Here is a 245,278-nt window from a genome sequence, read left to right on the forward strand (position 1 = left end):
GAGCAGTGTCATCAACAAAGGTGTGTATGATTAACTCATCAAGGGTGTGTTTTTAATGGCATGTACTTACCCGGGAGTATCGTGAGTTGACATCTATTGATTTGAGACCACAGAAAGCCAAATTTACAGCTGTTCTGTAGATTTGCAGACTCACATGGGCACCATTTTCAATGCCTTAAGGTATGTGTTTCACAACAAGAGTCCCTGAAGCCCAGCGTTCAAAACCATTTGCACCTGTGTAAGTCCATCCAGTGTCTCTCTGAGTAACACAACCTGCAGCAACCCATCACCAAAATTACGCAATTTAGGTGTGTCCTGTCCATCTTTTATTAACATGACACACACCTTGATCACGCAGTAATACATGTGGTTCTCCAAAGTGCACTTTAAATAGGTTCTCGGGTAGATCTCAATTATTCTAAGTCTATAGAAGTATGCTGACCTCTGATTTGGCCACTGGAGGCAGGTGATTGATCAGCTCTTGATCATGTTTACATTTCTCCCATTGGTGATCAGCTGAATAGCGACAATGTTGTGTGATTATCATGTGAGCTGTAATTGCACTGAGGAGCTCTGGTGTGATAATGTGGATAATTAATGAGCAGAGAGTTGCATGTCAATGATCCCATCAGTCTAATTACAATAAATAGACCACACTGTATCACCCCTGACTGTCACTGTCTGTTCAGGCTAATGTGGTCTCTGTACAAACTGTATGACGACTGTGGATCAGACCTAAGCTCCTTCAGCATGTTCAAACACTGTAGCACCTCTGAATAACCAACTTAATAGCCCACAAGGCATTGTATGAATTTATATAAGAACCTGCAACACGTATAAGTCAGGGTGTTCTATCAGAAAATACAGAAAGTACTATAATAGTACATAATAGCTGCCCAAGGAAAATAGCTGTGAGAACAGAACATTTGGTTATTTTCCTGGATGAAGCAAGGTTACCTACTATGTAATGACAGAAGAGAGAAAGGTAAATGTAAAAGATTTGTCATTTTCATCGGAGATCTGTCATCATGTGGTACTTATTCTGTATTAAGCAATACAGAGCTAAATTGACAATGTATTTACCATGATAATGAAGCATTTAAACGTACTATAAGGAGTCTTTAACTGGTTATGAAACAGTCTCAATATAATACAGAGATCTCTATATGACCTACATAAGCAAACAAGATCATCAGCGAGAAGACTGGCTATTTCTTTCTAGGTTAGTTATTCTTAATGCCTGTCACCTTGTTGGATTCACTGTGAAACCACAACATTACAAGCAAATGTTGATAACTTTAGCTCTCAGCGCTCTGTTAGTTGTAGGCTCAAATGTAACATAGGTGTATGAACAGCACAAGAACAAAGCTGACTCTGTTTTACAATCATCACATTACAGTTTTTAATCTTAAGTAGCAGCAAAAAGAGGCATCAACTCATCGCCATTCATCCTGCAAACAGCTGTGTTTAAAAAAGAAAAACCAAGTGAAAATACGTTGAGTCTTTCTTTCACTCGCTTCCAAAACAAATGCAGACGCTAGCAAGATCAAGATCTTTACCACAGGAGGCAGTGGTGCTCAAACTGCTCGTGACCACAGGGGCCACCAGAGTCAACACCAGAGAAAAGTTCCTTTTAGCTGCTTTAAATCTCTGTTATTCAACTCTTGGTCCTCCTCCTTTTCGATCAATGGATTGCAGTAGTCAGTTGCAGTTCATTACAATAATGGCAGTTATGTACGACAATTCGAAGGAAGACTAAAATCCTGATTAAATTTTAAAAAGCTTGGTTTATTTCATTAGCTTGGAGCTACTTTTTTACATTCTCAAGTATGAAAACCAATCTTTAACAATCATTAATAGAACAGTGACACAAGAAACTTGGCTTAATTCATGATGTTTGTGCTATCAAGTCTAGTTAATGTGGTATGAATATACATAAGCCCTGGGTTGTAAGTTTTGGCGGCAGTGTAGAGTTTGAATATTTGAATTTGAATGCAAATTTATTTGTGTATATGTGAAAACAAAACAAAACAAAACAAAAAGTTAAATTAGTTCGACAAATAAGCATAACAAAATGAAAAGCGTGTTACAAAGTATATTCCAATAACAAGTACTGACATGCCCGAAAAGGAGTAGGAAGAAGTATACACCTATTTAATCCTACCCCTTCTCTACAACTCAGTAATTAATCATAATCAATTTACTTCCATTCCTGAACCCGTCAAGCTTCAAGTGCATTTTATTCTGACTGTGCTTCAAAACATTACCTCATGATTTGGCAGTTACCAATATGTTATCTAGTTGACCCTCATGCATTAGAAATAAAGCCATTTGAGATGAGGCCTTGAGATTTAAGACTCTGAAAAGTCATCATTACCATCATCTTTCACACAGTCTTGCATGTATTTGCACACTGCATCTAAATGCTGAGCTTTTATAGCACTGCAAGTGATAAAAGTTCAGGCCTCACTTAGAGTCTAATCCATTTAGAGGTAATAGGTAGGCTTATGTCGTCCCTACTTCCTTGCACCTTTAAAAATGCTTGTTTGCTTTTACAACTGGCTCTGTGGGCAGCTGGGGAGGGGCAGCGCAGATGGATTCGGGCTTCGTTATTTTTTCTGCCTTTGTAACAGCTCATTTAAAATCACAAGGGCCTGAAGCCCAAGACAGATGGAATATACTTAAGAAAGAGTCAGTGTCTAATTTAACTCAAATACTTCCTAATGTGGAGTAACTCTACACCTTTGTGAAAATACTCCAGGTGCTCTCATGAAAGATTCATTAAAAATGTATTGTTTTATATAAAATACAATTCATTAAAGGTCTTATTTTAACCATTATGTACAATGAGAGGCAAGTCATTTTCTATAAACTTGGCCATGTTTGTCACGATGTTCTCAGAGTGGTGTTTCCAGAGAGAATATGACTGAATTTTTCCAGTCTCATCATTGCGTGTATAGCGTATCAGGCCAGTCCCATGAACTAAGCTTGCTGTGAAATTGCTTAAGCTTGGTTTGAAAGGACCTGCACAAGTAATATATCACCCTCTCGCAGCTCACCTTATCTTGACTGCTCTAATACTGCCACAAGAAGCCTTGCTCGCTCACATCAAAGAAATGTTTTGAAAGCTTCTTAAGCTCCCTTTAAAGGGCTACAAAGATCCCTTGAAAATAAAGAGCTGGGTTATAGGACCCACTGGCAGGCTGGGCTAATGATTTAGGCAGTCCATTTTGAGATAATGATGTCAAAATTATGAAAAAGGTAATTTGTGCACTGAAATATAAAACTGAACGTTTTGAACTTAACAGTGCTTTCTTCAACACGAATAATCTGCAAGATGCAAGAACATCAGAGGTAAATGAACTTTATTTTAAAAAAGAAAGGTTTATCACACAAGGCAAAAAAGAGAAGAAATGCAAACTTCTATGAACAGACCACAGGACCTCCATCCCCCCCACCCCCCTACCCCCACCCCCCCGCTGGCAGCAAAGGGGTTCTCGTTACAACCAAATCAAAGGAGCAAGACAACAAGACTCACATTGTTCTGATTGTGTTTACTTGCACTAAAAACATTAGACAATCTGAATGTACAGTATAAGACAGACAGTTTTGATTTTCACATGAATCCAAACACAGAACCTCATACTAGTTTTTTTGTTTTGTTTTTTTTCTTTACACTTAGTCGACGGTACAAATGAAACAGGAAGGTTTACGGCTATGCAATACATTTGATTGATCACTTTAAGACAGACTATACATGTCGCAATGGGCACTTTCAGGGGAAAACAGGCTCGAGAAAAAAAAAAAAAAGAAGAAGCAAGGTCCTATCCAGGTTTTTTCTATTGAAGTAACATCAAACCTGTGTGTTGAGGTAAGCATGCCACTAGGGAATACGAAGGAAGCGATTCCCTTTAAAAGGGACTCCCTTAACCATATCCCCACTCACTTTGTAATTCGCCTTGACAGTAAATCAATTCTCAAGCTTGGCCCCTTGGACTCCTCCAACCCTAGGTTCTCCTCGCTCAACATTCCTGCACACATGAATCACTCAGAGTCCTGGCTTCTAGAAGGCATTTCCTGCCCGGCCCTCTCTCTCTTTCTCTCTGTCTGACTCCTCTGCTGAAAGCTGGGCAGGAACCCGCCGAGCTTTGATTTGGACCCAGAGGGAGAGAGGGAGGAGAGCTCGGCTTAACACAGGGCCCTGGCTCTGGGACTGCTCCGAGAGTGAGAGAGAGGGAGACATGGAGACTCAGGGTGTGTTGGGAGATGCCTGCACACCCAAGCAGGGATTTAGTGCTTTATCCTTCAAATTGCAATATGAGCAGCGAACCATATTCCAATGGCAATATCACTCCTAGTCTGCCCTCAGGGAGCGTCCTCTGTTAGGATTTAAGTATACATTCTCTCTAAGACAGATGTTCATTATTATTTCAGTTCGGAGACCACTTAACATCATCACAGATTTGTGAGAACAGTGGAGCATGTAGTGTTTTAAATTCTTGAACTCACTGTGAGGACTTTTTGACACTTCTCATAGTTAAAGTGGACAGAAGAGCATTCAAATATTTTGTGGCGAAAAATGTACACTATGGGAACATAAGTTGGCTCTCCAAGGCTGTACACCTGTTCGACCTTCCCTCTAGAAATCATCTTTGATGCTAAATCCACAGTATATGTACAAACAGCTTTTTGTCAGTTGAGCAGACTCGAGACGACCAAAGCAGCTCTTGAAAAGAACGGTCTAAATTGTCCTCGTATTATATACACAAAAGTGAAACGTACATATTTTACAGAGATCACTACACAAAGACCACAAACAGAGAGTCTTAGAGTGTGGGACGAGCGCAGGCTGCAGCTGAGGGAAAAGGGGGTTGTATGTCGCGACAGGGAGAGCTGGCCTACTGTGCAATGGCTGCCATGTGTGTGTCTGTGTGTGTGTGTGTGTGTGTAAACTGCGGGGGTGTAAATGTTGTAGAGACTTGTTTATCTGCGAATGTTGCAAGTGTGTGATCTCATCGTCCACCTCTCTCATATCATGGCTCTTATCACCAGTCTTCCTTTGACCTGGTGAAGATAGGTGCTCTGCTCTGACTCTAAGCTCTGATTGGTCAAGGCCTCATCCTCGCTATCAATCGGCTCCTCTTTGACCTTGATGACCCCGAAGTGAGCGTCTGGGAGCTCGGTGCTCGAGCCACTGCTGCTGCTACTGCTCAACGTGTGCTTCCTGATGACTCCTCCAGGGGGCAGCCTGTCCTCCTGCATGCTCTCCATCTGCTCTCTGTGGTGCTGCTGCTCCTCCTGCTCTTCCTCCGACTCCTGCAGGTGTGCGTTGGGCTGACGTAACTGCTCAATGGACTTGGACAACAGCTGCAAAACACATTGGCTCCACATTAATGATCACATCCTCTTTAACAGTTAAACTTTTGTCAGAGCAAAGCAAAAAGAACATCCATTTGAGGTTTGTGCCACATAAACAACAATGAGCATGCACATGTATCCAAAGAGCAGCAGGGGGATTTGTATTACTTTAATAATGGTACGGTCTTATTCTGCCTCTTCATAGTCATTTAATAATACTTTACTATTTTCAGACTATCTTGAAGTAAAAAAAAAAAACAAATCGGTTCTGAAATCAATCAAATCAAACTCTTAACAGTCTTTGTGCAACATAAACTATATAAATAATCCACACGTTTCATATCCATTTTAACTTAGCTCTTATTGGTCATTTTTCAGGCTGTCTCATTAGTACATCGTAAAGTTAGAACTCCAAAACTGCAGTAATCACAAAATTTGAGGAAAACAGGCACGCTAGATTGCGCGATGGACAATTGAGGCCACACAAACACACTTCCTGTGAGTGTTTTCACGTTAATAAATCCAGTCCGACACTTTAATTTGCAAGATAAAGTGAGAATAAAAAACTATAAGACTTGGTGTACAAACTTGCATTAAAATTGCAATATCTGTATCTACACATAACAAAACTACTGTAACATTAATAATGTGACAAAGACTCAAACTGGCAAGTGGCTTTGGTAAGCTTCATTTTAGGAGGTTTAGGAGTGGAAGCAGATTAGCCATTGTTAATGCCTTTTTACTTAATAAAATTCAATAGCGGTTGGTGCTCCAGGTAAGTAGATTAGTCTCACTCACTCACTTTATTTTTAGAAGAGACAGTTCAGAATGTACAAAGTCTTGCCTCTGGTAAATCATATGTTTTCTCTTTTAAATTGTGTCTACATTCTGCAAGCAGTGGCACCAAGGTTACAACATGTAGGGAGCACGTTACTGAATAGGCTTCATAAATGGGATATCAAGAGAGCATATGACACAAAGACCAGTCTAAAGGCATCAATTTATGAGCATGTCATATTGCACTCTAACCCTAGACAATGTATACATGGATTTTCACCAAATCTATGTATTAAAAAAAAGATTATTAATTAATTTTGATTAACAGGTGCACCAGAAACTAGGCATGAAAATGTTATATATTTGCATCAATGGAAACAGGTAAAAAAGCTGCAACAAAGATTTTAAGAGGGTAAGAGCTGGAAAAAACACGTTGAATACAGAAACAGAGGCATGTGAGATCCAGCCTGACAGATGAACTTTGTGCAGAGGGATGTCTGAATCAGACCAACTGTACTCTAATGGTGCCATGATTTGATTACTCTGCCACAAGAGGGCTCCAAGAGCAGGATTGAGATGCGCCTCTCCCAGCTGGTAGCCAACATCATTACTGTATGCAGAATGCAGGCCTTATATAAATATCCCTTCAGCTATAAGAATTAGCCTCCTTAGCTTGGCATTAGTCAACACTGTTCATACCTCTTCCGAAAATCCCTAAGCTCTTGTAAATTTCCATTAGCTCCCCCTACTGTTGCAGGCACTGAAGGGCGTTTAAAAACAACCGTAGACAAGCCTCTGCTAGGAAATTAATTAGGGCAATGTTTCGGAGATCCCTCTCAATAAACACTGAGGGCTCATCCCTGATTAATGGCCATTTATAACCTCCACTTAAAGAGGCTTTACTTGCGATCTCATTGGCCTGAGTGATCAGAGCAGCGCCTGTTCACATGTTAAAAGACAAGATGTCGCAGTTATTCCAAAGCTCTTTTTAAATCAAATGGACTTCATAGAGCACTTCAAATGAAATTCTTAATAATTACAGCTGATATTAAAACTAATTTCAGCTGCTGTCTGTGTTGGTTTAAAAGGTATTCAAACAGAAACTGCTAAAACTGGACATCCATTCTGTACAACTCAAGAAGTGCCTGTGGTGCTTTGTGCCTTTTATTACTTCTAGGTAAGAGTTGCTCTATGGTTCCCATGGCTCTTTCAAGGCCCAGCGTTGGGACACATCAGTATGTGAGCTCACACAATGCTGCCTTTCACAGTGTCTGCCACCTCACACACGTCCCTCACCAGAATAATTACACTCTGTGTATAGCGGGGTCACCTCGGCCAGCTAACAGAAACACAAATATTGCCACAGAGGAACAAAATGTATTCTGGGCACTTTTTCCTTCATTTCAACTTAGCTGAATTGAATTTCACAGAGTTAGCATGTGAACAGCACTGATGCCTTAAGCTATGATAACAGAATTAGTGCAGGGGAAGCATTTCTTCCCCATTTGAAGTCAGGCAGAAGTTCTTTGCTTCGCAGGAATAACACCAGGATTCCAGGGAGGAACAGACAACAGCCCGGGTCTGTAAACCTGAGCTACCACAGATGCTTTTACAAAAGGCTAAAAATAGATCAGCATTTGTGTGCTTAAAACGATTAAATCAGACTCCCCGCAGCCAAATAAGACCTCACGAGACCTAGGAAGGAATATAGAACGCTGCGAAAAGCAATCTGAAAGTCAAAATCCTCTCCTGTGATTTGAATATTGATGAATAGTACAATACCTTATTTATATGGACCTGCTGCTGGTACTGTTTCTGTTTCTCCAGGAAGTGCTGGTGTTGCTGCTGGATGACAAGTTGGGCCAGTGTGTTCTGAGGCAGCGGTGCAGACTGGGTCCTGTTTAAGGGCCGGTGTTTTGGTAGTTTAGGCCGAGTGCTGGAGGGCCGATCCTTCATGGCCAGAGGGGACTGAGGGTGTGATGACATGCAGCCTTGGCCTTGACGAAAAGAAAAAGAAAAAAAAGGTTAGGTTTTCTCTGAAGTCATATTATAAATTACTTTAATTTAAAAGGTACCATGTATTGTAGTGCAATGTGACCTAATGTAACAGTCTTACCAGAGGAGAGCATCTTCTGCTGTCTCATCTGCTCCTTCTGGAGGAGGTGCTGGAGGAGGGCCTGGTGACTGGGGCTCACTTTAGACTCAAGCCCCGTCTGAAGGGGCACAGGGCCCAGCAGGTGCCCAGGCAGCCCGTACTTGATTTCTGTCGATCTGTCCTTCAACCCCATTGCGGCCTGAGATAAGAGACAAAGATGATTAAGTAATGTTTATTCTTTAATTTGGACTACACATGCTGTGCACTTAGATAGGTAGTCATTCATAATAATTTGTAGGGGTACGTTTTAACAAGCCAAATTCAATAATATCAACTGTTTTTTTTTAATGAAAATGGTTCTTGTACTGTAGTCACGAATCAGAGATTAGGCGTTGTTGAAATCAGAGACCATCAATAGTTAGAAGTCACTGCAGCTGATAAACAGGCCTCTGTGGAATGTGCCAGAGAGCTAAAAGCTAAAAGATGATATATCACGTGTTGTGTTATCAGGAGTTGTACTTGAGTGGACTTGGCCTTTTTTTAAAAGCTGTGATAAATGAGGTAATAGGGGAAGATAAGAGCATGCCTGACACAAGACACTGCAGAACAATATTTATCTAAGGGCGATAAAATCATTTGGTGCCACAGGTCAGTGACCTGTGGCCGTACAGAGAACCCAGACAGCCACTGATGGCAGGTTTTCAAACTCATAGACTTAGCAGACAACTTAAAGGAAGATTTAATTTCATGTAAAACACTCAGGTTATCTAAGAATTGAAAAAAAATGTACTCACACTAATGGGTGAGGATGCAGTCGAAAGCCCGAAGGAGATGTTGGGTAAGGAAGGAGATGTGTATAAGCTCAGCATCGACACAGAGCCCTCAGGTCGGAATAATCTCGGCTGTGAAGGCCATCTCTACATCAAACACAAAGGGCAGAGCAAAGACAGAGAGATTTAGGAGCAGGTGACAGATTTAAAAATCCGACTATGGACAGTTTCAAAAGGCAACATGTGCAGTGGAATAAATGTTAACGCACTATGACGAACAACAGCCCTCCTTGCTGAACGGAAAGGTGTGAGATTTTATGATAGATGATATAAAGGACTGGCGGGCAGCAGAACTTTCCTGGAGCTTCACAGAATGGCACCAGTGAGGAGGATTCGTTATTATAAAATACTGCAAACCTCTAAATCTACAGCTCCACCCTCAGTTTTTCAGCCCTTAATCGGCCTGCTGCCTGTTCTTATTCCCCGGTCCCCACCCTCAGGCTACTCTCTCAGAGAACATCAGCACTGGGGCATACTTCCTGTACCCAGCAGAGCAGTGGACCAGCATGTGGTTTTGGAACAGCCATGTTTATCCTTCCAACCCCTACCAGTACTCAGTGACCTGTATGTGGATATCCGGCCCATATTTGACCCGAGGGACCTGTTCCCTCTGAAAAAGGATACCTAATGTAACGGTGCACAAACACGCCTTGCTTTTGCAACAGGCATGAGGTCCACAGGCACCCCCAGAGTCCACCAGCGACTTTCATGAGAGCCTCAGCTTGGGCCGATACAATAGCAATCCTGTGTGTTTATGTTGTTAGCATGTGGATGTCTTTGGCTACCAGTGCCTGGGATATCAATTAAACTCCACAGTTCGCCTGTCTCCCTGAGTCGCAACCTTTAGGTCGCTGTCAGGGCGTCTCTCCCCTCTCTGTGTCGCTGGAGGTCCCTGGGAGAGTAAACAGCGACGGTTAAGGAAAACACAGCTGTTCTGTTAAGATTGTTCAGAGATGTGTCATATCTGCCACCCTCTATAATGGTCAGCTTTGTGAGCTCGGTCCAAGGGGAGCTTGGGTCATGAATCTATTGGGAAACGCCTCAGAACAACTTAGAACGGGCATGCCGCCAGGCCAGTGACAGAAATACAATGACAAGCCAACAGCAACCTTACAGCCAAACTAAAGAAGTTTTGTTTTTTTTTTTTGTTTTTTTTTTGCGAGACATAAAACTGATTGTACAGCACATCTGGAAGAAAAATGTTGGACAGAAATATTTTTACTGGTTTTGCAATGTTTCTGTTCAGAATTTTAACACTGATAAAGCCCATGTATTTTCCTGACTGTGTAGTCTTTACGCAAGCAAACTTGGGGTAATCAGACATGTGGGTCAAGCTGTGCCGCTTTAATGTCAGTGTGGGGAGCCATTTTCACTGGAGTGTAACAGACGGAGGACAACTGGCTGTTTTTATAGCTGCAAGCAGAAGGGCAGGCAGGTATTTAGCACCCTGACATAAAATCATAGTTTAGTATAGTAATATTTGAATGATTTTGATGCACAACAGCAACAGCAGTGAGACTTCTGCTTTTTTTTTGGCAAATCAATAGAAGTGCTGATGATTTATAAACATACCTCAGTTTTTGTGGTGGTAGGCAGAGAGGAGGGTCCATTTTCAGCCCCCAAGGCACTGGAGGCCCCTATGGGAGAGCTGGGGCCGGAGCCAGGGGCACTGTTAGTGGGCGTAGAGTCTACGGAACATCAAGGAGTTAGAAACCGTATGCATGCTCACACTCTACACACACACAGGCTTGGCATAACAGCTGCAGCCTCACAACAGTTTAATGTGTACAGTCATGGCTGCCTGATTACAATGGTCTTTTTTGCATGAAAGTGTAATGACCATAATATATGCTCTGCAAAATGGCTGATTGTTATGCAGCTCTGCAATAATAACACTAATTCATAGGCTCGTATTATTTTCAGAGAACATTTTGAACACCAGATAATAAGATGTAGACGATTTTCTGTAGTTGTTGTACCAGGGAAAAAAAGACAATTCAACATATGGCCAGCAATATTACATACCCATTAGCTCCAGAGCTCTCTTCTTATAAGGAGTCATGATGTTTCCATCTCTTCTCTTGAGCATTGGGCTACTCCTCCTCTCTGCTACCTTCTGCTTCAGTCTGGATCGTACCTTCAGGTTGGGCTCAGAGGCTAAAAAAGAAAAATAAGGAACAGATATTTTTTCTCAGATACTTTTTCTTCTTAAGTTTTGATTTACACTATTTGGACGATAAAAAGAGGCCCCATCACATGGAGATGAATGATGCGATCATGTGAGTGTAGTGTGATTATTTTTATAGAGTCAAACAGCATGCTTTAATGCCGCCTGACTTGAATGAACATTATCAAAGAAAACAGTAACGCCATAAAATAAGAGGAAACTAAAAGAGAAATAAAGAGACGATAAATCAGATAAAAAGTAAGCAATGTTGTCACGCTTCGACATGTAACAATTTCAGTTTGAGTGAAATTCAGAGCAGGTTTCAGATAAATTAAATGAGTCAGGATTGGGCCCATTTCCACCTCATCTGGACTAAATTAGGTTGAGCAACACACAGGCTCTAAGTGAAATAGTCCGCTACCTGCCGCCCTGGTGACCACAGTCTGATACAGTAGCAACAGTTAAACTAACACAAAAACATGGCAGATGTTTCAGGCTCTCCCCACACCCCCTCCTCCTAATGCAAAACAGAGATACCCAAATACACAGTCCGAACACACACTCACACACAGCCTGGCCTGATCTGATCCAGACTTACAAATCTAGTCCATCAGTGTTGACAGAAATGCTGACATAATATTCTTCACAATAGACATATTGCTTTCAAACTTTTCAGCTAGTATTAATGATGGATTTTAGGACAAAACTTCTGTATTTAGTCAGGGTAGATTTACTGAGCATGAAGCTCTTTTCCAGGAATGCCCTCCTCCACACTCACACTGTTACACACAGTTGATGATTGCCATCCTTGAGTACCAAAACAAAGCCAAGTTTGAATTGATTTTAAACGCACAGTATGCAATTTCTGTTTCTAGGGGTCCCTCTGTCAAAACCATGAAAACAAAGGTAGTCCGATTGCATCGTGACGTAGCATGGGATTGTGGGAGTTTGTTGTCACCATTGTATTCAGGTTACATTAAGTCACATTAAGTCACAGTTGCCAACTTCTTTCCTCATTTACTGGTAACAGGTGACCAAATTAAAAGCACTGTTATCTTGAATAGAATTACAGATATCTCTGGGTTTGAACATTGTTGGATACATTTGGGATAAAGTGAGTACACAACTCAATAAAATGTATATAACAAGGGTCTAGTTTAGCTGTTTTAATGCAGAAATGTTATTGTATCTTTAAAAGCTGAACAATGTGAGGAGTATTATTATTGCACAATAACATCTTATTTGGCCCATGTTTATGTACCTTTGCCCTGTTGCAAAAGGACCAAAGCAAAACTCTAAATACTAAACATGGGAATAACCAGGATCTTATTAAATACTGAGGTTAAGAGACTCAGGAGGATTAAGGTGATGTGCAGGGCAAAGATTATTATGTTCTTTATTTTCCATCTCATTTATGATAATTTATTGTAACTAAGATTGTATTATAGGGTGTGAATCCTGCACAATACCTATAGATTAGGCTTTAATTTAAAATATAATAAAGGTTAATGAGTCTCTTGCTAAATGAATTGTTACTTTAGATTGAAAAAAAAAAAAAAAACTAAAGGACATTGAGAAAATCAATGAGGACATAAAGTCTGAGTAATTAATGGTAGTTAGATGTACAGCCCTGCCAACCCTTGATAAAATAAGACAATGTCACTAATTAATTACCTAACTAGTCTGAAAATGTGTGTAGCACAGTTTAGACTATAGAAAGATTACATAATGTAACACAAGGGAAATAAAGCAGAGGTTGAATCCAGGCAAGGACGTGATTGTAAATAATGTAGGAATCAGTTATGTGAACGCAAGTAAATGCTTTTGTCTCTGACTGTTGAGTCGTGGCCCTGTCTAGCTACAGTGACAATGATTCACTAGGTCAACATGTATAATGTAGACTTCCCATCAACCCGTTGGATATGGAGTCCCATAGCCAGCCAGCCTTACACACTCAAATAAACAAGCAGAATAGATAAGCTGGTCCTTTGACTGAAAGCCATAGCACAAAGCTGTATTGAAGTTATGTAAACCGTCTGTTACACAATAGCCAACCTGTTTCAATTATTTAGCTCGGATCAATAATTAAATAGGTCTTTTGCAATGTGTACAACATACAGCTATACATATTGAAGCGGAGCTGTGACGTGGGAGCACTGCAGGGAGGAGGAGACGGAGCGACGATGGGGGGCACAGCTAGGAGAGCGGGCCAGATGCTGCTATTTCTGGCTTTTGTCAAAAGCAGCAAAACCCTCTTCCCTAATACGTGGCGCAGACCTCTAATCCTGTGGGTGTGAGGTAGAATGAAAGAGAGCGAGGGAGGACGAAAAGGAGGCAGGAGAGATAAATGGAGAGAAAACGCTGTTGGGAGTCGTATGAATCTGCTTCACGCCCTGCTGCCTTGATTGCTTTCTATTTTTACACGCTGCTGCCACCAAGCTACGCATCCCAATTGGTCGCCACGGGAACGCCAGACAGCAGCAAGGGAACAAACACTTTCTCACTGGTCTCCATGGAAAAAAAAAAGGCCCGGTGCACCGTGCAACAGGAGGCAATGATGGCAGCGGCAAAGCATATACACTGAACACCTGGGACACCTCTGCTCCGGCTTCTCAGTTAATGAAAACATACAGTAATGGCTGCAATATACAAGAGTCATAAATCAATCACATTATTACATACGAAAGTGATGCTGCAGGGCGAGTGGCTTTGCAAGTGAATGTGTTACGTTATCTCCACTTCATCAGAATTTTAACTGTGCTGTCACCATGAGTGCCTGTGTGGACCTGGACAGATGGCTGAGGTGTGTGTTTTGTAACATAAGGCGGCCTGCTTCACATTTTGCCTGACATTCTAGTTTAAACTGATGCTGATGTTGATCAATCACTGCAATGCTTATTGGTTGTAGGGCTGCAAGTAATGATTATTTTCATTGACAAGTAGCCTGTCTATTATTTTCTCGAATAATCAATTAGTTGTTTGGTCTATGGCCAAAGCCCAAGATGACGTCCAGAAACTACTCACATTTACGAACCTGGAATCAGAAATTTTTTACTTTTCTTTTTTTAAGAAATCACTTTAATTAATTATCAAAATAGTTGGCGATTACTTTCATAGTTGACAACTAAGCTGTCAATCATTGCAGCTCTAATTGGCTACTGTTCCATCAACAACATAAACTTTTAAACCAAAGCTAAGTTACAGCTCCCTAGAGTTTAGAAATTCCATGCCATAAGACAATATTCTTTTGAGTTTCTATACACACGTCACCTGCTTGGGCTTCACAGTTTTACCTTTGCGGGATTATTTTTGAAAATCTTCCTGCACCTGCTGAAGGCACACATTTGGTAACTGGGTCAAGACCAGAGAGGGTGTTGCACTTCTTACTGCTAAGCTGCAACTATTCTTGCCACAGACTATCGCGTGGCCTCGGTCCAGTCTATTCTAGTCCCTGGAAGTGAAACAAAGAGGATGTATACCAAGTAAACAAGTTAATCACGTGAAATTCTTTCAACTACTGAAGTAAAGTCAAGGGCATTGCGGCTATTCTGTATTTATATTAGGACGCCTAACAGTGGAAATCAATGTGCAGACTGTTCTTTTGTGGGATATTTAGAGGACTGCAGGACTGTCTCTCTCTCAGATTATGTATTTGTATTGTTGGTACACTGTCCAATTTTATCTCAGGGGTTTTCCAAAACACATGATCAAGAGTTCACTTTGAGTGTGTACTGGTAAGTTCTTCTTTTCAAAAAATCTAAAATTAATAAAGCTTATTTGAAACCAATCCTAATTTCATATTTTCCAGTTTTTAAAGGGACTATTCGACCTATCATATATATCTATATATACATAACATGCACATCATAAACCTCATTGTGAACCTCAGCCCTCTGGCCAAGTGAAGCTGTGGGGAGTCTCAACGTGGAGCATTCGAGTCATCTCCACTTTGTTTTTGAGAGAGCTATCTTTGCTTAAACAAACAGTCCTGTCGAGGTTCATCCAGCCCGTACCCGCCTTAACTCGGCAACACCTGCCAATCAGCTATCAGTGACAGCAGTGGCTCGGGAAACAACACTACCTTTGTGTGTCCCCCTCGGGTGCTAAGCTCTCAGAGGACTTTAATGAAGACAGACAGGAAGTGGGGGAGGAAGGCCTAAGCAGGAAATGACCACATATAGATTCAGGAATCCAAAGGGCAAGAAATAGTTTCATCAGTGCAGGAGAGCCATCAGAGACTCAGGCACAGGAATGAAGAGATGATTTAACCATGAATTAAAGGATGAAAATGCTTGAGCAGCTGAGACTGAAATTGTATCCCTCTAGTTATTTGTTTAAACCTGCCTCTTTGTATTCATAGTAAAAGACAAACAATGCTACCATAAACGGTTGCTCTGTTATTTTTCAAAAACTGTCTTAAACTGTTGTAAGGCAAGTCTTTACCTTATGTGTCTAAAGGCATGAGCCAAAGATGTAAATATATATTTACAAGAGGTACTTCTCTGTTGGTATGGTATGATTTAAAGAGATTTTCAGAGCTTTCATTTACCTATGTTTATTCTTGCCATGCAGTGACTTTATTTACCAGATTTAATTCCTTTGCCTGATCTCTAAATTGTGTATGCACGCAACATGACAGGCCTACAGTTAAATAACTCAACAAGTATAATTGTTTTCCAATGTAATTAAAAGAGACACAGAGGGGAAAAGAACATAATGTAATTTGGTGACCTCACTGGCGAATTATGAAGTTTTAAGCTTGGCGAGCACTTGTGCTCGTGCAAACCAAGAGGCAGGAATTACTCTTATTTACACAGCCATCCCCAAAGGGTTCCTCAAACTTTAAACCAACAAACCCGAGCTGCCTTTTTGGTGGGAACCTGTGTCTTTTCAAAATAGTTTTTAAAGCCAATAACTCAGGAGAAATTAATGTTCTTTAATTCTCCCATTTACCACTAAATAGCTCAAAGAGGCTTTGGAACTTGGTTTGTTATTCTAACATAGGGGCGAATGCTGTTCCTTTTAAATAATGGCAAGTTAATTTCAGTACAAATAACAGTAATTAAAATTTAAACTTGTGAAGTGAAAACTTACAGTTAAACTGTGTTGCTGGCTGTGTTCAGCTGTTGCGTTTTAGTATAATCCAAATAGGAATAAGGAAGGTTTAAGTTACTTTTCTGGCATGCGTCACTTCTTATGAAAGTTTTGTGTTGAGCCCTTGGGGGACGAGGAGGAGGTGCTCGGGTCATAATGAGCCTAACTGATGTTATTAGCAGCTCATCAGCAATGTCAGGAAATACTCAATGGGTATACCGACCTCTTGACTGACAAAGGTCAAAAAGACACTCAATGTATTAACAACCCAATGTAGTGAAAGGGAAATTACTAATACAAGGCACACTGAGGTTTTTTATCTAGCTGTGTGTCAGATTTATGTATGCATGTATATATATTTGCATTTTTATGTCTGCGCTGTGTGTGTATGCAAATTAACAAACCTGTCTTCCTCAAGGGGAAGTCGTCCTTGCTCTCTACGGGTGATGGCAGAGTATACTGGCAGGTGGGGGATGTGCCGCCCAGAGGTGGAGAGCTTTGGTCCAATGATGTGTGGTGAGAGGACCTGATTAAGAGACGGCGATATGATGATGTACATTCTGTTTCTATCAATTCAATTATATCTATAAATATATCACATTATGTCCAACTCAAACAACAGAAAATACTTACGTGTACCAGAGTTTTGGGTGCTGGATGAAAGAATGATTGACTCCATTACTGGCAGGGTCCTTTGCTGATTTGCTTAACAGAAACTCTTGGAGTTTCTGCTTCACTTCGGTACTTGCCACAGCACCTGTGAGACCAAAAGACGGAACCAAAGGGATTGGGGTCACCCTAGGGTGTTGACTTGTGATATATTACTGCTTACTACTTGCAACTTGTAGATTTCCTTTCCTTTCTGTTAAAATATTTCTTCAGATTGAGTTCACTCTATCTCCCAGAGCAGCCACTACTTATGTAGGAAGATCTCCCCCTAGTGGTCAAAGAGCACTGTATTAGTTTCAAGCTGCTGAAGTGATACTGCAGAGAGATGTTCTTTCTCATTGGAGGGTTATAGTTGCAGGACACAGTTTCAAATTACGTGACCTGACAAAGTCATAAATCTACTCTATTATTAGCTATAAGGTATAAACAGAAACGAAACAGTATATCTGAAGCTATTTTCATCGTGTTATTCAAAGACATTTTCTCCTAAATCCTAAGCTTAAATGTCACTGGCCAACCTTATGTCATCAGGTGGATATACTGGTTAAGTGCCATGTCATCATCATCATCATTATCATCACCATCACCATCATCATTATACCATTATATTTTACTTTATCTGATGATGAAATTAAAGTATATTTTACAGAATTTGCTTGTATTCTTATCCCATTTTATACTAACACTGAGGATATTTTACAATACATTTTGTCATGCTGTTGACTATTTGAATGTATTTCTAAACCTTTTGCTATTTTATTTCTATATTTCTAAGTCATTGCCATTATCATTATTATTTTTATTTTATTCTAATTTTATTTTAATCTGTATTTATGTACAACTAAAAAATCTTGACCTCATTGTGACTTCCTGATTAAATAAAGTACGTAGAATTTCAACTTGGAAATTTGTCTTGTTCCAAAGCATCTTCCCATACAATTAGATCTTATATTCAGAAATTGTGTCTCCAATAGCCAGAGACATGAAATCATAACAGTTGTTTATGAATAGCAATTAAGCCTCACGTAGTGAGAACAATATACTACGCATGCATTTTTAACCTTAGAGTGCCATTAATCCTGGTAAGTAAGAGGAGGTGGTCTTAAAGGGTTGCTTCACTGAACCAACAAAAACATATTTTCTCACTTACTTTCAGCACTTGCCAGATAGTTCTGGCTTTAAAGATATCTGCATTTGCTGTCAACTCATGCCAATGAAAAAATATTTAACCACTACTGCCTCACTGCTGGAAATCTCGAAACCATAGCAAATAAAATCCATGTTTGTATTTAGTAATTAAGGTGGACTTATCCTTAAGCATTATAATTGTATTGTTTCAATCTCAGCACTTTGTAGATAGTTTTTGTAAGATATTATTTTGTGGATGTTAGATGTTTCATTAAAGTATATGTAAATACATACATACAACAGCAGATGGAGATCTAAATAAACAATTTAACATCAGGCTAAGGATTCCTTGCAGCCAGACGCCATATGAATACAGCAATTAAAAACAGCAATTAAAAAAATCTCTTTTAAAACAATAAAATATAATTGTATGGCTAAAGTTATGGTTACATGCCTACAAAGGAGCTCTACTGCAATCCTGTCACATGACTTGAGGGCCATCATCCTAGTAATAACGATGATTACAGAACATGTAGTGTGAGTATTTTCCCAGTAACTGGAGCATTTAGCTGCAGTAAAGCATTCCTATCCAGCTGTTATATGTGTATTTTGCTTTGGCCCCACTCTAAGGTAATGCATAAAAAAAAATGATTGAAAAGGGTGAGGGTTAGGATTACGGGGCCTCCTGCTTGCTTTCGCCTGGGGCCCTCAAAATGACTAATTCCGCCCCTGATGGTAAAGAGATGGTGATGATGACGGTGTCAAGCTCTTACTCTCTCGAGAGCGCTCCTTGCCCCTGAGGATCAGGCTGGAAACATGCTGTTCTCGCCGATGTCTCTCCTGCTCCTTCTCCTGCTGGTTCTGCTGCTGTTGCTGCTGCTGCTGCTGCTCCAGACGACGCTCCTTCTCTGCAAGTTCCTGCTGCTGTTTCATGGCCTGGAGCTCCTGCTGGAGCTGAGATACATGCAGGCTTCAAGTCAGCAGAGCACACTGATAAATATGTTTTTAAAACGACAGTGGCTTATGATAACTTCTGCAGTTTCTGTTTTGCTGTGATAGAATATTCTGTATTCGTCTGTAAAAACAAAACTCACACTGTTCTATAATGTATTGCTTAACACTCCTAGTCTTGCTGTGCTGAGCTGTCTCTTCTTTTCTGAACTCCTGTATTCCTGGGCTACAACATTTTCTAATGATCTGCAATATGCCATGCTGTGTTGTGCTCTTCTCTCTTGTACACTGTGGTGCCATTGTGCACACTGCTGTGCCGTCCTCCGTACAACTGTTCAGTGCAATGCTGACCTTGAGGTGCTCCTGGAGCTGAGCCTGGTGCTGACGGGTCAACTTCTCATGCTGCTTCTGGAACTCGCTGATTAGTAGCTGTTTCTGGATCTGCTGCTGCTTCTGAATGAGGAGCAGCTCTTGCTGCAGCTGCCTCTCCCACAGTCCCGGGTCCGAGCCTGGCCCCAGCATCCTCAGGTCAGTGCGCAGGTCCAATGGAGATAAAGGCTCAGCCAATGGCACGTCTGACTTAATGTCCACTGTGGCCCACAAAGGGGAGAGCAGAGAAAATGACAGAAAACAAGAGATTTGTGAGTTCCTTGATTACACTTTATCTATATCAATTCAAATCATACAACCAGAGGTAGCTGTGTATAGTACATCGGCAAATCATTTTGGTTAGAGTTAAGAAAGACAGAAAAAATTAGGATTCCAAAAATGAGTCATGGAGTTTTAAAAATGAAAAAATAAAGCATGAGAGAATAAGAAGGGTTAGAAATGAGGAGCAGAGCTTTCTCTCCCCTGATCCTCAGAAACCTGCAATTATAATAGTTTCTATAAACAAACATGAGATCACATCCGTCAGCACAGAGTCTACTGGGAGCAGCTGTATAACAGACTCAATGGACATTTGGCACGAAATGTTGAAGTGGTAATTTAAAGTATTTACATAAATCCTATCTTCCCACTGTTTGATAAATAAATAAAGAGAGTCCTTCTCTACTATAACATCATGCAGATATCTCTTCTTAACATAAATGATTGAAAGCGAAGTAGTTTGTGAGCCTGGAAGCTGCGTGTGTTTGTGAATTCATGTTCCTGTGATCTTTTCATCTCTGTTCTTGAGTACGGACGCTGCGATGTGTGTAAGATCTGCCTTTGTCTTTGACAACTACCACCATTATAAGTAATTGCCAGATACAAAGTGAGAGGGCATCCCTTTGGTCTCCGAGCTCTATATATAGGTTGTTCCACAGAGAAAATCGATTCCCAGTTAAGAACATAGGAGACAGGGCTACTTCATCTCTCTAGTCCATAGAGGATGATTAGTAATTGTACCATATTTTTCTTTTTTATTCTTCTGTCTTCATCTACACTCCTGTATCTAATTGAATCCTGGCAACAGTAAGAAATATTTTTTCTAAAGAATTACTTTAAGATATTTAAGAATGTATTTAGGTCTATGGTTGATCACTAACTGATGAAATAAAAATGTCAAAACGTTGGAAAAAATTACATTTCAGTTATGCTGATCATGATGTGACATTCAAGGAAGGGTACACATTGTCCAGACTGTATAATGTCCTTTCCATTTTGAGACCAGAGTAATATTCAAACCTACTTAAAATTCCAGTGGCTGGAGGGAGATTTATTGAGTGCATTCATTGCCATAATCTTCTCAAGGGTCACATTTGAGGGGAACAAATACAGGCAATGTTACTGCACCACCTGTTCTTTGGAAGTATGAGTGAAAACTAACAACACATTACAATTTATAGGTTCACATAAATAATCTTGTGTTGGTCCTGTTGTGCTTTATCCTCATTAACTAAAACAAAATGCCAATAAAAAAAGGAGTTTAAAGCTGCCAAGAGAAGCAGTCTACAGTAGCCATCAATTAAGAAGCAGTGCCCTCCTGTTCACTGATGCTGTGAAGCTCACTGGCGCCCATTTGTTTTGTCATGTAGCCTGTTTTTCATTGCCACCATTCCATGTGTATGCGGCGGTGATGATTATAAATAGAAACATAAAAGCAAGTGGCGCAATCCTGGTCTGTGACAACCCCCACACCCTAGTATCCACCACCCTAACTTGCCGCTGCCATGGCAACGCTGGCGACGTAATTATGTCTCCCCATCCTGCAGATATCGAGTCTCACTGCATGTCATCTCCTGCCTACAGTGGCAATGTGACATGTTGACTATTATATCAGCCTTTCAGCTCTTATATAAGTAAGGAGTCCCCACCAGACAGAGACAGAGAGGAAAGCATTACAAAACCCTCCAACACACACACACAAACACACACTGTAGAGATTCAATGTCTAAATGATAGCTTGTCTTAAAACATGTTCAAAGAGTAAAGACAGCTAGAGGGGACCCCCGTGCTGTAATTTTTCTCTCTGTGTTCTAAAAACAGCTCCAATCAGATGACAGCAAGGAGGGCAGCGGCTCGGCAGGCACCTGTAGAACAGACCCATCTCTCCTGACAGGGAATATTAATCTTAGCTTCTAAGTACTTGACAAAGGACTCTTGTAGCGGGCGCTGTTCCAGGGGCAGCCGAGAACCTGTGAACCATTGAAGGGGCTCAGAGAGTCAGACAGCCTTAGTGCTACTTTTGCCTAATGGACCTAAATATAGCAACAACAAAAAAAAACACCTGCTGCCTGGGAGAATTCACCACTGAGATATCTAATTAATCTCATATTTCATTCTGTACCCTTACTGTGACTGACATTAAGGATCTCACTTTGATCAGCACATCAAGCAGAGCCTCCATCAGAAAATCTCAGACAGTGGTTTAACAGGATGGGAAGGGGAGAGGAGGAGGAGGAGGAGTGTGAAAGCTTAAGCCACCTTTGATAACCAAGGCTGTATGAAATGGCCCTTGAGGAAACCGCAAACAGCTTCATGTGCCTGTTCTGCTCTTGTCCACTGTGTCTGCAAGAATAGCGCCGGATGGAATGACAATGTAGAGGGAATATAATAAGGTCCTGAAGGTAGGTAGGCATTGTTCCAGCTCTGTTGAAGCCTCTGCCTAATTTGAAACTATTATTTTTTATTCTGTGTGCTTATTGAAACAGAGAAAATGTCACAACGTGCCTCTGTCAATGTACAATGTAACCACAGAATACATAAGACCTACTGCCATGAATTTGCATCTGATATATTTACACCAAATGCACCCTGAAACTATGTGAAACTGAAATCTGCTGTTTCTGTACAACAAAAATACTCCTTAGGCTGAGGAGAATACGGAACCACCAGTAACTAGGGCTAAATATAAATGCTTTTCTGAGCAGGGTCTTAATATAGACAATGTGCGAAAGACTGTCACAGTTGTGAGGCTGCCTGCTCAATTTAACACGGGCAAAAATAAAAGCGCAGTGTTGCATTTATGTACGTTTCGGGTCACTTTTGAAATAATCACCCGCAAAGAAGAGCCTGCCACTTCTGGTTTGGTTGTCCTATAGAGCCATATGCGCTTATGACCCTTTGACACTTTTTCTTTCGGGTGAAACTGAGGTGCCTTCTGATTGGTGGAAAGTGCACAGAAGAGTCTCTAGGCACTGGTAAACAAGAGATTTATGAATGACAGGTCCCAAATTTGTTTTTAGCACAAGGGAGCGACAAGCACCCTGCCCCATGCCCAAATTCCTCCCTGTGGAGGGCCTGCCAAGGGGGGATAGGGTGACTCATTGCCTGTGGCCACACTCCCACTGCAGCGTCGCACCGCCAGTGTCCCCAAAGTGTTTATTTCTATAACCGATCTGCCTCTCATTAGCCTTGGTGGTGGTCAGAGTGACAATCACAGCCTTAATTTGAGATGTTAGATGGCTGTCTTTTTTTTTTGCATCAGGCCACATTAGCAGGCTTCCCACCCCGAAGAGAGAATAGACACACATCACCAGTGACATTACTATTACATGTGAGAAGTCTGAAATACATAGATAGATACAGTAAAGATAAAGTCATTATGCAGCCTTAAGTTGGAGTTAAAACTACAAGTTTTCAAAAGCCCCTTGAAATTTCAATGTAATCTTTTTTTATCCCGCGAGCACATCAGCTGACAACTAACGTGAGAGTTATTAACATTGTAAACATCACAGCTGAATATAAAAAGTACAGCTATTTTTAAACCTTAACAAGTTAGTTTGCACCTACAGGTGCCTTTGGTGTCACTGAATAATCATATTCAGATTTGAATTAGGTAAGTGTGGATAAACAAATCAACAGCTTCACTTCTTGTTAAAGGTGCCCTGTAGAGTTTTCTTGTATAACAACAAAGGTGAAGTTTAAATTCAGTGTTACTAACCCACACTAATTGTGTGTATCCTTAAGGTCTAATACATGTGTCAAATGCATTTCCTTCCTCTTTAAAAAGCTGCAAAGACAATAAAGTATTTCAAATCCTGTATTGTTTGCATCAGTGTTTACTGTTTAGCAGTCTTCTTCCTTGTTTTGTCACCTATTGATCAGGTGACACCATTGGTAGGACTGTGTACTGTGCCACCAGCGAGATAAACAAAACAGGGAACATCACATGGAAAAACAGGGAACTTTTGACAATTATTAACATAAAAGTTTATTCAAGCAATAGGCTTCATCAGAGTTTTTTAAAATTATTATTAATAATGAAACTGCACATATTGCATACCCTCTGTGAAAGCAAAAGTTTATCCGACAAAAATCTAAATTAAATGTACTAATGCTAATATTGTTGTTACAGCTTTGAAAGAACATAAAGTTAAAGCAACACTTGAATTAAAAATGTTTAGATATACTAATGAGCGGATTCATTTTATTTCTCAGTCTCAATCTTTTGCAAATAATCTGCATAAAAATGTATGTCAAAACTATGATACACATGGTTACATGTTGTTACAGAGAAGTGACCTGCTTTTTACAGATTTTCCTCATGACTGTCCAAAAAATCACCACTTTTTATAGCGTAGCACCATCACCCACTGAAGGACCTGTGCTCAATTTGTTTTCCAGTGAAACCAACTAGTGTGTGTAAAGGATAGGTGCTGAAACCATCTTAACCCAATGTGATACTGACCGTGGATCATCATCTTTATATAGTGTATATTTTATTAATATACCTTATATGAATCTTTTTTTTTTTATCTAAAGCAGTTTTGGCAATTAAGATAATGGCACACTTTGTGTTTACACTTGAAACATGTTGTATGTTGCATGCATTTAGTGTGCACTGGAGATGGTTGTTGATCTAAATTCCCTGTCTGACAGTATAAATAGAAGCAGAGATACAGAAGATGTTTGAGGGCAAAAATAAGCTGATGCTTGGGACTGCAATGTGGTGCTGGATCTCTCATTAAGTGCCTTGTTATTTTGAGCAGCTGGCATGTCTAAAGCAAGAAACAGGTCTTTATTTTTAAGACTCAGGCTCGTCCTTGCAGCTGAGCCAGAGCTGCGGCTTGCTGGCTATCTGCTAACAAACTGAGCTGAGCTGAACCACCACGAGCCTTTCACTGAGGGTAGCCAGGAGTCCAGTCGTCTCCTGTCCTGCCATCATGCCAAACTGTCTCGCAAAACAACAACACGCAATATGACATGAACTGAATGGCTATCTAAGAAAATAAAAGGAGACTGAAGATGATTATCAGCATATGCCTCTGTCAAGACATTTGTATCATTATCCTATCCTCTGTGGACAACATGGGCAATAACTCAATAAAATTTGTTATAAATCAATGACAAATATTCACAGCAAACCCTCCAAGCAGAAGAAAGCATCCCATAGCACCACTGATAAAACACAAGCCATATCTTGTGTTTTTCTACAGAATACATAAAGGAAAAACTGAAAGAAATATGCAAAAATCTTTCATTTGGGCTTGATGCTCAATACGCTCTACACCTTAATATTAACAATGGTTTAATATAATAAGTTAGTTCATTCTTATAATCAGCAACTGACAATACCAAAAAAAAATCTCATATTCATTTGTGTTATTTTGCACAGTCTCTTCAGCACTTCGAATCCACACAGTGAGGCAACCTGAATGGATGCTGGATACAGGAGGACTTGAAAGGTGCAGCATTGTTATTGCCTGAAAGGTCCCTATTGAGCTTGTGCCTGTGTGATATTTTACATAATATTTTGCAGTCATGTGGAACTCATTAATTTTCCCTTGTTGAAGAGACCATCTGAGGACCGTTCTGGTCGGAACTTTGATGTTGCTGACACTAATCAAAATAAAAATGGGATCATGCGCTTTACTTTCATGTTCCACTTGAAATGTAACAGCAGAGAAGTAGAGTATCATATAAAGTGTCAAGGAGTTTGCTTCAGAAAACAATTCACAAATAACCTTTTTGGCAGACAGGAAGACCACTTCAAACAATATTTGTGACAATACATTACTGTCCCAATATCCTAACATCATCACACAGCTCGTGATAAACCCAAATGAAAGCAACCAGTCTGCTCTCCCAACAACAACACATCGAGTTAACTCATACAAAGTCATCCTGGAGTAGCATTTTTAGACAGATAATGTTAGTCACTGTCAAGTGATTTACTATAAAGTGGAAAGAACAAATTAAACAGGCAAATGACAGAATTCTCTATAAATATCTGTTCCAAGCCGCTGTTATATCAGGAGCATGCCGAGATGGAATGATAACGCACAGACGCCTAATCTTAGCAGGCTAATGCCATAAGCTGAAAATAACTCACCTAAGAATAGCTGACCCACAGAATAAGCAAGGAGCCCGAATTCAGGCGCTCGGTATATCTGTTGTTTGGCTCACAGGCCACTGAGACAGAAGAAGAAAGCCCTGCTCCTGTAGCCTGATAGTCAAATAACCTGCTCTATTGACAGAGATGGAATGTGTCATCCCCCTGTCATCCCCCTGTCTTATTTATAAATCTCCTCACGTTTAGCACACTGCCTCTGGATGTTTTCAGTCGCCTGTTTTTGCTTGCCTGAAGTCAGACTATAGACAGTGTTTTTTGTCTTTTGATGCAAGAGTTTTTGAGTTATCTTTGACACCAAAACTACAGACTTGATAGTCAATGTAAACAATCTAAATGTACATTTAAAATTTTGTTTGAAAGACCCAACATCATGTTCTCCCCTCTAACTGTTGGCTAAGTGTCGTTAATGTGGTGACAACTCAAAGGTCATAATATATTTTTCAGTAATGAAACACTCACATGACTCAGTCCGTACTTTCTCATACACATGCTTCTCGGCAACCCACATGACAATGTTTTAACGGAACACAATGCCTCAGCTCTGAGCTAATATCCAGAGACAATTTTCACATTTTATCAATAGCCACATGCTGAAAAAAGAAATCAAAGCAAATAAGGTGTGACTCATCTTGAGTCAATACAGTGAATAGACGTTACTCATACTGATGTCAGCCGTGTACTCTTGAATTCAATTCTCGGGTCAAAAATAGAACAGTCAATGCCTGTGGTAAATATCCTGAGAGAAACCTTTCAGTTGTCCTCGCAGTCACAAAACTGTCACAGTTTTTCCTGTTCCCTGAAAAGTGCACGCTGACATGGAAGCTCGCAAAACACAACATCCCTTTCATGTTCACACTGACTCATTTCAGGCAACTACAGCATGGGAATAGTGTTAACACATTTCCTTATTTTAGTAGCAGAACAACACTCTATGCTTGTTAAATATATTAGGACAAACAGCACTTTTTAACTTATTACAAGACATCTTTTAACACAGATTAACGTAACCATCCAACAGAGAAAGGCAAATCATAGAGCGGCATTTCCCATCACAAAAGCAAATACCTTGATTCAGGAAGAACTGCCTGATCCTACCACGTTGCTGTGCTGAGAAGCTTTGAGTTCTCTTTTCACACAGAATGAGAGACCGGCTGAGCGCAAAGAGTTGAGAGTACGTGAGAGAGGGAGAGAGTGACGGAGTGAATGTGTGCGAGAGAGGCACAGAAGATAGCGGAGAAGTAGCAACAGATTCAGAGATAGAGGAGGGACAGAGACTGGAATGCAAAGAGGGAGGGAAAAAAAGGGATAAAAACTGAGATTCCTCAAAAGGAGTAGAAACACCGGGCTGTATGATCACCTGAGTTGTTCATGTTGTGCATCTTGCTCTGGCTGGAAAACTGCTGGTGTCCAACGCGCCCTTCTGTTGTGGAGAAACTTGACTCGCCCTCGTAAATCGTCTGCAGCATACTCCACTCAGCGCTCAAGTCTCATTGCAAGCCTTGCGTTTCCTGTCACCAAGAGCCACCCCTCAGCCACTCAGGGGAGAGACCACGACAACAGGCAACTCTCTCCCTTCCTCTGCCTCCTCCTCTGATACACCACTCTCACTGTGGAGCAATAACACAAACGGCACACTCTCTCCGCAGGGCTGCTATGCTCCCGGTGCCGCGCTTCAGTCTGGTCCTAACACAGTTTTAGAACAAGACGACAAGACCAGCTATCTTTTCTTATCTGCCTCTCTCCCTATTTCTATCCAGTCTGTGGCTTTTTTCCCTCCTCGGCTAAGTGTCTAAGCAGAGACAGAGAAAAATGTTAAGCTGAGTTGCTAGGAAAGCCGTGTACTGTGCACCGAGCACTTCGCTGAGGCAGTAATGCAAGCCAGGGAGGGAGCAGGCTTCATTTGCATGTGAATCAACAACTGCGTGGCCCACAGGTGACAGAAATAGAACAATGGCCAGCCCTGGCTAAAAATAGGTCAGGCGAGGCGCGGGGATTGGAGCAGCATTGATGCGTTGAAAAATACCACACCAAACACAGCTGTCTTCTTCAGCTCCTGCCAGAAGGCATGTCTCCTGACTCGCTCTCTGCAGATGGAGGCTTGATCCCCCCTCCTCTATCTCTCTCTCTTCTCTGATTTGTTGAACCAGTCTCTCTCACTCACTCTATTTATGTCTTCATTTTGTTCTCTCAGGTACATGGGTTGGAATGATCCATTTCTGCCTTGATGTACTACAAGAGGCACATGTAAAGTTAACCTCTGCACAGTATATATTGTGTCAAAGGTTTGTAAAACGGCTGCTGGTCCTTTATGTGATTTAAAAAAATATAAAGTGCAGTGTTTTTACAATTTTTTTTGACAAAAATTCTGATGATTTATTTCAACAAACACAAATGCAACAGCATTTAGGTAAAAAACCTCACGTGTGAAAAACCCAACAAGATGTGTTAAGTCAAGCGAGACACCAACTGAACACTGTGTTCATTTAAGACTCAGAGTGTAAGCTCACACTGCATTAGCTTAGTGTACGTGTGGGGTTCAGTGTGTATCCAGGGCAGTACTGCTACTCAGGAAGCATGCTTTCAGCTAGCCAAGGAAGCCAACTGTAAGATGCCATAACAGCATGATCGCAATTACATAAACCTCTCAAACTGTGTCACGAACACCTCTTCAGGATTACACATCCCATTTCCTTGAAACACCCTTGATACTGTATAATGGTGGATTTGAAAACGACAAACAAACCACTATAGAACACATATACATGTCAAGAACTTAAATACTGAATTTTAAGCACCAAGTAGCTGTGTAGTAGGATTTTTTCAATTAATATTACATCCCAAACTGGATAAGATCCATAGTTAATATAATGTGACTCCAGCCCATAAAAGTCAAGTCAAATGTTCTATCTGACCACTGATGCAGGGTTGGGTTTGTGGCCAAGCAGCCTGTGCCTTTAAATTTTTCATCTTCCTTCATAATTTGACCTGTCCCCCAGCCAGGGGCGTGGAGCCAGCATGGCTATTTTTAGGTCCTGAGCTCTGACGACTCGGCTACAGAGACACAGAGAAGGAGTTTTACTGTGTTGTTTCAGCTGGACAAACATTTAACCCCTCGATCCTTTTATCACAGCACAACCAAGAAGCCAAGAGGGAAATACGCAGCTTGTGGGCTCACCCCAGACATAAAACAACTACCCATGTTTGATATTGTGCTACTTGATTATTCATAAACAGAGACAACAAACGGACTGTGTATACATTTGTTCTCAGTCCTTACTAATTCTCTATAATCACAAAACTCTAATTAATTATCAAAATGAAATATCTTTTCTCCCTGTTTACTCTGGCTGAGAGAATGATTTTCAACAAGATAGTCACAGAACACTGTGGAAAATCTATCCAATCTCCCCTTAGTGACACATTATAGTGCAACAGATTTAGCAAACGCCTGATCTTCGTAAATTAGTTTTGGCATTCAAGTTGGATAAGATGGTGTGAGAGATAACAAGCCTTCAAGTCCAAGGTAATGATGGCTAAAGACCCAGAGCTCCATCTGTCACAGTATCTGTCAGAGCAGGCAAGCTCTGACCCTGTGGGCCGACCTCAGCACAGGCTGAGGCATAATTGATCAAAAGAGGAACTAAGGCTGTCACATGAATGACAATTAGCATGACAATGGAATCCCTATTTATATGACACACATGACAGTGTGAGTCTAAATCTTGACCAAGTCCTGAAAATAAAAGGTCAAAAAATATATTTTGCAATGTTCCTGTAACTGTGTGTTTCCACTATTACACAATAAAAAAATACTATATGTTGCAAACTCAGAGACTGTTTTAGCCAAGTAGTTCCAATCATTCATATCTGGATTACTTTTGTCTTAAAAGCTGCAACGATTAATCGATTCGTTGTCAACTATTAAATTAAGCTTTTTTGATAATCGATTAATTAGTACTGAGTACTTAATGAGTACTGTTGGAGCTTCATAAATGTGAATATTTTCTAGGTTTTTACTCCTCTGTGAAAGTAAACTGAATAGCTTTGTTGTGGTCAAAACAGGTCATTTAAGGGATGTCATCCTGGGCTTTGGGACACAGTGATTTACATTTTTGACCATTTTATAGACCAAACAACCAATCGATGAATCGAGAAAATAATCGAAAGACTAACTGACAATGAAAATAATCATTAGTTGTATCCCTATTTATCAAATGTATCTATTTTTTAATTGCTTGTTTCAGAATATTCTGCACAAGATACACAGATTTGTGCTTTATTTTGCCCTACAAATCAAACTCATTAATCTGTCTAAGTGAATAATTAGTTCATCCATAAGAACCTCGGTCAACCTGCCCTACTGCTCCTAAAAAAAAAAGAAGACAGACATTTTAGTGGGGCATTTTAGCAGCGATTAACCTACACTTTTTATTTATAACTAGCTTCCTGAGGCTGATGAGGGATTGTGGGATTGGAAATAGCTCCGTCCAATAGGCAGGGTCCAGTAAACCTGCAATGTGGCAAGCCCATTATAGCTCCTACTGCGTCACTGGCGGCCTTTGTCTACTTTAGTCCTATTAAAGCATTTAAGTGTGAACGTCAGCGTCCCTGCTGGAGAGCCACTCCGCTCTGCTCTCCGGGGCCAGGGCTCGACTGTCTGTCACCTCCCTCATATCAAACACAGTCGCTGTGTGTGTCTGTGTACGCGCATGTGTGTATGTTTTGACATCAGAGCACCGACATGGAGTGGGGGAACATTAGAGATGAGGGAACAAGTGGGCCAGACCAGTGAAGTGCCACTAGCACTTTCCAATTTTAAATGAAATGCCGTTATAGCCCATTTTAAAGAGCAAGAGATGTCAGTATACACATGCATCCACACACATTATCATTGTGTTATTTAATCCAACATAGTCCATTTAAATGATCTATTGGGAGTAGAAATATATAACAAAGAGATACTTCCTGCCATGGTATTTCAGCTCTTTCCACTATATTTTGAGAAACTGTGGTCAGAACTTGTTTGGCCTTGTTTTTTTTCTACCCAATAGGCTTACTCACATAACCACAATTACTGTACCAGTTCCAAATCAACTCCCGAGTTCTGTGGCTTAATCACCATAGCACTGCTGCCTTGTGACACACTGTGCATGATGAAACCCAGCAGGGAGTCAGACTGGAGAAGGAGGGGAGCTGAACTTAAGTGTTGCAACAGATACAAGGGTTGGACAAACACCGCTCCTTACAACTAATTTGATCCGGCAACAAAATGTTTTGTTCCCCTTAATAGCGGATGATCCGTGTGTGGGAGGGAATGAGTCAGCCGTGTTTTGTTGTTTCCGTATTCCTCTGAACTTCAAAGCCCTCATGTATCTCAGACGGGGGTTGTCTATTGTAAACTAATCTGATCACAGGGGGACTTGTATAGTCCTCTTACATGATCTTAATCATGACACATTTCTCAGAATCTGTTTTACAAAAATTTAATTCATTTTATCCTCTCTGACTTAATGCCTATTGCTTGTCTTCCTGCCTGTGTGGATGCAGAGTTTCATCATGCCAGTCCTGGGAGGACTGTGGCGGATGTGATCATTGTCAGGTGCTGATTTCTCCAGTCAGAGACGATGTTCCTCTCAGGAGAGGGGCTGCATACTAACAGCAACTTGTGACGTAACCAACCCCCCTCCTGTCCCCTGACTTTCTTCTCTCTTGTGGCTGCCCCACAGCTCTGGGGGCAGCCCTGTTACAGGAGGGAAATTACCTCTCCACACCAATTACCTCAATGCCCGCCATCTTTCTTACATCAGCCCCTGATGAGTCACCATTGCCAACTGTGGAAAAGGTCCTCGATCAATTTAGGGAGTGAAGCCGTGGCACATCACTGCTCCAGTGTGCATGTGGAGTACAGCATGATCTGTTGGCAACCAAGCTCAGACATTTTCCCTGCTAAAAGTCACGGGTAAAGTTTTGTCACTTCAAACAGCCCATTTTCCCTCCTTTACCTTGCGGTCAGTCTCATAAAAGCACAAAGGCACTACAACTGTTGATTTGATGGTAAAATCCAATTAGCCTGTACATCTGGATGTGTTATGTGAGCGTGTTTCCTCACTAATGATTTGGGCGCTCTCGCTTTTATTGGGTTACTCTGTCTGGCGTCCTGTGGTATTTCCTGTTGGACTTTGAGGGTGATATAGAATGCACTTAACAGGTTGGATCAAATAACATGAAAAAGCATTTAAAGGCAGTCATGTTTGGTACTTAATCTTGACACATTGCCAACAAAGTTTATCAATGCAGCTAATAATAACAGATGGAGCCCACACAGCTTTATGTGTATCTCTTGTGAGAGAAACGAAATATAAAAAGACAGGGATGCTGCCATTGAAAGAGAGAGATGAATCAACATACATCCTTAAGAGTAAAAAACCTTTCAGAAAAATTTGTTCATTAATCTGCTGTGAACCTTCTATCTGAGATGTGAGAGACAGGCTGAACTGTAAGAGAGTTCCAAAAAGGCAAAAACACAATTTCAAAGCAATTTCAAAGCATTCACTTATTGTGCACTGACCTTGAGGTCAGTTTACTTTCTAACTTTGAATAGGTCCCTGATGCCGTGCCTTCATCTGCTGCCATAGGCTTTCTAAAAATAGACGTGGAGCACAAAGGCACACTGGAAACAGAGGGCAGCGCTCAGTATTTTTACTGATCAATGTGCTCATCTCTGCTGGAAACCATTGATCCACTGTTTGTATCAAATTGACCGTGTTGTTGTTGTACAACTTTCACCCTACATTCTGTCATGACAAGCCCACTTTATGTCCCACTTTGTCCCCCTTGTCCAGCACCTTCTGTCAAAGCAACACAAACTATTGATCCTCAAAAGATTTTCAAACACCAAAAGGCTTAGCATTGATTAGAGCCTTTGAAAGAACATTCTTAATGTCAGCTGGCATTTTAGCAAGCTTTTAACCATTGAACATGAAGCAGGATTCAGAGGGAACTTTTCTGCTTGAAACCACCACGTGCAGAATCATTGCATCAGTGGCTCTCAGACCTACATCACTAAAATGCCTGCAGAAGTTGAATGTCTCATCTGTATCAAAAAACACAGTGGCCCAAACAGTCACATGTGACTTTGATGGAGTCTAGCCAAGTTTAGCTGACCTTAAAAAATCCCTAAGGGATTAATAAAAACAAAGGTTCTCTGTTCAGAGGCATCCTTCCAGGACACATCCTGCTAGTCGAGACCATTTATGAGTGGATAATCATAGCATCATGCCTCCCAAGTGCCTTGGGGCTATTATCTTAATATGATAACAAAATATGTATTTTTGGTATTATCACAGCTTTTGAGAAAACACATTTTATCAGGCTTGTTTGTCCTTTGGCAAGATACCAGCATTGTTATTTCAGTCACAGGAAAAGTACAGGCAGTGTTCACCCAAGTAGCAGATTTTCTTTTAAAGGGACAAATCTCACTTCAGTGACCTGAATATGTTAAGCACACTTATCAAGGAAGAACCCAGCAACGTAACATAATGAAAACTGAAGCTGTTTAACAACGGATCACACTTACTGCTTGACTGCTATTCTGGATTTGTCAATGACCTTTAAAGATTCAAGAAAAGCTCCATTCATGGATTTTAAAGGTCCGTCTAAAAGAGTGCAACAGGAAATCAAGTTTACTATGGGAAGGGTGGGCTGACGCTTATTGTCCAAGCCACTTCCACCTACGCCACCACTTCTTTACTTGACTGCAGCACAGTCACAGCACTCTCCTCCTGTGGTGTCTCAAAGGTCTCAGACGCAACAATGCCTCTGAAAAATAGCTCTTCCTCTGATTATTAAGGCAGTGCTGTGCATACCAGGAAATGCCCCCACAGTGCACCCACCACCTCTGTTACAATGGTAATGTCTGGTCTGCTCCATATGCATAAACCTGGAGGGGCTCCAGATGTATTTTTAAACGCTTGGCTAGGGTGACCTTGAGTTTCTGGATCTTATTACAGAATCATATTCATATACATTTTTCCACCACAGTTACAAATAAATTCCCTCTGACAAGCAACGATATTCATATGCAATTGAAGTTACTGGCTTATGTTACACAAACTCCAATGTTCTACTTTTGCAATTCCTATGAGAGTGCCTAAAGAAGTCAAACAGCTCCCTATTTCCTTTTTCCCTTGAGAGGGAAAAGTATGGGTGAGGGTTCATCTCGCTAGTTTGGTGGGGAAACAATTGTAGTGTTAGAGTTGCTTCAATCACTGATAACTTTCTGTGTGGTCTAAGTACAGCTGCATCAATTCCTTGTCTAATTGACCAGTTGTCGACTATTAAATTATTGCCAACTATTTTCATCATCAATTAATCAATTTGAGTAATATCTTAAGAAAAAAAAGTCAAAATTCTCTGATTGGAGCTGCTTAACTGTGAATATTTTCTGTTTTGTTTATTCCTCTATGGCAGTAAACTGAATGTCTTTGGTTTGTGGACAAAACAAATCCTTTGAGGATGTGATCTTGGGCTTTAGGAAACACTGATCAATATTTTTACTATTTCTGACACTGTATAGACCAAACAACTAATCGATTAATCAGGAATATGATCATGTATTTACATTAATCTACAATGAAAATAATTGTTAGTTGCAGCCCTAGGTCTAATTATTCTCATGTATTTTTCTCCACTAAACCTGAATGGATGTCTCTCTACATTTTAGATCTGTCAAATCACTTGTATATCAGAATGACACAATTATGTTGCTTTGTGGTTTGTGTCATTGCATGTGTGGCAATAATGAACATAATACAAAATCCAAATCCTTCTTTTTGTTTCTAGTCCTTCTATTTGTGAGCTTCAGCAGCTTAAATGAGACTGGAGAGCAGAGAAGTAACTAAGGCAGCAGGACTTGTAATTGTGGGACAGTGTCCAAGCGGGGTAAAAACCCCTGGTGGATCCTTCAGCAACAGTGCACCCTGCAGGTTGATTAAAACAGGAACAAGAACTGAAGTAACCAGTAGAGATGCTACAGATAATACTGTCAGCTTTCCAAAGCAAACTCCAAGGAGCAGGAAGACAAATACTCTGACACACAGCAAACACACTGCTAAAGCGACTGAACACGAGAAGAGAAAATGTTGCAAAGGCACAGAGGTCCAAGAAACACAGATACAGTAGAACTACAAACCAAGACACTCACTCTGCAAACAAATACACATGCAGAGACAAACACGCATATGCACACACATACAGTCATACACATGCACACAATTCCACATAGCAATGCCACCATGCTGTGCTTGGGAGTGGCTGCAGCGTTCCTGACCTCTGCCTTTCATCTCGGATCCAGTAACCAAACTGACTGTTCAACCCAGCCCCCTCAATAACACAGGGCCTAACAAGCTGTGGCTGTCTCTTCTATAAAGGATATTACCAGCAAAAAAAACAAAGGCTGTTGTAGCTATGTGATCTCCTCAAAGCTGTGTGTGAAAAACAAAAGATGACATGAAGTTCAGCACATCGGTGTTTCCTTTATAACTAGTAAGCATGGGGAGTCCTACCTTTAAAGATGCAAAACAGGCCTAAAATTGTGAGCATTCATCTTCATTCTTCTTTTTTTTTCTCCTGTCACTGATGCAAGATGCCACACACTGATGTTATTCTGTGCTTTTAAATACATCTCAAAGGCCTTGAATAAAAAGTATCCACATCGATTTACTGTTCTAAAGAGATCATGATGTAGCTTTCGAGGCTTTGTCCACAAGTCTGCTGAGATAATATAATCCAAAGCTAAAAGGAAGAATGTAGAGACTGCTCTAATGTTGTCACCTCAAAGGCGGTAAAAAATTCTGTTTTTGAAAACAGATGGGCTGGTAACCCTTTCACACCTATCTGGCCACAGAGACCTTTACGAGGACTCGTCTCTTAGATATCCAGCCAGTGTGTCCAACCTCTGTGTAATTCCTGGATCCGTTTGTTCTGCACATTTCACACCAAGTGGGGAGGGGGTTGAGGCCATGACCTCCTGCAGTCCAATAACTCACAGGATGGGCTGAGAGAGGTGGCAGGTACCCACAGATGAAAGATAACAACAAAGAGATGTTTAGCATGACGCATGACGGCGCAGTCTGGGCCCGAGAGGATGATGGGATGGCATGGAGTGACAACTGGTGGGCCTGTGAAGTTTGTCTGTTTCTGCCATCAGGGATAACAGCCCCACCCTGTGACAGTTAAGTGACAATCTGCCCATTAGGCTGGGCATACCAAGAAGTCTGAAGCACAACTCATTTATCACCTTCACTGATTTTACAATGCAGATTTGACAGAGCAGGATGGAGTGAGGGCAGGGGCACTCTCCATGGCGCCTGTCAGTGGCCATACTGACAGACAGATAAGCAGATGGGTAAGTAGATAGGCAGGAGAATGATGCACACACATTTCAGGTAAAAATAAACTGTGAAAAATAGCATGCCTTTAAAAAATCTCTGCTGACTGACTTGAACTAAAGAATAAAAAAATGCAAATGGAAGTTGCGTTAGCAAAAAGCATAGCATGTTAATCCATCTTGAATACTCAAGGCTGGAGCCTTAAAGCTCCCCATTTTTCATCCACACAAGAGGCCTCTCAAAGACATGAATGATTCATCTCTTCAACTCCATTTGGACAGGAAGTTAAAACAAATGGAAGTAGGTCCCCCCTGAGAGCCCAGGGGTCTACAGTGGGGCTGGATGAACAACACCGAGAACACCAGACTAAACCCACCAAGCTCTGTGTCTCAGCTGCAACAGGAGCCAGATTCCCCCCTCTGGGCCACTGTTCTCCTCCTACTATCTATACAGAGAGAGAAATATTCCTCACACATACCACACTGCCTACTCCTTTATTCACAAACAGTCCCAGCCACAACTCTGCACTGTGAAGAACAAACACCTCTGACTTTTTCACCATGCAGGAAAGATACATCATCAGGCTGCTTTAAAGATTGATTAAAATGTTTTCTGTGCACCTGCCTGAACAGAGTTAATAACATGTAACTACAAAAAAAGAACTGAAACAACAAACACTAAGAGTGTGAGTGAGGAAAAACTTATTTAAGTACGGACAGTTTTGTGGCACCTGGGATACATTCAGATTGTCTGCACAATGTCTCATACTTCCACTGGAGCGGCAGCAGCCAAGAACAGCAAAATAAATAAAGGTGTGAACATGATTCTCCATTTATTTTTCATGAGAACTCACTGAGATAAAGCCCAGAACTGCACTGCCAGGACTGCTTCTGTTCAATCTCAAAACACATACAACACACTCAACGGAGACTAATCAAAAACAGAACTTTGGAGCATTGTAAAATATTGAATTATATTAATTTCAGAGGATAAAATAGTCTGCCACTCGGTTTGCTAATAATGCAAACAATCAGTGACTGACTCTAGAGGCTTCAAGTGGACTTCATCAGTAAGAACCGTAGATGCATAGCTGATGACTGATTTCTAACATCAGTAAATATATTGTGCCACTATACAATAACAATATATTGTTACTTCAAAATACTTACAAAAAACTTTAATTGTGCCATCCTGTCATATCATTATTTGTCCTAACCTGGTATCTCCAGCTAGCCTGACACTGCATGACTGGTCCTTCTCAGTTAATTTTCCATTTCCACGGGGGTATGTCAACAGGCACAGACTAAAATGCCTCTGAAGGCGATTGGATAGACATACAGCTATGAGTGACATAGCGCTGAGCGACACATTCAATTTGAGGCAGTTCTTCCATTTTCAAGCTTAAAAAAATGGTAGCCTGGTCACAAACATTCTCAAATTACAGCTAAACAGTAGACTAAAATGTGTTTCTTAAAACATTTAAGGGGGGGAAATAGGCATGCAGGAGTAAAATCTAGATTCGTATTTGATCAGCACTGCCTACTTTGACAGTTTGATCTGAGTTTTGTGAGCCTGGACAGACCTGTAGACTGGATGTAACTGGATACAGTTGCAACCAATTAGAGCAGCAAAATGTATGACATGTGACCTTTTAAATCTGGACTGGTGACACTCTTCTGTCAGTCATTGTATCAGACCTGCCCCAAGTTCTGATTGGCCTGACACGGGCCAGGTTGGGTGGAAAAATGTGTCTGAACATGGAGGGGGACTAGACACATCTGCCAGAGCAAATAAAACATGAGCTCAGAAGAACTGTCTGGTTCCCGGGGTAATATCCAACATGTCACCTTCTCAAAAAACGAGAAAAACTTGTCCTGTTTTGAGTTGTTGACACTGTATTTTACAGGTTTTACAAGGGTTATATGAGCCTAAGCTGTTAGAGAATTTTCCCAAAGTGAAGAAAAAACATGATATGTTGACATATTAGAAAACATAAAACTTAGCTAACATACAGAAAGACATACAAGTACAATTTATCCTGCTCTTATGGGTCCCTTATGTGCATTACAGTAACGATAATCTGTTGGCAAAAAGTCCTGACAGGCTTTAATAATGACAGTACTTTATTCCAACACAAATAAATGCTAGTTTTATGCTGTCATTTAAGCATCCTGTATTGTACCGATAAAGAGAACATAACAATGAGCCACTGCAGACAGAGACCAGCACCTTCCTCTGGGCATCAACAACACCCCTCCTCCTGCAAAAACTCACTGACCCAAACCCATTTTTTCCAGTCTAAGAGAAATGTCAAGTCCAGTCCTAGAACTCGTCTCTTTGAAGGGAACATAGCAGCCAAATATAGCCTGCAAGCCTCTACGCCTCCTGACATACATCAGGCTCTACGGGTTCTGCTAACAGTGGTTAAATTTGGCCGACTGCCATGTAGTCACTTACTATTAAACATCATAACTATACAAAGAAAATTATAACCAAGCAGTGAAGTGTACACTGTTGCCTGGTAACCTAATGCCATGTTGGGGATTCATCTTGTTATGGAACAGAAAACACTTAGAGCCAAAGCCAATAATAGATCCTGGACTGCACAAAAAATAGTTCAAGGGTGTCAACAACAACCAACTCCAAGCTGAGAAACATATCACGAGAGATGTATGTTCAAGAGACGAATCTTACTTATTGGTGTTTCGTTTTAAGAATTTTCTAAGTGTTCCTGCAATTTGAACCACTGGGGAAATTATACAATTATATAATTATTAATCATCTGTCATTTTTTCAAGCGAAATGATGGATAGAATGAGAGCTTATTTCCAAGTGTGAAATCCAGCTAAAGAACATTTATGCTGTCTGACGCTGGGTGCCGGGTACTCATTACAAAAGCTGTTTCTAAGTCTTTTGGATCATGCTGAATTATGTAAATTGCCCCCCTCCCCCAAGAAATATGTGCATCATGACAGAACATTAAGACTGAACATTAAGATTTTTACCTATCATGGCATCACACTACTTTATGCCACTTGGCAATAATCTATGCTTTGGTTGGTTTTAATATAGTTTTTATGCATGCAACATGAGAACATTGCAATTGAGCAACATCATAACTGTATCTGAGAAGCTATGATACATTATGAGTTTGGGGTAATGAGTCTTTTGAGCATCAACCTGGAATTGCTTCACAGTATGCCATCATATGTACTCTATTATGAGTTTAGTCCCATAATGCCTTAACAGCACTGAATTCCATGAATTATAAAGCAACACCAGTTGTGAAAGAGTCATGATGTCAAAAAAGAGGCATTTACTGTGAGCTATAAAGGACTGGTTGATCCTCTTCATTATTTATTATTGTATTATTTAATAAATTAAACTCCTCTGCTTAATATATTACTTATAACAGCTATAACCTGGTCATCTCAAACTCATAATACGTTATATTCTGAGGCTAATACAATGAAACCCTGCCATGCTGATAAGTGCTTTTAAAGTGTTATAAACAAATAAATATAGAAGGCACGGTGATAAAACAACCTGTCAGTGTGAGATTCATTTCACACTATAAATGTGTTATGACATTATCTGTCATAAATGTCAAATAAAATTGAACTCAGTTTTATTTTGGGAAGATGTCTTTTAAAAAATGGAGGTTGTTAGTTTCTCTACTGGAACATACCACCCTCGCTATTTATGCCAATAAATAAAAAGCAAAAACGATATTATTCAAATGCAACTATGTATTGACAACATCATATGTCAGTAATATGGGAGCTCCTTCACAAAGTAAGTAATCCTGTTGCTATTCTACCTATGACTATCTTTAATCTGTGTATTTGAATATATTGTTACACGGGCACACCTCTACACAGACACCCATGTACTGAACACCGGCACACACCTGCTGTATACACAAAGGCTTAGAGTTGTGATTTTCCAACAATTCATTTGTGCCCATTTGAGGCAGAAGATTGGCTCAATCATTTTTTCATGTCATATTTTACGTCACCCAGCACAAAACCCCACAGCATTCATTCTGTGCCATATCTGCTGCGTGACTGACATGACGGCTGCCTTCACACTGTCACGGTCAGTCAAGGATGGCACACAAACACAGGAAATAAATCCGCAGTGACAAAGCGCAATTCATCACTTCCATCACTTAAGTTGCGAAAAAAAAAAGAAAGAAAAGGCATTGTATTCTCTCCACTTCGATTCACAAGCTCACACTCACCTCTTATGTCATCTCTGCTAGTAGCCGGGTGACTATTCTGTGGAGGCTATAGAGTATTTTTACTGGTACAACTCAGCAAGACGTACACTTCAGAGCAAAAATAATAATCCACTATGGCTGACATGCATTACACAGCAGGGATCTCATGCAACATGTTGTTTCTGTGAATACTGCTCGCCAATTGTATGGCCGAACATGCCAACTTATCAGGTCCAGTGAATAATTCACAGATGCCTGCCAAGATTTGCTCTATCGAAAACATTTTGTCTCATTAACACATTCATTGGTACTATGAAATTATGTGTGAGGCTAAGTGTAAGGTGTTGTTAAAATGACTTTCTCTCCCTGACACAGCTCAGATGGTACCTGCCCCCTCAAGCCATCTGAGCAGTGCAGACATCTGTGAGCATTAACCTGCCAAGAACAAGTCTAATGTAAAAATATTATAAATATTCTGAAATGGAAAGACAGCTGAAGGGTCATTTGAAGTGGCTGTGAGAGGCTTTCATGTCAAGTATGAGCAGTGTTTTTCTTGTGTCACCGTCTAAGTGAAAATGTCGTGTGTACTCTGGAGGATTTGTGGTTCTTGTGTTTTTCTATTACCTTGCTCTGAGAAGACTGAAATGTCGTCACCATATGACACCTGTGGAAAGAGCACTGGTCAGCAAAGCAATCATACAAGAGTCATTTCACATGTAATGCATCTGCTCAGAGTTTTTGTTGGAGTGACATGGTGTCCAGCAAAACAACTGAGAACCAAACTAAAGTATTTAACCCTCATTACAGCTGCACTGTCAATAAACCTTCATTTACAATAGTTACTAGCATCTCAAAAGATATTACAGAAAAAAATAAGCTCCACCCGCCCGTGTTCATGTCTTTATCTTTTTGTATTTAAAGTTTGGGTTCTTTTGTATCTGTAAACACAAAATATGCAGGAAATAGCATCACATACATAATCGCACAGAGTACAGTGAACAGTTAAATGCTTATCTCTCTTGACCTTGCATGTTTCAATTACAGTGTATTAAAATACAGAAAAAGAAACAAACAGGCTTTTATCATTTTAAATAGAAACATTTTATATTGCAAGTTTAGGCTAAATACTTTTTAAAAATTCTTTTCATATGGTGGACACTGGAACCAAATCGTATCAAAGAGGGGTCCAGGGTCTAATTTGTGTCAGTTTAGAGTTTGAGAACCACTGTTGTATAATAAAATACAGAGGCAAGCACACAATGTAGTAAGTGGTGGAAAGTAATCAAGTACATTTACTACTTCAACTTTGTGGCACTTGTATTGTCTACACTTCTGCTCTACTAAATTTCTGAGGGAAATATTGTGCTTTTTACTGTGGTTGATTCCAGATTGAGATACATGTAAAGGTTTGTTAAAGAGGTCATATTATGCTTTTTGGGTTTTTGCCTTTCATTTATTGTGTTATGTTGCATTTTTGTGCATGCAAAAAGTCTGCAAAGTGAAAAAGGCCAAAGTCCACGCCAAAGGGAGTTACTCTCTCCCACAGAAAACACTGCTCCTGCACTGCCTGAAACACCTAGTTTGGAGTCGAGCCTTTACTTCCATAACTTACATGCGTCACTACGTAACAGGTGTTATATAAATTTTTTTTTTAAATATATTTATTATAAAATATATACACTCAAGCCAGTCAGCAGACATACAGTTGCTACTGATGTAGCAGCGGGTTTTTTTAGATCACACTACCTTGCTCGGCATGACCCACCCTACTCTGCCTCTGATTGGCTACTCCCTGCCCGTTAAGTAATGCTCATGTGTAACTTTCACCAAAGATTGAACAGAGGGGAGATGTCTCACTCTATAGCTAAAACAGAGTGTTCAAGACACAGTGTGAAAAGGGATGCTGCAGCAATGCACTGTATGAGAAAAATAATGTGTTTTTTGAAAAAAAAAAAGTATGTAAACTTATTCTACTAGGACCCCCAAATAAAAGTATGAACCTGAAAATTTGCATAATATGAACTCTTTAAGTATATAGCATATGATTAAAATACTCAACAATGTGTAATGCAGGTAGAATTAGCTTCACCTTGACCAACTACAACATCAAAATACTGCTTATATGTTAATGCGTCAATAATAATGATATAACTGTATACTTATATAACACTGAAAGAAACCATTCTGCATTATGAGTTCATTTACTTTTGATACTTTAGATGCTTGATACTTCTTTTACTTGATTAAAATTTTGAATGTAGGTCTTTTACTAGGAGTATTTGAGTATATTAAGTGGTATATGTCAAGTAAATGGCCAGATATGTCTTCCATCAAATGAGAATCTCACTGCTCACTGCAACAAGAGATTGTTAGATCCTATTCAGTTTCTCATCTAATCGCTCTATTAAAGTATTCAAATCAGTCAGATCAAGTCATGTGTGGTCTGTGACAGAGGGTGATGCAGCCTTGATTGAGACTTTCACACTCTAACCAGGTCTGGTGAGATCATACATCCGTAAGCAGGTCTATTTATAGATGGCAGTCTGCACTTCAATTTCCTATATTGTAACACATAACAGTCTGCGAAAGCTATGATGGTGATGGCGAGGTCCGTCAGTCATTCAGCTAAAAGAAAAACACATTTCCACTCTGGTGGTTGTGTGCAGATAATGTAGCTGCTTACAGTTCCGGTCCACTTTTAATGGCGGACTCACACAATAGAAACTGACCAAAATCCGACCACCTGTGGCCGCATAACCAACCATTATTTCAAATATTAATGCGCTAACCTTAGCAAACTTGTGCTTTCTAGCTAGTTTCTGTTCAAAAACATACTGCTAGCATGATGAAAAACATAATTATTCTTATATAAACACTAAACATTCATTAAACTGTTTGGACAGTTCAGGCTTTAATATCTTTTTATATATAAAAGCAACTTGCCCTAGCAGTCACATATTGCATAAAATAGCTAATACATGAACTTAGATGAGGTTAACACTTGCTAATATTCGTTACATGTGTAGAAACACAGTAGTTTGCATACATACAAGTCGAAGTTGTACTAGCTTGCTCACATGTTTAAACACAGGCAGGCAGAAGAGGAAACGTTAATTGTGTACCTTGAGGACAAGGTTGAGTGTTTGCTGCCCTGCTCAGATTGGAGGACAGGCGTGATGCGGTCTGGACTCGGCGGTATGACGACTGAGCTATAAATAGTCTCACTTGGTGGAGAGAGGGAACGATATAAAATCAAGGTGGAGGCAGACTGAACACTCCGCCCACTCCACCGTCCTCTGATAATCTCTGTGATGGACAGACGAGGGCAGCTCCGGCCACTGTTTGTCCTCAGCAGGTGCACTAGTCTCATCAGTCATCTCCCATTGTGAAGAAGACCTGCAGCACACTGATCTGATGACAACTTTTACTGGTGCTGAACACCATTGTGCAAAGCTGAGATAATAAATTATCTTACATTAAGCCAGTTTTAATACATTAAACTGCTCTAATTTTGAGTTCTTTAGAAAACAGTATTTGAATGCACTGCGGATTATGATAATAGAGGTATGAGATACTCTATGAAGTAGCTCACTGCTTGTAAAGAGGCTATTATTTGCTTGTCATTGCATAACATGCAATCGCAAAATATGAATGCTATGACAGCTGCATCGAAAGACCACAGTTTGCGATGATGCACCTCCTAAAAATAGCACCTGTAGCGTCCACAAGTGCACAAACAGGATTATTTAAAATGTTAGCAGTGCCATCTACTGGGCACACCAGTCACTGTCATCGGCTGGGACTTCACTAAGTTGGTGTTTGGTTTTGTCACACCAGTTGCTGTGCTGTGCAACAACCATAATCTATGGATTACAAAGTTATTAAAGAATTTATTCTTATGTATCCAGTGGTTTAGAAAGGGCTCAGACAGGATTTGTAATGCCAGTGATAAAAAAAAAAAAATGGGGGGGAAATGGCAACTGCACAACGGGTCCCTAAGAAGGAACAATAAGTTGCAAACTAAAGAAATTTAAACTCGGGTATCGGAGGTAATAAGACACTCATTTCTATAACTGAATAAACAAGCTGTTTTCAGAGGAAAATAAGGTCCCCTGAACACTGTTTGAAGCTAGAAAGGTGGCAGGGTCCGCCACATATAAACAAAGTAAAACAGTATGAAATTGTGTTGTCCTTTAAGGTCAGTTTGTTTATTCAGTTTATTTCATCAAGAAAATGTTTATTTAGTTTGTTTAGGCTTTTAAAAAACAGTCAATGAAGAGCTTTCTTTCCCAAACTACATAATGCACCTTTAACAACTGAACATTTTCCCACTCTTCTGGTAACATGTCCTGCATAGTGGCAGGAATTTTGGTTTTAAAAAAAAGAAAAGAAAGAAAGAAAGAAAAGAAAGAAAGAAAAGAAAAGAAAAAGAGGAGAAGCTTTTATCTCAACCAGGAACAAGGCCGGTGTGATTAGCACAGATTATATGCAGATTTGTCATCGTCATAAATCTACAGCTGTCCACAGTCTCACATTTTTATTTGTCACTTCAAAGCATTTTTCAGAACCTCTCCTTAGTTTACTGTTTGGCCCAGAGGACAAATGTCTCCCCTATAGAAGAAGCACAAAGTACTTCCCTCCTCTCTGTTCACCTGTTTCCCACATCACTTCTCGTCAAATACCACAATGTATTTGGGTGTTTGTCTCCATGAAGTTTGCACCATAGAGGTGAATGCTTCTTAAAATATTTGGACTTCTTTTTGTTTATGTCTAATTATCCCTACCCTCCCTTTGATTTTTAGGACATAGTATAAGACAAATAGTTGGATTTATCTGCTGATTAATAGTCTCTTGCTCTACATCAACACTTGCAGGATCAGTGGTGGGAAACAATGAATTCTCCTCCCATTTTGCCACTGTCCTCTAGCAGCTGGGAATGACCCAGTGGGTGACACCACTTTCATCCAAGGACCCCGACTGTCCAGCTGTTTGCTATCCCTCATCCCGACGGCTGAACAGACAGGGGTGCAGCCCAGCATTGGAGAATCTGAGAAATGATCCTGCATGCATGTCAGTGTGGCTGTCTCACCGCTGTGCAGGATGCCACAGCTGGCACCTGGGCACTAAGGACCATGTAATTTCTCAGATGGTGGGTCAGCGATGAATGTCATGAGCTTTGCAGTTCCCATTAATATGCAGATATTTAATTGGCAGCATGTTTAATTGTCATTTTGCGTTGGCTGTGGTGAGCAACTTCATTGCAGTAAAACAGCTGTCCCAAAAAGTGTGGGTTACCTATGTGTGTATGTACATGGGTATTTATGTATATATGTATGTATGTTTGCATGTATGTATGTATACTTCAAACCTTAGGTTAGACTAGTTTGAATGTCTTTTTCTATTTTTTAATTCCTTTTTTTAGATGTGAATGCACCATCAGGATTGCTGCTCATATTTCGGCATACTCAAGCAATTACAATAAAGTAATTCTGTTCTATTAGTGGAGGGAACTGGAGCAATGAATTAAAAAAATATATATATATTTTATAAAATATTGAAACAAAGAAACCTGACAAAAGCTTCAAAAAGCTCCAAAAGAAAGTACAGAAGGTTGCGGACAGTACATACTAATCTTCATTTTTCTCCCAACTCTCTTTCACACACACGCACAAGGGGTCCTGTAAACAAGAAGGGTGTAAACACAGGGTCAAGGTGCAGTTTTAAAGAGGGGTGGAGGTATGTGAGGGTGCATCTGTTTTCTCCATCTATGCATTTACTCCTTTCTCCACTGGTTCTCTTCTTAATGTAATTTGTGGGAACCCTTCTCCACCCCTGCCTCCCCAGTGAGAAAGTATTTCTGTGGAGGTAACTGTGGCCTTCGGAGGGCTTAGGGACAGATCCAGGAGGATTACCCCCAGCAAAGGCGACCAACCTACACCCAAAATCATCAACGTAGCAGCCACAACCTACTCCCTCCCTCTTCTCTTTGTATCCAACGCCTTGAAATGTGAGACTACCCTGGAAAGTTGCCTGGTGAGCATAACCAACATTCTTTCACAAGACCCCCATTACCAGCCTTCACTCACGAAAATTGTCCTTCTTTGCCATACTGCTTTTTTAAATTTCTTAATGGCACAAATGCCACTTGGTGGAGAGTAATCACAAGGAGTAATATCTGTGCAGCCACAACGCATCCAAGTCATTGAAGCTGCTTGCTTAGGTTATTGCCAACATGTTTCTGTAGGAAGGAATTAAGATATATATTCTACACCAAATTAGATAATTTATTCGGCATTGTGCTTTTACCACTGTTCTTGTTTAATTTCTGCAAAAATCAAATAGCTTGTCGCAATATGGTCTGATGTACAATAGCTTATACAATTCTCTTCTCGTAGTAATATATAGCAGCAGCAGATCTTCTATTCCTGAATTGCCACTCTGTTGACTTCTGAAACTCAATGTACTGTCTGTAACAGCCTGTGACTCACTGAGTACATCATAAACAGGCAGTTTTGTGTCCAAGCCTTTTGGCACTCTTCCATAACGTCATCCCTGCTAGTCCTGCCAGTGGTATTTTCACCATACAGAGGAAATTACTGTGCCCCATCGTCAGCTGTTGTGGCTGTAAAATTCCATGAGCGATTCAAACTTTTAAGAACAGACACCCTTATTTTCAGGATCATTAATGCATGACATCTTTAATTTCAGCAGATGTAGGGCTTAGCAAAATAAGAGTTTGTAAACTTGTATGGATCAGAAATCACTAACACTTAAAGAATATATTTTGCACGGGTTGTTTTTAAGTTAATGCAACTTGATTATCAATTTCATCACAGGGATTACAAACGGTTTAAATAATGCTGTTTTATGCCTAAATAACATACAGATATTGACACTCCTGCGAGTTCCCTGTTTTTGTATTTGTCATTAAAGCTCCTTTTTTTTCAATTTGATGCACATCAACTACTTTTAAAACCTGCTTGTAGTTGAAGAGTAGGTCACTAGAGGGCCATATTCCACCACTTTTAGGTGTTAGGTCACAGGACCTGCAACACACTCAGGATTTAAAACCCAGCAACCTGAGGGTTTTACAGAACTCACTTTTCTCTAAAATAATAGCCTAAAACAGTCCCACATTAGATGGCACTTTAAATATTTTATATACAAACTATACATAGTAGGAGCAAAAATAAAAACATATTATTTACTTTAACCCCCATAACTTAGGGGGGAAAAATAATTAAAGTGGTGTTTATAACAGTTTGGACATTTAGAGCTGCTGCTATAATAAAGATATGAGATCTCAAGACCAGGAGGCAAAGGCAGAAAGGAGGGCCTGGTGATGTGTACTGTGCATAGTATAGCATACTGTATGGGCTACTAACAGACTGTGTATGGCCTACTATAACGTTTAAGTATCAAGTATCACTGAAGTGTTCTTTATACAGTTTTTGCTGTTGTTGTAAGAGATTCCTCTTTTTTCATTAACTTAAATTAGTGTCCGAGGGTTAACAGGTGTCAAAGTTTGTAGCCTATCTTTAAGAATATTACTTCTTCAGGTGCAATATCTGTGCAGAAAAACTGACAATTAACTATTTTGCATGGGTTATTTTTTATGTTAGCGTAGTATAGCTACGTTTATGGGAAGAGTGAGTTCGTGACCGTCTGTCCGGAAAGACATCCTCCTCCTAAGAGAATACTGAAATAGAAATAATGATTTACCCCTAGTGGCTCTACAGAGTTGCTCTCAGCCGCTGGTAGCATGGTTCTCGCTTTTTGTGCAACTTCAGGATGAGTCACGGTATGTAAATAGAAAAATAACCAGCTGTTACCGGAGAGCCGACTAAACAGAGCCAAGCTGCTTAATACATGTATTAAAGGGACAGCAGTACGGCTGTTGTACATTGTTAATTAAATGTATGCCAGGTAAAAGGTTAAAATCTTTGGTTATAAAATATCTCACCATCGATGCAATATTCAACACAGTGCGTCTGTCACAGAGCGCTGTTAGCAACAACCAATCACAAACCCCCTTACAAGGGCGTCCAGAGCGTCCGACCAATTGAGTCGCATCTTCCTGGGAGGCGAATTATGGTGGCGGCAATGTTATGGAGTTTCCGCTACTCCTCTGCTTCCATGCCATCAGGTTAGGAAGCTAGCAAGAGAGCTAAGCTAGCGTCACGCAAGGCCTCCAGCAGACCAGCGGGAGAGCTACCAAGATCAAACACTGCTATTCGGAAGGAGACAAATACCCCTTTATGAATCTGCATGAGAACAATTAAAATCCCAGAAATATGGTGGTTCTCAAAATTCGAGACCAGGTAAGCGGTCATTGTGCCAAAAGCGGACCTAATTTTGAGCTACTGTTGTCTGGCTAATGTGAGCTAGCTACCCCGATTTCAACATTCGCCAGCGGAATGTAATTCGAGTTTCTCCAGCTATTCTCCGAAACGGAAGCATCTCCTTAATCTTTTAACACAGCGTTTCAAAGCTAGGTGTTGAATTGTTTGTTAACATGTAAAGGTTGGGTACAGTACTGTTTGGTAAATCTCATTTAGAGTCATGTTTCTGGCTATAATAAGAGCTTCACATTTACATTGAGACACATGCTCAAGCGGTTGTTGGGTTGTAGCCAGCTAATGAGACTGTGTTTATCTCCAGCAGTTAGCCAGACCCTGCGAGAAATGCTGCTAGCTGCTCACTTGGGAAACGACTAGTTAGCATGTTGTGACTTCACAATAAACATTTGGGCTTTAGCTGTCGCTTCCAAGTGATTCAATGATAGCCATTAAATCCCTTTAATGCAGTGTGGGGTGATTATCATAACAATCAAAACGATCTGTTGATTGTGACGTTACTGTGACAACTGGATGTTTGTGACATCTTTATGTTGTGCTTCCTCAGCTGGTGAGGTTTTATGATAGCTATGTAGTTGAATAACATGTCAACAAATACATAATGATATAGTTCACCAAACTAATTGTTTAATCATGTCTGAACTCCACTGCTTTGTGGTTGAAGTTAGGGTCTGTCAGAGGCTTTGTGCCCTCCTCTGTTTCTCGATTTTCTTCTTGTTTATTATATAAAGTGTGTTTATAACACTGTTAGTTATTTCCTTGATCACAATCCTCAAATTTTCCCCCCTTGTGGATCTTGCTTATAATTAAACCGTTTCTATTACCGTAAGAAAGTAGATGTTAACCAGAATGCATTTATTTGTACCCTTTTACAGTATAAATCCAGTATTAAACTGCTGTGTAATGGTTATGATAAATGCATGAAGTGATTTGACACTATCAGACGTTTGTCCTCTAACTATATTAAACACTTGCCACCTACTTGTGCAAACCAGAATAGCTTTCCGTTATCATTCAAGCAGTGTGTGTTTTGGACAACATGCGTGCTATTCTTGTAACATATGAACGTGCAAGTGTGTTTCATTGTGCGTGTGCTTGAATGATCGTGTACCTGGGCTCATGTGAGCCGGCGGAGTTGCCAAAGAGCTGTCTCCATGGTGATGGTATTAACTAGGCTGGCTCGTATGAGGAGGGGAGGTGCACACAGTCGAGCAGCCAGAGAAGCATAGAAAATCTCCTGCACCAGTCGTGCAGGACTGGAGAACTGAAAACAACAAAATGCAGATTTGCCCTTCCTTTTCACAGAAATGGTCAAAATGAAACGGTATAGCACAAGTGTCTGTTTGTTAGCCTGAATTTATCCCCAGTAACTCTTAAGCACGGTTGTGCCCTGCAGATTTTCATGGACATTATAGTAACTGAATGAGAGGATTGTGTAATGTTTTATAAAAGCAACTGTACGCGTCTTTGTCCCTTGATGGCAATGGTAGAGTTTGTCTTGCTTATTCTAAATTCTTATTGAGCATCAATACGACTGCTGAAATGTGTCATGTGGCTCAAATGTGTACAAAGGCATAGCTTATCTTATCTGTTGGTTTCCATATACGTCAAAGGGGATGTCACCATGTATACCTTGAATTATCCATAGTAAATTGTTCAAACAGATTTTTATTTTATCAGCCACAATAGTGCTTACAGTGTTTGACTTGCATACAGGACATGAAGTACAAATTATTTGTGGCAGCTAAAGGCGAAAGCTCTTCTTCTTCTTCTTCCTCCTTTTCTTCTTACATGAAGACTTACACAAATGCACATTAGCTAATTAGCTAGCTAGGCAGTCTGGTGGGTTAAATGAGGGATGAAGTCTTAATGAACAAATGCACTCTGCATGCTTCATCATTCTTACCATATGCATGTTCATATTCAAGGCAGATAAATGCAATAAAAGGTCATCCAAGCAGGTGATTTTAAAGCATGCCGACTCTTTTGTAACAGGACCTTCTTGCCTCTTCATCTTAATGTTTTGTTTTGGATACATGGGTGCACATTGCCCATTTAAAGGTCGTCATTGATCACATGTAATGGAGGTGATTGATGATTGGTGGCCTGACACATAACATTTAAATATTGCCCAAATTTCTTATTATTACTTGTGAAAGTATCATCTTTTGCCCCTGCTTCTTCATCTTACATTTTGTTTTGGATACATGGGTGCACATTGTCGATTATTCCTTTTATTTTCTGGTAATCTGACACAAAAAAACCCACTGATACCAGTCATTCGGAGCTATAAAAAAACTATATAAAAGCTATATATTGATAATCGTCCAGGCCGATAATCGGTCAACCCATAGAGCTTGATAGAAGCCACTCTGACAAACAAGATTTAAGTATCACCTTCATCTCACAGTTATAACTTAAGCGTTTTTTAACTGTGGTCTTTGTAGCTTTAAGCCCACATTAATTTGTTTGTTTGTTTTAAACAAGCCTGAAGTCAGGGAAGAGTTAAGTTTTTGTGGAAGCCAGGAATGTTCCATCTGGGTCTTTCATGGGTAACCAGTTGCAGCCTCTGGAAGGGATCCCCTGCCCTCACTGTTCTCCCCATCCATGCCAACCTCCTCCCACAGGCAGTGGAAAACTGCCTGATCAAAGACTCACTGCTGGTGTTATGGTGGATCAGATAGGGGAGTGCAGCAATGTTATAGCTGGCAGACCTGACATGTGAAGCACAATTAATTATACAGTTTCTGCTCGGTGGATTTATTTCAGCATTGTTTCCACATCAATTTGATAAGTCATAGAGATGTAACACTGGTGGTTAATGACCAAAAAAAATTACAAACATTTGTAGAAGTAGAAAAAAACACTAGCACAATCAGCTGCCTGCTTGTTTTTTTTCTGTCAGGCCAGGCTGTCCAACATGAACAAGAAAGGGTCTACGCTACATTGACCCCTTTGTAATTCAAACCTGCCATTTATCGTGTGGCAAAATCATGTTTAACTGACAAGTGAGTGATTTATACTAACTAGTGGTCAATAGCAGAAATGTTTGCATTAATTTCAGCTGCAGCCGGATACTAAAGTTATCACTTGAGGTTTTCATGGTGCTGAAGATGTGGGCAGCTACAGGGACTAAATGTTGGAGATGGTCTGTCAAGTTTTTAGTCCACTGTGGTGGAATATGTGGTTCTCAGTTCCAGCACACTGTTCAGAGACATTGCAAGTGTTGCGAGCCTGTCTTACAGGAAGTGTTGGCAAAATTCTACTACAGTGTTGAAACCAATAACTTCAGCTACCCGCAAAAGAGTAAATATTGTATTGAATATTTAATATGGTTTCAGTTACATATTTTAAAAACACTGTTGCTCTTGGCAGTCTTTGATTATTTTTCATGCAAAATGGAAATATGAAAAAATATCATGTCATGTACAATATTTTGCTTTATGGCAGCACAGCCAAAGTTCACACTTCACAGAAATACTTTCCCTGTGTACACACCCCTAAGGAAGGCGTGGCAAACTTAACTGCTTTTTAAGAAGCCAGGACAGGAATGTCAGGATCCATAAGAGTCAGACGTCAACAAGAACTTCAACAGTTTTTTACCTTTAATTCAGTTTTACTTTGGAAACTTTGTTTGACTCTTATCATTCTTGCAACCTGTTTTCATGTTGGATATGGGAATCTATATCAGCTGTGGATGTATTCCTTTTATTCTGCCTCTGTTGAAGACAGTCACAAGAAGCTGGTCATGCTAAATTTTGAAATATCTTTGGAGAAGAAAGTTATGATGGACAGCACATCAGTCATTTGGAATTGGAGCACAACACAGGACATGTATTCATTCAGAGATTGTGATATATCTCTCTGTGCCATGGGATAGTCATGGCTTTTCTTGCCAGCAGACTGCAAACACAAAGCTGAGCTTAGCACGTGGCAATATCAAACCTGACAGTCTGCCTCCATCATTCATCTGGTTTTGGAGTCATCATTTTGTTAAATATACATTTTAGTGTCTGTACTGACAACTATACTTCAGTCTGTCCCTTTAAACGACTAAACAAGAATATTTAGGGACTTTTTAGCAGCGTAAACATGATTGTGTAATCTCTGTGCAAATGAGTCGCGTCTGTATTGTGGTGCTTGAGGACGAGGATCATGAAGTCTCTGTAAAGTCTAAGGTCTCAAAGGTCTGCATGGTTATTGTTTTCTCAAATTTGGCCTGTATTGTTGGCTCTTTCAAATCTGACAAGCAAAGTTTTCAGTTATACGCCATGAAAGTCTGAGATAGTGTTACATGTTATCCGAAAAGCCTTGAATTTCAGTTGTTTTTGACACAGCCTCTCTCTTTTACAGCCTGCTTTGCTGAAAGCTATCTTCAATGTGGACCCAGATGAAGTACGCTCGCTCATATTCAAAAAAGAGGATGTAAATGCGCAGGTAATCCCAACAGACTCTCACTAACCTCTGCATCTGTTTCCTCATATTATTGCTATATTTTTAAAAACACCTCTGCAACTCTGCATTTAAAACCCCTGATGTAAGATTGTCCTTGAAAGGCCTCATATAACTCTGTTAATAGTTGCTGAGTACAAAAAGCACATTTTTTGTTTTTAACAGTTCCCACGACATGATCTGGCTCTGCTTATTTTATTGCATTCCTCAACATTACTGTTGTGGTGGGGGTGTTTGTTGCAAAATACAGCTAGTTTGAACTTGCTCGTCTTTCACTGGAAGGCTCTTCAAGTTACTGGATTTGCATAAAACACACTTTGATATGAATAGTGATTTCTGTGGCTGTGGATATTTCTCCTTTCTAGCAATGTAATGTTATATATAGATAATAATAAGTGAAACCACAGTTAATTGTGGTTTTAATGTCACAGCAGACAGGGACCATATTAACCTGAATCAAGAAAAGAAGAAAATCATGAGTAATCTGTAAATACAAACTGTTGTGTTTCTGCAAAGTCTTACTAATGTCTTTCTGTTGACTTATTGCAGGACAATGAGAAGCGAACTCCACTGCATGCTGCTGCCTATCTTGGAGATGCAGAAATTATAGAGCTGCTGATTCTTTCAGGTATGGTTTTCAAAAGGGGACTGAAAGTAAAATAGTTCAGGAAACAGATACTGGTTTAATTCTATATATAAATAATGAGTGTTTCTCAAGCATCCGGAGAGATTATCTAGGAAATGTGTCAGCTGTTAATCTGTTGATCACATGAAAGAGCAGAAATTGTGTAATTGGTGTCGCAGTTTTAGCATGTTTAAATTTTGATATTGTTAATATATGACATATGGCCAAATTCATTATACCATGTTTGGGAAGGTGGTACTTCAAGTTCTTCTGGGCTCTTTGTGGCGTCTGCATCACTTTAAACCTTTGAAAATCACCATAAAAGACATCATCACGTTTCCTCACAATGGAGGTCCTGACATACTGGTTTCTCTGGTTTCTTGGTATTGAAGGGAGTGGTAAATAATCACCAACATTATCCTGTCTAAGAGCATAATGACATATTTCTAGGGCTGTCTGGAGTACCTTTTTTTGGGGCTTCAACAACTGTCCCTGCCCAGAGAGTCTCAAAAAGTCAGCGAGCATGGATGGTTCAGCTCACACTCGTCACAGCTTCGTGCTCATGGGACTGCATTTGAGTATGCAGAGCAGTAATGCTTTTTTATTTGCATGGGTTTTGAGACTATTTAAATGCTGTAGACAAGCTCTATTTCTCACACTCTTTATCAGTTTTTTGCCTTGTTTTTCGGTGCAGCCGTATTACCATGGCAATGGTAGAAGTTTCAAAGCATTTGAGTCAGCCCTACATATTTCAAATGTGACACTCAGATATTATTATGCCTGTATGGCCAGATGGTGCATCTGCATTCAATAATGTAAAATACCTCTACATGCACCACAAGCACCCTAAGCAGTCTGCTCTGTTCTTGTGCTTATGTAGATGGAGATCTCATAAAACTGGACTTCATAACTAACAAAAAGACTATTTTTGTAAAAACGTTGCACTTGATGTCACATAACTGTATGACCATACACAGCCTGACAGCCAGTGTCCTCTGACTTGTAGGTGCCAGAGTAAATGCCAAAGATAACAAGTGGCTCACTCCTCTGCACCGGGCTGTGGCCTCCTGCAGTGAGGTATGTGAATATTGCTCTGATTCTGGATAACACACTGTTGAGCACTGTTTTAACAAATCTAAACGCCATGCAACTTGAACCTACATGTGATGACTTCTTGCAGGAGGCTGTCCAGGTGTTGCTCAAACACTCTGCAGATGTAAACGCCCGAGACAAGAACTGGCAGACGCCGCTTCATATAGCTGCAGCAAACAAGGCAGTACGCTGCGCCGAAGCCCTTGTACCACTGCTCAGCAATGTGAATGTGTCAGACAGAGCGGGCCGGACTGCGCTGCACCATGCAGCCTTCAGCGGGCATCTGGAGGTAATATCAAGCCTAAAGTGTTGTTTGGTTCAGCTTTGAGCTACTGACAGAAGTGCTTTTAATGTCATTAGTATTGATTTAGTTGTGCCTTAATGGATAGAAATGGCAGTACTTTTGAATATCAATTACTATTAGAAACAAAACATGTTCTAACTTTAAAGGTCAGTGTTGACCATGTTGCTGTACAGTCTGTCCTGTCCTTTTTAAAGGGGTGTAGCCACTTCAGCACCGCTTATATTGATGGGTTAAGTGTTATTCTCCTCTCTAGAGAGCCATGTATGCAAAGTTCTTTTTAGCAAACCATCACACCAGGCTTGATGTTGCATGTATTCACCTGGCTGTTAGTATATGCTCCTGATCTTCTCCTTACTGAGAGGAAGTGTTCTGAGAGTCTGCTTGACTCTTAGATGTGTAAACACAATGGACATTGTAATACAGAACTACTGAACAATGGCTGTGTTTTTGCCCATTTTAAGAAGTGAAACAATCAGCATCCCCTTATAGCTCTGCTGGCTACATACTGCTAGCAGCAGGTAGGCCAGCCATAACCACAACCACATCATGTTTTATTATATATGTGGCTTCATAGACACATTGCATGAATTAGAGAAACATGTAGTGATGTGTTCCTCTTTCTTTTAGTATTGGTTGTTTCTCCCTCAGATTTTCTTTTTTTTTTTCTCTTTTTTTTTTTTTTTTTTACTTTTTTGTTTTGAAAACTATACATTATATTATTTTATTCCATTTTAAACAAATATCTAAGCTTCTGTTGTATTGGTGTTTTGTAGAGTTTTGATAAGGTGATAATAATCAGACTTCTGATCTGGAAGTCAGTTGCACAAATCTATACACTGGGACAAACTCTTAAGTTGGAGAAGCTGCAGCTCATAAATCAATAAAACTGCTTTCCAATAAACAGTCAGCCATGAACAGCTTCAGAAATTGTTTTCCCACATGGATAAGGACTGACACATTTTTGTCAAGCAGTCATAAACTGTGGACACGTTAAAAGATGCTAGGAGCACACTCACGCTTGTCTAGTCACGTGCTTGCATGCAAATGATTCATTGCCAGTCATATACTCTCATACAAATGAGTTATCTTAAAGGTGGAAATGTCTAGATGTCTAATGAAGTGTTGATGCAAATCAAGTGCATAAAAGCTGTTCAGACATCCGAGGTGAGAATACTCACTTGGAGCCTGTACATAGTCTTTAATGCATAGTAGGTACACTGTGTCCTGTTGATGTACCTGTATTTAGTGTATGCAAAAGATCAAAACATATTTCAGCCCACATTTGCTCAGCAATTTACAAAAGACTTTGTAACCTTTTGGAGGCTCATCTAATTCATGAGATTAGATTAAATTGAAGTAAACAGGGAATCATTGTATTGATCATAGCATTAAGGCATTAAACACATATATAGACCATAGTTATATGATATACGATTTGCCACACTGACTGAAAGGCAGCTTCTTTTGATATGTTTCCTGATTGCTCTTTTTTTCTCTCATTCTGCTGTTAGATGGTGAGGCTCCTGCTCTCCAGAGGAGCAAACATCAATGCCTTTGACAAGAGGGACCGGCGTGCAATCCACTGGGCAGCTTATATGGGTAATAAAACAACCGCAGGGATTTTTACATCATATCATTACTTTTCTAAGTAGCTTTAGGAGTTCCTCTCATTTTGTGATCAGTGAAAGTCTTCAGGATGTTGTTGAAAATACATTTTTTTAAAGGCATCAAAATGTTAAAAAGGTTTTAAATGTTAAAATGTAAATTCATGTCCTGATTCAAATAAAATAGTTGATATCTTGTAAGCATATCCGTCTAATTAAATCATTCTGTGTTTGTCTTCAGGGCACATAGAAGTGGTGAAGCTGCTGGCATCTCATGGAGCCGAGGTGGCCTGCAAAGATAAGAAATCTTACACCCCCCTACATGCAGCAGCCTCCAGTGGAATGATCAGCGTTGTCAAATACCTCCTGGACTTGGGGGTGGATGTAAGTTCCACCCACAAGCTTATTGTCCTCAGACTGCAGACACTGCTAGATCTTATGGAGAGAACAGAAATATAATAACACATATTGTGTCCCGATGCACTTCACATGTTTTAGATAATGACTCGACAGCTTTTTATGTGTAAAAAGACTGACCAGTTTATCTTGATGGTGTCCTGACTACTTCCTGTTTTTTCTCGGCATCTAGATCAATGAGCCCAATGCGTATGGCAACACACCCCTCCATGTGGCCTGCTACAACGGGCAGGACGTCGTGGTGAACGAGCTCATTGAGTGCGGAGCTAACGTCAACCAGGTGAACGAGAAGGGCTTTGCACCTCTCCATTTTACCGCCGCTTCACGCCACGGGGCGCTCTGTCTGGAGCTCCTGGTTTGCAACGGGGCTGACGTCAACATCAAGGTGAGTAGAAAAACAGAATATTTCTTTTCACAGATTTATACTGATTACTTGGAAAAAAGATGACTCATTTTGATCTGGGATCTGAAGATGTTACTTAATAACTGGCACTCCCTTCCCAGATACAGTTATACAGAAAATAATCACACCATTACTGTTAACTGTCTAAACAAAAACTGAATGTTTGTGTTTAAACAGTCATACCTTGTTGCTTGTGTGTAAATCCAAGCCTTTATGTGTATTATTAATGTAATTGTCCCTTATTTTCTATAGATAATAGATGTCAGAAGTGCAGTTTTATAACTTCTCTTACTCTGTTGTATAGTAATGACCTATGTTGTGACACCACCATGTTTTTCTTTCACTCCAGAGTAAAGATGGTAAGACTCCCCTCCACATGACAGCCATCCACGGGAGGTTTTCTAGATCTCAAGCAATCATTGAGAATGGTAGGCTCCTTGAAAAAATCAGCCTCGCTGACTTCATTTCTCATGCTGGACTGTAAAAGTGCTTCTCAGTGTAACAACAACTAAGTGCTTAGTTTGTTTGTTTTTTCCAAAGGTGCTGAGATTGACTGTGAAGACAAGAACGGAAATACACCACTGCACATCGCAGCTCGATACGGACACGAGCTCCTCATCAACACCCTCATCACCAACAGAGCTGACACAGCCAAGTAAGTGAGCCTGTCTGTCCTTTTTCAGCACATCGTGAGGAGCTGCATGTTTTTAAAGCTTTCCAAAGCGTACATGCAATTGGGTTTTCTTCTGGTCCAATAAACTGTTCACATCAGGAGCATCACTTAAAAAATAAATTAAGTCACTTCGTATTTTTTGCTTGCATGGACACAAAATAGGTCCTAAATTTCATTCATAATGATCTTAAAAACGTGTTAAATTAAAAAGATTATGTACAGATATGTGCCTCATACCTATTATTTTGTATGAAAATTGTGATATCCTGCCTTAGTTTAGCACCAGTGATACTGAATTACTCAACATGATTGTGTCTTTTTCAGACGGGGGGTTCATGGAATGTTCCCGCTGCATTTGGCTGCCCTCAGTGGATTCTCTGACTGCTGCCGAAAGCTCCTGTCTTCAGGTGAGCGAACACTAACTCAACCACCTCAACCATGATACACGTCTTGTATTTTAATGGTTCAGATATAGGTAATATACAGTATATACAACATCTGTGGTGTAGACCTCATGTACAGTTTGCAGGATTTTGTTCATATTATTTTACTCTGCTGCAGGATTTGATATTGATACTCCTGATGATTTTGGAAGGACCTGTTTACATGCTGCAGCTGCCGGAGGGTGAGTAGAAGACAACTGAATAATATGTTTAATATTAACTGTAAGTGTTGAGATGCAGACCTGTAACACAAAGAATATCATTAGATTGATCAGTTCATCATCTTCTTAATCTCCCAAACCCCACAGAAACCTGGAATGTCTCAATCTTCTCCTCAACACGGGGGCAGACTTTAATAGGAAGGACAGCTTTGGCAGGTTTGTAGCATTTAATTATGGATTTGGATCAAGACTTTGTTCTCTCCTTGTTTCTTGGTCTAACGTGGACAGGGAACTGAGCTCTGTTTACTTTTCCAGGACCCCTCTGCACTATGCTGCTGCCAACTGTAACTACCAGTGCCTCTTTGCTCTGGTGGGCTCTGGGGCCAGCGTCAACGACCTAGACGAGCGAGGCTGCACTCCTCTCCACTACGCCGCTGCCTCTGACACAGATGGAAAGTCAGTAATACTTTATTCAGTTGCTTTAAGGATGTTCTTGAGGCTGTGTGGGAGGTGGCTTGTCTTTGAATGGTTTCATGGATAAAAGCTCAGTTATTAGTTATGCTGAGTAATTCAAGACTGAAGAGATGATGTTGTTTCCTTGACTACAGTCTCTTTGTTGTGTCTGCAGGTGCCTGGAATATTTACTGCGAAATGATGCAAATCCAGGGATCCGGGACAATCAGGGCTACAATGCTGTGCATTACGCCTCGGCGTACGGACATCGCCTCTGTCTGGAGCTGGTGAGAACCAACGCCACATTACAATTAGCATCTTCTTATTTTTGTATTACTGTATTGTAATGATGTTTAATGCATTGCTGGTTCTCCCACTCTCTTTTACAGATTGCAAGTGAAACACCTCTAGATGTGGTGAGTTGAATTTACCTTTTTTACTTGTTTCTGTTTGTTGTTTTGTAATGTAGGTAGAGTTGGCCACAAACAAACAGTGTAGGGCTCACACATCCAAAAAAAACTTGTACAGGTGCTGGAGCAAAAAGCAAAGTGAAACGGATTTTCAATTAAAGCTTGTTGCTGTGACTGTGGGTTGTGTGGCGGTGTAGAACGACACAACTGGGAGAGTGACATTTTTTGGTTTGTGAACTCTATCTGGAAAGTGCCCAGTTTCTGGCTGCCAGTTTGCATTTTTTTTTCTGTGCTGCTGCTGGTGCAGTCTCCAGGCAGCATGTTGTTTAAGGCACCAAACAACATCATAGAAACTCAGAGCAATGCTGAAAACCTCTGAATGTTTTTTTTACATGTATGGCAATATCTTTTTCACTGTGACACTAGCTCTTATAATAAAACATGAAAACCTTCCAATTTAAGTGTTATAGTAGTAAGCACACATTAATCACTCAGGTGGTTGTGATCTGCATGACTGAGAGGCAATCTGTTCTCAAACTGTGCAGATCTTGTCTGACTTTTGCCTTCCGAGTATGCCACAATGCCATCTACATCTAGGTAGGTTCTAACCTGTGTACCCATTTTGTTCAGTTAATGGAAACCTCAGGGACAGACATCCTGAATGACTCCGATGTCCGAGCCCCTGTGAGCCCCCTGCACCTTGCTGTGAGTAACGTGTATCATGCTTGATCTATTATCCTTGTTATGTCTCCAATTCTCAGCATATTTATGTTAATTATTATGTAATTTTTTTCAGGCATACCATGGTCACCACCATGCCATGGAGGTTCTGGTACAGTCTCTACTGGATCTGGATGTAAGAAACAGCCAAGGGCGCACACCCCTGGACCTGGCTGCCTTTAAGGGCCACGTAGAGTGTGTGGACGTCCTAATCAACCAGGGAGCCTCCATCCTGGTCAAAGACTTCACCTTGAAGCGAACCCCCATCCATGCTGCAGGTATGGACCTTTGCTGGATTTTATTCAATAGTCGTGTGGAGTGTTTTTTTAATTGTTATTATGAGTATGCTAATGCCATGTGTCGTCTTTCCCTGCAGCTACTAACGGTCATTCAGAATGTTTGCGTTTGCTGATTGGAAATGCTGATCTTCAAAGTGCAGTCGACATTCAAGATGGGAATGGACAGTAAGTAGAATTTGTTTGTGGTTGTGTCTTTTTTTCCCATTCATGTTCCTAAGTATTTGCTGACATTATATCTGTTATCTCTTAGAACCCCCCTGATGCTGTCGGTCTTGAGTGGACACACAGATTGTGTGTATTCTCTGCTAAATAAGGGAGCCAGTGTAGAAGCCAAAGATAAGTGGGGTAGGACGGCCCTACATAGAGGAGTAAGGAGGTTTTTTGTTTATATTTGTACCCTAATTTTGACAGTCTGCTTCTATATTTTGTGTCATTTCCTGCCAAAATAAATTTTTAATGTTTCCACTCCACCATTCACATTTTTCACTGTGATTGTTTGTATGTTGGAGGTCTTGCCAAGCATGTCATAAATACACAATTACGCCTTTTTCTGCCCAGTGGCTACTAGTCCCCTCATTTGTAATTCTGTATTGCAGCCCTGCCGAAACACTGGTCAGCTGCCATTAAATCATTTGAAATGCATAACCATTCGAAACACAATCAGTCAACAGTAATAACACTAACCTCTACTGTTTTCTGGCCACAGGCGGTGACGGGCCACGAGGAATGTGTGGAGGCCTTGCTTCAGCACAGCGCCAACTTCCTGGTGCGAGACTGTAAAGGGCGCACACCGGTCCACCTGGCGGCAGCGTGTGGACACATTGGGGTACTGGGAGGCCTGCTGCATGCTGCCCAATCAGTGGAAACACTCCCTGTCTTAACAGACAACCAAGGCTACACCCCACTGCACTGGGCCTGCTACAATGGTACAGAGATGAGGGCTAAGGACCTCTTAAAAAAGCGATTAACATAATAATGGTGATGTACATCTGATTGCAGTAATGTATGCACTTAGATACAGGCAAGCTGCCAGGAAAGGAAAAAGGAGCACTTGTCTAAGATAGGCATGGACAACTTCATTTTGAATGCTGGTTCTTTATGCACTTCGTTCATGCTATTTCCTTTCGCACCCAGAGCAAAATTTTGACACATGTTGATAAGGACCGATGGTTGAAGAGAGCCATGATTGTGAGCACCTTGAGATGAAGGCTTATGTGGTTAATGCTTTCTCTCCGCAGGTCACGATACGTGTGTGGAGGTTTTGCTGGAACAAGAGGTTTTTCACAAGGCCGAAGGCAATTCTTTCAGCCCCCTCCACTGTGCTGTGTAAGATCTCAAGCTGTCTTTGGTTTCGATCAATGTGAGTGAGGACAGAACTGCTAACAGAGAAAATAATTGTGCTCTTTCCCCTTTAATTAGGATCCATGACAACGAAGGTGCTGCTGAGATGCTGATAGACACTCTGGGCCCTACCATTGTCAATGCCAAAGACAGTAAAAACCGGTATACACAAGTCCAACAAAATTTGCAGCCTCATTCGGCCAACACATTGTCCAAAGAGTTAAAAGTTCACATAATCACTGTTTGAATAAAAAAAAGTGAGCCTTGTTCTGGTGTTATTTTTGCAGGACCCCACTACATGCAGCAGCCTTCACCGACCATGTGGAGTGTCTCCAGCTGTTGCTGAGCCACAACGCTCAGGTCAACAGTGTAGATGCAGCAGGGAAAACCCCACTCATGATGGCTGCTGAAAATGGCCAGACCAACGCCGTTGGTACGAACACTTCTTTAAATATATGACTGTGGGGATGTAATAATGAGCACTGTTTTGATTTAAGTCTGTTCTTTCTGCATTTCACCTTCTCATTCTCACGGTTTAGAACTGCTGGTGAGCAGTGCGAAAGCAGATCTCACTCTGCAGGATGCTGTGAAGAATACTGCTCTTCATCTCGCCTGCAGTAAGGTTGGTATTACCATATGGTGGCACTGTTCTTGCATGCTACAGCAGCAAATGTACACTATGTTCTCGCAAGTATTAGTTGAAATACTATACTATATACTATCTTTATTCACTGGTTGTTTTTAATATTCACTGTGCTGTACCTGTTCTCCACAGGGACATGAAACCAGTGCCTTGTTGATATTGGAGAAGATTACAGACAGAAACCTCATAAATGCCACTAACGCCGCCTTACAGACGTATGTATCACTTGTATTACATTAGCGTCTCTTGCTGCATCTGAGCAATTGAATGGAGTGGTAGCGTCGGTGGATTACTGTGGAGATTTCAATTATTAATGTAGAGCTACAATTTGTAAAATATTGACTCGCCTCTTGGCTCATCTTTGTTTTCATCTTTCTTTTAAGGCCTCTACACGTGGCTGCAAGAAACGGTTTAACTGTGGTGGTGCAAGAGCTGCTTGCAAAGGGAGCCAGTGTACTTGCAGTCGATGAAAACGGTAAATTCATTACATTTTTCTTTTTAACTATGAACCAACTGCTGTCATGTATTTTGGGCTACATTATGAAGTGCCACCTAAACATGCATCCTAATGGACAAAGCAGAATCAGATATGTTTGGCTACCTTAAGAAAAATATTCCCATATAAATTGTCTTTTAGACTGCTTTTATTTTCCAGTTTCAAATAATTGCCCCCTTGAGAATTTTTAGCTGTTTGCAGTGTTGCCAGATCTTGTGAGAGACGCAAGCAACCAGACTTTTAATAAAAAGCCCAAAACAGATGACTCGATCAATTGATACTGTATATACAGCGTATGTATGAATTTATTTTGCATTTTGAAACCATTTTTAAAAAATACAGGACCTTGGAATTTGACTTTTTTCTTTTTAACTCTATGGAATTTGAACAAAAATGACCGATGAAAAAAATGAGGAAATGAATACACGAATGAATGACAATGAAAGTACAGAAGTTGCATATAATAACCTGATCAAGTATATCAAGTCAATGTTGTTGGGGTAGCAGCAATATATTACCTTTAACAGCTACAAAGTTATATATCCCTTGTATTGGGTTATGTAACTTTGTAGCTGTTGAAGGTGATATATTGCTGTGAATCATTTAAACTGTGTATGACTTTTGTAAAAAATGTAATACTGTTGTTGTTTCAGGTTACACACCCGCCTTAGCTTGCGCCCCCAACAAAGATGTGGCAGACTGCCTAGCCCTAATCCTGGCCACCATGATGCCTGTGTCCCCCTGCACCCCGGCACCCACCCTCCCATTCAGTGCCATTAACCACTACACCACCAGCCCCTCCAAGAGCGTCACGTTCGACAGCCTGCCGGTGCTGCGCGACGAGCACAGCTCCTACTGCAGCTTCAACAACGTCAGCCATCACGACGGCTTCTACAAGGACGAGGAGCTCAATGACTCAGATTCCGAGACGTACTGAGGGACAGGAGGAGGCGATAAATGCATAAAAACACACACACACACACACTGTGTCTTAAAAATCACCCACCGCCAGCTTGGGAGGGCAGAAGAAGACGAAAGCCCCCACAGGAGCCTTAAGAGTCCCCCGCCCCCACCAGAGAGCAAGAGAAGGGAGGAGGTGCAGCAGGCTGGCACACACTCATCCCGACCTCATCCAGCACCAGGTGTCCTTCAGCTGATACTGGACCTCAGTAACCGCTGCTTTACCAACACTGACTTCTCGAGTGCTACAAACTGTACTTGTTGGGCAGACAGCGACTTTTTGTGCAGCAATAACATGCTGAAGAGGGATGGTAGCACTTCACAGAGAGCTAAACCGACAGGGACCAAAAGACATGGATGCATTTTAACCCAATTTTAGCTGTGTAAATGAGAGTGATCATTTTTGGGTTTATTGGTTAGCGAGTGGGGCAAAAGAGCCAGTTTTCATTTATGACTACCTTGACGAGTTTGAAAAGGTTGATAATCGCACACTACATTTGTCAGAATGCACTTGTCCTTCAAGTCTGTAGTCATACGGGGGGGAAAGTCATTTATTTTTTGAGATCAAAATTTTAATATACCCATGTTCATGTCTTAAACTCTTTATCCTCTAGAAGAAAAAAAAAATCGGATTTACTGACCTGAGTAATTTAAAAACATTTGATATGTTCACCAGGTTATTTTTAAGTTGATCTACCTTACCTTTGTATATTGACCTGTCCATTGCGGTTTAGTCTTTCAAGAATAAATTATTTGTGTACTTTCGGTTCCTATTTATGTGTTCATTTTGTGCCTTCATTTAGTTACTGAGAAAAGATGGGTTTGTAGAGGCAGCTGTGAAAGTACAGTGATGCGCACTAGGTAAGTAATTTCTAAAAAGCACTGATCCAGTATCGAGGTATCTGAGGCTGAGCTTTGTGACAAGAAACACTGTAAACCAATGACAAGACAGCGTTTGATTTTCTTCTGTTTTAATGATATTTTTGCTCTTATATTAGCCAATGTTTGTTGACAGGTTTTGCTTGCTTTAACTTCAAAAAAAAGAAACCACTCGTTTCCGCCATGATTCAAAACTCCCTTTTTTCTGTCTGTTTAAAAAATCCTTTCAACTGGAAATATGTACAATACATTTGCTAGATTCATTAGAACGGAAAAGATTCTTTTTTTCTTTTCGTTTTTTTCTTGAAGAGGGATGAAACTAGCGTGTATATAGAAATTATGACTGTGAATTCAACGCTCCAATGAGTTCTTTCAGTACTGAGATTGCTGTATATTTTATGAGTAATAAAGAAATGAGTTATTTAATAATGAACGTGAGTCTTTTTATGGAGTATCGCCTTTTGATTCTGTTAAATACATGACACATTTGAAGCAGTTTTGATAGTCATTGGTGTTTTGACATGTCATGTTTTTCACTACCTATGATAAGTGACACACTGATCAGCACCTTTTTTCAAAACGGGAATTATTTTAGATAAGAGGACAAGATAATTGTTGAACTCACATTATTGCACATAGCAGTTATGATATTGCACAGTTAAGCATATGTTGTTTATTCTTTAGTAAACAATATAAGGATATTTGAAATATAATGTGGCCTTAAACTAGGTGTAGTGTTCCCTACATAATAGTTTAGCTATAATCACTTAATAAAATAGATCAAATATTTGAAGAAATTCAAAATGTATATATTAAATGAACAAAAACAGATTGAAATCTTAAGTGTGGTTGCAGAATTAAAGAATGTCATTATCAACTCACCCTCATGCCAATGTGACATTGTGTGCAACAAAACATTTCTGGAGCTTCACAACAAAACAGTGTTACATCATTCTCCTAAACAACTAAAGTAGATGGGGACTTGAAACATAAAAAAAGAAAAACGGAAAAAATAACAAAACAGACAAAATAGATAAAATGAGGGTGAGTAGCTAATGACTGAATTCTCAGTTTTGGGTGAACTTTTCCTTTAAGGTATGAATTGCACATAAAAATGAAAATTAATTTAAAATGTAAAATGAATATTTAATTTATTACATTTAAACTAGGGTGTAATCGGTATGTGTTGTCTTTGCATTTTATTTTATTTAACACTGCAAGGAGTGCAACGCTCTTTGTGTGAGGTCACACGTAGGGGCGCCCGTGATTGGCTTGCAACCCGGAAGCATCGGGAACGGGGCGGATTCAGGGACAGTAGTAAACATGAGTTGTTCGTGTAGCTGATAGTTACAACAGTTTATGACGGTTTGTCCACAGCAGGTCCACAACATTATAACAACTCGTAGCTAACAGCCTCTGGATAAACATGGACGAACTGACAGGAGCTCAGCTGATTGCTGAGTCTTTAAAGTCTCAGGTAAGGCCGCTTCTTAAAACAACGCTAACATTGCGAGGTGAAGATTAATGAAGTATGCTAACCTTTAAGTTAAGTTAGCAGCAACGTGTAACCTTAAAACTGTGTCAAAGTTCAAGTCCTGTCAAGTTTACTTTACTATGCAGCTAATTACTTCTATGTATAATTCTTCCTTAAACTCTCATATTTCAGTGTTGGTTTGTTAAACAGTCATTTCTCTCCTTGCAGAAAGTGGAGTACATGTTCGGGATAGTTGGTGTTCCTATCATTGAGGTGGCCATGGCTGCTCAGGCTGCAGGGATCAAATATGTGGGAATGCGCAACGAACAAGCGGTAAAAAAAAAAAAAAAAAATGAAAGGCCGACCGATATTGATTTTTGGTGTCAATATCGATGAAGATTTAGGAAATAAAAAATTCTGATATCAATATATCAGCCCATATAAACATATTATTGGCAATTATCTCTCAAATGTGGTTATCAAACACTTGTGACTTACGCAATATGTAACGTAGGCAGGGTATTTTTCAGTTTAATAATACACTTTTTGTCTAAAATGACGTCAGTGCACTGAAACAGTAAACAGTACACCGACTGCGTTACAATCTATGAAAAAGATTTTCCCACTGAGCAAAAATATATCCAAAAGACTTATTTTCAACGTCCTTGCCGGCATTGACGTCCAGTGGAGAGACAGAATGAAATTTTTTGTGATGTCTTTTTTTAAATGTCTTTTCACCGTTCACTATTCATGTCCAAGGACGTCACCTGCCAGGGTTCAGAATAAGTTTTTACAATTTAATTTCAGAGATCTTGTCAACTTCAGCTAAAGAACTTCTTGTAACTCAAAAATTAAAGTTTTTATGACGGCCAAATTTTACTTCATGCTGCAAAAGCTACAGGGTGGATTCAAACTCCAAGCCTCAACCTCAGTAGCCTGAGACATGCACTTTACCAGGTGATCTATTCATCAGCTTTATTAAAGACCATGGTTTGGTGATCCAGGCTTCATAAGGTATGTTCCAAGGTTGGATGACAAAACATGGTCTTTTGGGTATGTTTTTGTTCGGTGGGTTATATCAGCTCAACATATATGCCAATACCAATATATAGGTAATAGGCCAACATCGCTGATAATATCAGCCAACCGATGTATTGGTCAGGCTCTATAAACATTAATTATTATTCTGCTACATTGCTGTTTACCTGCACTTATAATTCTTAACAACATTACAATAAAATTTTGATATATAATAAATTCTATCACACAACAGGCATGTTATGCAGCATCTGCTGTTGGATACCTGACTGGGAGGTAAGACATAAAGTAACTAAACAGAATAATGTGAGCAGCTGGTGTGACGGTTGGTTTCTCACATGTCTCCTGTGGTTCCTTGTATCCAGACCAGGTGCCTGCCTGGTGGTGTCTGGACCTGGACTCATTCATGCTCTGGGTGGAATGGCTAACGCTAACATGAACTGCTGGTACAGTATGATTCAACAAACTGATGCTGCTTTCATGCTCCTGTGTACAATTCTAACATGGCTCCTGTGGGAGTTGTCTTATTAAAGGTATGTTGCCTTTGCAGGCCGGTGGTTGTTATTGGAGGCTCCTCAGATCAAAATCAGGAAACAGCAGGAGCCTTTCAGGAGTTTCCTCAGGTAATGCACTCGATCATCTGGATTTGTTTCTGTTAATGCTTCATTAAATCGACACAGTTGTAAATTTGTTGCTAGGTGGAGGCATGTCGCCTTTATAGCAAGTTCTCTGCTAGACCCAGCAGTCTGGAGGCCATCCCTTCAGTGGTGGAGAAGGTAATGTACCCGCTTATTGTTAGTTTCCTTTATCACAGCATGCTAAATAAGATATTTTGTATAGTTGGATGACATTAACACATAAATGATTTTATTTTGTTTGCTCACAGGCAGTTCGCACAAGCATGTATGGGCGTCCAGGTGCTTGCTATGTGGACATTGCAGGGGACATGGTCAATGCAAAAGTGGACAGGAGCAAAGTCAGGTTTGCTGTAATTTTTAGCAGTTTTTTTAATGTTTTATTTTTTTATGCATAGTATCACTTTTGTGATTCGAGATGTGTTTCTCCTGCAGAGTTGTGTCCTGCTGTCCTACTCCACCAGTGAGTGTGGCTGACCACGGTGCAATCACTGAAGCCATCTCTGTCTTGAAAGCAGCTAAAAGACCCTTAGTCATCATTGGCAAAGGTAACATTAAATACATATGCAATATATCTTGGAATTATTACATTTAATAAGCCATTTAGAGTAGCTCATTAGACGTCATCATGATATGGGTATCGTTGATCGCAACAGGAGCAGCCTATGGCAGAGCAGAAACCACTCTGAGGGAGTTTGTTGAAATGAGCGGTCTACCATTTCTGCCCACCCCCATGGGGAAAGGGGTCCTTCCTGATGATCACCCCAACTGTGTGGCTGCTGCCCGCTCAAGGTCTGCCTCTCTTTTACAATAAAAAATGCATGAATCAAAAAGTGTAAAGCACATTTATTTTAGCCAAATTAAACATGTCTTTATTTCATCATTTTATCACATCATTTATATAAATACAGGTTTTCAGGAGTAAATGTAAACATTTTGGTTAGCATTTTAAAAAACTGAACAAAATTTAGAAAACAATGTGGCTGATTGTTTCGTAAAAGAGGTTTATGTGTCCTTTGTAATGACGTAAGTCAAGCATCATTGTATCTAAATTCTCAATCTACAACCTGTACTCTGTGTCAACTTTTAAAATGGCTGCTAGTACACTGTGTCTTAGTGGCACAGAATAACAGGCTGTTGAAGAAATATCTTAATTGAATAGTATAAATCTGTGTTTTTTCTGTGTACATCTTATATTGTTTATTCTACACACACTAAATGTATGTATGTATGTACACCACTGTTCATTGTATTCATTTTGTTTTTCCCCTTTTGTCTTAACTCAACATTGCTACACCTGTTCCCCTTTGACTGTTTCTGGTACCAAGAGCTCTCCTCCAGGCTGACGTTGTGCTTCTGCTCGGAGCCAGACTGAACTGGATGCTGCATTTTGGTCTGCCACCTAGATTTCATCCTGATGTCAAGATCATCCAGGTATGTGAATGGAGAAGCAAAGAGTGTGTTTGATTTGTTGAAAAGCAGTTTCAAACTATATATATAATAACTATAATAATCTATAATAATCTAACATAATAATGCAATTATGTTGTGTGTAGGTTGACCTTTGTGCTGAGGAGATGGGGAACAATGTGAGGCCTGCTGTTGCTCTCCTTGGAGACATCAATGCTATTGTCACTCAGGTAACCACAAAAATAACTCTCTTTTTGACTGTCATGATAAACTAATGTGCATTGAAGATATACTATAGAAGAACAGCTCATCTGTGTAAGTGTGTGTGTGTGTGTGTTTGTCGACAGTGATTATGTCTTTGATTCTTTTCTTCAAGCTACTGGAGTGCATCCATAAAGATGGCTGGAAATCCTCCTCTGATACAGAGTGGTGGAGCACACTGAAAGACAAAATTGCTGCTAATGCAAAAATATCAAAGGTGGGTTTAGGGTGACTGGGTGATGTTGAGACTCAATCTTTTTATCAGTGTGCCACAGGCTGATGATGACAAATATTTAATATAATTATGTGTTTGATCCCGTAGATGTTGTTTCTTGTAATATGATTCATGCTTTTTCACCAGATTTCTGCCCTTCTTCTATCGACAGGCACTTGCTCTTCAGTCAACAGTACCCATGAACTACTACACAGTGTTTCATCATGTTTCCCAGTTGCTGCCACATGACTGTATAATTGTCAGTGAGGGTGCAAACACTATGGACATAGGACGCACAATGTTGAACAACTACCTACCTCGACACAGGCAAGGAATTCTCATTGAAGCAGTTCTTAAAGAGCACTTCTCAAATGTGTTAATTGCTATGTTTTTTTAACGCATCTGAACGCAAAAATGACTTCTAAATGGGGATTATTAGAGAGCAAATATGCGCTCGCATGTCCATTCACTGTTGACAAATTGTATAACTGTATTTGGCTAAAGTAAGCTTTCATTTCTGGGTAAATTTTAGAAGTTTGTTTAGCTAACGCTCATCCTGATGTTGTTTAGGTTGGATGCAGGTACATTTGGAACAATGGGAGTTGGCCTTGGTTTTGCTATTGCAGCAGCCGCTGTGGAGAAGGGCGAGAATAGTAAAGGCCAAAGGATAGTCTGTGTGGAGGGGGACAGTGCCTTTGGATTTTCTGGAATGGAGGTCGAAACCATGTGCAGGTGGGTTGATTGCTTCCTCTTCTAAACAATACAAACACTTCAACCCCCTTTCACTTCTTAATTACACAGTGTCTTTTTTTTTCTAACAGATATAATCTACCCGTGGTCATCATTGTGGTCAATAACAATGGCATTTACAGTGGAGTGGATCCTGAGACCTGGAAAGAAATGGCAAAAATGGGAGATCTGACCTCTATGTGAGTCACGCTACAGGGAAAATCATCATCACTATAATGGTTTCCTACATGTTATCAGCTGTGATGTAATGACAGATATCTAAAGACATCATGTTGCTTGCCAGAGCCCCACCTGTGACCCTCCTACCTGAAGCACGCTACGATGAGGTCATGACAGCATTTGGAGGTCGAGGGTTCCTGGTGAGGACGGTGGAGGAGCTGCGCAGTGCTTTACAGATTAGCTTAAATGAGTGGGAGAGACCAAGTCTCCTTAATGTGCTCATCGACCCCTCCTCTGACAGAAAACAGCAGGTATATATATATATATATATATATATGTGTGTGTGTGTGTGTGAAGTAATCTCATCCATCTAGTGGTAACTTTCATTTTGTTGTACTTGATTCTTTATTGTTGGTGATGTTGTTGTGGAGCACTTTGTTGTTAAATGTCTGTCTTTGATATATATAATAATGTCTTTTGTTGTGGTTATATTTGTATGACAGTTGCCACAGACACAGATAATTTCGGAAGTACAGGTCAAACTGAAAGAATCCACTGGTGTTTTATTGTGAAGTTAATAAAACACTAAGGAACCTAAAAAAGAAGGAAGGGTCATAACGTAGCATGTCAGCTGTATTGAAGTTTATAGCAGATGCATGGAGAATCACACTAAAACCCAACATATCTACGTTGTATAACTTCTGATGAAGAAATGCCCCCGGAAGTAGGTCAACAATTGATTTTTTTTTTTTTTTTTTTTTTCCAACATGTTGTTCGTCCTTCAATTTTATTTGTGAAAGGTTTCTGTTCACAATGTAAATGCAGTCTCATCAGCGACATTTGGTTGGTCTTGCCCTGTTTGGTCACAATTTTATCAGCCCTGTCAATCATTTGGGGGGGGGACTTACTACTGTTAACCTACTCTCTGTAGTGTGTTCTTTCTTTTTCTGGCAGCATTTCTCAATCAGAAGTGGGTTTTAGTACGTTTCTCCACGCATCTCTCATAGACTTCAATACAGCTGACACCACAGTCTGGCACCAAAGCAAGATTCATGATGTAATGAACCTCCCTTCTTTATTAGGTTCCTTGATTACAGCCAGAGAATCCTCAACATCAATCCTGTGGATATGCCACGCCCTCTGCTGGCCGAGGATGTAATTGATGTTGTGACACCACTTTTCTAATGCTTAAAATACTGTTGTTATGTTGGTTTTTCTCCCAACATAGTAAAAGCTCCACTAAAGGGGACTTGAACTTCATCTGGCAGTTAATTAGGTCCTCACTCAGATCGCAGCATGGCATCTCCACAGGATAAATGTTGAGGGTTTCCCTGGCTTTAATTTTGATTAATGGCAAGTTCACAATAATGGTCCACAGCTGAATCCCCATGTCCAGACTTCTGTGCACTTGCAGATTTGACAGTATTATGGACACAAACAGGTAAAATGTGGAAGGTCTATGGCTCCCCAAATCCACAACTTATTCACACTTTGCCTCTCCCAGAAGTCAGGACTAAAGGATAGAGAACCTCATCTTAAGTCTCACACCACATTTCATCCTCTTGCAACCCGTGCCCTTGCAGACATGGGGTGATGACAGTGAAAACTACAGGCACGTGATGGTATGAAGTGCTCATGCCAAAGGCTGCAAGTCAGATTCAGCCCCTGCATCATTTTTACATTGGACCCTTCAGGAAGTAGAAGAGAAACAAGATGGACTATGACTTAAATGACATTGACAGTCGCAGCAGTAAAGCCAGGCCTGATTAAAAGCAGCATTGTTCAGCTCATCATCAGAGCAGAGCAACTAGCAGCTTGGTGTTTACTTGACTCTCGTCTCATCCTTATGGGGCTACATGACTGACATGCCTCACTGATCAGTAATCCATACACTCCAGGTGCACCGCAGAACTGTTGTATTCCACTCACAATCCCTCCACCTCACACCAACCTGACCTTTCTATTTCAGAGTGCCCATAATTAGAAAGCATGGCTCTCTGTGTTTATGTTGAATGTATCCATGCAACCCTTCGCTGACAAGTTTGAAGGTTGTATTGAGGTCTGTAGCCATGGTGCTGAGCTCCATGGTGGCCAGCAGAAAGACTTGACCCCCAACTGACTGTTATCCATATTCAGGTTTAGAGTTGAGTCTTAGACAGTTGATGGAGATCAAATATCCTATTATGTTTGGCACAATTTGTGAAGGCTAAAATGACTCAACATTCACATGGACCACAAAAGGCCCATTACATAAAAGAGCCGTCATCATCTGAAACAGAATATGATGCTGTGTTTTCTGTATTTGCAGGACTTCCCTTGGCTCACACGCTCCAACTTATAGACCGAAAGAAGGATCTTCCTGCTCCGTCCTCATCATGATCAGAGCAAAAGTGACTGTTTTCCTCAGGGAAACTCAAACTGGGAAAATATAAAGCTGCTTTTATGACTTTTTTGTGATTGTTTCCATGAAATAACTGAATATTTTTTTAATTGTTACTGAACAGTATAGCATTAATTAACAAATTAACATTTTTTTTAACAAAATTATAAAAGGAACAATTTGTAGGATGTGGCGAGAATTTTGGGTTAAAACATCCCCGTGATCCGAGGTGCCGGTCCAGACAAACTTGAGGGCCACTAGCTCCACTGCTAACTGAGCCATAAGCTAATTAGCTAACAGTAGCTAGCCCCAGCCAAGGACAGCTAGCACAGAGCAGCAGTTGTCAGTTACTTTGATGATATGCTGCCCACTGTTGTTTTCGGAGCTACCTTCAAATTCTGGTCATGTTCTACAAATTACACCTTTTGATTAAACAACAAAACATTTTTTAATACAATGAATGTTATTTGCCTTTATTCGTTTATGTCAGATCAGTGTTGTTTTTTTAATTTAATAATAAATCTAATAGGTAATTGTGATGAACATAACACTATATGGCTAAATAAACTATGAAAATGCTGGGAAGTGTTATTTTTATCATTTTATGTTAAACTATGTGCTAAAAAACGGTTCTGTCCAGATTTTTACAAATCGCATATGTGCATTGATAAATTTACACCCTCCTTTAAATTCACACCTTGCCAGGAACACCTTGAAACAAGTGGATAGACGATAGCAGCGGCGAAAATGTTATGTAATATCTTTTTATTTTTATGCAGTGCACAGTATGATCAATTTTTATTAGATTTATGTTTGTATTGTGTATTAATTAATATCAAGTTACATGACTCGTTGAGAAGTGATGTTGCCTGTATTTCCACTTTTGTTTACAGCTCTCACATCCCTCAGAGAGCCTCCTTGGAAATGCAGACACTTAATTCTGTGGGACAGACTGGGCAATAAAACCAATCAGGTCTGGACCAAATGGATGCCACAGTGCACTGGGGGGATGCACAGTTTACTGCATAAACAGAGATGCACTTAATAAACAAAGAGAAACACAAGACACTGATGAGAGTTGTCTCAGGGTGCACAGAAGACAGCTTCATGCAGGATCCTTTTTGAATCTCTTGCTGAAAAAGCCCACTGTGGCTTGGTCACATTAAGTCTCCCCACGAGAGCAGTGGAAACAACAAAAGGCACCCCCCTGCAGTAGTAGAGATCTAATATTGGCACCCGAAGCAGCTGGCGGGCTGTCTCCTGTAATTTTAGCGCGCACTGATGCAGAGGAAAGATTTAATGGGCATTGGTCAGCGTACCCTCTTGTGAGGGCGTAAAGGAGGCAGAGCGGAGAGGGAGGGGAGCAGAGGGAGAGGACAGTGAGGAGAGAGGGAGAGAGAAAGGCAGCATGTGAGAGCTGCTGTGGCTCAGAAATAAAGTCAGGCAACTATCTGGAGCAGCATGACTCTTCTAACACTTGGACTGTATCTGCCTTTGTGGTTTTGTTATGGCCTGGCTCAGTCCTCTTTTTTGGACAGCTTTGTTGCATTCCCAGCAGGTAAGAATCAGTGTGTGTGTCTGTGTAGGTGTGTGTACTGTACTGTACTGTACTGTACTGTACTGTACATACAGTGCTATGCATGCACAGGTGTTGAGAGCGTTGTACTGTGAAAAGCATGGATACTGCATGTTTAGTTTTAGGATTCGTTCTGAGATTATTATCTTTGTGAAATACGCTTGTTTTGATTTTCTTGTCGCCCATGAGGTAGAGTGGAAATGCCTCTATAAATAGCGAGACCAGCTCCAGTCCTTCAGTGAGAGGCACAGTCACTTCATATCTGTGTCCAGCTTTAGGAACTCTGCCGGACGGGTCTTATGATCTGATAGTTTGCACCTGTTTCCCTTCTTACTTATGCTGCTCCTGCATGAACTAACCTCTTTGATTTGTCCATTTTTTACTGTATATATGGGGTTTCTTTTTCACAATTTGTCACAGTCTATGAAGCTCAGTTGCCTGTGCATGTCCATGTGTCTTGACAACACATTAACATGCCCTCCTCTGACTGTCTTCTTCTAATTTTCTACACCTCGGCATCACTTCTTGTGTGACTGCATGCACACCTTGCACAGCTCTCAGATCCCAGGAGCAGCAGAAGAGGTTCAGCCCATGCTGTTTACTGAGTCCGCCTCCACCCCCACTGTTTCCTCCACCCCCTTCACTTTGGCGCCGCCACGCTCATGTGAGTCCAAAGTCATGTGACTTTCTATTGTGGAATATCTGTCTGATGATATGTCCTTGGGTGATATCCAAACTGCCACACTTGCTACCTTTTGACCCCTTAATGACACTGTTAAAATGCTCAGATGGAGGGACGTGTTTGCAGGAAGAGATGGGTTAACCAGTCGTTTGCTGTTGGTTGGGAGTTGTTGTATCAAGAATGGGATGAATTTCAAACATCACTATAAAAATCATAAAGGTGTCATTCTGTCGATTCTCCTTTATTCAGCATTTGCGTCAAAGATGTAAAAAAAAATGCAGAATTTTATTTTTATTTTCATTTTACAGATTGATGACATTTCACATCATGGTGGTGAGTCGGGCGAGCTGGGCAATGAGGGCAAAGGTTCAGCCTGTGTCCAAGGCCCCCGTGGGCCTGCTGGTCCACCTGGCATTGAGGTAGGATCCAGACTCTTCCCAAAAACATCCCCGTTAACTCTGCTCATTCCAACACACCCACAATCTGACTTCCATACGTTTCATGTTGGGGTCTGCATGAGTTCAAGGTGTTAAGAATTAGTACTCCAACGCTAATCCTACCCCCATCTCCTCTCCAACTTGAGAGTTCCTGCAGAGCATGAGATGGGGATTTCTCTGGCCCTTGTAACACAGCAGCCCATTAACGCTCTACATTTAGCTCAGACACAAATAGCCTTTTTCCACTGCCTGCCAGTGTGCCACACATCATTCTCAGAAACTGTCCGAAGAGCAGTCTGCCTGGAAAGGCATACTGGGTTGCGTAAATTCCAGGGATTACCAACACAAGCGTGTGTTTGTGTACTCTAGTGATGAAAGATATTAAAACATTTTGGTGCCATAGGTGCTTATAAACCAAACATTCTCCTCTGTTAAATTGCAGATTTGCCAAATTGTTGTTAAAGCTTTGCCCATCTCTGGCTGTTACAGCACCAGCTGGACTGCAGCAGCATTTCAGTATATCAAAAGGGACCCAGGAGGCACTTTTTAAATCAATAGTGGCTACTCAGCCTTAAGCTAATTGAAACTGCAGCAGACATGACTCTATGGTCGGGATGCTGTGGACGATAAAATTGATTTAGATAGGTATCTCTGTAATTTATGAGCCATTGTCATATTTATTTATTTTTTTATGTTCATCAGGGTCCACCTGGATTACCTGGGATAGGAGGGCCCAAGGGAGAAAAGGTAAGCAGTTTACCTCCATATGTTCTACTCTCATCTCATTCAGGCAGCTCATTATAAGCTACTCTTCATTTTCTAAGCTAAAGTCTAATTGACCTGTTGCACATGCTGGAAGTGTATTAAATAAACGCTGTCCTTGTCCCCCTCCTCCACATCCCGTCGTCAGGGAGAAATCGGAAGACCTGGGCGAAAGGTGAGAGTCCCCATTAATCACTCCATATTCCCCGCTAAGTGGATTTACTCAAAAATGAGATACAGTGCCTCCGCCTGCTCGCTAGCTGTAAGTCAGAGCGGCTGGTGCCTGGCCGTGTGCATCAAGAGATTGTGGGCAACCTTGACAGGAGACAGCACTGCCACAGTGACAGTCAGGATGCGAGGGATGCAGAGCTGCTGAGACGGGCTGTTTCGATGGCAGGCGGAGTTAACATGCAGGTCTCCTCTCTCTCACAGAAGCATATTGCCTCAGTTGACCCCTCAAAGACACCTCCCTCTCTGTTAGGACTGACGTTTGATCAAGGCAGGCGAGAGAGAAGCGACCTCCCTGAAGGATCGGCCGCTGTGGTGGTTGAGCAATGAAAGCGGCCCAGTGGGAGAGCTTCAACTGGCTGCTGGCCTGACTGAGCAGCTTTGCAGCACTGCAGTGCAATTTAGCTTAGTGCTTCAGCCAGGTCATAAATCATTTTATTTCCCACAAGTACGAGCTCCTGTTCTATATACAGCCCATCATTTAATTAAAGAGAGCAAAGTGACAGGGCTCGTTAAAGTCATTCTCCCTCTACATGTGCAGCAGCGTCTGATAAATACTGTGGCAAGCAGGCTGTCAGCTTATGCAGCAAATCCTGCACTCGGATTTCTCGCAAAGCAAACAGGCGTAAGAGGCCCTGATTTCATTAACTGCTTCTTCAGCTGTGGCAGCAAGTGTTTTATTAGTCCTTTATAAGGTATTTCTGTATCTGTGTAAAAATCGATTTCTCCTGTCAGGGTCGGACAGGTCCCCCTGGACTTCCTGGGAAGCAGGGACCAGCTGGATGGCCGGGACCAAGTGGGCCCAAAGTGAGTAAGTCAGACCTCATAATGTAGATGATGCAATATATGACATGACATGAGACCAGTAAGTGCCAAGATAAGGTAGGATGGATGAGAATTAGTGACAATTTGTGTCCCTATTTGTACAATTAAATACTTTTGTAACATGAAAACAACCTTTTCAATAAGTCTGCCTTCCTAACTTCTCCTGAAAATGAAGCTAATCCACATTTGTCTTATTTCTTAATGTTTTTCTCCCGTGTCAGGGTGAGAAAGGTGACTCGGGGCTGATGGGTTTACCGGGAGCCAGAGGACCAATTGGGCCACGGGTATGATCTACATTATGTACCACGCTGATCTGGGATGATCTCACCTTCACACTACTTTATTTCATCCTGGATATTTAATATCTCTGGTCTTTATTTTTAGGGTTTACCTGGTTATAAAGGGGAAAAGGTATGTGGCTGTTTTTATTTGTTAGAAAATGCAAAAAGAAATGATATATATATATATATATATATATATTGTACCGTTCTCTGTTGTGTATGTCATGTAACACATTGTAATCTGCTCCATCAGGGTTCTCGAGGTGATCGTGGTGAGAGTGGAATGAAAGGCGACAAGGTGGGCAAAGTTTATCAGTGGGGTTCTTGTGAATCAAAGTGCTGAAGTGGATATATTCTGACAGTAGTTTCCCGTTCTTTATCCACAGGGTGGAATGGGTTTCCCAGGAATGCTTGGACAGAAAGTGAGAAACACAACAAAACAAGAAGGAATTTCTGAATTTTCCTCTGCAGAATTTTCCAAATCTGACCAAATTGAATGCTGAGTTGATCTGATTTGTTGTGCAGGGTGAAATGGGTCCAAAGGGCGAACCTGGAATCTCAGGAAACAGAGGACCCACAGGCCCACCAGGGAAGAGAGGCAAGCAGGTGAGGTGATTGTGGAAATGTGACATTCTTGTTGCGCTGTTTTAAAACAGTATTATTTTGAGTTGTATTTGTGCCTCCATTTTTAGTGTTTGATTGATTATTTTGAGCACAGTAAAAGTATATATTGCAGAGAAAATGTATCAAGCATGCAGGCAAAATTGAAAGCACACAGAGTGAGGGAGATAATTATTGTGCACTTTCTGTATGTGGATCATAGCAAACATGCATGCAATTTATTAAGAACAGTAGATTTTTGTTGCACAAATGAAATTATTATTTGTAAGTTCATAATTTTCCCCTCAAAATTATATTTATGTTCATGCAAAAAATAATTTTCTGTGCTCAAAATGTCCCATTGAACGATATTAGTTTTAATCTTTTGATCTTTGAAACATAATGTAAAGAAATGTTAATGTCAGTCCACTTTTGTTTTACTTTGATTGTGTTTTAGGGAGTGAAAGGGGATTCAGGCAGAGTTGGTCCCATGGGACCCGCAGGCCCACAGGGACCTGCTGGCCACCCTGGTCCTCCTGGTTCACCTGCCACAGGTGAGATCTTTAACCATAAATCTACATGTATGGATTAGTTGAAGCGATTGGTTTGTGTGTGACTCTGAACTGTTTGTGTTTGTGTGAAACGCTGTGCAACCAGTGTGAGGAGGAACAAACCTGTGTCAGCAAAAGGAAGCACACTTTAGAGCAGTGTAAGAGGTAACGCCGGTAGTCTTATTTAGCACCAGAGAAACTTTATCCCCTGAGGTGAAACACGATGCTGTCATCATGACATCATGTGGCTAAAATGGTTTCACAGATGGCGAGACGCCCTTACAAGTATTGTGTCACCAGATCATTAATGTGACATTTGTTGTCTTGATCAAGTTTCCAAGTGAATTAAGTTGATTGTGTTTGCTTCTTGATAGATGAATCAAAGATACATTTCATTACATACAGTATTTATATTAGCTACTATATCCTGTTCTCTCAACAACACTTCACTGTACTGTACCTTAAATATTTTTACATGGCACGAAATGTGTTGCCTTTTTTACCTTTTTTATTGCTTTGTGTGTGTTTATATAATGTTGTTTTCCTCTCTGTATATGTTTAGGACTGTACATGGTTGGAACAAAGGGTGCACGTGGTCCACCAGGGCCTCCTGGAAAGTGTAACTGCGGCTCTGTCAGTGGTTCGCCGTATGATGATTATCCTTCCAGAGGAAACTACCCCAAAGTGCCAGCGGTGAGGAATTAATAGTCAAATTAATGCAGTTACAGTTATTACAATTAAAATGTTAATGTTTTTTTTTTTTATCAGAATGCATATACTGTGTGTATTTAAAATCTCTGATATTATCTAATTATGCTGTTATTTTCACTGGTGTATTTTTTTAGAAACCCTGGGGTTACTGGGTTTTAATAACTTCTGAGTGAATAATTTAAAGATAAAAAGTTTTTAAGGATAAAAGGAGGGATGGATATTGGTTTGAGACCATATTGCCAACTCGGAAATGAAATTTTAATGCTCAATATCTCAGAATTGCACTCCAACGGGACTGAAAATGCACTAAATATTGAAACCATTTCCTCACTTGGCCTTTCGTTCAGATATTCGTTGTGAGCAACGAGGAAGAACTGGAGCGTCTTCACACAGATAACGCTCTTGCATTCCGCAAAGATCAGAGATCTCTCTATTTCAAAGACATCGATGGCTGGCTGCCAATCCAGGTATCATTGCATGCAGCAAAATCTTATGATTTTATTATTTTTTCAGGGAGTTTTTTCCTTTTTGTTCATGTTTTTTAAACTCTGTAAAAGACTTTTCCATTCCAGCTGACGCCGTTCCAGTCCATGGAAAACGCACCTGACGACGAAGGTTACTGCGGTGACGGGATTGTGCAGATTTCCACTGGGGAGGAGTGTGATGACAGGAACAGAGTCGTCACCGACGGCTGCGTCAGTAAGTCATGCATCTATGTTCAGTGGTCTATTATAGCTCCTTAGTTGTACTTTGCTGTGCACATATAGCGTGACCCCTCCACCTCTGTTGTCTCCCCTTTCCACAGAGTGTAAACATGCCTACTGTGGAGACGGATACCGCTATGAGGGGGCTGAGGAGTGTGATGGAAAGGACTTTGGATACCAGACATGTAATTCATATCTTCCAGGGTAAGCAGTTTACAACTTCATGTTGACATAAACTCTATGCTGCCTGTTTGTGTTTTCATGACCGAAAGGTTCTTTCGCTTATTTGCAGGTCATATGGTCACCTCAAGTGCACACCGCACTGTGTTATTGACTCCACAAACTGCAAGTACTTCACTTGAGGAGGAAGCTGGACTGTGCAGCAGGATCCTCTGTGTGACACATAACAGGAATATTTTTCATGCAAAAAAAAAATAACGCTCCAAGAAAAGAGACTCTGAAGGTAGAGGCAACCAATGGTTTAATGATGAAAAACAAAACACATATATGTAACTCCTCTGTATTGCTGCTGAGATGCCACGTAGCTCCCTGGAGTTACGCTCAGTCAGTGAAGGTGAAAACCTTCACCCACACATAGGAAATGCACAGGACAACTGACTGCACTCCGTCTTAACAAGCAGGACTTAAGACCGGCCTCCTCACCTCACCATGCCCGATTGGACCGGAATCAGCCTCTGGATGCAACATGTTGTGCGACAGCCATGCAGAGACTTAATCAAGTGCCAGTGGGAGATGTTGCAGAGGAGCAGTAGCCGGGCCAGAGGCGAGTTAATCTTGACCCAGTTACTGTTGAGAAAGAGAAGGCAGTAGGACATCCAGAGCCGTGGCCTCAGGTATTCTACTGCACAGCATTTGCATGAGGCTGTGATTACTGAGACCATGACAGCAGCTGTCACTATCCGAGCATGTAACCCATCACTTTACTTACTATTGCCACAACAAGGTTCGCACTGTATAGTCTCAATAACACATCAAACATTTCAGTTGCAGTCAGATCAATATGTATGGTTAGAGGTGGATGAAGTGCATGAATTATGCACTGCATATTTCAGTGAGACTGTTATACCACAAGGCCACTTCTTCAGAGGCCGACTTGGCTTGTGGTGGGACTGTACTGGACAAGGTTTCATAAATCCAAACATTTCTCAGGAACCAACATGTAGCTCCACACAGGCCTCCTCCACTACTCTCTTTGTAAATGAAATGGCAGTGACTGTACGCTGAAGCACACAGGCAACTCAAACAAGAGCTTTAAAGTATCCACAAGGTGCAGTCCTCCGGGTGCGATCGAGTTTCCTCCCTGTGCTTCAGTGAGAAATGAAATATACCGTATGTGAAGGCTTGAAACTGTTATGTTCTTAAATTTTCTCACTGCACAGGAAAAAAGGCTGGAATAGTCTGTTAGCTGCTAAAAGGGGGAGGAATTTCAATTCCAGTCTGTTCTTTGGTCATTACTGTATTTACTCTATTACCTCTTTATCCAGTCTTTCTGTCTTACAGTATATACAGAAACTCAACCGTAAACTTAACAGTGTAGATGTAGTCTGCTGGACTGTGCCGATATAAGCTGACATTTTTCCATAAGCTACTGTATGAGTCGCAGTGCCAAGGGAGAGCTTGTCTCAGCCATACTTAGATGTAGTCAGGTGTTCTCAAGTGTAAAAGCAATTGAAAGTTTAAGACTGTTACTATATTGTCTCCGCATGCTCTGTGATACCTCGCTTATGTGTGTGAAACCAAGGCTTTTGTCAGACATTTTGTAAATCATTGCATTCATCAGCATAGCAGGTGTCTTAAGAGATATCAGTCTTGCTCTGCCCGGAGTGTAGCAAAGTACTGTATGTATGATAGTGACGAACCGTGCCATGCACACAGCTGAAATACCTTTTGGAAATTATGTTGAATGTTCTGTCTGTGGCTGCTGTGCTGTATCCTGTACTGTGTACGCTGAAACATAACATGCATGTGGTAACGTACTGTAAGGCTTTATGAAATATAGTATGCACTGTGGCTGGGATGGTGAAAGTTCATTTTTGTTTCATTACTCTGATATGATTTATACAGTAGCTGTGGGTCGTTTTAAAAAAGAGATGAAAATAAAACATTCATTCAAAGCTTTTCACTCTCATCTTTAGATTTGAGTCAGTGGTTTGTCAGCAGCTCTGATTTCTATCTGTCGTGAGCAGGCAGTGACAGTGATTGGACGCTGTGCAAAAAGCCACAGACAGTGATAGAGATGCTATTGATGTCCTTTCAGAGCACTCACTGTAAGAAAAAAAAGCAGATATCTATCAAGTGGAGAAAAAAAATAGATGCTGTCAGCAGCTTCTTGCAAAGTGCTGCGTTAGACTAAACAGACAGCACAGTGAAGTCTCGCCATTTTCTCAGACATGGCAATGAGTTTTTGGCTTTTCATTCTGTCTCGATGGAGCCCGGTCCGTGCCTGGAGATGTGGCACAGCGATACAGGTTGAGCACGGGCAGCCAGCCAGTGTTGCAGCACAGATGCTCGAGGCCGGGACTCGGCCACGTAACTCTATTAGCATGCCGTATTTCTTTTTCTAAATCACATCAGGATAATTTGTCTGCTGAGATGCCCGAGTAAAAGCTTACTTTGGTGTATTCATCCCATCAGGTGCATTCCCCTGACCAGGCCAATCAGATTTGTAGCACAGATGTCTCAGTGCAGCACTAAATGTCACTGGAGATGCAGTGTCCAACCTGAGTCTGCTGCTCTGTAATGAAAAGATCTGCTGTGCATACACACAGAAGAATCCCCCCAAGTCAAGTTTTCTATTTGTGGAGCTTGGGAAGTTCTCTTAGGTACAAATTAATTTATCTTCTTATAGCTGTTTGATTGATTTTCCCTCTCTCAAAGACACGGGTCATCAAGTTGAACAGTAAAGAAGCAGGATCTATTTTGAGCTCTCACAGGTATTAAGTTGAGGATCTGAAATCAAACACTTTTTCCAACAAAAGGGGTTATTTTGGTACAGGTTGGGTGGTGTAGCGTTACATTAAGGCAATGCAAAGGAGGCTACAGGGACAGGAAGCGGGCAGGGACCCAGCTGTTGGCCTGAGCCAAGTGAAAATCCCTGACCTATAGGCAGGAATGGCTGGCATGCAGGGTGCTGTGGTCTTGGCAGGGGAAACACTACTGCTTGCACATGCAAAACACTCAAACACAGACAACTAGGTATGCCAAGGTGTTACTAAAGCTCAGTGCCACTGTTGTTTAAGCTAGAACACCTGTGCAGATTTACCATCTACTGCTTACCCATTGATGGGTTTGGTTAATAAGATAAATGTAGACAGGGTTTCCATACGTTCTTAAATATCAATTTCAAGGACTTTTTAATTTGATCTGAGGATATTTTAATGAGAACCATCAGGCTTTACAAAAGCACGCAGGCAACAATAAAAAGGGAGGCTGAATGTGTGAACACTTCTCGGTTGTGCTTTGTTACAGTGATGGCAGAAAACTGAAGGGGACACAACTGCAGACAGCAGAATGTAGACTATTTACTGATGTTCAAGGTGCAATATGTAAAAATTTCAGTTTAAGATTAAAAATAACTAAAGTTATCAAAGAATGTGAAGAAATAAGAATTTAATTCAATTCAATGATCAAATCTGATATTCATTTTCTGATAACTGGAATTAATGTTTGTTTTTTTAATCTAATTTCTGATAAAAATAATTGAAAAAAATTGCTACTTTGGTTCTGATGCAGTAAGCAATCTGCAAAGTTACTAATAACTCAACCTATCAAATAAATGTAGTGGTGTAGTATAAATAAGCAGTTAATGCAAATACTCAAATAATGAACAAGGACCTTGCAATTGTTATTTAACCATGATATAAAATATTTGACTTCAACAGGACTGGACACACACTGAGACGACTTCATTATTTATTATGTAAAAATCCAATAGCATCTTATATACAATCATAGAAAAAAACAAATCAAATGTTCGTAGTATTACAATAGCATAATTTCAGGATTAACAGTGGAATTAAACTGCGACAGGTAATCAACCTGTTGTACACCTGTTATGTAAACCTGCTGCAAATGACTTAATTGAAGAAATATTACTTTGCGCATTCCTCAAAAACTAAAAAAGAAAAGTTAGAATAAAGTTACAAATACTACATGGTGTTTACAAAAGCCCTACGAGGATGTTCCTGCTTTGTCCGCATTGCTAAGTGAATATAGGGACAAACTTTAACGTGGCCGGGAGGTGGAGTCATACCGCTCGTATCATTGTTGAATCGACATCATAAAATATTGAGTACAGCTGGTAACAACACTTCAGTACTGTATATTTAGAACAGTGCATGGACAAGATGGTGAAGAATCTGGAGAGAAGACTTGCTGAATGTTTATGTTCATTCAGTGCAGAGATGAAGAAGCAATGTACTTAACTTAAATCTATCCCCTTCAGGATTATTTATTAACTTGGTTAATATAGGCCTTTGCCTATATTTAGAGTTTCCATTGGCACCTATGTTACCTAATACATAAAACCATGCAATCAATAAACATGCTCTGTGGATACAAATGTTCATACATTCACACAAAGAGCAGGACTGACATGATCCCCATGACATGAATGTGAACTTTATAACTTAACACATAAATAGACATTGTGACAATGCATACTATGCATAGGCTTGTGCAGAGGATGTCCACATAAATATTCAGCAGTTGTCAGTACTTCAACAGCTTCACTGTATTATTTCATTCTTGTGTGTTGGAGGCAGCAGAGGCTTAAAGCCATTCACATGACAGTCCTTCCTTTTTGGTCCCGCGGAGAGTCTCTAGAGCAATAGCTCCTAACGTGTTAGTGATGTAAAACAAAAAAATACATTGTCAAACAGCAGGGAAAGGAAAAAAATCAATATTGATCATAATTTCCACTTAACTTCAACAGTCAGTGCAAGAAAACATGTTTACCTAATACACTAAAAGTCAGCCAAGTATGCAGTTCCATCACATACTTAAGGCATATATTGGGCATAGTAACAATCGGACAATGTTTGTAGTTAAATAGTGCTTTGTGTTAGTCACAAGTAACACTCTGTGTCATGAATCAAAGGAAACTGGACAGTCTTGGTTAAACATTTGTTTGCATTATGATCAGTTCAATCACAAATGATCTTCCAGAGAAGTTACTAGAGCCAAATACTCTGTGGTTATGTACCTTCAAACATGTATAGTACATAAAAAGCCACAATACAGCGACAAAATGTACACCAGAAACAAATGTCACCATGAATCATTATGGTATGAGTCTGCATAACAGGGCTGAAAATCCCTACACTGTCAGTGGTCTTTTAAACAAGACCCAGAAACTACATTTTATGTCAAACCATAATGTCTTAATTTTTAATGGGTGCTTTTCCCCTCATGGGCTCCTAAATACAGACATTAATACCTTCTTCAAACCTGGACCCTCTACTGTCGTAGAGTTTAACAACCACTGGAAACACCTCACACTGACACGGGACATGCTCACACCATTTTGTACACGAGATGCTCTTGATGCATCAGGCACCTTCCTTCAGTAGTTAGCCACTACTCTGCCCCTGCAGCCAGGTTCTCTTTCCTTGAAGTCGGATCATTTCTCTCTGTTCAGGTTTTCACACCACTTCATCCGACTCCAGGTTGTATTCTTCATACAGGACATCTAGGATTCCCAGCTGCTTCTCCATTGCAGGCAGATACACTCCCAGGTCCCTGTGCATGCCGATGGTGAAGCCGCTCTTCTGCTCGTCGCCCTCTGTTGACACCAAGGCGGCACTGAAACTTTGATAAGATGGGGCGGCTCTCAGCGCCAGCTGGAAAATAGAGGCATGTAACAGTCACAATACAAGAACAGATGGACCTCAGAGGGGAAAAGTAATGGTGAGAGTAAGAAATACTTACAGCAAATACACCTCGCACAACCCATCCGTGGTACTGCCGAAGGGTCTTTCCATAGGCATTATCTGGGTGAAAAATACACACGTGGCGAAATTATTGACGACGTTCCATGTATTTTAATTTGTTTGTAGATGTCTGTGTTAGAAATCAGACTCACTTAGCGCTCCCTGGATGTCTTGTTGTCCTGCGTTAACCTCCGACAGGAACTCCTTGAGGAACTTGAGGCCTCGTCTGAGCCACAGCAGAGCCTCGGTGGCAGAGTTGCGCACCTGGGCAACACCTGTGTGGACTTCATGCAGCACGATGGACTGAATGGTGGGGAAGTTGCCGGGGTCAGACATCAGCTTCTGGTTAATTTTCTGCAGGGTGAAGAGAGAGGGTGATATAGTGACATGAGCAGGGAATAGATCCTGATTCTACTCAAACAACTCATAAAAAAACTATGAGAAATTCTCAGTAAGTTATCTGATCTTGTGTACACCGACAGAGCAAGAATAAGAAGAGTGACAAGCTATATGTTTGATTTTTAAGCCAAACAAGGAGTTGAGCATTAATGTGCACAGCAGATGTAGACATGATCATAAAGTACTTATGGTGATTTATCTGTTTGATGAACAACTATGTAATGATGTCTTTTGTGGAACATTGAATTCTGGTTTAAGTCAACGGATTGATGACATGTTCACGTACCTTGATATTTCCAACAAAATCCATTTTAACTGGTGCAAACACTGTGGAGCCCAGCTTGTCTGAGAAGAGAGAATCCATGATCATTTCTTTGTTGCTTATGAAGAAGATTATCTTGTTGTGCCTATATCTTGATCTTATGGCTGTTAATAGTCAATGCAGCTGCCGTAGTTTATTAAGCAATGATAAAGAGGAAAGAAAACCCTGTGCAACAACTTCAGAAGAAAATTTCACCTTTCTGACTGCAGATATGATGAGAGAATAATGAAGGCTTGTGTCCCACTAGCAGAGCTAATATCCTGAGCAATTCTGACATACAGGACATCAAACACAGATATCACTGGTATCTGGATCTGTATCAAGATTTTATGGGAGCGATTTAATTAGGGCTGAAAAGCACAAATAGAGATGAGCGGCACTTGAGGGACAGTTCACCCCAAAATCTCAAATAAATGTTTTTTTGTCTCATCTGCAGTGCTGTTTATCCATCTAGATTGTTGTGAGTTCCCAAGTTTTGGAGATACCGGATGTAGAGGTGTTTGAGATATCTGGAATATACTTTAACTAGATGACACTTGCTGTTGGTGCTCAAAGCATCTGCAGACATCTCCACAGCTGATATTACTACTGTGTGCAAATTGAACAAAGTTTATCTTCAAAACTCTCATTCAAATTCGCTTTATTGTCATGAATGTCATACCACATACCACCGGAAAATTTGTGATGACCAACAATCCTAATCCTAATTAAATATTGGGCCAAGTCTGAAAAAGCTGGCCAGCACCTTCTTGTGTCCATCTTCACTTTTTTTTTTTTTTGTCAGCCGCCTGTCAATGTGTACAGACACTGTGCAGACGTGTACACAAAGACAAGGACACATGCAGACACAAGAACATGTTTGAGCGAATCATATGATAGGCTGCAAAGAATAAACGGAACCACTGACAGACATACAGGTGCAGAGGCAAGTAATTAAGGAATTAAAGAAAAGAATGATGATGAATCCACGACAGCAAGCCTCCACCTCATTAAGCACAGACAATGTGAATGACACAGCATGCACAAATGACAAGAAAAATAGCAGAAAGAAGATTTCCTTATAAAAGTTATAAAGGGTGAAATGACCACATGTGTGGCATCATGAGAGAGAGGAACAGAGTTGCAGGTTAAGAGGAGGAGAGAGTAAAAGTGACCGGCCTACCTAATACAGGCACTATTGCATAGCATGAGTCCAAAAACTCTTGAGTAGGGATACCATTGTCGTCGTCCAGTCTTATATCACTAAATCTAAAAAAAGTAGAACAGATTCAAACAGGAGAATGTATTAGAGGTAAGTATGCCATTTCAACTTTTATTTGATCAAATCAAACAGAAAAAGAAAAGGGTACAAAGGTCAAAACCAAGCCAGAGAAATGATTCACACAGTGTCATGCAGTTCTATGCCTGACAATACCTGAGACTATTCTGCTACTTTGCCTACAACTTCACAGAGCCGTTTCTTTTCATTTTCTCAAGTTAATGCTCTAAAACTGTCTCGTCAGTTTTAAAATAACAACTCCAAAATGTGCATACTGTAGTCCCCGTCTTGCAGTTGAATAAAGAGATCAACTCCAATATAATAATAACATTTACGAATATTACAGAAATGATTATAAACACTCTAGTCCATTGTTCAGTAACACTCTTCGAGGTCTTTTAAAAAAGAAAGTGTAATATTTTTGAAATACAGAGTGAAACAAAAAAGCTTTACAAACCGAAACATCAGATGAGGGCCTCTCTGTGTCATGTGATCAAGAGAGAACACACTAATATAAAACACTGATCATGACATCTTGAAATGGATTCAGTTAAAATATTCCAAATCTTATAGAATTACTCTGTGCAACACGGTAATAACAATTAATACATTTCCATAAACTGTGTAAGTAACTGTGCAGCAGAAGTGCAGTGCCTCAAAAATACTACATATAGCTTAGATTGGTTAATCCTAATACTGTCATTGTGAAATATCACAGAGTTACTTCATACAGTCGTGTGTCCTAAAGGATGTGACCTTCCTGAGTAGCATTTTCGTACCTGTGACTCATTGTGCTGAAGAAAGTTTCCACCTGCTCTGTGTCTTCTGACTCGGTTGAATCTCTGCGAGTCTCGCCTTCATGTTGAGCCTCCTCTTGGTCCGGAACAGCTTCCTGTTGGTGCTGAGGCTCGACAGCAGCGTTAACTTCCTTGTTGTTGTTGTCGTGTTCTTCTTGACTTTGGTCCAGTTTGTGCTTCTGTTCTTGTTCAGTCTCCTCTTGATCACCAGCTTCACCGTCCTCATCCCCCTCTGCTGGTGACTCGTAGTGTTCAGTCTCAGAGGTATTCTGGGTAGTGTGTAAGGTAGGATCAGCTGGCTCCTCGTGGACCAAGCTGTTGCCGTTGGCTTCATCAATGTCTGTGCGTCACAGTAGACAAAAAGAAGACATGTGCAAAGTATGTTTACAAACAAAAGCGTTGAAAACTAACAAGCATACAGAATATGCTGTCAATCAAGATGTCTATCACAACAGATTTAAAGCTCAGTTTCATCACACTGGGTGTAAAAAATTGTGAAAGCAGAACTTTGGTGGCTTGCACAACTAACATTTAGACTCGTTCTCTACAACCACTAGCAGGAACACTGAGACAAAGCTCATGCTCATCCTCAATTTACTGTTTAAGTAAACTTATATGAAAGAATTCAAGAGCAAGACCCCATTTTGTGAGGAGTTTAAGCATTGCTGCACTGACCTCTATAGGTTGAAATGTCTAAGTAGGACACTTAACATCACATGGGTGTGATATGGTGTGACTGGTTTCAGTTGTGACCAAACCCTAATGGGACTAGTGTTATGCTTACTGAGGACAGAGCAAGCAGGAGCTACAAGATGGCAGCACTAACTGATTTTAGTTTTTCATCATCTTCTCGTTAAGAAGAATGGCAATTTTCCTTAAAAAATTCTGTTTTATTGTATTGTTCAACGCATCTTACAGTGAGAACGTACACGTATTAATAGATAACTTAAAACAATAAATTGGAAACAACTGGTCCTATTTTCCTTCACCGGCAGTAACTTCCCCTTTGTACTGCTGAGGGAAATGCAATAATGTAGCAGGGCATCCATCGCTGTCCGCTCACTAAAAGCCAATAATCTATCCTCATTAGGTCAGATGATGAACACACAACAGCCACTGCTCTTTAGGCCGGTGTGGTCTCTATTTTATGGTATGCAGTAATGGTTGTCAGTTCAGAGGAGCACTTAAGGTGAGAAGTTGGGACACCTGACTTACCTGATGGGGAAGAATGGTGTTCTGGTCTATCTGGCTCATCTGGTCCCTCTGCTCCAGAGTCGAGGCTCTGGTTCTCGTGTGCAATTGATTCTCCTGAGGTTTCGCCCAAATCTCTCCATCTGGAATGAATTTAAGTGCAGTGTGTTAATTCTAAAACTTGATGGATTTGGATGACCTTCTTTTAGGAAAATATCATTGGTAAGTGTGTTGTACCACAGGAATGCCACATTATAACAAGCTATGACTGTATCAGCAAAAAACATTTAAAAAGGTTTTTATTTACGCCTCACTTTTCTGAGTGCTACTTTATGTGGCACATAATGATAAATGGAGAAGCGGTGTTGTCAACATAAATACATAATGACAGAAGAAAAAGCAGCCTACTTGTCTCCAAGGTTCTGATTTAAATGATTGACAGGCTTAATCTGTGGGATAAAAAAAAAGACATGAGGGGATTACAGTTTATATATATATAAATATTTATTTATGACAACAAGCCATACTGTGTATAGATGTTATTATCCAATTAGAAACAGGAGATGTAACATACCTTCTGAGGTTTGATGGCTGCTACTGGAGGAGATCCTGGTGGACTCTGTGTTGCCATATCCGTACTGAAAGTACGATTTGCTATCTGCATGCATTCCTCTAGAGTCTTAAGGAAAGTTGTGCATGTAGACTTCACCATGTTTCCAGTGTCTATGCCCGTCTGAAAAGGGCAGACAAACACACATATTAGCTAACACTGCCATGTATCTCAGCACCGCTCTGAATGTCCTGACAAATATGTTGTTGGACTGAAATCTGCTCAACTCTACAAAGCCAAAACTCTTTTTTAAGTACTTGTGAGAACATTTTCTGCTTGTCTGGTCAGTTGGTAAGCATGAGCACACATCAATTACAAATGCGTTACCCTACACTGCAGTTTCACACCAACAGCAGCTTCTCTTATTTCATTGGCTCATCCATACCTCCGCTGTGTCCCCTAGCTCATCATTCTCCTTGATCTTGTTTACTTGTTGCAGAAGAAGGTCACAGTACAATCTGAGCTCTGACATCTTAGTTTTCAGTGCCTCTGTGTTCTCCTGGAGCTCTGCAATAGTGACAGCATACGAGTCAACATTTGGGAAAACATTTACAGTATTTTACAACAGGGCTCCATGCTATGCTATATTTGGATTTTATGGCATCCATATACCTTTTTCTCTCTTTGTCCGGTTGTCTGTAAGGCAAGCTTTGGCTGTTCCCAGTGCCACCAGCCATTTCTGCCTCTCAGCAGCATTGATGGCTCTGAGGTAAAAGTACTGCTCTCCTGGTATGGTCAGGTCAACTCGTGTAGAGTCAGAGGAATGAACTAATTTTAGAAAAAAGAAAAAAGGAAATATGCTTGTCAGAACTACATCTAAAAAGCAGTAGGAAGCTAAGTACTCACACTTGCACAATGAAACACAGTACAGAGGAAAAAGTGAGCCATACCGACCTTGGATTTCACAAACTGAAATTTTAATGCTGCCCTTGCAGCCTTTCCAGGCATCTTCTTGAGAGTCATAGTAAGACAAAGTTCCTCCATCAAGCACAAACCAACGAGGCTGCCAACCTGAAAAAAAAATCGTTTTATTTAAAAGAATAATTTCTGTAACGTTGAGTATGAGCATGGGTATTTAAAAGTCAAGAGGAGTTGCAAAGAGTTGCCTCTTAGGTTACGTTATGCTAGCAACAGCTAAGCAGTTGTTAAATCAGATTATAATGACAGATGGTGGGAACAAGCTAAATTAGCTAGCGCTACCTGTTAAGACTTTATAAATAAGGTTAACTTCCAGTTCGTTACACACCACTAAGCAAAGACAGAGAAAACGTGTTAAATTAAAGTGATGTATAAGCTCCGACAGTTGAATGCTAGCGTTAGCTTGACCGTTGCCTATCAACTCAACGCCAGTGCGCTATGACGATGTCATGCTAGCTACAGTAGCCGCCTTAAAACGAGCGCTACGACCGAAAACACCCACCCACTGTGTTTTTGACTTACCGCTTATGTAATTGGTCCATTTATACAGCATTCCTTCCATTGTTTAATTATGTGTTTTTGCCGTTCATTACTTGTTTATCATAACAAGATATGATGCACAGCTGATTGCAGCGACTCCATCGGGCCCCGAGTGTGATTTGTGGAGTAGCGTCCTCGGCTCTAGATCTCCGCTACGTAGATAAAAGTGCGTAAACTTTTTCGTGAATGGGGCTCTAAGCTATCACGAGAGAAGCCGACGACGCCCCTCCCACTTACATCAGAGGGATTTAAGTACTGTGGGTGTTGATTGAGGCGATTGTCACAACCGAGAACCAATAGAATAAGAGAGTTTATATTAAGGGCGGGGCTTAAGGTTGATTTTATCCAATCGTAGCAGGAGGAGGGCAGACAGCTGAACAGTGGCTGCGTTCATAGCAGAAGTTGGCTGCCACGTAGTTGACATCCCTGCCATGTATCTATTTTAGTTACAGTATTTTATGGAAGCGTTCAAATTAGCTTTTAGTGAATTTGGTTAGCAAGTGAGCTATCGTCTATCACAATGCTTCTTTTTTCTATTTGTTCGATATTGCCCTCACTGTTTGTGTCCGTCACTGGGAGGAAACTGCCCGAGCCAGAAGTGAAAATTGAAGTTTTACATAAACCCTTTATGTGTTACCGTAAGTCAAAATATGGAGACATGCTACTTGTTCACTACGACGGATTCTTGGAGAGCAATGGCACCATGTTTCACTCCAGGTAATTTGTTGCTAGAAGCTGTAAAAATGCTGCATGTTGAGTCATTTTGTCACAGTCTTGTGCAGTGTGTGCAGGGGCAGCATGGGGTCCCTGCTTGATAAAGCTGTAATCTATATATCTAATTGCCTACACAATGATGCAGCCCAGCAGTTGTCAGAATATGTGCTAGTCTCCATTCACACCTCAGCATTAAGTGAGGTCACCATTCAACTATTATTGGACATATCTGTCATATCAATTCTGTGTGTATTGGACTTTTCTTTATCAAAGAAAATGTGATGGATCTTTCTGACTCTTGACAGCCGCAGTGATGGGGATAAAAATCCATTATGGTTCACTCTTGGGATCCGAGAGGCGCTCAAAGGTTGGGATAAGGGTCTGCAGGACATGTGCAAAGGAGAGCGCAGGAAACTCACTGTCCCTCCATCTCTGGGATATGGCAAGGAAGGAAAAGGTAACGTATACATGAAAAAAACATGTCAGAGGGGGTCTGTTGCATCGGATCTCCCCTTCTTTCTGTGTGAACATATCTGTGCTTCTCTTACATTAATGTTTCTGTTTGTGTACAGGCAAGATCCCTCCAAGCAGCACCCTCATTTTTGACATTGAGCTCATGGACATCCAAAATGGTCCCAGGTCACACGACTCTTTCCGGGAGATGGATCTCAATGATGACTGGAAGCTCTCCAAGGAGGAGGTGTGAAATTCTTCCAAACTGCTTTTCTTGATGTATCAAGAGCTTATATGTATTTTTTCCTATTGGTATATGTTATCATTATTCTGTCTGCTTTTCAGGTGAAAGAGTACCTGAAGAAAGAATTTCAGAAACATGGATACTCGCCTAATGACACACATCATGAAGTGATGGTGGAGGACATCTTCAAAAATGAGGATGAAGATAAAGATGGTTTTATAACTGTGAGGGAATTTGTCTACCAACACGATGAGCTCTAAAGGACTGATTTTATCTACTTTGCAAAACTACAATCTGCTGTTTGTTTCATGAATTTCTTCCAAAATAGTGCCATGAATTGAGGAATTGTGAATTAGTTTCTGGGCGGTTCATGGACCTTTTGATTTTTACACTACATTTAAACAGTATTGTCTAACTTTTGATTTACATCAGCTCCATTTTGTGCCATTTTATAGAGAAGTACATCCATAATTTATTTATGTTTCCATCATTCATGCACTGATGTCACCACAGATGTATGTAACATACAGTATTATACATTTTAAAAAACTGATTTCATGAAATAAATGTTTTCTAAATAAACAGAACTTTATGTTAATTCATGTTTATTATATTTATAATACATGTGTTGAAGACCAAACCTGTGCATGCACTCAGCCTTGGTGATGTGATACTGGATGATAGTGTTATTTTCTGTACAGGTCTTCATTAATCACTAGAGGGCACTCTTGTCCTAGACTTTGTATCATACTTTCAAATCTTAATCAAAGCTCAAAACAAATCCAGCAACAACTACTGTCAGCTGCCCTCTTTTTGCCTAACATTGAATTTCTTTTCATATGTTTACTGTATAATTTCAGGGAACTTTAAGGAACCAAATTCCCTCAGTGGTGTCCATAATGTACATTTTGCAAACAAAAACGTTGCCTAAAACAGTATACAAATGCAAAATTGTCTCTGAATCCTGAGTAGGAAAAAAGGAAAAAACCTCCATCATCAAGTGACCATGGTCACACTCACTCACAGCTCTGTTAAATTAGACTCATTGTACGCCAAACATCATGTGAGTCCAACTTCCTGTTTGTTGTCTATTAAGTAATGAGAAGTGATTTGTAAAAATAAAATGTCCTATGTTTATAGTGAAAGACACTGCAAGGTATCTATAATATACAGTATTAGCAATCACAGGTTTTATAGATCACATACACTGTCTATATGGTTTATAACAGACGGAGCAGATGTAACCTGGAGCTCAGTGATCTATCAGCAGGCAGTAGCTCTCAGCTGTGCAGCATCAACAGAGAGAACAAAGACTAAAGAAGCCACTGAAATGTGATAGCTGTCAGTGCTCTCAGTCTCTTCCCTTCTTTAAACCATACAAATGAAAGCTGTAAGATTTTGATTGACTGAATCTTGACAGCCTCCCCCTAAAATAAAAAAATGAATGATGCAGCTGAGATATTAGAAGATTCAATCTCTTTCTCCCAGAAACAGGTGCATGAAAATTGCACCACTATAAGCGACTAATACTGTAGCATACTGCATGTTTGAATTTAAATTTTGGAGGATGCTTGTTATTTAAGTCACCAGCCTCAACCATCTACCTACTAATCCTATTGGAATCACTTAAATACATAATGAAGACGAGTGAGAAGGAAGCCTGTTATTGTTTTGCAATCTTCTCCTGCTAAAATAGCATCCTGATGAAGGTTGACATGCACCTGCGGCACTCTCAGAAACACAATTTCAGAGGAGGAAGTAGGATTGTGAACACTGTGGTGCAACTGTGTCTATTCACACAAAAGGCACCATTGTTTTCTTCTCCATGGAAGTTTATATGGTACCTGGCAAAATTCCACTCTACTGACCACACCTAAAGGTAAAACTGGACGAATGGGAAGGCCACAGAGACAGAGACTGAATATTTGATAAGGCCTTCAGGGTAAAAAGTACCTGGCAATAACTGTCACAAGACAAATAAAATCTTGTTAACCACATACCTGTGATTCACTGTGCTCCAGGCTACAAGCGATCATCACTAGCGTAGGGCTGCGCCTTTCATCTGAATGATCCTCTTCTACAGCTATTACACTATGGGAACGCTATGTTAAATGGAGACTGATGTTATGAGAAACATTTTAAACTGAAGTTTTCTTTCCTTTAATAAACCATCATTTGATAAATTACATTTTTAATTGCAACCATCACAAAAATACATTTTGATAAAATGGATTTGTAGAAAGGATTTACTTAATCACATCAAACAAACTGTGAAAGCAACATGCTGGTACAGCTTTAGTATGACTATCAACTTCTATGGCATTGTGAAGTGAAAGGCAACTATTCCTGCACCAAGAAATGTTACTGACATACAAGAAGAAAGAAAAGGGCCCAGATCATATTTTTCACATGAAAATATCCCAAATTACAGCATGTAAACAGAAATACTACAAACTGGCAACCGACATGTGTGCAGACGAGCTTTGCTCATGTGGTGTACCAGTCTGCAATATGGCATGTGATCAATATTTAATCCACTTATGGACTCCTCACCATAACACTGAGTGCGTTGCAAATGAAAATGGTAAATCCACATAATGTCGCTCTTCTGATTCTTCTTTTCTCTCGTGAGGAGTTTTGTATTCAGACATCAATTCAACAAACACCATTCTCAACAGTATATATTACTGTGACAAAAGAACAAGATGCAGAGTAAAAGACAAAAATAAACATCTTTACAAAATAAATCTTTACACTTGTTGCAAAAAAGTGCTTCACGAGCGCCCAATTGTCTCATCTCTCATATTTTAGTACACACAGTTAAAATATTGATCATTACATGATCTGATTTTTATCTACAATGACATTTTAACCAGTGTTCCCACTAAAATCATAATATGCACACATGTGGGAAAGTTAGCTTGGTTGCTGCCGTGACACTCGGTTTACACAGCACCAGGCTTTTACTGATTGACGATCTGCCTGAGGCAGGTTTCACACAGCGCTGTCATCATGACTGAGTCTACACCAGGTAGTGACAGTCTTCAAATTAAGGAGAGGAGGGAACAGCACTGTAGGTAGTTAAAAATACTGGGTCCTTTCCTAATATAAAAACAATGGTCTCGGCTGACTATGAAAACCCAAAACTTTACAGTAACAAGACGATGTCAACACTAAACCAACTTCAACTAAAACAGTCATGCGAGAAAGAAGCATTTCAAGTTCGATTTGATTACAAACATTTCTGGAACTTCATTAGAATCAAGGTGGCTTGAATTTCCTCTTTGACAGAATAAATAATTGTCCTTCGTTTCTGCAGTAAGGGCTGCATGCCTCAGTCCTCAGAATAAGACATCTTCATGCTCGATCATAAGCTGCACCACCAGTTTCTGCTGCCTCATGTCATTCAGGGTTGTCAAGGCATTCAGCTCCGGTGGCTGCATAAGCGTTGGACCAAACACAATCCCAAGGTTTTCAGAATTCATTAAATTGTCCTTTTCGAACAGTGTGACCCTGTAAAACACAAGAGGATAAGTGGTCTGTGAAGAGAGACGAATCAAGGCAAACAGAAAAATATTTGAATGTGGTTTTCTTTTGGGTCATGGAGGATTAGGCTTGCATTATTCTGTTACTTGCTGATTTTCAAAAAGTCCCATGAAAAGACCAAAATCATTAATACGTTAGTCCTTCTCCCTTTACTTTTGTAAACTCTTTACTGAGTCAACAATAGTCAAGAGACAAGAACACCAATCATTTTCCTAAAAACAGCTTTTTAGCAAATGTTACTCAAAAAGGGTTCAATTAGAATTTTCTGGGGACTATTTTCAACTGCGGACCAATACACAAGTGTTACTCTACAATGGACATTTATGGCACACTAGAGAAGAAGATATAATAGGCTTTGGTCACACATGCCATACTTCTGAACAGGATCAAGTTCTTGTTAATTTTTGGTCTTTTAAAGAGATTTGCAGCGATTCCAAAAAGTATAAAACATTAGGAGCATTATCCTTTAAATAAAAAAACTTAAATAACTGCATGCCCTTGTATTGACGACGTGTGTGTGAACCGACCTCTTGAGGTGTGCCATCAGGTACCGTAGTGTCTCATAGTGGGCTGGAGGGAGCTGCAGCAAACTCTCATGGATGCCCTCCAGTCTGGATTCAGCATTTGGAAGTTCTACAGTACATTTAGCAGCATGATTAGTACCACAGCCCTGCAGGGTACAAGTTAGTGTCACAGTAATGGTGTTGAATAACTCAGAGTGGAGGAGCTCTTACTCGCAGCTAGAATAAATTTGGAGTACAGGTCAAACGTGATGACTGGAATGGGAAGGTCTCTTAAGTAGAGTTTCAGAGCACCAGCGATGATGTTGATGTCTGCATAGGCACTGGCACTGATGTCAGCCTTTTCACCATCTGTTGATTAAATGAAAACAGAAAATCTATGATGTGCAATTTTTTATTTGGATACAATTCTGAACAAAAGGTGAATGTTCTCACAAAAAAACAGACAGTACTAGTTCTCACTGTGGTGCAGCTGAAACAAGCTTCGTATTTAAAATTATGAACCCCGTGAACAAAAACCTCAGAGACCGAGCTCCTTGGGGCACATAACTCTGATGTCAACAAACCTCGGTCAAAGGAGAGCCTCACGTCCTCTATGTGCTCTGAGAAGCCAGACACTCGGTAGAGGCCTTCAGATTTCATACCTGAAAGAGAAAATTAGGAAGCTTGTCTCTTTTGTCCCATTCCGTGGAGGAAATTTAAAACTTTCCTTTAAAAAAACGACATTTCTGATCATTGTAACCTAGTTTGAAGAATGCTTGAATGTTTGAGCTCCTACCTCTCAGCTCTATCTCCTGAATGCACATGTCCACCACCATGGGTCGTGTCGTGTTGTGAGCTTTGACGAGCGTGGTGAGGTCACAGCTGAACACTTTCTTGATCCTGCGCAGGTCCGGCTGGCAGTCGCTGGGAACCAGTTTGGAGCACTGTTTGTGTACATTCAGCCCACAATCTAGAAGAACAAGAGGGAGATAAACAGAGAGAGAGAGATTTGCCCCTGACTTGTGATAACACAACCATTTCAGCCGGCTTAAGACATCAGTTTGAAAAGGTTTCTTTGAGTCAGTGATAAACTGCGCTGTCAGACAGCACAGCCGCTGCTAAGCTGTCTCAGTGCACTACGCCAAAGGTAGATAACAGCGAACATGGCTGCGTAGGCGGGGGTTCTTCTTGTAGTTTTAGTCACATGGAGCATGCTGGACAGCTGGCAAGAGCAGAGTGTGTGCGTGTGTATGTGTGTGTGAAGTACGCCTGCTTGTGTGTCGTGGGTTTTGAAGGAGCCGTACTTGTAGACGGGGGCGTCCGACTGAAATCGTCCATCACAAAGACGTTTTTACCGCCTGAGCGACGTTAACGCTGGACTGCTGATTGGGGTCCTCGCTCTCAGACAGAGTGTAGCGAGAGATAAGAAAAAAAAATAAAGGCTAGACATGGAGTGAGTGGGGACAAAGAAGTCTCTCCTGTTTCACACAGCACATGAGGTGTCTGATGATACCAGTGTTTGCCTCTGGCTTATCAGCATGGCAAATGTCTCAACAACAAACACTCTGTTTGGGGAGAAAGCAACCGAGTCCACTGATGTGCACATCAGTTCCAGGACGGTCTGTGAACTGAATGAATCTTGTGACTGTGAAAGCCTCACTGAACTCTAATGCGCAAACAATCGCTTAGTTCTCATGCCATATTTGGTCAACAATTACAGTACATTTGACCTGCGTTTGACCTGCATTTATCATCATTTACATATTTTACTTGTAGTTATTTCTGTTGACGGAGAAAAACATAACTTACACTTGGATGTGACCGCTGTCAGCAAACTGCATCACATGGTATTTCTTCTGCACAGTAACCGTTTATAGGAATCAGAAAATAGCGTGTAAAAACATCTAGTTGCCTTTCATTTTGGTTCGACTGTGATTAAATAGTCTGTGCGTCGCTTGTTTTTCCTGAAGAATGTGTTTTGATGAATCACTGACAGGAGGACCTCAACTTGTTTGTCACAGACATAACAGGAAAAATCAAAATAACCATAAAACCCGACTAAATTAAAACCATAAATTAAAAGGGGGAATCGACAGTGATTATGCAACTGAAACAACCGTGACAGGACAGTGTGTGACTGGACAGATCATACACCACTGATGTAATCCATGATTTACACAACATTTTATGTGTAATCCATGACATGCAATATTGATGTTGGAGAGTTTTTTGTTACCTGAGCAGCGGACACCCTGGGCGATGAGGCCCCACATGAAGTTGGCACAGTACTCGCACCAGTGCGGCCCTCGAAAGGTGTGTACCTGGAGTTAGAGAAGACATGGTTACACACATACGAACCAAACTTGGACAACCTCCCCTTTGATGCACTGGACAGAGATTACTTTGTGATCCAGAGCTACAGTGGATGGGACCCCTCGCCAAATGAGAGCATTTGTATATACAAGGCAGATTAAAGGATTTACTATAATGTGTCTGGCATCTGCTCCCTGGCAATCGGATACATGCAGGCAAGCCTGCAAGTCAAAATAACAGATGTACGCCCACCATGCACCCGAAAAACACAGATAAGATGGCAAATGGAGCCGCACCTGTGTGCACGTGCACGTGCACACACACACACACACCTTCATTGGTGCTTGAATAGGTAGCAGTAGACTGATGAGTGAAGAGGGCATGCAGCAGGTGGTGAGTGGACAGTTTTTGTTCTTTTTCAAAGGGGAGTGTACAAAAAGCTGGGGGTCATTATAACCCGTCTGTTAACTGAAACCTAAGATACAATTGCAAGAATGTTGAGGGGCCCGAAGGCAAAGTATCCCTACATTCTCCTTTGTATATTTAAAGACCCATAACCATATTCTACTCTCCACTGACACTCTCTGACTCTACAGCACTTCTAAACTCCATAACTGCTTTTACAAACTCAGCATACTAAAACAAAAATGGATCTAAGAGCTTTAAAATCGATGCTAATCAATGTGCTCTGCTGTTAATGGGCTGTGGTATAGTGTATCCATTAGTCCCCCTCAGTACATTTGGGTGTCAGCTGCATGTGTTCTCATCACAACAACACACACACACGCACACGCACACACACACACACACACACTACTGTCTATGATAGGACGAGCAAACATCTGAGGCGAAAACACATCTGTAAATGCATCTCTCTTAGGGATGGCTAAACCACTGAAAAAAAACCCTGCAGAAAATATATTTGTCCTAGAAGGAAATAAAATTAAGTCGTCAGAAGCCATCAAACATTTCTGAACAGAAACCGCTCACCTTGAAGTTGTGTATCTTCTCATAGGAGCACTGCTTCTCCTGCGTGTCTTTCAAGGCACTCCGTCGCACCAGAGGTGAGGAGATCTGTGGACAGGAGGCCAACAGTTTAATAGGTTTCCACAGAAGTGTTCCCTTGCTGCCCAGTTTGACTCCCAGAGCCAAAGCCAGCAGCTCCTGACGCTTCCTCTCCTGTCTTTTCGCCTTGTGGGTGATCAACTCCCCTCCCGAACCTCCTCTGTTTTCTTCAGCCTCCATGCTTGCCTGGTGGGGTTCCCACAGACTCTCTAGCTCCTCTGGGGATAGATGTGGAGGGGAGACGTGGGTGCTGTGCAGCAGGCGCTGCCGGCAACAGCCCAGCGCAGAGGCGGCAGCTACACTCCACTCCCCTCTGACCCAAGAGGGCGAGTGATGACAGCCAGTGCGGGGTTGACTCTGCATCTGGTGTGAATCCGGTGGTAGCAGCAGCGAGCAAGAAGAGCAGGGGGAGCAGGATTGGTAGTGGGCGGCCTGAGGGCAGGAGTGTGCCTCGCACAATGGCCCTCTTTCACACGCCCAGAAAGGAAAGAGAGAGAGAGAACAGGGTCCTAATAGGGAGGGGCCAGGAGGTTGAGAGTGAGGGCGGTCGGGTGCTGTCAGGACCGCTTCACACAGCTCAGCAGCTCTGTAAAGCAGGATCAATAGTGCAGACGCCCTCTTTATATCACAGAGCACACTCCCATTAGCATGCTGCCTTCCGGACACACTCCACTTCACTTAACTGGAGATAATACCACAGCTCTCAGACAGCACTGGGTCTCCTAAACGGGTCACTCAGTTCCTCAAAGACCCAAGACTCTCTGGTCTGACTGAGCCGAGGAGGCTGGTCCTCGTAATTCAAACAGACCTCGACCTCCAGCTATGTCAGTCAGATGGTGGAATTCCCCGCACAGCCGTCCAGACTGGGTCTTCCAGACACTCTGACTGCACACTACTCCTGCCAATCACAATCATTTGTCTCAGAGGACAGAGAGCCAGACCATCAACTGGGATTGGGAGGGATTACTGCCATAATCCTTACACAGGGAATAATCCCGTAGTGCCCAAATCCAAGTAAAATCCCACAGGAAGCTCATTTGAAGGTCTGCAGCCATATAGTGAGTTACCAGTGGGGGGCTGTTGCTATGTTCGTGCTGAATTTGTCCTTATTAGCTCTGCGTGTAAACAACTGGTAAACAGCACCGCATGGCTGACTGCTTTTCTAATTAATCAAGACGCTCTGATCCAAAGCGCACAGCACTGACAGCAGGGCTAACCACAAGCCAAAAACACAAATATCTGCAAGATTTTATGTCAAGCAGCGATTCTACGCAACATGCGAACACATCACAGAAAATAAGGTTCAAGTGATTTATTATACAGGAAGGGGAAGGTCAGAAAGCCAGTAAGCACTGGATTTGTGATGATAAAGAGCTGGAGCAAAAGCAGAGTGATGAAGCAGGGAGCAGAGGACCCAGAGGGCAACTGCGAAGCTGAGATAAAATGAAAGGATTGGCAGCTCACACACACAGAAGCAAAGTAAAGAAACTGCCGTGGGCTTTTTGTGTACCAGCTATTTCTTTTTGTCTCTGATGTCTGAGGGCAAAAGTTAACTGGCTGATAGCCGCAAGAGTGACAGGACAGGTGAAGATATTTGTCATTGTGGTCGACATTCTTTGAAAAGACCTACACATACCATACCATGCAACTCAGCTCTACAGCTAAGTCTGAGGGGACAGATGAGGAATAGACCCCTTGGAGATATTTTAGCCTTGCGAGGTTGGGAGGTTGGGAGGGAGGGTGAGGCCTGCATGAGCTCTTTTGTCTGCAGGCAGATGGCTTCTTGTCCCCTAAAGAAGAGGTTTGCAAGAAAGGACACAAAAGGTGGTCACACAACAAGCTCCGCTTTTCTTTTCACTGGCTCTCGCTCTTTTATTCCCGCAAGGCTTTGTGAGAGCACAGCTGAGCGGAGCCTGTTGTGAGGGAGTACATGGACTCTTGGGCTAACAGCACAGTGGGGACTGACACAGCGATGACAGCAGGATACATCTAGTCACATCCTCGACAAAGCAGCCCTCACAACATCTCAAACAAAAAGAAAAACAGACAAACTGTGAAGGGTAAAGATATCAGCCATTATTCAAAACAGGGAGAAATTACCACTCTCTTGTCTTGAATGGAAACACTGAAAATTGATCTATTTGTCTGTGTCTGAAAGTAAATAAGCACTTTTAAAAGTCTTACGAGGAGCATTTTCCTACGTTTTGCAACCAAAAGTCGTACACGGCAGTTTTTGCATCTTTATAGCACAAAACTCTTCGGAGAGAACAGGTAATTATCCTAACAAACAACACAAACCAGCCCGTCGAGAGCCCCACTGAGATTAAACCAGTGTGGTGAGTATCAGGAGGAATGTGGTGGAGGTTCTGGCCACTGAGCGAATTCCTGTACATGCAAAGAGAAGGAGGTTGGTCTACAGGTCGAGTCAAGTACCCCCCCCTTTCATCGTCTGGGAGCATTTTAATTACACAAGAATTTGCAGTCGAGGCAATATGTTAGCATCAACCTGACACCGAGTAAATATGCGTCAATGTTGGCTATACAGTGAGGCTACTGTGGCTGTAATGCCTCAGGGTGTGGCTGTGTAATTGGTAAACACAAAGTTCAAAAAGCGACCGCAGATTTCGAGCCATCCAGCCGGGTCTCTGCTTCTTGGACATGTTATATTCCAGCAGACAGAAAACATTTCTCTCTCTTCTCGCCGTCTCCGGAAGAAATGACTGGCAGGTGGTTTTCAAACACCCTCTGTCAAAGCCTGCCATCATCACAGCTGTCACTGACTCAGATCCTGGTGTATAAAATTTGGCAGGAGGAATATGAAATCAGTTTTACAAAAAGCGGCGAGATAACTGACAAAGTGACATTTAGAGCTGGGGACGTGCTCCAGATTTACCTGCCAAAATGGAGGTTAATTGAAGTCTGCAGTCCGCAAAATTTCAAACGTCATGGCTGCAAATCAAACAGAGTGCTACAGCACTTGACACTGTTCAATAAAGCACTGTGTGTAAAGCAAATATAGGTTAGCCTGCGTGAGGAAGCAGCCCTCTCCTAGAGGCATGTGTATGAAACCTTATACTGTATGAAACCGCTATAAGTCAATGGACTACTGACTGACCGATGGCCATTAGGTCAAAAATGCTGCATTAATGGCTTCTGTATTTGGTTACAAAGACCAAACTGAAGACTGATGATATTTGCAACTGATGCTCCCGCTGACAGGGCCGTCCTTGTGTCTGTCATTGACAAACTCAAGGTCAACATTTTAAAGACAGTGTCACCAAAGCCATACATCTGATCTTAAACAAATAAAAGATGTAGCTCATGAACTACATACTCCACAATTATTGGTAATACTGGAGGGCAACTGGAAAAATGTTGCATATATAGGTTGCATTTTTTTAAATTTTTGTAAAATAAATAATCAAAAAGATTCTGCTTACATTTTTTTCTCTTTTTTTTATGATTTAGGGCATCATGACCGTATTTTCCTGCACAAAAGACATTTTTGAGGTCTCCCTAAGTCATGCTTGTGCTGTTTCGATAGAGGTTCAGTGACTATATAATGCAGTGAATAACGAGACCAGAGTGAGAAAAACTGCTTGGTGCTCTGAGGGTTAAAAAGAGCTTGTGTACTAAGTGCTGTCACCAAGTCCACATGAGGGAGGAAACAAGATAAGATTGCCACCTAGTGGAAGGATAGTTGTGATTCTTCTCCAGTGAGTAAACACATTCCTTTATTGATATGGTAAATCATTCACAGACTTTAATGCGACACCAGAGCACAAGTGCCAATGAACACAATGAGCAATTTGTCTCACCCAAGATCAGTGTGTCTGATATGCATGGCAGGCAGAGCAAAGTCCCAGTCCCCTCGGTCATCATTACCTTTCAGAGGACGCAACAAAGCATGGCAGCACTGAACACACCCAGGGGCTACAGAGATAATGTACATCTCACTCACAGGACAAAGTGTCCTCTCAGTAGCTCTCTAATCCTACTGGAAGTGTTCAGCAGCGTGGAAGTAGATCAAAATCATGGTGTTATACTGAGTCTGTCATAGAGCCCAGGGAAATGTACCAGATAATTTACACGTGCTGAGAGGATGAAACTACTGAAAGCTTTCTAAATGAGATGTATTGCTTTAGAAGCATGACTGTGGCTCATTATGACGATTAGGACTGTGGGTAACTGAAGTCTCTGAAAAATCAAAGAAAAACTTTGATCACAAAATGAAAAGGCAAGTTCTCTGACATTTTTTTATAGTTTCTATGGAGCGCTTTGGAATAACTATCCTCATTAATAGCATGTCATATAAGTCAGCTTTTCTAGCAGGGTTCCCCTCCAAAAGATGATAGAGATAGAGTGCAAATAACTTAATGGCACTTAAAGTAACATCTTTGATTTAGGTGAGAATGAACATATTACATTTAAAAGATATAGTTTTGGGAAATATGCTTCAATACCACTGTCACGGAGCTTGCCTGGCAACCTCAACATAGAACACCCCAATTTTACACTGTGATTTTTGTACAGATTAAACAAATGAGATCTAGCATGTTAACTGGTGATCTCTAGAAGTGATCGTTGGTGTATTTTGTTCCCTTAGTTTTAACAAAGACAGTCAAGTGGTTTCCCCGTTTCCATTCTTTGCTATGTTAAGCTAACCAGCTGCTGGTGGTAGCTTCATATTTAACCTACAAGTGTAAATCCACCGTGATGTCACCCATCATTTTGTGGACTACTGTTTTGAACAAGAGCACCAGACTTTGAAGGCAATTTGACAGTGGCCAAACCATGTAATTACAACGGCATGAGAGGCACAGAGGCCCAAAAAGACTTTTTCCCATAAGCTTACAATGAGGAAGAAGTGGCTGTGAAACTGTGGATACATGTTTTTGAGAGTCACAGCCCTCGAGCATCATCTCATTTCACTATCATAATTAGATCCATTCAATCTGATAACATTTGGAAAGCCTAGTAAAGCTGCAATATTAAATCATTTCATTCCTGTTCAAGTTAGCCAGGGGCGAAAACCAGAAGTTATCTGGCTCAGCTGGCTGAGGTCTCTAGTGCGTATGCTCTATGGGCCTCACAGTGCAGAAGATCTGGGTAATTTTGTACCTGGGAGGTCGAACATTTTTGGCTTTATGTGCCACTGAGCAGCTTTCATAGGCATGAATGGGGCTTCACCTCCGGACCTGGACAAACATGAGAGTATTGATCTTTCTTGCCTCTCTACATTCTACCACCCTCACTGAAGTACAGTGCCATTAAAGTCAACTTATAATACATTAAATTATATACTCTACACTCTGTTCTGGTGACATGAACAGTCATAAAACTCACCCTTTCATCCTTCTGGAAGGTGACTCTGCGTGGTTCTGTGCGTCCACGGCTCAGCCTGTGCACCATCTTGTCCTTGAGCAACGAGGTGTAACCAAGATGCTCGTAGATGGGGTTCGTGGTCATTTTGGCAATGTACTCAGCCGCCTTGGTCTCGATGTAGAGAGTGATGAGGGCGTCTGTTACGAGGTCGTGGACCGACTCGAACCTCTTCTCCCCGACAAAGTGCTTCCCGTCATAGAACAATCTGTAGTTGAGGGTCTGGTGCCCAAACCTGGGTTGAGATACGTGGATGAGGATGTGGTTGAGGAAGTGAAGATGAAGTTGAATCAATTGAGTGGATGAATTAAAAGTGTACAAGGTGGGGAATGGGCGAAGGCTGGGCCCATGATTAGGGGCCGACCTTTCAGAGATTCTGTGCTGCATGCTGATGGTGTCGGTACCTTAAGGCCAAGGTGTGTGTCCCTGGCTGTCTTTGGCTCTCCCTGATAAGGTAAGCACCTTCTGCTCCCGCCAGCAGCTCATCTGCATATTCTCGAGGGATCATGCCATGAAATCTGGAAAAAATGTCAATGTCAAAGTCATTTTATCGTGAAATATACTGGGATTACATTTTGCATGTTAAGCAAAGTCAAGAGACACACATGCACATAAAATACTCATCCGCCTACTTACACCTTAAAGGGACAGTTCACCCAGGAGTCATAAATATCTGTCACAATTACGACTTTATCTCATAATTATGACTTTATCTTATAAATCTGACTTTTATCTCAATTTTGGCTTTTTTATCTGATAATTATGACTTAGGATGGGAATATTTTATATTTACGGAATGGTTATTATTATTTTTTTTAATCTTTAACTGGCTGAAATGGACTTCCATACAAATACCTATTGCATTATTAAGATACAAAAATGGTGCTAGGATCCAAACTTTCCTTAATTGACTGGATTAGGGATCCTTCATGTTTAAAGAGCATTTTAACTCAGAAAAAAAAACAGCATAAACAATAGCCTATTTTTTCTGTGTCTGTTTTGGTGTGAGTTGCCGAGATTTGGAGATATTGGCTTTTTTTTTTTATTATAGTGGAACTAGATGGCACTCAACAGCAATGTCTCTTTCTAGAAATCATGACCGGGTTACTCAAGATAATCCACAGACCTTGTTATGAGCAGTTTCATGTTGGAATTATTTATTTTCTGTATTAGCGAGCTAACGTTACAGCTCAACCAAAGGAAGACGCAAATATATGTTACATCCCGTGCTGCCATGGATCCAGTTCCTAAATGTCATGGGTTATCAGGAGTAATGGAATTGTGATTTCTGGAAAGACACATTGCTGTTGAGTTACTGTTGAGTTTTTCCATTCTTCTGGCCTTTGAGCACCACAAGCTGAACGCCATCTACTTCAGTTATATTTGAGAGAAAGCAGACATCTCTAAGGCCGATATCTCAGCAACTCGCACCAAAACAGTCGAGATGTATAAATAGCACTACAGGTAAGAAGAAAAATGGTGACCTGTCTCTTTAAGGAGCTCTTACCAAACACACACTCATAAATACTCATCCACTTAATTAAATCTGAACCACATCTGATGCAAGGCAGTAATGAAACTACATAAAAGCCATTCCCCGCACAGTAATGTCTGAAAAAAGGCAAACAAATGATGACTAATCAAGTTACACTCACTCTCTGCCGTAGTATTTGGGTCTGCTCTCCATCTGTAAAACCAGAAGAGGACATATTGGCTGGAGCACTATGATATGAAAGCTCAATTAAAGTGGCTTTGCGAATTGTTCTTACAGCCTGTGTGAAAGATAAAGGACTCTACACCGCAGGACAGATTAGCTCCATCTGTGCCCCCGCGTCTATTCGCAGCTACCAAACCAGAGAGCCAAATCACAGAGTGTGGAGACGAAGTAGAGGCAGTGCCAGAAAACAGCTGGTGATAGATGACCAGCTGCAAAGAATTAATATTTAGTGTGTTACTGTGTCACGCCACAGTGTGTGTGGTGTGCCTGCACTACAAATGTTCCGAGGGATATGCCTAAAATAAACATTTCTTATCTGGTATCTGACAGTTTTTTAAACAGCACTGTCAGTGTGAATCAATCTGAATGAAAGATGAATGGTTTAGGAACATTTTTATTATCCAGACCCTCTTACCGTGCACCTTTACGGATGACAGACTTTTAAAATGCACAGTTATGATCATAATGGATTTGGTAATATGTCAAACATCATTTTGTGCTTTGAATTAATGGGCAGCCACTAATCTCACAGAGCCAGCCCACAGCTCTCACTTTGCTCATCAGAGCGTGGCAAGACTCAAAATAGGATGAGACATGCATCATTTCTGGGAGGCTGTACAATAGAAGATTGACAGTTCGCTCAGTGCGGGCAGGAACAAGTAGAGTAACTTGTCTCAGTAGCTTTAATCATGTAGATGAGAGAGTAAAGTCTTTGCCATCTATCCAAAGTGTTCATGCTGCTTGCACTGAGTTACTAAGCGTAATACTGTTCTTGCTGTACATTTTCAAGTTTGTCTTATAACAACAGTCAGGTGCCCATGTGGACATACCCAACCTCCTTGAACCTGTCTGAATGAACAGACAAACCACTTGCAATGCAATCACTGGCCTTAGTTCGAAGAAGACAGAAAGACATAACAAAACCAAATACCAAAACACTTTTCAAAATAAATCTAAGGCTAAGAATGAAGCATGCAGTTAGAGGATCACGTTCAATTTTCTAACTCCAGTGCACCGCTTTGTGTAAACAGTTCTTAACTCATGAGGTGTGGGAGTTTCAGGAGACGGCGAGTCACTCTCCATAGGTTACTGATTGGTCTGGTTTCCAGCTGCCAGGCTCAATCATTACTCGGTAAATGTTTTCCAGACTAAAAAACAGAGTTTGACAAGATGTAATGTGGCTGTAGTCTGGTCAACTGGTTTTTGATTCAAGGGGAAAAACTCTAGCCTTCAAAAAGAAATGAATAGGGCCAACAGGTGGCTCAGTTTGCTCAAGTGCCTGAACACATGTGAAAAGAAAGAAAGAAAGAAAGAAAGAAAGAAAGAAAGAAAGAAAGACTTCATCTTTTGTGAAGCACATTGTATAGGACACGCTATGAAATTCTATCATTATTATGACATGTTGTGCCTGTGGGTTGTGTATTTAAATGTGTAACGTGTAAGATAAGGACAGATGAAAATGGGACAGGAGAGGCGTGCAGAGGCAGAGAAGTGAGAGAGACTTAGGTATCAGCAGCAGGCAAAAATAGCGTGTTGAGCCGGGTATTTTTTCATCTTACTCTGTGAATTGAGGATTTATTTCGACCAAAAAGAGGTGACTGTGGAAAGACAAACCAAGCCCGTTAGCTTTATTTACTTTTCTGTCAAGTTTGAATGAAGTGTGTTTTACGACGAGTTAATGGGGCTGTTAGTGGGTAACTCCACCAATTTTACACATTAAAGTGTGTTTACTGGTTGTATAAAGCCTTTTGTGGCTCCAGAGGAAGCTGCATTAAATCTGATAGATTTCCTCCAGTGATGTCTAAATTGGATTGTGGGTAATGTAGGCACTAGGCTTTGATAAGAAGCCCACTGGTCTAACATTGCACCCCCCCATAACACTGTTGTGGACACTTTAGAAACAAATGATCAGAATCAATACAGCAGAACCAGAGATTTCACATTTTTAATCCCACGCATTCTTCTTCCCTTTTCAAAATCTGACGCCTTCATTACCCACAATGCAACTTCGCCACTGATTGACATCACTGTTGGCAATTTATCAGATTTGCATGCAGCTTCCTCTGGAGCCACAAAAGGCTTTAACATACTTTTTCACATATGCAGTAGTTCTTCCCACAACCTGTAAACACACTTTAATGTCTAAAATTGGTGGAGTTCCCCTTTAAGACCACTTTTAAATCTCCCAGCTGAAACTACAGGGAGCTAATATACTATCAGACTATCGCCTGAGAGGTACATGGTGGTATTAGGAGACGGGCTGGGGCTAGCTGGTTAGATGCTAACTTCAATATCTTTGAAATAACGTCAACACTGTCGTTCTTTTTTAACCAAAATTCCATCCATATCTTGTAAATCGCCCCTTTAATTCCAAACACAAACAGTCATTTATGCTGAGTGATTAGTTGACTAATCCTATGAGTCATTTGATAAAGATAATCAGTGACTGTGTGAATAATCCATAAATAGTTTTGATAATATTCAAGTGAAATACCAAACAGCTGCTACTTCCAGCTTCTCAATTGTGAAGAATCACAGCGTGTCTCTGTCAACTGTTTTTTCAAAGTAAACGGTTAATAAAAACATAAAACTAATCATTTCAGCCCATTAACAGTAGCCTACTGTATCCAGATTTACAGATGTACTGACCTCCTGAGGACATGTGATCCTCTTTGGTCTCGGGGCTTCCTGCTGTAGCTGGTACACTGTTAGAGAAACACATGGATGTAAATGAAGGCTCTCTGAGCTTTGTACACAGCTCAGTGCAAGTTATAATAACATACATGTAGTAGATTTGTCACCAAAATAACAACCTCAATACACGCTTACAGTAAGATGAGGGAAACTAAATGATGCAATGCAGCCTTCATACACTGGACTTCACTTAACAGCCTTCATCTGACCACAGCTCTGACTGAGAGCAAAGGTAACAAAGTACAAAAAGAGCCATTAGCTCATATGTCTGCAAGGCTAAGCAGTTAGTGGTTTACATGACAGGCGCCATATATCTGAAGTCCATTTGTGTGAATTAAGACCTGTTTTGTACTTACCTAACGTGTGCACAACATCCCTACACTTCTAACAATACACATACAAGCTTCTCTGTAGTAGACGAGCTTAAAGTGTTTGGAGGAACTTGAAGTAAATCAGTGGAGCAAAGTGGTAATGGAATTGAGGGATTTGCGGCAGGGCAGAGTAATCACCACAAACACCTCAGCAGCCTCGCAGAATCTCTACATTACAATTAGTGATTAAACAGTGAGAGAAGCCAAAATACTGCTGCAGTTTCCCCAGAATGGGATGTCTGTCAGGATAGATATATTACCACAACAGAAGAATCATCAGCTGAGTGTGGTTCCTTTCTTCATAACCAATTATTAATCCTTCATGTGTCTAGAACTGGAGTGTCTCTTTTATTTGACAAACATTTCCAAACCAGACTCCATATAAAAATCCTCTAATATTAACAGAATAACAGTCTACACTGTTCCATACTGTAATGCACTTGATCCTATATGCACGTTTGACAAACAACCTTGTGAGATGTGGATGAGAACTGAAGACTACACCAGTGCCCTCATTTCGCAGGCAAGGAAATCGCTGTGTGAGGTTGAGCTAAGTCTTCGCTGCAGCAGATTCTCCAGGCAGGGGAAGGAAGACTCCTGACTGTGAATTTTCATGTTCTGTCAGGCCGTCTTAAGCCAACCAGCAAGATCTGGACATCATCCATTCCTGTGACACAGTGAGCTCTAAAAATACCTTAGCAGAGGACCAGTGGAGTCAGGAGGAGACTTGGAAAATTATACAGAGGAAACATTTAATTGAAGGAAAATGAATATAAAAACGAAATTGTAATTGCTTAAACTGACACAGTTTTCTGGCTGAAATGATTTGTGCTCTGCTGCTTCTCACATATAATCCTGAGGACCCATTTCCTCCCACATGGCCAACACATTGTATAATGAGGTGGGTGTTCTGAGGACCCCATTTCAGCTGAGCCTCTTTGCAGGTAGAAAATCTTATTTTCCCCGGTGATGGTAACCTATTTTACTCAGAGATCAGCACTCGGCTGCTTTGCATTTGTGCACGCGTGAATGTACTGTGTGGGCGAGTGTGTTTGAGTGTGTGCCTTTTGTGCATTTTGGAACCTAACTGTGCTATGTACAGCAAAACCCAATTCTTCCAAATAGAGAAAAATGGGTCTTTGTTATTTATAGATCACAAAAAATGTGCTGTTATTTGAAGAAATACACTAAAGGTCAAATTCGGGTTAAAGTGTTACTAATCGACAGATAAAATGAATTCATTACTCACAGTAGGACTTCCATATAGGTGGTTGGTAATCCTCGGGGTCTGTAAAACAAAAATAAAACAAGTTTCAGTTAGGAGCTCATAGTTTTGTTTTTGGTTTTCTCTCATTAAAATCTCTCATTTCTGTCTCTTTCCCAGTGGATGACTGTGAGCCCTTCAACATGGTGATGTCACAGTTGTTTATCTCTCCATTATAATTATGCATATGGCTTCACACTGTGCAGCTGCCTCTTGAGATGCACCAGTGAATACACTTCTAATCAGTGTCCCCGCTTCAAGGACAATCAATACAGATGTCGGCTTGTTTCGCTAAACATCGTGACGCCACAGACCGGATCCATATTACCCGGCGGCGGGGTCCCGAAAACATGACACCTCTAATCTGAGATAAGGGTGCAAACACACCAATCACGATTAATGCAAGTAAATACAATTTAGACCTCACCACCCCACAGCACGACTCCTGCTGGGAAATGAGGTGGCTGATTTATGATTATGAGAACACATTCCTGCAATATGTGATGGAGTGTGTGCTGTTATATTAGCTTGAAAAGAGCTAGAGAGGTGATGAAGTAAATGCCCTGCAGCAACTGATAATTTACTGTAGTACCTACTGGGTAAAGTAATGACTTGCAATAAAACGCGTCGCTAAATGAGACAAAAATGTGGCAAACATTTGCGACTGAACTACAGTGCCAGTGATGTCGTAAAATGTCCTCGTTTTGACGTAAATGATGCTGCATATTTTTACTCATGACATTATAATGACACACATCTCACATCACAGCACCGCCACATGTTGAGGAAGGCCAGGAGATGTGGCTAAGTGCTTTGAAAACAACACAAATTGGACCTGGATTGAGACGCCCTGAGAGATCATCATATGGCTGGCTGATATGGCTTTAAAATAATATTGAAATTTTTTTAGGCAATATCTGAATATTGTAATCACTTCACTGTTATGCAGCCTTTAAAACCACACAAAGACAACACTTTACACCAATCACAATATAACAATATACTGATGTTATCCAGACCAAGACTTTCGCTCACTTATGTTTTTACAATCTACATGCAACTGTGAGCCCTTCATCACTGGTGTTTATCTCTCTGTCATGTTTATGCATATGACTTCACACTGTGCATCTGCCTCTTGATTTGCACTTATGTTTAACAATCTACATCTGTCTGTGTTTTTGTATATTTTTTGTATAATTGTTCTGTCCTCTTCCAGGTCACCATGGTGGAGAAGAGGCTGTGTGGCACATCTGCCACTTGGCAACACCACTAGTTGCTCCATATTCCTCCTGGATCCACATTCTTCACATATATTTATTAATCTACATGTATAAAACATTTTTTGGCAGTGTGATCTTTATATTCTGTTATGTAGCCAACCCCCAACATCTATTGCATGTCTGTCTGTCCTGGGAGTGCGATCCCTCCTCTGTGGCTCTTTCTGGGGTTTCTTTCATTTCTTTCCCCCTTACATGAATCGAGGGTCTGAGGACGGAGGGTTTCGTACACTGTAAGGATTGTAAAGCCCCCTGAAGCAATGTGACTCGTGATCTTGGGCCATATAAATGAAATTGACCTGACTTCACTTGACCTTGTCTTGAGAGTTATGTCTAGAAGTTACAATTTAAAGGTCAATTACAAACATTCAAAAATGACAGTGCTTCTGTATTATGTTACAAAACAGAGCTATGATTAGATTAAAGGTGCAATATGTAAGAATTTAAGTTGAAAACATTCAAGAATCAATTAAATTATCAATAGAATGTGAAAAAAATAACAGTTTTGACTTTATGATGTATATGTACTGTGCTGCAGAGATATCTACTGAAGTTAGCATGCTAACCCTGCTAGCTCAACCCCGTCCTGGTCCAAAGATCATCGCTAGCGATGTAAACACCAACACTCCCCCAGTGCCCTGACTTCCCCTTTCCGACTACTACATGCACAGCTAACTGAGCTAACAGGCAGCTACAGTTAGTGGCAGTTAGCGGTTCCCATGGTGATATGCTGACCCAAATTGTTTTGAGTCTGAATTCGACTGGTGGCCAATTAATTTTAGCATATTGCACCTTTGATTTGAAGATATGAACTATTAGATTTCATTATTCTTTTTATAACTCATCAGTCAAAAGAAGGTACACCCTTTTTCTAACATATTTAATGATATAATATGTATCATTTCTGCATTAAAAGGTCTAAAAATGACTTGACCTTTGTTACATATACTGTTGATCTGTGTTAAGTTGTCCACTTATATTATCCAAAATGTTTAATACAAAGTTCATACCCAGACAATTCTATTCATTTGGTCTCCTGTCGCTATAACTTAAGGAAACATCAGATGACACGTCTGTGAGGAGGGAAGTTAGGGACTTTTCATCCTCAGTGGAGCAGCAGATATATTATACACTGTGTGTTTGAAAATTACTCTCTCTGCATGTTCAGTATGCCGAGCACAATGCTCAGTCTCAGGTATCCAGTATCAGTCATGGTGGTCTACAGCTATCAAAGAGGCAGATGATACCACATTCCAATGCACACCATAGCTGCCATGACAATCAATGATTCATCTGCTACTCAGGTCTTTAGCGTAATATCTTTCAGTAAATTCCCAGCAACACTGCTGCTGAAAGACTCTATCGACTGCGTGAATAATGAATCATGTTGGTCCAGAAGATACATGTTGCTCATTGAAAACATTCCTCCGCACTCATCTGCAGATTAGCGCCACACACCCCTCAGGCAAGAGATGAAACACACCTGAGAGAGTGCGAGGACCAGTGAGCACTTGTTGGATGTGGGCACTGAGGTGCAGGCTGCGGAATTGTGCAATATAAATGTCATCATTGTTAAAAGTGCAGCACAAGTACTCTTAGTGCATAAAAGTCTCTGTGTATTCTCTGCTATATCTGTTTAAATGACGGCACATGAAGAGGAGGCAGTTTCCTTCACGCTGTGATCTCTGCTCACTGCAGCAGCAGTTTGACTGGAGGCTCTTTGCACTATTATCAGACGCACCAAAAAGCTCATCATTACTCCTCATCATAATAGCACGCTTACTTCGGAGGGAGCAGAATTAATTACACAGAAGAGACAAGATAGGTGCATGTGATCATCTGCTGAATAATTATGTAAATGATGATGAAGCAGCTCCACTGAAAAGTGGCTGTTTTGAGAGTAAATGTTGTCGCTGAAGCCCTCCAATGAATTGTCTGCCTTCAAATACAAATAAATAGGCTTCAGGCTCCGTTTGCTGGTGTGTGGCCAAGCTGCCTTGGAAAATGTATTGTCCTTACGCTGGAGCTTTGTCCCTGTGTATTACACTGGCAACAGTCTGAAAGATTTATTCCACTGCGGCTTGTTTAAAGAATGTGATTTCATCTGGTCGGCTGCCAAGTATTCTCTTTTCAATCTGATTGTTTTTAATGACGAATGGCGTTTCAGTCTGGAATTGTGTAGCCGCTTTGGCTCAGAAACAGAGCTCTTAAGGGTCGATTTTGATGCAAAAAACGGGCACATACTCACACAAACATACACAAACACACACGCACGCAAATACATAAGACTACATTGTACACACCCACTCTAGAGCAAATACACACACATATAGGCAAGCACATAAACACAGACAGAAAAAAACATCAAAAAGATTTTGTAAGTAGCTCAGAGTTTGTGCAGTGTCTGATGATGAGGGAGAATTTAAAATTCTGGAGCAGCCAGAGGGCTCTTCCCCCGAAGAAACAGCTATTAATTGTGTTGCCCTCCATTACTCACCAGTCAGAGACATTCAATAAAATAATTACGGCTGGCGGTGTTTGCTTTGGTGACAAAGAGAATATGTGATGAATGAAGATCAAGCTCGCCCAACTTAGACTTTTATCCCCAGAGATAACGTCTGCTCTAGAGTCTGTGCACGTGGAAAAAAACATTCAACTTCAGCACATAAAACAGCAACCTGTGTTGAGGTTTACAAGTTTAGAGCGTTTCATGTTCTGTGCAGAATCATGTTCGATATCAATCGCTTTAGTGAAAAAAGGCAGAAACGTCTCCGTAGTGATTACTAATTAATCCTGGATGTGACTTCAAGGTGCATCTGCAAACGCATGAAAATCAGTCTCACAAGTTGCACAGCTGTCAGTGCACCATATCATCTGTGATGTCAAATTGCAAGATGCTAGCAACACATTCATCTGAGCAGCTAAATAGAATGAAAACATCTTAAAACATGATTGTTTTCACTGTCATCTTGTCATCCTTAAACATCTACGCAAGTGGAAATGAGTCACTTTATGAAAAAATATAAGACCAGTTAGGCGTAGCGGCACGCAGGGGACACATCCCCCTTAATATTAAGAACATGTGCAATGGTCTGCCCCCATTTGAAACATGAAAGCAGCAGAGGACTTTTATTTTGACAAACTGCTTATATTCCATTGCATTTTGAATTGTCTTGAATTTTGTATTTCCCTTCACATAAATGGAGACAATTCTGCCGCATAAGAACTCGCACAGGAAAAGAGGAAATAAAGTGTTTGATGCTCAGAATTCCTCACTTGATATGTGCCACCCCTCGTATTGAAAGGAAGCCTACGCCCATGACCTGGCAGTTACCAGAAATCCTGTTGATTCCTGTTTTATGTGACATATTTCCATGGTCTGTCTGAGTGGCTGAAGGTGAATGAGTTTGTGGTCTTTTGTTTGTAGTGACACATCTTCAATATCTTTTCATTTCAGGCTATGAGTCTGCCAGCAGTAATAACATCCTTTATGACCCCCATCTCCTCTGGTGACGGTGATCCCGAGGGTCATTGTTGTTGTGATCTTGACAAAACAATGATGATGATGATGAAGTCGGTCTTTGATGCGCCACATGTTTCACTGCAGCATTTTTGCTGTGTTAGTAGATTTTATTGATATCAATGCCATTATCAATTCTGCTTATCAGTTTGATTATTTATAGATTATATTACTGATTCCTGATCAAATTAATGAAATTAGATTTTGTACAGAACTCATCTTCATTTAGAGAACACTAGAGTTATCGTCTTGCGGTTGTATTCCTCCGCACACCAGTCAAGTTGCTGTTCCTGAGCCATGGAGTTGAATGATGGGAAGAACATTTTTAGCACATTATGATGTCACAGTGCATTTAACCTCTGACCTTTTGGAAATTAAATATCATAACTTTCATTCTATAATGTTATCGTAACTATTGTATGAATTTTTGAGTTATGACAAAAATGTGTTTTGAGAGGTCATAGTGGCCTTGACCTTTTACCTTGGGCCACCAAGTTCATCCCTCGTTCATAGCGGACATTTGTACCAAATTTGAAGAAATTCCCTCAAGCAGTTGACATATCACATTCACAAGAATGGGATGACGGTACATATGTGGACAACCTGATAACATAATGCCTCCGGCGGTTAGGAAGCAGTGGTCAGATACACGGCATTCCTGGAATTCAAGTCCATGTTGTGTAGAAAGATGTTTCACCACATTGCTGTTGTTTCTGGTTGAAATAATAATTTTACAGACATTACAAAAAGCACTGCTGTCATCTTTTTTTTGGTGAAATGAATCCACGCTTGGAACTGTTCCTTACACTCTGCCATGACTCCTTCTTGTAAAGCACATTTGCATGAGTTTGTCATCACTGTTTTGTGTCTATGAGAAAAACATGCTGGCTTTGGTAAAAGCTCAGCAGCGTAAGATTCAGATGTGTCAGACGATTTGGACCCGGTTCTCAACACTTCCTCTTCTCGATTCCCGTCCCTATTTTTCTCCACTCTGCTAAAACTTAACAAGCCATTCAGAAAAAGTGCATAAATGTCCAGCTGCTGTTAGGTTGATTGGACCACCTGGATGATTTAGATGACTCTACACAGACTTGTGTCTGGAATGTCAGCATTTTCAGTCTAAAGTTGGAGGGGATCATACTAATTTATTGTTTGAAAACATTACTCTATAAAGACCTTGAAACTGCAAATGTGATTAAGCTTGGCTATGGAAGTAAACTTGATTTGAATTGGCCATATGACAAACTTGGCACAAAAGGAGAATTTTTAATAATAGCTTAATTACTCCTTGATTAAATGTCCCTTTTTCCCCATTGTGATTTATAGCTCGTAAATTTCACATCCATAAATGACAAACAGACACATTCTGGAGTCCAACTCTCTACACATACATGTAGACCATCACACACACACACACACACACACACACACACACACACAGACAGACACAGACACACACACACACACACTCTACCGTGTCAGTAGGACGCAGCAGAACTGCAGCAGGGAGACCATCTGTGTATTACACTGGTCCAAAACATGCATTTCAACTCTGCTTTAATGCTGACCAGATAATATGTGACAGGTATGAGGCTGCCCTCTGTGTGTTTCACTATCAGCAATAAATGAAGGTGAGTTCATATGAGGGGAAAATGTAATTTAGTAATCTAATTCTGACATGGCCTTGGGAGTGTCTGCTGTTGTAATTAATACAGGATATACTGCAGGGACATGTACAACCAGAGCTAGAATACTGATGCTGTAAAACATGCAGATAATTTCAATAAGCCAATGACACAAATCCAGTCCTACATGAACTATGCTGGTAAGTACAAGAAAAAAAGATGTGATGGAAAGAATTTTGAATGTGAAGTGCAGCGTTTCTCCAGAAACATGTGCAGGATCGTGTTGAGCAGACAGCCTCTCTGTAATACATGGCTGTAATTCTGCCTCCCTGACCAATTTTGTCGTTTGAGGGCCTGGAGCTGAAGGCATACTTCCATGCTCTATCCCTCAATTTATTTTCAAAGCTTTATTTCCTGGAGCCGTCTCGCAAATGGTGTGCTGCTGGTATAGTACATGCTTCCATGCCCGGCCGTGCCAAGAATGTGCAGGAATCTCCCTGATCTAAACGAACAGCCAGAAAATATCTTTCCGGGGAGAGGGAGAGATTGCAACATGGGTGCTGCAATCATGTTGCAATCCTTTTTCGGTTTGTCTGTCTTATAGTGACGAGCCTCAAAAAAGTAGGCCGCTGTTCTTCACCTGCAGTAATGGACTGGGTGTATACAATGCAGTCCAGCTTGTTAGCTTCACACATTGTTCCTCTATTTCAATAATTTGCAGTAAGAGCTTAAATAAATCAATGTTTGCTTGCTTCTGTAATGTAATTACCGCTGTCATAAATCAGCACAAAAAGCAGTCATCAGTGACACTTTGATTTGTTCCCACAGACAAGTTGGATGACTTTTATTTACGTGCTCTCCCTCAAACGACAGCCTCCAAACAAGACAGACTTATCATTAGACGCAGATGAAGTAACTACACCGAGAGCACTTTGTTTGCAGCCAGAACACACGGCCTAATATGGAGCAGAAATTGAGCCGAGATTCATTTTTCGAGTCATATGCCTCATAGACAAGATTATTCAAATGTTGTGTCTGGCTGCCAAAGAGCTCTGCAGGAAAATAATAATACCCTTGTGACAACCACTCTATCCCTGGCAGCAGCGCAGCTTGTAACCTCTGATAATTATATTGAGAGCCCAACAGTAATGACAACCCTCCAATGCCACAGAAAGAAAAGACTTTCCTCTTAAAGCAGCAGCGGTCAAACAGTAAATCCGCTGCTTTCTGAAACGCACACATGAGATAATGCCTTGTGAGGCATGTGGTCGCCACAGGCTATATCAGCTTGGAAACGACTGTCTGTCCCTCCCATTGGGCAGTACCTTGGGAAATGTGACTCTGCTGTGTGGTGCGGTCGGGATGTAGAGAGAGTAAGAAAGTAAAACAAACACTGTACAATGTCCTCGCCCTGTAATAAACATATAGCTTTGCCGTGCGATGCTCGAATGACGTGTAAAATATTGGTGGGAACAGCGAACATGCACCAAAGTGCTGAGCCTGGTGTAATAAACAGCCTCTCACACTGTCTCTCTCACACACGCCTCTGGTTATTGGTGGGGCTCCCACTTCAAACAGCACTGTGATAGTGGAGTTTGTACTTTATACCCTGGCAAACACGAGCAACGCGCCTTATCAACACATAATGGGATATACAATGAGACAAGCATGGAGCTGCTGCTTCATGCTGGGTTTGTTTGAACAGCTGCTAACCCACTTTCTGTTCTCATTGGGTGAAAACTGAACCCTGAAATTGAATTTTTTTACAAATACATAATAGGTGCCGCTCTCTGAACTGTATCTCATTATATAAACAGGGGATTTGATTGGAGTTTTGTGCACATAAACTGTATTATGTCACTGGACCGTTCAATATTAGGATTTTTCTTCTTTACTAGCCCGGTGCTGCGTTTGGGAAAATGGTAGACTACACAAGCCAAAGATAATCCTAAAAGCCGGCCAAGTGGAAAGTCAGTCAGGGAATTATGGAGATGATTGGCAATCTAATGATAACATCCAAAACCCAACGTCAGACTGACTGCATCACACAACCCTTATAATCCCTCTGCACGCCAAAGGTGCCCTTTTTCCCCCTAATGTTTCCACCACTGCGTCCAGATATAACACATGGTGATGCTTTCCACTTAGCATTAACCCTAAATCACAGCAGCCACTGGGAAGCCACTGAAATAATATGTTTGCTTAATGTTTAACAGGCGCATGTGAGGTGAGGATGCAGATATGTGTGTGGTGAGCATATGTTAGGGATGGATTTGTGAATGAATCACGAAAAAAAAAAAAAAAGTTTGATTGGAGCCAATTAAGGCAGACATTTGAAACAGAAAAGAAACCCCCCCCCACAAATTGAATTACTACCATCATCACCATTATAATGACAGTGTGTAGTGTGAGTGTGTGTTGTGTGAACTCTTACCAGAGGACACAGATGAACCTGAGAGGCTTGAGTTGCTGGATGCTGCCATCCCGACCCGATTCACGGCTCGGTTACTCCCGTTTGGCCAAGGTGCGCTCGCAGCAGCTCGTCCCCGGCGGCGGTGCCTCCATTTCACTCACCCACCTCCAGTGTGCTTCACCTTTTGACGGCTCTGCCACCGGTGACTGTTTCACGCCTCGCCGCGGCTCCCGAGCTCCGGCAAGCCGCCTGTCTTGAGTCCCGCCTCGCCGATCCTCCCCTGCCTGCCTCGGCTCTCGGTGCGCCTCGGTGTGGAGCTCACGTTGCCGCATACACTGAAGGTGCCACGGATAAAAATAGTCAGACAGGAAAAACACAGCGAGGATCAGGCTCTCTGGAGCACACTGGATAGACAGGATCTGTAGGTCTAGATGTGTGCCATGCAGAGATCAGCTATGGTTTCCATGTGCCACTTTAAGGATTGTAATAAACACACTACACTGCAGCGTAGACGCGCCTTCTTAAAGTGAAAGTTTTTGCCAGCCTGTCTGCCGAAAGAAACCCAAAACAACAAGACTTCCGTGTGCACGATCCAAAACAGACGTGAGCGCACGATTATATGACATTCATGCAAAGGCTGAACTGGTGAAACCACAGTACCCCAGTTTGGGCATTGCACATTTTGCATCAGATGTCATGTTATGTCATGTTATGTTGAACGAGCCACAGAGTGAGTGTCAGTCAGTGGTGTGAGCGCCATCTGGTGGGGGCTGCTTTCACACTGGGATCAAAGATGGATGTGGTGACTGTGTGACATGTTTCCTGAATTACTTCTTCACGTTTTTGTGCTTCCCTCACTATATTTCCTGCATTGAGTAGAAGCTGGGGTTGGTTGCTGTCATCTCGTCAGTGTGAAAGCTGGAGTGGTGGGATACATCTGGGCAGCCAAGTGAAAGAGCAGCGCTCAGTTCTCTGTCATTATCACTGCTGACTGAGAGCACCTTGAGAAAAAACACTTAGCCCAAATGCTCAAGTGCAGATGTTCAGAGACCGTGTGGTCGCTTCCAGATCACAAGTTGTGAAACTTTAAGGGGCACTATGTAGTTTTGGAGAAGAAATTCAAATTCCCACCACGACGAACTTAAGAATAAGAGAAATCAACCGTTAGTACGCAGCTTTGTGATCAGCAGAAGAGTGTGTTGCAGTTTCCTCCTCCTCACCAGTTCAACTGAGTGATAACATCACAGTCCACAATTTTCCTCCCAGCTGTGAGAAGCCTCTCCATCTCCACTGTGCACTGCATTATAGGACAAAAGTTATTTTGGAGTTCTTCTGCCCCCTAGTGGCCAGAAATTCATAACTGCAGCTTTAATACAAGCATTTATACTAAAATCACTGCTTCAGTTGGTGATGAACATGAATGAGTTATTTTTCAGGGCAAGCATTCTGACATTCATATCAACTCACACACAGGTATTAACAATAAGTTTGAGTTTTTAAAATATAATAATATGTATATATATACATTGATTGATTTGTCATTAACTTACATATCCTGCATGCATGGAGCAACAATAACATATTTGATCTACACCTCAAAAATTTGAGTTTATAACTTTAGCTGCCATCTGGTGCTAGACAGATAGGTTACAATGGAGTAATAAAAACAAAACAAAAAACAAACAAAAAACCCTAAAGAATAAGCCAATAGAGAATAAAAGAAATAATGTCACATTCTCTAATAAGTTGAGATCATTTTCTGTTGAGATTTATGCCTTTGGGGTGTTTATGATTGGTTGACAGATGCCTTAACTAGCTTCGAGATGACAGTGAAAAACAAGCCCAAACCAGTCATGTGCTGACCCAGTTTTATTTTATCTTTTTTTACCTTATATGCAAAGTGTGCAGCAGGCTACAAAATGCTGACTGAGCATTTCTCTGGTAGTGAGTTTAAAGGAAGCACTTTAACATTTTGTGCCACACAGGGAATAATTAAAGGCGTGCGCTTTAATCAAACCATGAATTCAACTTCCCCATTTCAAATAAGATCATTTTACATTTCAACAAAAGCTAGTTCATTCATTCTTGGATATTTTGCTTTATTAAGCTATTTGTTATGTGAGCTGTCACCAGCACCAGAGCTATTTAATGTCACTTCACATTTTCTTTCCAGCTGTGACATCTGCATTGTGTGGCAAAAGTGTCCCTCAATGCATCACTATATATATATATATATACATATATATATATATACACAATGAAAAACATCTAATAATACAATCATTCTTTTTTTCCTTTTTACTTCTAGCTAAAACAGCCTTCACTGCTCCTTTTAAACACTTTACACATCAGGTCAGACTAACCTCTTTATGAAAGAGCTGCTTCAGCACATTTGTCCTCATCTTCATCCTTCAAGATAACTTCACCATGGACCTATAACTTCAGGGCTGAAACTCCGCGTGAGCGCAACAACGACCACGTGATCGTCCAACCTGTCACGTGACCTGAGCCGAGCCGATCATGTGACTCAGCTGTGCAGCCTCACACTTCTCAGTCAGTCCACAGCTGACCACCTGAAACACGTCTCTCTGACCGGAGGCTCAAATCCACCGTGTTGTCACAGGGACGACATTAAACATGAGGTGAGTGTTAACCAATCAAAATGTCTTTGTCTTAACCCGCCACGTGCTGAGCTCGCGGCCAGTCTGTTTTGAAAGCTGAGTGACTTTTGCGGTGTCAGAGGTTCACACTTCACTGACCGGGCCTGCGGTCTCATGTGTGTCTTGTAAACAGAGGCAGGCTGTGGAGGGAGACTCTGGCTCTCCTGTTACTGTGGGCCTGTCTGGACTCGGCTCACTCACGGAGCTGCTCGTCGTTCTTCTGCCGAAAATCTCACCGCGTCAGCGGCCTGAATGGAGTGGACCCCGGCTCCCCTCTCTTCCTCACTCCTTACCTGGAGAAGGGCGCCATAGATGAAGGTATTACCACAGTCCTGCAGTCAGCAAGGCTGTGGTTTTATAATGATCACATGAGCCACCGAGCAGACGTGTTTTCTTTCTGTTTGCAGCCAGGAAACTGAGTCTGGTGGGAGAGCTGCCAGGGGCCAACGTCAAGAGCTATGCAGGGTACCTCACCGTCAACAAGAAATACAACAGCAACCTCTTCTTCTGGTTCTTCCCTGCACTCATGGTAGGCCCAGACTTCTCCTTTACAACCGGGACTTCCCACATTATAGAGTTACTGTCAGTGCTGAAGTTGGAGAGAGGTCACAAACACATTTTTGTGCTTGTTTTCTTTGGGACTCAACTTGATTGTACTCCAGGTGGTTGAGCTGTGCCCCCTCAGTGAACTTGTGATAAGGAATTGCACCTGTGTTATATGTAATCAGCTTCAGTACAGGAATGCCAGCTATGATGGTTAACTTTGTTTTTTGTCAAAAGTCACGTTTTTTAAAGCCATTTTTAGAAACTTTGTATCTCCTTAAAGCTGTGAATCAGTAACCGAGTCTCATATCTGTATTTCATACTTCAGTGCAGTGATGTCACATGATATTTCCACGACTGACACGGAATTAAAGTCTTGTGGCCTTTTATTCAAACCAATCTTGCATTACAGTGGATTTACTTTCAGCTGTTTCAGTTCAAGAGGCTCATTTTTCATCCTTCAAGTTCAGCCTCTGTGGAAACACTTCTGTGTGACAGCTTCTATTTAGAGGAGTCTTTACTAACAAATATGCAAACTGTGTGAGAGTTAATGCATCTTCAACCTTTACTACCTTGTTGCACCCAAAACGTCACATGCAGGCAGTAAATGTCGATGAGAGCATTATATAGTGCGTAGACTCTATTTTATCTAGTTCTTAGTATCTTCTTGGATGTGCACACTTGCAAACATTTTGCAGAGTTAATACATCGCCCTCATATTGACACATTTCTCAGACACCATAACCAGCGACTGTGTGATCTATTGTGAAATACAAACCAAAAGAGGAAGTTGTTATTGTCTCTGATTTTAAAAATCCATTTTGATAGTCCAGAGTTAATATGCTCATATTAACAGACAAAAGACAGATGTTTAACGTTGTATGTCGATTATTTGCTACATATCTACTGCTTGATTAACACATTAATCTGATTACCTCACCCCCATTTTAGTCTTTATTGCTATCACTGATTAAGACATTAAAGGGGCACTATGTAGTTTTGATGAAGAAATTCAAACTCAGAATTTTAATATTTATAATATGAATGAGTTAATAAAACAAACTCAGACATATTATTTGTTTCCATAACTGAATAAACAAGCTGTTCTCAGAGGAAGATAAGGTCCCCAGAACACTGTTTGAAGCTAGAAGGGTGGCAGGGTCCGCCAAATATAAAAGTAAAACAGTATGAATGTGTGTTGTCCTTTTTAAGGTCAGTTTGTTTATTGAGTCATGAAAATGAAGACAGTTTGCTTATTTAGTTTGTTCAGGCAATTACAATTTTGTCCACAAAGCTACATCATGCACCTTTTTAAGTGAGAACAGGTCTGTCAAAATAAAGAGTGTTTTTCTCTGTTTTCACCACTGGGTGGTGCTGAGGTCTTAATCTTTCTGTGTGTCCTGCTCTGACCGACAGCCGAGCCGGGCCAAGGCCCCCGTGATGCTCTGGCTGCAAGGAGGACCCGGTGGCACCTCCATGTTCGGTCTCTTTGTGGAACATGGACCGTATGTGGTGTATAAGAACTTGACTGGTAAGAAGTGGTCCGGTGCTACAGCAGCATATACATCTACTGTAATCCTTATTTACCCTAATGAGTCTGAGCCCTGTACAGTTTCTGTTTTTTAGCTTCTCTCTCTCATGTTTTATTTCTTCACTTTTGCAGTTGGTATGAGGGATTACGCCTGGACGTCGAGATATTCAGTTTTGTACATTGACAATCCGGTATGTGTTACGTAGTATTCTCAGAAAAAAACAACCCCCTATCAAGTTTTTCATCATCATCTCATCAGAGTGTTTTATGTGCGAGAATATGTACCGACAAGTCTTTGAGGAAGAGTGTTGTTTTTTCTAGGTTGGAACCGGTTTCAGCTTCACGGACGATGACAGGGGTTTTGCTCAGAACCAGGATGATGTTGGCAGAGATCTGTACAGGTAAAACACTGCCATCCAACTCAAACATAATATTCTTGTCAATTGGATCTTACAGTCTGTTGTTTGATTGTTAGTAACTCTTATTATTCCCTTCTCTTCCTTCTAAAGTGCTTTGACTCAGTTCTTCCAGATCTTTCCGGAGTATCAGTCCAATGACTTCTATGCGACTGGGGAGGTATATTTTTTATTTTTTTTTTTTTAAGCTTTGTAAATTATATAATGACACTGAAAAAGACAGAAGTGTAGAAGTCTACATGGCTAAACCTGAGCAGCACCAGTTATAGCATGTTGAGTACTCACATTGCTAATGTTCATACAGCATGTAGCATGTTATTGTGATTAAGCCATCTGTTAAATCTGCATACATCTTGCATGGTAACATTAAACATTCAAGAAATGGTGCGTATCTGTCATCTGCTGACAGTCTTTAATCTAGGTCATTAAGCAATCTGACTTGAACAGAATAAAATCAGTTGGTGAGTCTTGTTTTAACCTGAACTTTGGTCACTAGATGGATGACTGTAATATTTTACTTCTTTCCGTTTCAGATGCTGGGTGGTTACGGTGAGTTCATGTACCAGACAGGCATGATCGATGAACTCCAAAGAGAGTATGTCGTGCAGCAGACGGACCTTGGGGTTAAACTCATCCACCAGGAGAAGTGGGTGGAGGCTTTTCAGGTAAGAGATGCAAAACAAAATACAAGTCTGTGTTATTTATCATCATTATCTGGACTCATTTCTAATAGTTTAATGAATGAATGCCATAAATGCCATTTTTACTATCACATCTTTCTGAAACAAACATTAGAAATGTCAGTAAAATCAAAGACCAGGTTTAGCTGACTGTTTTGTCTGACTTCAGGTTTTTGATAGCTTGCTGAATGGTGATGTGGCACCATATCCCTCCTTCTTCCAAAATGCTACAGGCTGCACCAACTACTTCAACTACATGACGTGTCAGGTACTAAAAAACACTGCCAGAGCTCAAAGCTGCCTGTGTGACCTCTTTTAAGCAAAGTAATTACCTAAAAGGTTCTTTGCACAACCAACCCCTTTTTGTGCACCACAGGAGCCTGAAGACCAGGAGTACTTCAGCCAGTTTGTGACCCTGCCATCGGTGCGACGCGCCATCCATGTGGGGAACTTGACGTTCCACGACGGCTCGCAGGTGGAGAAGCACCTTCTGCAGGATGTCATGAAGAGCATCAAGCCGTGGCTGGGGGTGCTGATGGACCACTACAGGGTGAGGGCTGTGGGATTATCCACTTTAGTTGTATTTTGTCTTGGAGATGCAGTGTATTGATTATAATTGTGCTGTGATCTGAAAATAGTGAAGGATTACAGAAGAACAATTGAATATTCTAGATAAATCAGATAGGAAAACATCCTCTACCTCTTTGGTCAATGTTAATCAAATTATTGTTATTGAGATATTTGGTCAAAAAACATGGTGATTGTCCATATCTTCATCAAGATAAAATTCCTATAATTCCCATTTGTAGTGTGGAAAGTTTGGAAAATGCTTGAATTTACTCAAGTAAATCTGGTGTTTCATCTGCATAATCACTCAAGTAAACAACAATCTTTTAATATTTTAAATAAAACAATCCCGTGGTCATATTTTTTTAATCTCCTGGCATCAAAATGAGCAAGCATTAAATAATCATGATCAAAACATACAGTCAAAGTTAATATGAACAAGTGGTAAAATAAACAGAATGATATATGTGTAGATGTGATGATAAAGACTTGATAAGTCTGTACATTTTTTGGTTTAGATACCTTGAAGGTGCTTAAAAAGTACTTGATTTTACTCTGAACCCTGTATCTAACAGTGTTTCCCTGTTTGATCCAGGTCTTAATCTACAGCGGTCAGCTGGATGTAATCGTAGCAGCCCCGCTGACCGAGAGGTTCCTGCCCACTGTCAACTGGACCGGGGCAGATGAGTACAAAAAAGCCCCTCGCTTCCACTGGAAGCTTCAGCCCGGCGACACGGAGGTGGCAGGTTACGTCAGACAAGTGGGAGATTTTTGCCAGGTGAGCAGCATTAATACTTACAGTGTGAACAATGTGAAGAGTACTAGGTGAAAGCTGTAATCCATCCTCTTGTCACGCAGGTCATCATCCGAGGAGGGGGACACATTCTGCCTTACGACCAACCAGCGAGGTCCTTTGACATGATTGACAGATTCCTTTCAACACGAGGCTGGATATGAAATGTTTTGCTGCCAATCAAAGCACGTCCACATTGATTACTGACTGTTGATTTGAAAGACTGTTAACTGTTAACTATCTCAGCCACTGTAAATCAGCATGTGTTGGAAGTTGAACTCATTTTTGCAGCTGATTCATTTGTTTTTGTTTTTTTTAAGCATTTGAGCAGTTCTCTGATGCACTGCAAATAAAAACAGGTCCTCTTAACCTGGATCCAGACCTCTTTTAAGCAACTCAGATTGTAAAAATTAAGTGGAAACAAAATGGCATGTAGCCTTAGGTCTGTGGAAATCATTTCAAGTTTATTTCTGTTGGGTCTGAGGGAGATGTATGTTGTATTGAATCAGCTTAAAGATGAAATGTAAAGAATGAACCTCGAAACCAGAGCGGAGCGTCTGGAAATAAAATGCTTTTTTCTAAATGTGAGTGTCTTAATAATCAGAGAAGACTGCAATGAATGTTGCTGCCTGATGACCTTTTCTGAAGGACTTCTGTTGCAGGCTTTTACAGATATGACGGCACCTGTTGATGAATGAAATTTGTCCTTTAAGCGCTGTTTGGTTGGTCAACAAAATAAACACCAGGGGTCAGTGTTCTCCAAAGAAATTTCATTGGATACCCAGAAATTAAACATCAGTATGACTTCACAAAACTGCTTTTTAAAGTTTACACCCTTCGGTCTCTAATTATCTGAACTTACGTCCTAAAACCAATAATAAATAACTCCTATAGGGGCCTCTGCATGTTGCAACAACAAACAATGCGTAATTTCATTCTTTTGGTTATTGTGGCTTTAAAATGTAATTGATTAGCTGTATTGTTCTGTGGTGATTTTGTCAAAATGCCAGTAAGTTGTTTTCGTACTTAACTGTCATGTTATTTCATCAGGCAACTATCAAGATGTCTAGACAGTTCAATAATTAATGGGTATTCTAAACCTTTGAAGAGTTTAACTATTTAATGAGCAGTTATGTCTCAAGGACAAGCAGCAGGAAATACTGTTGGTTTAAATATTAGTTTTCCTTTTTTCATGTATTTACTATATTTTTGCACTCTGGAAATAATCGTGTCACTAGATTTTAAGTACAGTCAGTTAGTTGTATGTTACAGAACAAGTGCTTTATTTTCATACCGTAATGTAACTGCAGTGATACTTTAACATCTGTACAAATGCAAAAACAAAAACAAAATGGAGATACAGACACAAATAAAATGTACAAAGTTATGCAGGCAAGAATGGATTCATCAGTTCATTACATATAAACAATGTATTTAAGCGCTGAAATGAGCCTCGACGTACAACAGAAGGCAACAAGTGCTATGCGAACATTATTTACAGACATGTACCACACATTTACTCCCTTCAAAAAGAAAGGTGGTTGCATTACATGTACAGGATTACAGAAATTAATAATGACATTATGTACAATATTTATAGTTTTTAGATTTAAAATAATACAATTATAACATCATTAATGTGTGGGAATTTTTTCTGCACCTCTCACGAAACCACACAGACGCATTCACACTGCACTTCCATCTGTCCTGTTTGTCTGGATCCACTGTCAGAAAATGAAACGAGAGACTCTTAATCTAAATTATTCCAGTTGAAATTTCTTTGAGATCATTACCTTGTTTTCACATGCGAGAGGTTAATTTGGAATGGTCTAACGAGCCTAAGATGGTTTAAAAAACAACCTAACATAAGGCAAGCTTCAGTTCAAAGGGTTGGTACGTCAAAGCCCTTTTCAAGAGAATCTATTTCTCCGTCTCATCAACACACATATCGAACTGCACACACAGACTCTCGGGTTATGACATAAACGGTCTGACAAAACTTGAATGTGAGTATAAAGATATTCTTCTTTCAGTTGTTTTTGTTTTCCAGAATAAAAAGGGCACAAACTTAACAATGCAGGCTCTCATCCTACAATAAGAGCTCTATGTTCCCTTCTTCTCTCTATAGACATGTGATGCATGCCAGGCACAGTGTCTCCTAAAAGCCAAACACAGTTAAGTTTCTCGCTGGTGTGTGAAAAAGGGGGGATCACTGAGAATTACTCTGACCTTAATATGGCTATTCTACCCTCTGGGATGACAGAGGACAAAGTGCATAGACAGCTCTGCGATCGCTCCACCTGTCAGTGGAATGTATTTCATCCGTCCTCCTGCAAAACACAGTGCATTATGGTCATCACGCTAATGAGTCGACATTCCTGGTCATAGGAAGGAAAAAAGAAAGAGCGGTTGTGGATAACATACGAGTACATCCAACATCGCCAATCTGAACTGCAGAGGAGGCCTGAGAAAGAGAGGAAGAGAAGTTGATGAAGAGGTCAGAGGTCAAATGGAAAATGGGTATTTTTCTCCTTGGTCAGCTGCTCTTACATGTAGCAGAAATCCGTGACAAAACTCATTAATAATACACAGAAAACTGAGCAAACAAGAGTGGCGTTTTGCTGTCTAACTAAAGATTTTAAGAAAGATTCAGGCACATTGTGACATTGAGGAAAGCACAGGCATAAACTGCTCCTCTTTAGAAACTGTAAAACAGTTATGGGACGCCAGTCAACGAAAACAATCATGCTCACACTCTTTTTCTTTCTCGCACACTTTTTTTTTGTTTTTTTTCTTTACACGCCTGCTGAACTTTGTTCTGCAGTGTAAAGAAGGCAAAAAAACACAAACAGGTAATATACATAATTCACATGCATACTCAAAACTACACAGACGCTCGCAATCGAATGTTTTGTTCATTTGGGATTTGAATCCAAAATGTGGATCCAGATGCACAAACACACAAAGAGAGGCCTCAATAATTAAAGCTTCAGTTGGTCCTGGAGAGCGGAGGAGTTTGTTTCAAACCCCCGAGCTGCCTCACTGGTATCACAGTGTACAGTTCTGTAGCTGTTAACAGCATCGTATGTCCTTGGGACCTGAGTGGCTTGGCCACGCTGATCATGATGTGGACATACAGTTGAGAAAATGATCAATACTGTGATGTATTGCTTCCATTTCATCATGTTTTCACTGTCATGCTGTACTAAGAATACCGCTGACAGGGAAAAGGTTAACAGTCATATAGGAAAGAAAAGGATCATTACACCTGCTTGCATATTCCTTGTCTTCAAGACATCGTGGTGACAGTTTCAGAACTTAAAGGCAGCAACTTATTCAGAGTCTGTTGCACACACTCAACACACTGTCCACATGTGACATTCAGAGAATGATGGGACTCATTTGTTCAGTCCATCAGGCATACAGAGATGTAAGGTTTGCTTACAGAGATGACAGTCTCAGGCTAATGTCTCTTTCCTCTGGTTCCATGACCACCGTGGTCCATTTTGTACCATTACACACAACAGAAATATTCACTTAAATGCTGCATGAGATTAGCAAAACTCCCTTTTCGCTAAAAGCACAAAAAAAAAAAAAAAAATTAAAAAAAGGCAATAAACCATAGAACATTTACGCGTTAATAGGGTTGGTCTATAAAAATACATACTGTAGCTACTGTATAAAGAACAGCCTCACAGGCCTTTGAGGTTTTTCTTGATGGAAGGAGGGGAGAGGGGGGCAAGCATGTGCAGCTGGCAACCCTCAGAAAGCAGGGTAACGGGTAGTGGGGGCCGGTTGTTTGGGGCTACAGCTGGGGTTATAGTCTCTCCTGTCCCTAGTGGATGGGGTTAATGTCTGTGCGGTGGTTGGCTTGCCCGTGCACGCTGTTGCCCCCTACGGTTGTGGTGGAGGTGGTGATGGTGTTGTGCTGAATGACCTGCTGCTGGGAGCACGCTGGGGCTGGACTGCCCGCCGGACTGCTCTCTGGACCTGGGGACACAGCAGAGACATCAGTGAGGATGGACACATGCGTGTGAATACCATGACCTCCAATCTCTACACAGAGGATTCAAAATATAACGTAACTGTAAAAGAAATCATATAAAAATAAACACAGACCAGGTCTCTTTAATGTAGAAAAAAAGCTTTATTAGCAGATAAATTTCACATGACACAACATGTGATACTAAAAATGGCATTTATGTCACCTGTCATCTCAAAATGGGCCATAAATGGATAACACAAAAATGGAAAAGTGAATCACTCAACTCCATAAACACGCCTGATGACTTCTGGACACATTGATGGTGACATCTGTACACAAGCTAGACTCATCGATGAAACTCTCCCAGCCCAGTCTGGGAGTTGGCTCTCTTCTGTATAAAAGAACCATTCAGCCAAAGGGGGGATGTGAGCCTTATTTTCCTGTGCTAAAGCCACACAGGGAGGTGCCTTATCCTAATTACATGGAAATGTCACTTGTATCCGTATCAAAGGGTGGGGCTCTGATGTCATGCACGGCGGAGCCGAGGCACAGCACAGCAATCAGTGAGATCCTGGGACATCCATGAGAGTTTGGATGCCAACATGCAGCCTGTGACGTCTTTCTCACGTTGTGTCTCGGCTGCCTCTGCGCGCAGAGGTGCTGTCAGATGGAAAAACAGGTCTCATGCGAGATTTAGACTATGAACTCTCAGTCCAGGCCGGCTAGCAGAGTGTGCAACACCCGTATGTGAACGGAAGAGTCCTGCAGTGAGCGTGGGTGCTGGATACCAGCACATAGGAGCGAAGAGTCTTGGCAGTCACTGCGTGTCCATCACAGTTCAGTTTAAAGCTTTCCTCTGGCAAGACAACTAAAGAGCGTTTCCACAGCAGTGCTGTCTGCACTGCATGGCTAAGGCACACAGATGAAGGTGTGTTTTTGGTCATACTCCCAAGAGTGTGTGTGTGTCTGTGTTTATGTTTGAGCTACTCACTGAGGTAACCTTGGGACTCTTTCTGCATAGTGGTGATGGGACAGTCCTTGTGTGTGAGGAGAAGCTGCTTGAGTTGGGTCACCTCGTTCTTTAACATGGTCACTTCATTCTGCAGGAAGAACACAGGAGCATTTTAAGACTATTGTCCATGGAATCCACAATTAAAGCAGGCTACACTATTATCTTAAATCACTTGATAACTATTGGTATCAGTGTACTGACAACAGTGTTATCCCGTAATATTTATGTCTAAATATACAAATTAGGCTATCTAATTACACATGCACAAATTTGCATTTCCTGAACAGAAATCTGAACAAAAAAGAAAGAAGACATATTATGGACACAAAATAGCCCAAAATCTCAAAATTGACCAGTACATGAAAAAGCATTTTAACCTGCAGTGTCTCCAATTAAAGCAACATTATGCAACTTTTTTTTACCTTAAAATAACAGCATTAAATCATTTTGATGGTACAGTGTCTTATAATAGGGTGAATGGCCACTCCACCCCCCATCACTTGAGAGGGTAGGATCACAGCGTTACATATTTACTTCAAGATACAAGTTTTCAACACATAACATTGTTATGACGTAATGAGTTTTGTTTGTAGTTAGCACCTACATTACGCCCGTCAAGTTGTTCCAGACAAAATGCCAATTGCTACATACTGTTGCTTTAAAGGTTAGGTTTAAAGCCAGTGTTTAATTTGACTCTTCTGGGCTACTATAGAAACATGATGGTGCAACATGGCGGACTCCGTAGATATAAAATGCTCATTCTAAGGTAACGAAAACATGATTCTTAGTTTCAGGTGAATAAATCCGACATGAGGGCCTTTTTAATTGTCTAAATCCAGGTTTTTCAGTCCGGTTCCTGGTGCACACCCCCCCCAGGAAAAGAGCTGACAAGCTCAGTAGTAAAATTGGGATTCAGATGTTTTGTTTTTAAATATCATTCTCATACTCAAACCAATCCCACTTACCACCATTATCTTGTGCAAAACAGGATAATATCTTAAAAAGGAACTTCAAAAAATGTCAAAAAAACTGTTGTCTGTAGTTGCCAGTGAGTGGCACTGGTGGTGTGAATGGATGTAGAAGTTTAAAGGGTTGTTTTTGAACACCTGAAGTTCATTGTGTACCTGAAGCTGCATGTTGGTCTGGGTGAGCTCCTCTGCCTTCTTCTCTAACGACATCACCCACACTTTTCTCTTCTGCCTGCATCTTGTTGCTGCTGCTCTGTTCCGTTCCAGAAACTTCCGCCGACGTTCGTCTGGATCCTCGTCCACCACCCGCCTGCGCCGGCCGCCACTGGGAGGCGGAGACTGCAGCTGCGTGGGCTGCATCTGCTGGGTTGCAGGTGACATCTGAAACACAGGCAGAGGGGAGGGAAGAATCAATAAATGAGTGTCTGCCACCATCTGACCAGACACGCAACCATTGTGACACACCTGGTAAACAGCCAGCCACCTGTCTGCTGTCAATCATCCAAGCCTCTAAACAAGCATCTATACATTACCTCCTGCAGCTATTCCACGTCTGGCAACTTCCCCAAAAACAACATCTGGTTGTGCCACGTGCCCCATGAGCTGGGCCGTGGGCGTCAGGAGTGACAGAGTGAGTGAGTGACTGGGCTGATTCACCAGCCTGCCCACCTTGTTAAAGAGGTGTCAGGAGGCAGTTTTCCACCGCCCACTTCCACTCAGGCTAACACCACCAGACACAGTCAAAAGACTCGTTTCTAAAACCGTACGTGCACTGACAGATCTTGACATATACTTGGCAAGGTCAAGTGTTTTCAGTCTTCAGATCATTACCATTTTTATGAGAACCATGGAAAATACAAGCTGCTTTAATGGCCTCCGTGCCTACACAGAGTGTTGTTTTAATGCCTTAATGATACATTTGGAACATACAGTGAATTGCATTTCTCGACGTCCTTCATCCAAAATGCCTGGCATTACAGAGGGCGTTTGACAATGCAAGGACAAAGTGTTTCACATCATGTTATTCTTAATGCTGTGTGCAGTACTTTCAATTAAAATTAAACCAAATATATTCACGGCTAAGATGTTCCAGAACCATTAACCAAGGCTGTCTGTTCAGCATCAGGACCAGCATTTATAAAACTTCTTCAGCACCTGGAGCATGTTGTGTCCACGTAATGGCAGCTTGGCAGCGGAGGATGATTTTTAAAAGACAGTCCTGAGCATCTTTTATAAAGGGCACTTTATGGCCTCCTCATGACCCTTTCCCTCCTCGGCAGGCGTCCGACACTGACCTGTAGCTGACCAACCTCAGAGGAAAAAATTACCTTTGAGATGGTTGCCAGGAAACCACTTGGCATTATGGCAGCAGCGAGGGAAAATGTGCTCATCCACTGACTTAGTGTGTATCTGAAGCATCATTTCCACTATACTTCTATACTAAACCACTAATAGCTGCCTTCAAAACTGCTCAGAGAGCAACTAAAGCGCTGCCTTGTTTCAGTTGTGGAACCTATACAGTGTGAGAGGTTTTAATGTGCAGGGTAGTTAATGTGTTATTGAACCTGTGGCTGTCTAAAAGCTTCGGCTCTGCAGGGAATGTGTTTTGCTTACATGTGAAGAAGAGTGCATTGGAGGGTGCGGTGAGGTCTGGTGCGGGTGCCCGGGATGGAGGTGGGGATTGTGGGAGTTGTGATGGGGGTTGTGTCCCTGCGGGTGGTGGTGTCCACTCTGGCCATGGCCCTGGCTGTGGTGGTGGTGGCCGTGGTGCTGGTACGCGTGGGGAGGGGCTTGAAGGTGCTGGTGCGGGTGCATGTGATGGTGGCTGCCTTGCTCCTGCCGCGATGACATCATCTCCATCATGTGGCCCATGGAGTTCATGTTGCCGTTGGCGATGGCACCCGGGTGGTGTGAAAGTGCAGCCTTCAGCCTCTGTGAAGACAAAATGGACACCAAACATAAAGTTTATGAATCATTTAAAAGAGACATATTATGCTTTCTGGTTTTGGTGTGTCATTTAGGTTCTTGTGCATGTAAAAAAACTGGAAAGTTAAAAAGACCAAAGTCCGAGCCAATGGGAGCTCCTCTCTCCCATAGAAAACACTGTTCCTGAAACGCGTCGTCAGTAGTCCGGCCTGTAATTTTGTGACCTTCACACATTTGAGTCACACATTTGCATAATTTACGTCCTGGGCTAGTTTGGCAAGTAAGAATTGATTTAGCACAGCTGCTCAGTTGTTGCTAGCGGTGCCGGGTCAGGCATGTGTGAGCTGACCAATAAGACTGGGTATTCAGAAAAGGGCAGCCTTAAAGAGACAGGAGCTAAAACAGAGCGTCTCTGGAAATACATTACTGCTTTACTGGACAGTATATGAAAACCAGTGCATTTTTTTAACATTACACCATGTAAACATATTCTAGTAGCAACTGGAATTAAATTATGAACCTGAAAATGAGCATGTATACGTATCCTTTAAAAGAAAAGTTTGTTCATGCTCTCATCTGTCAGTGTGTTGATCAACAGTTAAAGCAGGTTGCTGTGTTGACTCAGAGATGATGAACGACTCCATAAATCTATATGTCGGGAGAACAAATCAAAGCCACTTAGGCTGTCCTCTGTGTCTCCTTCAGTCTTGTCATTCTCCTGCTTTACCTTCCATGATTGCCATCCCACTAGTCCCTCCTCCTCATATTCTTAATAGCCTCTCTCTACTGTATGCACATGTGTGTGTGTCTGGATGTCTGCATGTGAGATGAGCTCGCTGGCGAGGTGTTAGCCTCAGACTGCTCCCTTGCAGTTGACCCAGCAGGAGGTTTGTTGCTTTAACCGTGTGGTCTACTTAGCCCTGACTGAGCTGGTGTGTCTCTGCACAGCCTGGGAGGGAGACCAGAGTCTCTGTGTCCCACGTGTTTACCGAACGCACCTCTCCTCAAGGGTCTGTTTTTCTGGGCATCACATAAAGACAACCGCAAGACCAGGAAAAATTCTAATGCAAATACACAAGTGCCAAAAAATGTCCTCAGGCTGTGTTGTACAGAAACCCAGACAAAATAAAAAATGTGTCTGAACCGCTGGAGGAATAACAGATTGAGAGAGTGTTGAGACTGTTAAACTTTGATTAATGTATATTTATTAAGCAAGTGTACTGCTGATGTGAGTAAATAAAGTCCAGCCTTAGATTTTGTTTAAAACTTGCCTTTACTTGTCACTTTAAGCAAAGCGTTAGGAGCGAAACTGAAAACAAAGGCATTCATTTCAGGGCTACTGTTGTGAATTCCACAAAGTTTTTTATTCTCTTTCCCAGTGCTCTCTTTCCTCCCCCTGCTCCCTTCCCCCTTCTCCCAGCTGCTGTCAGCGGGTCCACGCCGGGTCCAGGGCTCCATATCTTTTAACAACCTTCACATTCATGATTCCCATAGGGAATGGCATCCAGCTGGTCTGGATCACTACGCTAGGACACGACAACATCAGGCCTCCACTCCTCTCTCTCACACACTGTCCGTGAGTGGAAAGCTTTTTTACCAGGAGGGGGGAGACACAGTCAAACAAATCATTTTAAAAGTGGAACGGTCAAAAAAGAGCGTACCCCTCTGGTTTGTATTATGTTTACAAATTACAATATGTACTTGTCCGAGGATTTACAAGTCATTGTCTTTCCATACACAGCACATGTAATACACATGAAACCTGCACAGAGAAATTATGACCTTGCCAAGCCTGTTTTGGCTGAGTAGAGTTTCTGCTCGTCAATCCACAGGATGCCTGACATACTAAAACTGAACGACACTTCGAGACACAAGTTTGTTTTTATCTGTTGGCCCTCAATGTGAATCACACCCTAACCCCTGTGTAACCGCCTTCACCACAGCCTCAGCAGCACAACTCTCAGGGGCCACAGCCCTTCTTCTTTGTGACCAGCGAGACAGGGGTTAAAATACCACAGAGTCCTTCAGGAACACACAGCGGGGCGGACACAGGCCTGCAGCTGTCCACAGCATCACAAAGTCATACTGAAAGTTACTGAGGGTAACAAGTGGCAGTGAGAAAGCTCTGACTGACTGTAATATATTGGTACTATCAACAGCGCATACTTTAGTACCCGTATATGTAATTGATATCTATCTGGACAAGCAGGAATAACAGACAGCCATTTGACATGCATCTAAAATAGAAAATGGATTTAAACAAGCTTACAGATATCAATCATAGTCACCGGTGTTGACAAGGACATCCTCCGTGTATCACAGGGTAAAATCTGCAGTTGACAGACCTGACTAAACACCTTCCCTTCAGCCTTCAGCTTGTCAGTCAGCTTGAGAGAGGTGAGGCCCACCCCTCTTGTGAAACAGAAAACCAATCAGGGTTTGACAATCGCCTGCCACTTAGTCACGGAGCAGGCAATCACCTGATGAGCTGAAGCCTGCCGAATCTACAGGCTGCCTGCCGTGATTTTGAGGCCCTAGTAAAGATGTCTGCATGTGGGTAGGATCCTCATTTGACTCCCTGCCAACTAGGCGCCGGGGGAGAAGGACAGAGAGGGTGAAAGGGAGGTGAAGGGGGACAGTGAGAGAGAGAGAGAGAGAGAGAGAGAGACCAGCAGTGAAGGGAGATTAGATGGCTTTGAGTGTCTCCTCCCCACACACCATCAGCCCAAGACAGCGAGTGCTCATTTATCAGTGTCTCTGAGAGCTTTCCAGCTGGCAGCGCGGCGCTATCTGTTTATTAATTGAATTAGCCCGCATCCGAAGAGGCCCGAGAGTGTCAGAGTACAGAGGCAGGTCAAAGAGCTGAGGGGCCACTCCAACAAGAGTCAGGGTGATAGTTATAAACAGGACAGAGACAAAACAAAATCAAAATCAATCCCACATAACAATCAGATACAAGTGATAAAGGAACGAGAAAAAACTACTACTACTTAAATAAGTGGCAGTTAGTGTCAAGCACTCAAATTAGGGACGGGCAATATGGCCTTAAAATAATATTGCAATATTCTTAAGCTATATCGCGATACACAATATATATTTAGATATTTGGAAATCTCCTCAAAAGCACTTTATAAATGCATCGAGATATGTATGACCCAAAATATTAGCACAATGAGATTTTTGATCAATAATCATCAGTAATGTGGACATAATGAGTAAGTGGGTAAAGGCAAGTATTAGAACAAGTCTGGTAAGTTAAGAAAACGACTTCACTTTCCTATAATGCAGCCATTAAAACCAGGAAAAGACAAAACTTATGCCATATGCCAATTTGAGTCGATTTACAGTAGTCTCATATCATGATAGTGATATAGTATTGCTATTTTTCCCCCTAGCTCAAATTAGTTTAAAGAAAAATCCATGTTTCAAATTGTGCCAGAAGAGAAAACCCTTACCGTGATATAAACCTATTCCTGAAGCTACCTCTGCACAAGTGCCTGTCGAGACTCCAGCTCGGTTAAGCCCAGCCCGGCCAAAACTTAAGTCTTTGTATCCAGAACCACAGTGACGTTAGCAGAGCGATGATGAGCAGGCTGTGATTCTTAAACACCTTCATCAGCTCCCTAATGACTCTTTAACACATGGTTGTATTTGCCCCAGACTGTGCTAAGCACAAGAAACTTAACCACCACGTGCATTTTACTCTTAATAACACACACACATACATATACATTTCTCCTGCAGAAACATGGCCGCTACAGAAAACAGTCATTAAATCGGTGCAGGTGTTAGCCTGTGGCAGTACTGTCTGCCCTGCTGGAAAAAGACACAACAAGAGGATGAGTAGTTCATGACACCATAAAGACATGTCAGCTTCTACCAGGATAAATCTATAAACTAGCAGCCTATATGTGTAATCGGGTGCATTTGACACTACATTTCATGCATTCTGTATGTGTACTTAAAGTAGTAAGCCTATTGATTTTCCATTGTTAAACACAATCCCTGAATCAGCCATCTTTTGCCCAGAGGGGAGCTGTCTCCTCTCAGACCTTTGCCCCCTGACCTCTCCACTCCTACTCCTTTTTTTAGGTTTCTTTCATTTATGTGGTCTCAGGGATACCAGGTGATCACCCATTAATGATATTTATTAATGGCTGCTTCCTCTCTGACACCGGGGGGCTCTGAGTGATGTCCCTGTGAGTGCTCTGGGCACATCCTGAGAAGACACTCAGGTTTCTCCTCGGCAGATGACTTCATATCTATTAACCCTGGGCGGAGGAAGCGAGAGCAACGGAGCAGGTACAAAGGGAGGAGACCACGCCCGCCTCAGGATGGGTAAATCAAACCCGCTGAGGTCAGGGTGAGCACTTTTATTCCCCTTAAAAGTGGAGCAGTGTGCTATCAGGGGACCTGTGGCCCTCTGGCGCCTTGCAGCAGGTTAGACAGATTTAACCAGTCTGTGGAGTCACAGTTTAAGTGCAGAAAGATCACAGTTTCAAAAGATCTTCCGCTTCACATTAAAGACTCCACTGAGAAACATTAAAGCTTCTGTCTGTCTCCGTCAGCCTTTCGTTCACACTACACCAGCACAGTGATCATGTGCACAGCATTTCTAATTGCATAATATATCATAGCGGTAATTTTCCTGGCCCAGGCCCCTTTACTCGCACTCTAAACCCAACATGGGTTCACCATCTGCAGTTGAAAGCACAAGTTAGGCTCTGCTGCTTTGCCAAGCACTCAGAGGATCTAATTCCATCCTCCTCATCTCCACCACCACCACTACCCACCAGTGCCTGTCTGCAAAACCCACTCTCTGTGCCCTAAAACTCCACACCCCCATTAGTTCAATTTTATTAGATTTCCCTCTCGCCCAGAGAGGCAGTAACATCCCCCCTTCTTTCTCCCTTTCTCTCACACACACCTCTTCCCTGTTCCTCCACCCCCTCTCCCTCTGCTTGCCAAGAGCTGGGGACTGTTAAACTGATTTCCTCAGGGAACGGCGAGGCAGACAGTCTGATGGGAGGCTGTAATGTCGCCCCCTCTCTCCTCTCTCAGGTTCTGGGGCCAGGCTGATCAGAGCCGGGCCGGACAGAGCCTCCCTGTGGTTCCAGACACAGACAGGGAGATGGACACAGACCGGCTGTTCTGCCAGGGCCCGACGCTTTGGGTGGTGCTCTAAGGACGAACCGTGGCAGTATGGGCGCAGCGAGACACACGCCCACTGAGGAGCATGCTCCAAAGCATGCGCTCATACTCTTGGCAGCTCCTCCACCCTGTCAAGTTAATGGATGGGCCTCTGACTCCAGTCTGTATATCCCCACTGTTGCCTCTATTGTAAAGCCCTGCTCCAGTGCAGCCTACATGGTTATCACTACACCCACTGCCACAGTCTTGAATACAGAGAGTGCCTCTGAGTGAGAGAGACAGACAGAGCATGAATACAATAATAAACACCAACATTTGTCTTCATTTGTGCAATCAAAAGTGACAGGCAAATCATGTGTCATCATGTTAATAAAAGTAACTTTAAATGTGACGACTTGAGCCATGCATCATTTCAAAGATGCTTAAAATAACAGAGCTCAAACTCCTGTGTATTTTGGCTGAAACAGGACCCTTAACTTCCACATCACTCACTGTTTATATGTAAATTGTAGTCTACGATCCAATTTGTGTTTGGATCTTTCATTCAGACCTTATCTTGTCCTGTGATAATAAATGTATCAACATATTCAGGATGTTTATATCAACATTAGGATTAGGATCATACACTGTTAATACACCCATGGGCACAAGTTTCCTCTCGTGCTCCAACATGACTGAGCAGTAATCTTTTTTCCCTTTTAAAGGGAAGAAATATAAAAAGAAGGCGACTCTTAAAGGTCCAATGTGTAGGCTTTAGTGCCCTCTAGTGGTGAGGTTCCAGATCGCAACCAACTAAACACCCCTTGTCTCAACGTCCCCTATGATGGATGCTTAAAACGCAAAAAGGCAAAAAAATGTAAAAATGCAAGAAATGCAAAAGAAATTTGCAAAAGGCCCTCTCTAGAACCAGTATTTGGTTTGTCTGTTCTGGGCTAGAACACAGATGTGGATCTAACCTGTAAGTATTCACTTGTTTAAGAGGTGAGGCAGTGACCTAACTGGTTAATACTGGGCTCCACTTTATTGAGCTAAAAATCTCTGACTCAACAAACTTTCCCCAATCACCCCTCTGGTGTTTGAGGGGTTATTTTGGAGTCCAGTGAGCATCTCGTTCTCTGCTCAGGCTCCAGGGGGGCTCACGGTGGCTGGACCAGTCCAGTCTGGCCCGTGTGGTGGTGGCAGCTGGTTTACCCAAGCTTGGCTCGACCGAAGCCCCATCCCATTCACGGGCCCTGAACCATGACCAAATGGCCTTCACATACACCTCCCATCAGCACAGCTAAAACAACACGCAGTCATCCAAAGACAAACAGATGCGACGCTCTGCGCCACAACTGCCACCCCCGTCCACAACCCCACCCGCACGTGGTCACACACAGACATGCAGAGGGTTAGGCGTACAAGCACATGCACACGTAACCACTCAAATAAAAATGTATACACAAAAGTCCTTCCTTAAAAGTCCTTGCTGTTTATTAGCTTTAAAGTATCAACTTTGAACTTTCAGCTGTAAAAGTTTGTTTGCTTTTTATCAACTTTCAAAGAGAATCTCGTGAGGTTTTATCTACATTCATTTCAACCAAAAAGTTCCAACAGGAGTCACTCTTTGTTCATAATTTTAATACATGTGACATAAAGTTCACGTGGATTTGGGCATATCAAGACATATGATATATAAATATGGATGGAACTTTCAGGTCTGAAAAGTGTCTAAACTTGCATTCTTTCTAAGGCCAGCAGGGGGCAATTCCATTGGTTTCAAAGAAATATCAAATTATATGTAAGCTTATGAGAAAATAACCCTACTTGTCATATGATTTATTACCTCAGAAAACAGTTTCCCAATAATTTAATGGTCGCAATCCCTTCTTCAACACAGCATGATCTTCATTTTGTAAATTAGTGTCCAATTTAGAGTAAAATAGATGATAAAGGGTATGAGTTAAGGCATGGCTACCTTGTGATTGACAAGTCGCCACCTCGGTGTGTGCTCAGGTTCTCAGTCAAATCAAATCAGTGTCCTACCCAGCTTCATTCTCCTGTCCAAATATGATCACTTCTGGCCAGAGCATGTGAGCGGAGCAGAGCGTGAGCGAGCAGGGAGTGTAAACGGAAGATTTTGCATGGAACGCCGGAGGAACGCAGGAACGTCACCTTATTTCCCACTCACACTGTATGTAAGCGTGACTTAAAAATAAATAATTTCTGCTTGGAAAACGTGGGTTTGGCTGTTCCGTTATTTCGGATGCCAGACTACAGTGTAAGCTAAAATTGTAATATAGCGTAGATTTTTCTCCTTTGAGCAAGTGGTGGCCGATTTGAGTGGAGCGGGGTGAAATCTGAGTGGAGCGCAGAGCCGTAATGAGTGGAACAACCTGGAGCGGCTCTGAGCGGGGGAGCGGAAATTCTCACCGCTCCACTCTGCTAACGTGCTCTGCTTCTGGCTCCATAAGAAAACAAGACAGCGACAGCCATAATGCCAAACTCAAGGCTTCAAATGGTAGTCCATAAACCAGCCACGGTGGGTTTATACATGGGTTAACGACAGATTCACTTTCTGGTTACTATAGAATTACTTCAGGTGTTTTTATAATTGCATAGTAGACAATGACAGAAGCGTCCAGCCTTCATCGCCATTAATTCTCCTCTTTCTTGTCTCATAGTTACTTTAACGTGATCATAGGTTGTTGTATTAATTGCCACTAAATAATGTAGAAAGGAAATCTCATAAATGATATCACATTGCTTACCTTCTGCCAGGTTGACTCGCTAAGGTGAAAAATGCAGCAAGTATATCTATACAAGGCCTAATATCACTATCTATGGTTCAGCAGTGATGAGTATGGCCTAAATTAACCTGTGACAGCAGCATGTATACATGTCATCACCAACAGAATGAACAGAGCCTGTGAAGTGAGAGGTCGAACATCTTGAAGCGCAGCATGTCCGTTTACTTTGATTTACTATGACTATATACAGCATGTGTCTGTGTGCTTCAGACAAACCAAACACTTTGGCACTGGTGGAAGCAGCGAGAGAGGGGCCCCTCTATGGTCTCAGTCCAACACTGATAAACTGGCAGACGCACATTGATCCAGCAGCTTCTCAGTTCTGAAACCACACGCCTCCATAGCAATAGAGAGAAACATCATGTGTTTATCATCTGCAGGGTTTTCTTTGCATCCAAGACACTGACACTGACTGCTATCTCTACGCAACACTACATCTCAGCATTTCTCACCTTGTGTCCTTGTTTGACTGCTGTTTATCACACACCCACGTGTTTACCCAACTAATCACATATATGTACATAACAGATCCGTATCAAATACAATGTGTAAACTCTAACTTTATGGTTTGTTTTAGCCCACTTAGCCCACAGATGTGTTTTGACTCCAAGGGCAGTGATTGCCAGAGAGGGTGCCAACGCACTGAAAGCGAGCCAGACATATACAGTACACATACACATTTTCTAGAACCGGGCGAAGCAGCCTGCAGATTCAGCTGTGCTCTTAGCTCACCGTCCCTCTCCGATGACATCATACCCTGACAATGCCACCATTCATACAGATGTTGCTTACAAAACCTGGAGTTAGACTCCTATTGTGTGCATGCTGCTCCTCCCCACAACAAGAGGTATAGCCAGAGGTGCTCCCCTACTACGGCGGAGGAAAATGAATGGAACACGTAATAGGGTTACCATGTACGCTAATGGTTTAACTGCTTACAAATGACTTCATACTGAGCTAATCGCTCAATCAATCACCATGTAGCAGAGTTGAAACTGACACATCTGTGGCAGCTTCACAAGTTTTCTTTTCTTGCCATTTCTGAACAGAATACATTCGTTACTTTCTAGTTTTTCTCTTGTTCGCTGTTCAGGTTAAAACTTGATCTTTATGCCTATTAACCCAAATGCCTGTTGCAATTCTGTAACTACATTGAAACATGAGAACAGTAAGGGTTGTGTAAATGAAATGTAAAAAGCCACAGAAACACTTTGATTATTGGTCCCCCTGTGTCCTATGAAATGTTTCTTTAAGAGACGCACTGTTTTTTTCCCTCCTCAAGTAAAAAGGAGTACATTTAGAGCATGCCAGGAATTATGTCATCCACCCATCTAGTGCCAGCTCCGCAGCCAAGAGAGCTGCAGTGAAGGAACATATAGTATTGTTTACCTCATAAAAAACTCAGCACCTAGCCCGATGCTTAGTGACAAATTTATTGTCCTTAGTAACAATGTAAACAATAGATAATTGGGAGATAATAAATAACACATTTTCATACACCGGCCCCTCTGTCTGAAATTAGCAGGCAAGCGGGATGTGGGGAAAATATGGAGCTCATTTAGTGGACACAGAAACAATGCCGAATCCTTCCACTTTAAAAATAAAAGTCCCACTGACATGAGCAGCTGAGTCATGTCCCACAGTTGGCACAGGCAGATGGAGTTTAGAACCAGCTTGATAAGGGCTTGTTTGGGCTTCCCTTGTTACAGATCAGAAATGATTGTAAAGGTCTTTCATCATACTCACAAAGATATCAAACCATCTGAGCTGGAGAGGAGGGTTCTCAGAGGAGAATAAAGTGCACATACACGCATGTGTGTTTATACTGCACTGTATGTGCATCTCCACATCAGGGGTGGACACAACACAACAACACTATGATAAAGAATCACGTCATTATGGCTTAAGGTTAGCATACGTAACTGTACATTGGCATAGGCAAAAAAAAAATGAGAAGAAAAGAAAAGAAAACAAATGTTGCATCTACCTTCTGGCTAACATGCTAAATGCTAACATGCTCATGGTGGATCCTCCAGCTGTGACTTCTGCATTCATACGGGAACTTCTGCTGAGATCTTTCTGCTGTTTTTGACAATAATCTCTGTCACAGTTGTTACTGCAGACACTCACTGGTTATATTATACTTTGAGAATGATCGAGCAAAGAGCTTGAATCTAGTTCCAATTGTGGAGGACTTTATGCTAAAGGCCCAGGTAAGTAACACAAGAAACTCTGATTTGGACATGAGGCCTCTGTTGTGTGTATAAGTTGAAATGTTTTTTTTGTAAACCCACTTGCATTCTTTAATCTAATAGGTCTGGCATGTTTACTACTTTTTCATTCAATCAAAGTACGTTTTTACACAGGTAACTTTGCACTTACACTTTATTAAAATGTCTTTAAAGTAAGGCTGGGACAGACCACAGAAGTTGTAAAATTCTAACCAAGTTTGAAATCAGGTTGCATCACGCACATAAAGAGAATCTTTATCAGAGATGTTCAAACATGCACACACTAATATTGGCGCATCACACACTACAGGATATTATTTAGATTATCAGAGGGAGCCAGAGGGAGCAATGCATCACCTCACGTGACCTCATAGGAAAGCAGATGTAGTCAAAATGGAGACTGTGGCGCAACAGCTTGCTGTAAAAAAAGGTCAATAGAAATGCAGAAGAAACAAACCTGGATGAGAAACTGTTTGGGGAAACATGTTTAATATGGGTCTACTCTTCAGCAAGAATGGATATGAGATTTTAACTGTCACTTTAAATATGTCAACAGCAGTATGCTAGCTAACGTTAGCCTCTAGGGTTATAATGTTTACTGTTGCTTGGCAACACCGTTAGCTGCTCTGGGATATCTCCTTCATTGTCTATAGTGGTAATTTATCCAACATTTATGATTGATCGGGGTGGTCCTGATACATTTGTGAGCAGTTCAGGAGATCTAAGGCTGGATTGGTAAACCCCTCACATTACCAGAGAATCTGGGCAGAACTTTGGTACCGACCGAGGTCCCAGACCAGATTTCTCGTCCGATTGTTGGAAGAGGCGAATCAGCATAAAATCATCCTGAAACTCCTGTAGTGTAAACCCAGCTTGTGCAAAATATTGAAGTACCCTTTCCATCCCTGTGTTCTGTGCACATGTGTACATCCTATTTGTCACTTGTTTTTAAGTACCTGACTGTCCGCATGTGTATGAATGTCTGTGGCTGTCTAACTATGTGACACCGTGCGAGGAGGATGACACAGAGCTTGAGCAGTCAGTGTGTGTGTGTGTGTGTGTGAGAGAGAGACTGTTCACGAGGCCCTGTGGAGAGCAGGCTCTGAGCGTTGATGTAATGCTTTGGCCGGCGCGCTGTGGAACTTGGCCTCCTCTCTGCACCGTTTCCTCTACGCTGTGAGGGTCAACTATCCCACAACCTCCAGTGCACAACACGCACCACTCTATTCCCCAGACCACAACAGAGCAGAACACAACCACACCCGGCAGCGTGAGCACCCAGTCCTTCACAAGAAGAAAAACACTTGAACCAAAACTAATAAAACACTCGGATCTCAGCAACACTCCCAGACAACAAGCTAAAAGCAATAAGGGAAAACAGACAAGTCGGTTACTACACCACGGGGCTTTGCTGTACCACTTAAACGATGGCACTTAAGGAGAAAATCAGAGATAGAAGAGAACAAAGATGGGCACTGATGCAGATACAGTCTTTGGCCCAGAGAGCACAAACAGAGAGCTTAGAGCGAGATATGAGTCCCCAAGGGGCCACAGCAGTCCTTTGGCTCATTAACTATTTACACCAGAGACAGGCCTCCCTCCTGCTCTGGCCCACCACAAAATCAATTAGCCTTCATTAGCCCGGGCTCTGGGCATGCTCTCTCCGGCAGGGGAGGGTTAATCCTGCTACTGAGGCCTCCAGTTACCACAAAATATCAAACATCCACACACATTTGAGTTTCCATTGCAGAGAAACTGGACCGAGCCGGAGTCCTTTCATGTCACAAAGAATTCCTCCAATTTCTCACTCTCGCTCACCGTTTGGTGTCTCAAGAATATCAATACCCTCTCTCGCCTTTCAACTCCCCCGCTCACTCTGCCTGTCTATCTATTTCCTTCATGTCTATCAAAGTCCCACTCAATCCCCTTCTCCTCTCTCGCAATGTAAACGCTGAGCAGAAAAGTCAACGTCCGGGTCCGTGCCTCGGGGGTGTGGGGTTACAGTGCGGAGATTTCCCATTGGCGGAAAGTCAACATGGTCGGGGTAATGCGATTATAGCTGGATTGTGAACGTCGCAGGGGACACATGGGCCTGATCATGGCCCAGTTATCCGATAGCGAGGGCCGTATTTATCGACCTGGCCCGGGTGAGGATATTACAGACATAAGAGACCCCATCTATGCTTATGAAACCTTTGCTGGAGATTGCACCCTGATAACACAATTAGCCTCTCACTTTCTGTCCACAATCGTGGAATTCCATCAGTCGCATTCAGACATCAGGGATCAGAATCTCAATTGATCCAGGTTTGGTCGCTTGTGGCTCGTGTCTGAATGGCCAACTAACCAGAAAGTTGCATGGTCGAGGGGGCCTGTAGCCGTTTAGTGACTGCATATGTTTATGGGAGGCCTAACAGAGCATTTACAATTCAATTACACAGATAGGAGGAGGGGGAAAAAAGAGCAAGATGTGTCTGGATGACGGCCAGAGGAGAGATAAGCCTAATACACTAATATTGTGTTACCCCAGCGTGTTACCATAGGAACAGTTGAAGAGATTCAAAAGACTACAAAGACGATCAATCTTGAGAGAGCAGGAGGAAGAGGGAGAATTAAATGCCCTGGGAATGCTCCCGCTCTCCTCTATCAGAGCAATAACTCTTCTAATGACCTCTGCTACCTCCTCTCTCTCTCCCTCTCCCTCTCTTCACGAGATGTTTCTGTCCAGCACGCTCGGCTATCAGTGAACCTCTACAAACACAAAGAGCAGCCAATGGTTTGTGATTTTTTTGATATCCAAGTCGTGACACTTGCTCTTATTCGTACGGAGCCTCTTCCATTTTCAGAGGTATTTATTTTGAAAACAAGGGTTGGCTGCAGGTCATGTTGCTACAGTATTTATCAGTTCATATCACCCTGAGTGTAACTGTTAATGAATCTGACGTTAATCAAAGCCATACTGTCAGTCATTGGCATCAATACAAGCAGTTAGAGGTGGGGGATTTGGCCAAAAAATAACAGCGATATCTATTTAAACACAAACACAATCCATAAATTGAACTGCAATCTTTTCACCCAATTTTGAAATGCCCTATAGACTATAGATAGTTTGAAATAGCCTGTGAATTTCTCTGTTTGCACCATTAAAACACAATATTTCGTGAAAGATAGTTCTTTAATGCCATGCCTGCTATAGAGAGCTGAAGTCACGCCCCTTCCGGTGGACCTCATGGGACCTTATTTTGGTACAAATTTAATGTTTGTGAATTAAAAAGAAAATTTCCAAGTCAGTAAAGTGGCTGTTTGTTGTAAAGATAGTAAAATATCATCTAGTTTTGTGTGAAACTGCTCAGTGAACTATATCGTCTCGCTCAGCATACTTCACCAACATCAACATGGGCGCCGCCTCAGCACAGAGAGAGTATTAGCAAAGGTGAAAATCACAATAAAATTGGCCATATTGACAACTGCAGTTATGTGAAAGGGTAGTTTGTCAGTTCTGCAAGCAAGTTAATATACAGGACCAGCTCTACAGTGTTTAAGTTACAGGTTTTGGTGAGCGTCACTCGAGCAACTGTTGGGTGTGTAGTCTTTATTTACTTCCATACATATTTTTCCAAAATAAGGTCCCATGGTGGTCCACAGGAATGGGCATGATTTCAGCACTCTATCGGTTTGTTCAGTTAGAACAGCAGAAGTAAGAGGCCATTAAGTAACATGTTCTCGATTCGCCGGAAAAGTAGATTGTGGATGCCTTCAACATGAATCACAGACTAAAATCGTCAGATCAGCCACAACTACTAGCAGTACTAAAATGCAAAGTCAGACTGAGTGGAAGCTTTCTTTCTCCTCAGCTTTTTACTTCTTTAACTTTCAAAACCCGTCTTCGTTCTGCCTCTCCCCGCTCTCAGCTACGTCTCATTCCCACCGCTCTAACTGCCTGCTTTGTGAAGGATGAGGTCATTTGATTTTTTCCCCGCTGTGTTAAACTAGTGCCAACAAGTTGCAGGACCTACAGAACATGTTCTGTACATTAAGATATACATCAGGCAGTCGGTGGGCAGCCCAGCCACAACCACATAAAGGGCCCTTTATTCCAGCCCTGAGTCTCCAGTGCTGCACTGGCAGGTTCAGACACAGCTTTGATTACACACCAAATGATGAAATCCACACAGACCTAAGAGCACAGCTTTGCTGGCACAGTTCAGTGGAAAAGAGAGGTTGCAACACTATGAGCTTAAGTGTGTGCGCTTGTGTATGTGTGTGCATAAATGTGTACGTATCCGTGTGAATGCATGCATATACTCACCAGTTTGGCTTCTGAGTGCATGGAGGGAATGTGAGTGGAAGAGCAGGAGCTGCTGTGGGTGGGTCCTTGCATACCCATCATATTGGAGCCCATAGACATTTGTCTCTCCATCTGAGGATTACAACACCATGATAACAGTCACACTCACAACAAGTTTTTTCACACAAGATGAATCAAAAGTGTTTGTTTAGCTCTGATTTTTTACGCCTTAACAACATGCTATCGCTGCTGTCACAAAAGAAGCTTTAGCACTTAAAAGCGTGAAACTTCCTGCACAGAAGAATATGGGGGGCTGAGATGAGAGAGCATGAGAGCCTGATTTCACATGACAGGCTGCCCTGTGCACAGCTCTGTGTGATGATAACTGGAGCTGACCCAAAACAGGAAGCCAGCACGGAGGGACTTAACACAGGAAGCCCGTGCAACAGGGGTGTGTGTGTTTCTGATAATAGTGTGGTGACTGTCAGTCGGACTAACGCGTACAACCTCATCCCTCACAGTGCAGGACGTGTCAATGAGGTGAACGAGATGAGAGTCGGTGCACGTTAGTTGTATGAATACAACACAGTCGGTCTTCCTGTGTGTTCTGATACCGCCTGCCTCTGACAGAACCTGGTCAGTGTGTTCATGTGTCACAGCTGAGACCTGAATGTGAGGAAATCAGCTGGGTAAGCTGAAGGGGGCGAGAGGTCACCTGCGCAGGGTGATGATGTGAGCGGTGTTCATAGAGCAGTATAAGCAGGAAAGAAGAAACCACCTCTGTGTGAGCGTCTGCATGCTGCGGCCCCCCAGATGCTGAACTCTGGTTGGTGTGGTGGTCTCCACGGGGAATGGCCCCTCTCCACCCCCCCTTTGCCTGACCCCTGCCCCCTCCCTTGTCCACAGAGTCTCAGGCCGAGAACCTGACACACAGCCTTAATTGCACTAAGTGTGTTTTGTGTAAAAATATCACCCAAACCTGCACCCCTTTCCTGAACCGTCAATCTTCCCCAAAATCGCTTAGCTCTTAATTTAATAAACATGGGAGGGTTTTTTTCTCCATACCATAAACACAGGCTGTCTTATGTTACAATGAGAACACATGTTGTATCATTAGAATCCTGATACGAGGAGCTTTCTCTGGGTTGTTATCATTCCCTGCTTCCCAATGTGGGTCCTCTAAACCTTTTTGACTTAATTACAGTAAAGTCTGTTTGCAGAATCCTTCATTTTTACAGGAGATCCTTACAAAATGGTGACAGAAAGCATCCTAAACTGCAAACCTACATGGTATGTGTATAGTCTGAGTTTACACTCACGTCACATATGAGCGAGTGACTTTGCCTCTGCATGTGTGAGTGTGCCCGTGAGTGATTGTGCTCTGTGCCCTCCCTTGTTGTACTCACAGGCATCAGCACAGCGGAGGAGCCAGGCATGGTCGGGTCTGGCAGAGTTCCAGGCATGGAGGCTGGCAGAGGCTGTCTCTGTCTGTTTCGTAGGTGCAGCAATGAGGACAGAGAGCCGGGGACAGGCCTGAGAAGACACACACACACAGAGACAGACATTCAGACTACTTCAAGGTTCGCACTGTTGAGGATGAGTGATATCATTATTCTTTGCTTTATCATAGAACACCATCAATCTCAACTACCACCACCGCCACCAAGTGTTTACATGCGCAAATAAATAATTCACAGGCTGGTTGAAAACTGTTTATAAATGTGGTAAAATGCATGAAATTGTTGAGCTTGAAGGTTCATTCTTGACCTTGGAAACCTTGGTTTTCAATTTTGCACTGCATGCAGCCTTTACCAGTGGACAGACAGAGGAAGGAAATAAATAAAGACTTAATCAATAAACATGATAATTACCATATGCACTTTCTTGCTACCTCTGCCATGAGTGATTTGCACTGATAGGTTGAAATCAATCTTGTGATGTTGGGAAGGCGGTGTGCAAAGAGGCTAAATAAAAAATAATCCATAATTCACCTCAACGGCATTACAACTAAAGTAATGAGCCTGTTTTGAAAATGTATGAATATTTGTAAGTAAAAGTAAAAAGTTGTGAGAAAAATAAATACTCAAGTAAACTACAGATATCTAAAAGTAAGGAAGTATTTGTACTACGTTACTTCCCACCTCTGCACAGAACAGGCTTAATGATTTAAGTCACCTTTACAAAATTAACTACTGAATGTTTCACATTTAATTTCCTAAATCGTTAGGGGGAAAAAAACACACAAAGAGGGAAGAAAGTACCAACTCTCTCACAGATGTCTTTTTGAGTTTTAATGGAACTAGACAGAAAGTTGTGATGGTCATACTGGATTTTGTTTGGGATGGACCGGATCCTGCTGGCTGCAGCACCATGTTTGGATATCAACAAATGGCATTATACGCTCTGAGATCACTAAAGAAAAGAGCTCTGGCATCTTGAAAATAATTACACAGATTTATTCATTTCACGTCTGTGCTATTTCAGAGTAAATGTTTTCCTCGACTTCTTTCATTTTTGGTTTCCACTTGTTTCTGCAGCAACAAAGTGGGACTGGAAAAAAGAGCACATAGCCGTGTATTCGTGCTGCAGTTCAAAGTTGAGGCATCTTGGGAGTTTTTGGATGCGCTTTAAACGAGCACACTTCATGTAGTACAATGGATGAATAACGACGGTGGCGATGATGAATGAATAATGTTTGTCATAACAACCACATGAGATGTGCATGACGGGAATCGCTTTTAGAAACTGCTACAGCGGTGGAAGCCCTGCGGGGAAAAATCCCCCTCGTTGACCACAAAAGTGTGTGCTGACCAACAAGCCTATCCACACTCACGGCCACATCAATAAATCACATGTACAGATGAAGCCTGGGCTAAGCTTAAACTCCTGACAACAGTCCTGTCACAGCCACTGGCTCAGAGCTGCAGCCATCCAAACACCCAGACCACTCCATCTGCACGCAGTGACATCATTTATACAACTGCCACCAAATCCCTGCTTGTAAGAACACTGTTTACCAGCTGCAGGGTGCAGCTACACCCACACGCATACAGCAACTACTCAGCCGAAAAAACAGCCGCTTGATTCCTAACCTGTACCAGGAGAATCAATAATTCTCCAGTTATCATTGACAACAGGATGAATGCCTGTCAATAAAGATCCATTTCCTTGAGCATGTAGAAATTAGTGCAAACAAGAGGCATTTAGGTTAGCTGTGTTCAACAGGTTAATGTAATCAATTGACCACGTCATGGCCTAGATTACCGTAATAGTGAGCAGTGATGGAGTGATGGCCAAATGGTGGTGGTGTGTGTGTGTTGGGTGGGGGGTAGCAGTCCACCAGAGCAAAACGGTCCCCCACCTGAATAAATACCTGTATTTTTCCAGACCTAAATATGTGCATTTACGCTCCAGACATTTTAGATTGCTCCACACACACACAGGACCATTACCATCCCGACTGTGTGTCATTCCTGTCTAACATCCCAATTCATCACAATCCCACTCATTTAACAGCACGTATGACATCTGAGCAACACTGCGAATCCAAACATTTCCACATGGGAAAAGTCATGAAAGTACAATGAGGTATGCAGTTTAGCTGCGCGCTACATCAACATAGTTTCCCTCAGCGTTTATACTCTGCCCGCTTCCAACAGGATGAAATAACAGTCACGAGGCAGTGGCAGTGACACGCTGTTGGCTGTGTGCATAAAAACTGTTTTGCTGGGTTTCTATTCAGTGTGATGACTGCATCATGAGGTTTTTATTTGCACTGTCGATGTAGAAGGAGATTTTTTGAGGAGATTGCTTCACCCCAAACTAGTGGAAAAAATGTCAGCGGACATATTTTTAAAAACTGAAACAGTGTTTCCTGTAAAAGTATTATATAACATATCTCATTTCTTCAGGCAGAGTATAAAATATCCAAATACAACATGCATTACAGTGTTGTCCTTTCCATGTATATAGTACATTATACTGTATGAAATGTCCATCATAACCTTTACAGTACATACAGTACAGTAATGCTGCGCTGATTTAATCCACACTTGGAGTTAAAGTAGTGTTGCATCACCACGACAACTTTTATGGAAAATCTGATCATCTGTGAAGCTGAGGTGTAAAGAAAATGGAAAGGTTTTTAAAATGGGTAAAAATGGGCACTCATTCTGCAGCAGCTCTGGAGAAAGATAAAATCAGTTTCTCTTCACGTCTGTCTTCAATTGAGATAAGACAATAAAATGCACTAACACAGAGCCACCTGTGACAGTCAATAACTGACAGAGGTCAGGATTACAGCACAGGCAGGTTGCTGTTGTGTTGCAGCTCAGGCTGGAGAATAAAGGCCTCCTTTGAAGCTTGCACAGGTTGTACTGCTGCAGCTGTCTATAAGCAATGCTCACCTGCAGCAGAGCAGGAGCACGAACAGCGTGTCCGTCACCACCACACACACCAAAACACAACCTGTTTATCCAGCCAGAGGAAAAACTAAACTAACATCTAACAGCACTTCCTCTGGGGATTAACTCAGTGTTGTGCTGACTCTGCTGATAAATAAAGACATTTTAGACTGACTGGAGGGAAAAGCCCACTATAATAAATGTATAAAAGACTTTTATTTCACTGCTAGAAAGAAAATATATATGGGGCCAGAACTGTGACTTTGTTTTATTTTGGCATCAAAACTTTGGCAATAATAACAAAACCTGAACTGAAAAAGGAAACATTGGCATTGAAACACTTGTATTGGGGAAACGTTGTGACACTGAAACAAGTGTTGGCACTGAAAAAGTTCCACTGACAAGTAAAACATGTCTTTATTCATCAGATGGCAAAAATTATTTCATTTTATTTTGATTTTTTGGGGGATTTTCATGTGTTCTTCAATTACAATCTTCTGTTTTTTATCACATTTGTCATTCTTTTTACGCTTTCAGGTTTTTTTTCAGCATCACCAGATTTCAGTTTCTACGTTCCACACTTCTGGCATGAAGAGGAGTAGTTTGAGGGGAGCAACAAGGAGAGCTTGATTTACATATAATCTCCATACTAATGAGAAAATCTCACTCCTGTGGACCAGAGGTTTTTTGCTCCAAGGACTCTAACATGACCACATACCTAGCATACAGCAACGGCTTCCACAAGTTCACTTGGAACTGTTCTGTTTCTCTATGCTGATGTTTGTTCATGTTCGACCTGGCTGGATTAAAGTTTACCTTATGCTGGTCTGAGGTCTGGAGGTTAGCTAATGTCAGCTAATGTCAGCTATCATAGCTAACGTTTGATTATTTGTGAAAGACAATGGCAAAAAGAAATAGAAGACAACATTTTAAAAAAGTCAGCTCGTCACTAAAAAACACATTTAAACAATCACAAAATAAAATGAAAACATTTGAATGTCTGTGTTTAATTTCTCTGTGTTTAATTTCTCAATGTTTCCTCTGTGGGTTTGTTTTCAATTTTCTTTCTTTCAATGGCAAAATTTTTTTTTTTTTGTCACTGGTCTAGCTCCATCCATTTCCTTTCCTCTATTGATTATTTAGCTGGCAGAAAATTCTGGTGGGATAACCAAAATAATAGTTCAACTTCCCAAATCTGCGGATTTCTAGCCTCTCAAATCTAAAGATTTACTGCTTTAATTTGTTTTTTATGATGGCGAATAGCATCTTTTGGGGTTTTGAACTGTTGGTCGGAAAAAACAAGTAATTTGAAGATGTCGTATTGGATTGTGGGAACTTCTCTTTGTTGCTATTTCTGATCCTGTGAGGTTAAAACCAGTTAGTGGTTAACAACCAATGTGTCTGACTAAGTCAAGACTTTTCAATAAAACTCACGTCTTTACTCTGCTTCAGGTGCTTTAATTGGGTTTCCATCATCCATATACATGGTAAATGCATTCTAAGTGTCTCGTTAGTTTTCTCTTCTCTTTCTGTGTTTACATCTGTTTGCCTGTGAATGCATTGTGCACCAGACTGCACAGTGGATTAGTGGATGCATGTTCAGAGAGTTCGTGTGTGAATAAGTGCATGTGCCAGTGCGTGAATGTTCATGAAGCTGTGCGTGAACATGTGTGTGTATGCATGTGAGTGAATAATGACAGGCTGTGGCTCCACTGAGGGGATTGATAATAGCCTGGGCTGCGGGCCCCAGGGGAGAGCAGGTAGACACTCTGCAGTCCTGACCCTGCACTCTCACATTACTGAGTGCCTCGCTCTCAGCCCAGCTCTCCTCCACAGTCCCCGCCCAAGAACCACCACCACCACCACCACCACCACCACCGCACCACAGACCCCCCCCCACCTTCACTCCACCATGACATCACTGCTAGACCTTCTTCTTCTTCCCTCTCTGAGTCCCTCTTTTGCCTTTTATCTCTTGTTCAACAGTCTATTTCTCTAAGTTATCCTGCTATTTTTCTCTCTGATGGAGCAGAACCGACAATGCTTCATTGTGCTGTTAATCCTCTATGACTCTCTTCTGGACCCCTCGTGGTGCCCACACCTCAACTCGAGCCCCTCTGGACTTGCATGCTCTAACCTACAAATCCTGCAGTCTGCACACACACTAAGCTTTACCGTCCCAATCCCCACAGTCCCAACTCCAACTCAAGTACTGGGGACTTAAACACAAGGGGGTTGGCGGCCGTCCAAGAAGAGCAGAGAGAGAGGGAGAGAGCGGTGCAGTCAGTCCACTGACTCATATCCTTCCCTTTCTGACTCTGCTCCAGCAATGATGTAATGCTCTTGGCTTTTCGCCCTCCCCCCACCCTGTGCCTGCCCACCCCTAGATTTCGTCCCTCCCTCCTCTCCTCTCCTCCTCTCGCTTTTCCCTCTCTTTCCCTCCTCGGCCCGTCCAACATCGCTGTGCTCACTCCTCGCTGGGTGAAGTCACCGCGAGCTCTGGGTAGACACAGCAGCTAAAAAACTTTCGAACGTAACCAAAACAGCCCGGGGCCAAGTTCCAGACGCTCGGGAGACGGTGGTGCAGTCGCCATGGGAACGGGGGTAAACAGAGGGAGAAACAAGGGCCTCAAACAGCTTGCAGCTGCCTGGCTCTCTGAGTAAACACTACACAGGACCTGCCCCTGATTTACTGCCTTTAATCACTGGTGGGAGGAGAGTGCCATGGGGTTTGGACTGAGGAAATAATACGAATCTGATCAAATAAATCAGCCCTAATGGGTTACGACACAGGCTGACTTTTATTAGCGGGCTAGTGGAGGGCTGGATGCTGGGAGGGTGCTGCACTGGGATGATTCTGGGATGGGGGTGTCCTCACATGAGGGAGCCTCAAGCTGAGTCGAGCCGTGCCAAGACACAGTCGAGAGATGGTGGTGGATGATACTCTGGAGTAAATTAGCCTGAGTGTTGCGGTATTTATTCACCAAATATGATACTGTTTTGATTCATTAGACGTCATTGGCTGAGGACGGCAGAGATGGGTTGTCTTTCGTTTTCATCCAGAGTAGAAAAGCATGTCAGTGCATTCCTTTCACCAGCGCATCTGAAAAAATCTCTTCGGTAACAACTGTGTCATCTTGTTACAGGCTTAACTGGCATCTGTCAGCACCACCTGACTGGATACACTTCACTTTTGACTATCAGTCATAATTCACCCTCATGAATTATGACATCCTTCATTCCTCCTCTTCATCGACTAAACTAACTTGACTATTTATCAGCATGTTTGTCCCTCCCTTCTTTAACGCACTTCTCTTCCTTTTATCAGGCCACCTGATTCCTGTCTCATCCCTCTGCACCAGATTTCCATCTTCACTTTCCTTTCATAGTCTAACTGCATTTTTCCCACACCTTCATGCTTCTGATCCCATTTTGTCCGCTCTTCCATCCAAACATGATCTATCTTTTCCTTTCCTTGTGCAGACATGTCTTTCATCCTCTCCTCCACCATCCTGGTAGAAACTCCATGTCCTAACATCTGATGCCTCCCCCCTCTCTCCTCTCTCTCTCTCCTCCACCCTCCTGATCCTTCATTTCCTCTACTCCGTCCACCTCCTATCCCCCTCTTCCTCTCCTCCATCCACCTCTGATCCCTTTCTTCCTCTCCTCTGTCCACCTCTGATCCCCCCTTTTCCACACTTCCCCGCGTTGTGATCCCAGTGCTCCCCAGAGCTGTGAGGCATGTCCCTGTGTGTGAGTTGCTTGTGCAGGAGCCTGCATGTGTGGTGGCCCCGGGGCAGGGATGACACAGCCCCGCTGGAATGAGAGGGAACAGAGTCTGGGCGTTCCTCTACAAACGCACTATTAAACCCACTGCAGTACACAATGAGCTCATCTTAATTCAGGTCAGATGTACATCCTGCATTCTCTCTCTTTCTTTTTCTCTCCTTCCTTCATTTGTAATTGATTACACTGTATACCTTTGTTTTTCTGTACCTTTGTTTATTTGTTCTCCTCCTCTCTCGACCTGCTATGACTCTATGTGCATTAAGCCTACAGTTTTTTCACGGCCCATATTTGCCTGTGCATTAGGGCATTTGTCAAGTCAGAGCATGAGGGCACCTCAGGCGTTTTGCAGAGGTCCCGCGCTCCTGAACTCAGGGCGGACCTCCCTCCTTATCACCTCTCTCCTCTGAATGTAATCTAATCATAAACAATAATAAAGGAAGTTTTGTTTAAATTGTGAAGTTCGTAAGGTCAAAGTTTGACCACGGAAAGGCCATAACTCTCTGTGGAGGTGTGGAGACTTTCTCTGTTCTGGCGCATGCACAATGGGTGTTGAAATCAGCCCAGTTGTTTTATCACGTGCATGGGAACAGGCGTTATGCAATCTGAAAAAATGTGATATGCAATGAATCCTGGAATCGAAGTCATCAAAACCACTACGGTACCAGTAATTAACTGTACTGTACTAGCAGAGATATGTAAACAACTGACGGAACTACCGATTATCACATCAGGATCAGAATATATTGCGACAGACTGTGTACAGATTTTTTTGCACGTGTTTTATTTGTTTTAAGCAAAGTTTGACAAAGTTTTTCAGACATGACAAGACATAATTTAGCTGGATTAATATGATGATCATAATCTATATTACGCACGTTAGATCTATGAGACGAGGAGGTGAATTTACACATATTTACACAAGAAGATGTAAATACGTTTTTACATTTTTTTACAGCGCATTTCTGCACAACTCAGAGTTTGCCCCTGTCTTCTTATCTAACTTTAAAGGTGCACTATGTACGTTTTTCAGCCATCCTCTTCCACTGTCAAAGCAGCTTATTATTCTTATATTCTTTCACTGTAGGACTTCTAGATGGGCAACATAACTGAAAATACAAGCCTATTTTGCTCTTGTGTAAACAAACAAACAACATATGGCTTTAAAGTGCTCACATTAGCTCTTGCAAATTGCTATTCCACTATGTGTTTTACTGATTATGAAATTGTTTTATTACTGGGAAAAATTTGGATGATTAACCACACCTGCCATCATATCTTATTAGCCAACTGGTGTCCATGATGTATTAATATGTGAGTGTTTTTTCCATTTCTCAAAAAGTTTGACCTGATGAAGATCCAAGTGGGATCAAAATGTCTGCTTTATTAGACTTCGGTGATTTGTAAGTGCAGGCGTTGCCCTCGCTTTCACTTATTTTCATTACCTGACAGCCTTGATCCTATGTAATGTGTGTATAACCAGCATGTTCTTTATAATCTATATTAAACAAAAAGAAATGTTTAAATGTGCTCTGTGACTGGCAAGTATCAGTTAGATACAATGTTTTCATTATGCACTGTCATTGTCTGTGTATGTAATGTATATAATGAGTCAATTGTACGTGTACAAATGATCAAGAAAGCCAGTTCTGATTCTGATAAGATCTTTTACCACAGTTGTCCTTAATAATCACCATAACACCAAATCTTCTTGAGAAAACAAGTTCACAGCAAAGGTGTCACCCTACACTCGGGTTTTTGCATGAAGCCCTGTTGCTTCAGAAGGCCTGCAGACCAACATCTATTTGTGCTACTTCCCTTAAAGGCAAAAACAAGGAGCTCAAGTGGCTGGTGGCTCTGAGGTGTGAAAAATCATGCGTTTAAAGCAGCATGGGAAACAAAACCACAAATTGACTTCCTTTAGAGCTTTGCACAGTGATGTGACAGCCGAAAAGTTGCACACAGTGTGACCAGGGTGGGACACATTTTACAGATTAAGACAATGCAAAGTGCAAAAGAGTCTGGTGGACGACTTTGAAGTAAAATAAAGTGTCCATGTCACATTTGCATAAGAATAATATAATACAAACCTTCTTACTTGACTTTTTAAAATTTAAAATGCATCATAGGTCGAGAAAATTAATAAATATTGTCTTGTTAGATGGCATAAAATTAAAACCGACCCGTTTAATAAGATCACATGTTTTGTACGCAGCCAAAGTTTAAGTATTTCAATACCACATCATCATAAATTTGATGATCGGATATTTGACCACATGTGTACTGTAATCACTCCTCACTAACCAGCTGCAGTCAGGTTGATTGTGCTATGTAATGGAAACAACGGGACTGAATTCCTCTTCTGAGCCAGAATAGAAGAATGTCATTTTTAATGCCTCGTGCCCACACCCAAACCCGCACATCTCCTCTTACGAGTCAAAAGGTTGAGGTTTCCACAAAATGTTGTATCTCACACGGTTGACTGGTAATGTCCAACACGTTTAACTCTGACATAACTCAGTACCAGATGTTTATAATTGAAAAGCAGAAAGCATTCGAATCTGTTGGACGCGGCTTCCCTTTGTATGATAATGATAGCCGTGACATTAAGATCTGCTGGCTGTTCCTTATGCCTGGTTTTAACACTGGTTTGTGTCAGTTCAGCTCCCCAAAGACCTTGTTTAGGGACTCGGAGCTGAAGGAGAGAGAGAAAAAGAGAGAGAGGTCCTCAGGTTTCACAGCTGCAGGCCCAGCTCAACCCTAAAGTAAATGGACTTGAGGAAAGCCAATCCTAATTGATTCCAAGCCTCAAAGCTCTTTAGTAAACATTGCGGAGCAATGAAAATGACTTGTTATCCTAATTCATTGGATGCTCACGCTGTGCCTTCAGCAGAGCCGAGAACGAAGGAAGCAGATGGACGCGAGATTAAACTGATTTTGTTTGGTGATTTCTTCTCACTCACAGATACTTTCACCATGGAGATCCATAAAGTGTGCCATGATTAAAAGCTTTATGGGCCTGCAGTGATCACATACACAAACCTCTCCATTCATGATGAGGATAACAGTTTCTTAACTGTCTCCCTGCTTATTATAACTCAAACTAAGAATAAACATTTGCACAGTAAAGAATTTATCCACTGCGGATTAGTGGTGGAATGTAACTAAGTACTCTACTTAAGTACAAATTTGAGGTACTCGTATTTTATCTCATCTTCGTTTCTTTATACTTCTTTTCCACAACATTTTAGAGGCAGATACTTTTTACTCATTTACATTTGACAGCTTTAGTTACAAGTTACTCTTTCATATTCAAATTTTTCATACCATCACTGTCAAGTTAAAATCACGTAACTCCAAATTTGGTAACTTTGACCGTGAATTTTCTAATAAAACAAAGGATTAAGTGTTCCTTAAAGGGTTGAGAAAATTTCCTACTTCCTAAGCTAAATAAACTTCATCCAAATCCACCTGGATTAGCTGGAAAATGCACTTTAAGAAAGCTGAAAATAGGGCTGTTTATCTGAGCTCGTGATAAGTTTTTTGCTACAAACCATGACCATACATAACTACATAATATGAACAGATGATCTTATCAAATATGATGCATTGCTGTAGATTTAACTACCAAACACTATATAAAATAGTTAAAATGAGCTCAACCTCAAGCTGCTACAGCAGTAAAATTCATCGTAATCATTTTTTTTAACAGTGTGGTATTAATATCTTTCCTTCCACCGCTGTGGTGGATAAAAAACAAGTTTTAAATGATTGTTTTTTCATCACGAAGACATGGAAAATCAAAAACATGTTGGAAACTCCAGTTGAGGTGGGTTAATAGGACAACAGGCGTCATAGGGAACCACTGATCTGACCTTCAGTAGGCTCCCTGACTCCCAATCTGGACAGAGCACAGCTCGCCTGTGAAGTGCAGTTTGTGTCCGTAGGAAGTTCCTGTGGAGAGACCCTGTGCACGGAGCCTTTGGTTGGCCCTAATGGCTTCCTGTGGAAGCTTCTCAGTGTAGGGGTTTCCTCAACCCATTTTCCTGCTGATGTGAACTTTTCCAGATCAGTTTCTCTCGTGTGAATCTTCTCATCCTATTCATGTGTTAGGATCCCATCGTCTTAGTAAACAGGTGACACGTCTGCAGTTTTTGCACTGCTTGGGGAATGCCTCACATAATGTGCTACGGATACTTGCAGCTGAGACTTATGTGTCATTCTGTGGGTGAAAATCACCACCACATGGCATACCAGCTCTGATTTTTAAGTGATATGTTGTGTGTGTGCAAGCAGTAAAACCGCCAGCCTCTCAACAAATCAGTAAGAGATTTGTGGTCATAAAGGTCTGTGAAGAGAAGAGGAGAGGAGTTTTTAATGACAGGTAAACTCAGGTGAAGCAGGCCCAGCAGAGTCTCTGTTACTGGCAGTGATTGCTGCTCCTCCAAGGGGATGAAATTCCAACCCCATCCTCAACAAAGAGCCTGACGGGGTGTCAGTCAGGCTTAGTGATGGGCCTCCCATCCAATATTCACTAGCTCCTCGAGCCGTAAGCCTACACAGGACAACCTCGACACAGCATAGGCATAACATTGAGCCATCTCAATGTCTAACTCGCTCACCACAGGTCGGGTTTACAGTAACAAAGCCCTGGCACAAGTTCGAAGGTCGTTGGGGTTAAGGGACTGAATGAGGTCAGTGGAGCGTCTTCATGAAGAAGAAAGTGTTTAGAAATGTTTGTATGTGGTAATGATAATGTTTCTGATATACAAAGGAAAACGTAGAGTTTATGAAATCGTACAACCTCCTTGACCAATACAACCGCAGGTAACTAATGGAGCAGCACACTACACAGACTGTTAATAATATTGTCTATACCTGCTGATATTAAACACCTGTAGCATCGCAGTGCAGAGAAACAGAGCTCTGAGGTTGTGGCTGACATTCCCATACAGTGAAAGGGAACTATTTTGGAGCATGAAATGCTAAACCGTTGTAAAAGCAGTCGCGGCTGAGGCTTCAACAATGACCTCATCTTGTCCTCTGGGACCCTCTTTGGCATGCTCTGCTGTGGGACAATACTGAATGAACAGCAAAACATGAATCGCCGGCCCCCACACAAACTGCTCCAAATGTAACAGAACACTGACATTACCTCAGAGAGTATGCAGGGATGACAATCAGCACAGACACAAAAGGACCAGGCTGAGCCTGAGGCTGTCGCTATAACAGGGACACACTTGAGGTGAGAGGATACACTCCGGTATCAACACCTCTCAGATCATTTTCTTTCTGTTAGCAGTTCTTAACAGTGCCTCTACAACTTGGTCATAAAGAAGAAACTAATTGAAATGGATGCAAAAATAAAAACACAAACAACAAATCTTCTCTTTCTGGCCTACTCACCCTATCTGTCTGTTGGTGGATGGAGCCTGAGTGATGACGGAGCTGGACTGAGGAGAGGGCAGGGCCTGCTGGATCACTATGCTGGTATCATGGTTGCCCATCCGTGAGTGAGAATGCTGGTGCTGGCCTTGGCCTCCCTGGCCATGCAGTGAGATGTTCTGCAGCGAGGAGAGAAAAGCAAGCAGAGGTTAGGAATCTGTGAAGAGTTCTTCCAGGCAAGTTGTATTTTTAGCACAACTCAAGCAATTACAACTGTTTGGCCTTGGGCTCCATTCACCCAGCTTGAATGGGTAATGAGAACCTATGTAAACTATCATGGACAGACTTTTTCTGAGTTTAGTTGGGGAAACATTGAGAGTCAAATGAAGACCAGGTTTCCTTATTGGTATTTGCACAGCAGGACAGGTTGTTGGTTTTACCTCTTTTACATATAACATCCCAAAATAACCCTGTACTATAAGAAACAATTCACCTCCAAAATCAGTTCACATACGTTGGCATCAAACAAGCAGTTGAAGTAACAGCCACAATCACCAAATACAGAATAAAGTCACAAAATGTTTTTCTTTGTCTTTTATGACAGTAAATGAAGAATCTTTGGGTGTTGGACTGTTGGTTGGACAAAAGAAACAATTTTGAAGATGTCACTTTGAGCTCGAGGAAATTGTGATGAGCATTTTCAAAAAACTTTGACATGAACGATTACTTGATTAAAGGTAGGGAAGGCGATTGTCGAGAAAGATAATTTATTGTTGAGTCTCATTCCCAGGTCAAATGAGATGTAACCATCAACTATCTTTCTCTAGAATCGCCTTCCCTACCCCTAATCTTTAAAATAACCAACAATGAAAATAATCATTAGTTGCAGTACAAGTATGAAACATATATCTCAAGGCTCAACTCACATATCTTGGCATAAAACAAGCAGCAAGCTGAATTAATTTGCATTGGGTCATATGTGAAAAAGCCATAAACATCAAATACAACAAGAAGAATAACGTAGAATACAAAAGTTTACCTGACAAGCACTGACCCTGAAATACACATAATTTTCACTCCCACAGCATCTTGCTCCGACTCGTCTCCTGCTGACTTAGCAGAGCCTCCCATCATAAACCACACAGGCTGGGGAGGCTAGACGAGGCTGACCTGAGCATAGACGAGCTCCAGAGCCAAACCACCCAGACGACAGCTTAGCTACGGCGTGCTCTGCACATCTCTCCAGACATTAGATAAGCAGTCTGTCTTGTGGTGATTTGACTAGTACAGGTGTTTCAGGTGAAACCTTCAAGGGCCTCAGGGGCAGATTTATAATGCATAAATGATCAGGTCTTTTGTCAGATGTCAAAGCCTTGCGACGCTGTTCACATGAGAACGTCTGGCCAGGTCTTTCACTGCTGCCACAAAAGTTGTCTCAGGGGTCTGTCTTTACTTCTGGGAAGAAACAGGACTCCCGCCCTGAGAGGTGGCTGGAGAGCTGTTTGAAGTTACAGGTGGAGAACCTGATCTGTTTTCTCCTCACCTGTGGTGGGTGACAAATCTTCACCTGCTAGCCCTGTCTGTCACTGTCAACAAGACTGATGAGAATCGGGGGAACGTGGCGTTAGGGGCACTACGAGGGCTGAATGTGCAACTCATGACTAAACTTGATTGGAAAAGGAGAAAACATGGCAGAAATGTCGGAACCACTTACATACCTTTGGTTATCAGCTCTTTAACAAGTGAGCAGAGTGTGGTTACATGAGGTGTTGATGCACTGAATCTATTAAAAGTGTACCAGCTCACAGTGTGTGGGCTGCTATTAGAGACATGACTGATGATAGCACCTGATAACAGTTCATAACCATCTGACCTAACCCCTGTGGGTGGCTGTGGCTTTGGGTTGACCGAGGTAGTTGTTTTCAGCCTCACGCTTTCTTTGTTCTCCACCCAGCAGTACCTGTTTACTGTCTTCTTCTTGGGCCTTGCAAAACTCCTGCTCAATGGAGCAGTCCAGTTCACTGAACAATCCCACCTCCTCACAGTTCTTCAAGAAGCGTGTTGGTGTGGGCGTCTGGTCTGGAAGTCAAGAAGAGGTTTTTCACATTTAAGATTTGAAATCAACTATTGTTAATAGTGTTTATTTGTCAGACTGAACGCACAGTAGCACAAGGCATAGATCAGCGTGCAAAATAAGGACCAATACTCTGTAACTCATCATGTTTGGGACGTTATTCATTAGTATCAATTCTATTATCTTCTATTATCTATTTCATTTACGTGCAAATGAACAATATTAATACATAAATGTAACAATTTGATTCATTGTACAAGAGTTAGCGTAAAACTAATTTTCATCTACAGTCCCTTGGCGATCACGAGTGAAACATACTATACATACAATAATAGATCTGCACCAAACAATCAAACAGGACACATATTACAAAACTATAAATATCAGCACATCACGCACACCATGTTAGCAAGAAGTACAGTCTCTTGATGTCACCAGATTTGACAGTTTGTTTTCATTGTGTACTTTTTTTTTTTACTGTTTAACCTACATACTGTTTAAATACTTCTCAAACACAACAGTTAACCGGTGTTGTCAACATTAGTTACAGGTGCTCATTGTTTAGAGAGCAACATTTGAGTAGGAGGACACAACATTTTAGCGCAAATTATGTCAACATGTAATTTAAATGTGTGCATTTATAAAATAATAATCCTAAATTTTACCGACTAGTATTTCTGGTGCCAACTAATTTATGAGGACTACAGTCACACTAACAAACACAAGCCAACAGACATCTACAGGAACGACTAAAGCGAAAGAATGTGCATTGGTATTATGTATTTGCACTGTTTTAAGGAAAACATAACCTCCACTCTGTTAGTGAGAGAGAGATACTATGCTTGACAGCCCCATTTCAGCTGATAAAGTACAGATCCCACTAGCAGAGTGGGGGTCTCATTTGTTGAGCCCAGTCAAGCCGCGGCATTCAACTTGACGTTGTGGGGGGTGCACGGAGATCAGGTTTCAGACAGTTGAAGGTGATTTTAGGATCAGGCTTGTTTCAAAGGCTAAAAGCATACTTGTGGTCTGTTTATCCATTCTGGCGAGACTGGGGATTGACTCAAACTTTCATCATGACCTGTGTGCCCAAAATACAAATACACATTTACCTTTTGGGCTGAAAATGTAACAAGCTCTATTAATAAGAAAAAAGAGAGGAATGTCAAGTTTAAGTTGTGGATAACACCAAGAAAAAAATGGGGTTAACTTTAGGTCAACAATTATAGTACTAAAAGTTATAGATCATTTTGGTGAACAGCTTAAGGTGTGTTACCATGTGTTGCTGAGCTGTAACTTACAGTATACGCACTGACCACTTTATCCTGAGTTCAAGGTCTCAATAAGAGAAATGGTCACAGCTGTAACTCAGTCGACAGGCGATAAGAACACCCGGCCTAGAAAATCCGATCCCGCTGTCCACTGAGCGTAAATAATACAGAAGACACAATCACGACGACGTGGCTCGAGCAGCTCACACTGTTGTTGAGTGTGGTCTGGCAGTTTCTAGGAATGAAGATCTATACTTATGGATTGGCCTTGGCTTGTCACTTGTTAATGCAGTATACTGTACAATCTATGATTCGGTGTTTCTGTGAACAGTAGATTAATGTGCTGATCAACATGTCACCTGGGGCTTGTCCACCCCACTATCAATAAAACTTTCTCCTATTGCCTCAATTGTAAGATTGAGACTAATGTCACCTGCACATCCTGTTCACCATGCTGCCGTCTGCCAAGAGATACAGAAGTATCTGCTGCAGTCCCACCAGACTACAGAGCATTTTCGAAAAAGTTCTATTTTGATGACTTGATTATTTATTCATTAATTTATATAACCTTTGTTTTTGTGTGTAGCATAAAAGGACTACAAGCGTAATCTCATCATACAATCTTGTGCTGGATAATGATGCTAAATCTTCATCATCACACAACAGAGAAGAGAAATTTAGCCTAATATGCCGATTTCTCCAGTCATATACGTCAGCGTCTGTGGTGTGCGTAAGTGGTATGCACTGAACAGAGCTGAGCTGCAATGTGTCATATGATTGACATTACTGTAAACAACTGGTATAAAGGGCGCCATAAAGTTTTCTGATGATAGACACGTGTGTCTGGGCATGAGTCACCAAGGCACACACCTGCAAATGAACTACAAGTTGAACCCTGCTGAGGTAGTGTGTGTGAGTCTGTACTGATGTAGCCGCAACTCACCTGATAACATGTTGTCGTTCTTTATAGAGGGGAACTTAAGGGTCATCTCATGTTTGTGTCGATGTATCATCAGGTGGTCCTCCGTGGGGAATCGCTGTTGAGTTTTTAAAATGTAGGATTGTAAGACTGTCACAATACCAGAATTTTAAACTTCTATACAATATTTGTACAAAAAAATGATACTCGATACTTCTTTTGGCCTAAAGGAAGAAGTCCTAGGAACTCAAAATAGGATCTTTGTTTAAATTTAAAAAATATATATATATTGAAAACCTGCACAGAGTCCTGGTGCAGAAAAAGTCACTGAACACATACCAACACATTTGTATTCATGTTAATATCTGCAGTGATGGGTTGAAAATCTGATTCTAGATCTGTTTTTTAAATGCTTCAGTACTTGTGATTCTATGGAACGCAGATACAGCATCATACTCAACATGTGGTTTTGAAAAATGATCATAGTCTTGATACTTTTGCCAACTTAAGTCTGTACAAAGACAAGTAAGTGTTCTGTTAACCATTTATAAAAACAAATAAACCGGTACACAGAAGCTTTAACCCAAAATAACATCCACTGTTACTCTCCATTTCAAGAGTTCATCCTATAAGACAATCATCAGTGGTGTTGACTTCAAAGAGCTCTTTTTTCTATAGGTACTTTTACACCCACAGCCTTACTTACAGTTTGTGTTTCACTCAGTTCCACGCTATTCTGTTTCTCACTTATGTGTGAGGCAGTAACCCACTCCTTAAGCCTCCTCAATGTAAACCTCTTCATATTACAAGCAGACGTACACACACACGCACAGCGTCGTTTTGTTTTGTCTCAACACACTCACCTGAGAACAGCCAGGAGCGTTGCACACGAACGGCCTTTCCTGGTCTGAGTTCATCACTCTGGCCACCTTCTCATAAAACTGTAAAAAACCACAAAAGAAGAAAGTGGGAAGAGGAGGTGAATGACTGAGTGAGTTTCCCCGCCAACATCCAAGAGGTAAAATACACTCATTGTGTAAAGCCATGACATAAAATTGCCAGTGCACCTGAAACAGCTGTGTGGTTATTTCTAACACTAAACATACAGTTTTCTCACGCAACACTAATCTACCATCTAGAGCTGCAACGATTAGTCAATTCATTGATTTCATGCAAAGATTTGCTGCCATAAATGAAGAGTCTTTAAGTTTTAGACTGTTGGTTGGACAGAGGAAGCAATTTGAGGAAGTCACTTAGGATTCCTGGGAAATTCTGATGAGCATTTTTTGACATTTTATACACTAAATGTTTCATCGATTAAGCATTGAAAATAATCAGCAGACGACCCTACTTGCATCCACTTAAATTACATCAAAGCTAAGATTTGAGTTTTGAAGGATTGCGAACACTGGTACCAATAACTGCAATGCACAAAAGCATACAGCAATAATGTATTTTACACATGTACTGTGGTGGGTTTCAGCTTCAATTTGCGTAGGGACAATGACATGATTGACCAAATTTGAATTTCCAGGCAAACACCACCACCACGCTGAAACCACAGCCTCAAGAAGGTGTCTTATTGTGTTCATTCTGACCACAAAGTGTGGTTTAGCACATAAAGTCTGTAAACAACAAATACTGCCTAATGGTAATGTGAAAAATCCCTTTCCACTAATTCACCTACACGGTGAGACAAATTGAACTTTAAATGGCATACACTAAAAAGTAATCATATCCCCTTTTTGAGTGTTGTCATTCTATTTTTGAGTTTCAGTCACATTGTACTGACTTACTCAGTTGGCACACGTCTCATAGTGAGAACATGAAAAGGAAGTGGTGGTAGAGCAGCAATGCATGAGGGACGGACACAAGGTGCAGTTTATTTAATAACACAAGTTCGTTTTAAAGCTCACAAATAGGAGACAATATATTCGCTTACTCTCAACGAGTGCCACATGTGTGTTTTTATAAGTAATTGCTCATTAGGCTACAGCTATAGCCATGCATCACATCAAATGAGCAATGGCTTCAGTTAATGTTCTAGATGCTTTAATAATTTACAGTTAAAGAGAGGACAAACTTTCCCAGAAAAGAGGAGTTCCTACCTGTGCTCTGCTGGAAAAGTACAAACTGAAACCAGACACTCGTAAAAATTAAGGGCCTACAAATTCTGTAAATATTACCCTGTCCGACTGTTTACTTACAGCAACTAAATCATGCACAACAACAAGGAGGATACATTCAGCTTAACAATATTGAAAACAGCCTGACTGTATTTATGTCAGGATGTCAGAGAAGAAATAATAACAGGTGCATTTAAACAGAATCTCAAGATCAAACCAAGAGCAATGAGTGTATACTGCATGTTATTGACGCAACTGAACACAACACTGATGCAAGTTTAGACAGAATTACAAATTATGGTACAGAAAAATGATTATTTCATTATTCTTCTCTGCCTTCACTCTACAATCATTTCTGATGACTGCTAGCTGTGGTGCCACAGTTTATTTCTTATTTCAAGTTCATGTCAATGCTTAGTGAGAATCAGTGTAGATTACCGTCATTACTGATGAGCAGTGACTACATGCCAGTGCTTCAGATGCTCAGCACTTTCTGACAGCTGTTTTTAACAGATGTTAAGTGACTATAACAAGTGTTAAACTAGACTTTATTAATCCCCTCCTCAGAGCAGCACAGCACTGAGGGACCACCTTCAGCTTTGAGTCAGTGCCCGGATCAATAGTAGGAAGATTCCTAACCCTGAACACTCAGATCTTTTGATATGACATATGCAAACATGCAGGAGAGCTCCGGTGAGATTTGAACGTTCAGGGTGCCTCACGTTATTGACACTCAGTTTTTATTCCAATAAGTTAATTAAGTCTTTACAAACTATTTGAATGGGGCCAGGATGAATAAGGGAAGTTAGTAGGTGTACAAAAAGTAAAAGCTAAATGAAGAAATCTGGGGATTAAGAGTCCAAAGTAAACAATCTGCAGCTATTTTCTGTTGTTTTCTTCTGTCGCCATCATGTAGTACTGCTCCAATCCCTTCAAAACAAACGGATCAAAGAGGTCTGTTCAGAGAAAACTATTCGCCAACTATTTCGAGTGATCGTTTAAGTCATTTTTCAAGCATAAATATCAAACATTTTCTGGTTCGAGCTACAAGGATTTGCTGCCTTTTTTTGTCATTTACTATAAATAATGAAGAGTCTTTAGGTGTTTAGTCTTTAGTAATGTGAAGATGTCACTTTAGGCTCTGCGAAATTATAAGGAGCATTTTTCACATTTCTTTTCGACATTTTAGAGGCTAAAAGAGTCATCAATTAATTGTGTAAATAATCAGCAAAATAATGGATAATAAAAATAATCACTGGTTGCATGCACTCTTGATAATGACTGGAACATCTGCAGTATTTACAGCAGTGAAACTGCACCCAACAGTTCTCATTAATCACCTGCCACCATCAACAACTCACCAAAACCAAATCGTATCCGAAATCCAAGTCAATACCGCACGTCTCATGTCGAGCATGAATACCTTCATACACTATGTACATGTGTGTCGCTTTCATGGGTACAGACTATTTCCTCAAGCACAGTCAAAACACTCAAATGTTGTGTTATGCTAAGCAGTGCTGTTTTCCTAACAAGCTGTACTTCATGAGCGAGCGTGCAGAACAGGGTTCTGGACAGGGTCTCTCTGTCAGGGAGCAATGAGCCCTGGTCTCTCTTTCTGTCACCAGTTCACTCCAGCTCTTCTACAGGGCCCCTGAACACTCACCTGGTTTCCTTTGACACAACAAACACGACTAACACTGCTGATCCTAAACCAGAACCAAAACTAGAGACCCGGGATGACGGCAACTGTAGAACCAGGGCTTCAAAAAGCCAACCAATCGCTGATTATTCACGTCTTGAATCAACATTTTAAGCCACATTTTTAGCTCCAATACAGTTAGATTGAACTTCTAGCTGTTTGTACAATTAATGTCATTTTCTGGCTTTTCTTCCTGAACATCTGTACGACTATGAATCACTTCATTTAAAACTAAAACTTTATAATAAATCAACAGAAAGCTCTCGTGAAAAACAAGAGACTATTGAACAGATGCAAAAAATGTAACTTTTACCTTCCTGTTTCTCAAAAAAGACTTGATCATTTCATCACATTTACCAGGAAATTCAAACCATATGACGCATAAAACTTTTAACCATTAAATTCTGAGAATGCCTCTGCGAATTATCCAACAGCTTTCACACTTCAAATTATCAGTACTCAAGGCCCCTTTTCTTGGAGGGGGCACTTGGCTCTCATTTGATATCAATGTTTTAGTTTAGCAGAGGAAATTTGGTTACACTTTACATTAACTACGTCCTGATGTGTGCGAGGGGAAGGATTAGGGGGTCTGGCGTTCGATTTCAAGAGGAGCTGGGGAGGAATTCTCCAGGTAGGGCGCGTATTAGAATTTAAACAATATGGTGAAGGAAAAGAGGGGTTGGGGTGCAAAGGCATATGGGGTTAAAGCAAGCACAAACATGCGCAGCAATTCAAATCCCCTGCTCCCCATAGCCTGGGCCTTTGACAGCACAAGTTCAAGGCAGGATCACGGCGATCCCTGAGGCAGTGAACATGGCCCTCTTAGACGATGTCTGCCCTGAACTTCTACTCTCCAAGTGAATGCGTGACAAAAAAGAGCGCTGTGATGTAAAAACCTCAAGACCTATCGATTACTGCTCTCTTCCACAACTAACACAAAAAGACACGACCATGACACTAATTCTTACTCACAAAAAGTTTGTATATGATTGCTGGAAGAGAGAAAAAAGCCCTGGAATATAATTGTATTAAAAATGAGCAAGTCGAAATAATGAAATACATACAACTGTTGAATGAACTGTGATTGATGCTATGATTTAAGTTATTTGACCCATTCCTGCATTAGCACAATCATCACCAGAGGAATGTTTCACCTTGAGCACAAGCGACAACCATCAACAAATAAAAGGTCACATTTTATTACAGCAAAGAGCCGCTGGACTGCAATCAAGCTGTAAAAACTGTGGGAAGAATTAGATCTGTATCAAGGTTACTAAATAACAGGAGTTACCAGTGACTTTACAGTCTTTTTTAAAAAAAATAAATGTATTAATGTAATTCTTCACATTTTGATGTGCCTTGACCAGCTGGATTCACTTCAGTGGAATATTACTGAATTAAGATTTTGATGCAAATGAAGAACTGCTTTATTATGAGCCTGGTTAATAATATCTATCTATTTGCTTATTTATTTTCTTTATTTTGTTTGCTAACAAATAAGTAAACATGTAATAAAGAGAATTCATCTAACAAACTTTCCTCAAACTGCTGCTTTAATCCATTTAAGTACAACGGGGCCTTGTTCTCCAGAAAAGCCCACCTCAGTCCGTATTAAATGACCAGAATGACTAAAATCCTCATCAAACTTAAACACCTTATTACCAGGTGTCATTAGCACAGCCAGTTAAAGGGACACAGTAAAACTGGGTTGATGTAAAGCAGCGTGCATGAGAAACGATTGTCACATTAAACATAATGACAGCGGAGAGTAATCAAATGATTAAAACATCTTTCTCCTTTCTTTTTTTTTTTTCTTCTTCTTCTCCGAGCCGTAAAGCGCGCCTCGTCAGCACAACCTTCCTGAAAGTAACCCTCAACATCTCAGCGCTTAATCAAATATCGACTGGCCTGCAGAATGACGTAATGTTGGTCACAGTGCTGTTCAAGAGAAAGAGGAACGTAAATTTCACGGAAACACGAGCATCACTCATCTCTTTTTCTTTTTTTTAATCTCTTTACTTTAACTGGCATGACAGCAAAAACCACCGAGCTATCATTTTCCAGACGGTCGCTGGTGAACCGCAGCGCGCAGAGAGCCCGGGACGAACGCCGGCTCTGCGTATCCCGAGATGGGACAGGCATGACAATGATGCAGGGGATCCGAGCGGTGAGGGGGGTAGGACTGATAGAAAAACTGGAGGACGTGCCAAATTGGTGCGATAATAAAATTTTTAAAAAATCCTCCTTTGCAGTGAGCCTTTGTGTAGTTTTCAGTCGGGTTTGAGATGAATTCCTGCAGACTTGTCTCCGCTGCTACCTGACAGACGGACAGACCGAGCAGCAGCAGCAGCAGCAGCAGCAGCAGCACTTGACTCCGCGTTCAACTTCCAACAACAAGTCAACGCACAGACAGCGAAGTGAGATGACAATGCGCCCACTCCAACAGCACTAACACGACCCGTTAGACCGTCAAGTTGCACGCGTAAAATTAGAGTAGAGAAAAACGAGGAGAAGAAGACAAAAAGAAAAAAAAAATCATCTTGAGCAGGACCTGCTGAGGCGAACAACAAAACAAGCTGTTGCATGAAGAAAAGGAGGAGAAAAAGTAACGAGGATCGCTCTGAACAAACACAACAAACCTGCAGAGGAGCGTGCACGGTCCTCTGCATGCTGATATCAAGGTTTTCAACTCACCAAACAAGTGTAGAAAATGTGAAGCAGTCTCTCAGAAGAAACCACGTTGGACTGAGAAAAGATTACAATACGATCTATTTAGAGAAGCATAACGTCACCCCTGGTGACGTCACGTGGGATTCCTGAACTTCTAAATCATTGCGGTCCGCTCGGAGGCGGCGCGAAGCGGGGCGGGCGGGGTTTGCAAACGCACGCCCAGAGAGGCATGGACGGACCACTGCTTGGACCCCGAGTGGGTGTGGTGCGAAGCTGGAGCTCCTGCTCGGATCAGTCAGACATGCTAATGAGCGCGGCGTGGTGCATCTTATGACTGATAACATAACGCTGCTGACTGTCTAACAAACAGTGACCTCAGTGAACCGAGTGTGAATTGAGATGCAGTCACACATGTCATCACTTGGAAGACAATAAACACACAGGAAACATCACAATAGCCTATTCCACCCCTTCTAATAGGCTGATATAATGCACATGTTTCTGTTATAATAAACACAGAAGCCACTCTGAACTTCCTTACTTTTAAAATGGGCCTTTTTACTTCAGACATTTTGATTTGTCATTGCAGGAAAAGCACAGTTGTTACTAATAATATTAACAATGGATCTGTTCTACTCAAGTGGCCCAGAAAGTGAGACAACAAATCAGCATGCCAGTCAAAATGTCCTGTGAAAAGGGATTATGGGATTAACTAGATACAGAGACAAAAATAAAATCTGAGAAAAAATTAAACAGTATGCCTATTTTTCAGAGGGAGTTTTCTTTTAATTGCACTCCAAGGTGTTCACATAGTGAGGGAGTTTTATGACGGCTATCCACCTGTGTGTCCACAGGTGGCTGTCTGTAATGCAGTGACAGTAATGGCCAGATTAACTGCAATGGGGCCCCAAGGTAAAAATGGGTTGTTGGGCATCAATTAACCCCCCCATTATTCCTCCAATGCTACCTGGCCTCAGAGTTGCTGTGTGATAACTTGATCAAACACAAGTTAATTTTGAAATATGCAACATGTGAGCACAAAACTGAAAAGACAAAGGTCATAAAAGTAGACCGTGTTTAGATGAAGAGATTTAAGACAAGAAAATATACAGTAACAGGAGCCACCGATCATCAGTGGTGCTGCCAAGGGATGGTCAAGGGAGGCTACAGCCACCCTCGTATTGTTGCATATGCATAACATGCTTCAATGTGATATTATACATGAGGTACATGTATATTTTTCACAATAGTTAATGTGAAAGAAAAATAACAAATGCATAGCCAGTCAGCCACTTTTGACTACTGTCACCGGGTAACAGGACGGAGGATGGCTTTTGGTTTTCTCCACTCCAAGATTTTAAGTGGTACCCTTACCAAAGACTTCTGAGGGCGCCACTGACTATCATTCTGTTTATCATTTCAATTAGAATAGCAGGCCTGTCCTCATCAGAAAAACAACCTTATAGATCAAAAATGAAAGCAGCTTATTACGACCCATATTTAAGTTTGTTGTTTGGAGATGACCTCCAAAAAAGAACAGAATAGATTTGAATACATCTTTATTGTCTACCAGGGTGGAAATTTGTCTTAGGCTCTCCAGATACACAACGACTAAATTAAAAAACAAAACAGTTTTAGTAAACACTGACAATCAACCTTTTTAGTTGTTCAACTATGAGGATGTGTTGAGAATAGGAGCTTTTGGGGCCCTTTAGCTTCTGGGGCCCTGTAGTTTGCCCAGTTGGTAATCCAGCCTTGGTGACAGTTTTCATATTTGAAAGCATCAAACCTGCACACTACTGTCACACTTCACTGTCTGGGTTTGAACAGTTTGTTTTCATTGCTATTGGCTACTTTTCTAAGAGTCAAATCAAACCTATGTCTACTGTTTTCTTACATGCATCACCAACAGCTTCATTTGCAAATGGACTGAACATATTTTAAAAACACATAGTCGTTCCACACTGCCTTGTCTTAAAATGTGGTGTCTTAGCTACAGCACATTAGAAAAGATTTAAACAGCTTTGAAGTACAAAGCATTTATGTTGGAGCTCTGTGTGACCTGCTGGTGCCAACTGGCTGTGATTTCTTGGGCCACAGACACCGATAGTGAAGCCATCCTCGGCTCCAGGGATTAATGACTCCTCACATATTGAGAAATGTTTACCACTCGCCTGCGACCACTCCACTAGACGCACTAAGAGCTCTGTCAGTGAAACAATAACGCAGTCTGAAAAGCCCTCATAACTCAGAGCCTCTCCGCCTCTGTCTTTTAACCGGAGCTTTAATCAACGTTTATGACATCCTTTTGTCTCTTTATTGCCAATATATTTCCCAACCAATCCAAACATTATGCTCCCAGAGGAGCAGACTATTAAGGTTGGAAAGAGCCGATACAGTTTGGGTCAGTGACCCACACTAAAGCAGATTTGATCTATATTATACTAAACCTTTTATTATTATGCCTTTGTGCAATGCTTTTGTGTAAGATCACCTTGGGATGATTAGCACCAGTGAGGATGCTTTGTAGCAGCAGGTGCAAAAGGTGAAGGAGGCTAAACTAAAAAAGGCGTTATGCAGGTTTTCAATTTGTAAACAAAATATTAAACACCTTCAGAAATATTTTAAATCGATTTAAAGATGGAGAGCAGATGTTTAAATAAATGGAAACATACTGTAAAACATTGTTTCCTGCTCTCCACACATTTAGCAGAGATGAATGTGCCAGCAGGGACTGAAGTGTGAACTTAATGGCATTCAACATTACATCACCTCAGCAAAACAAGTAAAAATGGCAATTTAAAGTAATGGTACATTCAGTTGTTGTTGTCTTCATTTCTAACAAATATCTTTTCTTATCCAAAGTGTTAAGTTGCTTGAACGCTGTGTTAAAAAAACAAAACAACACAGAATACTTCTAAGTGCTGTATCGTAGGCAACAGGCTTTTTTCCCCTTCTAGTCTGAAGATTGTATTTTTGTTTTATTAACTTAATTAAGGGCTTAATTTCTGCCAGATCCTGCAACTCCCCTCCAGTTAGTTAGAACTGAAGAAGCCTCTTGGATGAGAGGTGAAACATCTTCAAGAAACTGAGACAAGTCCAGTTGCCTACGATACAGCACTTAGAAGTACCATGATATATATATTCTTCACCCTCCTCCTCACAAACTGCAGGTACATCTCCAAATTGCCCATTTTAATATGGATGAGTACAAAAGAAGCGACTGCGAAATTCTGAACAAATGTATATTAGTTTATGGAAGAAATTATAGTGGCTCATCAATGGATTTAGACCAATTTCTGTTTAAATTCCTCTTCATTTTCAACAAGAAGTTTCCAGTATGCAGAAGCAACCCATCTTCATCCTATAACATTTTAATAGCATGCAAGCTGATGGCCAATTTGGTTTATTGTCACGATTTCTATATACCCAAAAAAAGGTAAAGATATCATGGTTTCACAAAGATAATAAGGTCTAAATTGAGATTCTTTGCAAACCAAAAACCTAAACAATCTACAACATCAACCTGCGTTTCTATGCTTATTTTAAGACAAAAAATGTCACGGACTGGTGGGGTGCTCGGGTGACTCACCTGGTGGAGCGTGTGCTCCATGTAGGCTGTGGGACCTTGGCAGCGGCCTGGGTTTGACTCTGACTGGCAGCCCTCTCTCCTCTTTCCTGTCATAATATCCAGCTGTCACTATCACAATAATGGCAGAAAAAGCACCAAAACATTACTTTAAAATGTCATAAATGTCATGGGCTGAGGATAATGTGGCGAATGTGGCTTGAACTAGTCTAACTTGCATTAGACTTGTTCAAGATGAACTAATATATATTTACAAAACACAGTTCTCTGGCAGACTTGTTGGTATCATTTATTTTCTGAACTTCTGAAAGGATGTTTAAGCTGTTGACGGGTTGAAGATCAGGAAATATTGCGCGAGGAGTCAGACCACCAAAGTATAACGTTGTTGACATCGTTTTTCAAAGTCTGGGGTGGGTTGTGAAAAAAAGCACTTTAAATAATCCATTATGCTCTGCTGAAAGATACAGCCATAAAGTACTTAACATTTTCTACTGGGTTGTGGGATCGTTTTGGAATTTAACTTCGACATGAGAATAGAGAACTGTGTATAGGTTTAAACAATAAACATTTGTGTCACTGCCTTAACTTATATCTTTTTGAGAAGAATGGCAAACTGATCAAAGGTTTGAAAAGCACTTATGGAGGGGAGACTTGGCTCCTGCGACACCAAACATCATTGTAGAGCGTTATGGTGGAACTGAGAGCCTAATTCAACAAAACATATGTGCTGGGAGGTTCCCAGTAGATAACCCCGGTGACATTCCTGCACTCAAACACTCAACCCTGTAACATTTACATTAGGTGGCTGGTGAATGATGCTGCCTGTGTGATGACTCTTTAGATTTATAACAGCGGAGGGTGATCTCCTCCGTGCTCTGCATTGTGGGTGAGTACATCATTCATTTGACATCTGGACTGGGCTTCTGTGTGCGCTCAAACTGGATTATTAAGGTCATTTGTAAAATCATTTATAAATGTTCTCTGGCTCGGGTTTGGAAAAGCGTCATAAAAATGGATGATAATAATAGCTTTTATTTTTCTAATTTATATGACAACATTGTATGAATAATGTTTTGGATTAATTTGTGGAGCATTATATTTATTGTGTTATGTCTTTCTTTACAATTTACCTTAGTCTGCAGAACCTTGTGTTTTATTAATTTGCTACATAACAATAATTTATTAAGAAACACAGTGATGAATTAAGCTTGAAATAAATTAGGGGAGTTTTGTAGCAGGTAAATCTCTGTTTCTACTATGTTTTGAGACAATTTAATTATACATTATTAGCATAGAAAAGTTGTATTATTGTATATATATTGGAATAAGTCTCCACTAGGTGTGAAATTTTAGACATCAGAATAACTTAGATGCTTCTCATTACTGTTACTGGAGCGCATATAACTATCTAACAGTGAGCAAATGATCTTGTTGGTGAGCTCAGACTTATATTTCACATTAGGGCAACAGGGTTTAGTTACCAGCAACTGTGAAATGGGACTTTTCCTGCATGTGTTAGGTTAAACAACCTCTTCAGTAAATCTCCACTGCTGAAACTCACAAATCCATCTATTACCTCATCTACATTTATGGGTTTTAACAAATTGAAGAGTAATGATTTGATGTAGTTACGCTCATCAGGCGCAGCCATCAATAAATAACTGTGGGTAGGTAATGCGTGCATTTCAAAATGAAAGCCATCAGCTTCCTCAAACAAGAGGCAGTGTGTGATGTCATGTTTTCAAAGTAACATCCCACAGAGTTCTCAGGCTTTACTGGAACAAGTTTTCTGAAAATGGGTTGAGCCCAGTGATGACCATTACACCATCACCAGGCACAAACTCAAAGATACTGCACAGTCAATAAATGCAAAATATGTGATAGAAAAGGAGAAAGTATAAAGAAAATTAAAGTCAGTATATCTTATAAATGTAATTTTTTGATTGATTTGATTTTACATTTCCATAGATCCACACAAGATTAATATTCACTCTCTACCAGTGTTATATATTCTTACCGTCAGTTATTGCTTACAGACCTTCCATTTTGTCTTTCAAGTGATTGTATCATACCCTCTCCTCCACTGAAAACAGATGAAAGAAGAACAAATTCATATTTTATAAATAACAAAATTACTTAATATTTCATACCTGTAGCTCATTGTAAAACCTACGCATACAAGCTGCAGTTGTTTACTCTCTGTGGCCTGAAAATACCCTTGACAGTTTGGAGTAGTGTTAGACTGCACACAAAAGTGACTCATATTTATCTACTGACCAACACTGCCACACTGTGGCCATAAGAAGTTTTTCAGCTACTTGTTGATCCAGTTTGTGATCCATGTCACAACTGACAAAAATATTTTTCTTTCTTTCTTTCTTTCTTCCTTTTTTTTTTTTTTTTTTTACATTTTAGTGTCCATATAAGTGGACACAAATCCAGATTTAGATGGGATTCAGATGAATACAAACACAGTTTGTGAACGCAACACATATCCTATGAGAAGGCACTGCATGGGAGACAAATTAATCAGTGAAAGACAAAAGAAGGATTCAGCCTGTAGTTTGAAGTAATGCTGTTGATTATCTACTGACAGTCCCTCTTTCTCCTCCATCCTACCAACTGTACTTATACACAAATACACAAATCACGTGCATCAAGTTAGACAAGATTTTTAAAAACACAACTTCCCCTCAAAATTTTAGAAATAAGATTTTAACTACTTCAGAGTTACCTGAGTATGTATTATTGGGAAAACTGTCTTTGATTAAAATGGGATAAATTGTCTATTTTATTATTACTATAGATCATAATAATGATAATAATAATAATATAAAAACATTTTATAGTTACAGTTTAATTGTAATTATAAAAAATCCACTAATTTTGTTGGGAAATATGCCCTGAAAGACAATACAATTATTTAATGTTTACAAAATGTAAATTGTTATAATATAAACAATATTCTATATTTTATTATCAAAGTTTTTGAATAAAGCAGCTAAATAAAGTGTCTGCTAAGGAGCATTTAGAGTATTAGACTATATAGAAGATATTTTGTTAATTGGTGATGAAAAGGTGAGTTGAACTGTTGACTAATGCACTATTTAAATTGGTGAGTTAACTAGATCAACCTGAGAAGTGAATTATTCCACCTGTGATAGTTCATTTATCATACCAAAGTCTGATATAGCCTACAGTAAGGTATCTATTATTTTACAGTTTCACATGTTGTGCACAGAAACTTTACTCCATCTCAAATAGATATACATTTGGATTTTAGGCTAGTGGCTACAAGCCTTAAATCCAAACTTAGAATTTTAATATTTACAATATTAATGAGGTAATAATACAAACTTAGAAATATTTGTTTCCCATTACTGAATAAACAAGCTATTCTCAGAGGAAAATAAGGTCCCCACAACACTGTTTGAAGATCGAAAGATGGCAGGGTCCAGTTTGTTTATTCATGAGAACAGGAGTTTGTTTATTTAGTTTGTTTAGGCATAAAATAAAATCAGTCAATGAAGATCTTTCTGGTCTGATTAAAATTTCTTCCTCAAAACTACAGGGTGCACCTTTAAAAAGCCATTTCAAAACACCAATTTGGCGTCTATTGGTCGGTTTTTGTTGTTTGTTTGTTTGTTTGTTCCAATATTAAGATGCACCTTAATTAATCCAGTTACATGAATTCAGAATGATGTGTTGTGTTGTATATGGGTTAAATATGTGTCTCTCTATACAACGTGTCTAAACAGGTCATGCTTTTGTAATGAAAGCCAAGCCGCCTTACTTCCGGTATTTCTGTCGCTCTCCAGCTGGTTTGACGCAGCTCGGCGGAGTCACCGCACCGCTCCAGCTGTTGCCACCGCTGTCCGCCTGCTGTCTCCCCGCTGCTCGCTGCTCGCTGCTGCTGCTGCTGCCTGCCCCCATTTCCAATGCAGCAGCGACCATGACAGGCATCGCCGCTGCTTCTTTCTTTTCCAACGCTTGCAGGTTCGGGGGCTGCGGACTTCACTTCGACTCTCTGGCCGAGCTCATCGTGCACATCGAGGATAACCACATCGGTAAGCGCCTGGGAACGAGCGCCGCAGCTAGCAATGGCCGAGGTTTGCAGCTAGCAGGAGTGGCTAAGTTAGCGAGCTAGCAAGTTACTTCCTGCGTCCTGACAACCCTGTTGCTAGGTGGGGTGGCTGTTGATGCGTCGGTGTGGATATTACAGTTCCTCGTTCGCCACCTGTAATCATGTATCATCGCTGTGTCACAGATTAGACAGCTGTTAACAGCCACAGAGCCGCACCGACACACCGACGCACCGACAGGAAGACAGTTTCTTTACGCTCCGTCGGCTCGCTCGTGCAACATTATCGCAGGAGGCCCCCGCGCTCAGCTGCCTCGGAAGCGTCATGAGTTCACTTACAGTCTGCACGAGCCAATGAAGATACCCTCGTTCATTATCAGCTTGTTTCAACACAGTTCACTTGTTCTGCTTGTTAGAAAGTAACTCTCTTAAACTCTACTTCAACGACCGATGAGCCATTTAACTTCATGCTGTTGGCACATCTCTCATTCAGTCATGACAGCATAGTTTCTTTAAAGATGCAAAATGTATTCCCATGGCATATACCTGTCTAAATCACCTTTTAAAATCAATGTTGTTAGGCTATAGGTCTGATACTAATTCACTTGCCAGTTGTGAAATTAGCATGAAAAATAAATATAATATATATATTTGCAAAAGGAGATATAATCTAATAATTTAGTTTATCATATTCTCATATGTATGACATACTAAATGATTATAATATATAACATCTATTTAAAACAATTTATTTTATTTTGTAGACATGCAATAGCCTCATTAGAGACACATATGAATAAGCATCGCTCTTAAAGGTGCAATACATGCATTTTTGGTTGGAAACATTCAAAACTTAACGAACATAATCAACAGAATATGAAGGAATACCAGTTTTGAACTTACATTGTTTATGTGTTGTATTGCAAAGCATGTTTGGCAAGCTAACCAGCCAACCACGCCCGTCCCAGTCCAAAGCACGCGTTCCAGCAGTGTAAGCACTTCCCTGGTGCACCAACTGCTAACTGCACGGCTAACTGAGCTAACTAGCTAATGGCAGCTACAGTTGGCAGCAGTTAGCGGTTACCCTGGTGATATGCTGACCCCTATTTGTTTTGAAGTTGAATTCATACACAGATTGCACCTTTAACCATACATAGTGTCTGTCAGCTGAAACAGGTGGGGAAATATCAGATACTGTAAAGAAAATAATGGCTTTCAATCATGTTTAGCCTTTGTAGTGTTAGTCTGTCCATGCACTGAAAGAAGAATAGCTATGAGCCATGTACAACTGCGTTAAAGGCCAAACGTTGCTGCATCATTTGATAAAAAATAACCCTTGAGAATGTTTAATGTCATTATTCTTAATCTAAAATGCACAAATATGATCAGTGCCGTTATAAGATGACCTCTTTTTGTAGAATAAAGTATCTATTTTCTTTAAAAATCCGTTTTTGCCATGTTGTTTTAAAGGATACAGGCCACCCAAAATCTGAGCATCTGTAAAAGTAAAAAGTACCTTTAAAGACAGGCAGTAAATGCTTCTGTACACTTCTGGAGCAGGTTATTAGAAACTGTGTTGCCTACAGTAGTAATGAACAGATTTGACTTGGCTGCGTCATGATTAACACCAAAACAAGTGTAACACCATCATGCAGAAAAATAATTACATTTTATCATATTTCATTGTGTTTAAATCATATCCAGTCCCACATCGGTGTTGGTCTACCCACACCAGCACATAGCATGTTTAACACTGTCATCAGTGCATGCGAGATAGCAGCTTAAAAATACTGTCCTCCTGACTGCACATCAAATCCCACCACAATCAACAGCGCCGCCTCTAGTTCATGCGAGGCAAGACAGTAACAAGAACAACCTGTAGGTGGAGATTGGAAACTCATTATGCAATTGAAACATTTATTTGCCTGTGCTACTTTATAATGACATTTTCTGATCGGTGAAATGTAACCCCCTGTTTGAATAATTGGTAGATTTTCATCACTGCAGCAATTTTGGCATGTAATAGGCGTTAAGCACAGGTGTTACTAATGACATTAATGAAGGGTCTGCTCTGTTTAGGCACAGAGCATTAACTAATGTGATTAGTAACACCTGTATTTACCCACTATTTCATGTCAGAATCGCAGCTGTGAAAAAAGTGAATGGATGGCGAATTTAAGACAATGACCGTTTAATTGACTTAAATTGTGTGTGTAACGAGGTAATGTAATGTTAACCATACAGAAAAATCACTTTAGTTTGTGAAATATGCAACATATTGTGTTGTTTTTAAGAAGAGAGAAGCTGTGAAGCAATGAATGCGCATACAAAGCACTCTGTCTTTGTGTCCTCTGTGTGTACAGGTGAAAAAAGTTTTTATTAAGTTTAGTGATATGTAAAATAAAAGTGTGGACTTTATATGAGTACTTCATTTTAGGGGTTTTAATTTAATTTCCAGCTGGAGCTTAGTGCCACAGGCCAATGTATTTATAGCCTCTTTTCACTTTATTAAAAAATACCTACAAAAGAAAATCAAAGCAGCAAACCAGTATTAAAAGAAATGTACATGTCACTTTATTCATTTACTTATTTTATTATCCATACTTTATTGCTTTATTTACAAAAGTTAAGTCAGAATTAACATTTAGTTTTATCTGACATGTATTTTACATCATATTATCAGGAACATTACATTTTTGTTAAGTGTTAAAACATTTTTTATCGTTAAAGGCTAGTCTAGGAAGTGAATTCTCCTCCTCGCACTTTGACACTCTTTTAGTTCCTACATCTGTTTCCCAATCTAATATTTCAGACTCTTATTATTGAAGCTGACAAGGCACAGCTGTCTCTGTTGTTCTTGTTTGTTGCTTGACTGGCTTTAATATCCTCTGCCCTCTGATTGTGTGCTGTGCATGTGTCCGAGGTGTTAGCCTTAGAAAAAAATGCCTCCAAATGACTTATTGGGGAATAATGAGGCAATTAGTTGGCCCAGAGTGGAAAAACTTTGCTGCCCCCCTTCTTTGTCCTCTGGCCTGTGCCCACTCTGAGAAGTGCGAAATCTTGCGCGTTGTGCCAAGTGCCTGTGAAGCATAATTACAGAGAGAGTGCTTGATTTGGCCTGTCTTCCTCCTCATCTGGTGGCCTGCTGCTTAAAGCACATTCTCCTTTATAATTAGGCGCCTGGAAAACAAGCGCACATTCTTGTCCCCATTTTCCCCAGCCGTCCTGCTGGTCAGCTCTGTGAACAAGAGGTGGCGCTGCTCCGCTGTTGGTGGAGGGGGCTTTCTTGAGATGCCTGGTCTGAACAGTAAAAGTATGTGGTGGATATGAAAGGCCAAAACTTGCCTCCTCTGCTCATTTAACAATAGAGGTGCAAGGATAAGTCGATTTAGATAAAGTTAATCGCCAACTGTTTCAAAGTGATTAATCGTTTCAGTAATATTTCATCAAAAAAGTCAAACATTTGCTGGTTCCAGCTTCTGAAATGTAAAGATTTGCTGCTTTTCTTTGTCATTAATGATAGTTAATGAAGAGTGTTGGTTGGACAAACGTCACTTTGGGCTCTAGGAAATTGTGATGAGCATTTTTCAAAAAATTTTCCCCCATTTTTTAGACTAAACAATTAATCGATTAATTGTGACAAAATTGGCAGATTTATCTATAATGAAAATAATCATTTAGTTGTAGCCCTGTTTAACAACACCATGTATTGTGTCATGCAGTAACCAGTTTGAATGTCCAAGCTTAAGTCAATTAAAACATATTGATAAAAAATATATATGTTAAAAAATGAATATGGTCAATTATTGAGAGAAATAATCCCAAAGTTAAGGGAAGCTTCTTATACTTAAATATTTCACAATCCTTCCCGACTACTTTTGTACCCATGCACTGCTGTACATGAAGGGAATTAGCACAGTTACTTAACTTTGATGTATAAGAAACCTCAAGACTTTTCTTAAATGACTTAAGTTTGAATCTTATTAAACAAATCTCAAATAAAATGTACAGAAGAATTTCCAACCCACATCAACAAAAAAATCTCTGTCATTGTTCCTCCACCGCCCTGACAGCAGATTCAAGTTGACAATATGAGTGTTGGGTGGTCCGTTTAGACCTTTGTGAACAAATTCAGCTAACTTTAAGAGAGCAGATGCTAATGAGCCCCAGAAAACACCAGCAAGAGCAGAGGAAGGTTTTAACACTGAGCCTAAGTCATATTAAGCTTGAAAGATCTCCTCAGTGGTCTGGTGTTCTTGTGCGGCATGAAAAAACTGCTCGCACTGAGCCACTGAAATGTTTACTTTGTCACTGCGCGACCAGGCCACTGTAGACCAGGAGCAAATAGCGACCATGTTATTTAGACCTGTGTGTGTGTGTGTGTACTGCTTCTGGGGCCTGAAGTGTCCAGGCTTGGTAACAATGGGTCTGTTTGTTGCCAATTCTCACTGGAGGCTCATTTAGTAGATTTTGGTATGTACCCCCCAAAAAAAAATCTGCACGGAAGTAATAAATTTGGGAAGCAGTAACTAGTTCCCTGATCTGTGCACCTGGTGGGCCTAATTACATTTCCCCATCCCCCGACACCGCTGCTCCTGTTCCTGTGTGGTGACTGCAACATGAGGGGCTCCTGTACTCGATAAAACATCCCTCACAGGAGATAATGTACAGCTTGTGTTGACGTTACGCAACGTGGGCGTGCAGTTCGATGCAGAAAAAAATGGAATTTATTGCGAAAGATTTCGTTCAGTGCATTAATGGATGATGTTAAACATGAGATACTGTCCAAAATGCTGCAGATATGATGATTCCTCCTTAAATACAGCTGACTTAACTTGTATGGATTTGAGCAGAAGTGTTTGTGTCTCTTGGCTTTTCCAACTTTCCGAAAGAACACAGATTTCCTGCAATTTTAACATGAACACGGTCAAATTCAAATATAATAAATGTCAGTCTAAAAACTCTGCCATTTATGCTGAAAAATGAATCCATTAGACAACTACACCCATAGCATGTCAAGTTTGCTGCTAAGGATCATGGGAGTTGTTGTCTTCATTGTTACACAACCATCATTGCCAATAAAAATCTATCTGATGTAACTCAGGCAGAAATGTGCACAGACGAGGTAATGTTTTAAGGTTTATTCATGTTACGCTTACCGACTTCCTTCCTCGCTCTTTGACATATCATATTCCCTGGATATTATAGCAAGAGGAGACCAAATGAAACGCACCATTATATTGAATGAAATTACTGATTTCTCTTTTCTTGAACATTGTTGGAAACATAGATAATTTAAATGCACAGCACATGTAGACATTTTAATGTGGGAATGTAACATATTATATCTTTGATAGATTGTTCAATCGAAAGAAAGTTAAGCTTTAACTGTTTTAATAATGGGTTAACAACAAAGCAAGCAAAGTTATGGTCGGTTTGTTCGTTTGTTTGAAGCATGAAATTCAATCAATGAAGATTTTTCTCTTCTGATTAAATTTTTCTACATAGTGCACCTTTAATATGTAGTTTTTAGGTTTTGAGTTGTTAGCCACACAAGCACATTAAATCATCCGGTCATCTGAGAAACTAAACATTTCAGGAAATTGTAGTCCTTCAATCATTTAGTGGAGAGTATAATCAGCAGATTCATCTAAAATGAAAATAATTGTTAGTTGCAGCCTAAGTGGGAATCACTAAACTGAGAATCCACATGTTCGCAATGAGCAGCAATGTGTGTTTACTTCTGTGTTTGCACAAACTTGTCTTTGTAGAGATGTGTGTGTGTGACTCCGTGCAGCTGTAGATGTTTAAGCTGCTGTCTGTGCGAAACGTATTTATAATGGATCATTTTAACCTCCCCGTGTTTTTTTCAGTAACCCGCAAAGGCAGCTTACACATGGAGCTTGACTCCGTTTCATTTCCTCCTCAGAGGTCACATCATAATGAATTACCTGTGCCACCACTCCTGGTAATGTCCCCCGCTGCTCAGAGCCGCCATAAACATGTCACCATAATGCTCAGCACTCTGCTCTACCCCACAGTGCATTTGGCCATGAGGGTGGATGGGAGAGCCAGACACTGGTGGAAATGAGAGAGGGAGCTGTGCATCTGGTGTGTGTGTGTGTGTGTGTGTGTGTGTGTGTGTGTGTGTGTGTGTGTGTGTGTGTGTGTGTGTGAGGGAGAGGGAGAGGGTCGTGGAGGCCGTTATTAGAGGGCAGCAGGCGTCACTTCCCCCGTTGCCTTAGGAAGGTTTGTTGTGTGATCGTCTCTTGGTTTCCTGTTGCGGGCCGTCATAGGGGCCCTAATGAGAACATGTTATTGCATCATGTTTTCTGCACTCATACTCTGCAGCTACTGACTCCCATACAAATGCTACACATACAGACACCAACAGTCGGCACAGGCAATGCTTCATATACGATTGTAAGGTTTGTGTTATCTTGAGTCTAAGCAGATTTGTTGAAATGAAAAATATCTGGTGCCATTACGTTTGTTTTTTAAAGGTCTAGTGTGTAGGATTTATGGCTATTGAGGGGCAGAAATGGAATATAATTTTGTTTTCATTAGTGTATATTCGTTGTGTTTTCATTCCCTTAGAATTAGTTTCGTTGAGATCTAAAGAGGCAGCAGGTCTTCTTCCACACAGACCAGATAAACTAGACACATTTTAGGCCTTTCGCATTTTTAGCATCACCTTTGGGAACCTGGACCCTTAGGTAGGAAACATTTAAAAAATGTGATTCAAAACACTGGATGGAAACTTGGTGTATTTCTCAGACTGAGAAGACTAAGTGTTTTTTAATTACTTGAAGGAATTTTTATGTCTGATCTGGTGGAAATCAGCAGCTTTCTCTCCACTCTGCCAAAAGAGAACTCTGTTTGCTGTTAAATGCAATTTGCAGAAAACGGAGACCTTTCATGGGAAGTTCTTTGATTTTCAGAATAGAAATTGTTTGAACTGCTGTACATCTTAAAAAATAGCCAATATCTCCTTTTAATCTCTGCTATATTTTTGTTATATTTTGCTACTTTTGCATCTTTTTTTGCACTTTCTAACAAAGCTTGCATTGCCTACGATAGAGATATGTATCTGTTTTTCTCCTACGGAGCACAAAGGAGCCTAAACTAAATTTCGTTTTGCCACCAGTTTTGTAAAATGACAAATAAATTAACCCTGTACCTTGTACATGACCTTGTACCTTAAAGTAATCGTTGTACCTTGTACAAAACTATCACTGGTGCTTATAGGAACTGATTGTTTGCCTCTGGATCCAGTGCTGCTGAATAAATGAATACCCCTTTTTTGTTTCCCAGAAGGCTTCTAATAGGCGGCCACCAAGGTGGACCACCTGTGTAGTTTGATTAGAGAGGTTCCCATCTCTATTTGAGGTGCCTTCATTCCGGTCCTTGACTGCTGGTGGCCCTAAAAGAATAGCAGGGTCTGCGAGGGACTGGCCCCTGCAGGCCTCTCTCTCCCCAGTCCCCACCTGAGGTGTGTGTGATTTACAGTGTGTGGGAACAGATTGATCCACTGCTGTTTGAGCGGTCCGTGAGCAGGCCGCCATACCACTCCTTGAGGCACATTAGGGATCTTAGGAGGGATTTCGTGTGCACTCACGCACACACATACCAGCCCACAGCGCTCAGAATAGTCTCCACACTGCCTCCAGCTTTTGGCTGGGGAATAGTGCCATTATGAATGTGTCTTTCCTACTCTGTGTTTCCATGACTTTGGCTGGAGAGTAGAGAGAGGTGTGCTGTCCTTCTCACTGGGGATAAATCCGCTGTTAATGAAACACTTGCTTACGACTGAGGCCTTGAGAGAACCCTCCTGAGCCTGAGGCGCTGAGGTTTAAGCTGTTCCTCCACCCTACCTGCCAGTATCATAAAATTTTGCCACTATTTCATCGTCAACCAGGCGGCTCGGCCTTAACCACTGAGTGGATGATGGCCTGTGTCATCGCTCTTGTGCACTTTTCAGTAAGACTGACATTGGTTTGTTGACTTAGATTTCTGTTTGACCTCTAAAATGTGTGCTTTCAAAATGCGGTTTTACTCGTCAACATCAACTTTCACCTCCTTCTTGACATATTAAGTCAGTAGTATACTATTACACTATTAAATATGGAGAGTGCAGTCTGTGCTGTATGTTTCTTGTATTGATGGTTTTGTGTGCACAGGTGTGTGTCTGTACTTTCAGTTTATACACCATGTTGGTATTCCTACAAACAGTTTTTGGTTTTGTCTTGACTTAAAAAATACTATTTCGGATACTTTATTTTAGAGAATGATTTTTCCATTGTCATCGCCCCAGCACTTCCAAAAGGTATGACTGTTGGTGCTGAGACAACCAGATCGCTTTCCATTTTCTTCAGAGTATGCAACTACCAACAACACAGGACAAAATGTGACTTTATTCATTCATTTAGCCAATAATGGTGACACAAAAGCAGATAAAAATGCTGCCAGAAAGCCTTCATTTTCTTGGGAGATTTTGTGCCCAGTGGTAGACAAAAGTGCAGAGTGAAAGTAAGGTTTATAGGGAAACAATCTAAATGCCAATGGTGTCATTATTCTATAGCCATTACATTGTGCAATCAGCATTTACTTCATAATGATACGTTAAGGCAAAAAACATGTCTATTGCCAGTTTAATTAGAATACAGCATAAAATAAGTAACATTTTCTGTTTTATCTCAAGCAATTTCTGATTACAGCGTAACTTAGAGAAAACTAACTTCTTTTATACGATACCAAGCCGCAGTCACGTCTCTTCAGACATACCTTGAGCATTCCTATCCCCATTAAAGTGAAAAATAGATCATGTAATGGTGAAATCGTCGATCAAAGAGTTCCATCAACATCTAATCAGTTCTTCTCTGGCACATTGGTCACTCTGTCCAGACAAAATTTAATGGAAATGTGTTTTTAGGTGTTTTGTCCTCAACAAACAAACAAACAAACAGGAGTAAAGGCCTGTTGAGGAAATAATAGAGCATGACTCAGTGTTTTATTACAGCCTCCAAAAGGTGTTGCTGAACAGGAAAACTTTAATTACACTATTTCAACATGTTTTGTATCATTGCCATGGTCATTTTCAAATTATATCCACTAGGACTGGACTGTTTTTTTGCTTGCTGATACAGATACTGTACCCACTGTGCCTCACAAAGGCATAATTTAAAATTGAATGTTACAAATAGCCTTAGGTGTGAGTGTTGTGCATAAATGAGCTTGTGGATGGAAAACAAGCGATAGTTTTAACCACATGGGGGTAGCAGTCTTTCGCAGCTCTGTCAGAGGCAGACAGGGAGGCTCAGCTGGTAAGTGGTAGACACTGTTGTTTTATGGGGCATCTCTCTTCCCCACATGGACGGCAGTGGGAAGCGAGCGTTTGAAGTCAGGCCCGCTTCACCTCAGGGTGTGGAGATTGGCTATTGTTGTACATTTAGCACCGCTGAGCAAGATGAATGTCTGGAGCACAGCATGGGAAAGCTCAGTATGTGTCAAGTGTGGTCATGTATGAGCAATGTGGTGTCTGCAGAGCACAGCTTTTCTAAATGTGCCATGGAAATTCAAAAGAGAAGGCACTTAAGATGTTGAGCTCTCCTTCCATATGAATTCAAATATAAAAAGTGTACATAGACCTTTTTTAAATTTGTAATTAAAAAGAAAAATTAAAATCAAAAGTGTATGTTCAGTTCAGTTGATACATATATATCACAGTTTTATCTTTGTTCTGTAAGGGGGTCATACGTAAGAATAAGTCACTTTGAATTCATATTCCACCATATCACCAGATTGCTAACTGCGGCTAACTATATTGTTTTTTATACATCCATGACTGTAGCTACTGTTAACTTGTTAGCTCAGTTAGCCATGTAGCTATCTGCATTACATGGAGAGCGTTTGGAGGCCGCTCGCAGAAAGAGGTTTTCAGGCCAGCTAGCTGGTTAGCATGGTTACTTCAGTAGATATCTCTTTATCACAAAACATCAACGTCTTTGACATAGCATCAAAACGCTAATAATTTTAGTTAGCTTTTGAATGTTTTGAACTTAAATTTGACCTTTAAGGGTGCAAAGAGTTTAGACGTTATGTCAAAGATATCTATGTACCGTGTTGCAGAGATGTCTATTGAAGTTAGCATGCTACCCAGCTAGCCCTGGCCCTTCCTTTCTCATGATACCACTTTGTACCTCAAGAGGCGATAATTTCATAGTATAGCTCAGGCCTTGTGTAGTTTTAGCTGAGTGAGAGAGTTTGCTACGCTCCAGAAGCTCTCTTAGCTGTTTTAGCCCAATCAATAAACTAATTAAACTCACAAGAGAGTAAATATTCTGACACTTATTTTCCCTATTAAACAAAAAAATACAACTATACACATTCTGAATTCGAGTTTCCCTTTTAGCGGACGAAGAAGAGCTGAATTGCCTCGTTAACTCGTAAAACACACTTCATTCAACAGAGACAAGGCCTTTTCTTACATATTGCACCTTTAAAGCAAACCTTATAAATGACAAAAAGGAAATACGTCAATAGACCAGCAGCAGCTTAAAAACAGTGGAGCTTCTCCAGGAACACTAAACTAACCAGTGACTGTCGTCTAGACAGTGGTGCATGACATCATGTTTTAACTAATTGTACTGCATATTGCACAATATCCTGCATTTTGATTATTTTTTACTCGATAGTTTTTATAAGCTTTTATCCGTCGAGTCAGCTGAGCATGCATGCTCTTGGACAGCCAGCCTCCGCACTTTCATGCACACACATTCATACCTAGGACTCACCCAGTTCAGCCACAGTCTGCTACTGTTTGCCACTGGGTGCACCGGGGCACACGGATATAGGATTTTTTAAGGCAGTAGAGCGCACAAGTGTACATCTGTCATCTTCAGCAACATCCAAAGATACAAACGCAGTTCAATATTTGTACTGAAAAGTTTCTTTTCACAGATGTAAGACGCGCAATGAGTTAAAGGTAAACAGTGTTTCGGTACCGCATCTTATTTTGGTAATCTGATACAAGAGGTTTAAAAAGGTTTTACTCAAATTTAAAAGCCCTGTTGTGTATTAAATATCTGTATTTGCTGTAAAGCAAAGTATGCACTGATTATGTTTCCACCACGTATTTCGACGTTGACCATATGACAACATTTGGTATTGTTTACAGTAAAATCATCTGCCTAATTCCTCCACTTCCTGTCTCTGTCATCTGCTCAGACACAGATCCCCGTCTTCTGGAGAAGCAGGAGCAGCAGCAGCCGACATATGTTGCCCTCAGCTACATCAACAGGTAAAGAAATGTAATTTTTATGGAGAGAGAACATAGGTTTACATGCTTTAATGCTCAAAAACACACCAGTTATCTCATACTGTCCAGTGCTACAGCTCTGTATTTCCCCTCTGTGAAATGCTCTGTTTTAGCTCCTGTCTCTTTAAGGCCCCTCCTCCCGAATACCCAGTCTGCTCTGATTGGTCAGCTCACACACGCCTGACCCAGCATCGCAAAACTAGCCGCTAGGCATAAATTATGTACATTTATGCCTCTGTGACATAGTGTGATGTCACAAAGTCACAAATTAAAGGCAGGGCTACTGACGAGGCGTTTCAGTATCTTTTTTCTGTGGGAGAGAGGAGAATCTGTTGGTGTGGACTTTGACCTTTTTAACTTCAAGACCTTTTACAGGCACAAGAACATACAGCAAAAGTAAAAAACTAAAAAGCATAACAGGTCTCCTTTGACTAAATGATAACTAAATCTACTTATACATCTGACATTATCATGAGAATAATGTTAATGTTTTTAGTCTTTGTCCTCGTAAAGATTCACATACCTCTACATCAGTTAGTATTACTATCTCCTACTCCCATGCAATGTTTGCTCCTGTGAGCTTATACCAGCAGTTTCAAATGTCATCTGGTGGATTGCTTAGATGAATTACTTCAGTATTTGGTAGTTGGGTTTTTTTTATTGGCCTAGGTTCATCCCAGTCCTCTTTGATATGGTGCTTGGATAGTGGTTTCAGTGGCAACAAGCCAGTGTACAAGAAGGTCTGCCGCTGTCTCCCTGCCTTCACAAACACATCTTAATGTGGTTATCTCTTAATTTGTTAATTCCACTTTTGCTTTAACAATGTCTATGTTAACATTTCATTTTTATGATACACATTTACCAAAGACTTAACTATCCATCATAAACCCTGGTGTTTTTTTGATGGGAAAAGAGCCAATGATATTTTCCAAACGTGTGTTGTTGCAAAGCTTCAGTAGCAGCAACATCAGGGAGGTCCCACAGTAGTACATCAGATAAGATGACAAAAGCTGACCAGTCATACATCCCATGATTACAGGTTTATGACAGATGCTGCACGGCGAGAGCACGAGGCCGTGAAGAAGAAGGTGCAGCCCAAGTTGTCTCTGTCTCTGACAGGCAATCTGTCTCGCAGCAGCGTTTCCACTCCGCCTCGCCACACCAGTGGAAACCTCACCCCTCCTGTCACCCCACCCATCACCCCTTCCTCTTCCTTCCGCAGCAGTACACCAACAGGTACATAACCACCCTTCACACACTCACCTCTCCAGTCAGATATCCAGTACTTAGTGACAGCTGGCAGTGAAACACATGTTATCTATTAACAAAGCAAAGAGCAGAGGGGGTGTCTCAGTTAAAGGGTAACTCTGCCAATTTTACACATTAAAGTGTATTTACAGGTTTTGGGGAGTACTTTTGCATATGTGAAAAAATAGCATGAAGCTGCATTTAATCTGTTTAATTGCATCCAGTGATGTCACTCAGTGGCATTGTGGGTAATGTTGGTGCCAGGTTTTGAAAAGGAAGAGGAATGTGTGGAATAAAAAAGGCGATATCTCTGGTTCTGCTGTGTCAAGTTTGGTCATTTGCTTTTAAACTGTTTAAAGGAGTACAATGTTAGACCAGTGGACAGCTCTTGTAACCTGGAAACGTCATTACCCACAATGCAACTTAACCGGAGGACAAAGAGTGAATGTCCTCTTCAGGGATCAAATAAGAATCACAAAAGATTACAAGGCTGCCCATTAAGCTTTCTTACTTCAAAAAGATGACACAAAAATGTTGAAATTAATGTTAAGATACTGGCAGATATAATTCTTATGATAACAATTTTAAACAACAAACAAGTTTATTTGTATAGCACCTTTCACCCCATCATTTTCACCCCCTTTTTCACTCTTCAAATGATAGGAGATTGATTGTTATGTTCATTTTTTGCTATTCAGCGGCATTAGATTCAAGCTACACAGAAAAAAAAACAGTTCTCATAGTCCAGCTGACTTGTCTAATTCACCAGTGTTCATTATGTTTTAGCTCTTTTCCATGTAATATTTTCCCATGTGCTTGTTATGTAAAATATGCACCCATTAACATTCTGTCTTGTTTTTAGCAGTTGTGGTTTTGCAGCCCGTCTTGAGCCATAACATCCTTAATTAATTAACAAAGAAACTGCAGTTCGTTGACCTCAATAAAATGCATACATTCTTTCCCACGATTGGCATATTTCAGTCTTCCTGGAAATGTGGGCGCTGTGACACATGATGCAGAGATTATGGGAACACTAGCCCAAGGCACACGTTGAGAACAGTCCACACTTGTCAGCCTGAAGGCTCAAAGGCCTGGACTTCACCGCAAGAGATTAGTCACGAAGAGTGCATAAATCAGAGCGTCAGTTTGCTTAATGGCATGTCTGCCAGTGACGCCCCGAGTCAATTACTGTTCTACTTTCTGTCTTTCACCTCCCACAGGTAGCGAGTGTGATGAGGAGGAGGTAGACTTTGAGGAGTCTGACAGTGATGAGTCGTGGACCACAGAGAGCGCCATCAGCTCCGAGTCCATCCTCAGTTCTATGTGCATGAACGGAGGAGACGAGAAGCCTTTTGCTTGCCCCGTGCCAGGCTGTAAAAAGAGATACAAGGTAGGCAAATCTCTTTTTAGATTAAACATAATGTAAATGTAGCAGTGTGAAATATTTTTTCCTAATAAAAACCTGAGAAATTGGCAGAATCTTTGGCTCACAGAAATGAAAACGTAAACCCAGAATGGATTCTCTGACGCTGACAAAGGAGAATAAGTTCTTAGTTGGGCATTACAGCATGTCAACATAGATGCATACATCTAGTCCAGTGCAGTGATGTGGAGTTTTACAGGATTTTCCATTCACATCTGGTGTGTGTGGTTGGGATAAATTATGTGCAGCTTGAGAAAATTGCATTGCTGACGTGAATGACAGGGTTATGGGCAATGACTTAGTCTGAGGCAGCAGGCAGCATTAGGCATCTGTTTAGGGGCAGAACAGGATAGATTTGTAACAAAAGTGCATTTTAATTTCTCCTCTCGACAGCTAATGTCAACCGGCAACCTCTTTTTTTTCTAAAAGGAGCAAATTGTAAAATATGGCCAGAATTGAAATTTAAAACATTCAAAAAATTAACTATATTGATCAGCAGAATGTGAAGAAACAACCGTGCGTCTATGTGCTGTGTTGCAGAGATGTCTACCGAAGTTAGCATGCTAGCCAGTTCGCCCCGGCCCGTCCTGTCTCGTAATACCACTCTGCACCGCAACAGGCTACGTTTCGCTAGCTTTTAGTGTAATAAATGAACAAAATAACCTCGCAAAATGTCAGTAAAGGAAATACTCTTATATCTATTATGATTGCCAAACAAAAATACAAACGTACACCTTTCAAGTCTCTCTTTTGCCAAACTAATATGAGCTTAATTGCCTTGTTAACTCATCGTAAAAGACACTTCATTCAAACTCGACGTAAACAAAATAAAACTCACCAGGACAGTCTTGGTTTGTCTTTCCACAATCACATCTGGTTCGGTTGAAAAAATCCTCAGTTCACCGAGTAAGATGTAAGATGCTAATGCACAACTCTCTCCTCTCCTCTGCCGCCAAACACCTCCCCTGACCCCGCCTGAATCGCCCACAGTCCTGGTCAGAGCCGAAGTAGCCATGCTCACTCTCAGGCTGCTAAACCCGGTTTAGCTGTGCGAAGTTGCCCCTGGTGACTACCCCCGTGATCTGAGGTAGTGGTCTGGGCAAACTCTAGCATAAATGGTTCCACAGCAAACCGAGCCATGACAGCCAAGGATAGCTAGGAAACAGCAGCAGTTGTTGGTTACTCTGGTAATATGCTGCCCCTTTTTGGAGCTACCACCGCATTCTGGTCATATCCTACCAGTGACACTTCTAAAGGTGAAATACATTAAAAAAAAATGTTTAAAACGTTCCAAAATTAACAGAATGCGAAAGAAACAACAGTGTTGATGTTATGTCAAAGACGTCTATGTAGCGTGCTGTAGAGATATCTTCTGAAGCTAGCATGCTAACTAGCCACTTTGTTCCCAAAGTAAACAGCACCAAGAGCTCCCAGTTCAAGCAGAGTCAGCTAGCAAGAGCATTAGCTGCATGGCTAACTGAGCCAACTATTTAACGGCAGCTACAGTTACCAACAGTTCCCGTTTACTCCGGTAATATGCTGCCCCCTATTTGTTTGGAGTTTGACAGGTGGTCAACTCTTGCATATTGCACCTTTAAATATGTGTGTAAGAGAGAATGTAAGTTGTATGAAGCTCTGTTGTACCTCTTACTTGTGTTATTACATGTTTGAGGTGGATGAGGAAAAAATGTCATATCTGTTGCTTCATTACAGAATGTTAACGGGATCAAGTATCATGCCAAGAACGGCCATCGAACCCAGATAAGGGTGCGCAAACCCTTCAAGTGCCGGTGTGGGAAGAGCTACAAAACATCTCAGGGTCTCCGCCACCACACCATCAACTTCCACCCACCTATCTCTACTGACATCATCCGCAAGATGCAGCAGTAGAGAGCGGTGTGAGCGACCAGCAGTCTCCTTCGGGCCACTTTCCCAAACATCTGAACACCACCATCACCAGCTGTTTCTCATTCCACCCCCCTTCCTCTCACCCTTGCGCCCCTTCTCCTTCTCTTGTCCCACTTTGTAATGACACTATTTTCGATTGCATGGTATAAATGTATTATTATTCATTTTAAGTTTTTATTCAGAATGTTGAATCTTTAGGTAGTTCACAGTTTTGTATTTTGCACATTTAAGCTATCAGTTAACTATTTGACTTTATTTTGTTTTGACATATGCTGCTCGTTGATGAGGACATGTTTTAGACGAGAGAAAGGCCACACCAAGTCACGAGCAGCCTTGCATGTACAGCAGGGAATCCTGCTTTAAAAGCCGTGGTGAAGTCAGAGAAAACTTAGGAGAGATTAAGATGGTTTTTTTTAGAGAAAGGAGCCACCAACACCTGAAAAGATGAAAGAAAAATCTGAATGTTTGTGGTATAATGAGAAATCCAAGCTGACAATGTTTCATTCTCTATCAGATCTGATGTTTATAATCAGTTGTTGGTACTTTTCCTTTCATATCACAAGTATTTGAAACCTTTTTTATCAGTTTTACTGCAAACACTTGTGTGTGAGCACCAAAGGATGATCTCAGGTGACGTTTGCAAGCATTTCAACACCACAATCCTGCCCAAGTGTCCGATAGTATTTATTCCGTGGGATCATGGGAACTCTGCGTGCCATTGTTACTAATGTTCCCGGTCACTTTCCTGGAAATTTAAGCAGTTTTCCCTCACTATTTTACAGTGAGGGATTGAAGCACTTTTTGTAACAAGTTGCCAACAAATCAGCATTTTTTTTTTGCCAATATCTCGTTTGTGGTGTACGTGCAGTAGATACCAAAACGAGGCAAAAGGCCTTCAGAGGAGAAGTTGCATTGCTCCAGTAGGAAGATGTACACCAAAAGGTGTTTCTGTGAGATTTCTGTATGTACAGTAGTTGCCTTGAATTGTAAACCATTCCAATCAGTACAGATCTTTGTATGGCTTTGTTTTAACAGTTCAGACAAATTCATCTGAATGCAGACTGCTGAGTCCAGACACAGACTCCGCTGTCTTATGAAACCATGTGATTGTCCTTTTCACGGATAGTAGAAAACAGGGCCGACAGTAGCCATGTATTCAGCACATTTACGTTCTCACAGTCCCGTTGTTAGGCTGTGAGGGAAACACGTGCGGCTCCTTCTTTGTGCCAAAAAAATGTAATATCAGTTGAGGGTATGTAGAACAGCATTTAAAGGGTAACTCCATCAATTTTACACTTTAAAGTGTGTTTACAGGTATTGAGGGGCAATACTGCATATGTCAAAAAAATATTATAAAGCCTTTTGTGGCTCAAGAGGATGCTGCATTGTGGGTAATGTAGGCTACAGGTTTTGAAAAGCAGTAGCATAGCACTCCTATAACACTGTTGGACTGTTTCAAAAACAAATAGTCAAAATCGATACAACAGAACCAGAGATATTACATTTGTTATTCCACTCTTCCTTTTCAAAAGTTGGTGCCTACATTACCCACAATGCATCTTAGCCACTGAGTGACATCACGAGACAATTTATCAGATTACATGCAGCTTCCTTTAAAGCCACAAAAGGCTTTATACTACTTTTTCACATATGTAGTAGTACTTCCCACGACCTGTTAACACAAATTGATGTATAAAATTAGTGACAGTATCCTTAAATCCCTGAAATAGTGAACCCCATAGTGAAAATACCACAAGCTTGGGGATTTACCAACATTGAGCCATTAGGTGACATCTTCACTGCATGGATGTAACTACAGTCCAATGGAGAATTGTGACAGTATTGTACTGCCAGTGTGGAGGAAAGTCTTTGATATAGTGTACAGTGAATGTATTGTTCTGTGTTAAGTGCATTAAATTATATTTTCATATGTTTCTGGAGTAAAAAAAAATAAAAAAAACAATAGTATAATGTGTATAAATCAGAGGTTGTTTGGAGAAACTAATGGTGATGTACTGTATTTCTTCAAAAAGCTGCTTCATGTAAACTTTTGTTACAGTAAGAATAAAAATTCCTGACGTGTGCCTCGAGACTCCTGTGTAATCGACCAGGATTGTTCTGAATACAAATTAAGAACAGAAATGCTGCCAATACTGCCTGAAATGCTGGAATCTGAATGGTATCGGCAATCGGCTATACACAGATCCGATACTACATAATTCATTTACTACAAACAGGATCCTGCTACTTTTTTTTCCTTTTCTTTTTTCATTTCTTCAGTGTTTTATAAAGGTTCTTGTGCATATAAAAGAATGTGAATGTTGTTAAGGCCTTTAATCCGTGACTTTGTGACATCACACTGCGCCACCATGTCACACATTTGCTTAATTTATGCCTAGTGGCTAGTTTGGCATGTAAAAAATTGATTTAGCACAGCTGCTGTTGTTGTTGGTGGAGCTGGCTCAGTTGTGTTTGAGCTGACACATCAGAGCAGCCTGGATATTCTATTGATTGTATTTTAGACAGAGGTGGAATACACACTGAACAGGATGAGAAAACTGATGTGTTTTTTGAGCACTAAAGCATGCCAAAATAAAAATATGAAGCTGAAAATGAGCACAGCCTGTGCTCTTTAAACACACTGGTATCGGCTTGCTACTCGTTATCAGCCACTGCACAAAGTAAGAAAAATATGATATTGTTCCATCTCCATTAATAACTGGACACAGTTCAGTTTCAAACTGACTTTATTAGCTCATATTAGATACATGAAACTCACTTAACAAATGAAATATTTCTATGAATGAAATAACTTAATGCTGTAAAAGAGAAGAACGAAAAGAGGGAATTGAACATAAGCTCAGCATGCACTGATTAGCTGATGATATGAAGGTTCTAAAGAATCCTGACACAAAAACCCAATTAAATAATTAAAATCAAAACAAAGGAAACCTAACGTAACACAAATCTATCATACACAAAGACATAATCAAGGCTTTCACAATATCATTGGCTTTAATTATTCTAAAATAGATGATCTGATGATATACTGTATAATCATGTCTGAATGTAATCACTGAAGATATCTCCCTGACTGCATATAGTGCACCAAGGCTGCTGTCTATAAAGAATGCGCAAATGACGTACAGTGATGTTTCAGGGGGGGAACCATTTGGTTGGATGTTTTAAATGTAAGTTTGGTAAACACTTATCTCTTTCCCTGATTCGTTACGTCCTGTAGCAACAGATCTGTGTAGTCGCGTCAATTTAAAGTCGTTATTTATACGTACAACAGTCCTATCCCCCAAAATTATTCCTCAAATTCAAATGAAGGGAAATCTATAAAAAACCTTCTGATTTGCAAACAGATTCAGTAGCCCTGCCATTTACACTGAATTAGGATGTCATTTCAAAATGTCACATCACTTCAAAGTGTTTCTCTAAGTTGAAGTAACAAAGCGAAAGTCAGTAAAGTCCTAAAGAGTGGATCTTCACACCGTTACATGCAGAAAAGAGTGCAGAGTGAATTATTTCAGTGGTGACCGGAAGTAGGCAGACCGGATGTGCTGACTCTCTGTTTCTTTAGTCGAAGTTGAGCGGGTGGCCGTCGAAGTGAGTGAGCACGTGATTCTCAAACACCTTCTGGTCGCAGTCCAGCGGGAACTGCTCGCTGCACATGGGGCAGATTTTCCAGTGGCTCTCCACATGCTCCTCGAACTTGCTCTGGTCGTAGTTGGGCGGGAAGATGACCTCACACAGTGGACATCGCTTCATGTCCATGCTGCACACGTGGGAAGAGGACAGAAGAAGAGAAAGAGAGAGAGGTGGGGAGAGAAAGCTCACGTTAATAAGCAGTGAAGTGATGATGTGGGCAAACCAGGAGCGCAGGCTAATAAAGAGCATCTGTCTGATGCGACGTGGGTGGCCTGCTGCTGGACTAATACCAACAAAAGGGGGCTGTGCAGCAGAACAAACACTTTACACATGTTACAATGCACAGGTTTAGAAAATCGTAGTGTGCAGCAAACTTGGATGGCATTTATGAGAGTTTGGGTGTGTGGGTTGTGTTTTACCTGGGATCAAAGCAGAAGGCAGTTTGTCCATCATTCACAAATGGGCTGTGGGTTTCAGTTGCTGCGGGCTGTTCGTTGGTATTATCCTGAGAGAGAGAGAGAGAGAGAGAGAGAGAGAGAGAGAGAGAGAGAGAGAGAGAGAGAGAGAGAGAGGTAAAACCACATTTAATAAAGAAAATCAACTTACATATGTGAATATTTAACACAAGTAAGTAAAGGAAGTAAATCATTAGTATTCACCTTAATCCTACCAACCTTTTGTCATATCTAACAAGCGCTTTATTCAATCTTTTCTTTCTTTCTCCTTCTTTTCCATGACTTTGTCAATCAATTTGTCCCTAATGACTTCATATTATTGATTTATTTAGGGCTTAAATACTTTAATCAGTGCTTTTTAAAAATACCAATGTCTTGGGGTTCTGGGGGATGCCAGATGTATCACATCTGCCACAGTGCAACCAAAACAGTAAGAGGCATTGTTTTTATCTGGAATAACTGTAGAATTTGCATTGCAAAAGAAAAAGAACCCCGCTGATGGAGGAAGTCCTCAACAAAGAGAAAGACTGATAGAAACTGGGGTAAGAGAAGAGTGAGTGGACGGGCATTCACTCGATGGAGAGGGCCAGTGTTATGTCAGTGTCTGTTCCCCTGCTAATATGCATTTACCCATAACAGCGGGACTTGAGAGAGATCAAAATTGTAATTCTTTCTACGAGATCAGTAATTAACAAAAACTGCCCTTTATTTATACAATTGGCTGTTTTACCTTTTTATAGCTCTGAGATCAGGGTTTTATAGGTCAAATTTAGATTCTTACAGTTGTTTTTTGCTTTGGACAGTAGCCGGGCTGTTAGTGGTGGCATGTTGCTATCGCTGTTGCATTTACAAAACTAAATGATACCAGAATCAAAGAATGTAAATAAGCTTGTAGGTAGTAGTCGTTTTTTCCCCAAATTACATTAATTGCATAATTAAACATTTTACATTTTGCTATGAGTTTCTTACAGTAGTTCGTTTGTGGGGGCTTCAGGGACCCCGTCGACTGTCCTTGTATGTTAAATATGTTGGTTGGATGAGGATTAAACTGCATACTGCACATGGGAGAGAATAAACACAGCACAGTCTGAGAGGCTTACATTGTTGTTGTTTTGCTTCTCCTCTGACTCCTCGTGGCCCTCTGGCCGGCTGTGGTTGCGGGTGGGTTGGATACACACCACATTACTGTCCCAGGAGGGTGGACCCACAGGGGGCAGCCTGAGCAGCTGGTCATCTGAGAACTCCTCATCCCCCTCATCTGCAAGGAGAAAATTCAGAGACATAGCTTCTGTAAATACAAGCCAGTGATTTCTGCCAATGGGGAATTTTTAAACACAAATGTTTGTGCTACTTTGTGAAAAGGATACCAACCTTTTGAGTCAGAGATGGAGTAAGGGTTCCCAAAATGAAGCTTGCTGGGGCTCTGAGAGACCAGCAGAGGGGTGGGGGCATCCTGGGTGTATGGGACAGGGTACTGCAGGAATAAAGGCACACTGGACTGGTTACTCTCCAAACTGGTTTTCTCACCGGCTCCCTGATCTCCCTTCCTGCTGCTGCTGCTTGGCTTCTGAAGCTCCTGGGGAGGAAACAGCAGCATTTAAACTAAACTAAAGACCAGTAGCAAAAATAAATGCTACTATGTGCAGGAGCATGTTTTCTGTGTAGCTACATATCTGGTTTCATCTCTCTATGCCTCCCAGTCTGTCAAGGAAAGAAATATATCACGGCTTAAAATCACACAGCAGCTCCAGAGCTGTGACTTCTAGCTTTTTCTCTCGCTCACACAAACAGTTTAATTAGCGCTTTCATTAAAAAAGAAACCCTTCTCATTTTCAAAGGGTATGGGACACTGTGTTTTATTGATGTTAGTTGCAGACGCCAATTTAATTTACAGTCTAAACCTCAAATTGGGTCATTCTGCTCCTCTTAGCTGTAACAGCATTACCTCGAAGCAATATTTCAGGCCAGCGAGGACCTTGCTGTGGTCCAAAGTAATGGAATGGAAAATAAGAACTCATTTACTTTGCTTCTACAATTAGAGGCATATTAAACACAGACCAGATTGGGAGAGGGAAAATGGCAGAGGAATGGCACTTTTCAGGGAATTTTTAGAGTGGAAGAAGTCTATAAAAGAGAAAATGAAAGCTGTCACTAACCCCCTCCAGTTTTTCCTTCTCCTTAACAACAAGTGCGAGCGTGTCCTTCAGTTCCTTCAGCTCCCGGCCCTTCTCAGCTACCTGGCTCTGAAGTGAACAAAAGACACAAAAACAGAAGAAATAAGGGACATTTTCAGCTCTCAAACATCTGACATGTGCTGCTGATTGCAAACTGCATCATTGAAATACTCTCATACCTCAGTGCGTGACATTAATCGATCACAGCCATAAAAGGCTTCCCTTTGCAGAGGACTGATTTATGTACAATACCGCTCAAAGCAAAACAACCTGTTTGAATTCCTCTGAGACACTAAGCAAATATCCGCCTGACCTGAGCCAAGCACAGCATTAGGCAAGCAACTGGAGATGACTCCACAGAGCCAAGCTTCGCTTGTCTCCAGAGCCTGACATAAACAGCAGTAAAATGTCGTCTCACAGATAGGCCTGCTCATAAACAACACTGTCAGAGCGTCTGTGTTCAAGGGAAGAAAGAGATAGCATCAAAGGCTCGATCCCTGAGCTAGACCAGCCATACCCAGCGGTAAAAACACAGTAAGTGTCCAAAGACAGCCCTGCTTCGAAAGCAACAGAGCGACACAATCAGCAAACGACCTGAGCACAGTGCTACAGTAAGTGTATGCACTAATGAACTGACCTTGTAGCGATCTTCCTCTGCTGCCAACTGCAGTTTCAGGTTCTCATTAGTCTTCAATTGTTCCTTAAATTTCACTTCCATCTTGGCCAACTCATCAGCAAACATGCAGCTACGATCCTTCTCCTCCTAAAGGGCAGTCAGACATCAACCAGTGCTCTTTTTAACATATTCCTCTGTCTTAAAAACATGCAAAAATATTAAGTTTCTTACCACCAGCATCTGCTTGCATTTCCTGTACTTGTCGTTCCTGTCAGACGCCTCTCTGCTGATGCCTTTGAGCTTCTCCTGGATGATGGCCTCCAGCATGGGATCAGCAGAACCTGGACTCCCTGTGAGGACAACAAAGGAACAACGGTCAGTGACATGTTATTACAACCCACCTACATACCAGTACATCAAGGAGCAGAGTCCAAAATCAAAAATATTGATTGACTCAAAAAATATATAACACAAGGCAACCAACTAAGAAAGTACACTGCTGGTAAACTAACACAATATTAAGAACTGTTTCCATGATTTTGACTAAATATTCAATGCAATTATTCAATCTATAACTTAAAATATGGCAAAGTCAGATATAACTTACCTGGCACTGATGTGTCTGGACTCACTGATGCAGGGATTATTGTGGCCTCTTGTGCTGAGCTTCTCTTCAGCTCCTTCAAACAGGGGAAAAAAACATTAAAATCAGCTACAAATGCAACTAGAGGACAGAAACAACTAAATGAAAGGACATTAATTGATGCAGGCATGAGCTGGATACACACAGGTTCAGTACACAGCAAAAAATGAACTTTAGTAAAAACACAAACAAACCAAATCTTCCAAAGACAATTACAAGATGTCACAGTAACACAGTGGATTAGATTTTCTTGTTTATTTAACTAAGTTTGTATTAATTTTACAAAGACACATTCAAATGTGCATGTGTTAATGTCTTACATACGCACACTAAATGCTGATAAAAGATTAATTTGTCTAATCGTAAGGTGTTTTACAATTTATTCAGTTCAATAAATTAGCAATAACAAGTGGTGAACCTTTTAACTCTGAGGGCATTTAATGAGACGTGTTATGCAGGCACAGTGTTGCAGAAATCTGATCCAAGTTCTGCTCTTTCACTTGTCGGGGACAAGTATACAGTATGCTGGCTGGTATCCTGTGGGACCTACCCCTTGCTGTTCAGAGAGTCTGAGCACTTGTTTTTGCAGTCGCTGACATTCCTTGTATTTCTCCTTGTAGTGTTCTGCAGCCATGTGCAGCCGCAGCTTCAGGTCCTCCACTTCTCTCTGCAGCTCCGCTAAAACAGCTGGGTCTGCAGCAGCTTCTTCCTCTGCTTTGGTCTGGTGACACAAAGACATTACATAAATATCACCATACACAGTATTGGGCCAAGTGCAAGGACCCATCTGAGGTCGTAAAGACAGAATTGCAGATATAGAAGGTGCCATTATCATTATTATTATTATTATTATCACCTTTCGGATTTAGGATTGTGAGTAAACATCAACAATGTATATTAGCCTTTTTAAAATAGAGGAGTACAATCAAATTTACACAATAACAAAGCTGTTGTCATGTGAAAGGTTATGTACCCCAAGAACCTGTACTGTTCAGGGGAGAATGTTGATTTTTTTTTTTTTTAAATATTTAGTTTCGATATGACTATGTCTGAACAGTTTCCTTCAAAGGCAGGACCAGAAAATCCCCCTCTGAAAAACGTTTTGTTTCCGTTTCCATCATATTGTTCTTTTTGCTCACAGGCCTCACCAAAACATATCACACTTAGAATACAGCTGGACAAAATGTACAGAACTATTATGATTTATTTATATTTAATATAATTGGTCTGTAAAGAAATAATGATGATTTTACTGTGATATACACAAACACTCTCAAAAGTTAGATCTGATGTTTGGGACAACATTTTTGAGATATTCGTTGAAAATGATTTCTTATTACTTTTATTTAAATTATGGCCACATGTAGATGTGTACATACATATATGTTCTCGGATATTATTAGATATATTATATCAAACATTTTTGAATTTGAATTCTTTTTCCTCATTGGTACGATGAAAATCTATCTAATGTTTTCTACACTGGAACATCACCTTCCTGCTGTCTACCATTATATCAACCATGTCTCATAATAAATGCAATGTGCAATATAAAGCTAATTAAATCAATAAACCCTGTTAGCAGATTGATAATCATCCTTACAGCTTCCTGCTTGGCCTCTGCCTTCATCTGCTCCACCAGGCGCTCCAGGCGGCCGCACTGGGCCTGAGCTTCAGCCTTGGCCTGGCGGAGGGAATCGGCCTCTAACTTCATGTGGTAGAGTTCAGACATGGTCCGGTCACGGGTGCTGGAGGCATCCCTCAACTCAGCAGCTAACAGGGAAGACTGCTGCTGGTTAGCCTGGAGCTGCTCCTCCTTCTGACGCAGCTGCTCCTTCAGGGCCTTCATATCTCCCTGCCAGAGACAAACACGTTTAAGGTGAAGGGTTATGTATCAATATGGTTTCGATTATTCCTGTTCTTGTTTTTAATAATCTTCAAATTATCATATGACTTAAGAATTCATCTTCAACTAAAGCTTTAAAACAAAGGTCTTTATACCAAGGGAGAAACTTTGGCCAGGATTTCTCTGTACTGTTTCTCCTTCTCAGTGAGGCACGCCTGCAGGCGTCCCACCTCCTCTTTAAACTGGGCAATGGTGTTCTCCTTGTTCACGTCCACAGACTTCAGCATCTGCAGCTCTGCACTCAGCTTAGTGTTCTCCAGCTCCCGGTTTTTCAGGTGAATCTGGCACGCGCACACACACAGATGCAAACACATGCCCACACACACGCAGAAGAAGTTATAAAACACAAGTTATAAAACATGAATCGTTGGCTTTTGCCTCATTTATACAACACCAATCACGATCATGTACCAAAGAGCATATGACTATTAAAATAAATGTTGCATGACCTCAATTACAAAACAGAGATTGAGATAGGCCCATAAAGTTTTCCCCGTGCAACAGCCCCAGTGTGATAGTGCAAGTTAAATTAGGTATGGGGTTTTTAGGCTTCATTTCCGTGGCGACAGTACACTGTGTGGCACTCCCAGTTCCTGTGTGGTGCCCACCACAACAAAGACGCTGAAACACCAGACGGACCAGAGGAAGACAGAATAAGACATGCCTTGTTTAGACTAAATGTTTGGGCAAGAGTGTGTAGAATAATCACAGCAGTAAAAACAAAAACAGGAAAGTCAGTGATCTGGACCTCTAATTTGGGTGAATCTAATAGAACAAGATATTATTAACTGTACAGATTATAAAACTGCCACAAACATAGCAGCCAACCGAAGCCGACCTCATTAACATAATGATCATGTCACGTGAAAGGACACAGCCGCGACCTACCAGAACCTTGACATGCTTTATTTTGTTAATAATCTTTATGTGATAATGAAACTCTTTTGACTAAATAGACACAAGAAACATATTCATATTATCAGTGCATTACCTTGTAAAGTTCCTTCTCATCTTTCTCATTCTTGAGATGAGATTCAAGTGCCTCCTTCTCTGCTATAAGTTTCTTCACTCTATCCTTCAGACTAAGGAAAAGGGAAATAAAAATTGTTAGATACTGTAATGGGTGATAGAACTTGTGACCATGCTGACATTCAGTGTTTGAAATAACCAACAGTTTAAAATAACCAACAGTTTTTGCTGTTTTCATGCACCACTCACAGATAAAACAAGCTGCTGGCAGAAAATAAAAGTGGCCAGCTACTTTTCCTTTCCTTGATGTAGTAATAACTTACATCAGAAACAAGGAGGTTTGAGATGAGTACACTAGCAAGCTGTGTTTCTTCTTGAGTTGATGTTACAGCTTAACATAATTTCAAGATTAAATCTAAAACTCTGCAACAACCCCCTCCATCCTGAACTCACCTGTCCAGCTCAGTTTCCTTTTGTAAGCCTTTCTGGGTGACTCCAATCAGATCCTCCTCCAACTGTATAACTCTGGCTGTGGCCTCCTCCAGCCTCCTCTTTACCTCCTCTTTCTCCTCTTGAAAGGCCTGAGAAGAATTCTGTACGTCCTGGGAGAAAATAAAATACACTGTTGAAAACAAGTGAAATAAAACTACAAGAAAAAAGACAGCACAGCAAATAAAATACAGACGACAAAAACACTTCAGTTCAGTCGTATCAGTGTCATTCATAAAATAAAAAAATCACTCAAATTTGAGGTAAGACCTGCATAAATCTAGATATGACAAAATAATGGTTACTTCTGAGTAGTATACCACTTTCCATCTCTGTCTTTGACTCTAAGCTTGTTCAAAACATAAAAACTTTATTGTCCTTGAAAGGCAAATCTAAATCAAATTGAACATAATGCCTTGTTGCAGAGCTTTCGAACTTAAACGATGACATCAAAAAAGCAAAGGGAAATGATTTTTTTTACAGTTTGTTTATAGACAGAATTTTGGAATCTTTATATTCACACCACATAAAAAAATCATATAAAAGTATAGTCATAAAATTAACAGCCACAAAATCTGTAATCATGTTTTCATCTGAAAGCCATTTTAAAACCAGCAGATTTATAGCAGAGGACAGCAATATGAAATATTACTGACACTCCTTTTAAGACTTAATGCTATGCTATAAAAAGTTGAATTACAACTTTGATAATACAGACATTCATATCTGTCAGAGTTTGATTTATACTTTAAGTGAATCACGAGTTTGGGTAGCTCTGCATGTTTGCAGTCTTTCGCTAGGGGGTGCTAAGAGACTGTTTGGCCAAATGTAAAACTGTCCATGAATAACTACAAGAACTAGAACATCAATCATATAATTTAGCACTTTTATCAGTATGTTCTGCTCAATTAACAACCAAGAACAACATAAAACAAAAAAGGAACAAGGCTTCTTGCTTCACTGAAAACATTTTTACAACAGCAACAAACATTTTTCTCCCCTCCCTAAATGCTGCCGATCCTATCCGCCTTCAAAAATGGGCTCAGTCCGATCTCAGCTTACTTGGTTCTCTCTTCTCAGCTGGGCACATGTTTCTTTCTCCTGCTCACACTCCTTCTGCAGGCTCTCCTTCTCGGCTTCAAGCTGCTCCTTCTCCTGCTGCAGGAGGGCCATGTTTTTGACCAGCTCTTCTTTCTCTCTCTGGGCTTCTTCCACCTTTTGCTGCACACAAAGATAAGTTGTTCAAGATGTTCAGGCCATTCACGTAATAATTTACTTCACCGCCAAAGTATACCACCATGCTCAAATAGCATATAATAGGACTGTCACGATAATTATCAACTTATCATACATATCTCATTCACCTATCTACATATGTATGAACATGAACTCGATACTGCCGGTTGTGTTTATGTGCATGTCTGTTACGTTAAGCCAACAAAAATGGCAGAATAACTAGAAGGGTTTTCTTTATAATTGTAAGACTTGAGTGCAGAGTTTTTCTTTTACATTTTATGTTTTGCTTTTGCTGTGTGGTTTTATTTCATTTATGTTTTATTTAATTAATATATATTTATATTTTTTTCTCCAATTCCAATTAATTGGTCCTTAAACTGTGTACTTGCACTATTGTGCTATTATATTATCAATATGTCAGTGGCTTAAAATCTTTTAATGAGAATTATATCATTGATCGCAATTACTTCTGGGACAAAATATCGTCCATCATAAAGTCAATCCTGACAAACCCAGTGTATAATTGTGAAATGTTCACCACTGTGAATTATATTCTTATGAAACTTATATGAACTCCCGTTAAAGATGTGACAGCTAAATCAGATCTGAGAACACTTATATATTCAGTAGCGCTGCCGACGTGTGCCGTACCTCAAGGAAGCCAGCCTTGGTTGTGACCACCAGGATGTCAGAGTTGCACTCATCCTCCACAGTCAGCAGTTCGTCCTCTGAAGGGCTGTTAGCACGAAACTGAAAAGGCGTGCTGGCTCCCCGGATCTCCCCTTTGTGGGTCACATAACAGAACTGGTAGAATTCGCCGTCGTCATTGGGCACATAATATCCTGGGGAAGAACAACATTCAGTCAGTAAAGCAACAACAACAACAACGTTAAAGTCCCCCCAGTCCTTAATTTATCTTTAAGGTTTTCAAAACTATTAAATTAGTTATCAAAAGGAGATCACATAAAATAGCCCAAATGTGTGTGATTTGGTTAAAGAGGAAGTTCCAAGATACAGTAGTTTGGGGAAGTTTTACTGTGTTTCCCACTTTCCTAGGATCAGGAACTAATAAATGCCTGAAGGACGGATCCTTTTAATGTATTTGATGTAGAAATTGTTTCAAAAAGCAATATAAGGTTATCTTGACTCAATTATTGAGTGTCTGGGACCAAAAAGCAGAATCATGATCTCATAGGCATCCCGGAATTGAGCAAAAATAGGCAAATAAACTAAGGAGGGGTGAGGGGCGCCTTTCCTAAGCTTTGTCTGAGAGGAGGCCCAGAGGCTCAAATATAAATATATATAAATATAAATATAAATAAATATAAATATATATATATATATATATATATATATATATATATATATATATATATATATATATATATATATATATATATATATACACATACACATATATATACATATATACATATATATATGCACTCTTTGCTGAGTTATAACTTTGGAATAAGTGTTGAGATATGACTGAAAAACTGTGCTGCAGTGACTCAGTGATCTGGAACATACACTGCTCATGTTGTGGCTTTGAATCTTAAAAGCTAGTAAGACATGTCTTCCTCTCCTTCGTGTCACTCTATATGACTTTATAAAAAGTGTATAAAACATAAAAAAGCACATAAACTGAAATGTCATTAACACCAGAACAGAGATCCCTGGGGAAAATTCCTCATTTAACTCAATCCACTGATTTGGTATTAAAGTTTTAACAATCCTCTGAACAGCGCTCTGATATGTGGTTATTAAAAGGTGTCAAAGTTATATAAAACTATGGTATGATCTTACCCTGAAAGACCACTGTTCTGTGGACTGCGGTGCCTTCCACATAGTTCTCAGGGAGAGGCGACCACAAGAATGTGTAATAGTCCCTCGCTGTGCTCCAACCGACCTGTGAGACATTGTGGAGAATCCATTCAACCAGACGTTCTCACCACATCAGTGTAAGATAATAACAATGGAGGATTAACAGGGAGACTTCCCTGAATCCACCAGTGCCACTTCCAAAATATTTCAAACTGCCTTATTACTTTAATCACGGGGGTTTCAATCTATGTCGAGATGATGGAACAAGTCCATGCAAACTGTGATATTTCTCCTAACGAGAAAAATGATCACTTCTTCAAACCACTCCAACTCCTGGTCACCACGTGCATGTGGCTTGGCCCTTGTCATGAACAGGCCTAACTGTGAAATTGTAGCTACAACTCACTTTAAACAGGAAGAGGAAAATAGGTGAAAATTTTATACATAGGTGACTTGAAAATGAAAACCAAAATGTAATTATACGCATTTTATGTGTTGTTAACTGATGGCTGATGGGTGTGTGTGTGTGTGTGTGTGTGTGTGTGTGTGTGTGTGTGTAGAAAGTACATACATAACTTCAGCCCGCTGCCATAAAACTGTCAAACAAAATCAAGAGTCACATCGAGCTGGCTGGCTCTCGGCGTGCACACTCAGGCACATACACGCATCCACAACAAGCCCAATCAACCCAGCCTCTGCCACATAGATTTGAGTCGTGTGATGTGACTCTCAAAGTTTTGCACAAACTATATTTTAAATATTCCTGCAGATGTTTATAGAGACCATTGCAACAGATGTTTCTGATGTAGACAGAGTTTTTTTCACTATCTGGGCAGTTCACTTTCTCACCTGTGTACAAACAGCCTACAGCTACAATACTGCAAGTGTTCATCAGAGCCAGAGATAGAAGGCTCTGGCTCTCCAAAACCCCCAATTGTTACTGGTGCAGCTCCATCCTCCAGCAGTAAAAAACAGGAAGCAATTAAAACATGCACCTAGTTAGTGAGTGTCATTACTGAAGGCTAGCCGTTACCAGTCCACTCATTAGAGCTGCAGAGGTGGTGGTGGCTGAAAACTCTGAGAGGAACTCTTTCACTTACAACAGACTGGTCTGTGGTGTGCATAAATGGAGGGAGAGGAGGTAGAGAAGGTGTATAGACACCATAAAAAAACAGACTGAAGCAGGCGACGCTGCGAGAGTAAAATCTCCACACACATACAAGCAGTTACAAGCTACCAATGCAATAGGTATATTTAAACATGACATGTCACCATTATTCCAACAAGCGAAGATCTGCAAAAAAGCTGACAGAAGCCAGTGGCAATGTTGCTGCAGGAGGTAATGTATTGTCTATGTGCCAGTCAGACTGTATAAATTTGGGAGCGACTCCTTCATGAATCACGCGGATAGGCTGTGCTTGGAGACAGGTTAATTATAAAGCCGTGCTTGCTTTCTCCGAGGCCACTCTGACAACCTGTCCCAACAACATTCCTCCATGAAGCCGAGAGCAACTTTGCTTCACGCAGCATGGTAAATGTTCCAACATCAAAGGGCCAAAGGCTGCTTTTGTCCATGTGCAAACAAGAACCTGTCTCCCATCTATTTATCACCAATAGCATACTAAGCTTTTCTTTGGATTGCCAAGTAAGAGTATAATTCAAAGATTTGTAAATTATTTTAGTCTAACGTGTGAAACCATAAATTAAAAAATTGTAAATAACTCATTTTCATTTTTGGTCAAACTTATAATTTTTCAACAGTTCAACGTTTCAACCGCCTAAACCACAGGACATTTTCTAGCCTCACCTGCATCACTTAACTAGAAACATCTGAAACTATATTCAGGTCAAAAACATACCAAAGAGACAAACCCAGTGAAAGTGTTAGCAATCCAAACAATCTAAGGCACAATTAGCTCTGTTTGGCTGGGAGCTAAGAGCAACTAAATGTGTGTTTAGGAGCGAACACTGATGGCTGAGCAAAGCCTACCCAGGTATCTCTATGCATACAAACGCTACAACTTGGCAACAACCGTCTCATCTGTCAGCACTGCCAAGAACATTTACACAATTTACGATCTTGCACTCAGCCTTTTCCAGCTCAGCTATGTGTTTTAGAGGCTCAAGGAATTAGTGATTTTAAGATCTACGCTGCCAGTTGGTGCCTACCTTGAGGCTAAACACAATACGATGTGGCATCCAGCTACAACAGAGTGCCGAATCCAATATTTAAACAGCCTCCAGACATTAGCTGATCCTCCTCCGGTATCCTAACATGACCTCATTTCTCAGTGGGACTTGGCAAAAAAACATCTGTATACATCAATTTCATGAAACCACAAAACGATCATGAATAGCACATAATGAGTGTATGAATCATGGACACAAGCTTTTCAGATATAGAATAAATGTATTGTTTTCATCACTTACAAAAACATAAACAATAAAAATGTCTGATGTTCAGCAGAACTGCAATAATTTGTCTTGGCTGGTTTAATGGCATTACAGAATGCCTTAATAATAAGTACATAGAAACAGAGCGCAATTAAGTCCCGCCCATCCACTTTGTATTGCATGAATGTGCCTCCTTGTCACTTGTCTGTTCGCAAACAACAGAAAATTGCTTAAAATCTGCTGTGTGGTGGTATGTACTACCAACAGGGTAAAAAAACACAGAACTAAGCATCGACAAACTGAAAAACTGAGCATTTAACAAAACCACTGCGGACACAGGCATCAGCAGGAAGAATGGGACAACTGGGGATCCTGACATTCAGTATGCCTAAAGTTCTGTGTGGAGAAATAAACTCCGCAAAAATGCTCTAATAAGTTTGTTTTTGTTGGTAAAAGTGTTATTTCTGCAGGATGTATGTTAAAAGAGGGCTTCCAAATTCAATATCAGGTGCTGTTGTGATGATAATGTTTGCTGTAGAGTAATCTGCTGAGCCCAGCCGAGTCCTTTATTTTGTTTGTTTGTTGGTTGGTTGGTTTGTCAGCAGGATCACACAAAAACTACTGAACGGATTTCCATGAAACTTGGACGGAGGATGGGTCTCTGCCCAGAATAGACCCCATTAACTTTTGGTGTGGATCTGAATAAAGGCATGGATCCACTAATTCTTACTCTCTTTCTTTGAGCAAATCTAAATAAAAATCTGGATCTAGGGGATTAAAATATGTTTTATTTGATAATGGATTAGACTTGATTGCAATACCATGGCCAACAACATATGACAACTGTGTACAATAATAAGTGCCATTTTAGTTTCTTTCATTGTTTTTGCAATTTCTGGAGCACATTACTACAAAGTTGGCTGTGAAAGACCTAATATGAATCTGTTGTTATCAGAATAAAAAGCTGGTTGGAGCCAAGACAATGCAAGAGTGAGAAAGTAAGAAGTACACAACTGCTGCAATGCATTTGGGGTTTTCTTTCACAGCAGTTTTGTTAGCGCTTCAGCCCTTGGCTGCATATTTTGCCACTGACTGTTTTCCTTCTGGTGGGCGTGTTTTTTAGAGTGTGACGCATTGCACTCTGTCTCTATGATACACGTATATTTGTGCCTCTTAACACCAGAAGCACATTCAGGCAGGATGCAACACACACACACAGAAAGAGCCATTAGTTTGATTATTTTTTATCTGGTTTATTTACTCTAATCTCTGGTAGATTAAAAAAAATAAAAAAGCATGTCGGTCCAGAGGAGCTTGGAGTCCTATGCTTCTGTCTACATCCACGATTCACTACAAATGAGGCTAAAATAAATTATTACTACTGTATTGGATTTAATCTGCTTCTAAAGCAGGGGACACTATAGTGTGTGCTGGGGGTCAACATGATCCATTCCTTCCTGAAACCTGAAGTATAGCTGCATGTGTTCGATGTGTTAAATGGCACGGATTCATAGATTTTAAGTCATGCTAAGATAGCCAAGATGTTATTATCATCAAGTACTTCAGACATTCACCTCCAAACACATAATACACAATATGCTCTAGTCATTAGAATACACACTACAATACTACTTCTACAACTACAAATCATGATGATAATTATTTATATGCACTGTTACAATACACTGAAGAGGGTTGCTTACCTTGAATATGCCAACCCAGTCCTTTGGATTTGGTTTGATGAACTGCGTCAGGGTGTAATGACACTCCAGTGCAGCGTGGGGCAGGTAACTCTTCCCCACATTCTGGAAGATGACGTGGGCAAAGTTTGATGTGTCCATGTTGTTGCTCAATAAAGTCCCGTCCAGGAACAGTGCCATAAATTACTCAGCAGTGGCTACAAAGGAAGAGACAAACAGCAAAATGTATGATTATTAGAAACAATAAGAAACACAGAAACAACTAAAATACTATTGATTACAATGAGAGTAAGTGAAGAAGCAAGTGAGTTCTAAACACTAAAACTGAGTGAATGATATCAACCTATGAGCAAATAAGATGATATTTACCGATGACGGGGGCTGATGTGTCACATCAATTTTTCGCTGACACATCCATGAGATACTGAATCAGGACATCCCTGCCATCACATGATCTGTTTCTAAGGCTATGTGCTTGCTTCATAAATTTGCATGATCAAATATGCAGTCTTTCAAAGAAAATGTAACAAAGGACTAATTGACTTTAAAACAATTCTGTTATTTTTTTAGAATGAAGATTTCTTCATTTCTTCATTGATGGCACCAAAGCAGTAAAAAAATAACATCAAACACAAAATAAACTACAACAAACAATCAATATTGGCATCGGTTATTGACTTAATTGTTACTTTAAACATTAGTATGAAGCTCATGTGTTCAAGCCCTGAATAGCTTTATTCAGGAGATAAGTATCATTTTAGTGTAGTAAAAGTGAACCAGCAGTGTTTTGTTTTTTCCTTGCTTGATCGGCAAAAAGAGATGACATGATTTAAGCTCATGCGATCTGTGTCCCAATTTAGGAAATGTTTAAATTGAAGGATTTTTTGGCTAAATGTTACTTGGATCTCACTGTAGGACTGTATTGCCAATTGTGTTACTTCTCCTGGAGTGAGACATTTTCGTCTTAAGTGGACTGCTGGGAAGTCCTTGATAAGATAAAGTTTTTAAAAAACCCAAGTTTGCCACCGCGAAGTTGCTCTCACATGACCAGCAAAATGGTAATTTGTCAGTGGGGAATCCAAGCAAGCTCCATTACACCAAAGTTTACAGTATGAGTCATGACCTCTTGCTTCCAACACATGATGGAAAAAGATTGCAACAGGTCAATGTGACTTTAGTCTTCTCCATACAATTTTTATTTATCTGGAGCACCCTACGTAGTATTGATGGCTGTCATAAAATAATTATACCTTTCAGTGGACTCTTAATTGGTCTAAGTCCTGTGATGTATTTACCAATGACTGAAAACCAGGTGAAGACAAACTCATGATAAATATATAATTGTAATGTAATATTTCTAGATATACAAAGGATTATATAGATATACAAATGTTTATATAAAACAGCATCCTCAAGATGTAGGTCACAGCTCCTTTCCTCAAATGCAAAACTGAAACTTTTCTCTCAAGTTGAAATACTTTATGACTGTACTGGACTTTCCTTTACTCAAGCATTATGAATGCAAAAAGGATACTTATATTATTTAATTTGTAAACACTTGTGTTTCAATACATGAAGAAAAACAGATGGTTCAGTTTTCAGTTTCCAAATAATATGGTTTTATTAAATTTTGTCCCCAAAACTTTTAATTTTTAATCTTCAACATTTGAGGTATAAGAAAATGACTTATAAAGAATGATGCACCTCTTAGTTGTACTTTTGATATTTAGTCAACTTATACACGTGATACATACAAGACTTTATTATTTCATTGAGTCATTGTTTGCAGGATAGCTTTACTTTGAGTGTCATAAGTAGGCTATTATTTACCTGTGCTGCCTTTTTAGGCCACATTACGTTGGGTTATACTAACCCTAAATGCAGTCACAGTGCCACCTCATTCACGATTAATTAGATGACAGCGGCCTCTTCTTAATATAAATGACCTTAATTTGAACTTCGTACTAACAACAAGGCCACATGAGTTCTACTTCAGGGTAGATTTTCCATTTGGGCCTCAGCTCATATAATTTTGTCCGACGTAATTAGGCCTGTGACAGTCAAAACATTACCTCGGAGGATGATCGGAAACTCTAAACACTGATGTCATTTTCAGCAATCGAATAAGTTCTCAACATGATGTAAATCAGTAAATAGAAATTTGGAAAAAGTAATCAGGAATGGCTGAAACTGACAACTAGCAACTACAAGCGACGAGACGAGGCCTAATGTGAAAACACTGATCATATCTGGTTACGTTAGCCATGCTGCTAGCTAACTAGCTAACGTTAGCAACACGCTTTACTTGACAAGATGGCGCGTTAAGCATAAGGCGAATTGACATTTATTCTTAGGAATTGTGTAATCTACCAAGTAAATTCACATTTAATAACTAAAGACAAAACGTTAAGTTGATTTAGTAACATTACAACGCCCTTAACGAAAAACACAACAGCTAACCACAGAGCACTGCTATCAACTGGAGGACAAGGTTAGCTAACGTGAACAGTTAGCAACATCGTCGCTCGAGTCGAAGCGGAAGTATTATTTGTTACATTTATAAAAATAAACCTTAAACATACCCAGTTGTCATGTTGAAGAGCAGCTGAAATCCGACTGTATCATAAAAACAATTGTTGACGCAGTTCAGTGCTTTCCCGTCCCCTCTTCCTGGAATAATAACAACATTACGTCATTTCCGGAAAGGGGACCTGCCTGGGAATCCCACCCGTCCGAAATTTTTTAAAAATGTGATAATTTTCATAGCAGACACTGAAACAGCGTTATAAAAGTACATTTTTATTTAATTTATATGAATATATAAGTATGACATAATGCGAGCAAGAGTTATAATAAAGGTTATTTTATTTTACAAGAGGAAGCATTCACATGAAACTTAAAATGTATTAGTATCCATAAGAATTTATTAATTACAATAGTGAAATGTAACTAACTAAACAGTTTTAGGTACTTATACTTTACCTAAAACTGTTTTACTTTATACCTCTCCTCCACTATATGTTAGAACTATATTGTACTTTTTAATTTACTCTATTTCTTTTAAAACTATAACCAGTAACTGATTACGTTATATATATTTTTTTCATGAAAATGTGAATTTCAATTTAATCATAAAATATGCTGCATTTTCATAGACTAGAGTACTAGTATATCGTCCAAACTAGCTCCACCTTGTCCAACTACAACAGTAAAACCTTCACACATTAAGTGTCCGTAATAATGATTAAATGAAAGCATATATAAATGTTAAGTAGTTTATTTTTAATACTTTAAGTACTACTTATCCCACCACAGTGGATATAAAGAAGGGAGTTAGTGATTCATATCCAATGTAAAGTTATAAATACACACATTATTATAGTCTATGTTGCTATGAGAGCGCATACATTTCAGGCCCGCCCCCGCAGCTCATTGGCTGAGTTGGGAGGCCGTGCTGCGCAGATCTGTTATTTGATTGGCGGGACGATCCGCCATTACTGCACGTACTCTGACGTCAGACGTAAGGTCAAGAGGAAAGAAGCATGGCCGCTGTGTTGAGAGGGTCTCGGTACCTTGTTGGAAGGTGTTGCAAGCATGCAGACTTTGCATTTGGTAAGCAGAACAAACTGACATTGAAGACGTATCTTGCACGTCGCTGCGCTTCGTTCAGAAGCTCAGGTTGTCACTTAAGAGCTGTTTGTGGCCTGAAAACACTACTTTTGCTCGAAATGTTTGAAGAGAAGTTTGAGTTAATTTTTCGCTGGACCGAGTTCAGCAGCTGCAGCTCACAGCCCACTTGTTAAGGAGCTTCTCTGTTAAAATTACGTCTTGTTTGCGTGCTGGGTCGTTGGCCAGAGCTGTGTGGTGACAGCCAATGTGTTTCGACTGCTATATTGTCAGCATATGCTCCTGTGTCCTCCTGTGTCCTGACTTTTTATTTAAAGCACATTATGTAATGACAGTCACCGTGCTCTTTGTCAAGTCAGATCCTTCACAGGGAGATGGAGGTGGCTCTTTAACAGGACAGCTCTGAGCTTCTTCTACTTAAGCATCATATTATATTCACAGAAAACATATTTATGTATCTCTGTGTTATCCTTTGACATTTACTGTGGGTAAACAAATGGTAGTTGAACAACCTCACAGGAGATCTTTTTTTGTTAATAATGTCAAGATAAATCCCAAGGGGTACTTCTTTGACATATTGTTTTTGAATTTACAATGAACTAAGAAGGTTTGCCTTTTGAAACAATGTTCAGTAATCAGATTCAGGAAATAGTTAAGTAAATATTGATTTGTACTGTTAGATAAGGTGACTTTGGCAGTGAAGGGCGATTATGTTGGAATTACAGACGATGAATTTTGGACCTGGCACTCCGATATCGATATATATAGGTGGATATGCAGACATTTTTCGCAATGATCCTTAAGATGTGGTTATCGAACACGACAAATATGTATTGGAGGCAGGATATTTTACGTTAAACAGTGAACTGAAATTACCCCAAGCATTGTTTTCTGCACTGTGTTCTTTAAACCTAAATGTTTCCATATATAATGACAACATATACGCTGATAGCAATATTTTATGTGATAGGCCAATATTGGCCAATAATATCGACTAATCAATATATCACTCGGGCTCTAAATTGAATTATTTACATAAGACAAACTAGAAATGCGCCAATCCACCTTTCCGTGCACTTGATTTGATTCCGTCAAATCCAGTGCACGGCAATGCTTTATCAACTACTAGTAAGTAGATTTCTAAACATGAGGTCAGAAGTAATAAGAGAATTTCAAAGAGAGCAATGAAAAATTGTCAATCAACCAACGATCTCAGTCTGATATCTGATAAGTGAATTATGTCAGTGAATTATGTAAGCACCTGATACGTTTTTATTGTTTAAAAAGAGTGCCTTTGGGAGTTTCCTTGTGATTTTTAAGTCTACGTGTATCCATAGCCAAAGAGCACCTCATACAAACAGAAAGTACTCCTGCCCTTAGATTTTTTTATGTAAATAAAATGAACCTAAGATATTACATAAAGACTCTTAAGGATAAAGGGACATCTTGCCTAATGACAAACGGACAGAATTTTTGTTTTTGAACATGTTATAAAGATACTGTGTCATATCATGGATACATTTGGCTGTTTTGTTGTAGTCTCCACAAGGTCTATGGCCTCGAAGACACAGGTGGGGTTTGTTGGTCTGGGCAATATGGGAAACCCAATGGCAAAGAACTTGCTGAAGCACGGATACCCAGTCATTGCTACAGATGTGTTCCCAGAGTCCTGCAAAGAAGTGCAAGAGCTGGGCGCTCAGGTGAGAGTGTAGAAATTACAAACAGCTTTTCAATTTTTAAACAGTTTCCATTTGTTGGTTCTCTTCTTACCTCAAGATCCTGTGTTTCCTCAGATTGTGGATAATCCTGCTGAGGTAGCAGAAAAGGCCGACCGTATTATCACCATGCTCCCCTCTAGTCCCAATGTCATAGAAGTGTACACTGGACCCAACGGCATTCTCAAGTACATTGTGGTTTTTCCTTCAGTACGTACATAATAACCTCATGGATTTAAGTCAGATTCTGAAGTGTTAACTTGTCTCAACAGAAAGGTGAAGAAGGGCTCCCTACTCATTGACTCCAGCACCATTGACCCGGCTGTCTCAAAAGAAATGGCCGCTGCTGCTGAGAAGATGGGGGCAGTTTTTATGGATGCACCTGTATCAGGAGGTACATTTTACATTTTTGATCACGTATAGGTTACAGATTGCTCTCTAGCGTCAGTTTTGACCCTTCCCCTGGTTATACCAAATGCAAGCCCTCTAATAAACTCTCACAGGTTGTAATGTTTGGTTTTTGTTTAACCAGTTTAAGAGAGGTGTTGATGAGACTTGAGGCCATTTTGGAGGCTGTTGAGAAAATTGTCATTCCAACCAGTCTAGCAAGCGAGGCAGCAACTAGCAATTATTTTCTTCTTGATTAATTGACTGATTATTTTCTTGATCAGTTGTTTGTTTTATGTTTGGTAAATGCAACTCCAATTCCAAAAAAGTTAAGAAGCTGTCAAACACAAATATAACAGAATCTGATCATTCGCTAACCTATTTTGACATACACTCAATTGAAAAGTGTAGAGAAAGAAAATGTATTGCATGTTTTACCTCATAATATTCATGCTAGCAAGTTTTAAGCCAATTGGGAAAAGGACAACAAAAGACTGGAAAAGTTGTTGAAAGCTCAAAAACACCTGTTTGGGACATTCCACAGGTAAACAGGTTCATTGGTAACAGGTTATAGTTTCATGATTGGGTATGAAAGGATCATCCTTGAAAGGATCAGTCCTTCACAAGCAAGGATGGGATGCGGTTCACCACTTTGTGAAACACATTGCATAAAGTATATTGCTACATGAGCTTGGAAACACTTGCTAATACCATTCGTCACAAGTTGACATCTTGTTTCTGTCATGCCAACAATCCATAAGTCAAAGATATTTAGTTAATAATAACTTTATTCATATAGCACCTTTTTTTAAGAACAGTTACTAAGCATTACAAAGTGCTGTACATAGGGCATACAACATATCAAACAATGCGTCACAAGAAAAGCAAGTATTGTTGAGGAAAATTGCAAAGTATTAATACATTAAAAATACAAAAGTAATTAAACCTGAATAATACAGCAAAGATGAAATCGTCTAAATCAGGGGTTAAAAGCAGCTTTATACAAGTGTGTTTTAAGATGTGACTTAGAACGGGGCACTGATTCAGCACGCTGATCTCTTCAGGCGGGACATTCTACAGTTTGGGGGACTCTGACAACGACTAATCACATTTAGTTTTTTGCTGTAACTTTGCAACTGATGGAAGCTGTGTGTTTGGCCACAGGTGGAGAGCAGCTCTGAGACATGAGGAGTTTCTATCATGAAAGTCTGAGATAATCTGAAAGTATTCAAATTTGCGCAGCTAGAACTTGTGAATTTTTTGCCATTTATGCTTAAAAAATTACTTAAATGATCAATTAGTTATCAAAAATCATTACAGAATTATTTTCTGCAGTTTGATTAGTTAATGTTAAGTTTTAACTCTATTCTTAACTCTGTGTTCTGAAGTGTATTACAGTATATACAGTGAAATAGCTGCTGAAATGCAGTAGCTAATGGGGATCCTAATAAACTGAACCTAAACAGTATTGTAGAATACATAGAAGGGACTGTGACACTTGGGGCATCATGTTAACTAAATTCACGAGCTTTCTTAATGTTCTGTCAACTTGTTGAACTTTAAATAGACCTTCAGCACTTGTTTTAGGTGGCACATCCAGTGTTGGCACTCAAGCCGCCTTTTGCTTCATTTACGGTTGATAAACAGCACCGACGGCATCCATCTAAAGGAGAAGGGGAGAAGGAGGAGCAGCTTCTGTCTGCACAAATGTTCCTCGCTTTAAAATGTGTGCGCTCTCACTTTCCTGGGGGTCCACACAGAAACACAGTTTGTTTGAACTTGGCCTCGTCAACGTCAGGACAGCCACTTTCTTTGAATTGATTTGGGTCCATTTTACAGCCTGGCCCTAAAGATTAGTAATGATTTACACGCTTCCGTCCTGTGGTAGTGCATATGGATTAAAGTTGTCCGGCTTTCCGCCTTGAACTTGTGCATGTGTGTGGTGGTAGTTTAACTAGTGCGAACTGAAGCGCATGTCATACTTTGATACATCTCATCAATCAGCTCCTAAATGAAACTTTTTGAACATCTCCAGTGGTCAGACGGAAATCAAATTACAGTGGCACGCTAGTGACTGTTTAATCCAGCGTGGTTAAAGTTTAAACTTAAAAGCACACATGGTGGTGGGGACGTAATTGAGTCAGCATGTGTCTGATAGTTGTTTCTTCGTGGTTAAAAAAAATGTTAAGGACCAGATGAAATAACTGCCATCTTTTATTTCTCCTTAGACTAGAATGGTTACTTTATCAGAGGCTGGAGTAGACATCTGAAATAAATGAAATGGAGACAGATAATCTTTGACAGGGAGTCACCACACATTTCTCTAGTAGACCTTCCTGAAATAAAAGAATCAGGGTCTCCTTTCTCACTTTAAAAGTGTCAAGAGCTTTTCACAGTTGAGAGGAATGCTTCGACTGGAGAAAAAACACAAAGCTGCTCTGGTATTTTAACCAAAGGCCACCAAGTGTTTCAGGTCTGTATGGTTTTGTTCTGTCAGGGTACTTTGTCTTGCTTTTCAGTAGCTTTAGAAATTAAATACTAGATTGTGACACAATTTTATTTTCTCAAAGTTCAATTTCTTAATCAGAATTTCAATATTGTGACGTTGTTTAAAATGTGTTTATTACTTTCCTCCAGATGTAGCTAATTACTTAAACTATTCAACCCCAAATGTATTTTTGCCATCTCTTTAACAAGTCATTCACTATCAGTTTTCAGTGTTGTTCATGATGACAACTTGACTGTTCTCAAAAGTCAAATCAAATCAATTTTTTTTATATAGCCCAAAATCACAATCACATTGCCTCAATGGGCTTTACAATCTGTACAGTGAACGACATCCACCCCAATACATTTTTTTTAATCACAGCTAATTCATATGAATTTTGAAACCATTTCCCCCTTTTGCTATTTCTTGGCTTGTCTGTTAGCTCCCACCTGTCTTCAGCAGCACAGTCATACTAGTCTGCCGCTGGCAGACTGCTCATGAGGACGAGGGAGGAGGAAATGTATTACACCCATCTTGGCCTCTCTCCATTGGCTTCCTGTAAACTTTAGGATTAATTACAAGACTATGTTGGTTAATTTCTTGGCACCCATGTGGCTTCCACCTGGTTAGTGTATATCTCTGAGCTTTAACCCCATGTGAACCAGAACACACCGTCAAATGTACAAGATAGATTCAGAAACAGCTGTTTCTAAATCTGGACAAAGGCTGACTTCCAACAGAGTCCCAACTCTTTGACTGACTTATTGTCTATTTTTTAAAAGACATGTTTTCAAATACTTGCTTTTAATACCTAAATGACTGTGATTGTTCACTATTTATTGTCCATAATCTTTACTTTGCTTTTTTTGTACTAGCTTTTTTCTTTTTCTTATTTTTTTACATTGCCTTTAATCTTGTATGCAATACTGTTTTATTTTTATCACTTTTAGTCACATTGGAATTCTGTTTTGATAATTGCTGCACACAATATATGGTTAATTCCCTTAAATGTACAGTGAGTTAGTCCCTGTAGTTTAAAACTGCTGAAGGAAACATGTTTTCCTCACTCTAAAAGCATTAAATGTCAACTAGATATGTCCACAAATGTATTTAACTTAACTTATTTTGGATTATGCTCAGGTACCATACTAAATATATGGTCATATTATTGTTCTTTTTAAGTTTCTCTTTTTGTTTGATTGACAGTATAGAACAGAATTGACAGGAAAGACACGAGTAACAAACAAAGACATTTAAATGTTTTTAATTATCTCACTGGAAAAGTTCTGGTTGCACGTCACCTCGATGTTCCAAGGACAGCTTTGTCAATCAGGATAATGAAGGGTAGTGAGACAGAATATATGCACCCATGTGGCTGTTATCAGGCCACAAAACACTCGCCGTCTTTGGAAAGTTTCATGGACCTTTTTTTAATGCGGTTTCTAGAGCTCTAAAAGGATACGATGAACTTCAGTGTTAAAAGCGATGACGTTTTTCTACATGGAAAAAAATCCACAAATGTTTCCACTCTTTGTCAAAGTTGTATCATTAAGGATGGTAGCTGCTACTCCAGCTACTTTCACACAGCAGCTATGATTAACAGTCATTACTTGTAGCTACGAATGAGCTTGTTTTATCACTTGCCTTCATTTTGCCTTTTGTTCACTGATTTTCAGCCGATGAAACTTTTATAAAATCACTACATACCAACCATCTGTGCTTGCTAGCATGCCGTTCAGTGTTTCTAAGCACAACTGCTCATTCCCAGGTGTGGGTGCTGCCAGTTCGGCTAAACTGACTTTTATGGTTGGAGGAGCAGAGGAGGAATTTACTGCAGCCAAAGAACTTCTCAGCTGCATGGGGGCCAATGTGGTGTACTGTGGTCAGGTTGGAACGGGACAGGTATGATATATGTTTGACATATTTTCCTGAAACTGTCATGATGCATTTGTCATTCAGATAAAGTGTTTTTTAACAAGTTGTATGTGTAAAAGAGAGTACATTTTAAGTAGTAAAATATGAGTAATTAAAATGGTGTTCAGGTTATTGAATGCTAATGTCATCTTGTTACAGGCAGCTAAGATCTGTAACAACATGCTTCTAGCTATTGGAATGATCGGGACTTCAGAGACAATGAACTTGGGAATCAGGTGAAAACTCAAATAACGGCATATGCAGTCTTTCTAAACCAAAGAAAAAAGCAACACACTTTGTTAACATGGAATTTGTCTTCCCTCACAGGCTCGGTCTTGATCCCAAACTGTTGGCCAAGATCCTGAACATGAGTTCAGGTCGATGCTGGTCCAGTGACACCTACAACCCTGTGCCTGGAGTCATGGAGGGAGTCCCGTCTGGGAACAACTACCAGGGAGGCTTCGGCACTCAGCTGATGGCTAAGGTTAGTTTGATGACCTCTGGCATTGTACTCCGTTTCCTGGGCCTGCAATCAGGTTTTAGTATTACTGTTGAAATGTTGCCCTTGTCATCACACATACAAAGAAATGAAGCACATTTTATGGCTGTCAAAATTAGGTTTCCTGTTATTTGTGTGGAGAAATAATTTGTTCCTATCAGCCGGATGGTTTTAGAAACAAAAGGATACAAAAATGTTCTTATGTTAACTTCTTATTCATAAAGAGCTGCAATGATTAATTCAGTGAAAATTGATTGCCAACTATTTTGATAATTGATTAACCGTTTCAGTCATTTTTCAAACGAGAATGTCAAACATTTGCTGCTTTTCTTTGTTATTGTTGACCGTGAATGAAGAGTTTTTGTGTTTTGAACTGTTGGTTGGACAAAAGGATAATTTTAAACACATCATTTTGGTCTCTGGAAAATTGTTGATGAGCCTTTTTTTGACATTTTATAGACTAAACAATTAACTGGGAAACTAATCTACAGATTAATCCATAATGAAAACATTCATATACTGTACTTACGTGTCAGATGTATCATAATTTAGTCAGCGACTCATTTCTGGGTCATATGTCGTGCATGTGACACAAACTTAAGTGACGGTGCTGGAAAAAATAAGAATTTCTGACTTCAGTCACACCACTTAAAATGATGCAGTGAGCTGTAGTTTGCATCCCTCTTAAAAGGGAATCAAGCCCATATTATTACAACATAAAGAAAAATTCTCTGTGGTGTGTGGACTGGTGGTTTTGGTTTAAAGAGTTCAATTTTCAGCTCCGGTGGTTTTTCTAACGTATGTTTGCTTTTCTTTTTTCAGGACCTCGGCCTCGCACAGAACACAGCCACCAACACAAAGACTCCTGTTCCTCTCGGCTCCTTAGCCCATCAGATGTACCGTATGATGTGCGCTCGCGGTTACGCCAATAAAGATTTCTCCTCAGTGTTCCAGTTCCTGCGTGAGGAGGAGGGCCAGCAGTAATGTCAGCCCCCACCCCGTCCACAGCCTTGCCAGTTCCTGGCCTTGCACAGGACTAACATAGAGTAGTTGGAGGGCATTTCGCCCTGAAGACTGTTTTTTGTTTTGTTTTTTCGAAGGTGTGAAAAACATGAAGCCAACCGAGCTCTGCGTGAAAGATCATGTGCGCACTTCTCTCCTATTGGAAATCATGTTTTCTGTGTGATCTAGCCTTTATTAAAATGCAACACTCCTTTTTTAGTTTTTAGAAGTAAGTGAATTGTCAGATATACAGAGATCAGCAGACTGTCTTCTGTCTCTGCACATTTTTACACTTAAAAGTGGAAGAAGTTCTGAGGCATCTGTGGTGTTGAGAGGACAACTCATCAACTCTGTCAAGACTGAACGGCTGCAAACGCAGTTCAGTCTCCACATATTTATATAATATTTGTTTGTGATCATTTCTTTACGTTGCTGTTTTTTCTGTTCATGGGGGGTCATTTCTCTTGACAATGAAAAAGTTACTTTGGGATAGGAGTGTCATTTCATATCCTGTTAGGAAATAAAAACAAATTGTGATGTCAGTTCATGTGACAATTAATTTACCACCTTTCTTTTAAACTTGATCAGTTTTTAATTCTGGATTTGGATTTCAACTTGAGCTCAACAGAAGGGTTAACAGATGTATCTATTTTTTAACGAAACAACTAGAAACTTTTTTGCAGTAATGCAAGTTCTTGTTGGAAATGCTGTCATAGATTCAGAGGGAGAAAGCTTTGCGTGGACAACTTTAATAACCAGCAGTGCGCAAACAAACATCAGACAAGGAGGAAGGAGGACACTAATTCTCCCTATGAAAAGGGCGATTTAAATCCTAAATGGCACGGTACAATAATGGCTCCCAAATGTTCTAGTTTGCATGTTGCATCTCCGTAGTCACGATAAAATGCTGCCCAGACATCAGCCTTTAAGGAGCTCTGCTGCAGAGCAGATGAAAGAGAGGGCCAACGCTGCACAAACGAAAAAAGGACACGTCAGCTTTTTTCACTTAAACTAAACGATCCAGCTAATCTCACTCCGATGCTAGAGATTCCTTATTTAATGACGATTTAATTTAAATGTTTAAGTTTTAATTGCGTTGCCTACTGCAACCGTGAAACAAAGCTGACTGTCGCGTCGGTAATTTGGGGATGTGGCCCTCTTTAGGTCAGAGAGGGAGGGCGGCATGTTTCTGATCTAGTTTGCCAAGAGCCACTGAGGGGCCAAGGTGCCACAGGTCATGCGATCACAAGACAAACCCATAAAAAGTCCATTAAGCACTGTAGGCTAAGAGCTGTGTTGTCATCTACTTGATAGGTGCTGCAAACAGAGCAGCACTTTGGTCTCAGGCCTCCAGCACACTTGTGACAGAGAGAGAGCCTGGATGCGCGTCATCCTCCTCTCCAGCACTTTCTAATAACATCTGCATTCAGAAGTCTGGAGGATTCAGTTTAAAACACGTTGATGGTACACATTTGTCCTGTGCATTTTTTACATTTAGCCTAACTCGTGACATTTTGCAACAAAGCGAGAAGATGCATGTTTAATGTTGCCTGTAAGTGAGCTGACAGACGGTTCTTCACTGCCTTCTTGTCCCAAATTATTCTTTGGTTTCATCGTGCAACACGCCGGGCTTTTCTTTGACATTTTGCTCTTGAAGCGATGACAAAAAAGTCATAAAGGTCTATTGTCAATTTTATGTGGCTTTAATTGTGACTCCTTGTCCAATGTCCAAAGTTTACACTCTGTGTTATGTTATAAAAAAAAAAGAAAGGAAACTAAATCCTGCTCATTTAAGAACTGTAACGTTAGCAGAGGTGGCAAAAGTACACATTATTTACTCAAGTAGAACTACTTGATTTTTACTTGTGTAAAAAAAGACTCTGGTAGAAGTACTGATTCAACTTCGTTACTCAAGTAAAAAAAAAAAAGAGTACAAGCTCTGAAATGTCCTCAAAGTGTAAAAGAAAAAGTGAACCTCACGTCATATTAATGTTATTGAAGGACCCTTGAACTTAAAGGTGGAATCAGTGGAATTTGTCCGAGCTGTTCGTAAACGCACCACAAAGATAGTTGATTGTTGCGTCTCATTCTCAGGACTTCATGTACCGACATCTTTCAACAAAAAAATAAGAAAATAAGAAAAAGCTGCAGCCTCTGTGCAGGAGTTACAAACATTTATTTGGTTGGTAGAGCACGTGCTGCAAACTTATGAGACCAAACCAATCAAAATGATTGCAAAGCGTTATCAAAATAAATACCAGTCCAGGTCTGTTTAGGTATCATTTTATTTATTTGATAACAACAGAGCGAAATGTTTTATTTTTAATATCATATTTGTATATTTCAGAAGTCCTACATATTTGAGCCTCGTGGGCCTGTTTTAGTTTAATTTGACGTCAGCGTTCCCACTTCAACTCAAAGACGTGGTAATTAATTACACGTTTAACACGATCGCATCATTTCTATTCGCCAGACTAATTTAAACACTGAACGCAAAGTACCTTCATTTTTAAATATCTGCACGTGTGTGTGTGTGTGTGTGTGTGTGTGTGTGTGTGTGTGCGTGTGTGTGTGTGTGTGTGTCGAAATGAAAAGATGAAATTAAACTCTTCCTCACCAGCAGCAGCAGCAGCTCGCGGCCTGTTTGCTGTTCAGACACGGATCCTCTTTTTTTCTGTCTAACAGGCTGAACAGCTCAGTTCACATTGTGTACACCAGCTGCTGATGCGTGAACGACGTGGCTGAGATGATTCCTGTTCTGCACCTTCTCTACATTTTTTTTTTTTTTTGCCTGTTTGTTTTAACGCGAAATTAAATAACAACGCATTTTTCTCTCCAAAAACACAGAAAATTCCCGATTAGTTCAGCAGGAGTCTGTTAACGTGACAATGCAATAAAACAAACTGAAAAAAAAAACAACAAAAAAATGAGTCCTGAACCTATTCACCGACATAAAACATTATGCTTTTCTCCTGAAACCACTGCTCGCTCCTGCCTACCCAGCTATGAACCCGGGCCATAAAGATTTACAGCCTCAAAAGGTGGGAAAACTCTATTAAAAATAAAAAAGGTGCTCAAATTTAGGTGGGGAGACATTTCTCCGCGTCTGTGGTCTCAACTTAGAAATGTTCAACAAAACCGAATCTACGAGTAACAGTATGCGTCCATATTCACCTCATTTAGGGTGTCAGTGCTCCCACACAGCTGAATGGTTCGCTGTTATATATATATGTATAAAAATACTGAACCGTAAACAACCTTTTATTTTGATTCTTGCGCTACAGCCTCGTTTTCATGAACGATTTGTTTATATATCGTATATGTGCCCAGATGTGTGAGTGGTTCAGCTCTGCGCAGGGAAACAAGAGGCCACCTATGGAGGCCGGATTCAGGATTTTGAAGAAGAGTTTATTTTCCTCTAAGTCACTTTTCACTCCAGTAAAAGTGTAAAATAATTCATCTGCAGCTCTGATTTTGAACATTTAATGCCGATAGATTATTTTCTGGTCACTAAAGTCTGAGAGCCTCTACTTCTTGCTTTTAATTCTAAGAGTTCAAGCAACTAAAAAAAAAAAAAAAAACGAGCCCAGTCTCTCGATGCCTCTTTCGGCATTCAGCGGTGTTTTCTCTTCGGGCTTCCTGGCTCGAAGTGGCTATTTGGCCAGACTGCAACTTTCAACTTGACCTTGGCCTCCAGCCGCGTCCAGCCCGTTTGAGGAAGAGTGCAGCCAAATGTGGCATGCTTTTGGTCTTTTTGTGGACACTGAAATTGTGTCTGGATTTGCACGTTGTAGCGCGAAAATGTGAGAACGATTGAATGTTATTGTTGCTATAATACGCGTTTTAAATGTTTCCATAAGACACCAGCCTGTTTCTTTTTAAATCGTCTCGCTGTGACCATTTTGCTTTAAAAATCCTCATTCTGAGCCAAACAGTCAGTCAGATTATTCAGTAAAATGATTGTATATTTAGTAAAAGTCTGCACCTTTGACTGAAATCTTTACATAAAAAGCCGAAATAATCATTTAAATCCACATATCTGAAAACAGTTTTGCTTCCTCTTACATAAGGAGCCTGTGCAGCCAAAATGGCACGCGTAATTACGCATCAAAAAAGCATAAATCATACAGTTTTCTCATGTCATGTGTTACACAATTCATCATATAAGCGTGTTGTGACGGCACAAAACTACAGACAAGCTTGCCTCACACAAAGTTTCTCTCAGTTCGGGACTCAAATATCACTTTAGTTTGGAAAAATAATCCCCCTGACGCTCCTTTAAATATCTAAAACATGGATCTACTGATGTGCAGCAGCTCGTCGCAGATATACAGCTCGATCTGCATTATCTGATGTCTAGACGTTTATCATCTCCTTTGCATATCACGTGCTTGGCCCTGGCCAATAACCTCGCGATCTTTATGTACTCAGGCGTGTTGGTATCGTTACTCTGCCCGAGTCCCTGTCTCTGCTCAGTCGAGGGGATTTTGAAAAAGAGTTGGTCGTCTCGATGTAGGGCATGCTATGACCGCTTCATTACTCCTCCACTCGCACTGGATTGACCCGGTGATGTTCCTCTACGACAACGGCTTGGATGAGAGAAGCAAGAACATGGAAGGATTTACTGGAGGCAATTTCGCTGCGAACCAGTGCAGGAATTTGTTAGCGCATCCAACCTCGCTGGCTCCCAGCACCACCTACACCGCTAGTGAGGTGCCAGTCTCTGGCATGGGGGAGCCTGGCAAACAATGCAGCCCCTGTTCTGCCACCCAAAGCTCGCCCAATGCGTCTTTGCCCTATGGATATTTTGGCAGCAGTTATTACCCATGTAGGATGTCACACGGCAGCGTCAAGGCGTGCGCGCAGCCCTCTGGTTATGGCGATAAATACATGGACTCGCCGGTGTCTGGTGAGGAGTTCTCGACCAGGGCGAAGGAATTTGCATTTTATCAGGGCTACTCTTCGGGTCCTTACCAGCCCAGCTACTTGGACGTCCCTGTCGTCCCTGCGCTCAGTGCTCCATCTGAGCCAAGGCACGAGTCTCTGCTGCCCATGGAGCCCTACCAGCCGTGGGCCATCACCAACGGGTGGAGCGGTCAAGTTTACTGCACCAAAGAGCAGCCACAGTCCAATCCTCTGTGGAAGTCCTCGTTACAAGGTATTTTATTGTTTTACTATCACAGAAATGAGCTGTTAAACTTCATGAAATATGTGCATGTAAAGGAAATTTTAAAGCGCCCGGAAGAGGAAAATTAAAAGAAAACTAGAGGAATAAATGTTACCAAAAAACCAAAACATTTTCTGTCTGATGTCCAGCAGATTAAGATGTGATATTTCTCCCTCTCCACAGACACTATATCTGGTGGGGACAGCTCTATCCGCCGTGGGAGGAAGAAGCGTGTGCCTTACACCAAGGTGCAGCTCAAGGAACTGGAAAGGGAGTACGCCGCCAATAAATTCATCACCAAGGACAAAAGGAGGAGGATATCCGCGCAGACGAACCTGACAGAGAGACAAGTGACAATCTGGTTTCAGAACAGACGCGTGAAGGAGAAGAAAGTGGTGAATAAATTCAAGAGCTCCAGTTAGCTCTGGAGACACTGAGGCAGGGGGGACATGGATGCGCCTTCATCCAAGAAACTGTGCTATAATTTATTACGTTATATGAACGGGTTCTTTGTCGCCAGAGCGGCTCTGTTAGTCTGTTCTGACCTACACGTTTCCTTCCTCACGTCCTAATTGGAACCAGTCGATGCGGCCTGTTGACAGAAGATCGGAAATGGTTTGCAGCGAGTTGACCAAGGCGATTCTGTGAGAGGATGAATGATCTCCTGCAAATACTCACCAAACAATAAGACATTACCCCGAGTTATCCTGCGCTTTTATCTTATTTTATCCAGCCCAGAAATTAAGACCGAAGCCCCTGGATCATGTAGGCTACGATAAGTGATGCAGTGGCGAACAAGCCGGTGGCTCAAGTGTCTTTTTCAGGCTGTTTATTTTATTTAACCCAGCCGAGAAAATTAAAGCTGAGAGCCATTGAGTCCTTTACAATAAGTGATGCAGTGGTGAACAGACTTACAGAAACTTTCAGGCTGCAAACAGGCACATTTAAACACATAATAATTAAATTATAGGAAAAAGAATCTCAAAAAATATTCCCAGCATAATTAATTAATACATAATTAAATGCTGCAGGGTTTTTTTTCTACACATCCGAAACATTTACGCTTTATTTAAAACAATCCTCCATCTGTCAGCTGATGAGCCAGGATCTGATGAAACGCTACCAAACATGAAACTAAACCTAAACGTTTCTAAACGTGTGTCCACTCTTTGTCCTTGTCACTGTCCTTTTTTTTTTCTTCTAAACACAGGGTTTGTTTTTTGTCGACCTATGCAATTTTCTTCCTGTCAGTCAAGAACGATTTCACAGAAGAGTCCTGAACATGTCGGCATATTTAAACATGTAAATACTATCTGACTGCAACTATCTATTCTCCATTTTCTGACTGCAATAGCCAAAGTTTTTTTTTTTTTTTTGACAATAAATGTTTGAGAGACGCTTGAGATGTGATCTTGTCATTTTCGTTCACGTTTTTCGGTCCGAGCTGGACGTGGATGTTTGATCAGTCAAGGACAGGCTTTAAAGATCCTTATGGTAAAGTTAGACAAGGCTACATAATATATAAAACAAGTGATGATGGTGTCTTTAGGCCCAAAGGCCTGTGAGAGAGGAGCCTCGTTGGGCTCAGAGCCTCTGTGGGTTTCTGCTATTAACAGTTTATGTCGCCATCTAGTGGCGAAGCTGTGTCAGCACAGCGTGTGTCCACAGTGTTGAAATCTGCCTGAACATCTGGCCTCTGCTCTCACAGAAATGTGTGTATGTGTGTTTCTTTGAGAAGAATACGTTTTATTTATTTAATTAACCTTCATTGTATTAATAACAACGTGTAATAAACCAACTTTGACAGTTGAGGTTTAACTCAAAACCTTATTTCTTAAATAATATCAACAACAACAACAACAACAACATTTATTTTCAGGATGTTTTAGCGCAAAAAATGATCCTCATGACAGATTTAACGACAATAAGAGGACTATAAGAAGTCGTGGAACAGCGAGAAAAAAAATGATGATAATGGCTTATAATTATTATATTATTTCTTGTATTCACATTAAGATATATTTTGGTTATGCATATTTGAACTATCTTTTTTAAATAATAAAATGTGTTTTAATTACAGTGAACATGCATTATTCCGTTTCCGTTCATGTTTCATCAGGGCTTCATTTCTTGCAAACTTTCGGCTCCTCTTGTCCTTTTTTTTGTTCAGCGCAGTTCAGAATTGTCTTTACGAAATGTGTGTTCAAATTTTGAATAACATTGTGCAGTGTATGCTCATATTTATTAGCTAATACTAAATCGGAAATCTAAATATATGAGGTGCGGTGGCTTTATTTGTGCAAAATCATCAACTTTCCTCCAGGACCAGACGGTTTAGGGTTATATGTGTTTTTAATTTTTGTGTTGAAGTCCTAACAATGATTATGTACATCTCATTTCTGCAACAAAAAGCTCAAACCGACACAGAAAATCATGTAAAATTCGAAGAGAAAACTTTTGAGATGAAAAGTGTGTGAACTATTACGCACGAATCTTTTTCTCCAGCTATTGGTTTTGATATCTGGCCTTACCTGTAATGAAACAGTATTTTAATTGTATTATGGTGTTTTGACATAATCCACAATATCTTATCATCACAATCACAAACACACAGGCTGCTGGATCAGCTTCGTTCCGAGCCTAAAAAACACATTCAATGCAAAACCAAGTGCGCAAAAATCCTCCTTATGTGGGATTAAACTATCAAAAACTGAAGCCGGGTCACGACACTGACCTCCAGACTGTCCGAGCCACCATGACCGGCAGGATGCTGGTTCAATTACCCTGTCTGCTTGGATTTGTAGCTCTGTCTAGGAGCATTTGAGGCAGCAGCACCCTCGGGTGAGTGTCACCCTCTCAGCTCTGTCACACACGTACAAGCAGGGCGATTTAACTAATAGCAGGCACGTTTTGTCTTCTTGCTCAAGAGCACTTAGAGAGGCCCGGCTGCTGATGGGCCTCTTAACACAGGTAATAATCGTACAAAGGTTTCCTGTTTTCACAGATGGAGGTCATGTTGGTGTAAATATTCCTGCGCCTTGTACAGATGGAGTCCTCTTTGGAAACTTGTCCTGCAGCTCCTCTGCGTGTTTAATGTGGCCTCCCTTCTGTTGCTCTGTGTCATTGCGCCCCCTAACAGCCACGGAGGTTAACGCACCTCACTCCAAAAAGTCCCGTATGCTGCTGTTTGAATCAGTCACATGGATACTACCAGCCCAGGTAGCCTCTAAAATACTGAGTGAAATCATAATCTAAGAGTGAAACCCCTGTGAGATGATTTGTGGAGTGGAACCAATTAAAAAAGTTAATTATTTACAGAGCTGATAGATGTGCGTAATGCAATGAGTCTCCTTTTGTTGTGTGTGTTTGTGTGTGTGTGTGTGTGTGTGTGTGTGTGTGTGTGTGTGTGTGTGTGTGTGTGTGTGTGTGTGTGTGTGTGTGTGTGTTTGTGTGTGTGTGTGTCTGGGTGGTGTTGGACGTTGTGCAATGAACTTCAGACAAAAACATAAAAATTTTGATTTGTGAATCAAACACAGAGAAAGAAAAACTGTGAAAAATTGTTGGCATTTTGACACAATTACAATCAAATGTATGATGAACACATTTAACTCTGGGTGAAAATGTTCTGCTGCTTTTATATTTGACTGCTGAAACATTACATTTTTTAATTTCGCATCACAGCGTTGCGGCTGTATTTGTCGATATGTTGTGCGTCTTTTAGAGAGACGAGAAGGAACGAAACTGCATTTACAGATATTAAAACACAGCTGGACAACAGCAGCAAAAAAAACACTATCACATGAAAGCTAAGACAGTCTCACAGGTAAAGTGTGTCTGATGTGTTCACTGGCATCAGACCTGCTGTCTTCACCAATATCTTTCATTTTCCCCCACCATCACATCTGCTTGACAGCCAGCGGATATAATGCGAGGCTGAATTTGTGAATCCAGAAAGTTTTATTAGGTTTTTAAAGTTGTTGTGTTTTACAGCAGCTTCAGCTGTAAACCCCCCCAACAGCGCACTGCTTCCGGAGAAGTACCCTCCTCCTCCTCCTCCTTCTCCTCCTCCTCCTCCTCCTCCCTTATATGTGTCCTCCATCTTATTCCACTTCACTTTGTCCACCTTGATCACATCAAACCTTCCATTATTGTAGATCTCTGCCGTGCGTTCAAATTGAATTACCCGTGTTGTCAAATCTTTAAGTCATTTGAATTCTGTCTTGTTTGTAGTGCGGAGCGGAAGATGACCTCGAGGATTACTTTGGTTGGCAGAAAGAAAATAGAAAATACATGAAAAGTCTAGTCCAGTATTAATTATACCTGGGATGCTTTTTTAAATCTGATCTTGATCGTGTGTGTTTCAGTCATTTTTGAAATAAATCTGTTAGGCTATTTATTTCCGGGTCGTTTTTCATGCTAAACTCTTATAAACAGACCAGGCAGACGCTGCAGTCACGCAGATTTATTTTGAGTAATAAATCAGCTTGCGTCCTTTTTATAAACACGTTTAAATCATCATGACTATTAGAAAAGTGAAGGGACTGATACATATTTTTGCTCCTCTCGAACAATTTCCTTTGAAGGCATAATCCAAATGTAAACGCACGACTGCTCTCACTGTTTTAGTGATTTACATCTCCTTTAATTCACAATCTACATTTACACGATGTGTAATAGCTCACTTTTTCTGTTTACATCAGTAATACTATCAAAAATTAATATGAATTAGGGATTTTTTCGATGGGCGAAGTGATATTGTTTCGCATATAGTTCAAATTCTTCAAATGTATAAATACGCATGTATTGTTTTAGGTAAAAACAGTACAGTTTGGGCCCCTGCACCCGCACATTTTACCTAAATATTTGCAAATGTCCCCTCGTGAAATGAAGTCAGGAGCCGAGTTAAAGGCAGGAGGCGCACACAGATTTTCAGGCACTCAAGTTAAAGCACATTCCTCCTCAAGTGTCGAAGGAGAATTCAGACAAACCAAGAAAACTGATCTTATTTTTAAAAAACCCTGTTTCAGCTGCCTCCATCACTGACTGCCACACATAAATGTATTTTCAACTTTTGCATTTTCTGCTACACTGAAAACATCTCCTACATTTATTCTTCTGAGATCTTGAAGGCCGCAGGGTCTTTTTTATTCGCCCCCTCCAACTTTATTGCATGTGAACTCTTCAAGGCGACTCAGAAACCGAACCAGCCTTGACTTTCGTGCGATTGTCTAAAAAAATGTGCAAAAAAGACGAAAACAAAATCAAGTTAAAGGATTTTTAAAAAACATTTTTTTATTTATGATATTAACCACTGAAGCTGAAACTATAATATTTTTATTTGTCTTTATAAATAATGTTGCACCAATAAAACAAAGTGGAGAAAAAAAAGAAACTTTTTTATGGATATATATGTTTTGCGCATTTGTTGGTCTTCTCCGGCTGGACGTCCAGGTTTACCAGCTTTTTGTTTACACACACCTACTTCTCTCTCGCTCATATCAGGTGGATTAATGCGCATTTACCGGCTCGGGTTAAACCGTGTAACCTAATATTGTTTGTGGTCGAGGCTGTTTGAAAGCTGTGCTGTGAGCCGAAGAAGGAGAGGAGGTTTTAATGTGACAAACTGGGCCACTCCTGCAGCCTCGGCCTGGATGCTGACGCTGCGCACGACTATCGGAATAATTAACAAAATAATAATAATAGTAAAAAAACAGTGAGTCTAATTTATCATGTAAGACTTATTCTATCCCCGTTGCATGGAGCTGGATCCGCTGCGGTCCACCTGGGCAGGATGAAATATTACAGTCTCCTAATGCGTCCCTGCACATGACAAATTCACAGGCTTTGATGTATGAAAAGTGAATTTGGACTAAATTCCCAAAATGGGCTGCATAACAGGATTAGTGATATGTGACACATGTGCCCACTTACTCAGCAGCGATGACAAATGAAAATGGATTGGAGTGTGGGAAATAGCCCGTGTCCAAAGGTTTATATTGGGCGGTGCAGAGAGAGAACAGGCGATGCGAAGACTGGAGCCCCGTCAGCAAATACCTTTTATTAGTAGCAGACAGCCTGTAAACATGTTTACATTAAACTTTAGCTGTACATGCCAGCCCTCTTATAATTACTCATTTCTGCACAAATTAATCCTCCCTCTCAATCTCAAAGAACAATATGAGCTTTCATGGCTCAAATGGTAACTAAACATGTAGAAATGTTTAAACAAGCAACTTTTACGCACACAAAACCAGCGTGCAATCCTTGCGCGATGAAGTCTGCAACAGAGTCGAGCTGGCATGCTTTAATGATCCTGGTTCAAACTACACACTGCAGTCTTAAGAGAGATAAGCGCTGACTATTGTGTCTCTGCCCACGGGTGCCAAACTGGACTGATGCCTGACATGAGTGCAGCATGACTCGCATTACTCCGACACTTGTGGACGAGATTGGTCTATATATAGCCGGAGGGGCTATATTAAAATGGCCATGAAGAGAGGGCGAAGTCCTGGCTGACATTAGCTCAATCATGAAATCATCTAAAATGGATTTAATTATTGCAAAAAATGGCTTCCAAAACAAATGACGCATGTTCCATAAAGGCCCAAATTTGCGTAAAGAAGACATAAAAGCTCTAGTTTAGGCGATTAAATGTTATTTGTTGCACAAGAATTAACCCTCACATGCATTAAAAAGCCTAAATTGTGTTCCACTGGGTATAAAACTATCATCTTCGTCTTTAAAATGTCTGAGGCGTCTCCCCAGAGGTTAAGGTGAGGGTTAAGGTGAGGGTTAGGTCTGAAAAACTTTAAGGTAAAAGAAGAAACATGGCAGGTTAAGCATGCTTGGCGTGAAATTGGGTACAATTCTCAGTTTGGTTCTACCTTGTAATGTGGTAATTTAACGACGATAGTCTGCAGCCAGATAGAAGTAACCCCGCAGCAGCTCTACAATGAAAAGCAACCCGCGATTTTAAAAATGTTTGGCACTTTCCAAAAAAACAGCCCCAAATTGGTTCCTCTCAGTATTTTTCCCTCTCCCATACAGCCAGAGGTCTACTTTATAAACTCATTGACTCATACAGTATAGCCCTACACGTTGAGGCGTAGGCTATCTGTCATTTTGTGCCAGTGGTCACATGGCTTTGGCCCTCAGGAATGGATAGAGATGGATCCCCACGTCAGCTTGTACGTCTAAGGATTTCTGCTCCAGCAGTCTGCCTCAAAGTGACTGGAGCGCAGCGCCGCGGAGGAACTATGCGCGGATTATTATAGGACGTTTCCAACAGCAGAATATGGATTTTGATGAGCGCATCTCTGGCTCTAATATGTATTTACCGAGCTGCACTTACTACGTCTCCGGAGCCGACTTCTCGGGTCTCCCTCATTATTTAACCCAGAGCCAGTCCTCCTGCCCCATGACATACCCCTACCAGTCCTCAGCCCTGCCACAGGTCCCGTCCGTGAGAGATGTGGCGTTCAGAGACTATGGGATTGATACCTCCAGTAAGTGGCACCACAGCAGGGGGAGCCTATCGCACTGCTACGCCGAGGATATCGTGCACAGGGACGGCTGGACGAGCAGCCCGGGCTCCAGGGGGGCAGAGCTCCTGGTGAAAGGCGGCTCCGGCGCCGGCCACTCCGGCTCCTCCAACCCGACGCCCGGCTTCTACGGCAGCGTGGGCAGGAACGGCGTCCTGCCGCAGGCGTTCGACCAGTTCTTCGACACCGCCTACGGGAGCTCGGAGAGCAGCACAACACCGACAGCACAAGCGGCGGACGCGGACAGACACGCCGCCAAAACGAGCCCCGCTCCGGATCACCCAGGCTCGGACACGGCGGAGAGCTTCAGCCCCAAGTCGTCCTCCGGCCACAGCGAGGAGAAACAGAGCAAAAGCAGCGGTGAGTATGACTGAAGGAGAGAAATCTAACGCGTCGCTCTTAAAGCTTTTTATATGCTGTTTTATAAGCACGTAAGGTTTATGGAGGGCCTGCAGATTTACCCTATAACAAAACTATGTTATAAACGGCAAGATCACGTGCTTGGGATTGAAATTGGCCGTGAAGACTTTGGCTTTAAGCTTGTCTTCCATGATTTCAGACAAGATCTCCACTTCTGCCTCCATATGTGTGCTTAAATATCTTCCAGTAATCAGCCTGGGAGCTTCATTTGTATGCCAAATCTTTTTTTAATATATTTTATAAAATGCTATTATAGTTAAAGTTTAGGTGCATCTTTAAATCTTCCATTTTTGTGCACATGTGATTATAATTCTTCATCTTAATTATTTTATTTTATTTGTGCAAAACAATACAAAGTTTAAAACACTACAAACCAAAACAAGAGAGGTAAAATATAAATGAGACATAATCAAAACACAACAAAACAAATAGAAAATAGAAAACAAACCAACAAACAGAAAAAAAGGATCCTCCTCATGCTTCTTTTATTATTTTAGATTTATAATTAGTTTATTCCGGACTGACTGAGTGTGGTCAGCCTGGGGCCAGTTTTAACTTTAAACCCCGCTCCTTATTTAAACATAAACATGTACAAATTCTCTGGATTTTCTCGGATTTAATCCAACAACATGCTCTCCCCGACTTTCGCCTCGCTAACCCTAAAACAACAGCTCTTTACGCGCAGTGAAATCAAAAGCGGACATTATACAAGCATATCAGACACATGATACTCTGCACTGTTTGGTTTAGGCCCACGCCCTCACTCTTTAAACGCAGCCAGGATTGTTTTACAGATTTCAATAAGTTTTCACTACTTCCGACGTGCGATTCTTCATGCCCAACATGCTCCACTACCAAGTCCAGTCTTTGTTTACAGATCGGTGCTGTAGGCCTGAGAGGAGGGAAACACTTGAACTCCACAGCTCATGTTAGACCACCACTGCTGCTGCTGCTGCTGCTGCTTCCAAGCAGGAAATACACACATGTGATAACATCTTGTTGCATTGTATGTGCTGACCTCCCCTTTTATTTATTTATTATTTATTATGTATTCACGTTTTTTCCAGGTGGCCAGAGGACGCGCAAGAAGAGATGTCCATACTCAAAGTATCAGATCAGGGAGCTGGAGAGGGAGTTCTTCTTCAGCGTTTACATCAACAAGGAGAAGCGTATGCAGCTCTCGCGGATGCTCAATCTGACAGATCGCCAGGTCAAAATCTGGTTTCAGAACAGGAGGATGAAGGAGAAGAAACTGAACAGAGACCGTTTACAGTACTACACCACAAACCCCCTGCTATAAAAAACTGAACAAAGACTGTCAGAGGCGTGCAGACTACACAACTCCATCTGATCTGGACAGGAGGACAGGGGTGGTTTTTTTTGTTGTTGTTTTTTTAAATGTGCCAGACTTCATAAAGAATTCTACTATTTATACACTATTTTGTCATTAAACACAGTTGGCTCCTCAATTATTATTATTATTATTATTATTATTATTATTATTATTATTATTATAGGCATGTTATTCTGCTTGCCCGACAAATAATCCACAATTTTCCAAATTTTAAATTTCTAAAGTTGCGTGTCTTACAAACACGTGCGTCTGAATTTCCTCTATGTTATTTAATAACACACATGGAGATTATTATGCTGCAACTTTTAAAAAAAAAAAAAATCTTAATTTTTCCTTGAAATATAAAACGTTTCCCCAGTTTTACGCACACGCACGCAACTTTTGCAGGCCCAGACATCAAACTGTGTTTCTCCTCTTTCTCTTCTCTCTCTTTTAACTTCATTGTACAAATACAAAAGAAAATCACAAGTCAATGTTAGCGCATGAGTCCAGTTATGATTCGTTCATTTCATGCATTTTAAGTCTGATTTTCAGTGATATTCAAACATCTGCGCCTGGCGCTCAGCACAAGCGCTTTGTTGAGCTCTTGGCCGTAAAGTTGGATTATTCTTGAAGGCGAAACCCGCTGATAAAAGAACCCAACCCCCCCACAAATGAAACATAATCCTGTATTTTGTTTTATCCGCCAGCACGTGGATCGTATCAGGTTCATTTGATATGTATGTCTGATACTTTTTTTATTCCCTCATGGCTGGAAATGGGATCCGCTGCAGTTATTATCTGATATCCATTACAAAGAGTTCATTCACTTTTGTGAAGATGCGGAGAGTCTGATTTTGACCTAACATGCCTGTTAGGCTTACTGAAACAATCTTGACACTTGTTTGAATGAATTTAGATGTAACACGCGCCTCGTCGCAGAAAGGGTGAATGTTTGTGTGATTACGCTCTTATTTTAGTGACACAGTTTCCCTTACGCACACCTAAAAGGCGGCCTTCGTGACCCACCAGGCAGTGACACTGGGGTTAAATAAAGGTGGATGAACGCCAGATCGTCACAAGCACTATCTGGTCATTTATTTATTATTCTGTAAGATGCTGAATAAACAGGCGATGAATTTCGGGTCATTTACGTCAAGCCCGCTCACATAAAAAGATGGGTAAAAAAAAAAAAAAAAGTGGCTTCAGGTGGCTTTATATTCACCACCAGGCCCTTGAAAACAACTTGAATGGCCTGCCATAAGCTAATAAGGGCCCCGATGCCTTCCTTATACCGTGCATCCTGTGAGGCTCCCAGGAATTCCGCTTTGATTGCTGCACATCCTCCCAGTTGCTCCAGTAACTTGGCCATAAAACGCGGATTCGTCTGGAGCATTTGGAGTGTAGTGCCATAAAGCGTCTGAGACCAAGGTTATTAACTGTGACTAAGGGGCTGAAAAACAACGGCTGGGAGCATTGAAAGCTTGTGTCCACGGAGCTTTCCGGCGTCATTTTGTTTCAGCATCTTACCGTGGTCGGAATATTCCGCGTTTGGCGTCGTGCTGCGGTGTAGGCGCGCTGTCTTCGCCCACTGGGTGGCGCTCCTCAGATCAATGTCATTGCCGTGAATTGAGATATAAAAGAAGTTTGACTCAACGCGCTCAGCTGCTTTTAAAATATGTCACCACCTCAGGATTTCATTGTTAAGGTAGGCACAGAAATATTGCCT

General features: G+C 40.9%; 14 protein-coding genes across 16 annotated transcripts; 9 read left to right on the forward strand and 5 right to left on the reverse strand.

The window, feature by feature from the left end:
- Positions 1 to 3,539: 3,539 nt before the first annotated feature.
- hdac9b (histone deacetylase 9b) lies at positions 3,540 to 27,371 on the reverse strand. Its single transcript, XM_073484535.1, has 11 exons — positions 27,205 to 27,371; positions 19,421 to 19,659; positions 18,892 to 19,072; positions 16,955 to 17,087; positions 16,726 to 16,847; positions 11,086 to 11,217; positions 10,633 to 10,748; positions 9,025 to 9,147; positions 8,252 to 8,429; positions 7,918 to 8,132; positions 3,540 to 5,367 (listed from the first exon to the last, which is right to left on the reverse strand). Exons 1-11 carry the CDS (start codon positions 27,311 to 27,313, stop codon positions 5,029 to 5,031), a joined length of 1,887 nt encoding a protein of 628 aa, XP_073340636.1. The 5' UTR covers positions 27,314 to 27,371; the 3' UTR covers positions 3,540 to 5,028.
- A 21,226-nt stretch (positions 27,372 to 48,597) lies between these two features.
- On the forward strand, positions 48,598 to 65,622 carry ankrd28b (ankyrin repeat domain 28b). The gene is made up of 28 exons (XM_073485400.1): positions 48,598 to 48,778; positions 53,168 to 53,251; positions 53,816 to 53,894; positions 54,898 to 54,968; positions 55,072 to 55,272; positions 56,799 to 56,886; positions 57,133 to 57,275; positions 57,481 to 57,693; positions 58,061 to 58,139; positions 58,252 to 58,366; positions 58,709 to 58,791; positions 58,946 to 59,009; positions 59,136 to 59,204; positions 59,304 to 59,444; positions 59,617 to 59,728; positions 59,831 to 59,857; positions 60,482 to 60,556; positions 60,648 to 60,849; positions 60,948 to 61,035; positions 61,121 to 61,238; positions 61,577 to 61,796; positions 62,109 to 62,196; positions 62,290 to 62,373; positions 62,499 to 62,644; positions 62,751 to 62,833; positions 62,987 to 63,069; positions 63,238 to 63,329; positions 64,004 to 65,622. The coding sequence occupies exons 1-28, from the start codon at positions 48,752 to 48,754 to the stop codon at positions 64,285 to 64,287; spliced, it is 3,159 nt and encodes a 1,052-aa protein (XP_073341501.1). The 5' UTR covers positions 48,598 to 48,751; the 3' UTR covers positions 64,288 to 65,622.
- An 880-nt stretch (positions 65,623 to 66,502) lies between these two features.
- Positions 66,503 to 74,089, forward strand: hacl1 (2-hydroxyacyl-CoA lyase 1). The gene is made up of 17 exons (XM_073484967.1): positions 66,503 to 66,666; positions 66,892 to 66,996; positions 67,937 to 67,977; positions 68,067 to 68,147; positions 68,252 to 68,324; positions 68,400 to 68,477; positions 68,588 to 68,682; positions 68,772 to 68,884; positions 68,993 to 69,128; positions 69,665 to 69,770; positions 69,893 to 69,976; positions 70,123 to 70,224; positions 70,394 to 70,548; positions 70,792 to 70,953; positions 71,043 to 71,150; positions 71,255 to 71,441; positions 73,439 to 74,089. The coding sequence occupies exons 1-17, from the start codon at positions 66,616 to 66,618 to the stop codon at positions 73,469 to 73,471; spliced, it is 1,710 nt and encodes a 569-aa protein (XP_073341068.1). The 5' UTR covers positions 66,503 to 66,615; the 3' UTR covers positions 73,472 to 74,089.
- An 88-nt stretch (positions 74,090 to 74,177) lies between these two features.
- Positions 74,178 to 83,016, forward strand: colq (collagen-like tail subunit (single strand of homotrimer) of asymmetric acetylcholinesterase). The gene is made up of 17 exons (XM_073484969.1): positions 74,178 to 75,068; positions 75,641 to 75,750; positions 76,077 to 76,187; positions 76,908 to 76,952; positions 77,116 to 77,142; positions 77,931 to 78,002; positions 78,242 to 78,304; positions 78,405 to 78,431; positions 78,555 to 78,599; positions 78,688 to 78,723; positions 78,827 to 78,907; positions 79,359 to 79,455; positions 80,015 to 80,145; positions 80,511 to 80,630; positions 80,721 to 80,862; positions 80,969 to 81,071; positions 81,160 to 83,016. Exons 1-17 carry the CDS (start codon positions 74,972 to 74,974, stop codon positions 81,227 to 81,229), a joined length of 1,377 nt encoding a protein of 458 aa, XP_073341070.1. The 5' UTR covers positions 74,178 to 74,971; the 3' UTR covers positions 81,230 to 83,016.
- A 1,767-nt stretch (positions 83,017 to 84,783) lies between these two features.
- On the reverse strand, positions 84,784 to 92,969 carry plekha8 (pleckstrin homology domain containing, family A (phosphoinositide binding specific) member 8). Its single transcript, XM_073485803.1, has 13 exons — positions 92,836 to 92,969; positions 92,290 to 92,406; positions 92,008 to 92,163; positions 91,781 to 91,902; positions 91,360 to 91,518; positions 91,194 to 91,234; positions 90,810 to 90,928; positions 89,577 to 89,934; positions 88,702 to 88,787; positions 87,504 to 87,562; positions 86,971 to 87,172; positions 86,817 to 86,878; positions 84,784 to 86,728 (listed from the first exon to the last, which is right to left on the reverse strand). The coding sequence occupies exons 1-13, from the start codon at positions 92,873 to 92,875 to the stop codon at positions 86,531 to 86,533; spliced, it is 1,719 nt and encodes a 572-aa protein (XP_073341904.1). The 5' UTR covers positions 92,876 to 92,969; the 3' UTR covers positions 84,784 to 86,530.
- Positions 92,970 to 93,287: 318 nt separating this feature from the next.
- fkbp14 (FKBP prolyl isomerase 14) lies at positions 93,288 to 94,851 on the forward strand. Its single transcript, XM_073485797.1, has 4 exons — positions 93,288 to 93,570; positions 93,873 to 94,024; positions 94,140 to 94,267; positions 94,366 to 94,851. The coding sequence occupies exons 1-4, from the start codon at positions 93,374 to 93,376 to the stop codon at positions 94,522 to 94,524; spliced, it is 636 nt and encodes a 211-aa protein (XP_073341898.1). The 5' UTR covers positions 93,288 to 93,373; the 3' UTR covers positions 94,525 to 94,851.
- A 1,641-nt stretch (positions 94,852 to 96,492) lies between these two features.
- chn2 (chimerin 2) lies at positions 96,493 to 122,580 on the reverse strand. Of its 2 annotated transcripts, XM_073484949.1 has the most exons (14): positions 121,976 to 122,580; positions 113,105 to 113,143; positions 111,440 to 111,495; positions 110,350 to 110,388; positions 108,729 to 108,760; positions 107,478 to 107,591; positions 107,038 to 107,308; positions 101,617 to 101,700; positions 100,550 to 100,634; positions 99,110 to 99,283; positions 98,898 to 98,975; positions 98,545 to 98,682; positions 98,338 to 98,443; positions 96,493 to 97,777 (listed from the first exon to the last, which is right to left on the reverse strand). In XM_073484949.1, the coding sequence occupies exons 1-14, from the start codon at positions 122,022 to 122,024 to the stop codon at positions 97,606 to 97,608; spliced, it is 1,437 nt and encodes a 478-aa protein (XP_073341050.1). In that variant the 5' UTR covers positions 122,025 to 122,580; the 3' UTR covers positions 96,493 to 97,605. The 2 variants fall into 2 exon arrangements, with proteins under 2 accessions (XP_073341050.1, XP_073341051.1); XM_073484950.1 differs by lacking the exon at positions 110,350 to 110,388.
- A 1,898-nt stretch (positions 122,581 to 124,478) lies between these two features.
- Positions 124,479 to 129,727, forward strand: cpvl (carboxypeptidase vitellogenic like). The gene is made up of 10 exons (XM_073484951.1): positions 124,479 to 124,596; positions 124,748 to 124,932; positions 125,022 to 125,143; positions 126,574 to 126,688; positions 126,821 to 126,879; positions 127,010 to 127,089; positions 127,198 to 127,264; positions 128,161 to 128,334; positions 128,947 to 129,129; positions 129,210 to 129,727. Exons 1-10 carry the CDS (start codon positions 124,592 to 124,594, stop codon positions 129,306 to 129,308), a joined length of 1,089 nt encoding a protein of 362 aa, XP_073341052.1. The 5' UTR covers positions 124,479 to 124,591; the 3' UTR covers positions 129,309 to 129,727.
- Positions 129,728 to 132,870: 3,143 nt separating this feature from the next.
- creb5b (cAMP responsive element binding protein 5b) lies at positions 132,871 to 170,264 on the reverse strand. The gene is made up of 10 exons (XM_073485899.1): positions 170,196 to 170,264; positions 169,357 to 169,450; positions 167,029 to 167,147; positions 165,090 to 165,247; positions 152,901 to 153,027; positions 151,516 to 151,626; positions 136,724 to 137,041; positions 135,266 to 135,490; positions 134,121 to 134,229; positions 132,871 to 133,134 (listed from the first exon to the last, which is right to left on the reverse strand). The coding sequence occupies exons 1-10, from the start codon at positions 170,247 to 170,249 to the stop codon at positions 132,980 to 132,982; spliced, it is 1,470 nt and encodes a 489-aa protein (XP_073342000.1). The 5' UTR covers positions 170,250 to 170,264; the 3' UTR covers positions 132,871 to 132,979.
- A 13,073-nt stretch (positions 170,265 to 183,337) lies between these two features.
- Positions 183,338 to 201,472, forward strand: jazf1b (JAZF zinc finger 1b). Its single transcript, XM_073485524.1, has 5 exons — positions 183,338 to 183,486; positions 194,727 to 194,799; positions 195,857 to 196,053; positions 197,286 to 197,455; positions 199,202 to 201,472. Exons 1-5 carry the CDS (start codon positions 183,372 to 183,374, stop codon positions 199,376 to 199,378), a joined length of 732 nt encoding a protein of 243 aa, XP_073341625.1. The 5' UTR covers positions 183,338 to 183,371; the 3' UTR covers positions 199,379 to 201,472.
- Positions 201,473 to 202,125: 653 nt separating this feature from the next.
- Positions 202,126 to 220,169, reverse strand: tax1bp1b (Tax1 (human T-cell leukemia virus type I) binding protein 1b). 2 transcript variants are annotated; one of them, XM_073484948.1, is made up of 18 exons: positions 220,039 to 220,169; positions 217,460 to 217,653; positions 213,345 to 213,447; positions 212,190 to 212,380; positions 211,365 to 211,523; positions 210,267 to 210,415; positions 209,836 to 209,926; positions 208,940 to 209,125; positions 208,542 to 208,793; positions 207,489 to 207,659; positions 206,903 to 206,975; positions 206,527 to 206,645; positions 206,317 to 206,442; positions 205,662 to 205,748; positions 204,877 to 204,979; positions 204,606 to 204,763; positions 203,470 to 203,555; positions 202,126 to 203,177 (listed from the first exon to the last, which is right to left on the reverse strand). In XM_073484948.1, exons 2-18 carry the CDS (start codon positions 217,634 to 217,636, stop codon positions 202,979 to 202,981), a joined length of 2,430 nt encoding a protein of 809 aa, XP_073341049.1. In that variant the 5' UTR covers positions 217,637 to 217,653; positions 220,039 to 220,169; the 3' UTR covers positions 202,126 to 202,978. The 2 variants fall into 2 exon arrangements, with proteins under 2 accessions (XP_073341049.1, XP_073341048.1); XM_073484947.1 differs by having other exon boundaries at positions 204,877 to 205,081; positions 220,039 to 220,149.
- A 797-nt stretch (positions 220,170 to 220,966) lies between these two features.
- hibadhb (3-hydroxyisobutyrate dehydrogenase b) lies at positions 220,967 to 229,630 on the forward strand. The gene is made up of 8 exons (XM_073486012.1): positions 220,967 to 221,068; positions 222,623 to 222,783; positions 222,877 to 222,986; positions 223,071 to 223,192; positions 227,442 to 227,575; positions 227,747 to 227,823; positions 227,915 to 228,071; positions 228,909 to 229,630. The coding sequence occupies exons 1-8, from the start codon at positions 220,999 to 221,001 to the stop codon at positions 229,068 to 229,070; spliced, it is 993 nt and encodes a 330-aa protein (XP_073342113.1). The 5' UTR covers positions 220,967 to 220,998; the 3' UTR covers positions 229,071 to 229,630.
- Positions 229,631 to 233,612: 3,982 nt separating this feature from the next.
- Positions 233,613 to 234,677, forward strand: hoxa13b (homeobox A13b). Its single transcript, XM_073485754.1, has 2 exons — positions 233,613 to 234,246; positions 234,439 to 234,677. The coding sequence occupies exons 1-2, from the start codon at positions 233,613 to 233,615 to the stop codon at positions 234,675 to 234,677; spliced, it is 873 nt and encodes a 290-aa protein (XP_073341855.1).
- Positions 234,678 to 241,549: 6,872 nt separating this feature from the next.
- On the forward strand, positions 241,550 to 243,516 carry hoxa11b (homeobox A11b). The gene is made up of 2 exons (XM_073485813.1): positions 241,550 to 242,156; positions 243,284 to 243,516. Exons 1-2 carry the CDS (start codon positions 241,550 to 241,552, stop codon positions 243,514 to 243,516), a joined length of 840 nt encoding a protein of 279 aa, XP_073341914.1.
- The last annotated feature ends 1,762 nt before the right edge of the window (positions 243,517 to 245,278 follow it).

Source organism: Pagrus major, chromosome 17 (genome assembly GCF_040436345.1).
Source record: "Pagrus major chromosome 17, Pma_NU_1.0".
NCBI classification, from domain to species: domain Eukaryota; kingdom Metazoa; phylum Chordata; class Actinopteri; order Spariformes; family Sparidae; genus Pagrus; species Pagrus major.

Excerpts from the sequence above, each read along its gene's own strand:
- hdac9b (XM_073484535.1), bottom strand. The coding sequence starts at position 27,313 with ATGCTGCAGACGATTTACGAGGGCGAGTCAAGTTTCTCCACAACAGAA. Across the intron at positions 9,148-10,632 it reads CTACCACCACAAAAACTGAG|AGATGGCCTTCACAGCCGAG; the intron begins GTATGTTTATAA and ends TGTTTGATGTAG. Across the intron at positions 8,133-8,251 it reads GCAGAAGATGCTCTCCTCTG|GCCAAGGCTGCATGTCATCA; the intron begins GTAAGACTGTTA and ends CTTTTCGTCAAG.
- ankrd28b (XM_073485400.1), top strand. The coding sequence starts at position 48,752 with ATGGTGGTTCTCAAAATTCGAGACCAG. Across the intron at positions 58,367-58,708 it reads AACAGAGCTGACACAGCCAA|ACGGGGGGTTCATGGAATGT; the intron begins GTAAGTGAGCCT and ends TGTCTTTTTCAG. Across the intron at positions 59,010-59,135 it reads CATGCTGCAGCTGCCGGAGG|AAACCTGGAATGTCTCAATC; the intron begins GTGAGTAGAAGA and ends CAAACCCCACAG.
- hacl1 (XM_073484967.1), top strand. The coding sequence starts at position 66,616 with ATGGACGAACTGACAGGAGCTCAGCTGATTGCTGAGTCTTTAAAGTCT. Across the intron at positions 68,325-68,399 it reads CCTTTCAGGAGTTTCCTCAG|GTGGAGGCATGTCGCCTTTA; the intron begins GTAATGCACTCG and ends ATTTGTTGCTAG. Across the intron at positions 68,478-68,587 it reads TCCCTTCAGTGGTGGAGAAG|GCAGTTCGCACAAGCATGTA; the intron begins GTAATGTACCCG and ends GTTTGCTCACAG.
- colq (XM_073484969.1), top strand. The coding sequence starts at position 74,972 with ATGACTCTTCTAACACTTGGACTGTATCTGCCTTTGTGGTTTTGTTAT. Across the intron at positions 77,143-77,930 it reads TCGGAAGACCTGGGCGAAAG|GGTCGGACAGGTCCCCCTGG; the intron begins GTGAGAGTCCCC and ends TTCTCCTGTCAG. Across the intron at positions 78,600-78,687 it reads GTGGAATGAAAGGCGACAAG|GGTGGAATGGGTTTCCCAGG; the intron begins GTGGGCAAAGTT and ends CTTTATCCACAG.
- plekha8 (XM_073485803.1), bottom strand. The coding sequence starts at position 92,875 with ATGGAAGGAATGCTGTATAAATGGACCAATTACATAAGCG. Across the intron at positions 90,929-91,193 it reads AATCAGAACCTTGGAGACAA|ATGGAGAGATTTGGGCGAAA; the intron begins GTAGGCTGCTTT and ends AATTCATTCCAG. Across the intron at positions 89,935-90,809 it reads ACACCATTCTTCCCCATCAG|ACATTGATGAAGCCAACGGC; the intron begins GTAAGTCAGGTG and ends TGTGACGCACAG.
- fkbp14 (XM_073485797.1), top strand. The coding sequence starts at position 93,374 with ATGCTTCTTTTTTCTATTTGTTCGATATTGCCCTCACTGTTTGTGTCC. Across the intron at positions 94,025-94,139 it reads ATATGGCAAGGAAGGAAAAG|GCAAGATCCCTCCAAGCAGC; the intron begins GTAACGTATACA and ends GTTTGTGTACAG. Across the intron at positions 94,268-94,365 it reads GGAAGCTCTCCAAGGAGGAG|GTGAAAGAGTACCTGAAGAA; the intron begins GTGTGAAATTCT and ends TCTGCTTTTCAG.
- chn2 (XM_073484949.1), bottom strand. The coding sequence starts at position 122,024 with ATGGCAGCATCCAGCAACTCAAGCCTCTCAGGTTCATCTGTGTCCTCT. Across the intron at positions 98,683-98,897 it reads GAGGCTCTCCTTTGACCGAG|ATGGTGAAAAGGCTGACATC; the intron begins GTTTGTTGACAT and ends TTTAATCAACAG. Across the intron at positions 98,444-98,544 it reads CAAATTTATTCTAGCTGCGA|AACTTCCAAATGCTGAATCC; the intron begins GTAAGAGCTCCT and ends AATGTACTGTAG.
- cpvl (XM_073484951.1), top strand. Across the intron at positions 125,144-126,573 it reads GGTTCTTCCCTGCACTCATG|CCGAGCCGGGCCAAGGCCCC; the intron begins GTAGGCCCAGAC and ends TCTGACCGACAG. Across the intron at positions 127,265-128,160 it reads ACTTCTATGCGACTGGGGAG|GAGCCTGAAGACCAGGAGTA; the intron begins GTATATTTTTTA and ends TGTGCACCACAG.
- creb5b (XM_073485899.1), bottom strand. The coding sequence starts at position 170,249 with ATGAACTCAGACCAGGAAAGGCCGTTCGTGTGCAACGCTCCTGGCTGT. Across the intron at positions 167,148-169,356 it reads GAACGACAACATGTTATCAG|ACCAGACGCCCACACCAACA; the intron begins GTGAGTTGCGGC and ends CTTGACTTCCAG. Across the intron at positions 137,042-151,515 it reads TGCACTCAGAAGCCAAACTG|AGGCTGAAGGCTGCACTTTC; the intron begins GTGAGTATATGC and ends TTGTCTTCACAG.
- jazf1b (XM_073485524.1), top strand. The coding sequence starts at position 183,372 with ATGACAGGCATCGCCGCTGCTTCTTTCTTTTCCAACGCTTGCAGGTTC. Across the intron at positions 194,800-195,856 it reads GCCCTCAGCTACATCAACAG|GTTTATGACAGATGCTGCAC; the intron begins GTAAAGAAATGT and ends CCATGATTACAG. Across the intron at positions 196,054-197,285 it reads CCGCAGCAGTACACCAACAG|GTAGCGAGTGTGATGAGGAG; the intron begins GTACATAACCAC and ends CACCTCCCACAG.
- tax1bp1b (XM_073484947.1), bottom strand. The coding sequence starts at position 217,636 with ATGGCACTGTTCCTGGACGGGACTTTATTGAGCAACAACATGGACACA. Across the intron at positions 210,416-211,364 it reads AGCTGAGAAGAGAGAACCAA|GACGTACAGAATTCTTCTCA; the intron begins GTAAGCTGAGAT and ends ATTTTCTCCCAG. Across the intron at positions 203,178-203,469 it reads GCCTTCTGCTTTGATCCCAG|CATGGACATGAAGCGATGTC; the intron begins GTAAAACACAAC and ends CCACGTGTGCAG.
- hibadhb (XM_073486012.1), top strand. The coding sequence starts at position 220,999 with ATGGCCGCTGTGTTGAGAGGGTCTCGGTACCTTGTTGGAAGGTGTTGC. Across the intron at positions 221,069-222,622 it reads GCATGCAGACTTTGCATTTG|TCTCCACAAGGTCTATGGCC; the intron begins GTAAGCAGAACA and ends GTTTTGTTGTAG. Across the intron at positions 222,784-222,876 it reads TGCAAGAGCTGGGCGCTCAG|ATTGTGGATAATCCTGCTGA; the intron begins GTGAGAGTGTAG and ends GTGTTTCCTCAG.
- hoxa13b (XM_073485754.1), top strand. The coding sequence starts at position 233,613 with ATGACCGCTTCATTACTCCTCCACTCGCACTGGATTGACCCGGTGATG. Across the intron at positions 234,247-234,438 it reads GTGGAAGTCCTCGTTACAAG|ACACTATATCTGGTGGGGAC; the intron begins GTATTTTATTGT and ends CCCTCTCCACAG.
- hoxa11b (XM_073485813.1), top strand. The coding sequence starts at position 241,550 with ATGGATTTTGATGAGCGCATCTCTGGCTCTAATATGTATTTACCGAGC. Across the intron at positions 242,157-243,283 it reads GAAACAGAGCAAAAGCAGCG|GTGGCCAGAGGACGCGCAAG; the intron begins GTGAGTATGACT and ends CGTTTTTTCCAG.